This window comes from Lepus europaeus, chromosome 7 (genome assembly GCF_033115175.1).
Source record: "Lepus europaeus isolate LE1 chromosome 7, mLepTim1.pri, whole genome shotgun sequence".
Classification (NCBI taxonomy): domain Eukaryota; kingdom Metazoa; phylum Chordata; class Mammalia; order Lagomorpha; family Leporidae; genus Lepus; species Lepus europaeus.
Window position 1 is genome coordinate 56849137 of NC_084833.1, and position 286506 is coordinate 57135642.

The 286506-nt window shown below is 47.2% G+C and overlaps 5 protein-coding genes, 1 non-coding gene and 1 pseudogene across 14 annotated transcripts in view; 4 read left to right on the forward strand and 3 right to left on the reverse strand.

The window, feature by feature from the left end:
• LMO1 (LIM domain only 1) overlaps positions 1-1695 on the forward strand; it is a 39975-nt gene extending 38280 nt beyond the window's left edge. For all 3 annotated transcript variants that reach the window (XM_062198121.1, XM_062198120.1, XM_062198119.1), the window contains 2 exons: positions 1-11; positions 1366-1695. The exon at positions 1-11 is cut by the window's left edge and continues 115 nt beyond it. In XM_062198121.1, coding sequence (XP_062054105.1) covers positions 1-11; positions 1366-1471 — 117 coding nt within the window. In that variant the 3' untranslated portion in view covers positions 1472-1695. The remainder of the gene's footprint in view (positions 12-1365) is intronic.
• Positions 1696-31783: 30088 nt separating this feature from the next.
• LOC133764988 (small nucleolar RNA SNORA76) lies at positions 31784-31910 on the reverse strand. The gene has a single exon (XR_009866549.1). It is a non-coding gene; the product is annotated as a small nucleolar RNA SNORA76 (small nucleolar RNA).
• Positions 31911-56255: 24345 nt separating this feature from the next.
• RIC3 (RIC3 acetylcholine receptor chaperone) lies at positions 56256-140504 on the forward strand. Of its 3 annotated transcripts, none has more exons than XM_062196559.1 (6): positions 56256-56395; positions 112662-112888; positions 115199-115271; positions 118639-118732; positions 122622-122770; positions 139669-140504. In XM_062196559.1, exons 1-6 carry the CDS (start codon positions 56272-56274, stop codon positions 140103-140105), a joined length of 1104 nt encoding a protein of 367 aa, XP_062052543.1. In that variant the 5' UTR covers positions 56256-56271; the 3' UTR covers positions 140106-140504. The 3 variants fall into 3 exon arrangements, with proteins under 3 accessions (XP_062052543.1, XP_062052544.1, XP_062052545.1); XM_062196560.1 differs by having other exon boundaries at positions 122625-122770; XM_062196561.1 differs by lacking the exon at positions 56256-56395 and having other exon boundaries at positions 112815-112888; positions 115138-115271.
• Positions 140505-143162: 2658 nt separating this feature from the next.
• TUB (TUB bipartite transcription factor) lies at positions 143163-240779 on the reverse strand. 4 transcript variants are annotated; one of them, XM_062196555.1, is made up of 12 exons: positions 240695-240779; positions 156283-156334; positions 155672-155834; positions 152377-152520; positions 151276-151443; positions 150313-150443; positions 149772-149969; positions 149403-149515; positions 148583-148700; positions 147369-147467; positions 147008-147179; positions 143163-146605 (listed from the first exon to the last, which is right to left on the reverse strand). In XM_062196555.1, the coding sequence occupies exons 1-12, from the start codon at positions 240748-240750 to the stop codon at positions 146472-146474; spliced, it is 1548 nt and encodes a 515-aa protein (XP_062052539.1). In that variant the 5' UTR covers positions 240751-240779; the 3' UTR covers positions 143163-146471. The 4 variants fall into 4 exon arrangements, with proteins under 4 accessions (XP_062052539.1, XP_062052541.1, XP_062052540.1 ...); XM_062196557.1 differs by lacking the exon at positions 240695-240779 and adding an exon at positions 164653-164770; XM_062196556.1 differs by having other exon boundaries at positions 143165-146605; positions 150322-150443.
• LOC133764445 (large ribosomal subunit protein uL23-like) lies at positions 193247-193732 on the forward strand (annotated as a pseudogene).
• A 19062-nt stretch (positions 240780-259841) lies between the features above and the next one.
• EIF3F (eukaryotic translation initiation factor 3 subunit F) lies at positions 259842-269436 on the reverse strand. Its single transcript, XM_062196562.1, has 8 exons — positions 269040-269436; positions 264342-264412; positions 263994-264073; positions 263421-263558; positions 261388-261479; positions 260834-260970; positions 260600-260713; positions 259842-260068 (listed from the first exon to the last, which is right to left on the reverse strand). The coding sequence occupies exons 1-8, from the start codon at positions 269419-269421 to the stop codon at positions 259991-259993; spliced, it is 1092 nt and encodes a 363-aa protein (XP_062052546.1). The 5' UTR covers positions 269422-269436; the 3' UTR covers positions 259842-259990.
• Positions 269437-285370: 15934 nt separating this feature from the next.
• The window catches only part of NLRP10 (NLR family pyrin domain containing 10), an 8498-nt gene continuing 7362 nt past the window's right edge, over positions 285371-286506 (forward strand). Inside the window, exon 1 of one of the 2 annotated variants that reach the window (XM_062198123.1) lies at positions 285371-285398. The gene's annotated coding sequence lies outside the window, so the exon portion shown is untranslated. Of the gene's footprint in view, positions 285431-286506 lie in introns of both variants that reach the window. The other variant, XM_062198122.1, reaches the window with a different exon arrangement.

A 286506-nucleotide genomic window follows, 5' to 3' on the forward strand; every position in this document is an offset into this window, starting at 1 on the left:
TGCAACCAGAGGTGAGTGCCGGCCGGTGGCAGACCCGCACTCCGGACAGCAGCCTGAGGCATGCTGGGCCATGCCAGGAGCCCTGTGGAAGTGTGCTTGCATGGCTGGGTACATGCGTGTGCATGTGTGTTTTATCATGCCTGGTCCCTTGTGGCCAAGTGTGCAACAGATGTCTGTGGGAACGTAACAGCTGGGGGTATGCATGAGCTCACTGTGTGTGCACGGTGTGAGTGTGCGTGTTTGTGTGTTTTTAAATGTCCAGCTACAAGTGGGGACATGTGTGGGATGGAATTAATATGCATATGTGTGTATGTGTGCTTGTATTTCTGTGTCCATGAGAAGGCATTGTGTTTGTGCTGTGTGTGTGTGGTGAGGTAAGTACATGTGCACGTGTGCTTTAAGTGTGCACCTGTAAGGGGTAACATGTCCTGTGTCTCTGTGTCTTGGTGTGTACTGTGTACGTGAGCATCCATGTGCGTTCTAGTGAGAAGGGGTTTGCCGACTGGCAGGGGCAAGTCCCTTCAGGGAATGCCCACTCACTCCTGACCCCATTCCTGTGAGTTTGGTTCTAGCCCAGCCCCTTTAGTGGTCTCTTGGGCCCTATGCAGTGTCCCAGCCCTATAGTAGTCCTCAGGGAGCTAGCAAGCCGGGCTGGGGAAGGAAGGAAGATCCTTACTCAGGATTCCCCGGGTCAGGTAGGAACTCACACAAGAGTTCACAGATTGGTGAGGTCCCCAGGGACGTGCAGCAGCGCTGCTCTGGCTGGGGGCTCAGACCAGACCCACTGCTAGGAGGGCTTGGTGAAGTTACAGCACCACCTGGTGGTTGGACTGGGATCTGCTGAGAGTGGGCCGGTGACCCCGGTCTCTCACTAGAGGCCTCAGCCACGCTGGGGACATCCTCTGGAGGAAGGACTGGGAGGCCCAGGCTGGGTAGGAGAGGCGACAGTGGGATGTCAGAGGGAACTACGGATTCTGTTGAGAGGAAGAAGGCACGCTGGGGAGGCTTCAGTGGGAAGGAAAAGTCGACCACCCTATCCTGTCCCTCCCTCCGTCTCTCCTCTCTCCACCTCCATCCACTTCTTTGTTTTCTTCCACCCTTTCCAGGACTAGCGTGAGTTATCCTTGTGCCTCCCTGCCAGCCCTCCCCCCCCCCCCCCGACCCCGAGACTGACAGCAGGAGGCCTGTCTGTCTGTCTGTCCCACTACCCCTGGCAGCAGGCCCCGGCTGAGCAACTGAGTAGGCTTGCTCTGGGCCGTCCCCTCTGGGAAGGTCAGGCACCAGACGCCCCAGCACTACTGTCTGCACCTGTGCCTCCTCTGGGGCCACCTCCCATGGCCACTGTCTCTCGCTTGGATTTTGCAGATTTTGTGTGGGAGACAAATTCTTCCTGAAGAACAACATGATCTTGTGTCAGATGGACTATGAGGAGGGACAGCTCAACGGCTCCTTCGAAGCCCAGGTTCAGTAACGCCCGGCACCTGCCCGCCCACCCGCCTGGCCGGCCGGATTAGAACTCCTCCTGCCTCACCGGGAGCATGGCCCTTGCTCCCCTGCCGCCGCCGCCCGTGTGTGACCCCTCCTGGGGCCAGGCTGGGCCTGTACAGTCTGTCTTCTGTATATAAATGGGAACATTTATTTTATGAGAAATGTAATGCGATTTTATTACTGGCGTGGATTAAACTTATGAATGGTTCCGGGGAGGTTACTGTGCATTGTTCACATGACTGATACAGCCCTGGGGCCCCCTCGCTCTGCACCTCGGGGTAGGGCCTGGGGCCTGTGTGGAGCCGGGGGGGCTGGGAGGCTCTAGCACGTGCTCTTGTGTGCAGGCAAAGGCCCAGTGGATTTAGGGAAGATGCTGGAAGGAAAGGGACATCTCAGAGCCCCCAGCCCCAGAGGCGAGAACTGTGGTATCTGCCCCAACCCCTGGCAGAGCACAAAGCCTGGCCCTAAGCGGGTCCCCAAGAAGAGGGCCAAGATGAAGTCCTGTGTTCCATCCCCCACAGAGACCCCCATGTGACCTCTTCCATGGAAGGACCCGAAACTCCACGTCCTGAGCCCCCCGCCATGGGAGCAGTGTCCCGAAGCCCCTTTCCCTCTCAGCTGGCAGACCGCATCTGTCGCCTCTGCCCAGCGGCATGGGCCCACCCCGGGGCCCCGCTTTCTGCTTTTCTGAGTGGGTGACGATAACGCTGCTGCTCCTCGGCTCGGCCGTGCAGGCCGGAGACGCTCACTCCGGCTGTCCGCACCCCGCGTCTGCTCTGTGGCTCAGCCCTGTGCTCGAGGCAGAGGTGGCCCAGGGCAAATCCGGCACAGTCCCCACCCTTGAGGACTTCACCGTGGAGCTGGAAGGCAGCAGCAAGGAGGGAGAAAGCCAGGGAAGCACACAAGGCACGTGGCAGTGACCGCAGGGCGAGGTGGGGAGGCCTGGGCCAGGCCGGTTCCAGCCACTTGGGAGGGCTGCGGAGAGGCAGAGGCAGACACGGACGCGTGTGCTGGCAGGCGGGACAGGTGGACACACAAGCAGATAGACAGGACAGGTGGACACACAAGCAGATAGATGCCTAGGCAGAGGTGGGAGGCAGACAGATGAGCCGGGAGACAGCCAGGCGGAGGGCATTTCCCACCCACCTCGCTGAGCGAGGTTTCCCGAGGCAGCAGGGATGCAGCAAGAGCACCGAACCCCCTGGAGCTGAATGGGTGACATAACGAGGAAGGAGCTTCTCCTGGACCGTAGCAGAGCCCCAGCACCAGACCCTCCCTGGCCTTTAGGTCTAGGGTGCCCCACCCGCCCCAGGTCCCCGGCTCCTAACTTCAGAGTTTGCAGCAGACAAAGTTGTAACAAGTTAATTACATGGTTGTGGAGAGATAACCGAGCCACTCCAATGCGGTTTCTGGGCAATTAGAATTGTTTCCAACAGAGTTACCATATTGCAGCCATGAAATAACGTGTCATTTTGCAGTAATTATGTAATTAACTTGTCTCACCACTCTAGGTTGCACAACAATTAATTCACTCACAATGAGATAGACTCAGAATCAGGCAGACAGGGTTTGAAAGCCCCCAAGAGTAGGGCCTGGCCTTCTAGGATGACCCAACCCGAATCTGTCTACTTGAGACCTCATCCGGGGGCTTCCCCAGCTCAACACGCTGTGGAATGTACCGGGTGCAGCGTCAAGGACCCAGTCACTGCTGTCTGGCAATGCATCCAGGAAATGGGGAAGATCGGATTCCTGAGGCTGTTAGGAGACCCGGTCTACACTATGAAGTGCTGTGCCACTGTTCTGGACACCGTGCGGTCCAGGGTAGGGGGTCCCTCACCACAAAAGTCCTGTATCAGTCCACACAGAGCCTTGCCCATAGCAGGGCAGGGGGAAACAGAGAGGAGACCAATGTCTCATAGAAGGGCAACTCAGGCAAGGGGCCGGGATGGCTCGTGGGGCTGGCATTAGGCACCTGCTGAGGATTTTGCAACCCCTAGGTATGATGCAGACAACACCACTCTTCTCCCCAGCTGCTGTGTAGGACAAACTTCACTGAATTCAAGGCCTGAGTTGCCTTGGCCTGGTTCTTGGAGCTGCAACTTGTAGCCCGCAGATGACTGGGGGAGGGCAGGAGAGCTGAGCGTGAGCCCTTACAGGCTGTAGCCACTTAAGCCTCACCTGGGGTGTATGGGTGGGGACACTGTAGCTGTGCACGGGTCCCCTCGTCCCCAACCAGCCCACAGACCCCATCTGGCAGATCTCATCTCTATGTGGAGACAATCACCCTTTCAATGTTGTCAGAGGCCATCCATGGCCAGAACGACTGTATCTGGTACTGGGTGACCCCCAGCACTACCCATCTGAGGGCACCAAGAACCCCCGTGGTGAGAAAGCCAGTGAGGGAATGGTGTCAGGGTCTTGAGTCTGTATTTAGCTGTTTCCTGTAAAACTAGAACTACCTGAAAATGAATGAACAAGATGAGCTGATTTGAAGTTGGACTGGTCCAGAAAAATACTTGGCCAAGCCTGGTTAATCCTGAGAAAATAATCAGATCACACACACACACACACACACACACACGGCACTAAGAAGCCTCAGGAGCACACCTGACCTCTGTACCTGGCCCCTGGGGTAGACTTTCATGCTGCTTTATCCCAGCAGGGGTAGGCAGCTGCTTCCTGTCCCTGGGGCACAAGGTCAAGAGCTTTTCAGACTCGTGGTGCCATTTTCATCAGGGAGCAACAGCCCATCCTACCAGTGGGTCTGCCCCCCAGCTTAGCAACATCTCGGCTCTCAGAACAATGTTGCACATCGAACTCCTTCCACCTTGCCGCCTCTGTTTCACCACCTCTATCCCCTTGTGGAGTAAGAGACAGCCCTTGTTGAACTCCTTGTAGGCATGACCCTCTCTTGCCGGGTTCAGGGACAGACCCAGGAAGGAGGAAGGCAGCTGCTGCTCAGAGCAACCAGAAGACAAAGCTAGAGGGGCCTCAAGGGGCCAGGCCTGCAGGAGAGAACCCCACAGCTCAGGGTCACAGCAATTAGCTTTTAAAGTCTAGTTCCAATGTAGGGGGTGGGGAGGTGGGGCAGAGTGTGGATGAAGGCAAACTTGAATGCAAATACACTGGATTCTCCCAAATGATTTTATTCTGGGGTTGCTAGGGTCCCCCAAAGCACCAGGCTCTCCTTCCCCACAGACCACAGGCAGCAAACCATGCAAGGCTTCTGGTGGTGTTGCCTGGACCCAGATTCTCTGAGCACATGTCCTCTGGGCCCAGAACAAACAGCTGGATCGCTAGATGGTCCCATGGGGCTTTGCAGCACCTATGGCCTTTGCAGGGGGAAGTCTGGGCTCCTCAGAGCCCAAGGAGTCCTTTGGCTGCCTGCAGCACCCAGGTAGCGGTCTACACTCGCTGGATCCCCACAGCAAGGGGCTGGAAAGAGGAACAGAGGGTGAGAAGAGGGGGGACATGGTGGTGGTGGGAGATGGAGAAAGAGCGATTGGAAGAGTCGAGCGGTGGGTAGTGGGCAGCAGGCAGAGAGAGAGACAGGACTGGGAAGCGAGAGGTTAGGAAGACGTCTAGGAGCCGGAGTGGTGCTGGTGCTGGCGGCCACGGTGGAAGGGGCAGTGTGGCACAGTGGTGAGTGTGCAGGTACTGGCACCAGATGAGATGGCCTCCATGGCAGAGCCTGGGACAGGTCACTTTGTGCGCATCTACAGAAGGGCGATTTCCTCTCTTGAAAGGCAGAGGGTGGCAGTCCCTCCGCCTAAGCACTTGGAGTCACCGCGTGCACAGCGGCCGGTGCCTAACGCGCACCACACCTGCAGCTGCCTCACTTGGTGCAGCCAGCACGAGGCCCGGCTCACCGCAGCAGCGCCCGCCTCCCCAGCGCACGCAACTCCTGGGCGGGCGTGCTCCGGAAGAGGAGCTCAGCACCTTGGCCCCTCGGCACCCTGGCCCGTGGGGCACAGCCAGGGCCCATGCGAGCGCGCGCAGGGGGCTTTCTAAGAAGCCTCTCCCCACTCTGCAGATTGAACAGGTCCCTGCAGCGCCTACACTAACAGGGCCAAGCGCAGAGGCTGTGAGGGTGGAGCCTTGAACGTGTTACCGGGCCTGGAAGGCGTCCTGACGTCACGGGGCGTGCCCTCGGAGGGCGTTCTCGCGAGAGGGCGGGTTATAAAAGCCTGAGCAGAGCCAGCCTCTCTGCCTGCGGATTCGGCTTGTGGCCCTGCCCGTCTTCTGCATGCGCTGTTGTCACCAGGCTTCAGCCTCATCTACGTTCTGGACCGGTAAGGCCCGGCTGATCTTGGATGGAAACCCCCAAAACTGTGAACCAAAACGTCTCCTTGTTTCAGAAGTAGCTTCTCAGGTGTTTTGTGGTGGTGATGAAAAAGCCGAGTTAGATCCAGATACTCTGTGAGGGGAGGGGCTGGTATTCTCATCCTCCTTGCTGTGTGTGATCTTATCATCATCATACCCACTTTACAGATGAAGAAACTGAGGCTCAAGTCGCTGTTCTAGTAAGTTATAGGATCTGCATTTGAACCCAGGCCTGGTCTGGCTCTTTGCAGGTTTAAGTCCGAGGTGAAACTGCCACCTAGAGGCAGCCCCAAGCCGGGGAAGGACCTGGGAGTCCAGAAGTGTACTTGATCCCTCAGGCCCCAACCCCAGTCCTGTGTCTCTACAGCCCATCTTCCATCCAGGGCTTGGTCTTTGGATGGGGAGAGGCTGGGGGCATTTCTCTCCCACGTTGCACGTCCTCGCTGGTGGCACTGGGGCTTGCCTGTGCTGGATGGCAGGAGCAGTTCCAGAGGGTGTAGGAGAGGCCAGGCAGGCTGTTTGTCCAGTTCCTGGCTGGAGGTTTAGCAGTGAGACAGGCCCCAGTGCGGCATCATTCACTCAGGAAGCCTGTCCGTCAATCAGTCAAAACATGTGGATCAGGTGACTGCTCCGTGCCAGGCATGTGCTGGGGGTGGAGACCTGGAAACAGCAGCGAACGTGGCTCACAGCGTCCTTCCCCGTAGAGTTTACAGTCTAGGGTGGGAGACAGATGATAAACAAGTGAATAGATCAGTAACAAGCTGGAGATGGCTAAATAATAGAGAGGGGCTGGACGGAGCCTATTTAGAGAGGGCAGGGGCGACTTCTTCTTGGCTGCCCTTAGGAACCCTGGGGAAACTGAGGCCCGCGGAGGAAGTGATGGCCAAGAGTACGCACAGGACACAGCCTGGATCTGAACCTGGTCTTCTGGCCCACAGCCTGGCCCAGGGCTCTGCCCTCCACATCCTGTGACTTGCATCCCACTTAAGGAGCCTGCTTGGCCACGTAGTAGGTGGTGGAGAGGAAGCTCTGCTCAGCCCTGGCACCCGTTCAGTGCTTCTCCGCCTTTGTTTTCCAGGTTAATAAGAAATGTTCTCCTTTAAGATGCCACAAAATTGGGTTTGAGTTCTTGGCTGCTGTCACCAGCCTTCCTGTCCCATAACGTGACCAACTTGGGACGCATTGGTTGGATCTATGGCTTCTGGGGATTCTAGTGCGGTCATTCCAAATGCTTGGAATTACTTCTCTGTACAGAGATGCATTGAGAAGTAGGCTTCTTTGCAGACTCTGCATGACCAGTTTTCTAGGCAAAAAGACAATTTGCTGTAAAAGCAAGAATTTGCAATGCCCAGAGGGCTACAGGACACTGGGAGCTGGCAGAATCAGACCTCTTCCTTTTCTCCCAGCCCTCACTGTGCAGCCAACTGGCTGGTTCTGATGGGGGAGGAGCCATTCAGTGAGGCTCAGCCTCGGGGCTCCTAGTGGACCTTCCTGGACCCTGGGGTACAGGGTAGGCCAAGGCAGGTGCTGCACATCCCACGCCCAGAGGTGTGGGCTTCTGTTTGTTACCAACCACAGACCCCATAGGATGCCCCCTGGAGGACAGGTGCTCCTGCCTGGCTTCTGTGAATTCAGGGCTGTGGGTTTCCACAATCCAGTTAGGGCAGCAGCAGCACCCTTGCTCCCGGTCTGGAGGCACCAGGCCCCGATCCACTGCTAGCTGCTGTCTCACAGTGAGGGAGTAAAGTGACTTTGTACCATGTGGGCTTAGGGTATGCACCCATTCTTGAGACCTGGGAGAGCTTGGATGCCAGTCTCCAGGTTCCCGTGGGCTGGCTGCCCCTCAGCCTGGGCCTCAGCTAGTCTGAGTCTATCCTGCTCCCTCTTCCCTGCACCTGCTTCTTGTTTAGGACCTATTTGGAATCTAAGCCCTGTGTTCATCAAGTGACCCCCTCCTCTGCTCTTCTGCGTCTATTAAATACAAGAGAGCTAATTACCAGCCCCTCTGAGGGCCCAGTGCAGGCCATTTTAAAGCTGATACTCCTTGAAATGATTTAAAAATCCCATCACCCTGCAATGAAATGGGCTACCCTTCCCTCCTCATTACGACTAATTACTAAACACTTCAGGAAGCTGGAGCCTAGAGGAGACAGGGCAAGATGGGCTCAAGCTGGTGGGGTTGGACAAAGCGGTGTTGAGGAGGGAAAGGGAGATCAGATATGAATGGGCAGGCACCAGTCTCTCTTGGGCCTTCCTGCTGCAAAACTCCCATCCCAAGTCCAAGAGTTGGACAGGCTGTACCAGAGGGGGCCAGGTCAGGGCCGCCAGGACTCCCTGGAACTCTCCATGGTCCTGGAGACCTTTTGGCTCACAAATAGGGACAGAGCGGAAGAGGTGATGGAAAACCCCTCTGATGATGATGCTAGAATGGAAACAGGAGCTCACTCCCTCCAGGAGCAGCTTGGTCATACAAGGAGAGGCCTGTGCCCAGGCACCTCTGCCTTGATTCCATGATGCCAATGCTGCCCCTCTTTATGACACCTTCTTCCCCTCTGTTCCCAATCTGGGACCAGCACAGTGGAAACACAAAATTTAAAAATTAGACTATCTGTGGCCGGTGCTGTGGCATAGCAAGTAAAGCCTCCTCCTGCAGTGTCAGCATCCAAACAGGGCATATTAGCTCCCTGCTAATGTGCTTGGAAAAGCAGTGGAAGATGGTCCAAGTGCTTGGACCCCTGAAACCATGTGGGAGACCCGGAGGAAGCTCCTGGCTCTTGGCTTCAGAATGGCCCAGAACTGACCGTTGCAGCCATTTGGGGAGTGAACCAGTGGATGGAAGATATCTTTCTCTGTCTCTCCCTTTCTTTCTCTCTAACTCTACCTATCATAATAAAGAAATATTTTTTTTCTAAAAATTAAACTATATAAAAGGGACATTTTACATTTTGGCAGATGTGCTAGTTTGTGTCATTTCAAAATACAATTTTATTTTGCACTTTAGATGTTTTTATTTTAAGTCTCAGGATGCCCTACCATTTTTTTCTTTTTTATAACTTTTATTTAATAAATATAAATTTCCAAAGTACAACTTTTGGATTATAGCAGCTTTTCCCCCCATAACCACCTTCCCACCCACAACCATCCCATCTCCCACTCTCCCATCCCATTCTTCATCAAGCTTCATTTCCAATTATCTTTATACACAGAAGATCAATTTAGTATATACTAAGTAAAGATTTCAACAGTTTGCACCCACACAGAAACACAAAGTATAAACTACTGTTTGAGTACTAGTTATACCATTACTTCACATAGTGCAGCACATTAAGGACAGAGATCCTAAATGAAGAGTAAGTGCACAGTGACTCCTGTTGTTGATTTAACAATTGACACTCTTATTTATGACGTCAGTAATCACCCGAGGCTCTTGTCATGAGCTGCCAAGGCTATGGAAGCCTCTTGAGTTCGCCAACTCCAATCTTATTTAGACAAGGCCATAGTCAAAGTAGAAGTTCTCTCCTCCCTTCAGAGAAAGGTACCTCCTTCTTTGATGGCCCATTCTTTCTGCTGGGATCTCACAGAGATCTTTCATTTAGGTGTTTTTTTGTTTTGTTTTGTTTTTTTGCCAGAGTGACTTGGCTTTCCATGCCTGAAATACTCTCATGGGCTTTTTAGCCAGATCCAAATGCCTTAAGGGCTGATTCTAAGGCCAGAATGCTGTTATTACATCTGCCATTCTATGAGTTTGCTGTGTATCCCGCTTCCCTTTTTAATTTTATCAGTTAGTATTAGCAAACGCTAGTCTTGTTTACGTGATTCCTTTGACATTTAATCCTATCATTATGATCAATTATGAACTGAAACTGATGACTTTGACTAGTGAGATGGCATTGGTACATGCCACCTTGATGGGATTGAATTGGAATCCCCTGACACATTTCTAGCTCTACCATTGGAGGTAAGTCCGAGTGAGCATGTGCCAAACTGTACATCTCCTCTCTCTCTTATTCCCATTCTTATATTTAACAGAGATCATTTTTCAGTTAAATTTAAACACCTGAGAATAATTGTGTGTTAATTAAAGAGTTCAACCAATGGTATTAAGTAGAACAAAAAAATACTAAAAGGAATAAAGTAGTAAGTTGTTCCTCGTCAGTCAGGACAAGGGCTGATCAAGTCTTTGTTTCTCATAGTGTCCATTTCACTTCAACAGGTTTCCTTTTAGGTGCACAGTTAGTTGTCACAGATCAGGGAGAACATATATTTGTCCCTTTGGGACTGGCTTATTGCACTCAGCATGATGTTTTCCAGATTCCTCCCTTTTGTCTACCATTTTTTCTTTAACTTAATTCTCTAACTTAGGCTCTGGACTCTGTTTAACACTGCTTTCCCTGTGATATAATCCTTGAGGCCCCTTCTCCTCCCACATTCTGGGAACCTATGAGCCCCTCTCCAGGGGACATGTGGTATGGACTGACCCTGTGTACTTTTTTTTTTTTACAGATTTATTTTATTTATTTGAAAGACAGAGTTACAAAGAGAGGTAGAGACAGAGAGAGGGGTCTTCCATCTGCTGGTTTACTCTCTAGATGGCTGCAACAGCCAGAGCTGCGCCAATCCGAAGCCAGGAGCCAGAAGCTTCCTCCGGGTCTCCCATGTGGGTACAGGGACCCAAGGACTTGGGCCATCTTCTACTGCTTTCCTAGGTCATAGCAGAGAGCTGGATTGGGAGAGGAACAGCCGGGACTAGAACCAGCACCCATATGGGATGCTGGCGCTTCAAGCCAGGGCTTTAACCTGCTGCGCCACAGCGCCAGCCAACCCTGTGCACTCTATTGCCAGCTCCATCAGCAGCCGATGCACAACAGTGTTTTAGCTCATAATGAAGCTCTCTTGATGAGGGACTAAAAGGGGGAAAGGTAGCATGATTTGTTCTGTTGGAGACCTTAGGGCCTTTCCAGTGTTAGCCCAGGGCCAAGGAAGGGTCAGACTCTACCTCCAGCCCCTGCGTTGCATCTGATGACCCCTGGTACCAGTGGTGCTTTGAAGAGTGGGCATCACATTCCTCACCCCCTTCCCCTTCAGTTCTCTACTTCTGCTTCTGTTTCTGCCTTCTGATCTTTGTAGGGAAACAGGCGAGGATGAAAACCCCACACAGAGGAAGGGACACAGATTCCAGAATCCCAAAATAGATATAGGTTCTAGACTCCCAACCCCATCTGGGCAATGATCTGGCCCCAGTTATACTTCTGGTTATCTTTATTCCCTAGGGGAACACTCACATTTCTTCCTATTCCCCCTCATCATCAGTAGCCCTTTGTCCAGCAAAATAATGCCCTCAGGCCTAGAAAGACCATAGCGGGAGGATGCCAAGGGCCCTTGTTCCCAGTGAGCAGTCTACGTCCCTGGAGTCACATGTCTTACCATGGGTGAACTTACCCACCCATCAGGGCCACTAACGCTTCCCCATAACAGACATAATTCTGCTTTTGAAAGGCCTGTCACCTCCATTGCTCTTTTGTGTATCACAGCCTCCCTGAGAGTACACAGGTATCACACTTTATGGGTCAGGAAATAAAATACAGTGTAAGGTAGGTAGTTGCTAGAAGTCAACTGGTCTGTTTCTTTTGATGGGATCCATACTAGGTGGTACCCTGGGTATGAACCATTAATGTAAGCAGTCCATGGTGAGAGTGAATGGTTAGGTATTGTATGGCATGTGGTGAAAATTTTGAAGAGGGGTTAGCCCATGTGGCAGAAAATATTTGAGAATGGCAGGTACTAAGCTGCTTCTTGCATAAAGAATAGCTGGAGATATGCAGGGAGGCCTAACAGGTAACATGAAAAAGTCCATGATCTTGACTGGTTGAAACAGAAGAGGGGACATTGAGAAGTGGTAAGTGTAGATTTGAAGGAGAGACAGGAAATTAGAAGCAAAGTAGAAAAGTATAGCCTTTATGTCCTAGGCAATAGAGAGCTCTCTCATTTCTTGAGCAGGGCGTGACACATGAATTCTCTGCTCTGTTTTCTAAGTTGTGAATCTCATTGGCACTTTCTCATGTCCTTTCCTGCAGGCATCACAGATAACGTCATTGGGCATCACTTATCAAAGCCCTGCCTTAGGAGGGGCAGAGTGGCCCGCAGCGAAGCAGGAGTACAAAGGAAGCATACTTTAATGGGTTAGGTTGGGGTATATGGAGAAAAACTGGCTCATTTGAGCTGGGTTGAGGACTTTTCTGGGTGGGGATAATGAGAAAGGATACACTAGGCTGAGTCAAAGGCAAGTTCAAAGACCTGAAGGTAGGACAGTGCTTAGGCATCCCAAGAAGGAACACAGCCAGGTATACTGGGAGTGGAGGGGGCTTCCTTGATATAGCAAAAAGGGATGCAGAAAAAGCAGGTGCAGGTCATAGAGATATTAGCTGATCTCTGTCCTGAGACACAGGATACATGACTGGGGCTAGAAGGGAGGCGGGTCTGCCCTGGGGAGGACTCTGAGGCCTGGTAGAACAGAAGCGTTTAGCAGGTGGTAGAATACTGCACAGTGGAGTGACGTTTTTAAGTGCAACTTCATCAAGGGCTAAGAATGTTCATTCCAAGTAGAAGTGACCACTCTGTTGGCTAAAAATTGCCATGATGTGGCCTGGGGAAGATGTAGTGGGAATGTAGTGTAATTGATAGTTAACTCCTATCATGGTACCATTATTTAGTGCTTTTGGATATATGGTTCTTCAAACAGCTGTGTCGTACCATGTCAACTACAATTTTTCACATCACAGGCATGGGTGAGATTATAAAACAATTTGTCAAAAATCCAGACACTGGGGGCTGGTGCTGTGGCATAGTGAGTAAAACCAAAGCCTATGACACTGGCATCCCATATGGGCACCGGTTTGAGACCCAGCTGCTTCAGTTCCCATCCAGCTCCTTGCTAATGTGCCTGGGAAAGCAGCAGAGGATGGTCCAAGTGCTTGGGCCCCTGCACCCACCTGGGAGACCCATACGAAACTCTTGGCTTCGGATCCACCCAGCTCTGGCTGTTGCAACCATTTGGGGAATGAGCCAGTGGATGGAAGATCTGGCTCTCTGTTTCTGTCTCTGTCTCTGTCTTTCTCTCTAACTCTGCCTTTCAAATAAATAAATAAATCTTAAAAAAAAAGTCCAGACATTGGAAAGAATCCCCTAGAGCAGTCTGGTGACCTTGGCAGAATAAAGTGAGGTTGATTGAGTTCATGAACCCATCTGTTCATCTTTCCCTCCTTTCCTCCCTCCCTCCATCTTCCTACCCTTTCTTTGTATGTTGAGTGTCTAACATAGTGTAAGGCAAGAGATATGCAAAAAGACAAAAAAAAAAAAAAGCCCAATCCCTCAAGAAATCTCCTGGAGAAGATAGGGAGTCAGGAGCCAGGCTGCAAAGGGCCATGACTCGGCGTGGTCAGTCTCATGTCAGAGCTCTGCACAGGGGCTCTAGAAGGAAGGGGAGAAGGGAAAGCTACTGAGGGAAGGACACGTGCACCTCTGTAAATCTGAGGGTGCATATGCAGGCAGTGGGTAAGGGCTAAGGAATGGGAGAGAGTGGGCTTGGTTAGCGGTGGCTCAGCGCTCGCAGTGCCTGCAGCACAATGCAGAGGCCTTGGAGGAAAGCAGCAAGGCTGCTGGCAGGGCTCTCATGCCAGGCCAAGGGGGTGACCTGTGTCCTCGAGGCGACAGGGAAATGTCTGAACTTCATCAGTAGAACAAGGACATGAGCAGATCTGCACTTTTGGAGAGATCACTGTAGGGTGATATGAAGGCGAATCAGAGAGCAGACACCAGGGATGGGGACACCTGCAGCTTCTGTTTCCCAGGTGAGAAATGAATTTTGCATGACTTCCTATTCATGAGCCCTGCAGGACAATTTTAGAATTATTATTTAGTTGACTTGAAAGGCAGAGAGACAGGGCCAGTGCTGTGGTACAGCAGGTGAAGCTGCCGTCTGCAGTACTGGCATCCCATATGGGCACCAGTTTGAGACCCAGCTGCTCCACTTCCTATCCAGCTCTCTTCTGGCTCCAGCCTGACCCAGACCTAACCATTGTGGCCATTTGGGGAATGAACCAGTGGATGGAAGATCTCTCTCTCTCTCTCTCTCCCTCCCTCTTTCTCTCCCTCTCCCTCTTCCTGTCTCTCTGTAATTCTTTCAAATAAATCTTTTTTTTAAAAAAGGTAGAACAATAGAAGGAGAACAACAGAAACAGAGATCTCTCATTCATTACCTTAGTCCCCAAATGCCCATAAGAGCTGGGGCTGGGCCAGGCTGAAGCCAGGAGCTTGGAACTCAATCCTGGTCTCCCATATAGATATCAGGGACCCAAGTACTTCAACCATCACCTACTGTCCCCTAGGGTGCACATTAGCAATGAAGCTGCCATTGGGAGAGTTGGAACTTGAATTCAGGCATTTTTTTTGATAGGCAGAATTAGACAGTGAGAGAGAGAGAGACAGAGAGAAAGGTCTTCCTTTTCCGTTGGTTCATCCCCCAAATGGCTGCTACAGCTGGCGTGCTGTGCTGATCCAAAGCCAGGAGCCAGGTGCTTCTCCTGGTCTCCCATGCAGGTGCAGGGCCCAAGCACTTGGGTCATTCTCCACTGCCCTCCTGGGCCACAGCAGAGAGCTGGACTGGAAGAGGAGCAACCAGGACAGAACCAGCACCAACTGGGACTAGAACTCGGAGTGCAGGTGCCGCAGGTGGAGGATTAGCCTAGTGAGCCGTGGCACCGGCCTCTTTGTTTTGTTTTTTAAAGATTTATTTATTTGAAAGGCAGAGTTAGAGAGAGAGAGAGAAGGAGAGAGAGATTGATTGATTGATTGATTTTGCAGCCACTGGTTCACTCCCTAAATGGCCATAATGGCTGGAACTAGGCCAATCCAAAGCCAGGAGCTTCTTCCATGTCTCCCATGTGGGTGCAGGGGTCCCAGCACTGGGGCCGTCCTCTGCTCTTTCCCAGTCCATTAGCAGGAGGCCAAATTGGAAGTGGAGCAGCCGGGACTTGAACTGATGCCCATATGGGATACTGGCACTGTAGGCCGCAGCTTTACCTATTATGCCACAAACACCAGCCCTCCCAAGTTATTTCTTAAGAGTTATAGTGGGGGCCAGTGCTGTGGCATAGTAGATTAAGCCTCCTCCTATGATGGAAGACCTCTCTGTCTCTCCCTCTCTTTGTCTGTAACTCTGCCTCTCAAATAAATAGATGAATCTTTAAAATATATATATATAATGAACTTTGGGTCATCTCTTCAGCATTGGAACTCATTGAGAACAAATTGAGAATGATGTCAATATCCCAAATGGCTCAGGGGCATTTTCTGTGAATGAAGGGTCCATTTGCAAGAAAAACAGGCTCGGAACTGAAGGAAACACTTCCATAGCACCACAATTCTGAGTAATAATTACTGGAACAAAATAAAAACTCAGGTACCTGCTCTGATGAGAATCATCTTTGTGGCAGTGGTGAGTCTGTATCAGGTGAATTCTGGAGGTGTAGGTATCCTCTTGTGTGAGCCAGGAGCATCCCTGAGATACCTTCTGTGTGGCCACTGGATGACTCCCAGCCTCCCTCCCATAGATGAACTGTCTAAAATAAAAGGATATACCTGGGGCCTGTTTGTGGTCCAGGGTGAGTTGGTATTCAAATTGTCCTGATCAGACTACGGACTAGTGTGAGTATTCTGTGATTAGAGGAGAGATTATCTGTATTTTTTATTTTTATTTTTTTAAAGATTTATTTATTTATTTGAAAGTCAGAGTTGCACAGAGAGAGGAGAGGAAGAGAGAGAGAGACAGAGATAAAGAGAGAAAGAGAGAGAAAGAGGGAGGTCTTCCATCCACTGGTTCACTCCTCAATTGGCTGCAATGGCCAGAGCTGCACTGATCCGAAGCCAGGAGCCAGGAGCTTCCTCCAGGTCTCCCACATGGGTGTAGGGGCCCAAGTGCTTGGGCCATCCTCTGCTGCTTTCCCAGGCCATAGCATAAAGCTGAATTGGAAGTGGAGCAGCCGGGTCTCCAACCAGCGCCTAGATGGGATGCCAGTGCTTCAGGCCAGGGCATTAACCTTCTACACCACAGCGCTGGCCCCTTGTTTTTGTTTTTATTTATTTATTTGAAAGGCAGAGTTACAGAGTGGCAGAGAGAGAGACAGAGATTTCCAACTGCTGGTTCACTTCCCAAATGGCCGCAATGGCTGGAGCTGGGCTTTTCTGAAGCTAAGAGCCAGGAGCTTCTTACTGGTCTCCCACATGGGTGCAGGGGCCAAGCACTTAGGCCATCTTCTGCTGCTTTCCCAGGCCATAGCACAGAGCTGGATCAGAAGTGGAGCAGCTGGGACTTAAACTGGTGCCCATATGGGATCCTAGCACTACAGGCAGAGACTGTACTTGCTACACCACAGCACTGGTCCCTATCTGTCTTTCCTGCTGCCATTAAATAAGGAAACAGTTTGCTCTGTTTTCCATCCTACGACCTCAGGAAACTGGTCTTAGACTCAAGATGACACCAAGGAAAGCAGAAGCAAGGAATGGCAAAAGCTCTGTTCTTGGTGGCTTCATCAAGTTGCTCATCCCACATACTTAGAGCCCTCATTACCTTCAGATGCCTTTATTTTAGTTTCAGTCTCTTTGAATCGGGTGTTTCCATGACTTACAGCCCAAAGAATCTTTAATAATGCATCCTACATTGTATTCCCAAGGTGAAGTCTTATAACCTTTATAGTATATGGAAACATTCTGGCTGCATAAAATATCTGTATTTCCAAATTCCTATACGGATATGGGGTATTTAATTGAAGCCCTCAGTGAGCAGATATCAGACCTGGGGGAAATAGATATGGTGGCTGTCAGAGAAAGAGACAAGGCTGTCTTCTTCAGATGGAGTCCCTGCCCTGCTTTTGGATATTATGGCCTGCAAAGGATTTGAGACCATTGACAGCTCCCCCCAGGCCTGAGTGCCCAAGAACCCATTTTCCAATTTTCCTCTCAAAAAAGCAGTGTTAGGAGATCATTCACTTGTTTCATATGAGGACCAGAAAAGAGGACCTTGCACTCAGCGCAGGTAAGGAGTGAGTGTTCTTCTAGACAGCACTGTTTTTGTTTTGTTTTGGTTTGGTTTTTTGTTTTTGTTTTTGTTTTTGTTTTGTTTTGTTTTGTTTTTTTGACAGGCAGAGTGGACAGTGAGAGAGAGAGACAGAGAGAAAGGTCTTCCTTTTGCTGTTGGTTCACCCTCCAATGGCTGCCGCAGCCTGCGCGCTGCGGCCGGCGTATCACGCTGATCCGAAGGCAGGAGCTAGGTGCTTCTCCTGGTCTTCCATGGGGTGCAGGGCCCAAGCACTTGGGCCATCCTCCACTGCACTCCCGGGTCACAGCAGAGAGCTGGGCTGGAAGAGGGGCAACCGGGACAGAATCCGGCACCCCGACCAGAACTAGAACCCGGTGTGCAGGCACCGCTAGATGGAGGATTAGCCTGTTGAGCCACAGTGCCGGCTTACAGCACTGTTTTTACTTCCATGCACCCCTGCGTTCTTACTTCCTCCTAACCCTACCTATGGCTTGTGCGGAGAGAGCCATGCTCATACAGGTAGTAACTGGTACCAGAGCCCAGTGGATGCCCCAGCATGGCGCTCCAAGGAGTCACCAGGCAGAGAGCAAAAACTGGAAGCCACCTCTCACTAGGGATGAGGAATCAACCAGGAGGGGCTCTCAGAAGCGGGTCCTCAGACTCACAAGTGCAGTGCACCTGCCCTAGCTCTAAGGCTTAGCCTGGCTGTAAGTGCAGGAATCACAAAGCTCCCTTCCCTCTCTTTCTCTGCTTGGAGTTCCTTGAAAGGGATTCTGATACCCTATACTTGTGGCTTTGACCTCCAGCCTTGCCCAGATGAAAAGCCCTATCTCTGGCATGGTCTCTATCTCTCCCCTGAGACCCTTTGCCTGTTGCCTTTTGTGTCTCCCTCTGTCTCCTTTTAGTCTCTGTCTCCCTTTGATTCTCCTGCTCCCTCTTCCTATCCCTGTAGCTTCCTTCCTAAACTCTCTGTAGCTGAGATATTTTTCCCAAAGTTAAATTGGAATCATCTGTGTAAGATGGTTGGACTCAAAGGAGGGCCTTCTGCAGGGCTTTGCTGGTGCAAGCTTAAGGCACCTTGTCCTACACTCTCCTTTCTTAGGAAGGTCAAGAGTCTTACGATCCTTGATGCTTGCAGATGACCTTGCCTACAGAATAAATGGGAGCCTATGCTGTGACCTGGGCGGGGGGGGGGTACTCCCAGGGTCTCAGAATATCACAGCTCTTGTGCCTAGAGTCCCAAACCCCATCATAATTAGTTACATCATTGGGGACTTCCTTTCCCCATGCACCAACTACTGCATATGTGACTCTCACAATTTTCCTCTGAGGAGTTCCAGTTAACAGGTGTTAGGAAGTCTTGAAGAAGTGTTGCCTGCTATAAAAAGTTTCACATGCATCTTTGTGTGCCATTTTGTAATAAGTCCTTTGTAAAGTGTGCTTCTGATCAAAGTATAACATAAATAAGTACAGCTTTTTAAGATTTATTTGTTTATTTTTATTTTGTATTTATATGAGGTGAACAAATCTCAGGTATTTCATATATAAAGATTTAGGAGCATAGTCATACTTCTCATCCTACCCTCCCTTCCTCTCATGCTCCCACCTTGCCTCCTTCCTTTATTATTTTTTCTTTTAATTTTTACAATGACATACTTTGTTTATTTTATAATCATAAGTTTAACCCTCCACCAAGTAAAGAATTCAACAAGTAGTAAGAAGAAGAAAACGCTGTTCTTCAACATAGGTGACAAGGGCTGTAAACAATAAATATCAAAATGTCAATTTCATTCCTATACATTACATTTTTTTGTACTCTATTACTTAACATGATCAGAGAAAACATGATATTTATTTTTTGGATACTGGCTTATTTCACTAAGTGTAATGGTTTCCAGTTGTATACATTTTGTTGCAAAAGGCAGGATTTATGGCTGAGTAGTATTCCACAGTGTGTGTGTATATATATATATATTTTTTTCTTTATCCATTCATCGGCTGATGGACATCTGGCTTGAATCCATATCTTAGCTTCTGTGAATTGAACTTCAATAAACGTGGAGGTACAGATAACAATTTCATATGCTGATTTCATTTCGCTTGGGTAAATTCCCAGGAGTGGGATGGCTGGGTCATATGATAGATCTATTTTCAGATTTCTGAGGACTCTCCATACTGTCTTCTACAGTGGTTTACATTCCCACCAACAGTGGGTTATGGTACCTTTTGCCTCACATCCTTGCCAGCATTTATTGTTTGTTGATTTCTGTGCGAGTGCATCCTAACTGGGTTGAGATGAAACCTCATTGTGGTTTGATTGGCATTTCTCTAATGGCTAGTGATCCTGAGCATTTTTTCTTGTGTCTGTTGGCCTTTTGAATTTTCTCTGTTGAAAAATGCCTGTTCAAGTCTTTTGCCCATTTCTTAACTGGATTATTTGTTTTGTTGTTGTTGAGTTTCTTTAGATCTTTATAGACCCTGGATATTAATCCTTTATCAGTTGCATAGGTTGCAAACATTTTCTCCCATTCTATCAGTTGCTTCTTCACTTTGTTGAGCGTTTCCTTTACAGTGCAGTAGCTTCTTAGCTTGATATAATCCCACTTGTCAAATTTGGCTTTGATTATCTGTGCTTATGGGGTCTTTTTCAAGAAGTCTTTGCCTATGCCACTGTCTTGTGGAGTTTTCCCAATGTTCTCTTTCAGGGATTTGAAAGTATCAGCTCCTAGATTTAGATCCTTGATCCATTTCAAGTTGATTTGTGTATAAAGTGTAAGGATGGGGTCTTATTTCATACTTATGTATGCTGAGATCAAATTTTCCTAGCACCTTTTGTTGAAGAGACTGTTCTTTCTCCAGAGAATGATTTTAGCTCCTTTGTCAAAGATTAGTTGTTTGTAGATGCATGGACTGATTCCTGGGATTTCTATTCCATTCTATTGATCTATATGTCTATTTTTGTGTCAAACCAGGCTGTTTTGATTATAAATGCCCTGTAGTATGTCTTGAAATACGGTGTTTTGATGCTCCTGGCTTTGTTTTTGTTGTTTAAGATTGCTTTAGCTATTCACGGTCTCTTGTGTTTCCATATGAATTTCATTGTTTATTCTAGATCTGAGAAGAATGTCATTAGTATTTTGATTCAGATCACATTGAATCTGTAAATTGCTTTTGGTAGTATGGACATTTTGTGTGTTCTTATATTTCTTTCTTTAATATTTTATAATTTTTAAAGATTTTATTTATTTATTTGAGAGGTAGAGTTATAAAGAGAGCGAGAGAAAAAGAAAAAGGTATTCTATCTGCTGGTTCTTTCAAAGGCTGCAACAGCCACAGCTGAGCTGATCCAAAGCCAGGATCCGGGAGCTCCTTGCAGGTGCAGGGGTCATCTTCTGCTCTCCTAGACCATAGAAGAGAGCTGGAATGGAAGAGGGACAGCTGGGACCAGAACCAGTGCCCATATGGGATACCAGCACTGCAAGTGGAGACTTATCCCACCATACCACAGCACTGGCCCTTTATAATTTTCATTGTAGGTATCTTTCACCTCTTTGGTTAAATTTATTCTGTGATATTTAAATTATTTTATAGCTGTTGTGAATGAGACTAATCTTATAAGTTCTTTCTCAGCCAAGGTATTGTCTATATAAAAAGGCTATTGATTTTTTTGTGTTGATTTTATATCTGGAAATTTTACCAAACTCTTTTATGAGTTCCAATAGTCTCTTGATGAAGTCTTTTGGTTCCTATATATATATATATATATATATATATATATATATATATATATATATATATAAAATCTTGTCATCTGCAAACAAGGATAGTTTGACTTCCTCCTTTCCAATTTGTATCCCTTTGATTTCTTTTTCTTGCCTAAAAGCTCTGGCTAAAACTCCCAGGATAATATTGAATAGCAGTAGTGAATGTGGGCATCCTTGTCTTGTTCCACATCTTAGTGGAAATGCTTCAAACTTTCCCCATTCAATATGATGCTGGCTGTGGTTTTGTCATATATTGCCTTGATTGTGTTGTGGAATGTTCCTTCTATATTCAGTCTGCTTAAGTTTTTTTTGTGTATATCATGCAAGGATGTTGTATTTTATCAAATGGTTTCTCTGCCTCTATTGAGATAATCATATGATTTTTATTCTCCAATTTGTTAATGTGATCTATCATGTTTATTGATTTGCATGTGTTGAACCATCCCTGCTTACCAGGGATAAATCCCACTTAATCCTGGTGAATGATCTTTCTGATGTGTTGTAGGATTTGATTAGCTAGTATTTTGTTGAGGATTTTTCCATCCATGTTCATCAGGGATATTGGTGTATAGTTCTCTTTCTCTGTTGTATATTTTTCTGGTTTAAGAATTAAGGTGACAATGGCTTCAAAGAAAGTTAAGAAGATTCACTCCCTTTCAGTTGTTTTAAAAAGTATGAGAAAAATTGGAATAAGTGCTTCCTTAAACTTCTGGTAGAAATCAGCAGTGACACTAGGAACTTATTCCTCTGATCTAATTGTTCAGTTCAATGCGTTTTCACAATGATCATACATAGCTGTGTCACGAGCACACAGACAGAGAAAAGGAGTATTATCAGCCCCCAGAAGTCCACAGTGCCCCCTTCCATGTACTCCTCTCCTGCTGGCCCATTAAACATGCTTTTCAGAGTAGGTGTTTTAAATTCCTTTCTACTTAAACCATTACTTGAAGAAGCCCATGTCTGCCTTGTTGTATTGACAAACTTAGCCCTGGGTACCCAGTTGGGGAAGCACAGACCCTCTTCTTGCCTGGTCTTCCCGATCTTTATGGAGTGAGAATGCACATTATTATTTTTGCCACCTGACAGTAAGGAACTGAAGTTCACAGAGATGTGTCTTGCCACAGCTCCTGAGCCTGTGAGTGGTGAATCATGGCTTTAAAACTCCTTCCAGGATCCTTATAACCATGTCAGTGGTAACATTCCCCAGGGGGCAGAGACTTGCTCACTTGGGTTGTCCCACCTGATGAAAGGCTTCCTTTTGAGATCATCAGGAACATCAGACTAGAGAGGTACAAGGGGAGTATATTGGACTTCAGCAATACTGACTTATGGAACCTGACCATAGGAATGAGGCAGTACTCCGGGCAGCCTGCGCTATATATGACTGTTGGCTTCCTAGGTCCATGACCACACACTCGTCTGTCCTGTTCCTGAAGTCAGGGGGAACAGGGCCTGACCTGGCTCTCTTGGTATGACTGTGTAACTTTGGGCAGGTCTCTTCTCCTCTATAATCTTCTAATTTTTTGAAAAAAAAAATAATAAACTGGAACAGGAGTGGACATTTGGCCTAGTGGTTAAGATGCCACAAGTCCTACATTGGAGTACCTGGATGGATTTGGGTCCCAGCTCCACTCCTGATTCCAGCTTCCTGCTAATACACTCCCCTGGAGGCAGCAGGTGATGGCTCAAGTAGTTGAGTCCTTGCCACCCATATGATAGACCTGGGTTGAATTCCAGATTCCTGAATTCAGCCTGGTCCATCCTTGGATGCTGTGTGTATTCAGTGAATGAACCAGCAGGTGGGAGCTTTATGTGTGTGTGTGTGTATTTGTATGCATGTGTGTGACTTCTGCCTGCCTGTCTTCCTCCCTCCTTCATTCTCTCTCCCTCTCAAATAAATAAATAATAAATTTAAAAAATTTTAACAAGAAACTGGAAGAAATTTCTCCAAAAGACCCAAAATGTGGCTTGTAGCCACAATGGCAGTCAGCACGAGTGCTCTGCCAGCTCTGGACGGTCCTGATGGGGTCACGTCAGTCACAGGAGGGTATGTAGGGCCAGGTCTGTGCAGGCTTGCTAGCCTCTTGGCTTGAGGTGGCCGTCTTAGTAACTCCAAGGACGGCTCTGATTTGCCAGTTCACTGGGATCCAAGAAAGGGTCTCTGGGCAGATTCTAGGATGTAGGAAGATCTGTGGAGGATCAGGCCAATTCTTACAAAATTCAGAGTGCTGAAGAAAGTGATTGTTCTGTCTCCTTTTCAAAAACAAGTCTGGGGGCTGGCACTGTGGCACTGTGGGTTAAAGCCCTGACCTGAGGCGCTGGCGTCCCACATGGGGCCGGTTTGAGACCCAGCTGCTCCACTTCCGATCCAGCTCTCTGCTATGGCCTGGGAAAGCAATAAAATATGGCTAAAGTCCTTGGGCCCCTGAACCCATGTGGGAGACCCAGAAGAAGCTTCTGGCTCCTGGCTTCAGATCGGCACAGCTCCAGCCGTTGCAGTCAATTGGGGAGTGAACCAGCAGATGGAAGACCCCTCTCTGTCACTCTCCTCTCTCTGTATAACTCTGATTTTCAAATAAATAAATACATCTTTTTTTAAAAAAAGGTCTGAACCTTGGAGAATAGGAGGTGTTGTGTAGGAGGGCTTGTGGACCCCTTGCTAAGAACCTTAATGCCAACTAGGCTGCATTAACTGAGTGTAACATCAGTTGGGAATGTGGCTGGTGATGGCTCACTCCTCTCTCTCCTGGCCAAACCTCCTCTGGGCTTTGGACTCTAACAGGAAGGCCAGTTAAGCAAAGGGGAGGGATCTCTTGTTAGAATAGAAGCATCTGCAGGAACTGAGCTTCTTTTCCAGTCTGGGAGCAGAGTGGTTGAACCTGGGATCTCTGGTGTCTGGCAGAGTTGGGTTTGGTGTCTGGCGCTATGACATTAATCATTGACCTCGCACATGTCTGTTCCTCAGAATTCCTACCTCACAGGGAAGGAAGGAAGAGTAAATGAGGAGATTCGTGAAAGGTATCTAGCTCCATGCGTGGCACTCAGTATTTCCTTGATTTATATTAGATACTGTTGTGATTTTGCCAGTGTTAGCTGAGTGACTGTCAGGGAGTATATTAATCTGTTTTCTGTGGCTACTACAAAATACCGATGGCTGGGTGATGTATAGAGCAAAGGGGTTCATTTAGCTCACTGTTTTGGAGACTGAAAATCTGAGAGCCAGTGGCCCCATCTTTATCCTCTGGTGGATGATGTCACCATAATGGGAATGCACGTGAAGGAGATCACACAGTGAGACAGGAAGCCAGAGAGATTCTGTGGCCAGGCTTGCTCCTTTCATAGCAACCAACTCTTTCATCACAAACAACAGAGGTCCCATGAGAACTATACTAATTCCTCCTGAGGGTGGCACCCCAGTGACCTAAACTCCTGCCATCAGGCCCCACCCCTTGAAGGGTCCATCACCTCAACACTGCCATGCGGAGACTAAGCTTCCAGCGCACTTGGAGGTCACACTTAAACTATACCCAAACCATGGCTTAGGAAGAGGGAGACTGGGGTGGGGGAACAGAGGGAGGAGCCTGTGGATGTCGATAAGGATGACTCTGCTCAACATTAAAGCTGCCTTAGTGGCTGTGGCCTTCCCACCCCAAGAGGTGTTCAAGTAGATGCTGAATGATCCTGCTCCCAAACTCCACAGATCACCACCAGTTTGTAGCTAGACATTTAATTGAAATTGCTGAAGTTATATGTAGTTGCCATATGCAACATGATGTTTTGGAATCCACATACATTGTAGAACACCTGACCCTCACTGATTAGCATAGGCATTGCCTCACATGTGTCCTTCTGCAACTTGAGTACTGGAGAGAGTGCTCATGGAATCCGTGTATCTGCTGGACTTGATTCCAACCCAGAGGAAAGGAAACTCCTGGATAGCATGGTCCCAGCCAGCATCTGTAGAGGAGGGTTCAAGAGTTCCTCCCCAACTCATCTGCCTGCTCCAAAAAACCCTCAGAATTCTTTCTGAGCACAAACAGCCGGATAGGGACAGGGAGTGAGGCAGGAAGAGGTGGCTTAATAAAAAATCCCAATAAAGCTGTGCAGCCCCTAGTGGCTAGGGGCATGTCCTGGGCACAAGCCTGCCTCAGGCCCACCCGTAGGGGGGGCCCTGGCTAATATTCCTGGAGCCTCTGCCTGCCCCTGGCTTCATTAACAATGCTGGAGGAGCCAAGAGGTGCAATGGGGCTCCCAGTGCTGCCTGACGATATTACCAAGCCGCCCGCCCCAGCCCCACCCCAGTGCAGCACCCGCCCCCATTCCCCAGACCCTCTGCAGAGGAATGGGATTGATTCAATCAGCCATTTGCCTGTGGGACCAACAGGGTCAACTTATTATGGGCAGATGCCAGCTCCAGGGAATCAGGCAGCCCTGGCATGAAATTTGGAGCAAAGACTTATTAGAGAGAAGCAGAGAGGGGCTGGGATGAGGATTCTGTTCCCCCAGAGTCACCAGACCCAAAGATAGGTTCTAGCTAGGGAAGGGTGGGGTGGGTGGAGGCAGTCACCCGGATGGAGCCCACAGTGAGTGTGCCCACCCCAGCTGGCCAGAACTCCTCCCCTAGCAATTCAGATCTGGCCTCCCTCTTTTGGGAGCTCTGGGTGGGACAAGCCCAAGCCTTGTTCCCTCTTTCTCCCTCCCACTGTAAAGCACAATGTGTTAAGGAGTTTGGGCTGAGAACTGCTAAGTCTGGCCAGTTTGAAGGCAGCCAGACAAAGGACTGGTGCAGGACTGCCCGGAGTGCTTGGGCGTTCAGCCGTCTGCAAAAGACAGGAGAAAGGAGTTGCGGACGCTGCAGTTCAGCTTAAAAAACAAACCTGTGAAACAGAGCCAGCCCCCGCCGCTCCCCGCTCCTCGTCCTCCAGCATCAGCAGGAGGGGCTGGAAACATTTGTTCCGGGAGAGGGTGGGGGGAAAAAAACCCTAAGTGCTTCTGCTTCCTTTTTTTTGCCAAATCATGCAGAAGATGCTGGCAGCTGCAAAGATTCAATTATGCACAATGCGAAAAATCATTTACAAAAATAATGGCACTCGAAAAAAATGGCCTCTCCAGAAATGGCGTGGAACAATAAATCCGTTAATTAGCTAATTAATATTCAATTGGGGTCAGTGGGCTTAATAGAACCTTTCTTGGAGACCCAAGAAATTCTAAACTGCCGCGAGGCGCCTGCCCACCGCCATTATCTCAGGCAAGCAGGCTGTTATCGGGCTGCCAGCTGTCCCTGAACAATGCGGGGCCCTTATCAGCTGGGGCAGCAGCCCTGGCCGCACGCTCTGGCTGCCTCCACCCAGAGGAGCACACAGCCTCTTGGTAATTGATATATGGTGCAGCTTTGTCTGGGGCTGTTTGCTCTGCTGGTATTTAAGGCAGCGCGGGCCCCCTGATTGATTGCCATTGGCCAAATTTCTGCCGTCAGTGACAACCTGTCAGTGAGGGACCAGCCAATGGCAATGGCCAGCACTGGTGATGGCCCAGCCATCTGGGCCAGGCCAGAGGCCCAGCCTGCAGCCACATGGCCTGCTCGAGGTCAGCTTGGGCTTTGCTGCCTTCCTGTGGTGGGCACCCGAGCCTTCACAGACTTGGGCATTTGGGTGGGTAGCCAGCATTCCCTGCTCTGCCAGGCACTCGGTCCAGTCTTTCTCTGGGGAAAGTATGGTCTGTGGACTGGCAGCATCTGTCGCAAGGGAGCTTGTTAGAAGCAAATCCCCAGGCCTCTCTCAGGCCTTCTGAATCTGAATCTCTGGGGAGGGGACCCAGGAGTCTCTGTTTTATCAAACTTTCTGGAAAACTCTGATGCCTGCTGAAGTTTAAGAAGCAGTTGACACCATCAAGCTCCTTACCCTTGACTGTGCCTTAGAATTAGCTGGGTGGGGGAGAGTTAAATATGCAAATTCTGGGGACCTGTGGGAAAAGGTCACTTTCCCTCTGCCACTGAGTGTGTGCCCTCAATCTGGTGGGCACAAGGCACTCTGAGCACACTGGGATCTGCCAGCACAGAGCCAGGAAAGCAAGCTTCCATGGTCATACCTGTGGCAGTCCTGTCTAGGGTGAAACCAGGGTGCCCATGTCCAGCAATGTAGACAGGCTCTGACTGTGTGTGGCTACTTCAAAAATTGTATGGAAACATGGAATTAAAAATTTATTTTGGTGCAAAAAAATGTTGAAATCCATGCATGGTTTTTTCGTAGTAGACACTCTTGTGAACTTTTGAAATCAGAATGCTTCGTACAGTCCTCCGGACAATATTTTCAATAGAAATGTTGTTCCTCGTTGCAGGGTGGGGGATGGTCCCCAGGCTAGTCCCCAGATACTGTGAGACAAGTTGCAGAGCTGGGTGTTGGCACACCTGCTCTGCCAGAGGGCCAGTACAATGGGGAAGGGAGGAGGAGGAGGAAGAAGATAGAAGGATTTATTCCCTTAGGAGGGCTTAAGGCATAAAGTCAGGCTGCAGCTCCTTTTTGAGTGGTTAGCATTTCTCCCGTGCACTCTGTTCCCACCCTGCTGCGTTGTCTCCTTTCTCCCTGGTGCCCCACTCTCCATCATTGCACCCCTCCAGGTCAGCTCTCTCAGGTGGGACTCAATCTCACAGCTCTGCCTCCTCCTACCCAGGCCCACATGTTTGGAGCTGCAGGTGCTCAGGGAGTAGCTTGGTCTTGTCTCTGCATGAGGCTTCACTGAGGGAAGGCTGGAGTGAGATCTGAATGAGCCTGTTCATACCCCATCTCCTCTCAGGGACTGTATGGGAGCTAGTCACGCAACAGGAACAGTGAGATCATAGCGTAAGGGGCAAACCCAGCCTCACTCACTGATACACACAGTGCAGGAGGACTCTGTAGATGGTAGAGCTTGGTGAAGGGGAAATCGGGGCCATGCTGCTCCTAGAGCTAGGGCCATACAAGGTCTGGTCATCAGCTGGTGATAGGACTTCAGCTACAGGGACTGGGAGGATGAGGGAGCCTGCAGGTAGGACAAAGCTAGCTTGAGCAAAGGACAGCTCTAAGCTTAGGAAGATGATTATACATGACCTGGCAAGGCCTTGAAAGAAGTTAGGACAAATTTGTGAGTCCTGGAGTCCAAGGCAAGGACCAGAAGTGACACTGGGTGAGACTAAAGTGAGGGACTGGAGCTACTGAAGTTCTTCCTGTCCTGGGCCACCTCCCAAGGGCAGGTGATGGAGCTGGTGGGTTCCTTTGTCCCTCATGTGAATCAGCTGCAAAGGCTGGACTTACTGCTCTTTTTGGGCCTCTGACTCCTCTAGGAACAGGTGCCTTCAGGGCCTCAGTCCCAGCATGGGAGGACCAGGTCGAGGGGAGGCTCAATCACCTATTCAGACTGCCATGGGTGGTCTGAGTCACCAGCCATCAGCATGGGAAGGAGCATAGTTGATGCTTGGGGTCTCAGCCAAATGATCCTTTCATCTGGGGTATCACAAGGCATTTGAGAAATATAAAAGGCAAGTATCAAACATCCATCTCTCTGCTAGGTTAAACTCTAATGAGAAAAAATAACCTTCTGTTAAGTCAGAAAACCATTGACTTGAGAACCCATAGGGTTAGCTCAGGCCATAACCTACATGTGAGCAATTAACTTCTAAAGCTTTCCAGATACCACAGACATTCCTTTCTTTCTTCCACATATGCTCACACATTTGACTTGAACTTCATGGGGCTCCTTGATCCCTTGCTGAGAACTTGGGTTTGGCCCTTCTCATTGAATCTTGGAACTAGAGGCCAAAGCTCCTCTCATCTAGGCTAACCTCCTGCCCTTTGAGGAGTGAATGTGTGATCCTTAACTGTGGGTACTGCCCTATGCAAGCCCATACAAGAGTATGATAGCCCAGTCTTCCTTTCCCAGGTCAAATCTATTCTGGCTTCTGTTTGCTGGCCCCAGGAGAGTCTCCTAAAGACTGCTGTTTGTGAGCAAGAAGGAGAGGCAGCAATGGAACACAGTCAGTGTGCAAGGGAGACACCAGGGGACTTGGAGACAGGCTTAGGATAGAAGCAGAGAAAGACTTCAAGAGAACTGGTTGGCTTGTGTGAGAGTGAGAGATCCTGATCTGGGCCTCTCCTTTGGCTGTCACAGGGACTTCTTATGTCTACCATGACCATTTCCAGGATGTCAGTGGAGGCTGGCTGATACCCTGCTGATTTTTCAGACTGAATCTCACTTCTGTCTCTGGTACCCTGTGATTCCAAAGTGAGATCATCCTTGAGCAGGCTGAGTGCTAAGCTTGTGCTCAGTTCCCTTTGCTAGTTATCCTCCGAACCCTCAGGCCAGTGTCTGCCCCAGTCTTATAGATGGGGAGACTGAGGCTGGGGGTGCAATGACTGCCCAAGTCCACACTGTGCACCTTGAGTCAGGAGCTGTGCTCCTCTCTCTCTTCCTCATCGCGCTCTGCTGACTGCCCAGCCCCTTACTCCCCTCACTGAACTGTCTGCATCATGGGGCGTCAGCCCTACCACCAGGGGAGAGAAAGTTTCTGCTTACCTGAAAACAATCCATGGGAGCAGGCGGCCCGAGTGCGCCTGCGGAGTTTGGAGCTCCTTCAACTTCACGACTAATTGCAGAGAGGCAGTGGGCGGGCTCTTGGCAAGCGATTAGCTGTCCCACTGCATGAATAATTTGCATAGAAAATGCTTTATTTTGGCAATCTATTAAAGGGCCCACAGTGCTGTGGCTTATCTCGGTCTCACAGCAAGGAGAAGGCTTGGCTATCTCGTTAAGTTCTGTTGATGCATAACAATTTGAAATGGGCACAAGCTAGTATGACATTTAAAGATGCCTTCACTTAATTATATTACACAAACATGGGGTTGTTTATCCTTGGGAATAAAGTCTTTTTGAAGTCAAAGTTGGCATGTGCATAAAGGAGGGCATTTTAACTGATTTTTCAAGAGGGGGCTTGCTCACTTCACACTTGGGGGGCTGCACTCCCCCCGGGCCTAGTGACATAGAGGGTTCTACAGCTCAGACGCAGACGCTGAGATTGGGTCTTTAGTTCTTCTTCTTTGGGGGTGGCCTACAGTTTGGCACTTAATACAATATTGTGGAAAGCAAAGCTTATTAGAGCAAGGAAAAGAGACTTGCTGTGTGACCTTGGGTGATCCCCTCCCTTCCTCTGGACCTGCACTGCCTCCTGTGCAACACGTGGTGTGGGGCCATCCTGCTCTAAAGCAATGACTGGCAAACCACAGTGTGTTTTTGCTTTCTCTTTGCCGCGCCCTGCATCAACTCTATCATGAGAAAAACAGCTCCTTTGTTAAAAGGCAGAGAGGGACCCCATCATACTCTGAGGACTGGAAACCTGCTGGAGGGGAAAGGTGGGGAAAACTAGGTGGAGGCTGGCAGCTGCAGCAGGTGTTGGTGCATTTTTGTTCTGCCAAGTCAGAAGGCCCCTGGAGACGACAGAGCCAGCAGCCTTGCCTTCTTTCCTCAAAAACTAGGAGTTGAGTCCCGACTAGAGGAAATGCAAGGGGAGCCCCAGGCCCCCGAGAGGCTCCATGGAGCTCTGAGAAGGCCTTCCTTGCAGGTGCTTGTGGAAAGGTTGGCACCTAAGGGCGCTAGAGTAGAGACCAGTGCTGCCACGGAGGAGCTGCCATGGGAGGAGGGCATAGGCTCAGGTGGGCTGGTTTCTGGCAGGGCACAGCTATGCTCCCTCCTGTGAGGGCGCTGCCCAAGGAGACCCTGCAACAGAAGCTACAGTGTGCAGGAGGGCTTTGTCCAGCACTCTGCCTTCCAGTCTCTGTGCCTCTCCTGAGTTCAGGCTTTCTGGAAAACAGTTTCATCCCACTTCCCACTCCCTTCCTGTTCCTCCAGGACCGAGGACTGCACGCTCCTTTACTTGGAGACAACACACTCCGTGCCTGCCTCTTCCTGCCACCTAAAAAAGTGTCTATATATTGGGGATTAATGGACATAGTATCTCTTATTAAGAACAGACACAATTCCCGTCCCATTATGATTTCTTATAAATAAAACTCTCCATTAATATCATTGAAAGAATATGAATTAGCATTAATAGTTAACTTTATATTTAAATGATATGAATGAGACCTCTTTGATTAAGGCCTAAAATGATGTGAACTCCTAGACACAATTAAGTAGCTCTTTGGCTAGTCTTTACCTGGTGTCCATCACTGCCTACTGTAGCATGATTTTCCCTTGGTCTTGATAAAACTAATCCACTGAATATGTAAACTCTGAGAATGTCTTCCTGGTGGTGCTAGAAAGAGCCTCCTAACCTACCTTAGCTCTAGACAAGCAGTCAAGGGGAGAAACCATACTGTTACACTTGCATCATTTAATACTAAGAAGCAAAGGTGTTACTTATGGAGCAGTTAGTTCCTCACAGGCGCTGTGCTAAGTATTTGACATTGATGCCTTTGTGGCTCAAACATGGCAAAGTCCAAGTGGTGGCAATTTCCTATGGCTCAGCCCATACTTCATTTAATCCCTACCATACCCTTACCATTCTTATTACTGCTGTGTCCATGTTACAAACTATGGAGAAATAAAATAAATTCCCCAATTACAGAGCAAGTAAGTGGAGTCAGGGTGCCATCCTTTGTAGACCAAGCTCTCTGATTTAATAGGTACCCAGCCCTGACACTTTACCTTTTGCCAACATGCACCCTTAGGCACTTCACATGTTTTGTGTACATGGTTAAATTGAACCTGCTACATATTATGTGCTCAATTAATGTCTGGTAAATAAATGGATACAAGATTGACTTCGGGGTGCCTGAGGCTCTGACCGTTGTACAGAACAGGCTGACTGGATACTGCTGAGCCGGGGCCGAGGCTCCTCATATTCACTCCTCCAGCATGACCTCCTCACACTAGCTGCATTTCCAGAGACCAATATGGGGGGCCAGGAATGGCTGGAGGAGTGGAGGGAGGGAGCAAGATAGATCCAGGGGCTGCATGGCTGTCGAGGCAGAGCACTAGGAAGGATGGCCATTTGGAGGAGCAGAAGAAGGGAGAACAAGAAGAATTGTCCTGCCATGAGCCACTATGTCCCTCCCGCCCCCCAACCCCCTGGCCCCGCCTGGGGCCACAGTGTCACTCACAATTAAAAAGGCAGCCAGCCCGTGAGCTGCGGGTGGCCCAGCTATGTGCGAGCCCCTGCTGCAGCCTGACTCCTGGCGCCACGCGTAGGGGCAAAGGGGGCTCAAAGGCAGCACGTCTAGCTGCTGTTGACTGTTGTTAGGTTGGGAGAGGGAGCACCTTCCTGCAACTGGATTGCCCCACCTCCATGCATTCCAGCTGCAAGCAGGCTGGAAATGTCCACTAACATCAGAGAGTGCTTGTGACGCCTTCATCGCTTGATGAGCACTTGGAGTCTTCTGAGCCCCATGTCTGTTCTCTGTGCTCAGATCAAATTTGCCTTCTCATAGCCACCTAAGGCTACAGATTCTTCTCTTCCCCTCACAGTGCCTTGTGGTGGTACCTACGGAACTGAGATTGGGCACTCTCAAAAATATTTATTTATTTGAAGGGCCAAGTTATGGAGAGAGATGCAGGGAGACAGAAGGAAAGAGATCTACCATCTGCTTGTTCACGGCCCCAAATGACTGCAGTGGTTGGGGCTGGCCTGAAGCCAGGAGCTAAGAACTCCATCCAGATCTCTCACATTGGTGGTTGGGGTCCAAATACTTGGGCCATCATTTTCTGCTCTCCCAGACACATTAGCAGGGAGCTGGGTCAGAAGTAGAATAGCTGGGACTCTAACCAGTGCTGGGATATGGGATGCCAGTGCTGCAGGTAGTGGCTTGACCTACTGTAGCACAATGCCAGCCCTGGTTGGGCATTCTTAGTGTCTGGCCGTAGAAGGAAGGAAAGGCACATAGGCATTCGTGGCTGTTCCAGAGATGGGGAACCCTATGATCCCATTCATGATAGGAGTCAGTGGGTGGACTGTCATTGATATGTTTATTAATTTTTGACCAAACATATCTAAGAAATTGAAAACTATAACATGACACACAGGTGCACAATAATTGAATCATTTCTGATAACAGGAAAGATGTCAGTAGCATAATTGCTGCCTTCAGCCTTTCAGTCTTGAGTGGTATTTCCAAAAAGGAGTGGTTGATTAGCAGAGGTGGACCCCGAACCTCTGCCTCACTGTTCACAGCAGTGCTAACCGTCTGTGTTGAAGGGGGTCCTGGGGAGGCACTTGGTGAAACCGGAAACCTGGGATCCCAGAGGCTGAGCAGATGGGTACAGAACAAGGAACTGCTGGTCCCTGGAAAACAGCAGGTAAGGGAGAGCTGTGCTTTCCTTGGGCCTGAAACCTCAGATCTGGGTCACTTCTGAGGACCTTCTGGAGAAGGAAATTCAGTGCCAGTCAATGACTTACCCAGCATCCCTGTGATGCCTTGCTGGACCTGCTGAGAAGAACCTCCCACATGCTTGATCCTTGAAGTGCTTGGACATGTTCTTGGTTAAAATCTTTTTTAAAGATTTATTTATTTATTTGAAAGCCAGAGTTACAGAGAAGCAGAGCAAGTGAGTGAGCTAGAGAGAGAGAGAGAGAGAGAGAGGTCTTCCATCCTCTGGTTCACTCCTCAGATGGCTGTAATGACTGGAGCTAGGCCTATCTGAAGCCAGGAGCCATAGAGCCTCTTCTGGGTCTCCCATGCATCCCAGGCCATAGCAAATATCTGGATCAGAAGTGGAGTAACCAAGACTCAAACCCATGCCCATATGGGATGCCAGCACTGCAAGTGGAGGCTTTACCTGCTACGCCACAGTGCCAGCCCTGGTTAAAATCTTTTTTTAAAAATATTTTTTATTTGAAAGGCAGAGTTACACAGAGAGAGGAAAACAGAGGGAGACACACAAACACAGCACAACACACACACACACACACAGAATCTTCCATCTTCTGGTTCACTCTCCAAATGGCCACAACAACCAGGGTGGGTCAGACGGAAGCCAGGAGCCAGGAGCCTCTTCTGGTCTCACATGTGGGTGCAGGGGCCCAAGCACTTGAGCCATCTTCTGCTGCTTTCCCAGGTGCATTAGCAGGGAGCTGGATCTGAAGTGGAGCAGCCGGGACTCAAACTGGCACCTGTATGGAGTGCCAGCATAGCTGCGGTGCTTTTCCCATTGTGCCTCAGTGCCGGCCCCAGTTAAAATCTTATCTCTGATGCCACACTTGGTATCATCTCACAGTCCAACCCCCCATGCACCATGTTTGATGGTCTCTTTCAATTCATCAGCCCATTTGATCTTGCAGTAACTCACAAGGGCAGAGATAATTATCCCCAGAGGAAACTGAAGTTAGGTGACATTCTTAAGCTCACCCAACAAGTCAGTGATGATGAAGGAACCGGCATACCAATGTTTAATTTCTACCTCAGAATTCTTCCAATAAAAGCACACCCCTGCCAGGGACGGGGTAGGAGGAAAGGAGAGCTCTGGCTGTGCCATGATTGATCCAGTTTGATAGCAAGAGGTAAACTCATCTGACCTTTGGGACCTGCTCAGAGAGCATGATTTTCTTGAAGCCTAGGTGTGAAACAGACTGATCTGGATATAAGAAAGCAACAAAGGGGCAGTTCGTCTTCCAGACATGCCCAGAGTTATTTATCATTCATTCATTCAGTATTAACTGAGATCCTACTGTGCTGTCACAGTCCCCGCATTTGCTCTCTTCTTCCTCCCACCCTCAATATAGCCCCTGCAACCCAGAAAACAAAGGCAGGACTGGGGAACCATGCACGGCTCAGTGCAAGTGTCAAGGAGAGGGATGGGCCAAAGGAAAGGTGGAGCCCCATCTACTTCCTCCATTCCTGGGAACGTCCTCATTTCCGTTAGGAGAATGCAGGGGAGCCTGGTCTCAACTATCCATGCAGGGAGTTGGTGGCCCCCGTTAGACCCATATGGCACTCAAAGGCCTGGCGGGATCAGCTGGACATCCTAGCACTGCTTAAAGAAGTCTCCTAGATCTGCTCTTCCCTTTGCCTTCCTCATTCTTCCCTGCGAGCTCGTTTCCTATGATCAACTCTCGCTCCATGCCTCAAACTCTGATCGTGCCCTTACCTTTTGGATGTCAAATTCTGGGTGTTCCTAGTGCCTGAAAATTGACTTTTCCTCAAACGGGATCAAATTTGGCTTACCCCTGTTTTGCCTTAGATAGGCATGGCCCAGACCTTCATGTCAACCATGTGGCTGTGTCTCTGAAGGCCAGACCTAAGCAGACAGTGGGTGTGGGTGTAACTTCCAAGGGGCTCACCTGGGAGGGGAAGGGAAAGCTGCAGTTTGAGGACTATTCAGTCAGTCCAACAGTGCAGGAGAGGCTGCAGTTTGTTATTGATAGAGAAGAACATCAAAGGTGGTTCCATGTGAAGGTTTCTATTCCTTGGACTTTTTCTTTAATATTTTATTTATCTGTTTGAAAGGTAGAGTTATAGAAGAGAGGAGAGACAGAGAGGAAGGTCTTCCATCTGCTGATTCACTCCCCAAACGGCCACAACAGCTAGGGATAGGCTATGCTGAAACCAGGAGTCAGGAGCTTCATCAGGGCCTCCCACATGGGTGCAGGGGCCGAAGCACTTGGGCTGTCTTCCGTTGCTTTCCCAGGCCATTAGCAGAGAGCTAGGTTGGAGGAGGGGCTGCTGAGACATGAACCGGCACCCAAGTGAGATGCTAGTGCTGCAGGCGGAGGCTTTACCCACTATACCACAATGCCGGGCCCTGGATTGTTTCTTATGACTTTAATAATAATAATACTATTAATAATAATAATAATAATACAAAAGATACATTGTGCTAATTCTGATGCTGTGATGCTGGCCAAAATAGGTCTGTATGTTTCCCACATGCTTTTGTGGAGCCTTAAGCTAGCATGTGAACAGGTCCAGGCTAGCTTCCTGATGAGAGACAGGTACACTGTTGCCCCCCTGCTGTCAACTGATAACCAGCCAACTTCCCGAAGCAGAACTGTGAACTCTTGGATGACGCCGTCCTGGATCATCCTGCCCCCAGCTGAGCTTCCAGGTGAAGGCAGACACATGAAGAAGCTTAGCTTAAATCAACCAAACCAGACTCAAAATAACAGAACCACCCAGCCGGTCTGTGGACTCATAAATGTCATTTTAAGCTACTGATTTGGGGGAGGGTTTGCTTGGCAGCAAAATCTAGCAGATACAGGGTGAAATGAAGAGATGGGAGATGTGTTGTGTTAGGCAATGAGAGGATTGCATGCTAACTGTAGTGTCTGACATGTCGCAGAGCCCCTTCTGTCAAAGGCACCCCATTACCCCTCCCTCTAGGTTGATGCAGCCCCACACAGAGGTGCTTGACTTTTCAGGGAGCACGGATGAGACACAGTCCCTGCCTTCCGCCTCAGTGGAGCCCCCTCGTGCAGGCATAAATTGCTCAATTGCAAGCAGCTTGCTTGCACCAGGAAAGAGTCCTTTTAAGCCAGTAAGTGCTGTACTATGCTGCTTCCCACCACTGCTAATTGAACGAGAACTTGGTATCTGACCAGGAGAAGGCAAATCATACCCTTGTATTTGGTAATTGGGATTATAAAACATGGCGAGTAGCACTGAATCACAAAACAAGGTAAAAAAATAACCTAGAAAGGTCTTGCAGTAGAATATGGGGTCATGGATCTTGAGGGCCGTGGCGAGCTGGAGTTGAGAGAATGTGAGTAAAAGGGCCCTGGACACAGCACGTGGAGGGTTGAGGTAAGGCAGTGGAAGCTGGTGGGGAGGAGCTGATACAAGGGGCATGGCTGTTGTTTTAAGGACAGATAATTGCAGAAGGAGTGTGAGCACCTGCCCAGAGGCCTTCTGGCCATCAGGGGTCTGTTACCAGCTTCCTCCTTGGCTCTCAAAACCCCATGTGAATGCAGTGGAGGATGGCCCAAATTCTTGGGCCCTGCACCCATGTAGGAGACCCAAGAGAAGCTCCTGGCTCCTGGCTTCAGATAAGCCCAGCTCCAGTCACTGTGGCCATTTGGGGAATGAACCAGCAGATAGAAAACATCTGGCTCTATCTCTCACTCTGTCTGTAATTCTGCCTCTCAAATAAATAAATCAATCTAAAAAAAAAGACCCCATATAATTTGGATCTTGTCCTCGGGTTACTGAAAAACTGGGACTTCCTGCATCTCTGCCTCCCTTCCCTGGGTTGACCGCACACCAGAGACCCCTTGGTAAACCAGAAGCTTATTGCCAAGACCTGAGGCCTCGAATCTTATCTTCCACAGTCCCCACTCCCTATCCAGGTCTTGGTAGGACAGACCCAGGAGGAATGGTTACCAGGGTCATCATGTTGCAGGGCTAGAGGGCAAAGGGAAATGTGCCATCAGGAGGCAGCCGGAACACCAACTCCAAACTCCACTGTCCCTACTGTCCTGCTCACAGTGTCCCACATCCCAACCCTGGAACATACTCTTCCATCTCTCAGTGTAGACTCATCTTGGAAGCTGCTGTCAACTCCAAAGGCCTCTGTCTCATCTCAGGAAGGCGTCTCTATCTTACCAGGCCCCTGCTGACTTCACTTTGTAGGGCCCAGAGTCTCAGGGCTGGAGGACCCTTTAGAGGCCATGTTGTCCCACTTGTAAATGAGGAAAGAGGCTCAGAAAGCAAGGTGCCCGAGTCATAGAGGCTGACCCAAGAGGGAGACAGGAACAATGAGAATTGGAACCCTATCTCTTCTTCCTATTTGAAAAGGTCCCTAACCAGAGGAGAGGCTCCACTGGGAGCCTAGTCAGTGCAATATGGGCTGTATTTGTTAAATCATTCGTTCAACTTTTTTTTTTTTTATCACTCATTGTATGCCAAGCCCTGTACTTAACAGATCTTCACTGCGATCCACTCAAATAATATAATCTTCAACCTTCTCTCTGGATCAACACAGCCTAAGCCCAGGGCCTGGAGCCCAGAGACCAGCTCAGAGCCAAGCCAGATACCACAAGATGCCAGTGTCCCTAGATGATGACTTCTATAGAACGTTCTTCTTCCTGCCCTGGCTGTGCAGGTGGAAGGCTGTCCTTCGTGCTCAGCTGTTTGCTAAAGGCTTGCCCTCAGCAGGCGTCAGACCTGCGCTGGAATAAGGGATCTGAGCCCAGCCTCGCCTTGACCTCCATCCCCTAGTGTGCCACCTTTCCTGTCCCTTCCTCTGAGAAAATTTATCAGGCAACGTCCACCAAGAGTGGAGCAGCTTCCACCTGCTGGGGGCTCATTCCATGCTGCCACTGCTTTATGAGGCAGGTGCTACTAAAATCTCATTTTAGAGCAGAGAGAACTGGGCTCACAGAAGAAATCGTTTCGCTCCACTGCACACAGTCAGTCACTGGCAGGGTGGAGACTAGAAGCTGTGCCTGACTGCATGGCCCAGACTCTGCGCTGCTGCTAAAGGGGGAGGGGTGTATGTGTGTGGGGTAGGGCAGAGGAGCAGCGGCTGGGCACAGTGCTGAGGCAAGCAGATGTTCAGTTGTCTCTGCTTGGGCCAGGATGGGGTCCTGCCTGGGGCTTCTCCCTGTGTTAAGTAGTACCAGAGATTCCACCCAGCTTGGCTTCCTGAGCCCCAGAGCAGGAGGGGGCTGCTGTGTGTCAGTGAGAGCTCGCAGTTCAGGCCTTGGGGCAGTGAGTGGACAGCAAGCACTGGGCTGTCTGCTTTTTGGGCTCCGTTCTCCAGGGCACCGTGGTGGACACAGGGAGTTGTGCCTGGGGAAAGGGAACGAGTCCGTGAGGCTGAGCACTAGTGGCTCCAGCATGAGGCTCAGGGCTCACAGCACCTACCCTGGCTGCTGGCTCCAGGACATGGAAGGGATGTAAGAGAGCTACCTGGACACAGTTTGCCCTGAGATTTGGGGAAAACACTGTAGGCACAGAGCTGGCCATCATGCTGAGGGCTTCCCAGCATGTATGTTGAGGTTGGGGGAAGAAGTTTCTTTCATTCTCAACACACTTACCAAGCCCCACAGCCACGTGCTGGGTGGGCCAGGATGCAAGGGAGAGAGGACTTGCCACCCTCGGCCTCAGCACCCCTGGACAAGCTGATGCAGCGGCAGGTGATTTTTCAGCGGGGTATAGAGTGGTCCACCTCTTTGACAGGGCAGTAGTTCCCCTCCTGTTTAGCCTGGGAAATCCTCTGCTGGTCAACCTTGGTTCCCATACGCACACTGCCATCTGCTGGGAGGATGGAGGAGCCGGCCAGAGGCTGCCCTGAGTTAGGGCCAAAGGCAGAAGTCAGGCTCCTGGGAAAACCTCTCTCCTGCTAGTCCCAAACGGAAGAGGCCCCAGCTTCATTCCTTCCCTGCTTGCCTGCTTGCCCTCTCCTACTCCCATCTTAAGTGTTTGTTCACAGACGGCAGATTCGGTCCCCAAGAAGAGACACAGGCACACAGCAAGGCCTACCTCACAGTTGTTGAGGGCTGCAGCAGGCAGGCTTGGGGCATGTGGCCCTCGGAGCAGATGATGGTTGTGCTGTCTGTCATGCGTGGGCCAGGGGAGAGGGGATCACATGTCTGACCTGTTGGAGGCCTGGAGGGGAAGCCACATGACTGTGTTGCCCCCAGTCTGCCCAAGAGTTGCGCGTCTAGAAAACCAGGCCCCATGCAGAGCTTCACTGAAGCTAGTGGGGGTGGAAGGCGAAGGGGTTGCTCCTGCTAGCAAACTGGGAGTAACTCAGAGCAGAGCATCAGAAGGGGGAGAGTCCCCTGAGACCTCCCAGTAGCACTCCCACTTTATGGATGAGAAAACTGAGGCACAGAGCTGGGGTACATTACAGTGACTCTCCTGCTAAGAGGTACTGTGAAAGCACATTCCCAAGGACTAAGAGTCTAGCCCTTTCCTGTGTAGATGGAGTCTACAACCAAGGCCTGGAGGGTGATGAGAGGTGGGGGCGGGGTGGGGGGTGATGCTGGACTCCTTGGGGCTCCAATGCTAGGATCTGTCCTGTGCTTTTCCTGTGCCCCAGACTGCCCAGCATGAAGAGGCCGGCTCCTAATGTACAACGTGCTGAAGCCAGGGGCTGTGGGGATGGTGGGTGGGCAGGGAAGATACTCAGCCTCTTGTGAGGGGGAGCTGAGGCTGGCTTCCATGCCACTTCTCTTGCTGCGCAGAGCAGGGCCAAGGTAGGAGGCTTATGTATCCTGTGCTTTTATTTACTCATCTTTTATTCATTCACAGCCTGTCAGTGTATATTGTTTACATTATAAATCATATGTATTCCCACACTCCCTCTTAAGGAAAAGGCCCAAGAATACAGATTGTTCTGCAGCTGGGAAAACAATGGTGGCGGCAGCAGCGCTATGTCTCCATCCTCCCTTTGGCTCCCTGGTGGGCTGCAGGAGGGCTCTCACGGTGCCAAGTTGAGGGCTGAGACCACCTAGAACCGCCCCCACCCACCCACCATCCACTCAGAGCAGCATATGCAGCTGACCTGTGTGAGCAGGGAAACCTGAGGGTGGTGTGTTCCCTTCATTCCCTTCCTGAGCTGGCTGGGTAGGGCTGGATTGGGGCCCCAGGTGCCTGAAACCACCTGAATCCAAGCTGGCCTATAGCAAATCCTCCAGTCAGGAGCCAGGGAGATGGAATGCAAAGGCGACCACAGGAGAGGCAGATTTGTGAAGGAAATAGAGGTGGTTGGGACGTGGCATTTGAGCAGAACCAAGTCAGGAACAAATACAGCAGGCCTAAAAGGGCTCTCGCAGGCAGTCACGGTTTACAGCTGTAGATTGATTTCAGTGGGTGAAGTGGGAGGACCTGGGGTTCTGGCCAGTTTGGTATTTCAGGAGCTAGGCTGAGCAGATGTATCCTGCAGCTATGAGAATGAACAAAGGGGAGCTAGTATATGTACCTGCAAGGAGGGAAAGAAAGCCCAAAATACTATTTTAATTACATATCAACCTTGTCTAAAGCTATACTCCAAGGAAAAGTCATAGCCTTAAACATTGTTAGACAAGATAAGTAACTAATAGCTGGCCCCACAGGCAAACTCCAGAATCACAGCGGCTCAACACAATTAAGATTGTTTGTTGTTCATGTTTTATACCTATTTCAGTCACTAGGAAGGAAGGCTGGTGGAGAATCTTCTTCCTTGTATCCCGAAAGACTGTGGTTGAAGGGGAAGGAAGAGGAGGGTGAAAACTTACTGGTTCTTGGCTGGCTCAGACCACACAAAACATTCATCACTTTTGCTCATAGCACCCTGATGTGAACCCATCACGTGAATGAAGTCAAACCTCAAAGGATGCTGTGATGTTTTGGAGAACAGCATGTAGTGAGCCTTGTCTGAGATGCACATCAAATATTAGACAAGGAGCAATTAAAATAATTGACTTGCATATCCAACTAAGGAAGCTAGAAAAAATTACCATCACTCTAAAAAAAAAAAGCTGTAAGAATTAATAATAGAAATTAATTCATTGAGAATAATTTAATTGGGCTGGCTGTGGTACAATGAATTAAGCCATCCTCTGCAGTGCTGGTATTCCATTTGGGTGCTGGTTTGAGTCCTGGCTGCTCCACTTCTGATCCTGCTGATGCACCAGGGAAAGCAGTGAACGATGGCCCAAGTGCTTGGGCCCCTGCACCAATGCGGGAGACTCAGAAGAAACTCCTGGCCACAATACCCCAGGCGGTCTGGGCCAGACTGAAGCCAGGAGGTAGGAACTGCATCTTGGTTCACTTGGGTGACAGGGGCCCAAGTATTTGGGCCATCTTCTGCCGCCTTCCCAGGAACATGAGCAGGAAGCTGGATATGAAGTGGAGTAGCTGGGACTCCAGCCAGCTCTCTTAGATTGTATGCCAACATCACAAGCAGAAATTTAACCCACTGCACCACAAGGCCAGCCCATACACATAGTTTTACATGTAAAATTTTTCAGACTTCTGAGGAACAATTAATTCTGCAGTTGAACTATTCCAGCATGTAAAAAGGAACAGATTATCTCAAAAATATTTGTAATAAGCAAGTAAATCATTGGTAGCCAAACTTGACAAGGCATAAAAATTACCACAGATTAATCTCACTTTTGAAAGCAAAGTAAAAATTTTAAATAAAATATCAAATAGAAATTAGCAGCATTTTTTTTTAAGATTTATTTTGTTTATTTGAAAGACAGAGTTACATAGAAAGGTAGAGACAGAGAGAGAGGTCTTCCATCCGCTGGTTCACTCCCCAGATGGCCACAATGGCTGGAGCTGCACCCATCCGGAGCCAGGAGCCAGGAGCCAGGAGCTTCTTTTTTGGTCTCCCACGTGGGTGCAGGGGCCCAAGGACTTGGGCCATAGCAGAGAGCTGGATCAGAAGAGGAGCAGCCAGGACTAGAAACTGGCGCCCATATGGGATGCCGGCACTTCAGGCCAGGGCTTTAACCCGCTGTGCCACAGCACCGACCCCGCACATTTTTATATAGTATGTAATTACCGAGTGAAATTCATGCCAAAAATGCAAGTGTGATTTACCATATCAATACGATGAGACAGATGTTATCAGTCTAAAAGTTAGCATCATGCTTAATGTGGAAGCTTTGGAATCATTTTTACCAGTATCAGAAAAAAATTCAAGATACAATTTACTATTACTTAACATTGTTATATAGTTATTGACCATTATAAAGAACCAAGGGAAATAAATACAAGATATGAAATTGGAAATTATAATTATTTGTAAATAATATGAAGAAAACAATAAGTGGAAACAACAAATGATAAATGACAATTAGAAAACTTAGAAGTAAAATCATGTTTTTCTTGTAAGAAAAATGATAGGTTAAAAAAATATAGCAAAAATTTTCACTCTCACAGTAGCAACAACAAAAAAGAGATAGTGAGAAATAATTTAAGAAGGAATATTCGGAACCTATAAACATCCCCCCTGAGTAACCAAAAGAGTCGAATAATTGAAGATACAATTGCTGTTTGACTATAAGCAAAATAAACTCAATTTTATACAAATGGCAATTAACAGTAAATTGATGCATATATTACTCATGATACCAATCCTATTAATTCTACCAGTCAAGTTAGAAAGGGATTCTAAAGTTAATTTGGAAAATATATTAGTAAGAATAAGCAAGAACTCTCTGAATAAGATAAATGATAATAAATTAACTATGTAAGATAAAAATAATGCTATAGTAAATAAAATAGTTCACGACTGACACAGCAGATGTATCATTGGCACAGAATGGAAACTCTAGAGAGAAATTAAAATGTCCATGTGAATTTACTTTATGGGGAGCAGTTTAAATCAATAGCTAGAAGATTGGTTATTCCATAAGTGAAACCAACTCAGCAGCCAGTCTTTTTCTTTGGAGGAAATAGGAGGAAGAAGACACAACATTCCTCTTCACTCACTTAGCAAAATAAATTCTGGGTGTATCCAAAATGTTATAAATGTGGAGAACAAAATCACAAAAGTACAAAAAGAAGATACTGATGGATGCTTTTCAAAATCTTAGGGTAGAGAAAACCTTCCTAAGCATAAAACAAAATCCCAAATCCTTAAAGTGAAAACTAATAAATTAGGCTACAGACAAGAAAAAAAATCCTTTCTTGGGTAAAATCCATCATAATTGAAGGCAAAAGAGATAATCACAAAAAAATATTTGGCACATGTTTGACTGTCATGGAAGGTCCTACCCTCAGTTCGTGGAGGGAGGGTGAAATGGTTTCAATAGCATCTGACTCGCCCAACTCTTGCAGATGTTTAAACCCCAGAGTTTTGTGTTGACAGCTAACGGATCAAGGTTGATGGAGAAGGGTGGAGGCTGGGTCCAATTATGTGTCTGAAAGTGGGACCTGTGGGAAGTGCTCTTGGTGGAGCCTCACATTTGGGTGATGATGGCATTGTCAGGAGACAAGATAAAGGCTAGATGAAGAGTGTGCTTCGTGTGTCTCTCTGCTCCCTGGTACCCCACGCAATCATTCTTCCACCTTCCTCTCAGCTCACTACTTGGCTACCTGATCTTGGACAGTGAACCCCCAAATCGTGAGCCAAAATAGATCTTTTTCTCTCCTAAGTTGCTCCTCTCAGGTATTTTTGTTAAACTGATAAAAATCTGACTGAAACAGAGAGGAACAGGAAGAAGGATGCAAGAACAAAGAGCAACATGGAAGAGCAAAAGGAAGGGAAGAGGATGGGAATAATCTAGAAAGAGGAAGGGAAAACCAGAAGAAAAACCCATCTCCTCTGTTGGGCAGTTGCTCCCTTGCGGTGGAAACCCCTCTTCCCAGTCAACTCCTAGGAGCCGCTGTGGGTGACTCTTCCCTACATACTTTCTAAAACTTGGTGTTTCATCTTTTTATGGCAGCAACATAAAAACTGGTTGAACCACTCAAGAAAGGCTGCTGCCTAGAGAGGTGAGCTTACACAGATATCCCAGGGCCAGGAAGTACACAGACTTCAAATAGCAAATGTGAATGTCTTTCAGCAAACTAGTGTTACCTCACAGGTTCTGGATGACCCTATACTGTACCTTAGAGGTAACATAGCTAGTTTTTTTTTTTTTTTAAGTTTTTCATAGCAGAATCCTTTGGCTTTTCAAGTGAAATCTATGAAAAAGCCCAATATAGGGGCCGGCGTCGTGGCTCACTTGGTTAATCCTCTGCCTGCAGTGCCGGCACCCCATATGGGAGCCAGGTTCTAGTCTTGGTTGCTCCTCTTCCAGTCCAGCTCTCTGCTGTGGCCTGAGAGGGCAGTGGAGGATGGTCCAGGTGCTTGGGTTCCTGCACCCGTATGGGAGACCAAGAAGAAGTACCTGGCTCCTGGCTTCGGATCGGCGCAGTGCCGGCCGTGGTGGCCATTTGGGGGGTGAACCAACGGAAGGAAGACCTTTCTCTCTGTCTCTCTCTCTCACTAACTCTATCAAATAAAACAAATTAAAAAGAAAAAGAAAAAGCCCAAAATATAAGAAGATTGCAGTAATATAAGTGGTATACTAGTTTAAGTACATTTACCTTCAAGTTTAAAACATTAGCTTCTTTTAGGGCCTGCACAGTGGCATAGCGGGTTAAGCCACTGTCTGCAACACCAGCATCCCACATGGACGCTTGTTCAAGTCTCAGCTGCCCTACTACCAATCCAGATCCCTGCTAATGTGCTGAGAAAGCAGTAGAGAATGGCCCAAGCCCTTGGGCTCCTGCACCCATGTGGGAGACTCAGAAAAAGCTCCTGGATCCTGGCTTCAGCCTGGCCATTGCTGCCATTTGGGGGAGTGAACCAGTGGATGGAGGATACCTCTCTCTCTCTCTTTCTCCCTCTCTCTCTCTCTTTCTCCCTCTCTCTCTCTTTCTTTCTCTCTCTCTCTCTGTGTAAATCTGCCTTTTAAATAATAAAAATAAACCTTGTAAAAAGAATTTAGTTAAAGTTGGTAATATTAAGGCATTTTACTTCTCTTGTTCAAAGCACACCACAAGTAAGAAACAATGGGAAATACAGAGGAGAAACACTATCTCATTAAAACAAACAGCCACCATCCCAATCTATCAACTATGAAGCACGCCTGCCAAAGGCTATGAAAAATCTGGAACAAAAAGAGAGGACTCTGAAACATAACACACATCTAAACTTCCATGGTATCCACCATTTTCTGATATTGATATCTGTTATCAATCTCTTACATGTCCAGTCCAACACTCCTTTGATTGGCAATGGACTCAAACATGATCACATATTAGAATTCCTTAGGGGATATATTAATCCCAGTATTCAAGTCTCATTGTACCTAGTCAGTTGATCCAGAATTCCAGGAAAGTGGGGTACAAGTTGCAGCATTTTTTAAAGCTATCAGATGATTCGAGTGTTCAGCCAAGGTATGAGAGGAATCATATCTCAGGGCATAGTCAGGTTGGACATAGAAAAAGAGCAAGGTAGGTGAGTTTTCTGGAAGGACAAAGCCAACACATCATTATTACTGTCTATTTCCAAGGCCACTAGCCAGAGAAGTGGGGATGGAGGAGGAGCATCAATAGGGATCACGACTTCATAATATAGAGAATCTGTGATTTTAGGATTCTTGCTGTGAGCCTTATTGAGCTGTTGAAAGAAGAAAGATGTACATCTTGGGAAGATGAAATAGCAGACTTTTCTCTGTTTGCACTGGCTTGAATTGAAGCTGTGAACTATCTTGGCTTGCTCTTCTTTCTTTGCTCCCCACAGTGTTCAGCAAATGACCACTCCACTTAAAGATGAGCCTTAATCACCTGGAATTCACAGACCTTAGTAAAGGGGTGGGGTTGTAGGAAACATCAGAAAAGGAACATGAACAAAAGAGCAGATGAAGAACACATTTTGTTACTGAAAATCCAGTCTTTGCCAATGGTACTGAATCGGAAAAACAAGGACAAAGTTTGATGATAAAGAGAAAGTTTAATCTACTGGCAGTTGAGGGCAATAGCAGACTAGGGGTCTGAAGAGCTACCGTCCAGCTTAGTGAACACAGACTCAGGCTTTTGAATAGTACGAGAGGGGGGTTGGGCTGCTGAGGCCATGACTAATGGCCAGTTGGGAGTAGACAGTCAGGTGCCGAAGCTGGTTGCTTGTCTGATAACAGGGTATCTTAGACAGCAACATAGTTCCTTGAGAAACTTGCTTGATGTCTTGACTTAATCATGAGGAGGGAATTGCAGGACATCCTCTACAACTGAGTAGGTATAAAAGGTTATTTGAGATCTGTAAGAGGAAAAGTATTGTGTTAAGAGATTTCCAGCGTTTCATTAATCAGAATGAGGCCCCCTCAGCCTAGAGCCTGTGCTTGACATGCCCTTAGTTACTCAGACCCCTTCATATTCTGTTACAATAAATTTAAACTCCAGTCATGCTGACCAGGGAAGACCAGATTACTTTGCAAGTTTAGCTGGCTTTCTCAAGGCCAGTTTCTGGAATTCATGAGTATTATTTATCTGTTTGGACAGACAATTTAATTAAAAGCTCGGTAGTTGTTTTTTGTTCATCAGAACATGTAAAGGAAAAGAAAGATGTATTTGGTATGGTTATAAATTCAAAAAGGATTACCCAGGTAAATGAAGGAAGGATTCAAACAATTTTCCACAGCCTTTGTCATGTGATCTCTCTTTCTGAAGAAAAATGTAAAAATAGACACAAAAGTATAGAGAAGAGCTTATAACAAAATGAAATAAATAATCTGGCAAGAGTCAAGAGAATAGATGGAAGCAAAAAATGAATATAATAGAGATGACTTCATATTAGAAGCAGCAAATAGGAGAAAAATGAGTGAAAATACAGCCAGAATCCTCATGGTCAGAATGAAAGAAAACACATAAGATAAACTAGCTAACTATCGCTCTTCCCATGCTAACTTGTTTTTTTCTTAGCTCTGTCTACATATGTATACAGAGATTTTCTGAAATCATGTCCATTGAGAGTTAGAGATGGTTGTTGCTAGGTGGTAGAGTTTACAAGTGAGGATTAGCCTTCTCCTTTGTATTGTGTATTATTTTAAAAAATATTTTATTTATTTGAGAGGTAGAGTTACAGACAATGAGACGGAGAGACAGAGAGAAAGGTCTTCCATCTGCTGGTTCACTCCCCAAATTGCTGCAACGGGCCAATCCAAAGCCAGGAGCCAGGAGCCTCTTCCAGGTTTCCTACACGGGAACAGGGGCCCAAGTGCTTGGGCCATCTTCTGCTGTTTTCCTAGGCCTTAGCAGAGAGCTGGATTGGAAGAGGAGCAGCCAGGACTAGAACGGCGGCCATAGGGATGCTGGCACTGCAGGCGGTGGATTAACCAACTGCGCCACAGCACCAGCCTCCTAAAACAAATCATCTTAATAAAGATAAAGCAACTAATAGTTTGAAAAAGTTAAGAATTAAAATCAACTGTCAACAAAAACTAAGAATGGATAATGTATCTAAGTGTAAAATGTGAAAGTATAAAATTCAGAGGAGAAACTATAGGGGAAAAAAATCTTCTTAACTTTGGCTTAGGCAAAAAGTTCTAGATGTTACCTGAAGCACAATCCATAAAAGAGAATATTGATAAATTCGACCTCACAAAAATTATAAACTTCTATTCTATGAAGGATACTGTTAAGAGAATAAAAGATCAGCAAAAAATTGGGAGAATATATCAGCCAATCATATACCAAATGACTTGCATCTGGAACATAAAGAACTCTCAAAATTAAACAATAAGAAAATAACTCAATTTTTTAAATGGCAAAAAGTTTAAAGGTTTAAAGTACACAAAGGCAGAGTGTCCCTGGTAGTCTAGTGGCTAGGATAAAGTACACAAAGGTGTACTGGTAACAATGAACCATACAAAAAGATGTTCAATATCATTCATTAGTCATTAGATAAATTAAAGCCACAATGATATGCCAGTATACACACATTAGAATGACTAAAACTTACAAAATAAGACAAAAGAACAACAAAGAAAAAACCTGACCATGCCAAGTACTGATGTGCTTTTGGAATACCTGAAACTCATATATTCCTGATAGAAATAAAAAATTATACAAGTATTCTGAAAAAATTAGCATTTCCTTTAAAAGAGAAACATACACTTACCTATGTTCCAGCAATCTCACTTCTTTGCGTGATCCTAGAGACAAAAACTTACGTTCATACAAAAACCTGTACTCAAATGTTTATAGCAATATTATGATCGCCAAACCTGAAAACAACCCAAATGTCCTTCAAAAGGTGAATAAACTGTGTTATATCCTCACAATAAAATACTACTCAGAACTAAAAAGCAATGAACTATTGATACATGTATCTTGAATAAATCTCAAATGCATCATGCTAGGTCAAAGAACCCAATATCAAAAACTTGCATACCAGGTGATTACACTTATAAGACATTCTGAAAAAGGCAAAAATGAAAAGAAAACAGATCAGTGGTTGCCAGGGCAGGTATGAATACAAAGACCCAAAGGATTCTTTGGGCTGTTGGAATTGCTATGTATCTTGTGTGTGGCAGTGGCTGTAAAAATCTACATATGTGTAAAAACCCATGGGAAAAAAATGAATTAGCTTGTAAATTTAAAAATGTCAATCCTTTCCCCACCTCCTACCACAGTGTATGTTTAGCTTTCCAAATTCAAAACCTTCTTAGTGAAAATTTAAACCTATATTACTACCCAGAACATGGGGTAGGGGAAGGTTGTAGAACCATTCTTGGATCTGCAGGTTATCAAAACATTATAAAGACATTAGTTTGTACCCTTGTGGTGCCACTAATGCATTCGTTCCCATAGCTACCTTGGTTTCATAAGAAAAGGAAACAAAAATTAAGGCCACCCAAAGAATAACAAATCAAAATAATAATACTGAAAATAAAAATACTGAAAGCAAGGCTATTGAGGGGGAACTTCTGATGCTTATTAGTTTGATATCCAGTTTTTCTCTGCTCTTTGTTTTGGTGCCATAGTATTAAGAAAATCCTGATATATAGAGAAATATTGAAAATATTAAAATTTTGTGTTCATCTTGCAGCACCAAGATAATCTTCAATTAGCCTTAAATCTTGAAAGAGAATAATATAAACTGTTTTTCTTCCAATATAAATATCACCACAATTATCTAACTGCTTACATTTCTTATCACAAATAAAGGGTTACAAATGAAGGACTCCAAAGTTACCTTTTATGTCCGCATTTATAAGAAATCAAAATGGAAGAATAGTCTTTATGCCCACCCTCTATTTTTAAAAAGTGAGTTAACTCAATGTACTCATTAATACATCAGTAATTTCCAGTGTACTCAAATTTAATATATATGCATTGAAGCATGTGTTCTCAACATATCTAAAAACGTATTTGAAAATAAAGTTAAGAACAAACATTGAAGGAAGCCCTGTATTACCCTAGTTTCTTTTTTTTTAACTTTTATTTAATGAATATAAATTTCCAAAGTACAGCTTATGGGTTACAATGGCTTCCCCCCTCCCATAACTTCCCTCCCACCCGCAACCCTCCCCTTTCCCGCTCCCTTTCCCCTTCCATTCACATAAAGATTCATTTTCAATTCTCTTTATATACAGAAGATCAGTTTAGTACATATTAGGTAAAGATTTCAACAGTTTGCCCATATAGCAACACTATATGTATTACCCTAGTTTCTATAAAACACCATGTAAAAACACCAAGCTAACACTTAATGATCACCATGGAAACCAAACATGAGAGTGTGGATAGTTAGTTATTCAATGCCAACCTGTTCCCACTTCATTTATCCATTTATGCTTTTCAGTTGCTGTATCGTGTACATATGAACTTATTTCTAGTCAGTTTGGGAGCTTCTTCAAAGGATTTTGTCTGTAGAATACATGGTTCACATACTGGGAAGGATTTGGAGCAGCTCAGGGGATCAAGATAAGCAGGACAAGGAGAGTATTGGGGGTAGAGCTCCAACTCAGCACCCCTAATCTCAATCTACATCCCCCTCATTTCTGTTGTATACTGGTCCCAATCTACACAGGCTTACTCTGAATGATGGGGAGAAGTTGCCCAGAAACCCCAGTTTTGTATCTTAATTTGGGGTTACCCACTTCCCACGCAACAAAGCAGACTCCAATGCAAAAATCTGGGTGCCCTACCTTATTTGGAAGGTGATCCCCAAAAAAATGCATGATGAGGAAATGGGCAGGTGAGACAAAGGAGAGGAAGTTCTAGAGATTTATCAGTGAGTGGTTTACACTTGGAGCAACTAGAATGCAACCCTACTGGGGTGCCTTAGAAAGATTTGTGGGGCACCCCTCAGAATTGACCCTCTGAAGACCAAGGAAGCAGGGATATTTGTGTACCATCTCCTCTCAACTATTTGAGCATTGCCTTGGGCAGAGAGACACAGAATGTCCACTTGTGTACAGGAACTAGATGCAGGGGACCTGAAGGGTAAACCTACAGGATGTGGGTGGGGCACCTGTAACTCCTGGTAGAACTCCTTCCAGCACCAGGATCCACAAAGCAGCATGGAGTTGTTTGTCCTGTAGCTCCTGTTCCGAGCAAGCCCAGCCAGGGACCCTTCTCTAGCACACTCGAGTCAGATGCCCCGTGTGAACCAATCGCAGGTCCAGGGGAGCAGAGGGCTGCTGTCTAGAAGAGAGGCAGCTTCATCTGTTTGAATAGAAGAGATTCCCCTCATCCTTTCTTCCACCCTTCTCGGTAACTGAAACCCATATCCACCACTTAAAGGCTGAGTCATAAGAAGGAGAAAGGTTGGCCTTGCTCTGCCCAGCACCCAGAGAACTGGTAGACCCAACTTGCCTGGTTCTTCAGTTTTCACCAACTTGATCCCTTTGCAGAAAGAAAACAGTCATTATCAAAAAGCCAATTGTCATTCTTCCTCTTTAGAGAACTTTCCACCAAAGATAAAGCAAATTTTAATTAGATTAAGTATCCAATTACTGTAATTACATTTTTTAAAAATTCACATCATGAAGATGACCCTTTTTAAAAGGGTTACAGGAATAATTAGTGTATTCATATTAACCAAAATGTATTGGATAATATTTATACCCAGAAGACAAAGTACATTACACACATTTACCTTTGGGGAAAGCTTGCAAATGTTTTGGCAGTGGCATGAATATTTATAGGCAAAAATGTGCTTTAGCAAGATTATGTGAGGAAGCATTTAAATGCTTACCAATTTTTACCCAGGGGTAAAGTATACAGAAAATGTAGTGCAGAGATTATGGATATGCAAAATGTGACTTAAGCGGGGACTTTCTATCAGTTTGCTTAATTAATTGGCGCCAAAGACTATTTCTCCTTATTCGAAGCAAAAAGGCCCAAGGTATCCAACTGTGACTTCTCGCTACTCTGTCCTCCAGGGACAAGGGCCAGTGAGGAGGGTAGGTCGGAAAAGCAATAAGGACATTCTCACCTCGACCACGAGGAAGCCACTTCCTCACGCCCCTCACCTTTATCCACCGTGCCCCAGTGCACAGAGCTTGGGGATGAAGAATAAAGGTCTTCTAGAGGCTTCCTTCAAACCAAAGCTTTTCCTCCAAAACTGTCTTTCCTTTTCTGATTCCAATTTTCCTTCCTTGAAACTGCCTTTGAGCCACAGCCTCTACTGCTGTCTCTGCTGCACACACGATTGCCTTCCAGGCTCCGTCACATTTGCTAGCTCAGTGGGAAGGAGGCAGCACACTCCCTATTTCACAGATGAGAACGCTGGGGCTCCAGAGCTTGGAACAGATCCCAGGACCACACCACAGAACTGGCCCTGGAAGGCAGCTCCACTGCCACTGAACTCAGGCCTGTGTGACCTCTGCTCTGCTGTCAGGAAGCTACATGTGGTCACCAAATCCTGCAGAAACACCCCACCTCTGCTGCCACCTAGACCCATCTCAGACAGGCAGCCCTGGCCTGGCTATGTCCTCTCATGGATAACTCCCAAACCAGAGTCAACAGGGGTGTGTCTGCTTGGGGAAACATTTATTTATGTGCACACTAGTGGCAAGAGAGGCCAGGAAATAGTGCTCGTTGGCCTCTACATTGAGAATGTGAGATTCCCAAAGTAAATAACATGGAATGGAGAAGGGGTGCTCAAAGGACATCCACAGCTATCTGATGCTCATCACGCTCCCCTTATTCCTGATGGAAATGCTACCCCTCTTCTCTAGCCCGGGTCCATCTCCTGCTTTCCTTCTGTGTCTTCTTCATTTGGGGCTTTGGTGTTACAGGTATTGCTTCCATACAGTTGCCTTCAGGGAACTCGGGTCTCATTTCCCTGCTAACCACCCCAGTTTCCTGCTCACACTAAAGGCTATGACTCTCCACAATGCAGTTACTGTCCTTCCTATGGACACATTTGAAAGTTGTTTTCAGAGTGCAAGGTAAATCCTTGTAATCTTCTCTGAGATGGAAAAGCCTCAGGCATAAGAGAAATTAAATTTTTGGTTATAGGCAAGGTCACTGAATTAGTTGGGTCTCTCCAGAGGAACAGAACCGACAGGATGTGACAGACTGCTGCAGAATTCCCTCTTGCTCAAGGGAATGCCACTTTTTGTTATATTTAGGCCTTCAACTGGTTTGATGGGCCCACCCACATTATGGAGGGTAATCTGCTTTACTCAAATTCCACTGAGTCACATGTTATCTCACACAAAAACGTCTAGAATAACGTTTGACCACATATCTACGAAACACAGCCCAGCCAAGTCAATGCATACAGTAACCATCATAAATCACTTCCGGGGTGGATTCAGCAAATAGGATAGAGTTGCCTATGCTGGACAGAAGTGCTGTTTTGAAATGAGACTCTTGGGGGTGACTCTTTAGGGAAACTCTGAGTGTTGACATCCAGAGAGATGCTGGAGCAGTGGCAGAGTGTGTGTTTGTGAAACCAGCTGCCTCGTGCTTTAACAGACAGCCACTGTGAAGCAGATCTGAGCTCAGCTCAGCTAAGGGAGAAGACAGCTCTGTCTTCCCAGGGCGCCCACCCAGGTGAAAAGATCTGACAAAACCATGAGAAACAAGCATCCGGTGAGAAGACAGTCTCTGTGGGTTGCAGTCCAGGTGAGCTTCCTGTTCGTCTGATCCCTATATTTTAGAGAAGATCGTCTGTATAAGGGGATGAGGGAAGGAAATGGGTTAAAGAAATGATCCTCCTGAGGAGGAATCAAAGCTCATACTGGTCCAGAGAGGAGAGAATGACCTAGGGCAAGAGGGCGAGTTATCCAGGTCCTAAGAAGGCAGGCTGCTGAAGTGGGACTGAATATGGCAGCCAGAAGGCAGCGGTCAGGGTCCGGCTGCATAGGACCTGGGAGCCCCTGGGCAGGGAGGTTGTGAGCTGGCTACCGTCCCGTGTGCTTCCTTCCTCCTTGGCCTTCTGCCTTTCCTCTCTATTTTCTCCTCACCGCCTTCTCTTCTGTTTCATTTTTAATTTCTCATTTTGACTCAGTCTTCCAGAATGTGTCCCTTGGAGGCTTTCCAGTCCTAGGGGATGCTTTGGGAGATGTCCTGTCTGTCCCAGAATGTGCTGCTTGGACGATGCTGTTAGTCTGCAGGGAGAGAACAGGTTATCCCCAGCTGTTTTTAAGATCTAAAGAGAGCCCCTTTGCCAAGCTAGAGTAATTTCTCATGTCTCTTTTCACATTTCTTTTTTTTTAACTTTCATTTAATGAATATAAATTTCCAAAGTACAGCTTATGGATTACAATGGCTTCCCCCTCCCATAACTTCCCTCCCACTGCAACCCTCCCCTCTCCCGCTCCCTCTCCCCTTCCATTCACATCAAGATTCATTTTCAATTATCTTTATATACAGAAGATCAATTTAGTATATATTCAGTAAAGATTTCAACAGTTTGCACCCACATAGAAACACAAAGTGAAACATACTGTTTAAGTACTAGTTATAGCATTAAATCAAAATGTACAGCACATTAAGGACAGAGATCCCACATGAGAAGCAAGTGCACAGTGACTCCTGTTGTTGACCCAACAAATTGACACTCTAGTCTATGGCGCCAGTAACCACCCTAGGCTGTCGTCATGAGTTGCCAAGGCTATGGAAGCCTTCCAAGTTCGCTGACTCTGATCATATTTAGACAAGGTCATAAAAGACAGAGTGAGGATAGTAACCAATGATCCTAAGAGTGGCAGTAACCAGTTCTGGACAATTATACAGCATTAAGTGGGGAAGAGGACCATCAGTACACACAGGTTGGGAGTAGAGCCATTGGTGGTAGAGTAGAGGTTATGATTACAAAGGAATGAGGCCCAAGTGCGCTAGACAGGGTCTAGAACAGAGTCATTATTAGAGGAGCTAAGAAAGGTGCTGTCTAAGCTACAATTAAGTTTTCTGATTGAGAGGCAAATAGAACCTGATAGAAGGGGCTTGATAATAATCTGTTGGGCTTTAGGCCTTGTAAGTTAAGAGGCCCAGACCTATCTATCTCTTCACATGGGGTACATCCTTAGGGAGGTGTGAACCTCCTAGGGGAAGGCACTCTGTTGACTTTCATTACTTAGCTGGCCTGGGAGGAGAGCTGGCCAGGTAAAGGCAGGTGGCATCTCTAACAAGAAATTTACAGTTCTTCCTTCAATGTTGCTGACGCACAATAACATACCAGGCAGACAAGGAGGAAGGGTTAGAAGGGTATTCCAGAGAAGAACAGAAAGCTGGACGCTTCCTGGTGTGTTCAGAAAATTGTCAGTGATTCGTTTTGGCTGGGCTATAGTTGTTGACAGGATACAAATGAGTCGGACTACAAATACAAGCAGCAGCTACTTGCGAAAAGCTTTGATGGAACTTCCAGGTAAACATGGCAGTTGTAATTCATGCCTTTATCTTTGCTTTCCCCAGACGGCTCCCAAAACGGAAATGAAAAAAGAGGAAAGAGAATGGTAGAAAACTGAAAGCAGATGAGAAATGTCAAAATTCTGTAAGGTGCAGAGCAACACTATCTGATAGGAACATGCAGGCTACATGTGTAATTAAAATTTTTCCAGTAGCCACATTTTATTAAAAAGTACAGAGAAATGTGTAAAATTAATGTCGGCTGGTAAGTGAACCAAAACACCATGATTTCAAAATGTGTAGCACCGCCAGCCACATTTCAACAGCTTGTTAGCCCGGTGTGGCTAGTTGCCTCCTGTATGGGGGAGTGCAGGTGTAGAGCATAAAGAGTTGAACACCCTCAAAGGGAAAGCCCATAAGAAGCAAATAAAACCTATGAAATGTTGGGGCTCCGAGGAACTGGGGCAATACCTGACAGGAGCTACTTATGAAGGAAAGAGGTTTATTCTGGCTCATGTTGGGGGTTCAGGCAGACCCCACTGATTCAGCCAGAGGATGGCAATGTGCAGAGGAAGGATCAGACTAACTCCAACTTCGCCTTTTCTAAGGCGCTTTTCCCAATGCCTGTATTGCCTTGTTTAGATAGCTACTTGTTGCCCTACAGGGGAGCCCATCAGTTATCAGGAAGTTTTAAGAGGTGGCCGGGGCGTCAGCAATTTCCCAGGCAGTGGTAACAGGATGATCTCCTGAAGACAAGGCTTATGCTAGGGCAACAGCAAATCACCCAGTTTGGATGGAGTGCTGCAAAGACCAGAAGGCGCCGGGGCCGAAGTCACAGACTGGAGCTGATTGTTCCGAAGATAACAAAGTCACAGAATGGGAGTTAGGGAAAGGTCTTAAGTTGTGGAGAGAAAATTGGTCTCGTGATTTAGTACTATCACCTGTGGCTGCCGACAGAGACCAGATTCGAGGGGGCAGGAGCGGAAGCTGGAAGAAGGCGAGGTCCTTGCGATAAAGAAGGAAATGGGTGGGGTGCGTGGTGAGCAGAGGCGGTCGGTACGGGCGGAGAGAAGGGTGCAGCCGCCGGAGTGAGGGGGAGCGGGCGGCTGAGGGGAGCGAGAGGCAAGGCGGAGCTTCTAGATAGTGACAACGCGAGGCCGAGGGTTCCAGTTCCCCGCCGGAGGAGCGGGTCAGCTCGGTCCGCGGAGGCAGAGGCGCGGGCGCCTCGCGCACCTTGTCCCTCGCGCGACTCCGTCCGCGCAGCCCGGGGTTTGGTCGCGAGCGGCCGCCGCGCTAAGGTTCCGGTTCCGGCTCCGGCTGGGGTCTGCACCTTCGGCGACGGTGAGCGGCCATGGCGTACTCCACAGTGCAGAGAGTGGCCCTGGCCTCGGGTCTCGTCCTGGCTCTGTCGCTGTTGCTGCCCAAGGCGTTCCTGCCCCGTGGCAAGCGGCAGGAGCCGCCGCCGGCTCCCGAAGGTAAGAGCGGGCCTGAAGCTCTCGCTGTAGACGGATACCGAGGACGCTGGTTGAGGGAGGGCAGACTCTGGGCGTCCCTGGTCCCCACCAAGGTCCCCGGCACACCGGCCGAGGCGGCGGGTGGGAGGACCCGAGCCCCACGGTTCTCGTGGCGTCCGCGGGCAGCGGCCCAGCTCCTCCCGGGACGGGGTCGCTCTGGGGGTTCTGCCGCACACCTGCCTGGGCACCCTCTAGGTAGTGGCGCGCCCGCCCACCCTGTAGGCTGGCAGCCCCGTTCTTCCTCCCCTCACTCATCTTGTCAATCATCTGTTCACGTGCCTTGAGCCAGTAGACCTCCCAGTTGGCTTTCCGTCGTTAGGGTTTGCCAGTGGTTTCTGTTAATTTGGAGAAACGACGTCAGTTGGAAGTGATGGTGTTAACTCGTGTACTTTCAGCTGGGTATGGGGCGCTCAATGCTTTAGGCTCTTTTTCATGCCTTTAGAAACATAACCTGAAGACTTTAATAAGCCACGTTTCAGTGACTGAGCTGAGAACGAACAAATTACTGCGTACCTCTTAATTAAGCAATATTTGTCTTGGAGGTTGACCACCTGTCAATCCTTTGTTACTGGTGTGGTGCTGTTTAAAAGCCCATCCCCTGGACTGCATTCCTGGGCTTTTACAGAATGAATGTGAAGGTATGGGTGCTGAAGGCTGGGAGAAGGAGCAGAACTATTCTCTGTAGTCGGAAGTTTTACTGGTAACTTTCTCTTTTGAGTTGTTCCATTAACATCCTTGAGTCACGATTTTATGGGCTCTGAACGCTGCCACCGTTGCTGAACCTGTTGACTGCTGGACAGCTCCTTGTGGACTGTAATCCATTGCCTTCTGATCTGTGCTCTGTAGTTCCATCCTGAGCAGCACAGATTACATACGCTATAAACGTGGAGCACCAAGCTTTAGGAGTGGAGAGCAGACTGAACACACAATTCTCGTTACAGAATTTGCTTTGTAATCTTCATGCTTGTTAAGACTGTCCACCTGGAAGAGACTTTGAAAACATCTTTGCACATTTGTCATTTCTCTTCTGTCTTACTGAAAAAATCTAAAGGCTTTCCTCGTTTTGTCTAATAATGTTTGCCTTGGAAGGAATAAATTCATGATGCTCTTGTATAGTGAAGATTCTTCTAAAACAGTTTTTTTTTAATTATTGAGTTGAATTCCCATTATAGTGAATTATCTTAAACAAGTACTATTGAATGTGAGTGTGAGGTGCTCTTACCAGTGTTGAGGAGGGTATAGAGAGGAGAATAGATGTTGCTTCTCCCCTGAGAACTCAGATGCTGGTATTTAATGTTCTCAACTTTTAGGATCTTTGTCCTTTCTGATCTTTATTCCTGAAGTATTCTTACATTAGCTTCTTTCTTTCTATTCAAGTTTCAGCATAAGTGTAACCTATTCAGAGAGACTTTCCCTAATGACCCTAGCTAAAATAACTTTCCATTCTGTCACTCCCATTCCATCTTGTTTTCTTCACTGAATTCCTATATAGTACAAAAGATCTTCAAAATCTCCATGGAAATGTGTATTGTGAAACCATCTTGTTTTATTTTCTTCATTGAATCCCTGTGTAATACAAGATATCTTCAAAAATTTATGGAAAATGTGCATCATGCAAAAACTGTGCACGAATTGCAATTTTTTTTGCTTCAAAGTAAATTTATTTAATACCCCTTTCCATGATTTTTTGAGGTACTCTAGTGTGAAATCTTCTCACTTGCTTACTTTTTTTTTGGTCGTCTTCGTTAAGAATGCAAGCTGCATGAGGATAGGAACCTTTGTCTTTTTTTGTAACCAGTATTTTTTAGTGCCTGACATAATATATACTTTTACATGAATAATAAATACTTTTACATGAATAAATTTAACTTATGAAGCTACAGTATTGTGAATTCTCTTTCCACATTACAAATTACTGAAGTAGTATAATCTAGGCAAAACCTTTTTCTTTTTAATGTTGATTTGTTTTCATCTACTTGAAAGGCAAACTGACACACAAACACAGGACTTCCATCTGCTGGTTCACTCTCCCAAAAGCTCACAAGTAGGGCTGGACCAGGCAAAAGCCAAGAGCCTAGAAATCCATTTGGGTCTCCTGTGTGGGTGTCAGGAGCCTAAGTACTTGAGCCATCCTGTGCTGCATCTCAGAGTGTGCATTAACAGGAAGCTGGATCAGAGGCACAGTATCTGGGATTCAAACCAGCACTCCTGTATGGAATGTGGGCATCCCAGGTAGTGGCTTAAACCCCGCTGTGCTGCGATGCCTGTCCCCAAATCCCACCTGAATGATATATATGAGGAACCAAACTTTGTTAACATTTTAAAAGTAGTGAATTTTAATAATTTTTGGGTTATATGCCCCTTTCTGAATCCGATGAAAGCTGTATATTTTTCTCTGTAGAAAAATGTACATGCTCGGCCGGCGCCACGGCTCACTAGGCTAATCCTCCGCCTTGCGGCGCCGGCACACCGGGTTCTAGTCCCGGTTGGGGCACCGATCCTGTCCCGGTTGCCCCTCTTCCAGGCCAGCTCTCTGCTGTGGCCAGGGAGTGCAGTGGAGGATGGCCCAAGTGCTTGGGCCCTGTACCCCATGGGAGACCAGGATAAGCACCTGGCTCCTGCCATCGGATCAGCGCGGTGCGCCGGCCGCAGCGCGCTACCGCGGCGGCCATTGGAGGGTGAACCAACGGCAAAAGGAAGACCTTTCTCTCTGTCTCTCTCTCTCTGTCCACTCTGCCTGTCAAAAATAAAAAAAAAATAAAAATAAAAATAAAAAATAAAAATCCAAAAAAAAGAAAAGAAAAATGTACATGCTATTTGTACATACATCCAAAATTTGAGTTTCAATTTGGAGAATTCACAGAACCTAGAAATTCTGCTTTAAAAAAGGGACAGCCTGATTATTTGAAAAATTCTTAAAATTTAATCACTATAGCATCCAGTTTTACCTACTGAGGTATGTGAAGTGAGCACAGTCCCCTTTTCACATGATAGCATTTAAAAATGTTTTTCAATTGTACACGTTCATGAGATACAGCAAGATACTTCAGTAAACACATACGTTGTATACAGATCAAACCAGGTTAATTGACATTTCCTTCTTGTCACTTTGGAGCCTTCAAGTTCCTCTGTCCATAAAAATGATCATAGGTTATTTTATTTATTTTTGACAGAGTTAGAGAGACAGAGAGAAAGGTCTTCCTTCTGTTGGTTCACCCCTCAAATGGCCGCCATGGCCGGCGTGCTGCACTGATCCGAAGCCAGGAGCCAGGTGCTTTCCTGGTCTCCCATGTGGGTGCAGGGCCCAACCACTTGGGCCATCCTCCACTGCCCTCCTGGGCTGCAGCAGAGAGCTGGACTGGAAGAGGAGCAACTGGGACAGAATCTGGCGCCCCAACCAAGACTAGAACCCAGGGTGCCGGCGCCACAGGCGGAGGATTAGCCTAGTGAGCCATGGCGCCGGCCTCATAGGTTATTTTGAACCATAGTTACCCCACTGTGCTGTAGAACACTAGAAATTATTCCATCTTACTCTTTTAAGATTTATTTATTTATTTGAAAGAGATACAGAGATGCAGAGGGAGAGAGGGAGAGGGAGAGAGGGAGAGAGGGAGAGAGGGAGGGAGAGAGGGAGGGAGGGAGGGAGAGAGAGAGAGAGAGAGAGAGAGAGAGAAATATGTCAATCTTCCACCTGCTGGTTCATTCCCCAGATGGCTGCAATGGCTAGAGCTGAGCCAGTCGGAAAACAGGAGCCAGGAGCTTCTTCCAGGTGTCCCACGTCGGTGCAGGGGCCTAAGGACTGGGCCCATCTTCTGCTTTCCCAGGCCATAGCAGAGAGCTGTATTAAAAGCAGAGCAGCCGGGACTCAAACTGGCACCCATATGGGATGCCGGCACTGCAGGCGGAGGCTTTACCCGCTACACCACAGCACCAGCCCCTGTCTTACTTTTTTGGTACCTGTTACCCAATCTCCCTTTGCCTTTGTCCCTTCCCAAACTCTAGGAATCACTATTTTGTATCCAGATTGACTTTTTTTTTTTTAAAAAAAACTTTATACTTAATTTTTTAAAGATTGTATTTATTTTATTTGAGAGAGTTACAGACAGAGGGAGAGAAAGAGAGAAAGGTCTTTGTTCTGTTGGTTCACTCTCCAAATGGCCGGAGCTGCACCGATCTGAAAACTGGAGCCAGGTGCTTCTTCCAGGTCTCCCACGAGGGTGCAGGGGCCCAAGGACTTGGGCCATCTTCCACTGCTTTCCCAGGCCATAGCAGAGAGCTGGACTGGAAGTGGAGCAGCCGGGACTAGAACCCGCGCCCATATGGGATTCCAGCGCTGCAAGCGGAGGATTAACCTACTGCATCACAGTGCCAGCCCCCAGATTGACTTTGTTTTAACCTCTGTGTATGAGACAGAACATGTGATAACGGTTTGTTTTCTGAGTCTGACTTACTTCACTTAACATAATGTACTCTAGTTCCATCTATTTTGTTGTGGTACCTTTCTTTTTTATGGCTTAATGTTCTGTTATGCATATATATGCACCACATTTTCATTACCCAGTCATTCGTTGATGGGCATCTATATTGATTTCGTAGCTTATAGTGGATAGTGTATCAGTAAACATGGGAGTGCAGGTTCCTGTTTGATATGCTGATTTCATTTTCTTTTTCTTTTTTTTTTTTTAAACTTTTATTTAATGAATATAAATTTCCAGTGTACAGCTTATGGATTACAATGGCTTCCCCCTCCCATAACTTCCCTCCCACCCACAACCCTCCCCTCTCCCGCTCCCTCTCCCCTTCCATTCACATCAAGATTCATTTTCAATTCTCTTTATATACAGAAGATCAATTTAGTATAAAGATTTCAACAGTTTGCACCCACATAGAAACACAAAGTGAAACATACTGTTTGAGTACTAGTTATAGCATTAAATCACAATGTACAGCACATTAAGGACAGAGATCCCACATGAGGAGCAAGTGCACAGTGGCTCCTGTTGTTGACCCAACAAATTGACACTCTAGTTTATGGCGCCAGTAACCACCCTAGGCTGTCGTCATGAGTTGCCAAGGCTATGGAAGCCTTCCAAGTTTGCCGACTCTGATCATATTTAGACAAGGTCATAAAAGACAGAGTGAGGATAGTAACCAATGATCCTAAGAGTGGCATTTACCAGGTTTGAACAATTATACAGCATTAAGTGGGGAAGAGGACCATCAGTACACACAGGTTGGGAGTAGAGCCATAGGTGGTTGAGTAGAGGTTATGATTACAAAGGAATGAGGCTTAAGTGTGCTAGACAGGGTCTAGAACAAAGGACAGAGTCATTATTAGAGGAGCTAAGAAAGGTGCTGTCTAAGCTACAATTAAGTTTTCTGATTGAGAGGCAAATAGAACCTGATAGAAGGGGCTTGATAATAATCTGGTGGGCTTTAGGCCTTGTAAGTTAAGAGGCCCAGACCTATCTATCTCTTCACATGGGGTATATCCTAAGGGAGGTGTGAACCTCCTAGGGGAAGGCACTCTGTTGACTTTCATTACTTGGCTGGCCTGGGAGGAGAGCTGGCCAGGTAAAGGCAGGTGGCATCTCTAACAAGAAATTTACAGTTCTGCCTGCAATGTTGCTGACCCTACTTGACCATCCCCTCAGCTGCAGTGGTCACTTTGGAAGTTGGGCTGAGTGAAGGGCTTTTCAGCTTAGAGCCAATAAGATCTGTGGCTCTGACCTGGGCATCCTTCGACTCCAGGGCAGGTCCATTTCCAGTGATCCAACTCTTGGCAGAGCTGCCAGGGCTCTTCACAAGCTGACTTCTGCTGAAGCCCAGGCTTACCACATTGAAAGCCACTGCAGTAGACTGGCCTGTTGGGTCTCCTTGAGGGCAGATCACTGTACAGATCAGCCATTAATAGGCCTGCCACCCCTTGCCCTTGATGCCTAGCTTTCTTTTCCTCCTGGTTTGTGTTAAAGCAGACCAGAGGATGCAAGTCAAGGGAGTGCCCATGTCCCATCTCTAATCTTCGGTGGCCTGAACTACAAGTCTATAGTCACAGGCATGTTCTGTAGTAGTTTTTCTAAGGTAGACAATGCCCATGAGGAAAATTATATTCTCACTTTAAAACTTTCTTTCCCTTTGGTCTGAAAGGGAGGTTTTTTCTACTTACTGTATACTTTGCTGATGGCGAAGTGAATCTAGCTATGAGATTATTATTTAAGTTCTTATTTTGGCTATGCTATTACAGAAAAATGTTAGCCATCTCTTTTATAAGGTCTAAAGATTAAATTGTACGTCCTACAGATTCCTTCATAATAGAATTAGTTTCCTATCTTGAAGAGAATAGAGAAATGAAAGAACAAGTTGGGCTTAGAATAGAGAAATGAGGGAGCAAGTCCTAGATCGCTCGCTGACAATAGCAATATCACATGAATACTTAGCAAACCGTTTCAACCATTAGATAACAACTTAAGAAAACATTTACCAGAAGGTCCAATGCCTTCTATAAATTTTAAGAATCATGTATTTGAAAACACCTCTTAAATATCTAACATGGTGTAGTTTGTTTAACCAGTAAACTTAAGCACAACCATCTAAAATGTTTTTAGTTTCTTTTTACCAACAAGTTTAAAACATGATACACAGATTCAGGTCACACAAATTAAAATGTATCTTTGATTCATTTTAGCAGCTTAAATTTATGGACAATCTTATCTATAAGCCATTTAAAATAAAACTCTTAATAAAATTTCCCCATGTGGACATACAATATGTACACACATATAACATAGCATAATAGACCAATATAGCAATTTTAATAATAGCTTTTAAAATCTTTAACTCTTTTTGTAGATTGCCAATTGATTTGAATTGCTTTTTGTTTTTAGATTACTTTAACACATTGCTTTAACAGAGCATCAGAGTTTAATTCTATGTCAAAGAGAAATTCAGCTTCCTGTGATCTTTTGCTGTGAGGTTTCCTTCCTTTACCTTCTTTCATATTGGTGACCATGTTTCTGTGTTTCTGTGTGTAACACATCTTTAAGCATCTTTTGCAGGGCAAGATGAGTGGAAAAAAAAATTCTTTCAGTTTCAGTTTGCTATGAAAAGTCTTAATTTCACCTTCATTCACAAATGAGAGCTTTGCAGGATATAATATTCTGGGCTGGCAGTTATACCTGGGCTATATCTCGCCATTCCCTTCTAGCTTGTAGGGTTTCTGATGAGAAGTCTGCTGTGAGTCTAATTGGAGATCCTCTGAGAGTAATCTGACGTTTCTCTCTTGCACCTTTTAGAATCTTTTCTTTATGTTTCACTGTGGTGAGTTTGATTACAATGTGTCGTGGTGAGGATCTCTTTTGGTCATGTTTATTAGGGGTTCTATAAGGTTCCTGTACTAAGATGCCTCTGTCCTTCTCCAAACCTGGGAAATTTTCTGCTAGTATCTCACTGAAAATGCCTTCTAATCCTTTCTTCCTCTCCATGCCTTCAGGAACTCCTAGCACCCGAATATTAGGTTTTTTAATAGTATCCTGTAGATTCCCGACAATATTTTTTAGATTTCTAATTTCTTCTTCTTTTCTTTGGTTTGCCTGTTTCCTTTCCTGTTCTCTGTCTTCTAAGTCTGATATTCTCTCTTCTGCTTCGCCCATTCTGTTTTTAAGGCTCTCTAATGTGTTTGTCATTTGATCTATTGAGTTCTTCATTTCATTGTGGTTTTTTGTCACTATCAGAGTTTCTTGTTCCACTAGTTGTTTCATTTCATTTTGATTCCTCCTTAATATTTCCTTTTCACGAGAGAGATTTTCTATCTTGTCCATTAAGGATTTCTGTAGTTCAAGAATTTGTTTTTGAGAACTTCTTAATGTTCTTATCAATTTTTTGAGATCCGCTTCTTGCATTTCTTCTATCTCATCATCTTCATAATCTTGAATTGGGGTGTCTTTTTCATTTGGGGGCATCATAGTGTCTTCCTTGTTCTTGTTACCTCGGTTTTTGCGTTTGTTGTATGGCATGTTGGAGATATTTGGTTTCTTCACTGTGGTATTTTTTCTTGTTACACTATGGCTCTATATTAAGAGGACTGTCTGCTTTCGGTGGAGCCTTAGAGGCTTGAGATAAGTGTGGACTGAGAGCTGTGTTTGGTTCCTCAGGGTTGAGGGTGTGTCAAAGATGACACTCCCAGGTTAGGTGTGGTAAATCTCTCTCTTTTTTTTTTTTTTTTGATTCAAAAGGGAAGTAATTCCGCACAGCTGAACGTAATTGGAGGTAGGTAGCAGGCGAATGATATACCCACAGGAGCCAGAGATCGGAAGCTCTTTCCCAAGGACCACACAGGGAATCTCTGCTGCCCTCGGTGTGGGCTCCAATTCTCCTGCAGTCTCCCACTGGATTGCCAAATTAGATGCTAATCTCCTGTTATTTCACCCCTCCCCCCAGAGTCAGGTTTTTCTGCTAGGCTCAGGGCTGGTGCAGACCTGAGGTCGCCCTGCTTATGACGTATGTCCAAAATGGCGCCTGCTCTTTGTCTTGCTCGCCTTTGAGGGGTGAGCAGAGAGAGAGAAACTCGTGTCCCTATCGGTCACTTTTTTTTTTTTTTCCCTCTCTCTCTTCTAGTTAGCCTGGTGAACTTTTCCCCACGGAGTTTCAAGCCTCGTTCCCTCTAGTCTCCTCTTTCCGCTTGCCCGCTGGTGTCTCGGGCTATTGAGGTTTGGCTCACCTCGCGTTCCAGCGCTGGTGTGTTGAGTCTGCCGCTGGTGTCCCGAACTTGGGCTCCCACGCTCTCCACGCAGGTCCACTGTGAATCACTAGTTCCGGAAGAGTTTCCGCTGCTGTTTCTTCCCCTACTCTTCCTTGACCCTGCAGTATCTCCACTTTTATTAACCTGTGTGTCTTGCTGAACTATCAATGTGCTCCCTTCCTATTCCGCCATCTTGCCGCTCCCGGGAAATCCTGATTTCATTTTCTTTGAATATATACTCAGAAGGGGGATAGCTGGATCATGTGGTAGACCTATTTTTAGATTTTTTGAGAAAATGTCATACTGTTTTCCATACTGGCTGTTATTAATTTGCATTCTACTAACAGTATATAAGAGTTCTCTCCTCTCCACACTTCAATTTCTTTCTTCAATGCTTTATAATTTTCTTTGTAGAGCTCTTCTATATGCTTAGTTAAATTTATTCCTAGATATTTTATTACTCTTGGTAGCTGTGTGAATAGGGCAGATTTTGATGTTTTTTTAACTGAATTTGTTATTAATGTATACAAATGCTATGGAATTTTGTGTGTTGATTTTGTGTCCTACAACTTCACTGAACTTGTTGATCAGTTCTAGTAATCTTTTGGTGGAGACTTGAGATTTGTCTGCATATTGAATCTTCTACATTATGGGATAATTTGACTTCCTATTTTTTTAAAAAAATATATTTATTTGAAAGGCAGAGTTAGGGAGAGAGAGAGCAAGTGAGAGATCAATCCTTCATCTACTGGTTCATTCCACAAATGGCCTCAAAAGCCTGGGCTGGACCAGGCTGAAGCCAGGAGCCTGGAACTCCATCTGGGTTTCCCATGTGGATGGCAGGAGCGCAGATACTTGGGCCATCTCTGCTTCTTTTCCCAGACACATTAGAAGGAAGCTGCATTGGAAATGGAGCAGCCAGAACTTATACTGGGGTCTGTATGGGATGCCAGCATTGCAAATGGACGCTTAACCTGCTGTACCAAAATTTCAGCATTGATTTCCTCTTTTTTATTTTATTTTATTTTATTTTGGACAGGCAGAGTGGACAGTGAGAGAGACAGAAAGGTCTTCCTTTTCCGTTGGTTCACCTCCCGATGGCCGCTGGGGCTGGTGCGCTGCAGCCCGCACACCGTGCTGATCCGAAGCCAGGAACCAGGTGCTTCTCCTGGTCTCCCATGTGGGTGCAGGGCCCAAGCACTTGGGCCATCCTCCACTGCACTCCCAGGCCACAGCAGAGAGCTGGACTGGAAGAGGAGCAGCCGGGACAGAATCCAGCACCCCGACAGGGGCTAGAACCTGGGGTGCCAGCGCCACGGGCGGAGGATTAGCCTATTGAGCCGTGGCACCGGCCGATTTCCTCTTTTTTAAAAAAAAAAAAAATTATTCAAAAGGCAGAATGATAGGGAGTTGGGGAGAGAAAGATCTTCCATCTGCTTGTTCTTTCCCCAAGTGATCATTACAGCTAGGCTAGGCCAGGCTGAAGCCAAGAACTCCATCCATTCTCCCACATGAGTGGCATAGATCCAAGTACTTGGGCTGTCATCCTATTGCTTTTGGTATAGCTGGGCCTTGAACCAGTACTCTGGTATGGGATGCTGGATCACAAATGGCAGCTTAGTCCAATGTGCCACAATGCCAGCCCCTCCTCTTGCCTTTATCTGTGTTACTTTTATTTCTTTCTCCTGTCTAATTGCTGTAGCTAAGACTTGCAGTATAAGGTTGAGAGGGAAGAGTAAGCGTACTAGCTCCAGCTCCTAGAGGAAATGCTTTCTGAATTTCCCTATTCAGTGTGATGTTTGCTGCAGGTTTATCATATGGAGCCTTTATTGTGTTGAAGCATTATGTTTCTACACTTAGTTTGTTCAGAGTTTTAATCATGAGTAAATAGTGGATTTTATTGTGTGCTTTTTCTGAGTCTATTTAGATGATCATGTGATTTTTATCATTCATTTTGTTGACATGATATGTGTTTGTTTTGCATATGTTGAACCATCTCTGCATTGCTGGGATAAATCCTGTAAATCACAGTGAATTAATTTTTGATATAATGTTGGGATTTGATTTATTAGTATTTTGTTGAATTTTTCCAATTGTGTTCATTATGGAGATTAGTTTGTAGGTTTCTGATCTTTTTTGGCTTTATTATCAGAGTGATAGTGATCTTCTAGAATGAGTTTGGAAGGATTCCTTCCTTTTCATTATTTCAGAATAGTTTGAGAAGAATTGGTGTTAGTTCTTTGTTAAAAGTTTAGTAGAGCTCATTTGTGAAGTCATCGAGTCCTGGGGTTTTCTTTGTTGGGAAACTTTCTTACTTATTAAGTCTCTTTCATCATTATTGGTTTATTCAGGTTTTCTATGTCTTTATGGTTCAGCTTTGGTAGGTCATATGTACCCAGTTAATCTACATTTTCCAGTTTGTTGGCTTATAGTTCATATTAGTCCCAGGATCCTTTGTATTTTGTGCTATCAGTTGCAATATCTCCATTTTCATCTCTGATTTTATTTGAGTCTTTTTTTTTTTATTAGACTAGCTAAGTCTTTCAGGTTTGTTGTCCTTTCAAAAAATCAACTCATTTATTTCATTTTATTTATTTCTACTTTGATCTTTGTTATTTCTTTTCTTCTGCTAATTTGAGGTTTTGTTTGTTTTTTGCTTTTCTAATTCCTTGAGATGTATCAGGTCCTTTGCCTATTTCCTGACTAGGTTATTTTTTGGTTGTTGAGTTTCTTGAGTTCTTTATAGATCCTGAAAGTTAATCCCTTATCAGTTGCATAATTTGCAAATATTTTCTCCTATTCTTTCAGTTGTCTCTTCACTTTGCTGAGAGTGTTTCTTTTGCAGCATAGAAGTCTGTCAGTTTGATGTAATCCCACTTGTAAATTTTGGCTTTGATTATCTATACTTCTGGAGTCTTTTCCAAGAAGTCTTTCCCTTTGCTAATGTGTTGTAGTTTCCCCAATGTTCTCTAGTAATTTGATGGTATCATGTTACAGATTCAGGTCTCTGATCCATTTTGAGTGGATTTCTGTGTAAGGTGTATGGTAGAGGTCTTGTAAATTTAGGTCTCTGATCCATTTTGAGTGGATTTCTGTGTAAGGTGTATGGTAGAGGTCTTGTAAATTTAGGTCTCTGATCCATTTTGAGTGGATTTCTGTGTAAGGTGTATGGTAGAGGTCTTGTTTTATACTTCTGTATGTGGAGATCCAGTTTTCTCAGCACCATTTGTTGAAGGGACTGTCTTGGCTCCAGGGGTTGATTTTTCCTCCTTTGCCAAAGATAAATTGGTGGTAGATGCCTGGATTAATTTCTGGGGTTTCTGTTCTGCTCCATTGATTTATATGTCTGTTTTTATGCCATTACCAGGCTGTTTTGATTATAACTGCCCTGTAGTATATCTTGAAATCTGGTATTGTGATGCCTCCAGCTTTGTTTTTATTGTTTAAGATTGCTTTAGCTATTCAGGATCTCTTGTGTTTCCATATGAATTGTAGCATCATTTTTTCTAATCTGAGAGAATGTTGTTGCAGTTTTGTCATATAAATTGCTTTTGGAAGTATGGACATTTTGATGATGTTGATTCTTCCAATCCATGAACATGGAAGATTTTTCCACTTTTTTTTTTTTTTAATGTTTTGTAGTTCTCATTGTAGAGATCTTTGACATGCTTGGTTAAATTTATTCCAAGGTACTTGAAGTTTTTTGTAGCTATTGTGAATGGGATTGGTCTTAGAAGTTCTTTCTCAGCTATAGCATTGTCTGTGTATACAAAGGCTGTTGATTTTTGTATGTTGGTTTTATATCCTGCCACTTTACCAAATTTGTCTATGAGTTCCAATAGTCTTTTGGTGGAGTCTTTTGGATCCCCTATATATAGAATCATGTCATCTGCAAGTAGGGATAGTTGGACTTTTTCCTTCCCAATTTGTATCCCTTTGATTTCCTTTTTTTTTTTTTTTTTTTTTTTTACCTAATGGCTCTGGCCAAACCTTCCAGAACTATATTGAGTAGTAGTGTTAAGAGTGGGCACCCTTGTCTGGTTCTGGATCTTAGTGAGAATGCCTCCAATTTTTTCCCCAGTCAGTAGGATGCTGGCTGTGGGTTTGTCATAAATTGCTTTGATTATGTTGAGGAGAGTTCCTTCTATACCCAGTTTGCATAAGGTTTTCATCATAAAAGGGTATTGAATTTTGTCAAATGCTTTCTCTGCATTGATTGAAATAACCATATGGTTTTTGGTCTTCAGTTTGTTAATGTGGTGTATTACATCTATTGATTTTCAAATGTTGAGTGATCCTTGCATACCAGTGATAAATCCCACTTGGTCCAGGTAAATTATCTTTCTGATGTTTTGTTGGATTTGGTTGGCTAGTATTTTGAGGATTTTTGCATCTATGGTCTTCATGATATTGGCCTATAGTTCAGTTTTTCTGTTGTATGTTTTTCAGGTTTAGGAATTAAGGTGATGCAGGCTTCATAGAGGGAGTTTGAGAGGATTCCTCCCTTTCAGTTGTTTTGAATGGCTTGAGGAGAATTGGAATTAGTTCTTCTTTAAATGTCTGGTAGAATTCAGCAGTGAAGCCATCAGGCCCTGGGTTTTTCTTTGTTGGAAGAAGGGTCTTTGTTACTGATTCAATCTCTATCTTGGTTATTGGTCTGTTTAGGTGTTCTATGTCTTTGTGACTCATTTTAGGATTATTGTATGTGTCCAGGAATCTATCCATTTCTTCTAGGTTTGCCAATTTATTGGCTTTTTTTTTTTGGTTGTAATTCCTGATGATTCTTTTTATGTCTGTGGTGCCTCTTGTTACATTTCCTTTTTCATCTCTGATTTTATTGATTTAGGTCTTCTTCCTATTTTTCTTGGTTAGTTGGGCCAATGGTGTGTCAATTTGATTTATTTTTTTCAAAAAATCAGCTCTCATTTCATTGATTTTTTTTGTATATTTTTGACTTCAATTTTGGTTTCTTCCTTAATTTTAATTATTTATTTCCTCCTCCTAATTTGGGGTTTAGTTTGTTGTTGTTTTTTTTTTCTAGGTCCTTGAGATGCATTGATAGTTCATTTATTTGGCGACTTTCCAGTTTCTTGATGTAGGCACTAATTGCTATATAGTTCCCTCTTTTTTTTTTTTTAAAAGAAGACTTATTTATTTGTTTGAGAGGCAGAGTTATAGACAGAAAGAAAGAGACAGAGAGATCTTCCATCCACTGATTCACTCCCCAAATGGGCACAATGGCTGGAGCAGAGCTGATCTGAAGCCAGGAGCCAGGAGCTTCCTCTGGGTCTTCCACGTGGGTGCAGGGCCCCAAGCACTTGGGCCATCTTCCACTGCTTTCCCAGGCCATAGCAGAGAGCTGCATCAGAAGAGGAGCAGCTGAGACTCAAACTAGTGCCCAGAAGGCAGAGACCTAACCTACTACGCCACAGCACCCACCCCTAAACTTCCCTCTTTAACTTTGCTTTTACTGTATCCTATAAGTTTTTTTTAAAGGTTTATTTATTTATTTGAAAGAGTTACACAGAGAGGGGAGAGGGAAAAGGAGGGCAAAAGGTAGGGGGTTGGAGGCGGGGAGAGGGGAGAGGGAGGTCTTCATCTGCTGGTTCACTCCCCAATTGGCCACAGTGGCTGGAGCTGCACCAGTCCGAAGCCAGGATCTCCTATGCAGATGCAGGGGCCTAAGGACTTGGGCCATCTTCTACTGCTTTTCCAGGTCATAGCAGAGATGGATTGGAAGTGGAGCATCTGGGACTTGAACCGGTGCCCACATGGTATGCTGGCACTACAGGTGGCGGCTTTACCTTTTGTGCCACAGCGGCGGCCCCCATTCCATAAGTTTTGATGTGGTGGATTGTCAACTTCATTTGTTTCCAGAAAGTTTTTGTTTTCTCTTTTGATTTCTTCTATGATTCACTGTTCATTTAGGAGCATGTTGTTGAGTCTCCACGTGTTTGCGTATGTTCTTGAGATTCTTGAGTTGTTGGTTTCGAGCTTCATTCCATTGTGGTCAGAGAAGGTGCATGGTATGATTTTGATTTTTTTGAATTTGCTGAGACTTGCTTTATGGCCTAGCGTATAGTCTGTCCTAGAGAAGGTACTGTGCAATGCTTAGAAGAATGTGTATTCTGCAACTGTGGGGTGAAAAGTTCTGTAAGTATCAATCAGGTACATTTTGGACCATAATGTTGATTAGCTCTGTTGTTTCTTTGTTGATTTTCTGTCTGCTTGATCTATACGTTGATGAATGTGGGGTGGTGAAGTCCCCCCTTGCTCTTGAATTGAAGTCTATGTCTCCCTTTAGATCCTTTAACATTTTTTAATAGCCAGGTACCCTGTAATTTTATGCATATGCATTTATTTTAGTCGTGTCTTCCTGTTACGTTGATCCCTTAATCATTACATAGTGCCCTTCTTTGTCTCTTTTATCAATTTTTGTGTCAGTCTATTTTGTCTGATATTAGGATGGCTACCGTTTCCCTTTTTTATTTCCATTAGCATGAAATAACTTTTCACATCCTTTTACTTTCAGTCTGCATGTATCTTTGTTGGTGAAGTGTATTTCTTATAGGCAGCAAATACATGGGTCTTGTTTTTTTAATCCATTCTGCCAGTCTGTATCTTTTAACTGGAGAGTTTAAGCCATTTACATTTGAGGTAACTATTGGTAAATAACTACTTGGCCCTACCATTTTTCTATTAATATTCCTGTTGTTTGTTTTGGGTTTCTTTTGTACTTCTACTGGGGGATTTTCTGTCTTCACATTCTTTCATGATGATATCTGTCTTTTTGTGTTTCTGTGTGTATCACATCCTTCTGCATCTTTTGTAAGGCTGGATGAGTGGTGACAAAATATTTCAATTTTTGTTATGGAAGGTCTTTATTTCACCTTCATTCGTAAATGAGAGCTTTGCAGGGTACAGTATTCTGGGTTGACAGCTTTTTTCTCTTAAGATTTGTATTATATGGCCGGCGCCGTGGCTCACTAGGCTAATCCTCCGCCTGCGGCGCCGGCACACCGGGTTCTAGTCCCGGTCGAGGCACCAATCGTGTCCCGGTTGCCCCTCTTCCAGGCCAGCTCTCTGCTGTGGCCAGGGAGTGCAGTGGAGGATGGCCCAAGTTCTTGGGCTGTGCACCCCATGGGAGACCAGGAGAAGCACCTGGCTCCTGCTATCGGAACAGTGCGGTGCGCCGGCCGCAGCGCGCCTACCGCGGCAGCCATTGGAGGGTGAACCAACCGCAAAAAGGAAGACCTTTCTCTCTGTCTCCCTCTACTGTCCACTCTGCCTGTCAAAAATAAAAAAATTAAAAAAAAATTTGTATTATATCTTGCCATTGTCTTCTAGCCTGTAGGTTTCTTTTTTTTTTTTCATTTATTAAACTTTTATTTAATGAATATAAATTTCCAAAGTACAGCTTATGGGTTACAATGGCTTCCCCCCTCCCATAACTTCCCTCCCACCTGCAACCCTCCCCTTTCCCACTCCCTCTCCCCTTCCATTCACATCAAGATTCATTTTCAATTCTCTTTATATACAGAAGATCAGTTTAGTATATGTTAGGTAAAGATTTCAACAGTTTGCCCCCATATAGCAACACAAAGTGAAAAAAATACCATTGGAGTACTAGTTATAGAATTAAATAACAGTGTACAGCACATTAAAGACAGATATCCTACATAATATTTTTTTAAAAAAATTAATTAATTTTCTATGCCATTTCCAATTTAACACCAGGTTTTTTTTTTTTCATTTCCAATTATCTTTATATACAGAAGATCGTTTCAGTATATAATTAGTAAAGACCTCATCAGTTTGTACCCACACAGAAACACAAAGTGTAAAAATACTGTTTTAGTACTAGTTATAGCATCACTGCACATTAGACAACACATTAAGGACAGATCCCACATGGGTTGTAAGTACACAGTGACTCCTGCTGCTGACTTAACAATTTGACACTCCTGTTCATGGCGTCAGTAATCTCCCTAGGCTCTAGTCATGAGTTGCCAGGGCTATGGAAGCCTTTAGAGTTCGCTGACTTTGGTCTTATTCCGATAGGGTCATAGTCAAAGTGGAAGTTCTCTCCTCCCTTCAGAGAAAGGTACCTCCTTCTTTGATGGCCCTGTTCTTTCCACTGGGATCTCACTCACAGAGATCTTTCATTTAGGTTTTTTTTTTTTTTTTCCATGGTATCTTGGCTTTCCATGCCTACAATACTCTCATGGGTTCTTCAGCCAGATCCGAATGCCTTAAGGGCTGATTCTGAGGCCAGAGTGTTGTTTAGGACATCTGCCATTCTATGAGTCTGCTGTGTATCCTGCTTCCCATGTTGGATCCTTCCCTCCCTTTTTGATTCTATCAGTTAGTATTAGCAGACACTTGTCTTGTTTGTGTGATCCCTTTGACTCTTAGACCTATCAGAGCCATCAATTATGAACTGAAATTGATCACTTGGACTAGTGAGATGGCATTGGTACATGCCACCTTGATGGGATTGTGTTGGAATCCCCTGGCACATTTCTAACTCCACCATTTGGGGCAAGTCCGATTGAGCATGTCTCAAATTGTACATCTCCTTCCTCTCTTTTTCCACTCTTAAATTTAACAGGGATCACTTTTCAGTTAAAATTTAAACACCTAAGAATAATTGTGTGTTAATTACAGAGTTGAACCACTAGTATTAGAACAACAACAACAACAACAAATACTAAAAGGATAAAGTATTACATTGTACATCTAGAGTCAGGACAAGAGCTGATCAGGTCTTTGTTTCTTATAGTGTCCATTTCACTTCAACAGGTTTCCCCTTTGGTGCTCAGTTTTCACCGATCAGGGAAAACAAATGATATTTGTCTCTTTGGGACTGGCTTAATTCACTCAGCATGATGTTTTTCAGATTCCTCCATCTTGTTGCAAATGACCGGGTTTTGTTGTTTCTTACTGCTGTATAGTATTCTATGGAGTACATGTCCCATAATTTCTTTATCCAGTCTACTGTTGATGGGCATTCGGGTTGGTTCCAGGTCTTAGCTATTGTGAATTGAGCTGCAATAAATATTAATGTGCAGATTAGCCTGTAGGTTTCTGACGAGAAAGTCAGCTGTGAATCTAATTGGAGGTCCTCTGAAAGTAATCTGGTGTTTCTCTCATACACATTTTAGAATATTTTCTTTATGTTTTACTGTGTAGAGTTTGACTACAGTGTGTCATATGAAGATCTTTTCTGGTCGTGTCTATTGGGAGTTCTATGTACTTCCTATACTTGGATATTCCTTTCTTTCTCCGGTTTAGGGAAGTTTTCTGTAATTATTTCACTAAGTAGACCTTCTAGTCTCTTTTGTCTTGCCAAACGTTTTGACACTCCTAAGATCTGTATGTTGGGTCATTTGATATTATCCCATAGATCTCCAACACTATTTTTAAGGTTTCTAATTTTTTTTTTTTTGGTCTTACTGTAAAATTTCCAGAGATTTTTCTTTTAGCTTGGGTGTTATTTCTTCTACCTCACCAACTATGTCGTTAGGGCTTTCCACTACATTTTTTTATTTGATCTATTGAATTATTCATTTCTAATATTTTATTTTGATTTCTCTTTAAAAATCTCAATTTAATGGGGAAAATCGTCATTCATATCATATGGTTTTCTTTAATTCATGGATTTGCTTCTTATTACTTTTTAGTAATCTTGTAATTAATTTTTTAAAGAGATTTATTTTATTTATTTGAAAGAGAGAGGTAGAGACAGAGAGAGGTCTTCCATCTGCTGGTTCACTCCCCAGATGGCTGCAGTGGCCAGGGCTGCGCTGATCTGAAGCCAGGAGCCAGGAGCTTCTTCCGGGTCTCCCACGTGGGTGCAGGGGCCCAAGCATTTGGGCCATCTTCTGCTTTTCCAGGCCATAGCAGAGAGCTGGATCGGAAGAGGAGCAGCTGGGACTAGAACTGGTACCCACATGGGATGCTGGCACTTCAGGCCCGGGCTTTAACCCACTGTGCCACAGTGCCAGCCCCACGTTTAATTTTTTGAATTCCATTTCCAGCATTTCCTCAATCTCTTGCTCTTTACATTCTAATATTGAAATGTTGTGTTCCTTTGGTGGTGGGGGGGTGTCATAATGTCTTCCTTATTTTTGTTTCTCGAATTTCTGTATTTATTTTTAGGCATTTGTGAAATTTTTTTTTCCTCTGATGGTTTTTATCTGTGAGCTTTTCCTCTGTTGCTTAGTGGAATTCACCTTCAGTGAGTGACAAACGGTGTGCGTGGGGTGTGGCCAAGGAGCTCTGGCAGTGCTCCAGGAAGGAGCAAGTATCCAGGATAATACCCAAATTGGGCATGGTAGCTCTCCTCCAGTAACTGGATGGTGAGAAACGGTCATCTCTGTTGGTGTGCCACCTCTTCTCCTCCAACCTGAGGAATGCCCAGGTGTTAGTCCCCAGTATGTTCAACCCTCATCCTTACCACCGTATGAACCAGACATGATTTGTGCAGTCCTTCTTGTGAGCAAAGTTCCTTCTGCTCTAGGCAACCAAGGAGCTCTGAGAGTGTGCAGCAGCACTCAGTGGTTGCTCAGAACCCAGCCATACCCTGCATCCTCTAACGCAGTCACAGTGTTGTCTCATTCTCAACTCCCAGGGCTCTGCAGGTCAAGGAGTGCAAGTGGGGCCACTCTGCCTCGCTAGCCCATACTGTCCGAAGGGAGACTGAGGTGTGTGTTCCATCCTGCTGAATCGAGTCTGGTTCTCCCAAACAGATTCAAAGTCTGTGGGGGAACAAGGGTTTTTTCCCTCTGGTAAGATCTCTGGATCACAGGCATGTACAGTACCCACCAGCCGCAGCCCCGCTTGCTTCACAATTGTGTTGGGCTTGTAGGAGAGTCCCATGGGTGGCACTTCCCTTCTATAGGGATGGCTCCCCCTCCCCACCCATTGCCAGGTGGGTGCAGTTAGTGCAGTGGAGACTCTTGAACTGCTGTGGTTGCCCCTGCTGACTGGGTGGAGGGTGGCCCCAGTAGTTGCTGGGTGCGTGCACAAGAGCTAGAGCAGCTGCAACTGCTTCTGTCCAAAAATGGTGCCAGCCTTCCCGCCACTGGCTGCAGGTCGCTGTTGTAGGTGGAAGAAGGAGAGAGAGAGTGAGAGACACACTATTTTTTCCCCCACTCTGGGTGAGCAGTTGCGCAGCTGCCCTGAGAGATCTGGGCCGGACTCAGAAATGGTACAGTTCACTAAGCTCTCCCTCCAGCTGTATCAACAGCAGCATGGGCCCATGCAGTCCTAGCTCATCTGGTTTGCCACAGTGGGTGCTTTTTTCCCCTGGTTTCAAGCTGCTGGGTTCTTTGTTTTGTTGCTCCTTGTCTGTACCTTCCATGTGGATCCGGCTGTTTGTGCTGCTTTCGTGGGACCTCCCACTGCAGTTTCCCCTGCAGCTTTACCCTGAGAGTGCACTTTCTCCACTTTTTAAAAAAATTTTATTGTTAATGTAGCTTATTCTAAATCAGACCGCCCTGTCACTATTCTGTCATCTTGGAACCCCCGACTTGTATGTTTTTAAAATTTGTTGCAGCCTACTATGTGGTATATCCCCAAGGTTGTTCCACATGCTGATGAAAAAATATGTATTTTGTAGCTGTTGGATGAAATTCTCTGTAAATGTATGTTAAATCTAGTTTACATTATAGTTTAATTATGAGGGTTATTTTTTTAAAAAATATTTATTTATTTGAAATACAAAGTTGCAGAGAGAGAAGGACATACAAAGATAGATTTTCTATCTGTTGGTTCATTCCCTAAATGGCTGCATGATCAGGGCTGGGCTAGGCTGAAGCCAGGAGACTCCTTTGGGTCTCCCGTGTGGGTGCAGGGACCCAAGCACTCAGGCCATCCTCCACTGCTTTCCCAGGTACATAAGCAAGGAGCTAGATCAGAAGAGGAGCAACTGGGACACAAATAGGCACCCATATGGGTTGCTGGCATTGAGGGGATGGCTTCACCCTCTGCACCACAGTGCTGTCCCCCTGAGGTTTCTTTGTCAGTTTTTTTGTTTGTTTGTTTGTTTGGTTAGAGCATGTGTCTGCTGATGAAAATGAGGTGTTGAAGTATACCACTGTTATGGCATTGGAGTTTATTTCTCCCTTTGGGTATAATTATTTTTTTCCTACAAAGTTGAATGTGTTCCAGCATATTAAGTGCAGATACATTTAAAAAGCATTGTGTTGAATCAATCCCCTTGGTCGTTATATAGTTACTTTTTAAACAGGTTTTATCAGATTTTTTTTAAAGATTTTAGCTTTTAAGTTTTACGTATTTATTTGAGAGGTAGAGTTAAAGATAGAGAGAGGGAAAGACAGGGAGAGAGATCTTCCATTTGCTGATTGACTCACCAAATGACCAGAATGACCAGGGCTAGGCCAGGCTGAAGCCCTGATTCAGGAGCTTCTTCCAGGTCTCCCTTGTGGATGCAGAGGCTCAAGCACTTGGGCCATCTTCTACTGCTTTCTCAGGCCATAGCAGATAGTGGGACAAGAACCGTCACCCACAAGGTATGCTGGTACCCCAGGCAGAGGCTTAATCTACTATGCCACAGTGCCAGCCCCATAAAGTTTATTTTGTGTGATATAAATTTAGCTACTCTTGCTTGCTTGTGGTTTCCCGTTATCTAGAGTAACTTTTTCCATCCTTTCATTTTTAATTTGTGTGATTTTACTTGTAAAGTGAATTTCTTATAGGCAGCATTATGGTTGGATCTTGTTTATTTTGATCCATTCAGCTAGTTTGTAAGATTCATTTTTTTCCTCTGAAAAGCAGAGTTGCAGAGAGAGGTGGGAAGATAGAGAGGAGAGAGTCTTTGATCCACTGGTCCACTCCCTGAATGGCTGCAACAGCCAGGATTGGGCCAAGCTGAAGCCAGGAGTCAGGAGTTTCCTCCGAGTCTACCTTGGCTGCCATCTTCTGCCTTCCCAGGCACCCCAGCAGGGAGCCAGATCAGAAGTGGGGCATCTAGGACTTGACCTGGAGCCATAGGGGATGCCGGCATTTCAGGCAGTAGCTTAACCCATTATACCACAATGCCAGCTCCATGTTTATATCTTTTAATTGAGGAATCTAGTCTATTTATATTTAAGGTTATTATTGATAAGCAATGAATTAATCCTATCATTTAGATTATTTCTGTTTATTTTGAATATTCTCTGTTCATATGTTATTGTTCATTTTTGTGGTTTGGTAATTTATTTTAAAGGTTTATTTGTTTATTTGAAAGAGTTACAGAGAAAGAAGGAGCAACAGAGAGAGAGATCTTCCATGTGCTGGTTCACTCCCCGAATGCCCACAATGACTGGGGTTAGGCCAGGCTGAAGCCAGGAGCTTCTTCCAGATCTCCCACGTGGGTACAGGGCCTCAGGGACCTGGACCATCTTCCACTGCTTTCCCAGGTGTATTAGCAGGGAACTGGATCAGAAGTGGAGAAGCCTGGACTCAAACTGGTGCCCATATAGGATGCTGGTGCTGTAGGCCAAGGCTTAACCCACTGTGCCATAGCTCTGGCCCCTTGGTAATTGATTGATAAGAGTTGATTCTTTTTTGTTTGCCTTTTGTATATCTGCTGTTGTAGGGGGCTCTATACTTTCATATGTTTTCATGATGATAATTATTTTTCTTCCACTTTTGTATGTAGGAAACCCCTAAATATCTTTTGTAAGACTGGTCAAGTAATTTGCTTGTGTTGGAAGCTCTTTATTTCTCCCTCATTTATTAAGGCTGGCTTTGCTGGGAAGAGTATTTTTGGTTGATGTTTCTTTTTCTCTGAGAACTTGGAATATTTCATTCTGTTCCCTATTGGCCTGTAAAGTTTCTGTTGAAAAATCTCTGCTTGTCTATTGGGGTTTTTAATACATGTGAATTGGTGCTTTTCTCTTACAGATTTTGGAATTCTCTCTTTGGATTATACTTTCGAGAGTTTGTGTTACAGTAAAGCTCTTTTCTGGTCAAGTCTGTTTGGGCTCCTGTGGACTTTTTGTATTTGGATGTATCTGTCTTAAGATTGGGGAGTTTTCAGCTATTAATTTCAGTTACTAATTGATTAAGTTTTTTGTACTTCTCTTTTTAGGAATTAGCAGAATTCTGATATTTGTTCATTTAATAGTGTGTTACAGATCTTGGAAGCTGTCCTCTAATTTTTTATTTTCTTTCTTTGCCTTTTCTTGATGACTTGGATAGCTGATAAACTCTGTCTTCAAGTTCAGATGTTCTTTCTTCTTCATCCAGTCTGTTGGGGCTTTTTTGATTTATTGAGTTCTTAATTTCAAAAAATTATTTTTGTTTTTTTAACCTCTGCAGAATTTTTCATTCATTATGCATCGTTTTCCTGAATTCATTAAACTATTCTCTTGTATCTTGAATATCTTTATAATCATTCTTTTGGATTCTTTAATAGGCATTTCCTGAATCTTTTTTTAAAAAGATCTTTATGGCTGGCGCCGGGGCTTAACAGGCTAATCCTCCGCCTTGTGGCGCCGGCACACCGGGTTCTAGTCCCAGTTGGGGCACCGGATTCTATCCCGGTTGTCCCTCTTCCAGGCCAGCTCTCTGCTATGGCCCGGGAGTGCAGTGGAGGATGGCCCAAGTGCTTGGCCCTGCACCCGCATGGGAGATCAGGAGAAGCACCTGGCTCCTGGCTTTGGATCAGCGAGATGTGCCGGCTGCAGCAGCCATTGGAGGGTGAACCAACGGCAAAAAGGAAGACCTTTCTCTCTGTCTCTCTCTCTCTCACTATCCACTCTGTCAAAAAAAAAAAATCTTTATATTAATTGAAAGGCAGAGAGATATTGAAAAATCTTTATATTAATTGAAAGGCAGAGAGATATTGAAAGACCTTCCACCTGCTGGTTCACTCCCCAAGTGGCCACAACAGCCAGAGCTGGGTCAGGCCAAAGCCAGAAGCCAGGAGCTGTACCTGGGTCCCTCACATGGGTGCAGGAGCCCCAGCAGTTGGACTGCTGCTTTCCCAGGCACATTAGCAGGGACTGTACTAGAAGTGAAGTAACCAGGACTTGGACCAGTGCCATATGGCATGCTGGCACTGCAGGTAGCAGCTTACGTGCTGCACCATAGTGCCGGCCCCCCTCAATCTCTTTAATTAGTCTGTTACTAAAACATCATTGTGTTCATTTGGAGATGTCATATAACATTGCTTTTACATATTTATTGTGTCCCTGCATTGATATTGGTACATCTGGTGGATTAGTTGTATTATTTTTAAAGGGTGGCTTTCATGGTGAAGACTTTTTCCTAAAGATGTGTCTTTGGGTGTTAGCTTGGTATCCTATTTTGGCTTTAGTTCCAGATGGGTGCTGTAATTGATGGCAGTGATGATGGAGATCTGGGATGTTTTCAGTCTCAGAGGGGATATGTGGATCTGGCACTGGCTCCAAGGGCAGGGGTACAGGAGCACTGGTCTGTAGTACTGGTACAGTACTAGGTGCAAACAGTGACCTGAAGTAGCAAGGGCAGAGTTGTAGGAGGTCCAGCCCACGTACTGGCTGGCACTAGGTCCTGGAAGCAGCTTAAGGCTGCAGGGATGGATCTGTAACCCCTTCAGCAACCCAGTGACCTACCCTAGGGTCACAAGAGTGCTGCTGGCAGGTATTTTGTGTGAAGGTTCCACGGTCTCAGTGGTGGCCCATGGCCAGAATTGCATGAGCAGTGGCACATGGTCCCATTGGGGGTGATGTGGGTCATAGTAAAAGTCCACGGCAACAGGGGTTAGTGCTGGAGTTGTAGAAGCATGGTCAAGAGTCCTGGCAAGGTCCCACAGGGCCCACAGTGGTGGAGCCAGGGCCATAAGAACTTTTGCCAGATGGAAAGCCAAGACACTGTGGCAAAAAATATCCTACATGAAGGATCTTGGTGGGTGAGACCCCAGTGGAAAGAAGTGTTCATCAAAGAAGGAGGTATTTTTCTCTGAAGGGAGGAGAGAACTTCCACTTTGTCTATGACCTTTTCTAAATACTGGTGGAATTTGTGGCTTCAAAAGGTTTCCATAGCCTAGGCAGCTCATGTCAAGAGCTTCAGGTGGTCACTGACATCATACATAAGAGTGTTAATTATTAAATTAACAACAGGAGTCACTGTGCGCTAACTTCCCATGCAGGACCTCTGTCCTCAAAGAGTTGTATTATAATTATGTCTAAGTGCTCCCAAAAGATGTATCATTCTTGGGTGCTTCTTTAAAGGTAATTAAGCTTCTCAAAAAAAGTGAAATTAAATTCAAGATGCAATGACTTTCAACAGCCTTTGTATCTACTGTTGAGGAACAGTTTTGTTTTGTGCAAATTGTTGAACTCTTTAGTTAGTATAGAACTGGTCTTCTGTGTATAAAGTTAATTGAATATGGATCTTAGTGGAGAATGGCATTGGGAATGGGAAAGGGAGGAGGAGGAGAGGTGAGCACCAGTGGGTGGGAGGGCAGGTATGGTGGGAAGAATCACTATATTCCTAAAGAACCACTATATTCCTAAATTTGTACTTATGAAATGCGTGAAGTCTGTATTCCTTCAATAAAAGGTTTCTTTGGGGAGAAGAATTAAAAAGCTTTTGCCAGTGGATTTGTGTGGGTTTAGAAGTGGCAGACAGTGCCCCCAATGCTTTCAGCCTTAAGTCAGAAGGGGCAAACACCTCTGCTTCTAGGGCCAATGGGGCAGGATCCCTCTGTCCTTCTAAATGCCTGCCTTATGCCTTGTGAAGCAGAGTGCTGCATAATCTAGGGTGCTGAAGTTACAGTTGGTCTGCTGGGTCCAGTTGTGTTTGTGAGGCTGCAGTCTTTTTCTTGTGAGTGTAATGGAATGTTTGGTGATACGCAGACAGTTCTGTTCTTAGGGTAGTAAGGATTTTGACCATGACTCCTTTCTCATTATAGTGGTACATTGCTACAGCCTGTGCTCTGCGGATTATGGCAGGGGTCTGAGTGGAAGGGAGATCATGGGAGCTCCTTCCCTAGAGCAAAGCTACTATGGGCACTGCAGGTAACTCATCACAGGCATGTGATGACTGGATCCCCCCTGCGACTAGGATTGCCATTGTAAGGTGTCTGTGGTGATGGGCTCTGCTGAGGCTCTCCCACTGATCCTTCCCCCTGCAGTGAGGTGGGGATTGCAGTTGTTCCTGTCTGAATGCTGCCAGCCTAGCTGTCCATGTCCTACATGGTCCCCACGTCTCCCTTTCTGAGTTCAGTGTTCCCCCTTGGGAACTCATCTTGCAGTGCAGCTCTTTATTTGTGGTTTTGGTTATTTTATGTGTAAGAGTCAAACACTGGGCCCCTCTATATGACCATCTTGTGTGACAGCCTTGAGATAGCGTTTTTTTCCCCAGATGTTACTTATTTGAAAGGCAGAATTTTGTGTGTGAGTGAGTGAGTGAGAAAAAGCTTCAACCTGCTGTTTTATTCTCCAAATGGCTACAAAGTCCAGGGCTGGGCCTGGCATAAGTCAGGAGCCTGAAACTCCATCCGTGTCTTCCATGTGGGTGGCAGGGGTCTAAGCACTCGAAGTCTGCAGCCACTTTCTCAGGTGCATTAGCAGGGAGCTGGATCCAAAGCAGTGTATCTGGGACTTAAACTGACACTCATATGGAATGCTGGCATTATAGGTAGCAGCTTAACACACTGAGCCATAATGCAAGCCCAATGTCACAATTTTCTTGAAATCTAATTCACATCCCATAAAGTTTTCCCAATTATAGTGTATAATTCAGCAGTTTTTAATGTAGTTAGAGTTGTGCAACTGCCATCACAGTTTTAGTTATTTCATCACCCCTTAAAGAAATCCCTGTATCAATGCTGCCTAAATTGCCCCCTCTAGCCCTAGGCAACAATGTACTTTGTGTTTCTTTAGATTTGTCTGTTTTGGACATTTTATATAAATGGAGTCATACAGTATGTGGTATTTTGTGATCAACTTATTTCACTTACTATAATGTTGTCAAAGTTCATCTGAATTGTAATATGTATCAGTAGTTCATTCCTTTCTGTGGTTGAATAATATTCCATTGTGTAGATATATATGCATTTTATTTATCCATTCATCAGTTGATGGGCATTTGGATAGTTTTATCTGTTAGCTACTATGAGTAAGGATGCTATTAAATTTTGTATACAAATTATGTGTGAACTTACGTTTTCCTTTTTCTTGGGTGCATATACTTGGATAATGTGTATATTCCATTGGAACAAGGTTAGAATATCTGGATTGCGTGGTCACTCTGTGTTTAACCTTGTGTGGCACTGCCAGACTTTTTCAAAGCAGCTGTACCATTTTACATTCTCTTGGGCGATGTATGTAAACTGTAGTTTCTCCATGTCTATCCGACACTTGTTATCTGTCTTCTTTTTAAAATATTTACTTATCATAATAGCAGAGAGAGAAATAGAGAGAATGAGAATTAATATCTTCCATCTGCTGGTTCACTCTCCAGATGCCTGCAGCAGTCAGAGCTAAGCCAGGCCAAAGCTAGCATCCAGGAATTCCATGCGGGTCTCCCTCTTACATGACAGGAATCTAAGTACTTAGACCGTGATTCCATGCCTCCCAGGCACATTAGCAGAAAACTGGGCCTGAAGCATAAAGTAGCCAGAACTCAACCTGCACTGTGATGTGGGAAGAGAACAGCTTAACCTGCTGCTCCACAACACCCAAACCCTTCTGAGATTTTACTTGCATTTCCTTGATGGCTAATAACATTGAGCATCCTTTCATGTGTTTCTGTGTTATTTGTATGCTTCTTGGGAGAAATGTCTAATCAGGTCCTTTACCCAATTTTAATTTTTAGAAGTCCATTATCTGATTATGATATGCAAATACTTTCTTCTGTTCAGTGGGTTGTCATCATTTTCTTGATATCCTTTGAAAAAGGAAAGTTTTAAATTTTAATGAAGTTTAATTTTTCTTTTGTTTCTCCTTTTAATGTCATATCTTAGATAAACCATTGCCAAATCCAAGATCATGAAGCTATATGCCTGTATTTTCAAGTTTATAGTTTTTGTTTCTGAAATTCTTTTATCCTTTTGCATTAATTTTTGCATATAATGGGAGGTAGGAATTGGTTTCTTATGGATACACAGTTGCCTCAGCATCCTTTGTTGAAAAGACTATTTTCCTGTTGCGTTGTTTTGGTCCTCTTGTCTATAAATATAAGACTTTAATTCTGGGCTTTCATTTCTATTCTCTTGATTTACACACTTGTACTTATGCCAGAACCACACTGTCTTGATTACTGTAGCTTTGTAGTGAGCTTTGAAATCATCATGTATAAGTCTTCCCACTTTGTTCTTATTTTTTTCAAAATTGTTTTGGCTGTTCTGGGTGCTGTGATCCAGCATTTCAAAATGAGTTTTAGGATCATCTTGTGAGTTGCTGCAAAAACAATAACAAAACAGTCAACTGGGATTTTTGATAAGTTTTATGTTGAATCAGTCTGAGAAGTATTATCCTCTTATCAGTATTGCACCTTTTGAATCTATGAATCGAAGATTTCTTTTATGTCTTTACTTGCTTTTAAAGAAGTTTGTCATTTTTGGTATGCAAGTCTTACTTAGGGAATATATTTGACAAAGAATTATATTCTTTTGATACTGTTGTAAATTGAATTATTTTCATATTATTCCTTGCTAGTAAAAATACAATTGATTTTTGTATATTGATATTTTATCTTGCCACCTTTCTGAACTTGTTTATTCATTCTGACACATGATTGTGTTGCCTGCCAACAGAGATAGTCTCACTTCTCTTTCTCTCTCTCTCTTTGAATCCACATGCCTTTTATTTGTAACTGCTCTGCTGGACCCTCCTGTACAATGTTGACTAGAAGTGGTTGTTGAGGACCGGCGCCGTGGCTCACTTGGTTAATCCTCCGCCTATGGTGCCGGCATCCCATGTGGGCGCCGGGTTTGAGTCCCAGTTGCTCCTCTTCCAGTCCAGCTCTCTGCTGTGGCCCAGGAGGGCAGTGGAGGATGGCCCAAGTGCTTGGGCCCTGCACCCGCATGGGAGACCAGGAAGAAGCACCTGGCTCCTGGCTTCAAATTAGCGCAGCGCTGGCCGTAGCGGCCATTTGGGGAGTGAACCAATGGAAGGAAGACCTTTCTGTCTCTCTCTCTCTCTCACTGTCTATATCTCTTACCTGTCAAATAAAAAAAAATTCAGTTATAGAAGTGGTTCTTGATCTTAAAAGGAAAACTTTCTTAACTTTCTTTTTTTAAGGAAATACTTGAGATTTAAAGATTTATGTATTTATTTGAAAGGCAGAATTACAGGCAGAAAATGAAAGAGAGAGACAGACAGACACAGACAGACACACCCATTTTCTACCTGCTGGTTCACTCCCCAGATGATGGTAGTGGCAGGGTTGAGCCAGGCCAAAGCCAGAGGCTGGAACTCCATCTGGGTCTTTCACGTAGGAGGCAGCGGCCCAAGTACTTGGGCCATCTTCCACTTCCTTCCCAGGCACATTAGCAGGGAGCTGGCTCAGAAGTGGAGCAGCTGAGCCGGCGCCGCGGCTCACTAGGCTAATCCTCCACCTTGCGGCGCCGGCACACCGGGTTCTAGTCCCGGTCGGGGCACCGATCCTGTCCCGGTTGCCCCTCTTCCAGGCCAGCTCTCTGCTGTGGCCAGGGAGTGCAGTGGAGGATGGCTCAAGTGCTTGGGCCCTGCACTCCATGGGAGACCAGGAGAAGCACCTGGCTCCTGCCATCGGATCAGTGCGGTGCGCCGGCCGCAGCGCGCTACCGCGGCGGCCATTGGAGGGTGAACCAACGGCAAAAGGAAGACCTTTCTCTCTGTCTCTCTCTCTCTCACTGTCCACTCTGCCTGTCCAAAAAAAAAAAGAAGTGGAGCAGCTGAGATTTGCCTGGGCATTCATATGGGATGCTGGCATTGCAGACAGTGGGTTAACCTTTACCACAATGCTGGCCCTGGAGGAGGACTTTCATACCATTTTAAGTATAATGTTATGGGAGGGTGGGGGTTATATCATTTATCAGACTGAGGAAATTCCTTTCTTTTCACAGTTTGTTGAGTACTTGTTTTTTTTATCATTAGGGGGTTTTGAATTTTGTCAGAAAGCTTCTCTGCATCTGTTGAGAGGTCATTGTGGTTTTTATCTTTGATTCTATTGATATGTCATATTACATTAATTGATTTTTAGGTATTAAGCCAATTTTATATTCCTTGGCTAAATTGAAGAAGCATGCAACTCTTAAGTGTTTTCCCCCTGAATTATCCGTATAAAGAAGGGCTTTCTAGATATAGGAAACACTGAACAAACAATAACCAAAACAAACAAATAAATAAAAAAACAAAACTCCAGAGCCTTGAAATAGCCTTACAGTATTGAGAGATGGGACCAGATTGGTGGACAGTGGACAAATTATAAAGACTTTCTTGGGCATAGTTATGAGTTAGATTTTATTCTCAAGGCAGAGGAGGCCATCATACTTTGCAAGTAAAAAAATTCCAGTGCAAATTTTAGAAAGGAAACCCTGGTGGCAGTGTAGAAGGCTGCACTGTGTTTTATTTTTTATTTTCTTAAAAATTTTTTATTGAAGTAGAGTGAACATACTTCATATATTTTGTATATATTATTTAGGAACATAGTGATACTTTCCACCCACCCTTCCCTCCAGCCCATGCTCCCCCCTCACTCACTCCTTCCTTTCTTATTCTTTTTACAATGACATGCTTTCAGGTTATTTAACCTTCCACTAAGGAAAGAATTCATCAAATAGTAAGACAAAAATACTGTTCCTCAACAGTAGAGACAAGAGCCATGAATGATAATAAATTTTGAAAATGTCAATTTTGCTCATATACATGACATTTTTTGTACTCCATTAGTTACCACAGATCAGAGAAAACATATTTGTCTTTTGGGGACTGGCTTATTTCACTAAATATAATGGTTTCCAATTGCATCCTTTTTTTTTTTTTTTTGACATAAGACAGGGTTTCTTCTTTTTTATGGCTGAGTAGTATTCCATAGTGTTTATCTACCACTTTAGTCATCAGTTGATGGATATCTGAGTTGGTTGTATATCTTAGCTGTTGTTAATTGAGCTGCAATAAACATGGGTATACAGATATGGCTTTCATTTGCTGATTTCATTTCATTAGGATAAATTGCCAGGAGTGTGATAGCTGGGTCATACGCTAGATCTATTTCCAGACTTCTGAGGAATCTCCATACTGTCTTCCACAATGGCTGTATTAGTTTGTATTTCCACCAACAGTGGATTAGTGTACCTTTTCCCCACATCCTCACTGGCATTTGTTATTCTTTAATTTTTGTATGATAGTCATTCTGAGTGAGGTGACACATCATTATCATTTGTAGTTGCGTTTCCCTGATACCTAGTGATCCTGAACATTTCTTCATGTATCTGAGGGCATTTGGATTTCTTCTTTTGAAATGCCTGTTCAGTTCCTTTGTTATTTCTTAACTGGATTGTTTGTTTTTTTTTGTTGTTGAGTTTCTTTAGCTCATTATAGACCCAGGATATTAATCCTTTGTCAGTTGCATAGGCTGCAGGTATTTTCTCCAATTTTGTCAGTTGCCTCTTCACATTGTTGAAGAGGCATTTCAGTGCAGAAGCTTCTTAGATTGATGGAATCCCATTTGTCCATTATTGCTTTTGTTGCCTGTGTTTCTGGGGTCTTTTCCAAGAAGTCTTTGCCTATGCCACTGTCTTGCAGAGTTTCTCCAATGTTCTCCTGTAGTAATTTGATGGTATCAGGTCATAGATTTAGATCCTAGATCCATTTTGTGTTGATTTTTGTTTAAGGTATAAGGTAGGGGTCTTATTTCATACTTGTGCATGCAGAGATCTGGTTTTCCCAGCACCATTTGTTAAAGAACTGTTTTCTCTAGAGATTGATTTTTTTAGCTCCTTTGTCAATGATTAGTTGGTTGTAGATGCATGGAGTGATTTCTGGGGTTTCTGTTCTGCTCCGTTGGCCTACATACCTACTTTTGTGCCAGTATCAGGCAGTTTGGATTTTAACTTCCCTGTAGTATGTCTTGAAATCTGGTATTACTATGCCTCTGGCTTTGTTTTTGTTGTTTAAGATCATTTTAGCTATTTGAGGTCTCTTGTATTTCTGAAAGAATTTTAGCATTATTTCTTCTAGATCTCAGAAGAATGTCATTGGTATTTTGATTGGGATCACATTGAATCTATAAATTGTTTTCAGCAGTATGGATATTTTGATAATATTAATTCTTAGAATCCATGGACATGGAAGATTTTTCCATTTTTTTTGTCTTCTATATCTTTCTTTAATGTTTTGTTATTTTCATTGTAGAGATCCTTCACCTCCTTGGTTAAATTTATTCCAGGGTATTTAAGATTTTTGCAGCTATTGTGAATGGAATTGATCTTAAAAGTTCCTTCTCAGCCATGGCGTTGTTATGTATAAAAAGGCTACTGATTTTTGTTTCTTGGTTTTATATCTTATGACTTTACCAACCTCTTCTATGAGTTCCAGTAGTCTTTTAGTGGAGTCTTTTGGTTTCCCTATATATAGACTCATATCATCTACAAACAAGGATAATTTGACTTCCTCCTTGCCAATTTGTATTCCTTTGATTTCTTTTTCTTGCCTAATGGCTCTGGCTAAAACTTCCAGGACTGTATTGAATAGAAATGGTGAAAGTGGGCATCCTTGTCTGGTTCTGGATCTTAGTGGAAATGCTCCCAGCTTTTCCCCATTCAGTATGTTACTGGCTATGGGTTTGCCATATATTGGCTTGATTGTGTTGAGGAATGTTCCTTGTATACCCAATTTGCTTAAGGTTTTTATCGTGAAAGGATGTTTTAGTTTATCAGATGCTTTCTCTGCATCTATTGAGATAATCATATAGTTTTTATTCAGTTTGTTAATGTGATGTACCACATTTATTGATTTGCATATGTTGAACCGTCCCTGGCAAACCAGGGATAAATCTCATTTGGTCCTAGTGAATGATCTTTCTGATGTGTTGTTGGATTCAATTAGCTAGTATTTTGTTGAGGATTTTTGTGTCTGTGTTCATCAGGGATATTGGTCTATAGTTCTCTTTCTTTTATCTTTTTCTGGTTTTGGAGTTAAGGTGACACTGGCCTCATAGAGTGTGGGAGTATTCTCTCTCTCTTTCAGTTGTTTTGAATAGTTTGAGAATACCCACCTGCCTATTCTTTCATGTTGGTGTTTTCACTCAAGTAACATCTCCTGATACCTTCTCTGGTCACTCCACTAAAATCTTAACTCCTCCCTAATATACCCTATACTCTTTCCCTGCTTTATCCTTTCTCCTTAATATTTATCGCTATCTTGTTTATTTTTTCTTTTCCCTCTTAGAAATGAGGTCTTTTGAGGGCAGGAAATTGTTTGCTTTGTTCAGAGTTGTATGTCTAGTTTTAGACCAAGCATGTAAATAGTAGACAGTAACAGTTTATTGAGGGGCTGGCTGGCTTTATGACAGAGTGGGTAAAGCCACTGTGTGTGAGTTTCAGCTGCTCCAATTCCGATCTCCCTGCTAATGCAGTGAGTAAAGGAGCAGAAGATGGCCTAAGTGCTTGGGCCCCTGCTTGCACATGGGAGACATGGAAGAAGCTCCTGGCTTGGATCTGTCCTGTCCTGGCCATTGCAGCCATTTGAGGAGGGAACCAGTGGATGGAAGATTCTTCCTTTCTCTGTCTTTCCTTCTCACTATATAACTGTTCCTTTCAAATACATAAAATAAATCTTTTAGAAAAAGTTTTTTGAACAAATGAGTAAGTGAAATAATAAATACTGGATTACTGGATTCTAAGAATCATGGCTTTCTCTGTTGGCATATATATAGGCCACCACATCATCATCATCACATTCCTTGAGATTTTATAAATTAATACACATCCAAGTGGTAAACTATTTTGAGTTCAGTAAATTATCTTCATGAAAAGTTTTGTGACAAATAGTGTGTGACACAGTGAAATATAAAGATATATATTCACTAGAAAGAAATGAGTCAATATTATAACAGTGATTATTTCTGGATCATGGTGATTATTTAAATTTTTCTGTCCTTTCTCAGCTTTCCATGGGTATACTTTTTTTACAATAAGAAAAAAAAATTCTTTTTTCTCTCCTACATTCACTCTAAAAAAAAGAAAATTTTTAGGATCTACCCCGAGAGCTTCAACATATTTTGTAGTATGTAGAGTCTACCATCCACTGTGTACTTGCTGCAAACTGGAACAGCAATTATATCTACAATATTTCACAACTTTTCTTTTTACTAATATAACTAGAAAAGTTCTTCTTTATTACTTTACTTGAACGTTTTCCCAATCCTCTTGGTAGAAATTATTTAGTGAACAGACTTGCTCTCCTTGGGAACTTTTTTTTTTTTCTTCTTAAAATTGTGAATTCTTCATCCAACCCCAAATTCATCCCCCTTTGATGTACAGTATAGAAACAAAGTAAAGGCTGAAAAGTTCTGTTTTCTCAGAATTGTGTTTTATCATCAGGCAAATTGCCTTTTTGCTGCAAACATCTTTTTGCTAGTCTTTTTGCAAATCTTAATTTATCTTTGACCTTGACCTCAGGTAGCTCTTTCATGTCTTGCCACTATTTTTTTACTGACTGTATTTTTTCATCATCATTTCTGTCCTTTTAGTTTTCCTACCTGCTGCAGTATTTTTCAAATGCCCAAGAAGAAATACATTTTCAGAGCTTTAGGGATGGATTTTGACACTGCAATTCCAGTTGCGTTTTGGGACACTCACATCACACTTCAGAGTGCCTTGGTGTCAGTACCCTTTCCTCTGTTTCCCCTCTAGCTTCCTGCTAATGTACAGACAATGACTGAAGTACTTGGATCCTTGCATACCAAGTCAGAGACCTGGATTGAGTTATGGACTCATGGCTTCAACCTGGCCCAATCCTGGCTGCTGCAGGCCATGAAATTGAGTGTCTTGGTTTTTGAAACTTTACCTTCCTGGGCCCTATGCCGCGCAACTCCTACTTTGTTGCCGCAAACACTAAGATGGCATGGTATCCTTCTAAAGTTTCCCTTTTATTTCACCAATTAGTTCTTTTGTTCATGTTTGGTACCTGTGGAACATAAAAATGTCAATACCTTAGGGGCCAGCACTGTGGCGTAGTAGGACCATATGAGCACCAGTTCGTGTCCTGGCTGCTCCTATTCCAATCTGGTTCTCTGCTATGGCCTGGGAAAGCAACACAAGATGGCCCAAGTGCTGGACCCCTGCGCTGCACGAGAGACATGGAAAAAGCTCCTGGTTCCTGGCTCTGGCTTTGAGTCAGCCCAACTCTGGCTGTTGCAGACATTTGGGAAGTGAACCAGTGGATGGAAGACTTCTCTCTCTGTCTCTCCCTCTCTCTGTCTGTAACTCTGCCTCTCAAATAAATAAGTAAAATCTTAAAAGTCAGCACTTTAGATAAAAAAAAACTTATGATCTGTTCCAGCATTAGTTTAATAACTTAAAAAAAAATTGGAGGGTCAGAATTGTGGCATAGCAGGTTAAACCACTGCCTGTAACACTGGCATCCCATCTGAGCATCTGTTCAAGACCCAGCTGCTCCACTTCCAATCTAGCTTCCTGCTAATGTGCCTGGGAAAGCAGTGGAAGATGGTTCAAGTTGTTGGGCCCCTACGTTCACATGGGAGATCGGGAGGAAGCTCCTGAAACTTGGCTTTTGTCTGGCCTAGCCCTGGCCATTGCAGCCATTTGGGGAGTGAACCAGTGGGTAGAAGATCTCTCTCTGTCTCTTCCTCTCTCTGTGTAACTCTGACTTTCAAGTAAATATTTTTAAAAACTGGTAGAGATCTTTTTCAAAAAAATAATTTTCATGTTATTTGAAAAAGAGGAGAAAGAATGAGACCCTTCCATCTATTGGTTTACTCCCCAAATGCCCACAACAAGAAACCAGGAGCTAGAGACTAAATTTGGGTCTCCCACAAAGCTGGCAGGGACCCAAATAAGCTATAATCTGCTACCTCTCAGGGTGCACATTAGCAGGAAGCCAGAATTGGAAGTGGAGCTGGGACTGGAACCTAAGCACTCAGATTTAGGATGTGTGTCCCACATGGTGTCTCAGCTGCTGTACCAAATGCTTGGCCCTGAATGTGACTCTCAATAGGTTCTGGGGTCGTCGAGGTCCTCCAAGACAATAGTGTGCTGCTCTGTGCAGGAATTGGCATCAGGAGAGTCCTGTGAACCACCTCTACTTGGCTGGGAACCCTTGATGCTCCCATAGTAATAATATATTCAGACATCTCTCCTACTGACCCTACCTACCCATGTTTTTCAGTGAACATCTCACTGTTTGTTTGTTTTTTTTTTTAAGTATGTCACTTTTGAATACTTATAAATAGGATTCCTTGCTAGCCTCTTCCTGATGGCCTTATGCCTCTGGAGTAGCTCAGACTGTTGTCACCATGGGCTCTCCAAAGGAGTCTTGTCCCAGTGCAGCTCAGTTTGTCTGAGGAATGAAGATACATGTACATCGACATAAGACACATACATATATAATTATCCTTTGTTATCTTAAATTAACTTCTTATATATGTTTGTATTAAGTACTCGAGTACAGTTGCATTGTTTTAGTTTCTTACCATCTCTTGTAAAAAATCAGATATTTATTCTGAAGGTTTGTTCAAATGAGAGGGAGATTAGCAGATTATTTTGATTTTAAAGATTCATTTTCCTGTTCAGATATTATGGAAATGAGCAGAAAATAATAGGAATTGACAATTTAAGAGCCTATAAATTAGGTAGTTTTTCTTTAAACATTTTTTTTTGACAGGCAGAGTGGACAGTAGAGGGAGACAGAGAGAAAGGTCTTCCTTTTTGCGGTTGGTTCACCCTCCAATGGCCGCCGTGGTAAGCACGCTTCGGCTGGCGCACCAAAGCTGTTCCGATGGCAGGAGCCAGGCGCTTATCCTGGTCTCCCATGGGGTGCAGGGCCCAAGAACTTGGGCCATCCTCCACTGTACTCCCTGGCCACAGCAGAGAGCTGGCCTGGAAGACGGGCAACCGGGACAGGATTGGTGCCCCGACCGGGACTAGAACCTGGTGTGCCGGCGCTGCAAGGCAGAGGGTTAGCCTATTGAGCCGTGGCACTGGCCTAAAATTAGGTAGTTTTTCAAGTTCAGGAACTTGTTGGTGTGTGGCTCAGTCTTCCTGATTGCCATTTCCCATTTTTCCCATTTTAACCTTGCTGGTCTTCAGATTCCAACGAAGGCTAACAGAGTGTAATCCATCCAGACTGGATGATCAAAGAGAACAGCATGCAAGACCAGAACATGCCCTGTAGGGGATTCAAACAAACAAAACACCAGGCCTTTATTCAAGAAGTTCTTAGTTTGTCATCCAGCCCAAGACTACCAGACACAGCATACATAGTTGAACAAGTTGGGTTTATTATTTATTGCAGCAAAAGAGCGTATAATGGGGAACCTTGGGGCATTTTAGTAAGTCGGTGGTTTTAAAAAAAAATACCTTAAAGGATTTGGGTTATTTGTTGATTTTGAGGGCATTTTTAGGTTGTACAGCTTTGCTCTAGATTGGATGCCGTCAAGAAGTAGAGCAAATTCTGACTGTGTCTCTCAATAGAGTTTACGTAAAGTGAGGGCAGACTAGAGAAAGGCTCAGGCTGTAGTTGATGAGAAAACAGCAGTTACTTACGTTAATCCAGCACTGGGGGATATCTGGTGTTTTGTGGCTTGGACAGTGTTCATGTTTATCTGTGTTTGGACAGATTATAAAGTGGTCTTGTTTTTGTCTTCATCCATAATGTTCATGGAATGGCCTTAACCGGTGTTGGTGTTCTGGTGTTGCTTATGCTTCTGCAGGAGAACATCCAGATTGGACTGTCAGTGCCAAGTCACTTCATAGCAGTATCAGTGCCTAGCTGATGGTGGTTTTCCTTGTTCTTAGATATAATTTATAAGTTTTAGCACCAAATAAAATTGAGCAGTGGAAGATGTTACCTGTTTTGTTTTCCTGTCAGTTCAAGTAGAGGCTGTAAGATATATAAATACCACTCTTAAGGCCATGTATGGTCAGTGTACCTAAAGAGAATCAAGCAGTATGTTTTAAGGGCTTGGAGGTGGTATGAGAAAATACTGAGAGAGGTCAGGGCACTGTTGGGCCTGGGCTTTGAAAAGGATGGGCTAGATTAGATATGTGGAGCTGGAAAGAAAAGCAAAACCACTGGGATATAAGCACCAGGATATAGGCCTAGAGGCAAGAAGGCAGAAGGCAGGTTCAGAACATGGAGAGAAGCCTACTTTGGCTGTCAGTGGCATATGGTGGAAATGTAGTGAGAAGAGATACTTTCAGTTTAGATTATGGCATTTACTTGTTTAGGGATTCAGTTTGAATAGAGGGAATATCAGGATTTGTTAAACATCTGCTTTATGTGCTGGGTTCTGTGTATATTTAATCTTATTTAATAGGTAATTCTTGTTACAACTCTAAAAAGTAGATATCATTATACCTATTTTACAGATGATAAAAATGCGTGCTAGAAGTGTTAATTTAATAGTTGGAGGCACAGCAAGAATCTTAATTACAAATGGACTGAAAACATGATTCTCTGGGGCCGATGCTGTGCTGTAACTGGTTAAGCTGCAGCCTGCAGTGCCAGCATCCCATATGAGTGCCAGTTTGAGTCCTGGCTGCTCTGCTTCTGATCCAGCTCCCTGCTAATATGCCTGGGAAATCAGCAGAGGATGGCCCAAGTGCTTGGGCCCCTGCACCCGTGTGGGAGATGGGATGAAGCTCCTGGTTTTGGCCTGGCCCAGCCCTGGCTATTGGGGCCATTTGGGGAATAAACCAACAGATGGAAGACTCATTCTTTCTCTAGCTTGCTCGCTCGCTCGCGCTCTCTCTCTCTCCTGCCTTTCAATTAAATAAAAAATAAATCTTAAAAAAACAATGATTTGCATTCTGTTTCACTCTGCTGCCTCCATTCTGTTATAACATAGCCTCCTGTCATCAGTGAGAAGTTTTTGACCAGAAAAATAACAACACCAGCTAGAACTGTTCTTTAGGAAGATTACTCTGATAACAGCAGGCCACAAAGTGGATTTGGGAAGATGGGGCTCTTGGAGAAGGTTGGTACAGGAAAGGCAGAGCTGTTATGTGGGCTTCCACCTTCAGTAATGCTGAAGTAAATATGATCTCTTCAGAGTGCTCAGTGCATAGGGAGAAGCTTACATACTCAAATCTCAAGGAACTGGCCCTTTAAGGCCTTTCCTGAACTGCAGTAATCAGAAATACAAACACATCCAGTTCTTTATTGATTTACTTGCCCCATTAAGACCTTTCTTGAACTGAAGTAGTAAGAAATAAACACATGCAGTTCTTTGCTGATTTATATGCCTGAAGAATGAAATGCTGGGGATAGTTTAATGTTGCTTTCAGAAAGCTCTTTTGGGGGTTGGCACTGTGCTTTATTGGATAAAGCCACTGCCTGCAGCTCCAGCATCCCATATGGGCATTGGTTCAAATTCTGGCTGCTGCACTTCTAATCCAGCTCCCTGCTGTGCCTGGGAAAGCAGCGGAGAATGGCTGCACCCACGTGGGAGACCAGATGAAGCTCCTGGGTCTGGCCTGGCTCAGCCCTGGCCCGTTGTGGCCATTTGGGGAGTGACCCAACATATGGAAGATTAGCCTTTCTCTCTCTCTGCCTTTTAAAAACACAAAAATTTAAAAAAGAAAGCTCTTGTTAACAGTGCTAGAGTTTTTGTTTTAGCAGTAAGGATGATTAACAAGGGAAAGTAGCGCAATGGTAGAATTCCTTCCATTTTTAGTCAGGCTCAAACAGTATGCTAAGTGGAATTTTAATAATTAACTAAACATAAATATGGTGAAAGCTTTCATCAAACAATTAGGATTAGTCAAGTTCCATTTTACAGCATGCTTAAGTTCCTAGAGAGAGTCACACAGTTTTCTACATTGGAAAACCTACTGTGTTAATATTCTGATATCTTGATTCTGACCTTTATAGGTCCTGTTTGTAATGCTGCTCTCAGGAAAAAACTTTGTGATAATGAAAAACTAACTGTAATCTAAATGTTAATCATTTGAAGAATGTGTGAGGAAATTTGATATGTCATGCAGCCAGATGTGATCTAAATGTTTGAGTAAACTAGAGCTGCACATAATAATGTGGATACATTTCTGGGCCAAAGTACTGATCCTTACCCCAAGACACGGCAAAAAAGCGACATTGAAGAAGCATGAATACTGTATGCTACCATAATACACAGGTTCTTTTTTTAAATTGTGGTAACATAACAAAATTTACTTCTTAAGCCATTTTTAGGTATGCAATTCAGTGGCATTAAGTACATTTACATGGTTATACACTTATCACCACCATTCATTCATAATAAAAAGTTTTAAAACATTCAAGATCCCTGTATGTGCCAGCACCGCAGCTCAATAGGCTAATCCTCCACCTGCGGCGCCGGCACCCTGGGTTCTAGTCCCTGTTGGGGCGCCAGATTCTGTCCCGGTCGCTCCTCTTCCTGTCCAGCTCTCTGCTGTGGCCCAGGAAGGCAGTGGAGGATGGCCCAAGTGCTTGGGCCCTGCACCCCATGGGAGACCAGGAGAAGCACCTGGCTCCTGGCTTCGGATCAGCGCGGTGTGCGGGCTGCAGCGCCCCAGCCTCAGTGGCCATTGGGGGTGAACCAATGGAAAAGGAAGACCTTTCTCTCTCTCTCTCTCACTGTCCACTCTGCCTGTCAAAAAAAAAAAAATCCCCGTATGTTGTTTATTTATGCATACTTATACAGTAAAGTCTAAATGCATATATTCTAATAACAAATTGAGTTGTATCTATCTCAGGGTAGGAAGAGGGAAGAGTACAGAAAGAGCTTTGGTTATATCTGGGTGGTAGGTATACAAATTTTCATGTATTATCTGTATTTTTGTGTACATGGCATACTTCATAACTTAAAAATTTTCTGTTAAAAATCATTTTAACTAGAATTTTCCAAACACCTTATAGTCATTGACTTTTAAATTTAACTTTTAATTTATTTTCATTTTCTTTGAAAGATAGACACACACAGAGATCTTCCATATGTTTGTTTACTTCCCAAATGACTGCAATGGCAAGGGCTGGGCCAAGCTGAATCCAGGAGCCTGGTCCTCCATTCATTTCTTCTACATGGGAGGAAAGCACCCAAGCACTTGAGCCATCACCTGCTGCCTCCCAGCATGTGCACATTAGCAGGAAGCTGGATCTGAAGCAGAGTAGACAGAACTCAAGCCAGACATTCTGGTATGGGATGTGGGCCAGCAGAGACCCAACCAGTGTGCCAGACGCACACTCTAATCATTGACTATTTAAGCATTCTGGGCTATTCAGTTATGAGAAGTATAGTAGTATCAAAACCTAAGAGATGAGGTTGCTCCCTGTTGAAGCCAGTTAATGTTATTAAGAAAAAAAATCCCTTCTGAATTCAGCATTTTGACCCCAGCCTATCATCTGAACTGTGTACTTGGTCACAGATGGCAGAAGTTGTAGATCTGAAGCATAAAGTTGTAAGAGAATGAATGTACAAGGAAAAGAAATATAGAAGAAGATCAGCTTTTCAAATGTGAAAATTTCGTTTTAGGTTTGAAGTAATAAATATATAAAAAGACATATATATATATATACAAATTGGATTTGGATATAAGAGACAAAATCTCGGGTGAAAAGTCAAAGTTGGAGCTATACACTTTGAAAATGGTAATAAATTCTTTGAGAATGAATGAGTATATCAAAAGAAAAAGGATAAAGAACAAGGGGTTGAGATAAAATCTTGGGGAAAGGAATTAAAGAAGAACCAAGGAAGAGACTGTTGAATGCGAGTCAGTGGGAAAAAAAGAGCTCGGGAGAATGATGTGGCAGAGAGACCAGGGCTGGCAAGTCTGACAAGGATTTATTCAGATTAATCCAGTATTTATTGAAGGACCAGTATGTGTTAATCACTTTCTTGTGTTGCAAAGAAGAGTGAAGAGTGATAAGAGAAAGGTTTTGATGGTCAAAGTGGAGTTACCATGTTGTTGTATCAGCACTCTTGTCTGTTACTCTTTAAAGAGGATTTTGTTTTATTTTTTATTATAATCTCAATGTCTTACATAGTACCTGACATGTTTTTCATTAAGTGTTCATTAGTAATTAGGTGAAATATAATACTATATATAAAATGCTAAGACTCATCCTAGGATATAAAACTTTTTTACCATCTATCCTATATATTCCATTGTTTTTTTACAAATCCCGCCTATCTTTGAAAATGGTATTTCCTGCCTTGTTAATACCTCTTTGATTTTATCAGAGCCTCTTCTTAATTCTAATACAGGTCTCTCTACAAGTAACCTCTTAATAATTAATTCTACTATAGGCTTCTTTTTTCCTAAGCAAATTGCTTTAAAAAAAAAAAAAAAGATTTATTGGGGCCAGCATTGTGGTGTAGCAGGTAAAACCTTCGCCTGTGATGCCAGCATCCCATGTGGGTTCTGGTTTGTGTCCTGGCTGCCCCACTTCTGACCCAGCTCCCTGCCAGTGGCTAAGAAAAGCAGTGGAGGGGGCCGGCGCCGCGGCTCAATAGGGTAATCCTCCGCCTTGCGGCGCCGGCACACCAGGTTCTAGTCCCGGTCGGGGAGCCGGATTCTGTCCCGGTTGCCCCTCTTCCAGGCCAGCTCTCTGCTGTGGCCAGGGAGTGCAGTGGAGGATGGCCCAAGTGCTTGGGCCCTGCACCCCATGGGAGACCAGGAGAAGCACCTGGCTCCTGCCATCGGATCAGCGCGGTGCGCTGGCCGCAGCGCACCAGCCGCGGCGGCCATTGGAGGGTGAACCAACGGCAAAAAGAAAACCTTTCTCTCTGTCTCTCTCTCACTGTCCACTCTGCCTGTCAAAAAAAAAAATAAAAAGAAAAATAAAAAAAAAAGAAAAGCAGTGGAGGATAGCCCAAGTGTTTTGGCCCCTGCGCTGACTTGGGAAACCTGGATGAAGCTCCTGGCTTTGACGTGACCCAGTCCTGGCCATTGAAGCCATCTGGGAGGTGAACTAACAGAAGATCTCTGTCCATCTTTCTCTGTAACTATGACTTTAAAATAAATAAATCTTTTTTTAAAAAAGAAAAAAGATTTATTTATTTGTTTATTAGAAAGGCAGCTGAGACTGGTGCTGTGGTGCAGTGGATTAAGCCGCTGTCTGCAGTGCCGGCATCTCATATGGGCACCAGTTCAAGTCTTGGCTGCTCCACTTCTGATCCAGCTCCCTGCTAATATGCCTGGGAAAGCAGCAAAGGATGGCCCAAGTCCTTAGGTCCCTGCACTCACATGGGAGAGGCTCCTGGCTTCGGCCTGGCCCAGCCCCCGCTGTTGCAGCCATTTGGGGAGTGAACCAGTAACTCTTTCAAATAAATAAATCTTAAAAAAAGCAGCATAATTTAGGGGAAGACTATGGGGTATGGGAATCTTCCAACCCCTGGGTCACTCCCTAAATGGCTGCAACAGTCAGATCAGATCCTGGCAAAAGCCATGAGCCAGGAACTCCATCCACATCTCCCACACATCTGGCAGGTCCCCAAATACTTGGGCCATCATCTACTGCCTTTCTAGGTGCATTAGCAGGGAACTGGATTAGAAGTGGAGCAGCTGGGATTTGAATGAGCACTCTCTTATAGGATGCTAGCATTCCAAGTGACAGCATAATTCACCATGCCACAAGCAAGCCTCTTAACTTTGCTTTTGGAACTCCATTTTCCTATTTACTTTATTACACTCATGACTCACTTATCAAGTCAATATAAACAAGATAGTTCTAGGGGCTCGCATTTGGGTATAGTACTATTGCTTGTGAAGCTGGCATCCCATATCAGAGTGATGGTGCATGTCCTGGATACTCCACTTTCTATCCAGCTTCCTGCTAATGCATCTGAAAAGGCAATGGAGGATGGCCCAGGTACTCGTGCTCCTGCCACCCACATGGGAGACCCAGATGGAGTTCTTGGCTCCTGGCTTCAGCCTGGCTTAGACCTGGCTGTTGTAGCCATTTGGAGAGTGAACCAGTAGATGAAGATCGATCTCTTTCTGTCTCCTCCATCTTCCTCTTGCTCTGCTTTTCAAATAAATAAATCTTAAACAAAAAACAAACAAAAAAACCCCAAAAAACTAAAAAACAGACAGTTTTGCCAGTCAAAATTGTGTCAGGGAAGCATTCCTGACTGATGGCATTCAACAGAACTGGCATTGCAGTTTGAGAGGAAAAAAGGATATTAAGCACAGGTGTTTAAATTAGATTACCTTGGGGGGGCTGGTGCCGTGGCTCACTTGGTTAATCCTCCACCTGTGGCGCCGGTATCCCATATGGGTGCCGAGTTCTAGTCCCGGTTACTCCTCTTCTAGTCCAGCTCTCTGCTGTGGCCCAGGAAGGCAGTAGAGTAGAGAATGGTGCAAATGCTTGGGTGCCTGCACACGCATGGGAGACCAGGAAGAAGCACCTAGCTCCTGGCTTTGGATCGGCATAGCTCCGGCTGTGGTGGCCATTTGTGGGGTGAACCAACGGAAAGAAGACCTTTCTCTCTCTCTCTCACTGTCTAACTCGAGCTGTCAAATAAAAAAAATTAAAAAAAAATTAGATAACTTTAATGACATCTTTATTGAGATACAATTCATGGGGTTAGCAGTGTAGCAAAGCAGGTTAACCACCACCTGCAGCAGAGGTACTGGTTCAAGTCCTGGCAGCTCCACTTCTGATCCAGCTCCCTGCTAATGTGCATGGGAAAGCAGTGGAAGGCCTAGGTGCTTTGGGCCACTGCCACCTGTGTGGGAGACCAGGAAAAAGCTCCTGGCTCCTGGCTTCTGATTGGCCCAGTTCTGGCCATTATAGCCAATAGAGGAGTGAACCAGCAGATGGAAGATCTCTCCCTCTCCCTCTCCCCCCTCCCCTCCCCCACTTCCCCTCTCCCCTCCCCCATTTTCCCTCTCTGCCACCATTTTCCCATAACATTTTGGTGCTGTGACTCGGATAGCAACTCCAACATGACACACATCCCAATCGAGTTTGACTCCAGCCAGCATCGGATCATCCTGCCTGACTGGTGAGCTTGCAGGTGGCTCTTGATTTTTTTTTTTCCAGCTTCCTTTCTTAGGGATTAATTTGTCATCAGACTGGGCACAGTTTGTAGCAAGGCCATGGGCTCTGGACTCCATGCCTCAATGAATTTTTCCTTTACCCCAGATTCTGACAAAATCTCCATCTCTCTGCTCCTCTAAATGCTTTCTGTACCTCTCCAGGTCTCCTTGATTCCTACAGATTTGATTTCCTGGTTCCATTAGCAGTTACTTCCTAGATGATTTTTATTATTTCCTAGATTATTTCATCTGTTCTGTTAAAATTTAATTCTCTTGTTTTCAGCCAGGTAGCTTTTCAATCTAGACTCCCATTATGTCTCCACGTGGCCTGCATTTGTATACACAAGTCTCAGCATGTCTCTGGTATTTCTCATCTTCCTTCTTAAGTTCCCTCTTTTGGGCCACTTTTGTCTAGTATGTACCTCAGAGGAGGTTTACTGGGGAGAATTTTACTCCTCCACTCTGCTTCTTTGTGACTTCACCTGCCTGGTCAGTAGCCTAGGTAGAAACCAGGACTGGCACTCTTTCATCAAACTCTAGCTTAAAAACACCTCTGGGGGCCAGCGCTGTGGCATAGCGGGTAAAGCCTCTGCCTGCAGTGCCGGCATCCCACATGGGCGCTGGTTCATATCCCAGCTGCTCCACTTCAATCCAGCTCTCTGCTGTGGCCTGGGAAGGCAGTAGAAGATGGCTGAAGTCCTTGGGCTCCCGCACCCACATGGGAGACCCAGAAGAAGATCCTGGCTGCTGGCTTTTGATCAAAGCAGCTCTGGCCCTTGCGGCCAATTGGAGAGTGAACCAGTGGATGGAAGACCTCTCTTTGTCTCTCTCGCTCGCTCTTTGTCTCTCCCTCTTTCTCTCTCTGCCTCTCCTTCTCTCTCTGCAACTCTGAATTTCAAATAAATAAATAAATGTTGAAAAAAACACCTTTGCTAAGGTTCTCACCATGAAGGCTCGTTGTCAAAATGAGGCCTATTAGACAAGACTCAAGGTGAAGAGGCATAGAACAACTATTTTTCCTTATGTTTAAGAAAAAAGCGACAGTGCATATTTGACCAGGTAGAGGCCAAGTCTAGCACACCATCAGTAAGGGAACTGATCACTCCCTGTGTGTGCTATTCTGACAAATATATACCCTAGGCTACAGGCATGGAAGGCTGAGTGAAAGTGGGTAACACATGCTAATCCCACCCTCGTCTTCCTCCCTTCCCTGTGGGCTTCAGTGCATGTCTGGACACCACAGGCAGCGAGAGGGTTTTGAGACATGTCTCAAACTCAGGAGACGTAAGACCTGAAGTACGCTTCCGTTTTTATGCTCTCATTTCAGCCAGGAGGCAAACCATCTACTTTGAGATCTCTTTTGACCTCCCTGAGCTTACAGGGAAATGCCTCATCCTTTCTGCACCACCATCTGTCCTGCTTACAAGCTAGAGGATGCAGAAGTTAGCCTGAGTGAGTTGTGAAAAGTGCCAGCCCCTCTAATATGACTCCCTGTCTCAGGACCTTGTCTCCTAACTGGCCTCTTGCCTCTGTTACCTGCGTGTGCTCCAATATGCATTAAATTCTTTTCCAGCATGTCACAGTGTCCTTGGGTCTATTCAGTGAGCCACCAGGGTTCTTCTGTTATGGTTTGTGACTGTTGTTGAGATGTTAATCCCAGTGGAGGAGAGTTTTTAATCAGATGATAAAATACCCCCATTGTTTTAATTTTGCCTGGAGATTTCTAGGCAAGAATCTAGGCCTAGTAACTACAGATGCTATTGAATACTTATGGATTATCCACATGATAACTTTTTTGTTTAAGATTCGTTTCTTTTACTTGAGAGTCAGAGTTATAGAGAGGCAGTGGCAGAGGCAGAGAGGAGTATCTTCCATCTGCTGGTTCACTTCCCAAATAGCAGCAACTGGAGCTGGGCTGATCTGAAGCCAAGAGCCAGGAGCTTCTTCCGGATCTCCTACACAGGTGCAGTGGCCCAAGGGCTTGGGTCATCTTCTGCTTTCCCAGGCTATAACAGAGAGCTGGATTAGAAGTGGAGCAGCTGGGATTTGAACTGGTGCCCATATGGGATGCAGGTGGCGGCTTTACCCACTGAGCCACAGTGATGGCCCCCACATGATGACTTCTTGAAACACCTCCCAACCTGACTCCTCATCCCTGGTTTGACTGACAGCTTCACAATTATATACTTCTAGTATTGGCTTTTGGTTTTGGAGTATAAGGTCTCTTTGCAGGGCTTCCAGTTTTGGTGTTTTGTTGTTGTTGTTTTTTTTTTTTTTTAACCTCCAGCCTGCCCCTGAGGGGGCAGGAGCCTCCTTGTAGTAACTGCACTCTATTCTATCACCTGTCAGATTATCCTTAGGAGTCCCTGGAGGGGTGCCCACCTGCTCTGGTGGAGGCCTTTTCCATTAAACATAATGGTGGACAATCTCCAGTGGACTTGTCCCTGGCACATCAGTCCCTAGCCAGCAGTAACCCTTGAGACCCATCTTGCAGCTGCTAAACCTTTTGTTTCAGAGGCAGTCCCATGTAGCTGACTGCTGACTAGGCATCAATGGCCTAAAGTGGTTTTTTTGGGGGGGGTAAAAGGCAAACTGGACTCAAATTCAATTAGAATCTAAAATGATGTCTTTGGCAACTATCAGTCTTATGTATGAGAATTTGGTTCAACTGTAACTGGACATTGGGTTTAAAGAAATTTATCTTTTGAATCTAGGAAGATCAATGCCTTTCAAAACATTGCTTTGTAACTTGCCAAACTTATTTTACAACTTGGTTTAGTAGGTTTCTGATAGCAATGGGTAATCAGTGCTTGCTATGTTCCCCCCAAGGTGGATTTTAGAATCTCTGGTTTAGTGTCACTGGTTTATAGCTAGAGTTTTATAAAAATGAATATAATTTGATATAAATATAACTTTTAATGTAGATAGAGGTATGGTATAATATCCACATCTTAAACCATTTAGGTATACTTGCTAAATGTAAATTGGGTACAGGAAATGAGATAAATGTGTCTAAGTGTAAACTTTGATACTCTTAGCACCTTATATTCTATGGAAAAGCTATTTGGGTTTGCTAATATGTTTTCATAAATTGTCTATATGAAAATAGTTCAACACCACTTGAAAGTAACTAAGATTGAAATTCGGTATGTTATCTTATTTAGAAAATATTGTCTTAATTTGGAGATTTCTAAAGGGTGATTTCAAAATGTAAATCAAGGAAATTAGCAGATGGAAAGCAAAAGCTATTAGTCTATTTGACATAGAACTAAAATCTGATCACCTGTTAAGGTAACGAGATTTTTGCAATGCATATATGTTAGTAAATATTTTTAGTCTTAAAAATCTGTTCAATACCTACAGCATCTCCTTTTCATAGTTTTGTTTAGTTGGTGACTCTGTCAGTTTTCTAGCCAGCTCCAGTAAGCTATTTTCTCTTCCCTAGTTCTGACTCTGTTAAAATTGTTCCAAGTTATGAGATAATTCCATGTACTAATTTAAGTTTTTATTTGTGATTCTTGGGATAACCAAAGAGAGAGATTTTGTGTTCTGTTGAAGTAATCTATTGTGTTCTCTTAATGTCGGTGTTAAGATCTAATTGTTTAAAAAGGCTGATTTTTTTATTAAGAGCAATGGGTTGTTTTTAACTATGTGCTTAGTTTAAAGCATTTGAGTAATCACTTTGTTTCAATGATCAAATCTGGTCTATATTATGTCATGATTTTAAGGGATCCTACTTCAAGCAGATATTTTAAGCTTTCTTGGCATCACTGACAGGCATTCAAAAAAAAAAAAGAGTTGCAAATTCTTGGACTTTGATAGTTCCAATTGGTTCCCTGAAAATATCAAAGGATATATATCTCTCATCTTGTAGAGATACCAACTAATAAAGCTATTTGGATTATACTGTCAAGATGTAAAGCAGTGCTAAATTTTGTTATGATAATGTAAAATGCGACTGATACAAATGTCCAAAAGTTAAAAAGTCTAATGATCTTTTGTTACCAGACATGATTATTATCCTAATGAAGAAGGCCCAGAAGCCTAAAAGGGTTAAATGTTTTATAAGATCCTACAGGTGCTTTCAAAATACTGTGTGGAATAAGCCAGTGCCTCTTCTTGTTGGTTAATGAGTTAATAATTTTAAACATGGCTATTTAAAGCCTTTGTCATCCAAAGTTTTATGTTCTCTGAACCCTAAAAATCATATTTACTGCTCATGAAGTTAAAACTTTGTTTGTTCTGTGTTTAAATGTGTCCTCTTAGGTTCCGAAGGACATTTTCCCCTGACCTCTATTGTGTTCAATACTTTAGGACAGGTCTGTGAGCAGATAGAGCCGATAATGTATTACAGGTTCCAACTTAGAAGAAGTATGGTTAACTCAGATTACTAAGAGCAGAAAGTAATTCTACTTGGTTGATGGTAATTTAAGAAAAAAACAGCTCAGGGCCGGCACTGTGGCGCAGCAGGTTAACATCCTGGCCTGAAGTGCCAGCATCCCATATGGGCGCCGGTTCGAGACCTGGCTGCTCCAGTTCTGATCCAGCTCTCTGCTATGGCCTGGGAAAGCAGTAGAAGATGGCCCAAGTCCTTAGGCTCTTGCCCCACGAGGGAGACATGGAAGAAGCTGCTGGCTCCTGGCTTCGGATCAGCGTAGTTCTGGCCATTGCGGCCATCTAGGGAGTGAACCATCGGATGGAAGATCTCTCTCTCTCTCTCTGCCTCTCCTTTCTCTGTGTAACTCTGACTTTCAAATAAATAATCTTAAGAAAAAAACAGCTAAAGATTTTAGGAAACTATTACTGAAGTTGATTTATTGTTCTGTCTTGTGTTATGTTACATATGTGCACGTATTGTATGTCTGTGTTAGGAAAATTTATTAAGAGTTCTTTAATTGGGCCGGCGCCATGGCTCAACAGGCTAATCCTCCGCCTAGCGGCACTGGCACACCAGGTTCTAGTCCCGGTCTGGGCGCCAGATTCTGTCCCTGTTGCCCCTCTTGCTGTGGCAAGTTTACTTTCTTGGTGGTATCTTTTGCAGCAAGAACAATTGTTGAATTTTGATAATATCAAATTTACCTACTTTTTGCTAGTGTTTTTGGTGTTGTATCTAAGAAATTACCCAATACAAGGTTATAAAGATTTATGTCTATTTCTCATAAGATTTTTTTTTTTTTTGACAGGCAGAGTGAACAGTGAGAGAGAGAGACAAAGACAAAGGTCTTCCTTTTGCCATTGGCTCACCCTCCAATGGCCGCCATGGCTGGCGCGCTGCGGCTGGCGCATCATGCTGATCCGAAGCCAGGAGACAGGTGCTTATCCTGGTCTCCCATGTGGTTGCAGGGCCCAAGGACCTGGGCCATCCTCCACTGCACTCCTGGGCCACAGCAGAGAGCTGGCCTGGAAGAGGGGCAACAGAGACAGAATCCGGCGCCCTGACCAGGACTAGAACCTGGTGTGCTGGTGCCGCAGGTGGAAGATTAGCCTATTGAGCCGCAGTGCTGGCTCTCATAAGATTTTAAAGTTTAGCCCTTTACATTTAGGCCTTTACCCATTTTGAGTTGATTTTTGTATACGGTGTGAGATAGAAGTCCAGTTTCATTTTTCTTCATGTGAATATCTAGTTGTCCCCACACCATTTGTTGAAAGATGATGACTTTTAAAGCTTCTTTTAACTCTGAAGTTACTACTTTGTAGAAAAGTGCCCCCTTATCCATAGGGGACACATTTCAAGACCCCAGTGAATATCTGAAATTGTGGATAGTACTGACCTATAATCTATTAACTTTTCCTATACATACATAGCTAGGATAACATTTATTTTTTAAAGTACCACAGCAAAAATTAACTACTATAACTGATAACAACACAGAACAATTTTAACAGCATACTGTTATAAAATTGCCAGCATCACTATTCTTGTGTTTTAGGGCCATTGCTAAGGAAATGATGCTTATTTGGATCAAGTGTTGTGATTTTGCCAGAATTAATCAGTTAACTGAGAAGCTTAAGTGACTAATGGACTGGTAGTTTTTGTCGTGTGGATACTTTGGGCCACAGTGGGGGTAGGTGAATGGGAGATCTCATCATGATGCTTAGAATTATGTGTAATTCTAAGCCGGCATCCCGGGTTCTAGTCCCAGTCGGGACGCTGGATTCTGTGCCAGTTGCTCCTCTTCCAGTCCAGCTCTTTGCTGTGGCCTGGGAAGGCAGTGGAGGATGGCCCAAGTGCTTGGGCCCTGCACTCACATGGAAGACCAGGAGGGAGCACCTGGCTGCTGGCTTCGGATCAGCGCAGTGCGCCAGCCATAGCAGCCGTTTGGGGGTGAACGAATGGCAAAGGAAGACCTTTCTCTCTGTCTCTCTCTTTCTCACTGTCTAACTCTGCCTGTCAAAACAAACAAACAAACAAAACTTCTGTACTATTTCTGGAATTTTCTGCAGTCCAAATATAGGTAATGGAAATCACAGAAAGAAAACTATAGATAAGGAAGGGCTACAGTATGTTGGTTTTTGTTGTTGTCTAAACAAGTAGACATTCAGAATTTCTCATGACAGCCCTCTATTGAAAGTATCTGTGTCTAAACAGGGAATGCCATCGCCCAGTTGCTTCAAATTCTTCTTCCTCTGACTTTTATGATACTGGCTTACTTCTGGTTGACTTTAGCCAACTCGTTTTTCTTTTCTTCCTCTTTTTGCACTGAAGTACATTTATTCATCCAGCTTTTTTGGTATTGGAAATAATTCAATCAACTTTATTTTGTCTCTTAGGTAGCTTAGAGTTTCTTCTCAACCCTAACTGCAGCATGATGAAAGTTTTCTCTGTCTTCTACCCATAGAGTATTAAGAGAAATAGAATATAGTGTGCGGATACTGTGACCTCTGTCTTCTCTTACTTTAAGCTCTTCCAGTTCATCCATCATATCCCTTAACACTTCTAATGCTTCGTCTTAGAATTTCCTGTCTGCTCCCCTACCAGCTCTATATTCTGTCAGCTATTGAATGCTGCTGCCAATTACATGGTAACAACCCTTGGACTTACCCTTTCTTTTTTATAGCTATAGCTACCACCCCTTGCATTTCAGAGCTCAATTACTGTTTAGTCTTTTGGCTGGTCCTCCAGGCCCAGTCTCTCTCTCTACTAGGTACTATGCTCAAATGCTAGATTAATCCCCCTCAAGCATTCTTCTCTTAAAATATCCCTCTGATCCAAGCTTTACAATATCAAGTATGTATACCACACAAGTGAACATTAAACTCCTCCCCATTTCTACTTCCCCCTCCTATGTCTTGTTACTTCCCTAAATGGAGCCAAACTAATTTTGTAGTCACCCTGTTTGATGGTTTTTTGTTCTCCATCTGTTAAGTGCATGTGTTCATCTTTTCTTCTGGTACCACTTTGCCTCTCTGCTCTTCTGAGTCTCTTATTCCCCTCAATGATTGACCCTATTTGACTCCTGTCTTGTCCTTTTTTTTTTTTTTTTTTTGCACCCTTCAGTATGTAAACATTTAGTTTGTCAAGTAATCAGATCCCTGATATCCTGCTGTTATTTGTCTTTGTTTTGATATATTTCTTTTTAAAAGCATTGTGCCATGTGGGAACTACTGTGTCTGCTTCATTTATGGTTCCTTTCTTACCTATGGCACAGACTTGAACGTAATAGGTATCCAGTAAGTCTTCCAGGCTTATATGCATATAAAAGTATGGAGAGAGATGTACAATGTTTAACTTCATCATCATTTTTCAGTTTTAGAAATGAAAAATGAAGCATTTTATGTCATTATCTGGTTTTCTCTTTCCGTTTTGTTTAATGCCAGGTTTTGAAGATAGTATTCTCAGCTCAGTATGTAATTCAGCTTATTACTCCAAATATTAAATCTTATTACTCCAAAATTGAATTAGTTTACTGAATGAACACTAGCCACTGAATATATCAGATCTCTCAGGAGAAAGGTTAGCTTCATAGAAGCTGACTATGCACCTGTTTTTGAAGGTGCATAATAGCCTTAAGGCCACACTTACCATTTGGTATGCTAAGATCCTTGTTGATTTAAAAAAGACACCCAGAAAAAGTATGTGACTTACTCTTCCCTGTCTGACTTTCCAAAGTCTGTTTCTATTGCTGACCCACTCTTTGTTCACTTAATTTCCATGTCATCTGAAGTCAGTATTGGGAAGGAAATGAGGATTGTTGGAGTGGAGCTTGGCTGAGAAAGGATACAAGGTAGAAGACAGCTTCCCAGCCCAGCAGCTCGCTGTTTGCCTGCCTGTCCTGTCTGCCCACCCTTCCGCCTGCCTTTTTACCCCCAGAGCAGAGGTGACGGAAAGACAGTCCTTAATTCATAACACCATTAACTTTGTCAGTGAAAGCTTTCTTTGTTTTGTTGTTTCTTTTATGTTTAGTATTTTCCCCTCAATCCACCTGCTTACTCTCTTCCCTGCTCATAGGTACCCATTCCTTTTTTTTTTTTAATGTCTATATACCTACATATTTGCTTGAAAGGTATGTAATGTAGTTATGTGTACGTCTTCAACTTACATAATGGTATCTGTTTATGATTTACTCAATGCTGTGTTTTTAAATGTGTATGCATGTTGCTCTAGGGACATATAAAGTGTGGGTTAATGCTATGTAAAATTCCATGTTTATATCCCAACATTTTGATTCACCATTCTTTCATTATAGAAATCAAAGTTACAGCAAGGTGTCAGCTACAACATGATTACAGTGAACATTCTTATTAGTGAATACCCCAAAAATGGTTGCAGGAGTTGCTGTAGAACCCCCAGGCTAGGCCTGCTCACCCACACAGCAAGACAATCACTGACACTGAGGTGGTAGAAAAAGTAAGTATTCATTGCAAAGCAAAGAGTAAGGAGTCAGGTAGCTAATGTTCAGTTCCCAGACTCCCTGAGGGATTAAAGGTAGTGAGTTCAAGTTGGGGATGAGCAGTATGTGAGCCTGTGGTTGGTTTGCAGTAAATGTGGCCTGCCTTTGGTCAGTGGTGGGGCCATCATGTTTCATTTGGAATGGCAAATATGAGCTCCAGTCTGTATAGGTCTAATGGTAGCTAGGGTATTACTTTGATTAGGGCTCATGATTTCTTGCAAAGCTTTCACAGTAGAGGCCGGAATTGAAATGTTAACTATAGGGCCAATGCGAGTCTTCATAATTCAGGCTTTAGGTTTTGGCTTTAATTCTTGCAGAGGAACTGCAAGTTAAGGAACAAAATAAAGGTATTAGGGATGAAGGCTTGGTTTCATTACCACACAAGACTGTAAAGTGCGTGTGTGGGGGAGGGGGATCATCAGCTCACAGGGCCTGTTCATAACATAATGTCACTAGGTACAGGCAGATCACTTAGCAGAATGGCTGTATCATTTTACATGCTTACCTCTGGTGCATGAAAAGTCTATCTCCTCCGTATTATTGCCAGCCCATACCATTATTTTTGCCTTTCTGATGGGAATAATGTGCTGGCTTGTGATTTTTATTTGTATTTTTCTCATTGGTTTTACTTGAATTTTAATCATCTCTTTATATAGTTTGCTGTTTAGATTTCTCTTTCTCCAAGTTCCCTACTCATTCACCCATTTTCTGATGGATTTTCTAGGATGCTTATACTGAATTATAGACTCTCCTTCTACATTACAGATACTTAATCCCTTGTCACTTTCAGATATTACAAATATTTCCCTTACCTGTCATCTCTCTTAATTCTCTTCTTGGTATTTATTGAACATAAATCCCTGATTTTGCTAAAGTCTAGCAATGATGCACTTTATAGTTTACCCTTTTAGTGTCTTTCTTCAAAGACTTATTCATTTATTTATTTGAAAGAAGGAGTTAGAGAAGGAGAGGCAGAAAGAGATCTTCCATCTGCTGGTTCATCCCCCAGATCAGCTGGAGCAGGGCCGATCCAAAGCCAGGAGCTAGGAGCCTTTTCTGGGTCTCCCACATGGGTGCATGGGCCCAAACACTTGGTCCATCTTCCGCTGCTCTCCCAGGCACACTAACAGGAAACTGGATCGGACGTGGAGCAGCTTGGACTAGACCTGGTGCCCACATGAAATGCTAGTGACTGTGGTGGCAGCTTTACCCACTACACCACAGCACCACAGTGATGGTCTACCTTTTAGTGTCTTATGACGTCTTTCTGTTCTCTATACTGTTATCTCTGAGAGAGTTTTCCCCACAAGCCTATTGACATGACCTTTGAAAGAGATATTTTTCCTTTCTGTCTCACTTTGGCCCTCAGGAGGCTTGAGGTGTTAATTTTCAGCTCCTCTTAATGGAGGGAAAAAAAAATCCAAGAAAATGAATTTTTCTCTAAGCCCTGCCCTTTTGCTTAAAAGCTTGGGTCCCTTTGATCCTGTTCTCTATATAGCCACTCTGCTCAGCTGTAGCTGATTGGAAAGCAATGAATACTTACCAACACTAAATACTCAGTCTTCCTCTAAGGAATTTGGAATAAAGACCTGTCTCAGTTAGCTTACAAATTAGGAGCTTTGGGAGTGACCATCTTCTGTGTGCACAAAGAAGCTAGAAAAACCATCCACAGAGAAGGAGAATGAAGAAGACGTGCACAGAGGAACAAAGGAAAAAGTCTTATAGCCCCATAGAGAAAGATTGAGCTACGATGTGAAACTTGCTGTCCTGGGTCTTCATGGCTTTCCAGTTTCTGGTTCTATTCTCTCCTGAGATCACATTGCATTTCCTTATCTGTATTAGTTAGGGGTGGCTAACTGCTTTAGCAGATAGACTGTGCTGTGTATAATGGCCCTACCACAACGGAAGTTTATTTCTCATTCATAGAAACAAGTCCAGATGGCTCTGAGTCAGTGGGTGGCAGCAGTGGAGGGCTCTGTGCCGCATGGTTTTCCAGGAACTCAGGTTCACAGAGGCTCTGCCATTTTCCACACGTTGCTTCCAAGGTCTCCCTGGATATCAACATTCGTCCTGCAGAAAGGTAGTAACCATGGACTGAATACATGGGAGATTTTATAGGCCAGACCTGAACTAGCACAGTCATTCACATGGCTTTGGCTGGAATTCAGTCATATGACCAGTTTAACTCTGTGAGGGACTGAAAAATGTGATTTAGCTGTGGACCCAGAAGGAAGAGGAAATGGGTTTGGTGAGTAGCTAGTTACCACATTATATTTAGTAAATGTGTGATACTTCTATACCTTTTTAATAAAATTCCCATTTTTTCTTAAACCTGTTTGAGTTGGCTTCTGTTGTTTGTACTCCAAAGCATGAGCTGTTTTCATGATAACATAATGGAAGAGATAAAGACAGAATCATTTATTTTCTCAGGAAAGTTGGGCCGATTTCCTCCTATGATGCATCATCACCAGGCATCTTCAGATGGCCAAACCCCTGGGGCTCGTTTCCAGAGGTCTCACCTCGCGGAGGCATTTGCAAAGGCCAAAGGATCCGGTGGAGGCACTGGAGGAGGAGGTAGTGGAAGAGGCCTCATGGGGCAGATTATTCCAATCTATGGTTTTGGGATTTTTTTATATATACTGTACATTCTATTTAAGGTAAGTGGAATCATTTTAATCATATCAGTGGAAATCTAAAATGATCACAATAAAAATCATTGTCTACATTAAAACCCTTTGCAGTTCATAAAGCACTTTCAAATCTGTCACCTCTTTAAAGCTTGGCTCCTCTTTGTGAGGCATTTAGGATAGCCATTATTTTCAGTTTTACAAATGAGAAGTCTGGGCTCAGAATTTAAGTGATTTGTTCCAGAATTCACAACTGAAAAGGCAGAACCTGGACTTGAACCTGGATTTTCAAGTTCCTATAAGAAATGTAATTCAGAGTAAAAAAAAAAAAAAATTTTAAGAGTATCCTTGAAAGCTGAAAAGTATAAAGATGTCCTAAGAAGAAGTTTATTATTAGGATAAGGAAGGAAACCTCACAGCAAAAGATCACAGGAAGCTCAATTTCTCTTTGACATAGAATTAAACTGTGATGCTCTGTTAAAGCAATGTGTTAAAGTAATCTATTATGTTCTCTTGATGTCTGTTAAATTCTAATTGTTCAAAAACAGCTGAATTTTTATTAAGAGCTATGGGTTATTTAAATATGTGCTTATTTTCAAAGATTTGAATAATCACCTTGTAACAATGATCAAATTTGGTCTATGTTATGTCATGATTTTAAGGAATCTTATTTCAACCAGATATTTTGGATTTTGAGCCTTCTTGGCATTCTTGACAGGCATTCAAAAAATCAAAGTTTCAAACAATCTGGTCTCTAAAATTTCCAGTAAATCTTGGACTTTGGTTTTTCCAGTTTGGGCCTAACTGAAAAAATCGAAGGACCTATGTCTCTCATCTTATAGAGACACCAACTAATCAGGCTATTTGGATTATATTAGAAGTACTGTCAAGATGTGATGTGGTACCAAACTTTAAGTTTCTATAATGGAAAATGCTATTAATACAAATGTTTGAGAATTAAAAAGTCTAATGATCTTGTTACTAGACATGATAGTTATCTTAATGAGAAAGCCCCAGAGGCCTAAAGGGTTAAATACTTGTAAAATCCTACAGGTGCTTTCAAAAATACTGTGAAGTAAACAAAGGCCTCTTGTCGGTTGATGAGTTTATAATTTTAAACATGGCAACTTAAAGTCTTTTGTCATCCACAGTTATATATGATTTGCTGCTCATAAAACTAAAGCATTGTTGGTTCTGTGTTTAGCTATCCTCCTATAGGTTCCTATGGACTTTTTCCAGTCACTTCTATTGTATTCAGTACTTTGGGATGGCTCTGTAAACAGATGAAGCCAATAATGTATTAACAGTACCAACTGAGAGAAAGTATGGTTAACCGAGGTTACTAAAAACAAAAAGCAATTCAAATCAATTGGCAATCTACAAAAAGAGTTAAAGATTTTAAAAGCTATTATTAAAATTGCTATATTGGTCTATTATGCTATGTTATATGTGTGTACATATTGTATGTCCACATGGGGAAATTTTATTAAGAGTTTTATTTTAAATGGCTTATAGATAAGATTGTCCATAAATTTAAGCTGCTAAAATCAATCAAAGATACATTTTAATTTGTGTGACCTGAATCTGTGTATCATATGTTTTAAACTTGTTGGTAGAAAGAAACTAAAAACATTTTATATGGTTGTGCTTAAGTTTACTGGTTAAACAAACTGCACAGTGACTTCTAAGTAGCCACTCTGAGTCCATATGCTCTTAGCAACACTGCTTCATCCTTTATTCCCTGTAGGAATATGAGATGCTGTCTTTAATATCTCCATTAATTCTCCTGAGACAGAACTGTCTGAAACTAAACCTGTTGTTTCCTAGCTCTAGGGAGATGTGTTGGGGTCCTTTCAAAGCAGACTCCCAGTTAAGTTCCATCACCATGAGATCAGTTGTAGGCTGTGGGCCTATGCACAGTAGAGGCAGAAACGTCACTTTACTCCTGACTTGTGTAAGGTTAGGTAAGATGTTCCTTCTTGCCTGGGAATTCTGCAGCCTACAAAAATACTATACATCCCTTTTGGATGAGCATGGACAAGGCAGATGATCCAAGGGAGATATTTTATTCCTTGTACCTTGAGATATATATATATATATATATATATATACACACACATATATATATGTATATGTGTATATATATATACTTTTTAACTTGGAAGCCTTCTCATCTTTCAGTGGCTTTGTTTATTTTTTGAGACATTTCTCTGATGTTGCTATTTGATTTGGTTTCTGACTTAATTGTCTCCCAACTTTTTCCCCCCATTTAATATGAGGGTTCCATGACTTTGAGGTTCTGAGCTGCTGTTGATGTGCTGTACCTCCTTCAATTCTCAGCTCTCAAAGGGAAAAACTACTGCAGAGGATCGCAAATGTTCTGCCTCAGTTGGAAACAGCCACAGGAAAATTAGTAAGTGTCCCTTCTCACTACATTCACAAGTGTTACTGAGTCAGATAGTTGTAATACAGCCAGAGGTTCCATCTCTTGGTATGTCCTAAAAGTTGCTACAGACTAATCTCATGGCATTATTAACCTTAGCTCTGGGATTCTCAGAAGTTCCCAGATTATCTTGAACTTTTAAGGGAACAATAGCTACACAAAGGGTAAAATAGCTACAAAAAGTAGTTCGCTTTTGGAATGAGCCCCCATTTCTAGACTCTAAAATGTAGCAAGTATCTTTGTTTGACAGAGAGGAAAACCGAGGGAGAGGTATCTGTCTATTGCCAAGTCAGTTATTAGATCTAGTACAAAAGTTTAATACTTTGGGCTCTTCTTTTTCTTAAGATTTTTTTTATGTTTATTTGAGAGGTAGAGTTACAGAGAGAGGCAGAGGCAGAGTCTTCCATCCACTGGTTCACTCCCCAGAGGGCCTCAACGGCCACAGCTGAGCTGATCCAAAGCCAGGAGCCAGGTGCTTCTTCCTGGTCTCCCATGTGGGTGCAGGGGTCCAAGGACTTAGGCCATCTTCCACTGCTTTTGCAGGCCACAGCAGAGAGCTGGATCAGAAGTGGAGCAGCCAGGACATGAACTGGTGCCACCATATGGGATTCTAGCACCGCAGGTGGAGGCTTAACCCACTACACCACAGAGCTGGCCCATCTTTTTTTTTTTTTTTTTTAAGATTTATTTATTTTTATTTGAAAGAGTCATAGAGAGAGGGAGAGACTAAGAGAAGGATCTTCCATTCACTGGTTCACTCCCTAGATGGCTGCAACAGCCAGGGCTGGGCCAAACCGAAGCCAGGAGCCAAGAATCTCCTCTGGGTTTCCCATGTGAGTGGCAGGGACCCAAGCACCTGGGACATCCTCTGCCACTTTACCCACTTTTCTTTAAACATGATCATCAAATATTTATTGCCAAACTAGAATGTTCCATGCTCTCTGGGGAAATGAAATACAGTATGACTTTTTTTTTTCCCCTCTAAGAATATGTAGACTAGAATGGATGTCAGGAAAAAGAGCTGAAAAGTCGATTGCCTAGAAAGAAGGACTATGCAAAAGAGTTATGGGAAATCACATCTGTCTGGGTGGCCATGGAGGAAGGCCTAGAAGATAGGACAACTGTGGAAAGTGGAATTCACAAATAAGTTCATTTTGGTTCAAAATTTTTTGAAAGATATACCTACAAGGAGTCTTCAAAAAGTTCATTGAAATGCACATCATGAAAAAACTAGGTATGAATTTCAAAGGTTTATATCAAAATAAACTCATATTTTAATTCCATTATCCATGAGGTAGCTTGAATAAGACACGGACAAGCAAGAGGTCTTGAGCTTGGGAGGTCTTAGGGTGTTCATGTAGAGCAGCTGTGGGAAAGAAGGGACGAAAGGCTAAGGCCAGATTGCTGCTTTGTGTTGCGGATAATGAAGCCTAACCAGAGGATGTTAAAGGGAAGTGAGGCCGAGCTACCAAAGTGTCTGCCCCAGGCCATAGCTGCTTTTTTGGATTTACTCCTGGATTCTCTATGGAAATAAATATCCTGGTCATGTTCTGCGTCCTTTCTGGAAATCTTAATATTCAAGAAATCTTTTAAGAAAGTGATGGTAAATATATCAGTAAAATAATTTTTAAAAATTTTATCGACTCTTTAAAGAACAGCAAATTCTCTTATGTAATGTGTTTGAAACAGAAGAACTAAATAAAATTTTGAGAGCAGCTGTTTCATAGTAATGGTAAGAACAATTTTATCAGCCTCTTCAGTCTTAACGCGTATGGAAGATAAAAATAACCTAACACTTATGTAGCACAATCCCCCAGACACTTTACAGATGTCAACTGCATGTGTGAGAGATTGTCCTAGAAGTACTGAAAGGCATTTGAAATATTACATTTTATGGTGACCCTCTAGCTATATCATCTGAGTGGTAGAGTACTTGGGTACAAAATAGAAAAACTTCATTGTCTACATAATGGACAGCAGTTTATTTCCTACTATCCTAAAACTCATGTCATTTATTGATTTTTTTTCTGTTCTACTTTTAGAGTTTTAGTATCACTTTAATAGATCTGTGTCATCTCTAGTGACCCCAGTTGAGGAACCCTCTGGGAGACAGATTCTGACATAGCCTTCTCTTTAAACTCAGTCAAGGTAGAAAACTTTTGGCAGGGAGCTCCCAGTCCCAGTTCAAGACTTCCTCTATTGAAGAAGTTTTTTAAAAAGATTTTTATTTATTTATTTGAGAGGTAGAGTTACCGAGAGGGAGAGACAGAGAGAAAGGTCTTCAATTGCTGGTTCACTCTCCAAGTGGCCACAATGGCCAGAGCTGAGCCAATCTGAATCCAGGGACAAGGGAGCTTCTTCTGAGTCTCTTATGTGGGTACAGGGGCCCAAGAATTTGGGCAACCTTCCACTGCTTTCCCAGGCCATAAACAGAAAGCTAGATTGGAAGAGGAGCAGCCGGGACATGAACTGGAGCCCATTTGGGATGCTGGCATCACTGGTGAAGGCTTAGCCATTATGCCACAGTGCCAGCCTCACAGTATAACTTTTTTTTTTAAAGATTTATATTTATTTGAAAGGCAGATTAATACAGAGAGAGGAGAGGCAGAGAGAGAGAGAGGTCTTCCATCCACTGGTTCACTCCCCAATTGACCACAATGGCTAGAGCTGCGCCGATCTGAAGCCAGGGGCCAGAAGCTTCTTCCGGGTCTCCCATGCAGGTGTAGGGGCCCAAGGACTTGGGCCATCTTCTACTGCTTTCCCAGGCCATAACAGAGAGCTGGATCGGAAGTGGAGCAGTCGGGACTTGAACCAGCACCCATATGGGATGCCAGCACTGCAGGTAGCGGCTTTACCCGCTACGCCACAGCACCGGCCACAGTATAACTTTTAAGCTTTTAACTTGCAGATGCGTTTGCAAACCTTAGGTGCAGATAAAATATTGCTCATTTCAGGGTCTTAACTTCTGTTATAAACAGTACCTTATAGATTGGATGTTTTACTCTGAAGTGTAATTTTGGTTTACCCTCTGCATTTCTTCTTGGGTGGCGTGCAGGGGTATGTTTTCACTCCTGTTTTCTTTAGTTTGTCCTGCTGTATTTCTGTGTGTAAAAGGGGCTGATTTATGCTTCATTCATTATCCTGTAGATACTGGTGCCCAGATTCTGTACTCTTTTTGTCCCAACTGGGTAAACCGGAGAGACTCAGTCTTTTTCCTTGAGTCTCAGGCCCAGTCTGGATTATCTTAGAGTCACAGCCAGATCTGTTTCATTAAAGGGATTAGGAGTTATGTATAATGGTTTCTTACAGTGATGCTTTGTATTTTTTTTTTTTTTAGCCAATTTTGAGCTTGCTCAACTGCAAGAAAAACTGAAGGAGACAGAGGAAGCCATGGAAAAATTAATCAACAGGGTGGGACCTAATGGTGAGAGGTAGGTTTCTTCTAACCAAAATCAAGACTGTTTCTCATTTAGAGAATTAATTTGAAAAGTTATTTTTCTTTGATGCATACACTACTTATTTTAATCTTATGTAATCGTCTACTTGTCATTTACGTGGTTTTTTTCTCATTTAACATTTTTTTAAAAAGATTTATTTCTTTGAAAGACAGAGTTAGAGAGGGAGAGACATAGAAATCTTCCATCTGCTGGTTCATTCCCCAAATGGCTGCAACGGCCAGAGCTGGGCTGTTCTGAAGCCAGGACCAGGAGCTTCATCTAGGTCTCTCACATGTGTGCAGGGATCCATCTTCTGCTGCTTTCCCAGGCTCAGCAGGAGTTAGCTGGATCGAAAGTGGAGCAGGTGGGACTCCAAAGAGTGCCCAGATGGAATGAGGCACTGCAGGTAATGGCTTTACCCACTATGCCACAGTGCTGGCCCCTCACATATTTTCAATCTATCAAACAACCTGAATATTCAAGAGTTTAGTGTGGTACAAATTATTGTGAGGGAGTAACTCGATGAGTAAACCATCAGAGTGAAGTAAGTGATGGTTTTAAACCATCAGAGTTAAGTAATTGGATTTTAAGGAAGATAATTTCCTAGCTATCTAAAAGGCCTGTTTTAAATTGTTTTGGCTTTTGACACATATTAATTGTATATACTTAGGGGATATAATATGGTATTCAATACATGTATACAACATGTAATAATCAGGTCAGGAAAATTGTCATGTCTAGCACCTCAAATATTTATTATTTCTTTGTGTTGGGAGTATCCAAAATTTTTCTCTGCCAGCTGTTTTGAACTAATCAATTAATTGTTATCAACCATAGTTACCCTACTGTGCTACATGAGTCATGAGCGGTTATGCCTCCTGTCCAGCTGTGCCCTTGTACCTGTTTATTCTCTCTCCCTCCTCCCTTCATTTCTTCCCAGCCTCTGGTAACCACTATTCTCCCTACTTTTGTGAGAGAAGCTTTTTTAGCTTCTACATTATAAGTGAGAACATGCAATCTTTGTCTTTCTGTGCCTGCCTTCACTTATCCTCCAGGTTTATCCATGTTGCTACAAATGACAAGATTCTCTTCTTGGTTTTTGGGGTGTGTGTGTGTGTGTGTATCACATTTCTCTTTATCCATTCATGTTTGAATGAACATTTAGGTTAATTTCATGTCTTGGTTATTCTGAATAGTGCTGAGTAAAACATGGGAATACAAAATATCTTTGTCATCCTGATTTGCTTTGGATATATACCCAGTAATGTGGTTGCCGGATCATATGGCTACTCTTTTTAAAGATTTACTTTATTTATTTGAAAGTCTGAGTGACACAGACAGGGACAGAGACAGACACATTGAGATCTTCCTACCCACTAGTTCACTCTCCAAATAGCCGTGATGACCAGAGCTGGTCCAGGCTGAAGTCAGGAGCCAGGAACTCCATCCAGATCTCATCCATGTGGGTGGCAGGGCTCCAAGTACTTGGTCCATCGTCTCTCCCAGGCATATTAGCAGGAAGCTGAATTGGAATTGGGCAGCCAGGAGTCAAATTGGCACTCTAATATTACAGGCATTAACCTACTGTGCCACAATGCCGGAAACCTTCATACTGTTTTTCATAATAGCTGTGCTAATTTGTATTCCTAGCAATGGCGTAAAATATGTGGAATTTTTCCTGGGTTCTCTGTTATGTCTTATTGGTCTGTGTATCAGTTCTTTTGCTGGTACCATGCTGTTTTGATTACTTTAACTTTGTAGTATGTTTTGAAGTCAGTTATTGTAAGTTCCAGCTTTTTTCTTTTTGCTCAGGATAACTTTGGCTATCCTAGTTTTTTCGTGGTTCTGTATGAACTTTAGGAGTAGTTTTATATTTCTGTGATGAATGTCACTGTTTTTTGGATAGGAGTTATTTTGAATCTGTGGATCACTTTGGATAGTAGGAGTATTTAAATAGTATTAATTCTTCTAATCTGTGAACACAGAATTTCTTTGCATTTTTCTGTGTGTGTTCCCTTCATTTCTTTCATCAGTATTTTATAATATTCATTATAGGCTTCTCTTACCTCGTTGGTTAAATTTACTCCTTGATTTTTTTTTTTTGTAGCTGTTATAAACAGGATGGCTTTCTTGATTTCTTTTTCAGTTTGTTGCTATTGCAGAGAAATGCTACTGCTTTTTCTATGTTGATCTGTGTCCTGTAATTTTATTGTAGCTGTTGATCAGTTTAACAGTTTTCTTTGTGGAGTCTTCAGATTTTTCTATATATTAGACCATGTCATGTGCAGACATGAATGGTTTGGCTTCCATTTGCTTGCTCTTTATTTCCTTCTCTTGTCTGATTCTCTGGCTAGGACTTCCACAACTTTTTGAATAAGAGTGGTAAAAGTAGGCACCTTCATTTTGTTCCAGATCTTAAAGGAAATGCTTTCAGCTTTTCTCCATTCAGTATATTAACCATGGATTTATCATTTATGGCTTTCATTTCTCTGCTTAATATATATATATATATATATATTTTTTTTTTTGAAAAGAGACAGATATCAGTTGATCTTTCATCTGCTGGTTCACTCCCCAAATGGCCACAACAGCTAGGGCTGGACCATGCTGAAGTCAGAAGCCAGAAACTCCATTCTGATCTCCCACATGGGTGGCACAGGCTCAAGTAGTTGAGCTGCCTGTGTCTTCCCACGTACATTAGCAGAAAGCTTTAATCCGCTGCGCCACAATACCGGCCTCTCAAGATGCCATCTTAAGGTTGGGAAGGGAAATACTTTTTTTCTTTCTCCCTGTTAATGATTAAAGCTAACATTTGTTATGCTTAGTACAAAAAGAAATGCAGGTGCAGAACTGACCAGTTACAAAAACTGAAGGTGCTTCCATGAGGTGGTACAGAAAGCATCAGTCTTCCTTCAGGAATGTTAAGCTTATATCAACCAGAACGCTCTGGGTATTGTGAAGAAACTAAGTAGCTCCTAGATAAAAACTTGTTTGAAAGCAGATAGTTCAGTCTTCTAAGTACGGTCTTGTCTGTTTATCATGTGGTGCATTGCTTCCCTCTCATGGAAACTTTACATACTGCATGAGCCTCATGTTGTTGTTGTTATTATTATTATTATTATTATTTTTGCAGACATTTGCCCAGAGCAACATAGTTAAGTTGGGACTCATACCAGGTTTTGTAAACTGTGAAACTTGAGCTCTGTGCTTCAAGAGTAGCACAGAATGCTATCAGAAGCCAGGAGACCTTAGCTTTGGTAATAGTGCTGCCAGTAATGATAATATGAATGCATTTGTAATTTCTCTTCTGTGAACTTCATTTTTCCCAATTTTCCTGGTATAGGTGATAGAACTTGAATAATTATCTAGCCCTGAAATTTTAGAACATATCCTCATTCCTGAGTGGTAGATTCACCAAGGTGATTCTAGTAACTTATCTTTCAGTGGTTGAGGATAATGGCCCAGAACATTTTCCTTTGAGGATCTGGTTTCAGAGAAAAGTGGTTTGTAGTAAAATGGAATGACGAGAGTAATGAGAGTGAAATTGCTCGGAGATAAGAGAATCATGGCAGCGAAGGATACTAAAAGACACTGAACTGAAAGCTGAGAAATGTAGGATCTGATCCCAGTATTGATAGGAAGTCATTGTGGGACATTGGGCAATCACTTGATCTATTCCGGGCCTTAGTTTTCTCATTTGTAAAATCAAAACATCAAACTAGCATGTCTAGTTCCAAGTGTGTAGAGCCAGGATTGATTTCTAGAATTAGTATCTGCTGGTATTGGACTGCTATTCTAGGATCCGGACAGATCATAGGGATATTTCTGCCTATAGCCTAGGAGTAGTTACTGCTAAATAGCTGGACTGTCTGATATTTCTAAGCAGAGCACAGACTGTGACTTCTGACCAAGAGAAACGATTGCTACATCAGCTCCGAGAAATCACCAGGGTCATGAAAGAAGGCAAATTCATTGACAGACCCACTCCAGAAAAAGAAGCAGAGGAGGCCCCATACATGGAGGACTGGGAAGGTAAAGAATGTCTTCTCATTTCTTTAGTAGCTGTAGTTCCAGAAAAGAAAAGTCAGCTTTATTACTGAGGCAAAATGTGTAATATTCACCAATTTTAAAGATATAGTTGGATGACTGTTGACAAATCTATGTGGTTGTGTAATCACACTACCATCTTGATAAAGAATATTTCTACTGCTCCAGAAGGTTTTTCTTCTCTGTAGTTAATCGTACCTCCCACCCCAGACAGCAGCTAAATTGCTGTATTGTTCCTGTGGTATTTCTGTGTACTGTATATGCTCTGTAGTTTCTGGCTTCTTTTATTTGGTATATTGTGTGTGTTATTGAGTGTATCACTATTCTTTTTTTATTATTATTATTGATGAATAAGTACTATATGGACATACCATGATTTGTTTATTCATTCACCAGTTGAGGAATACTTGGATTATTTCTAGCTTTGAGCCATTATGAGTCAAGCTGCTATGAACTTTGGCATACAGGTCTTTGTTTGGATAATGTTTCTTTTAGGGATATACCCATAAGAGAGATTTCTGGGTTTTATAGTAAGTGTATATTAACCTTTATTAGAAAATGATGTATATGTCTACACTTACACCAGTACTACATAGTCTTTATTACTGTGTCTTTCTAATATATCTAGAAGTCAGGTAGTGCAAATTCTTTTAAAATTTTTTTTAATTTGTAGACACTTGGGGAATGAATGAGCAATAGCCATGCTGGGGCTGGCCAAAGCCAGGAGCCCAGAACTCAATCTGGGTTTCTCACTTGGGTGGCAGGGACCTAAATCCTTGAACCATTGCCTCCTGCCTCTCAGGGTGTGCATTAGCATGAAGCTGAAATGGAGTGCAGAGCTAGGACTTGAACTTAGGCACTCTGATATGGGATGTGACCATCCTAAGGGACAGCTTAACCACTGTGCCAAATGCCTACCCCTCATGTGTGGGGTTTTTTTTTTTTAAGATTTTATTTATTTATTTGACAGAGTTACAGACTGAGAGAGAGAGAGAGAGACAGAGAGAAAGGTCTTCCTCCCGTTGGTTCACTCCCCAAATGGCCACAATGGCTGTAGCTATGCTGATCCAAAGCCAGGAGCCAGGTGCTTCTTCCTGGTCTCCCATACAGGTGCAGGGGCCCAAGCACTTGGGCCATCCTTCACTGCCTTCCCAGGCCACAGCAGAGAGCTGGACTGGAAGAGGAGCAACCGGGACTAGAACCAGGCACCCATATGGGATGCTGGCACTGCAGGCGGAGGATTAACCTAGTGCGCCATGGCGCCAGCCCCTCATATGTGTTTCTAATGAATGTGTCAGTTTTTATACTGTAAACCTTTATGGAAGTTTGATTGCTATTTATTACATTGACTCTTTAGATCAATACAGAAGAACTATATTGTAACAGTATTGGAACTTCTAATCCATGAACATGTTAACTCTATTTAGATCTGTTAAAATTTCTCAGCGGTGTTTTGTAGTTTTTGGTTTGTGGGTCTTGCTCATGTTTTCTAAATTTATTTGAGTTCATATTTTTATGACATCAAGAGTTATTTAAAAGTTTTTAATTGTTGCTACTATGTAGAAATATTTATTTTTTGTACTGTGACCTTGTATCCCAAGATGTGAAAAACACTTAGTTCTAGGCATTTTTTCAAGATTTATTTATTTATTTGAAAGGCATAGTTAGAGAGCTAGACAGAAAGAGATCTTCCATCCACTGGTTCACTCCCCAGTGGCAGCAACTACTAGAGATGGGCTGATTCGAAGCCAGGAACTTCTTCCAGGTTTCCCATGCAGGTGCAGGGGCCCAAGAACTTGGGCCATCTTCTGTTTTCCCAGGCTATAGCAAAGAGCTAGATCGGAAGTGGAGCAGGTAGAACTTGAACTAGTGCCCATATGTAATGCTGGCACTGCAGGCAGTGGCTTTACCCGCTATGCCACAGTTGCTTCCTCTGTATCCTATTTTTCTATGTACCTTTAGGTTTTGTTGAAATTGTATGCAGTTTTAACTATAGGTGATACTATTTCAATATACTAACCTTTTCTGTTTTAAGTATCATTTAACAATGGCATTAAGTTTCTAGTCACATTATCAACAACATTGATCAGTCTTATGGATTTAATTGTTCACCAGTTTCTTGTGTACACCTTCATCTTTCTTGAATTAAATTTTTAAAAAAATTTATTTGACAGGTAGAGTTATAGACAGTGAAAGAGACAGAGAGAAAGGTCTTCCTTCCGTTGGTTCACTCCCCAGATGGCTATTAGGGCCGGCACTGCACTGATCTGAAGCCAGGAGCCAGGTGCTTCTTCCTGGTCTCCCATACAGGTGCAGGGGCCCAAGTACTTGGGCCATCCTCCACTGCCCTCCTGGGCCACAGCAAACAGCTGGACTGGAAGAGGAGCAGCTGGGACTAGAACCCAGTGCCCATATGGGATGCCAGTACTGCAGGTGGAGGATTAACCAAGTGAGCCATGGCGCTGGACCTGAATTTAAATTTTTAAAAATTTTAGTATTTGTTGAGATTATTTTCTTAATTACATTTCCCACCTTTATACAGTGGTATACATATATATCTACACATTTTTCACCTTTAATACAAGTAATTGCCTGGATATAAAATTAGTCATGCCATTTTCTCTGTAGGAGTCTGAAAATGCTTCTTTTCTGTTTCATTTACTGTTGAAAACAAGAAATCTTACTTCTCTGATACCAGTTTTTAATTAGTTAACTCTGTATTGTATATGGAGTTGTTTTTTACCTAAAAATCTGAATTAAGATCATCAGCATAATGTATCTGAGTGAATATCATTGTGTGCATTTTTTTGTGTTTTTGCTTAGAGATTAGGGAGGCCTTTCCATCTCAGTACTCAAGGCTTTCTTCAGCTACAGGATCCCTATCATTTCCTTGCTTGTTGCTTGATTTACCATATGTTGTTCTCTCATCCAAAAATTCAGTAATTCTGAGTTTGTGTATCCTAGATAAGTCATCCATGCAGCTCATCTTTTTTTTTTTTTTCTTATAGTTTCTTCTGTCCAAGCTCTTTGAATAATGCCATGGTGAATATGGAAGTGCAGACACATCTTTGACATACTAACCTCGTATCCTCTGGATACATACTTAGTAGTAGGAATACTGGATTGTTCTATTTTTGATCTGTTGAGGAGCCTCTATACTCTTTTCAGTAATGGCTGTATTAATTTACATTCTCACCAACAATGCATAAGGGTTCCCTTTCTTTCCATGTCTTTGCCAGCACTCATTAACCATTCATCTTTTTTACTTAAAAAAATTTTTTTTGAAATTTTCTTTATGGCTCAAGTACTTTTTTTTTCATCCAGAAAAATCTTATTTAAGGAGTATAAACTTTATAAATTTCATAATTACAACTCTAGGAACATGGTGATTCTTCCCACTGTACCTGCCCTCCCACCCACTCTTCCATCACTCTTCCTCTTCCCTCTCCTATTCCCATTCTTATTTTTTTTTACTAAAATCTATTTTCAATTAACTTGGTTCACACAGGATTTACTGTGAAGTAAAGTGTCCAACAAATAGTATGAAAAAAAACTGTTCCTCAACAGTTGAGACAAGGGTTGTTCAAAGTCATTGCTTCTCAAAGTATCAATTACACTTCTATAGATTGCCTTTTTTTAATATAGTTTTAAAGAATGCTTTTATTTAATAAATATAAATGTCATAGGTACATCTTTTGGAATATAGTGGTTCTTCCCCCTATACCGGCCCTCCCATGCCCACTCCCATCCCACCTCCTACTCCCTTTCCCATCCCATTCTTCATTAAGATTCATTTTAAATATCTTTATATATAGAAGATCAACTCTATACTAAGTAAAGATTTCAACAGTTTGCACCCACACAGACACACAAAGTATAAAGTACTGTTTGAAGACAAGTTTTACTGTTAATTCTAATAGTACAACTCATTGAGGACAGAGGTTCTACATGGGGAGCAAGTGCACAGTAACTCCTGTTGTTGATTTAATAATTGATACTCTTATTCATGATGTCAGCAATCACCCGAGGCTCTTGTCATGAGCTGTCATGGCTATGGAAGCCTTTTGAATCCACAAACTCCAACAGTATTTAGACAGGGCCACAATCAAAGTGGAAGTTCTCTCCTCCCTTCAGAGAAAGGTACCTCCTTCTTTGATGGCCCCGTTCTTTCCACTGGGATCTCACTCGCAGAGATCTTTCATTTAGGTCTTCTTTTTTTTTCTTTTCCATGGTGTCTTGGCTTTCCATGCCTAAAATACTCTCATGGGCTCTTCATTTTCCCCATTCTTTAGGATGCTGGCTGTGGGTTTGTCATAAATTGTCTTGATTGTGTTGATGGATTTTCCTTCTATACCCAATCTGCTTAGAGTTTTGAACATGAAAGGGTGTTGTATTTTATCACATGCCTTCTCTACATCTATTTAGATAATCATATGGTTTTTGTTCTTCAATTTGTTAATGTGATGTATCACACTGATTGATTTGCGAATGTTGAACCATCACTGCATACCAGGAATAAATCCCACTTGGTCCAGGCAAATGATCTTTTTTTTTTAAAAAAAAAAAAAGAATTATTTTATTTATTTGAAAGAGTTACAGAAAGAGGTAGAGCCAGAGAAAGGTCTTCCATTCCGCTGGTTCACCCCCCAAATGACCGCAATGACCAGAGCTGAGCTGATCTGAAGCCAGGAGCCAGGAGCTTCTTCCAGGTCTCCCACATGGGTTCAGAGGTCCAAGGACTTGGGCCATCGTCTGCTGCTTTCTCAGGCCATAGCAGAGAGCTAGATCAGAAGTGGAGCAGCCAGGACACGAACCAGCACCCATATGGGATGCCAGCATACAGGCTGGGGCTTTAACCCACTGTGCCACAGCCGCCCCCTCTCCCCCAAGCAAATGATCATTCTGATGTGTTGTTAGAGTCAATTATCTAGTATTTTGTTAAGGATTTTTGCATCTGTGTTTATTAGGGAAATTTTTCTGTGGTTCTCAGGTGCATCTTTTCCAGGTTTAGGAATTAAAGTGATGCTGGCTTCATAGAAAGCATTTTGGAGGATTCCCTCGCTTTCAGTTGTTTTGAATAGCTTGAGAAGAATTGGAGTAGTTCTTCTTTAAATGTCTGGTAGAATTCAGCAGTAAAGCCATCAGGTCTTGGGCTTTTCTTTGTTGGGAGAGTCTTTATTACTGTCTTGGTTATTAGTCTTGGTTTAGGTTTTCTGTGTCTTCATGGCTCAATTTATGTGTGTTGTATGTGTCCAGGAATCCATCCATTTATTTTATGTTTTCTAGTTTCTTGGCATACAGCTCATTGTAGTAATTTCTGATGATTATTTTTATTTCTGTGGTTTTTATTGTTAAATTTTCTCTTTCATCTCTAATTTTATTGATATACGTCTTCTCCCTCCTTTTTTTGGTTAGTTGGGCCAATGGTGTGTCAGTTTTGTTTTTTCAAAAAACCAGCTCTTCATTTTGTTGATCTTTTGTATTTTTTTATTCAATTTTGTTTATTCTCTAATTTTAATTATTTCTTTACTTTTGGATTTGGTTTGCTGTTTTTCTAGGTCCTCAAGATGCATTGATAGCTCTTTCATTTGGTGGTTTTCCAATTTCTTGGTGTAGGCACCAATTGCTATGAACTTTCCTCTTAACACTGCTTTTGTTGTGTCCCATAAGTTTTGATATGTTGTATTGTCATGTTCATTTATTTCCAGTAATCTTTTTATTTCTTCACTGACCCACTGATCATTCAGGAGCATGTTGTTCAGTCTCAAAGTGTTTGCATATGTTTCAGAGATTCCTGAGTTGTTGATTTCCAGCTTCATTCCATTGTGGTCAGAGAAGATGCATAGTATGATTTCAGTTTGTTTTTTTTTTTAATTTGCTGAGACTTGCTTTATGACTTAGCATGTGGTCAATCCTAGTGAAAGTTCCATGTACTGGTGAGAATAATGTGTATTCTGTGACTGTAGGATAGAAAGTTCTGTAGATATGTTAGGTCCATTTGGTCTATAGTATCAATTAACTCTGCTGATTCCTTGCTTATTTTCTGTGTGGTTTATCTGTCCATTGTTGAAAGTGGGCTATTGAAGTCCCCTGTTACTATTGTATTGGTGTCTTTGGTCTTTGTCTCCCTTTAGATACTTTAACATTTCTTTTAAATAGCCAGGTGCCCTGTAATTAGGTGCATATACATTTATAATAGTCATATCTTCCTGTTTATTTGATCCCTTAATCATTACATAGTGCCCTTCTTTGTTTCTTTTAACAGTTTCTGTGTTAAAGTCTATTTTGTCTGATATTAAGATGGCTACTCCAGCTGTTTTTTAGTTTCTGTTAACATGGAATATCTTTTTCCATAATTTCACTTTCAGTCTGCATGTATCTTTGTTGGTGAGATGTGTTTCTTGTAGGCAGCAAGTAGATAGGTTTTGTTTTTTAATCCACTTTGCCAGTCTGTATCTTTAAACTGAAGAGTTGAGGCCATTTACATTCAAGGTGACTATTGATACATTATGACTTGGTCTTGCCGTTTTTCCATAAATATTCCTATTGTATACTTTGGATTTCCTTTGTAGTATTACTGGGAGATTGTCTGCCTTCATCTTTTGTAGTGATGACCATGTTTCTGTGTGTAGGACATCCTTAAGCATCTTTTGTAAGGCTGGATAGGTGGTGATAAATTAAGTTTCTGTTTGTTGTTCTTTATATTTCCCCTTTATTCATAAATGTGAGCTTTGCAGGGTACAGTATTCTGGATTGACAGGTTTTTTTTTCTCTTAAATCTTAGACTATGTCTCACCATTCTCTCCTAGCCTGTAGGGTTTCTGATGAGAAATCAGCTGTGAGTCTAATCAGAAATTTTCTGAAAGTAATCTGGTGATTCTGTTGTGCTCGTTTTGGAATCTTTTCTTTATGTTTTTTTTTTTTTTAAGGATCTACCATTTTTATTTATTTATTTTTTTTAACTTTTATTTAATAAATATAAATTTCCAGTGTACAGCTTATGGATGTTTTACTGTGAGTTTGACTACAATGTGTCGTGGTGAAGATCTTTTCTGGTCATGTTTTCTAGGATTTCTTTGTGCTTCCTGTACTTGGACATCCCTTTCTTTCTCCAAATTAGGGAGGTTTTCTGTAATTACATCATTAAAAAGGACTTCTAATAATCCATCCTCTCCTTTCATGCCTTCAGGAACTCCTAGGACCTGTATGTTGGGTCATTTGATAGTATCCCATATATTTCCGTCACTCTTTTTGTTTTTTAGCTTTCTAATTTCTTCTTCCTCTTTTTTTGTTTTTTGGTCTGACTAAAGTTTCTAGCTATTTGTCTTTTTTTCTTAAAGGTTAATTTATTCACTTGAAAGTCAGGGTTACACAAGAGAGGAGAGGCAGAGAGAGAGAGAGAGTCTTCCATCCACCGGTTCACTCCCCAATTGGCAGCAATGGCCGGAGCTGCACCAGTCCAAAGCCAGGAGCTTCTTCTGGGTCTCCCACGTGGGTGGAGGGGCCCAAGGACTTGTCCATCTTCTGTTTTCCTAGACCACAGCAGAGAGCTGGATTGGAAGTGGAGCAGCTGGGTCTCAAACCAGTGCCCATATGGGATGCTGGCACTTCAGGCCAGGGCATTAACCTGCTGCGCCACAGTGCCAGCCCCACTATTTGTCTTTTAAGTCAGATATTCTTTCTTCTGCTTCCCTGAGTATGTTGTTAAGGCTTTCCACTGCATTTTTTATTTGTTCTATTGAATTCTTCATTTCCAGAATTTCATCTTGATTTCTATGATCTCAATTTCATGGAAGAAATTTTCTTTCATGTCATGTACAGATTTCATTAGTTTGTGGATTTGCTTCTCATTACTTCTAAGTAATCCTACATTCAATTTTGAATCCATTTCTGGCATTTCTTCAGTCTCTTAATCTTCACATTCTAGTATTGAAGTGTTGTGTTCTTTTGGAGGCATCATGTTGTCTTCCTTATTCTTGTTTCTTGAATTGCTGCCTTTATTATTTGGCATTTGGGGAGATACTTGTTGGTTTCTTTTTTGTTTTGTTTTGTTTTGCCATCCCCCAACCCCATGATGGTTTTTATCTTTGAACTGTTCCTCTGTGGCTTAGTAGAGTATCTGCTTTTCCAGTTTACACACGATAGTGTGCAGTAGGTGTGGCCAGGGAGCTCTGTTCAGTGCTCCAGGTTGAAGGGAATGTCCAAGGTGACACCCTGGTTGGGCACCAACCTGGTGGTAAATTTTTTTTTTTTAATTCAGAGGGGTGGTTTTTTCTATTGGTGTAGTCTCATACTCACCTCCTCTCATCAAAGGAGACAAGTGCCTGGGCACTAGCCCCAGTGAGTACAACATTTGTCTGTGCTGCCACAGGAACCATACAAAGGATCTGTGCAGTCCTTGGTGTAAGCATGGATCCCACAGCACTGACCCTCACCAGGGAATCAGGGAGCTGCAAGCCCACAGAGACTGCCCAAAGTCCCAGCCACACCCTGCACCCTCCTGTGCAGCCACAGTGTTTTCACAGTCCCAGTACACAAGCCTGCCACAGTCATGAGTTCCCAACTCTGTCAATTCTTCCAGCCAGACTCGGGCGTCTCCGCTTGGCTGATTGCTGGGCACGTGGATGTGAGCTGGCATTTGTATTCAAAATGGCACCTGCTCTCTCTTGGCTAGTTATAGGATGCTGGTGCATGGTGGTTGGGAAGAGAAATGTGCTCTTTTTCTCTCCTCTAGTTTGGCAGATACACTGTCCCCCATAGGGCTTCAAGCCAAACTTGCACCAGGCTCTTCCTGCTACTTTATCTCCACTGGTTTGGGCTGCTGCAGCCTGGTTTGACCTCATTCTCCAGAGCTGGTGCTGAGGCTCTCAGCTGCTGGGGCCCTCAGCTGTGTGTGTCCACACCCTCTCGACTTTTTTTAAACTATCTTCCCCTAGACTAGAGTAGTAAGCTCTCTCCTTATTCTGCCATCTTAGGTGCTGGGACTTCATCTTTTTAAAAGAAGAGCATTCTGGGGCTAGCACTGTGGTGCAGCGGGTTAATGCCCTGGCCTGAAGCGCCGGCATCCCATATGGGTGCCAGTTCAAGACCTGGCTGCTCCACTTCCAATATTAGCTCTCTGCTATGGACTGGGAAAGCAGTGTAATATGGCCCAAGTTCTTGAGCCCCTGCACCTGCGTGGGAGACCTGGAAGAAGCTCCTGGCTCCTGATCAGCGCAGCTCCGGCCGTTGCGGCCTTCTGGGGAGTGGACCAGTGGATGGAAAACATCCTCTCCTTCTCTCTCTGTGTAACTCTGACTTTAAAATAAAGAAATAAATCTTTTAAAAAAATAAAAGATAGACATTGTAACAGGTATGAAGTAATAGCTCATTGTGGTTCTAATTGCAGTTCTGTTGAAAAATATCTATTTAGATCACTTGCCTATTTTTAATTTCTTTTTTAAGATTTATTTTACTTATTTGAAAGGCAGAGTTATAGAGAGAGAGAGAGAGAGAGAGAATTTCTGTCTGCTGGTTTACTTTCCAAGTGTCCATAAAGGCCTGGAGCCAGACCAGGCCAAAGTCAGGAGCCAGGAACTCCATCCAGGTTTCCCAAGTGAGTGCAGAGGCCCAAGTACATGGGCCTTCCTTTGCTGTTTTCCCAGGTGTGTTAGCAGACAGCTGGATCAGAAGTGGAGCAGCTGGGACTTGAACTAGGGCCCATATGGATGCTAGCACTGCAGGTGGTAGCTTAACCTGCTATGCCACAGCTCTGGCCCCTAATTTTTTATTTATTTTTTTCATTTATTCAACTTTTATTTAATGAATATAAATTTCCAAAGTACAGCTTATGGGTTACAATGGCTTCCCCCCCTCCCATAACTTCCCTCCCACCTGCAACCCTCCCCTTTCCCACTCCCTCTCCCCTTCCATTCACATCAAGATTCATTTTCAATTCTCTTTATATACAGAAGATCAGTTTAGTATATATTAGGTAAAGATTTCAACAGTTTGCCCCCATATAGCAACACAAAGTGAAAAAAATACCGTTGGAGTACTAGTTATAGCATTAAATAAGAGTGTACAGCACATTAAAGACAGAGATCCTACATAATATTTTTTTAAAAAATTAATTAATTTTCTATGCCATTTCCAATTTAACACCAGGGTTTTTTTTCATTTCCAATTATCTTTATATACAGAAGATTGATTCAGTATATAATTAGTAAAGATCTCATCAGTTTGTACCCACACAGAAACACAAAATGTAAAAATACTGTTTCAGTACTAGTTATAGCATCACTGCACATTAGACAACACATTAAGGACAGATCCCACATGGGATGTAAGTACACAGTGACTCCTGCTGCTGACTTAACAATTTGACACTCCTGTTCATGGCATCAGTAATCTCCCTAGGCTCTAGTCATGAGTTGCCAGGGCTATGGAAGCCTTCAGAGTTCGCTGACTTTGATCTTATTCCGATAGGGTCATAGTCAAAGTGGAAGTTCTCTCCTCCCTTCAGAGAAAGGTACCTCCTTCTTTGATGGCCCTGTTCTTTCCACTGGGATCTCACTCACAGAGATCTTTCATTTAGGTCTTCTTTTTTTTTTTCTTTTCCATGGTATCTTGGCTTTCCATGCCTACAATACTCTCATGGGCTCTTCAGCCAGATCCGAATGCCTTAAGGGCTGATTCTGAGGCCAGAGTGTTGTTTAGGACATCTGCCATTCTATGAGTCTGCTGTGTATCCTGCTTCCCATGTTGGATCCTTCTCTCCCTTTTTGATTCTATCAGTTAGTATTAGGAGACACTTGTCTTGTTTGTGTGATCCCTTTGACTCTTAGACCTATCAGAGCCATCAATTGTGAACTGAAATTGATCACTTGGACTGGTGAGATGGCATTGGTACATGCCACCTTGATGGGATTGTATTGGAATCCCCTGGCACATTTCTAACTCCACCATTTGGGGCAAGTCCGATTGAGCATGTCTCAAATTGTACATCTCCTCCCTCTCTTTTTCCACTCTTAAATTTAACAGGGCCCCTAATTTTTTAAAAGTTTTTTATTTATTATTTATTTGTTTATTATTTACTTATTTAAAAGTCAGGTGGCCAGCTACATAACAGTGCCAGTCACTTTAATTTTTAAAAAAGCAATTTATGTATTTGAAAGATAGAGTTAGAGAGGAGATAACAGAGAGAGACCTTCTGTCCTCTGATTCACTTCCCAAATGGTCATAATTGGCAATGGGCCCATAATGGGCAAGGCCAAAGCCAGGAGCCTGGAATCCCATCCATCTGGGTCTCTCACATGGGTAGCAGTGGTTCAGGTACTTGGACCACCTTCTGGTGCTTTCCCCAGGCACATTAACAGGGAGCTGAATCAGAAGCAGAGCAGCCAGGACAGGAATCCTGGGATTGAGTATGGGATACTGGTGTCACAGGTGCCTTAAGCCCCATTACTGCCTCCCAGGGTACACTTTAGCAGGAATCTGTATTCAGGAACCAGAGTCAGGAATCAAACCCAGGTATTCCAATAAGGCATGCTGGCATCCTAATTGGCATCTTAACCATTAGGTGAAACACCCATCCATGCCCATGCCAATGCCCATTTTATAATTGGATTGTTTGTTTTCTTGCTATTGAGTTTTCTGATATATTTTGGATATTAATCCTTTATCAGGTGTATGGTTTGCACATTTTTTTATCTTGTATGTTGTCTCTTTACCCCCTTGGTTGTTTCCTTTGCTCTGCAGAAGTTTTTCAGTAAGAGGTAATCACATTTGTCTGTTTTTTGTTTCCTGGGCTTTTGTGGTCATATCCAAAACATCATTGCCTTGACCAGTGTCATGGAGCTGGTTCCCTGTCTTTTCAAGTCGTTCTATAGTTTCAGGCCTTATATTTAAGTCTTTGATTCTTTTTTGAGGTTTTTTTGTTTGTTTGTTTGTTTGTTTTTGTTTTTTTGACAGGCAGAGTGGATAGTGAGAGAGACAGAGAGGAAGGTCTTCCTTTGCCATTGGTTCACCCTCCAATGGCCACTGCGGCCAGCGCACTGCGCTGATCCGAAGGCAGGAGCCAGGTGCTTCTCCTGGTCTCCCATGGGGTGCAGGGTCCAAGCACTTGGGCCATCCTCCACTGCACTCCCGGGCCATAGCAGAGAGCTGGCCTGGAAGAGGGGCAACCAGGACAGAATCCAGCGCCTCCACCGGGACTAGAACCTGTGTGCCGGCGCCACTAGGCGGAGGATTAGCTTGTTGAGCCACGGCACCGGCTGAGGTTTTTTTTTTTTTTTTTTTTTTTTTTTTTTTTAAAGATTTATTTATTTGAAAGGCAGAGTGAATGAGAGAGGAGGGATCTTCCATCTGCTGGTTTACTCCCCAAATGCCTGCAACTGGGACTAGGCCAAAGCGAGGAGCCAGAAACTCCCATCTAGGTGTCCCACATGGGTGGCAGGGACCAAGCACTTAAGCCATCCTTTGCTGTCTTTCCGGGCACATTAGCAGGGAACTAAGTCAGAAGCAGAGTAACCAGGACTTGAACTAGAACTCCAGTATGGGATGCCAGCACCAAAATTGGTGGCTTAATCCACTGTGCCAAATGCTGGCCCAAGCTGATTTTTGTATATGGTATGAGGTGAGGGCCTAATTTCATTCTTTTGCATGTAGATATCCACTTTCCCCTGCATCATTTTTTTTTTTTTTTTAGAGGAAAGGTTTATTGTCAGGTGAGGGAAGCCTGACAGGAGGGGGTTGTGGGGGTAGGTAGAGGGCGAGAGAGTAAGAGAGAGAGCACATGTTCAGCAACAGGTCCTGTTAAACTTTTCCTGAGAGGTGGGCAGGGAAGTAGGAGCAGTGAATCCCATTAGGGTGGAGGTGGAGCTGACCAGTGATTGGGCCATGGGGCTTAAAACTGAAGCCTACTCTGCAGGGTGGCACAGGGGCCAGGGCCAAAGATGGTGTCTGGGGCATAGGTGGCGCCACAGATTAGACTGTGCCGTTTTACTAACATTCCCCACTTTTGTTTCTTATAAAGCAAGGGTTGTATGGAATTACATCAACCCCAAAGTCTGGGAGGGGTGGAGGGACAATGATCTGTCTTTAGAGGTACTTCCTGCTTCCCTCACATCATTAATTAGAGACTGTCCTGTCCCCACTGTGTTCTTGGCATGTTTCTTGAAAATCAATTGACCATACACGTATACAGGCTTTATTTCTGGACTTTGTATTCAGTTCATTGGTGTATGTATCTGTTTTTATGCCAGTACCTTTCTATTTTGCTTGCTATAGCTTTGTAGATTTTGAAATGAAGTACACTATGAACTTTATGTCTGACGTTGGTGTCAGGTCTGGCCTTATAAATGAATTTGAAATGAAAGTTTTCCCTCCACTTGAGTTTTCTAGAAGAGTTTGAAAATGATCCATATTAATTCTTCTTTAAATGTATGGTAGAATTTAACCATTAATCCATAATGTTGTGGGCTCTTCTTTGTTGGGAGACTTTATTACTGGTTCAATTTCCATATTCATTGATGATGTATTTGGATTCTCTCTCTCTTCATGGCTCAGTCTTCATTTTTGTTTGTTTCTGGGAATTTCTCTGTTAATAACTACTGTCTTCTTCATGAACTGATCTCTTTACCATAATATGATTATCTTCTTTGTCTAGTTTTTTATTTAACATCTATTTTATTTAAATACAGCTGCCTTGATCTCTTGTTCCATTTGCATGGATTATCTTTTTCTATCCTTTCATTTCAGTCCCTTTGTGTTCTTAATGTGATGTGAATGTCTTACAGGTAGCATATAGTCTTGTTTTTAAAGAAACTCTTCTGCTGCTCTGTCTTCCAAATGGGGAATTTAATGTATTTACATTTCAGTGTAAGTGTTGAAGGTAAAGACTGCTGCCATTTTGTTATTTGGTAGATCTTCTGTTCTTTTCTCTTCCTGCCTTCCTTTGTGACTAGATGATTTTCTCTAATGTTCTGCCTTGATGCCTCACTTTTTTACTATTTGTGTACGTGCATGTGTATACATACTGTGGGACTTACATAGTTAGAACAGGATGTTTTATAAGCTGATAACAACTTAATCTGGATTGCAGAAGATAACACTTTTATTCCATCTCTTCCCAACATTTTGTGTTTTTGATGTTGTGATTTACATCTTCTCTTGTATATCCTTTAAGAAATTATTACAGTTGTTAACTGTTTTTAATAATTCTTTTAACCTTCACACTAAAGATAGAAATGATTTACTGAAATATTCTGATTTGATTATGTATAGACTTTAATTCATCGTACACTTCTGCGCTTTTTTTTTTTTTTTTTTAAGATTTATTTATGTATTTGAAAGGCAGAGCTAGAGAAGGAGAGACAGCAACAATGCTGTGCTGGGCCAGGCCAAAGATGGATGGATCTCTCCTTTTCTCTAACTATGCCTTTCAAAGAAATCTTAAAATAAATATTTGTATCTTTTCCCATCTCTGGGTTTTCTGTTATTTCTTTAAGCTTTCTACTCCTTTATTGCTCTTCTTACTTGAAATTCTATAATTCAAATATGTGCTCTTTTGATGTCCTATAAATTCTGTAAGAATTTCTTTATTCCTTTTCATTCATCTGACTGTATATATGTGATATATTACATATATTATATATATATATAAATTTATTTAGAAGACAGTGTTACAGAGAGAGAGGAGAGAGAGAGAGAGCTTCCATCTGGTGGTTCTCTCTCTAAATGGCATCAACAGTGGAGGCTAAGCCAGGCCAAAACCAGGAGCCAGGAGCTTCATCCAGGTCTCCCATGTGGGTGCAGGGAGCTGGATTGGAAGCAGAGCACTCAGAGGTGCTCCAACATAGGATGCCAGCATTGCAGGCAGTTGCTTAACCTGCAGCATCACAACACTGACCCCACCATCCAGGTTTTTATAAGTATGATGTTTGCACAGCAGAATTGCCAAATGAAACATTTCAGACCATGCATCCATTTTTAAGCAATGAATTACTTTATTTTGCATTCTTTTCCAGGCACCTTTTGTGTCTCCCTTTCTTTAGGGTCTGTTCCTGGTGCTTTACTTTGTTCTTTGTAATCCGTGTTCTCCGGATTATTCTTGATCCTCATGGCTGTGCAATGGTATCTGCACATTTGAAGAAGCCGGGACTTCATCTAGTGTTTGTAGACTGGCTTTGTCTCAGCTATTCACCAGTAAATCCATCCGTACATTCTAAGCAGGTCATTTGGCATGGCCCCCAAGTGCACTTGCTGCTGTAACCCTCAGGCAGATTGTCCTGAGGCCATGTATCTGTTGGGGCTGAATCCACAGGGGCTGTTTTGGCACTGGGGCAGGCCCGGAGTACGATTCTGCAGAGATGGACCTGGGGACTGGATTCTGGCAGTAGTGTGTTCAGTGCTGGGGAAGGTGTGATAATGTGGACAGTTCTAGCAGCACTGGTAAGGCTGACATTTGGTACTCTTTTCAAAGGTCAGCTGGCACAATATAAAAAGGGCTTTTAAAATGTCCATTCCCCTTGGTCTAGTTTTTATAGTTATAGAAATCTCTTCTATTCAGCTATATTAACTGCCATATTACTTATGAATGAGCCTGTCTTCACAGAAGAGGAAGGCAAAGCAGGTCCATTAAGTAGCTGTATGCTGGGATATTTTGTAGCCTATTTTCAAATGCCTAATGACATGGAAAAATGTTCATGATATAATGGTGAATGATACAAGCCATGATATAACATTTTATATACAACAGGAATTCTTTAGAAAGAGGGAAAAAGAAAGTGTGGTGAAAAAAGCCAGAAGTAAATACAATGAATTATCATCAGTGTTAGCATTCTGAGTAATGTGTTTTCTGCTTTAAACCTGTCTGTTTGACTTTATACTTCAAAAGAAACAGTAAATATAAAAATCTCTACACCCTACACTGCACCAGAAACGACTGCTATTTTTCATAATTTGTAGGCAAAAAGTGGCTTATGGCAGGATTCAACTGGCCAATTACCATCATGTATGAATGGATTTGAATTCTGCAGCTTTCACACTGTTCCGTGCATGGCTGCCGCAGCCAGCACTGGCATATGAGCTCCAGCTCAGCCCATCTGTTGCTCAGGCCTGCTGGGCTGACACAGATTCATTTCATTCCATTCCTTAATTTGGCAACATTTTCCCTTTTCTCATTATCATTGCTGGAATTCAGTGCCAGCGTTACTCATTTTGTTTACCAGTTTGTTATTTTCTTTTGTTCCATTTTGTGAAGACCAAGAAGCCGACAATGGGAATTGTGTCTTCTGAAGATGGAGTGCTTGTCCTTTGGGACCGTGGGCACCTCTTGCTGCAGTGCCGTCTGTCTCTGATGCTTAGAAACGATTGCAGTTGTTTTGATAAGTAGAAGGCTTCTTGGTATCATCTGGTGTGATTTTTGTAAAAGAGCTTTGTTGGTTTCCTGCCTCCCCCCACCACTGGCAGCCCCTCCTCCTCCCATGAAGACCTGGAAAGGGTTTCAAATAGAAATTACAAACATTAACCTTGAGCTGAGCGTGCTCCAGCTGGTATTTGGATTTTTTTTTTTTTTGGGGTAAACTGAGGGCTCCTGTTTGTTTAATCTTCATCAGTATTGCAGAAGCATGTGGTGTGAGACTTAACTCTGCTCCAAGTACCCTATACTTAAGGAGGGATTTTCATCTGAATTGGTTTGTATTTCACAGAGCACTGGGATAGTCAGCCAGATTACTAAGAATCTGCTCAAGTGAAACTTTACAACTATTAGAATCATCAGCGAGGTTTCTGGAATGGATTTGTTAGCAGAGGATGACTGCTGCCTGAGAATCTTTTTGAGCCAATACTTTATTTTTTGAAGACATTTTCTGTGTAAGACTCTGTGCTGCTTTCCTCTCTAGGTTACCCTGAAGAGACCTACCCGGTTTATGACCTCTCACATTCTATCAAGCGTAGGCAAGAAACTATCCTGGTGGATTACCCTGACCCACAAGAGCCCTCTGCTGAAGAAATAGCTGAAGGAATGGGAGGGATAGAAGAGGGAGGAGCAGAGCACTCGGGCTGGGAAAGCCTGCCTGCCGACCCCAGAGCCCAGGAAGGTAATTCTGCTGCCTCGTGTGACCCACAGCCAGAAACTTGCTCCTGCCATTTTCATGAAGAAGATCCTGCTGTCTTGGCAGAGAATGCTGGATTCAACACAGATGGCTACAGTGAGCAGGAGGAAGCCCCCAAGGAAGAGTGGCCCCCGAACTTCAGAGCCGAGTGGTTGGCTGTCAGTGCTGACAGAGCGTGTGCAGGTGGCATGTTGAGGAAGCGTAGCCCCCAGGGTTTTGAGTGACACTTGTCTGTGAGGTAGCCATTCCCCTAGTCCCACAGTGACCTTTCTCTCTTCTCTGGTTGCATCCTTGGCCCCGTCCCCTTCTTTCTGTGCACTCAACTGTCATAGCTGTCAGATCTTCCATGGATATCATGTGTCCTTCCTGGTGCTCACACGTGTCGCCTTGTATAGACATTAGTGTGGACACAGGGACAGCTTTTTCACTCCTCTTCCTGCCTTTCCCAGTCAGAGAAGTTGTACCAGTGAGTGACTCTCTTTGGTCTGTCGTAATTACAGATGGGACCTGTTAGGGCAAAGGCCTGACCCATGAACAAACATCAGCTTAGATGATGGTGACTTAAGGCTGCAAGAGTGAAGAGGTCAGACTCCAAGCTGCCTTATTCTTTGGGCCTTGAGCAGGTTAGTGGTCCCCTGGGGAGGTGGGAATGCTTACCCAGAGCAGGGTAAGCCCCTGCTGTCTGAGCTGAAGTCCCTCCCACCCTAGTGCCTCATCTGAGCCCCCACTTGGTTCCAGAGTGGCAGGAGCTGCCCACTGACTTGGCCAACAGTGAGCCTGAAGCCTGTTTGGCTAGGCTATTGCCTGGATCTCTAGCTCCCTGCACCCTTGGTCTGCTTAACAGAACTGCTAACCCCAAAAGCACCTTTACACCAAGGGAAGCTTTAGATTTAGTCCCTGCCCTACGGAGCTGAGATTTGAGGCTGCACGGAGGAGCCAGCCATAGAGGTGAGAACTCGAGTACCTGTGCACAGTCCTTGCCTAGAAACTGTTTCTGGATATTGTGTTCTTTGGGAGATTGAATTTAAAGAGAAGTGAGGCCTCAGCTCGTCCTCAAGCGCCAGCCTGCCGGGAAAGCTGTGCCGTGTGCTGCAGAGCGCCTGTGCGATTGTGAAGCTGGGCAGAGCAGGAAGTAGCTTGAGAGCTGAGCTGATCCTGGCCAAGCCACCGCTGTCACCCATGAATCCTAACAGGAAGGGTGAGTCAATTCAGCTTATATGTAAGACAGAGTTTGATGTAGGCATGTTTCCAAGGACGTCTCAGTTGGGGGATGTGCAGGACTCGAATAGTAGCAAATTTTGCAAAGGTAGCTAAGCTTTTAGAGCTCCACTGTGCCTGGCAGAAGATGCCAGGAAAATAGTTCTGATCACACATACAAGCACACAGAGTGCTGTCCGAGGTAATCTGTCTGCTCTCGCTCGGCATTCCTGACCTACAGAGAAAAAGCACTGAAGACTGGGTCGGAAGCCTACTGCACCGCGTTCCTGTGCAGAACGCTGGACTCGTGTTGAAGAGTACTGTTTAACACGCACCGAGGATGAGTCTGAGGTCACACTCAAGGTAAAAAATCATCTAGGTGCTCTTCACTGTCTTGAGAAGTTGTTCCTGTTACTTCCCTCCATTCACCAGGAGGGGTTGGTTTATGAGGAGAGTCCCTGGGTCAAATCTCTTTGCTTTAGGATATGAGTCCTCTGTAGAAGTGTGTGTCCTTACCTCTGCGTACATTCCAGAGACAACAGCTCAGTGATCGCGACTGCAAACGCTGACACGGAAGCCTGCCACAGAAAATGAACTAGGAACTGCAACAGGGCTCGAGACCGAGTTACGCAGGCAGACAAAATGGCTCATGATCTATTTGCCCTTCTACTTACAGAATCTTGGGCTTCCTCAGCTGTCAAGTAAGGAGAGTAAATGAAGTCATCAGTAGACATAAACCAGCACCGGTTCCACCTGCAGCTCCTACATGAGAACCACTCACTATGTGCTAGCAATGTAGCTGTCCCTGCGATACAGACCCAAAGCCAAGAAATAATTTTTGCCAAGGTATTTCCAAGACACCTGACAGAGGTGGTGGGCGAGGAAGAGAAAGGGCATTTTGGGTAGAAATGGTGTTGGAGGAAGTCGTGAATTGTGATGGGAAGTGAAATGCTGCATAACCAGCTTATGGAAATGGTTTGTGCTGAAGTACTGCGCCCTGCATGGGAGCACTCTTTCCGGCCAGTTATTTTGATTTACCCTTCAGAAAGTCTAGGGACGACAGTGACATGGATGTTAATTCTACACTGAGCAAAACCACGTGATGGGTTTCTGTTGCAGGGAGTGTGAGCATGCTAGGTTCCTGGTCACAGCAGGAACACAAGGACAGCCTTGTGAGTGCCTGCAGCTGAGGTGTGTTTGGCATCTGTGCGCCTGCTGTGGCTTCAATGACCAAATAACTTACAGTGCAAAATGCATAAAAGAATACTTATGCCAAGATAATAGGGGTAAACCAGGACTACCCTGGATGTGAGGTCACTCTATCTATGACTGTTTTTCTTCAACCTGATTCCTAAATAAACAAAAAACTTCCTTATTTCTCTGCAGAGGCCACAGGAGGTAGGCCCTGGTTCAGATAGGAAATGTTCTTGGTCACATCAAAGCTACTTATTCACCATCCTCTTGAATTCCTGTATACCAGAGCAAAATGTGGCCCTACCACTGAAGAGGAGTAAGAAATACTATGAATGGCATGACCTTGCCTTGACCATTAACCTTTCTAAAGTATCACTGGCTTTCAGGTCTACCTGCAGCCTCCCCTTCCTGCCCCAGGCATGCCCAAGTCCTGCTGAAATGGGTTGGGCCCTGTATACAGGCACTGCACAAAGTTCACCAAACAATGCAATTAAAGGTAAATTTTAGAGCCTAAAGTTTTATTCCATGAGTAGTTTTTCCATAAAAAGTGCATGTAAAATGTATATCCTGAAAAAAGCTGATTTCAAATTTTCTTTGGTACCAAAACAAACTTACCATTTATCTTGTCTCTTCAGGCCCCTTCTAGCTCTATGGGCGCCCAGGGGAGATGGAGGAAGCACCAGCCTAGCCTGGGTGTGGTCTGGTGATCCTTAACCTTGAAAGGCACAGCCAGAGTGGGGACAGGGTTTACTCACATGCCACTGGTTCTAAATGGGCTCTTAGTAAACAGTTTTTTTCTCCTTTTATGAGAAGAGAAACCAGCAGAGTTGAAACAATTCAAGTTTAATTTGTTGATATGTCTGTACTTAGACAAACACTAACTTCGACAACATACATAATGTCAATGTGGGAAAATACCAAGTTTGTCATTGCACATACCAATAAGTACATTTGTTCCAGATTACCAAAGAGTTTATTCAAAAAGTCACTTAATAAAAGCACAGTTTTGCAAGTTTGTCTAAAACTCCAGATAATTTTGAACAAAATAAGTGTCTGACCACTCCAAAATAGGAAAAGACGATCTTGTGCAAAGAGACATACACTTTCTAGGCATGATGAAAACTGGCTAAATGTGTTCCCAGCAAGAGCTCTGTCACCTCTCCTGACCAGGTCCCCTCTGTCACCAAATGCAGGACTAAAAGAGACCAGAGTGGGCTTTCTAGGTCCTCTGACACGGCCCTCCAGGAAGCTGGGTCTCAGCCTCATCTCCAGCTCCACCTGGACCTTGACTGGGGGGAGAAGGAAGGAAGGGTAGTGGAACAGAGGAAGGAAGTGGAGTGTGATGTCCATTCTTAGGAAAGAAAAAGGCACAGTGATGAGCTAGAAAAGGTAGCAACAAAAGCGAGAATTAACTTTGATTCAGCCTGAATCCCCAGTCCAGCAGCTTCCATTATGTAGTTAAAGAAGACCTAGAGTGAGATAACTCTGTAGTGGTGCCTCCCTCTCCCCTTGGAGATTTTAAAAACCTGCATACTGGATGTCCCTAAGGAACTCCATCAGGGTGCGACCCCAGCCATAGAAGCACACCTGCCACGCACAGGAGCTAGAGGGAAGGCCAGTGTTAGTGCCCTCAGAGAAAACCAGGACATCCCTCAAGGGGCTGGTTTGTGCTTACCTAACAGCGCCCAGAGGAGGAGGGACCTTTTCCTGTGAAAAGCATCCCTGCTGCCGGTTAGAACTACCAAAGTTTAGTTTGTTGCCCTACTTGTCAGGGAAGGGAACAGGCTCCAAGGTTCTCTTCCAGTCTCTGACTCCCAACACCTGTCCTTACCTGTTTCCGCTGAACTAGTGTTGTGATTTTTAAGGCACATTCACTAGCGTTCTGTTTAAATTCATCCAAGAGCTTGCATGCGACACTCAGACTGAAAAGCTAACCACTCATCAGAGGAAGAGCTGGTTATTTCCACGGTATACTCGCTGCTCAAGCATGAAATGAATGGGGAAAAACCCACAGGTGACCATAACTACCTCCTTCCTGTCCTACTCGTCCTTAGGAATATGCTCCTAGTAAGAACTTCAGTTGATGGTCACAGATTGCCCTTTTTCCTAGACGGACACACACATGGACACAGAGCACCTTGGAGCCAAAAGGAAAGAAACGTTAGACTTAGGAAGTGAACTTCACCGCTCTGCAGGGGAACTTTTTGGGGCAGAGGGTGTAAAGTTTTGGGGTGTGGTCCTAGGGACTCCAATCCCTTCCTCAACTCCAGGACTCTGTGAAGGGGAAGGAACTCTCACCACGGCCTGAGAGGCTGAAGCCAGGTGGGCTCTAGGGGCCCTGGCCCTTAAGCCCTTGGCTGTAGGGCCAGTGATCAAGGAAAGGCAGCATCACCAGGGCTGGGGCTCAACTGCACTTGCTTGGCCCTCAGCGCCCAAGGCTCTTCTACTCTTCATGTGCTAAAGGAGAAAAGAAAGGCCAAGAATTTTCCATTGTGCTTCTGATTTTTCTATCTGCTGTCAGGACCCTCCTCTCACTACAATCAGCCTGTTCTACCTTACAACTGTAGCTGCAGACCACAGTGGGAGAAGACATTGTGATCATCTGGTCGCCATCAGCTCAAATGTAGGCAAGTCCCTGGTACCACAGTACTGCATCAGAAAATGACCAGCCCCAGCCCAGAAAAGCGTTAGTTCCAACAGAGGCTAGCTCCTGCGAGGGACCTATCAGAGAAACACATGGCTGAGGTGTAAACAGGCATGCCTTGCTTGAAGCCTTCAACATAGGAAAATCTAGATTACAAAGACTAATCACCTGTAGAGCCTGAAATTTTTCAAGTGTCACCAAAAAAAAAAAAAAAAAAAAGAATTTCTCCTTATCCTCTGCACACATATCTACTCCAAAGCAAGGTATAACCCTGCTTGCTTCCCATCTCTGCCAGGGAAGATGTCAGGTGAGCAGCATTTGGAGTGGGTGGTGCCATCCAGGGAGAAGGGAGCAGCCCAGGATGCTCATGTATCTGTCACACTCGGGGCCATCAGACTGACAGGGCAACTTCCACCAGGGCCCTGCCTCACTCCTACCGCGCGGCGTTCCTCTACTCAACTCTGACATTGCTAAGACGCTGGAATCCAGGGCTAAGGGCATGCAGAAAGGACCCCAGGAGGCCAGAGAACTGGAGATCAGCAGTTCCTTAGGGCATGGTGGGAACACAGAGGGGAACTCTACCCTCGGTGACCCAGGGCCCGGCCCATGTTCTCAGTGATTCGGCTAGAAGCACTGTGATTGTACCAGTTGATCCCCGCGGGCCTGCCACTTCTGATCTCTTGTAGTTCCACATCATTCCCTACTCCCCCACCTCCCAAGAGGAACCACACCCTGAAGCCCTCTCCTAGCATGACTTAGCTGGGTGTCTGAAGACAGAGATTCTGCCTGGAGCACACAGGGCTTGGCAGCGGTGCTCTGCCCCCAGCCAGGCCCACAGTGGGACTGGGGATTGGGCCTCCAGGGCTGTACTGCAGAGCCTGTTCACGCACCTCCTGCATTCTGGGCCTTGAGAGCCGACTTCTCACTGCCTCTGAGCACAGAACCAACCTGGAGAAATCACAACAGCTCGAACCGCAGCCTACCAACTGCAGGTAGCCAGGGCCCTGTAATCCTGGCAAGAGACTGCCGACTCCCTATCCCCACTACCCCTCACAGGCCTGCCTGGGGCCTTATGAGGTGGGAGGGCTTTCTGCAGGTGTAAGGGCCAGGCCTGGGTATTGAACCCCTTGCCAGTAAGGCTGCTATGCCCTCCATCTACACGTATGCATTCGGGTGTGCCCTACCTTACTGTAGGCTGGCTCCAGGCTGAGCAGATGGCTGGGCCACAGCGGCCCTGTATTGTGCTTCCTCTCCCTCCACACCTCCTCGGGCCTTCCCAGATGAAGAGGTTGCCCAGCTTGGCAAACGTGACGGCAGCAGGATACTAACCCGAGGATAAGGGCGTGTGTTGATCCTGGGGCACAGAATTACCCTCGTCCCAACACTCCCTACTGCTCCACTGCCTCAGTCACAGAGGCAGAGGGGCCGGGTCAGGAAGCCCCTGTGGGCCACAGCTTCATCTGGCAGAAGGCCTATGTACAGAAGGTAGGCAGGGCTGTCTCCGCAGGCAGGCGGCACTCCAGGCTTGGCAACCCCAAGGGGCTTGAGGCAGCCTCTATTCGCAGGCCAGCTTGCTGTCAAAGCTGGACAGGGCAATGGCAAAGGCCTGCAGTGCACACAGCGGGTAGTTGTAATCCATGGTGAACACATCCTCTGCTACCCGGCCAAACTGCATCACGATGTAGTCCGCTGAGGCCAGGCAAAGCATGGGCAGAGAGAGACAAAGGAGAGATGGGTGTGACGGAGGGACAGGGAAGGCCAGACACCCAACCCCAAGCAGGAAGGAAAAGGTAGGAGCCAGAATGCCCAGAGGCAGATGCAAAGGAGAAGGAGGCACACGAACACCAGGACACAGGAGAGGAGAAATAGCCCATTTAAAGAGTGTTCCCCGTCCCCGCCCCGAGAGTGCGGATTACACAGAACCTAGGACCAGGGCTCCACAGGTTCTCCCAGGACCTCCCAGTTCTTATAGTTACAAAGTTCTTTACATCTCCTCTCAGCCATGTAGCCCACACCCTTATGCTGTGGGCTGTATGACCAGGTCCGAGTGAGCCGAGATCTGGATATCCTAGCGCCAGCAGGAGTACTCACGGTCATTGCCATGGATGATCTGGAAGTTCTTCACGGAGGCCTGGGTGACTCGCCCGTGGAAGTTGAGTACATAGGACTGGGTGTCGTCGTTCCAGACAGGGGTCTTGTTTTGCAGCTCGATGATACTCTCCGTGTTCTTATTCTGCCAGCGTGCTAGCAAGGTCTCGTGCTCCTAGGACAGTAGCCACACCTGAGCCAGTCCAGGCCTTGAGACCGTGACCACCCCCAAGTGGGACCCATCCCAGGAACGGGGGCTCTTAGATTTTCCTGCTCCTCCCCCCCCCCATGCACACACACCAGCTGCAGTCCTGCCTTGTCGGCCAGGAGGCTGGGGAAGAGGGAGGGTGGCACAGAAACTCACATTCCGGGGGCGAATAGAGACTCGTTCGTGAACCATATTCATGCCAGGGACGATCACGCTCATCTTCCGAGGCCCCTTAAAGCCTAAGACGTTTGTCTCCTGGGAGACAGGGAGCGAGAACTCAGCAGCGGCCACCTGACTAGGGACTTACCTGCCGGAGTGCAGGGTGGGAAGACGGGAGCAGCTGTTTCAACGCCTGCACACGACAGTCTCAGACCAGTCTGCCAGAACAAGCTCCTCGAAAGCTCCTCTGCTTCTCGGCATCGACACCCCACTTCTCACCCAATAGCAAGTTCTTCCAGTAATACCTGAACTCCCCTGCTTTTCACACCATCATCTCACCCCAGCTGTTAACTGGACTCTTTGGTTCTGCCCCTCCTCCTCCATTCTCAGCAGCAACGAAGACACCCCGCATTCCCGAGCTTGCTCCAGGCAGAGGCTGGCTTCACTGGCAAGGCCCTACAGCCCAGCATTCAGGACTGTGCCATCACTGTCCCCCAGACACACACATGGCTGCCTCCCACCTCCTTGTGAGCCCTCAGTGAGGCCCTGCAGCCACCCCTGACACCTCATACCCTGTTTTTCCTTCTTAAGCAGGGGTCAGGAACTTATTCCACTTGCACTCTTGTTTTACACCTTGCTTCCCCACCACTTGGGTTTTCAGTTCGGTAAGATATAAATTTATCTACCTTCTCCATTGCATTCACAGTGCCTCAAATAATAGGAACATAGTTGGGGGCTCAGTACTTCTTGAAGATTCAGACTGCCTTCCCACAAGTGACCAGCAGGTGGCACTATGGCACCATACAAGAATTGTATCCTACTACCTGTGCTCCAGGAATGGGTGTCCCTTCAGCCTTCTAAAACTGAAGCAAAGGGGGTTCAGAGAAGTAGAAATCCCTGGTATTTATATCCCAGTTTGTTCATTTATGAGCTTGGTGACATCAACAAATAACCTCTAAGCTTCAGTTTCCTCATTTAAAAAGACAAAACAAAACAAACTACCCCTCATGGCAAGCATGCAGGGCACAGACAAGCACCCAGGCCTCCTGCTGCTGCTTGGCCATACAAACCCCAGGCAGTCAACTATGATGTGAGCCCTGAGCATTGCAGGACAAGGACAGAGGCCCCGCCCCAGGCAAGAATTGGCCCCTGGACCAGGTAACAAGTGCTGGACTTCATGGCTAACGTGCAGACCAGGAGCCAGGACTCACGTAGCACACAGCTGCCAGCTCCTGCCGCAAGGCTCCGCTTTCCAAAGTAGAGGACGCTGCCTTCTGAGGGTTGACCCCATTGTCATAAACGGTGAACTTGGTGCCCATCAGGTTGGACCTGAAGGAAAGGAACAGTCAGTGAAGGGGCATGTGCCTCTGCCCAAGACAGGAACAGCTCATTCAGTGTCCTAAGAGAAGCCTGCAAAGCATTTTGGGCTGGGCCAGGGCCGACCCAGGAGCCCCAGTACTCACTGAACCCACATCACTGAAGGCACTGGAGCACAGAAGGCCCCAAAGTGCTCTGAATGGACCCAGAGGGCACTCAGCAAGGAGGTACATCGTGCAGTTTCCTTGGGGGAACGGGTGTTGCCCTCAGGGGAGAGGCAGCCCAGATGGCCTCTGGTGAGACTGCAGAGGGGACTTGGCACCCTGTGGACTGAACAACAGGCCTGCACAGGTCCTGGTCCAGCTGCAGCCACTTACCTCCCATCTCTACATTGCCCAAATCTGGTACTCTGTGCCCAGTAAACCCTGTCCCCCATGAGAACCAGTTCAGAGCCTTCCTGCCTCTTCCCAAGGGTTCACACTTCGTCCTGGGCCTTGGCATGGCCCATGAGGGCCTGTGTCAGTGACACCCTGGGTTCGAGCCCTCTCTCGGGCTTGCACCCACCTGCCTGGAAACAGCTTAGTGCAAATCCGGCTCCAGGCTGTGCAGGGAGCTGGGCTTGGAGTGAACCCAACCCTGGGGGAGACAGGAGGGCTGGTGGATGCCCCGCCCCACCCTCCCTCCCTGGCCTGCTTTCTGGGGGAGCACTGGTACCGCAGTTTCCCGATGTAGCTGTCCCCTCCTCGAGACAAGTCTGTTGGGTCCACAGAGATGAGGTAATTGGAAGTTTTACTCTTCTTCCTCTTCCTTCCCGCCAGGAGGAACACCTTGGGGAGGAGCAGTGCCATGTTCCAGACCCAGCCTGTGGTCTGTACACAGTCACAGGCACCGGACACATACACGCATGCAAGGGACTCCCGTGCTACAGCACTGGCACTCAGAGAGCTCTGCACTGGCCAGGCATGGAGGCTTTTGTTTCTCTGGGGAACTGGGAGTCAGTGTTGGATTTGAAGCTTTCCATCACACTGCAGTCCCGAGGCCCGTGGTCCCTCCTGTTGACCATGCCGGCCCGAGCAGCCTCACCTTCTTCCCATCCTCGCGGTCCAGGTGCAGGAAGTAGGTGGGGTACATGCCCCGATCCATGCCCTTCTTGTCCCGTGTGATGCGGCATTTGATGGTGATGCCCTGCGGGGCTGGTCTCAGAGCAAACTCCTCTAGATCCTGGACCTCAACGTCCACAGGGGGTTCTGGAGCTGTTGGGCTGGGGGCCGAGGCTGCCTCCTAGGGAGACAGGGAGTAGGAGCCTGGGCCCCAGGGACCCTAAGGAACCACAACTGATGGTCTTGGACCCAAGCCTGCCTCTTGATGCGGTAGTAGTGGGAGATGGGACAGGATTCCTGAGGTCACGAGCTAGTTTCTCAGGCCTACCCTCCTCCAGCCCCTGTCAGTGGAGAAGTCGGGGGCAGGTGCTCAGAGGCCATCCTGTCCCGCTCACTGCACCCCGCAGCCCAGGCCTCGCTGAAGACATTAGGAGGCGAGGTGGGAGGACACAAGAGCCCCGCCGGCTTCCACCCAGACAAGCTGTCCTCAGAGCTGCCACCCGACCTCTGTGTGGCCAGCACACCTCACTCACCCTGACAGACTTCCTGCTCGTCGCAGAGCTGGGGCGGGTGTTGCTGTTGAGCTGGGAGGAACTGGAGCTGTTCTCATCCTCATCTTCCTCTTCCTCATCAAAGCTCATGCTGCTGGAGATGCCTGGCCCAGCAGAGGGACCGAAAGGGATGAGTGAGGAGTTGTGCACCCCTGGCACGTCTGTGGTCACATGGACTCGGGACACACATGTGCCCACAGACTCAGGGACACTCATTCTGGCGCGCACATGAGCTGGGCTGGTCTCGATTCTCAGGACACGCCCTGGCCACCAGCGCAGTCCATGCATCGGGCATGCTCTCTCAACAGTCACAACGCCCTGTGTCTCAGGTTTCAAGGCCTGCACTGAGCTGACCCTGCACCAGGCACTTTTATTGCTGACCTCGGACCTACTAGAGGCCTTGGGCAGAGAAGAGGCCGCCAGGGCCTGCTGACTCCCCCTCCCCTCAGGGCCGGGAGCACCAGCCCCACACTCAGCAGTCTCGGTGGCCCTTTCTGCAGGAGGCCGCCCTTCATCGTCGTCCTCCACACATCCTCCTGCGGGCAACACTGCCAGGCCGCACTCCTGTGTACTGACTCCAAGGACTCCCTAGGGCAGGGCTACATTAGGGCAACAGGTTTGCAGGGAAACTCAGCCCTGCTCCCCTCCCCCCGCTCAGCAGACAGAGGGGTCACCTACACAGAAGTAGCTTTCTCTAAGGAACACAAGAAAAGAAACCGACCCCCAACCTGGGCCTCCCCTGGGGCAGGTGTTGGGAACGGGAGAGACGGGCATGGGATGGGGCCGCTTAGCCTGGGCCAGGGTGCTTTCTCTTAACCTGGCCTGTCTTCGGGAGCTCCTGCTCTTGTTCGTCTCCAAGGATGTCCAGGGAGGGGCTCCCGGACAAGGGGCATCTGAGAACCCCAGGGCTGAGCTTTGGGCCCCCAGTGGGCTCACCCTTCCTCTGCATCGTGGCGCGGAGGTCCTGCCCGCTGGGCCGAGTGCCCCCGCCAGCTGCCGTCTCCCCTGTGTCCTGGGCGTGGTCTGACTGGCCCACAGTCAGGATCTGCACAGGGCCTTGGGCCTCAGACTTGTCTTCTGCCAGTGCTGCTGGCCCGCTGGTGCCTGCAGGCCACGGACACTCCTAAGTCACATCTGAGAGGGAGAGGGGCTCCTGGACTCTCCAACGTCAGTGAAGGGGGTGAGGGATGAGTGAGGACACTCTTTGCAAAACTGACTCGTAAAAAACTAGCAACTGGCAAGCAAGCTGGAAGGGATGTGGACTTCGTTTCTTCCAACTCCTCCCCACCCCCATTACTTGCTGAGGGCTGGTTTAAACTCCCCACGTCCTTAAGGCGGACAGCAGCCACCTACAGCACCAACCGCACGGTGGGAGACGAGATGGGGAACAAGGATCGATGTGGACCACTCCCGGGCACGGCCAGCTCTAGGCTGTCAGTGCTGGTATTCTCTCTCTCACCCACACAGAGGAATTCACGCATCATTACAAGCACCCCTTGAGAGAGACGGTGCCTGGCATTCTCTGGCCGTCCCAAGGGGGGCCTCTGGTCCCACCCATGCCCTTCTGGCTGAGCTGCCACAGCTTCAGGAGGGGGCGCGTGGCCCAGCCGGCCCAGGTGGCAGGCGCTGCATGGCCGAGTTATGCCCGGAGGACTGCAGCTGGCTCCTGAAGCCCACCGGCCTGGACACTCCACCGCCGGACTGCCACGTGGCAGCCTGCTAGGCACGGCCCACGAATCATGGTTGAGGACATGCTCACGGCATCAGCATGTCCAGGCCTAGGCTGGGTGAGATGCTTGAGGGACAGGGCTGGAGGGAGCTCAGGCTGAGATGGCGGCAGTGGTCCTGGGCCACTGCTCTACAGACTCCACTTCCTGGCTGCGGGGAGCACCTGCCCCCACCCACAGGCCGCTCGGGCACCTCCTGAGGTACACGAGGCCTGGGAGCCAGCCGAGGGCCAGTGTGCGCTCGCTTCCTCCCCCCGCCCCGTGGCGTGGCGGCTAGACCAAGCAGCCGGCTGGGGTTGGGCGAGCTAACCTTTGTGCTTTCCCTTCTTCTCCTTCTTGGTGGCCCCGCCCTGCGTCCCGGCCACGGTGGCTGCCTTGGTTCTCTTGGCTGAGGCTGGTGCTGGTGGGCGGGCGGCTCCCAGCTGCACACTGGCAAGTGAGTCGGCCTCCTGCACTGCTCAGGAGAGAACCCGGGAGACAGAAAGGGGTGCTGAGAGCAGGGCTCCCACTCAGACACTCCCCAGTCTCCCACCAGGCCCCAGGCAGGCCCTGCAGGACGGAAGCAGCACCAAGCCCAGTGTGGTCAAGAACGGCAGGGCCAGAAGCCCTGTGAGCCACGAAGCAGAGGCTGGGCAGGCAGTGCCTGTGAGAGCGTAGGTCAGGAAGATGGTGGCAGGAGACAGCAAAGGCTCCATCATCAGGGAGACAACCAGGGCCAGCACCCCAGGGGGCTCTCACAGGGAGAACCATTCAGGAGGGGGGAGCCCCACCAGCAGCGAGTGCTCAGGGTTCCCCCACAGCACACAGCCTGGACCCGCTCACCACCCTCAGAGAGTTTGATTGCTCAGGAGACAGAGGCCAACGTCCTGCACATCGGGCTCCTCTGCCCTCCTTCCCCTGTCCCCACGGGAGCACCTGCAGTTCCAGCCACACTAGGCTCTCCAGAGCCTGGCACCTACTCCTGCAGCCCCTCTTGCCACAGGGCCCTTGCTCTGCTGTTTCCATGGCCTGCACCACCCACTCTGGGCTGAGTAATGCTCATTTCCTCAGGGACGCCTCCCATCCTGGTCAGGGCAGGTGCCGTCTCCCACTCCTGGAACATGCTCATTTCCTCAGGGACGCCTCCCATCCTGGTCAGGGCAGGTGCCGTCTCCCACTCCTGGAACACTGCGGGGACCACCTGTCTCCTCCTCCCCATCTTGACCGTGAGGTCCATAAAGGCAGAGGCAGAGCCTGACACACAGCAGGCCCTGATCAACACTCGGGGGCGGAACCAACACGCACACGCACAGCCCACAGGTCCAAAGCCTCAGCCAGGCAGGACCGACCATCAGTTCTGCATGTCTTGCCTTTGCATAGTTGTGGACTGTGCCCCCTGTACCTAACACCAAGAGCCACCAGAGGGCAGAGCAGGAGACAGCGAACGCTGATGAGGAAGCCATCTTGGAAACCCCAGTCCCCAGGCTGCCAACCAGGTGTGCAGCAGCCTCCTCTGGGGCTGGACAAAGTGTGGCCCCAGGCAGCAGGACTCTCAGACCCCAAATGTCGCCTGTAGGGGCCTGGTCTGGAATGTCAGCAGGGAACAGCCATCAATCGGCTGATTGCAGACGCTGGCATATACCCAGACTGAGGCTCCTTCCACTTGCAGAGCTGTAGACAGAAGTTTGCTCCATTCATAGTGGCAGGTATTTGCCAGAGAGGGTGACCGAGTTGCCTACAGTCCCAGGTGAGCAGGAACCTGGACGGGCGGGACCAGGAACGCTGTCCTTGGCCTCCAGTTGTGCACTCCGCCCAGAAGTCCTGCCACTCTCACTGCGCATGCTCCGCAGGCCTGGTCCCTCCAAGCACTCAGCTGGTGCTCATGAAACACCTGCCCAAACGGCTGCCCGCCAGTGATTTCTCGAGATGTTGGCCTCCGGTGCAAGGCGGCAGAGCCCCGAGTCCTGGGGGCACAGACTTACTGCACAGACAGCCTTGACTGCTCAGGTCCCAGAGCTGGCACGGCTGGGGCTCAACACCCACATGGCAGCAGAATGGTGGCTGCCTTCCTTGCAGGGCACTGCTGTTACCCCAGGAACTGGGTGAATGAGGCAGCCGCCAGGAAAGGGCGGGACTAGTACGAACTCTGAGAGGCCCAGCTGGGGCTGCTGCTCCAAGGCGGTGGGGCAGAGGCCTCTGGCCGGGCTCCTGCAGGCCTCTCATGGGACTTTCTAGTACCCCAAGGGAGCTTCTCAGCAGGGACGCAGCCTAATTTGGTAGGGGAAGGAGGGCGTTCCGAGTGTGACAGGTCTGGGTTTGAAGCCCAGCCCCATGCCCACCAATAGCATGACCGCGGGCAAGTGGTCCAACTCCTCCGAGGCCAGGTCCTCCCCAGCCGTGTGGGGGTAATGAATTCCATGAGGATCAGTGAGATGACGCGGGCGAAGCCCCTCAGCAGTGTGCCTGCCCCGGCACCGCCCACAGGCAGACGTGAGTGCTGCAGAGGGAGCGGGCTTCCTCGGAGGTTCTCAGTGCACACTGGCACCAGGCAGGTAAGACAGCTGCTGCCCTCTGAGGCACGGGCGAGGGGGTCCCACGAGCTGAAGGCTGGGCCAGCAGAACACAGAGAAAACCTGGCACCCTCCGGGCACAGGGTGGGGCCAGTGGTCAGCTGCAAAAGGTTGGCCCTGGGGTGAGGCGACAACCAGCCATGATGTAGTCAAGGCTCCAGGTGGTCATGAAGCCACAGAAGGAGGGGAACAGGCCGATGCCTGGGGGTCTTCCTAACTGCCTAGATCACTGCCTCCAGCAAGGGGCAGTGGTGCCAGAGGCCAAGTCTCTGACGCTCCAAGACTAACCCTGGGTCTAGGTGACCTGGGTTCCTCAGAGCAGGAGGGAAGACACTCAGCTCAGGGATGCGACAAAGCTATGGATGAGCTGAGACAAATCGTCCTCACCCCCCTCCCTGAGTAGGGCTGTGCTGAGATCTGGCTGAACAAGGACGGCAGCTGCCCATCCCCATAGCTCAGAGAGGGTTAAGCCTTCACCTGCAATGCTAGCATCCCTTAAGGACGCTGGTTCAAGTCCTAGCTGCTCCACTTATAATCCAACTCCCTGCTAATGGCCTGGGAAAGTGGCAGAAGATGTCCTAAGTGCTTGGGCCCTTGCACCCACGGGGGAGACCCAGAAGAAGCTCCTGGCTCCTGGCTTTGGTCTGCCCCAAGTCCAGCCATTTGGGGAGAGAACCAGTGGATGGTTGATCTCACTCTAACTCTTTCAAATAACCAAATAAATCTTTAAAAAAAAAAAAAAAGGCAACGGAAGGGGCCCTCATGGCAGAAGCTGGGCAGACCACGGGCAGAAGGGAAAGTCTGTCCCAAGCAACACTACTGGTGTGGGGCAGGGTGCTGAGAGGCAGCTTCCCCTCCTGCACTCAGGGAAGTGCTCCCGAGGAGAAAGCAGCACCTCTCAACCCCTGCACCCAGGGGTTTGGCTTCTTGGACCCCGGACCTGACCCAGGAGGCGACAGCCAGAGCACACAGTCCTGCTGACCCTGGACGCCCCTGGCAGGATGAGCCCCTCCCGACCTGGGTCAGCAGCAAGTCCCTGGGGGGCTCCAGGAGTACCTTGGTAGCTGGTGCTGCCGCTGCTGCTGAGGTAGGACTCCACCAGGGGGGCTTGCTCCTCTGACTGCCGGGCCCGCCGGCTCCGGGGCCTCCCATCCGCGTTGGCCTGCACCATCAGGGGCTCCTGGCGCTTCTTCTTCTGTTTCTGCTCCAGCAGGGCCCGCTACAGAGGCAGGGTCAAGCACAGGGTGGGCTTGCCCACCACCCCTGCCAGGAGGGATGGGTGCCCAGAGCAGGGCCTGGGAGCCTTGCAGGCTGGGCGCTTGAGGCCATGCCAGAACCCACAGCCCACCCTAAGCCAAAGCCCCACTATCCTGGGTGCTCTGAGACTAAGGGTCCAAGAAGGGCAACCAAAACACAGCCCAGGCAGCTGCCTTGGTGGGCTCCCAGCACAGATGTCCAGCCTCCCAGCAGCAGCCACCCCGGGCACCTGCCCGGCAGAAGCTCCTGTACTAGGGCAGGGTAATGCCGAGCAAAGGAGATGGTGCCCCCTCTTCTTCCAGGTGTGACCCCATTCCCGTCAGGCAGGACTATCAGGGGACAGGGACGGCCCCCCGTCCTTTGATGCCCAGCACAGACCCCGTGCTGCACCCGGCCGCAGCCTCACTCACCTGCCGCTCGAGCTTCTGCTGCCGCAGGTTGCTGCCCTCATCATCTAAGACACTGTGGAGGGAGAGCGGGGCGCTCAGGGCCAGCCTGAGTGGTGCCAGGATGGGGCCCAGGGCCCGCCCCCAGCACTTGGGGGTCCTGTAAACCCCGCCCCCGCATGGCTCCTGGGACTCTGTGGGCCCACAAGGTAGAGAGAGGAAGGGTGGAGGCTGCCAGCTGGGACCCAGCTTCAGACAGAAGGATTTGATCCCCATTTCCACCACCTGGGGATCCCGTTAGGATCCCTGGAGTCCAGTAGCCTCCCAGCCGGCCTGGCCCCAGTAAGAACAAAACGAGACCCTCCCTCAGGTACCTGAGCAGGTCCAGGCTTGACAGAGATCCAGGAGAAACCATCCAGCCACACCAGCCAGCAGCCAGGCCAAGGATGGCTTCCTCCAGCTCCCACAGGGACGGCACCAGCTGTGCCCGCCTTCCCACTAGAGACAGGCAGACCGTCTCCTGTCCCTTCAGAGCAAACTCGCGGCGCTGCAAGTGGGCAGCACGTGTAAGTTCTACCAGGTGCTCACCCTTACACTGGGTAGGGGTCCTCCTCATGAGGGAGACTGAGGCGAAGAAAGCAACCAATCCCCTGGGGCAGGGCCAAGGCAGAGTGGATAACACACTGATGCACAGCTCAGCGACAGCCACTAGGCTCTTCCCTGTCCGCAGACATGGCACAGGCAGCAGTGGGAACATCAAACCCTTGAGCCCAGCAAGTCTCAGGACAGGTGGCCTCATCTCACCCAGACCAGCCCCACCTCCCAGGAAGGCAGAGCACGAGTAGGGAGCTGGCAATTCAAACCACTCAGCTTTCCTGCTAAAGACATATGCACAGGGGCCAGCGCTGTGGCATAGCTGGTAACGCAGCTGTCTGCAATGCCTGCATATCATAAGGCTGCCAGTTCGAGACCCAGCTGCTCCAATCCAGCTCCCCACTAATATGCCTGGGAAAGCAGCAGAGAATGGCCCAAGTTCTTGGACCCCTGTACCCATCTTCAAGACCCAGAAGAAGCTCCTGGCTTTGCTTTGGCCCAGCTCAGGCCATTGTGGCCATTTGGGAAGTGAACCAGTGGATGAATATCTCTCTACCTCTGCCTTTCAAATAAAATAAAATCTGGGGGAAAAAAAAAAAAAAGCAACAACAACCAGAAAGCTATGTTCATGAGACTTGCCCCAAGTTCTAGAAAAGCCAAGGTCAGGACAGCTGTGTGGGGTGGAGAAAGAGCTGAGCATCTAAGCATGGACAGCCCCAGTAGCCCAGCACCATTTCACTGAGCCTGCCACGGACCAGACTTGTGTGGGCACCCACAGGCTTGCCCAAGTGCAGGAGGGCAGGGAGGGGCTGTGAGGAAGTGAGTGTGACTGAGCATGGGTGCAAATGTGGGGACATCTGTGAAAGGTGGCTGTGCCTTGGGAAGGTGAGAACGCCCAATGTGAAGGTGGGAAAGATGAAAGCCTTCCAGGGACAGGGGTGGGTCGGGTCGGCAGCTCCCAGCTGGAAGGATCACTGACTCATGTGTCCCGTCAACCATGTGCACGTCCGAGGGAGCCGGCCGAGGCGTGGGAGGAAGTCCACGTGCTGCGGACTGCCCACCCCCTGCTTGGCGTCACCTGCCCCCCTCCCTGGCCACACCTATTTTTAGCTGACAGCTGTCTAACCTACTTGACCTCTTGGGGCGGCTGTGTGCAGGACAGTGGTGCTTACCAAACCTCAGCTGCCAGGAAACGGGAAAACACTGCTCAATAGATGGCGTGCCCCGGCCGTTTTGTCACAGCCGCCCACCACCCGGGAGAGCATCCTAAGAGCACTGCCAGGCCCAGTTCTCTGAAAATTCGAGCTGGCCGAGATGGAAGCAGGCAGCTCATCCTCACAGGGGCACGCTGGGGTGGGACTTCTGGGAAGACTGTGCCAGTATCCAGGTCAGCAAGATGCCAGGAGCCTGGCGGGATCCGCGAGACTGGTGTGCAGCGTCTCTACGGCCTCCAGGGACCAGGCAGACACTGCATGCAGACAGCTGTGTGAGCAGGGCATGCTCCTTCGCCAAACCCAGTCTGAGCTCTACAACGGCTCAGAAACCCCCAGTTGGGTGCTAGTGGCCTGGCCCCAGGATTCCCAGTGTGATCACGACATAGTGCTGGCTTCCCCTGCGCCAGTGGGAAAGGCCGTTGCACAGCCTCCCAGGATGTCACAAGCCACTTACACTTTCAAGACGGCAGTGCCAGGAGCCAGGGTAGGCCTCCATTGTCCCTGGCAATGGGCTTTGGCTGAGCAGAACGATGCTGGCTATGGGGCTGATGCTAACACCTAGAGGCATCTGGCTGGAAAGGGGGACCCGTGGCTGAGAGGTGAGGCTTTCTTCAGAAAAGCACCTCCCTGAGCGCTAGGTTACAGGGCCTCACCACCCAGTGCCCCGGGGTCTATGCTGGCGGGAGGGACGGGGGTCAGCTTTCTATGAAAACACGACTTCCTCTCTCTGGGCTCTGCCTGTATCCCTTGGTGTGAGGGAGAAGGAGCAGCACTGACAACCAGATGAGACTACAGGCGACAAGGACTTAACCACCAGTCTCCAGGGCAAGACGATGACAGCAAGGACTTTCGCAAAGTAATTCCAGAGACCTCTCATGCCGGACAGGCCTAGAGAGCTGCCCACGCCTCATTCACCAGCACGTCTGAGAGCCCCAAAGAGGCGTGCGAGGGAGGGGCGGCAGCAGGGCAGGAGCCACGTGTGCCCGTTGATTAACAGCGTGCCTGGCCCGGTTAGGCCCACCGAGCGGGCCTCCAGTCCACTCCCTGGGACGAGGAGGCTCCACGCTCGCTCTGGCAGCACACATACTGAAATAAGGAGGCTCCGAGGAGGGGCACGCCTGCGGGGTGAGCCACAGTCCTGGGAAAGTGTGGTCTTCCCGGGAAGAGAGCAGAGCACAGCCCCAGCAGTGCCCAGGCTGTACGGGCACGGTGCACCCAAGCACAGTCCCTGGCGAGTACCATAGAAGCCCAGCAGACGGCAGCTCACATGGAGAACGACGACAGCAACGACGGCATCTCCAGGGAGAGCAGAACCCAAGCTCCTCTCACTCCCTGGGCAGCCACTGCCTCTCCACCCCTCCCAGACGGCCCCGCCTCCTGACCTGCAGGCGGCCCCTCCTCTCTCACCAACACTTGCCCAGCCTGCCTCTTTCTGATGGGCACTGGTCTAGGATGCACTAAACGACAACCATGCAAGGAGACAGTAATGGCTTTTTAATGACTTCGGCTCCAATTATGGAATCACTGCCAAGTCTGGTCTGCCAGCTGCAGCCCCGCCAGGAGACACGGATGGGAGACAGGTCACTGATGGATGGGTCTCCCAGCTGACCCTGGTGGCTCCTCATTACAGTCGCCTTCTGCTGGGGACCGGACCAGGAAGGCCCAGGATGCTACGAGCCACTGGCTCCTAAGGATCAGTTACCCATCCACCCACTCTACCCAGGGCCACCAACATGGCAGCACCACCCCTCAGGAAGCCAGTCTAAGCATCCACTTGCTTTCTCCAAGGCACCGGACAGGTACCTGAGGGAGTGAATCATGGTGGTCAAATGATGCTTCTCTCGGGGCTGGAAAGGCCAGGCATAGCTAGCATATCCAGGGAGGCCGTTCCCTCCCTCTCTCCTTTCACTGCACCTTAGCTCCGACTAATCCACCACAGCCACCCTGAGGCCCGGGGACTAGGAGGGGCAGACCCAGTCACTGGCTGTTCTTCCTGCCCTGTTCTTTCTCCTCAGTCACACAGGAGGCTTCCCCTGTGCAACCCAGGGAATCAGAGGAGGGTGCTCTCGGGAGAGGCAAGGCCACCCATGCTGTCTGACTGCAGCCCTGTGCCCAATGCCAGGCCCACAGCGAGTCCAGAGCCATGGCTTCCCTTACAACACAGGGTTGGGGTGGGGGAGGCAAGAGCATGCTGCCCACAGGGGTTCCAGCCTCCCAGGATGGGCCATCCCTGATCCAGTCAGTGGTCCCCCTAACCTAGCAGCTGTGTTAAAGCTGCCAGGGGCAGCAAGCCCTGACGTGGCTGATTCAGAACTGCTGGAAGCCTGGACCAGAATCACACTGCCTCTTTTTTCATCTAGGTTTCCATGGTGCAGGGGCCCAAGAACTCGGGCTACCCTCTGCTGCTTTCCCAGGTGCATTAGCAGGGAGCTGGATCAGAAGTGAAGTAGTTGGGACTTGAACCAGCACCCACCTGGGATGCTGGTGCTGCAGCCAGTGGCTTTACCCACCAAAGAGCCAGCCCCCAGCTCTTTCTTTTTTAAATCAAGTGCCATCAGGGTTCTAATGCTCAGTCACAGAGACTAGACCACAGGCCACAAAGAATAAGGAAGCTGGGGCACTGCTAGAGGTGCAGGGGGGACCTAAGCACCCAGGTACCTCTCCGGCTAGACCCAGCAGCAGACTTGAACGGGAAGGGAGCCTTGTTCCACTGGTGGTCAATGCTACCCAAAACATCAAGTGCAGAAGTGGTGGGAGGAGCCACACAAGGGCCAAGAGGAGGGGAAACCCAGAGACGCGCTTAGACTCAACCCACGGAAGAACTGATAATCAAAGCCATCTGACAGAAGGTGCTGGCCAGGGCTGCTACCAGCAGTACTCACACAGGGAACTGGATGGCCTGTGAGGGTGTGGTCAGCCTGAAATCCTCTCTGTTCTCGATTGAGCCATGCCTCACTGTGGGGGAGGCCCCCACAGTGGATTGGGAACACCCAGATGAGGCCAGGAAAGCTGAGGAAGCCCTAAAGGCTACTGAGGGATACCACTCCGACTCAAACAAGTGGACGTCTGCCCGTGCCAGGTCATGATGAGAACACAGCCTGTAGTCAGAACAGGACCCTGTTCAAGGAGTGACCGGTCAAGGGCATGCAGATGAGGGGACTGAGGAAGCCAGTGCCACAGTGTGGCGGGCTAAGCAGGCATCCCACACAGGAGCGCCCATTCGAGTCCTGGCTACTCTCCTTCTGATCCGGCTGCTTGCTGATGTTCCCGGGAGGCAGCTGATCATGGCCCAAAACTTGGGCCACTGGCTCCTGGCTTCAGCCTAGTCCCACCCAGGGCTGCTACAGGAATTTGAGTAGTGAACCAGCAGAGGGGAAACCTCTCTCTCTCTGTCTCTGTTACTCTGCCTTTCAAGTATGTAAACATTAAAACAGAAAAGACCACCGAAGACAGGGCTGGCCAGCACGGTCCTCCCACCCTGCTTGTGACTCTCCCTGGTCCACATATACCTCCAACTACAGCTATAAGGTTGTAAAACCATGCAGTAAGAGCACATGAGGCTCTTCAAGAATCCAGGTAAAGAAGAACTAGTGGAAATGGAAATTAATAGTAGTAATAGGAAAAAAATAGCAAAAAAGACTTGAATTGTTAAGCTCTATAAACTAAATGGTTCATTTTCAAGTCAGAATGTGATGTTAATCCCTAATTATTATAAATGGAACCAAAATTACCCATAAAAAGATTATCACCAACTATCACTTCTTTCAAGAAAATTATCCCAGGGGCCGGTGCTATGGCATAGTGGGTTAAGCCACCACCTGCAGTGCTGGCATCCCATATGGGCGCCGGTTTAAGTCCCAACTGCTCCTCTTCTCACCCAGCTCTCTGCTATAGCCTGGGAAAGCAGTAGAAAATGGCAACAGTCCTTGGGCCCCTGCACCTGCGTGGGAGATCCGGAAGAAGCTCCTGCCTCCTGGCTTTGGATCGGCACAGCTCCGGCCATTGTAGTCAACTGATGAGTGAACCATCGGATGGAAGACCTCTCTCTCTCTCTCTCTCTGCTTCTGCCTCTCAAATAAACCTTTAAAAAAAAATTATCCAGGCCCAGGGAATGCAAGCTGCAACCATCACATACAGAGTGAAATTCCACCGGCACGGCTCCCAGTAAGTCAGCTGAGCACTTAGCCCCCAAACCAAACACCATCCTCTCTGGTTCCAACATACTGCGACATCAGGGAAGCCTCATCCCAGTCAAAGCACGTGCACACGTGCTGCCACTGCCCCCCCAACAACACCTGCTAGTAAAATGCATCTTCTGTCTTCTGCCCCAGTTTTCTCTGTGATCAGACAGGAACGTGGCTTTGCCTGCAATCAGCAGCCCAATTAACACAAGACGCAGTTTGACTCTCCTTGTCTAGGTCCATGCTCCTTATTTTAGAAGCCTACACCCCAAGTCCAGAGTCCAAGATCAGTGTGTGCCCAGAAAGGCACCAGTGTCAGGGCAGGGGGGATCATGGCCACTGCTCTCTACAGCCCGCCCTCCGCCAGACACCTACCCTCCCAACCACAGCGAGGAAGACAGGGTGGCCGAAGGAATGAGGGGAACAGGCAGGGCCAGTCCACAGGGGCCACACTGTTCCTCAGGGCTACACTTCAAGGTAGCTGGATTCTGTGCTCCAGACTGTGTGTGGGCAGGGTGAGTAGCTGGGCCAAATAATTCTCTGCCGGATCTGAGTGCCCCGAGCGCTTGAACGACAGAGTCATCACCCAGAAACAAACCCACCTTCCTGAAGCAAGAGGCTTATCCTCCCCAGTCTGGGGCCTGTTTTCTCTCAAGACCAATACACTCACTCCTCAAGGTGCCTTGGTCCTTGGTTCCCTGGGAGAGGCTTTCCTGAACCATAAGCTGGCCTGGCCAAGCCTCCAGTTTGCCATCATTTCCACGGCCATTAGTGCTGCCCATTCCACAGTCTGAGCTACCACCTTGACACTGGGACCCTACACAGGCGCTTCCACGGCACCAGAGTCTATCAGTCCATGGGCACGGTCAAGTAACTGCTGGGCCACTAGGCAAGGCTGAGGATCCTGCAGTCCTCTGGAAGACCCTCAGCCCACAGAGGCCAGGATGTTCCAGATACTACCTGTGCCCCCACCCTGGGTGTCTGTCTTCTGAGTCGGCACAGCCCTGTTCCCTGTTGGGGATGAAGTTCTGATCCATGTGACTGCACTGGCCTACAGGAGGACCTATGGAGACCTGTGTGGGCACATGTGGGCACTGAGGGCAAGGAACACAAAACAACCTGGAAGACCGGAAGCCTCATTAGGAGCCACAATGAGAGGGAACAACAACGCTCAAGAGAAATCCTGAATTCTCGGGTCAGGGACAGGTGCCTGTTCGCAGAAGGATCTGTCTTTAACAAGCCTCGGGTGGTTTCAGCTGGCTTCTATTTGGGATGCTGTTTGGACACTCCTGGAAAAGCTCTGTCAGTGACTGGGATCAGACAGCTCCCTAAGAGAGGGCTGCATTATAAGGTGGTCCCAAGGGCCTGGCCCTGCCACCCACGGGCATATAACTTGGTGGGCCTTAGTAGTCCAGCACCCTTCTCAGTCTCTCAGAGAGGTCTAAAGGCAGCCCTGTAGCCCATGGCAACCAAGGAGCCAATGAATGGCCCAGAATCTGGTGCTGCCATGGCAATGAGCTCCTTCCCCTGGTAATAGAATGGAGTAGAGGGGATGGGAACAGGCCTGCACTTGCGTGAGCACCCCCTCCAAGGGCATGAGGGACTCCAGCCACACTTGGGACGGATCACAGCATCTGAGAACAGAGCTGGTGGGCCTCCCTGAGTGTGCCAGGGTTCTTTGGGGCTTTGTGAGGGCAGCATAATGTACTGTGAGCTGGTGTGTATTCACTACTACTCTAACAAGTAGATCAGCAAGTCCCTTACACTAGAGAGCATCTGTGAGTGGGCAGATGTCAGGTGTCCTCCAGGAATAGGATTCTGTGTGCACACACAGGCAGTATGCCTACAGGAAACCAAGAATTCCTGTGTGGCAAAGGCCGGGCGGCCACCTGTGTCTCTGAACAGCTTTGGGCTCTTGGTTCAGACTTACTGTTTCCAAGGATCCAAGCTTCGAGGACATGAACTGACCAGCAAGGGCCGGCCTGATGCGCAGACGCCTGTGGGTGCATGCGTGCGAGAGTACAGGTTTGGGTGTGTGCGGCATGCCAGGCCTAGGAGGGGGCTCGAGGCATGGCGTGCTCCCTCCCCAGGCAGCCCCGAGCTGCTTCCACACCCAACAAGGCCCACGTAGGCCCCTCTAGCAACCCTAGCAAAGCAGGTAGGGCATGTGGAGCAGGGCAAGTGGGTTTGGGAGCCCTGGAAGTTGGGGTAAGAAGACCAGTGCTTCCAACCTGCGTCCCTAACATTAAGACAGATGCGGAGGGCACAGGCGGCCCTGGCTGGCCCTATGTCCGGAGTCCGGCGCCCTGGACTCTGCCTCACGCCCGAAGTAACAGAAGGTGGCAGGCTGGACGCATGCCCACCCCCCATGAGGTAGGGGAAAGGTGGGGCCCACGCCCGCGTACCTGTAGGGAATCCAGTCGGAATGCGGCTTGGAAGTCATGTCTCCCGGGGGCGGGGCGACAGCAGCGGCGGCTCTGGAGGCCCGAGCCCCTGGGGGCCGGCGCGGGGGCCCTGCTCAGCTCCTGGGCCACCCCGGGCCGCATCCTCCTGGGCTGGGGCGTTGGGCCCCGCTGAGGCCCGTGCTGCACGCCAGGGCCCCGGCCGCGGGCTCGGCGAACGGCTGCTTGCGCGGCTCGGCACGATGGACGTAGCGGCGGGAATGCGCGGGGCCGCCGCCGGCGGGCGAGCAGACGGGCGCGCGCGTGGGGGCGGGAGAAGCCTGCCCGCACTGCCTGGCGTCCCCTTCTGCGCCGGGAGCCAGAGCTCGGAGCTGCCCTGCCCGCGCTCCTCCCTCGCCCCGCCCCGGCCGGCCGAGACCCCGCCCCCAAGCTCTCCAGAGCCGCCTCCGCACCCGCGCCCCTTCCCCAAAATCACCGGAGCTACACGCAGCACTTGCGAGGGAGCCGGCGCCCACCTTCGCCTAACTGCGGCGTGGCAGCAGCTGATGGTGGCTTGCCAGGCCTCCACACCTCAGTTTCTTTTTCTGCGATGCGGGGACAGTTCTAACACCTGCCGACCTACCTGGCTGCCCTCGCTCCGCTGAAGGCTGGGAGCCGCTGCGCAGCCGGGCGGTGGCAGGGAGCCTAAGTCCACCCCCGAGTGTCTGTGGTTTCAGTAAAGGAGGCCTTGTGGCTGGGTCCTGCCTGCGCAGATAGCAGTCCAGGGGCACCTCTGCTGCCTATGGCACACCCAGACTTTAAAGAAATTATGATGTTGGGACCAGCGCTGTGGCACAGTAGGTTAATCCTCCGCCTGTGGCTCCCGCATCCCAAATAGGCCCCAATTCTAGTCCCAGCTTCTCCTCTTCCGATCCAGAAGAGAGATCGGCCTGAGCGAGCAATGGAAGATGGCCCAAGCGTTTGGGCCCCTGCACCTGCGTGGGAGGAGGAGGAGCTCAAGGCTCCTGGCTTCGGATCAGCTCAGCTCTGGCCATTGCGGCCATTTGGGGGAGTGAACCAGTGGATGGAAGACCTTTCTCTCCTTCTCACTGTCTGTAATTCTACCTCTTACATAAAATCTTTATAAAAAGAAAAAAGTTATGTATTTAGGCCCCAGAATAGTCCTGAGAGGTCAATATTCCTATTTCCCAGAGAATAAAGTCTCTGAACGCTCAGATGGCTACAGCCTTAAAGCTAGGAAGCAATGCAGCCGAAACTGGGCCAGTGCCTCTTTGTCCTCCAAGTCTCTTTGTAGAAGCTGCAGTTAATGGGAGGCAAAACCCTCTGCATGCCCAGCCGGTGGGCTGTGGGGAGGCCCACCTACAGCAGGTTGAGGGGAGGGTGGAGGGTGGAGGCAGGGAGGGGAGACCAGGCTGCCAGCTGTGCAGCAGGCAGAGGGGTCAGCCAGCGACCGATGAGGATGGAGCAGGGTGTCAGGGCGGGCCCTGCTCATCTGCTCCCTGGATTCAGCAGCACAGACCAGGCCGCAAGTGGGGATCCTCTGGTGCTAAACAGGCTGTTTAGATGGGGAGTCTGGGCAGAGTGTGTGTGTGGGAACAGCCAGATGGGCTGAGAGGGCTGCAACCTGCTGCCCTGGGGGTCAGCCAGGAGCCCATCCCAGAATCTCAGCTTTTCGGCCTCTTCTTTCCCCTCCACTATGAAGCACTCACTGAGGGCCAGGAGCTGCGTCAGGAGCTACCTGGACGTCATCACACCTTTAACCCATGTAACCACCCTAGGAGGTAGGTGCTCTTACCACGCTTGTTTTATAGCAGAGGAAACGGCAGCACGGAGAGGGCAAGGATCTTGCCCAGTCGCACAGTGGGTCAGCAGGAAAGCTGCCATTCCCACGCAAGCAGCTGGGTCTGCAACACTCAGGCTCAGCCTGCTTCCTGCCAACTACAGGCATGGGCCCGTGTATGTGTCCACACACACACACACACACACATCCAGCCTCACTTTCTGGACTTGTGGAGCGCAGGACCGGTCACAACCATCTCTATCTGTGATCTCTGATTATTTATCAGCCTCCAAGACTATCACTGCCCCTGGGGTCAGAAACAGACAAAACCAATCCCCTGCAGGTAGTGGGCAGGGTATAGGCGGCAGATGCAGGGCTGTCTCCTGCCTGCTGGGATGCTCAGCCTGGGCCTGTTTCTCCCATCAGCCTCCCAGGAAGGACAACAGAAAAGGGGCTGCCCCTGCCTTGGAGGCCATGACAGTGCATCAGATCACCTCCCCAGAGGCCCCGGCCCTGCAGGGCAGATTCCCTCCTGGAAGTCAAAGACCAGACATTCTGGCCTGGGAAGCCTGCCTTCCAGACCACCCCTCTCTATATTGCAATTAGCAGCTGCTGCTTCAGAGACAACCACAGCCTGGAAGACTTCCCCTTCAAGAATTTGAGGCTGTTTTCCTCCTTTATTCCCAAATTATCTGACACCTTATAGCAATCAGAATTAAGCTGGAAGGTCTCGGGAGCCTGCAGTAATTGAATCTATTAAACAGACACTTTAGACTCTGTCCTTAGGGAACAAAATCTGAAGGTACAGTGAGGTGCAGAAACAAAGAAGCTCTGCTCGTCTCTTCCTGCAGAGGCTGTGTATGCGCACATGGGCTGTGGGAAGCCAGGCGAGCTGTATGCCAGTGTACACGAGTGTGTGTGTGTGTGTGCGTGTGAATATGTTGGGGAGCCAGGCAGGCTGTGCGCCTCTGTATACATGAGGGCGTGGGTGGGCATGGACAAGTACATGAGTTCATGCACAGACAGGATGTTAGGGACCCAGTGGGGTTGTGTGTTATCTGTGTTTACGCATGTGTGCAATGGGATGGGAGGGAGCTGGTGGGACTGTATTATGCATGAATGTATGAGTGTGTGCACATGGGACACAGGACTGTGTGTACCTGTGGGAGGTGGCCTTGAGGTCTGAACAGGTCTGCCTAAGAACTGTGTTGATGTGGCTGCAAGGGGAGGAAGCGTGTACTTTGGAGGGGTGCATGAGTGTTCACATCCAACTAAAAAACTTGCGATAGGTTTTCCCACTTGAGTGCCATCTTTGATATTTTAAATTTATGCCCTAGGCTCCCATCACAAAGGCACTCTTGAACGTCCTATGAAGAGTATCATAGTAGGCCACGGTTAAAAGTTGCACGTTCACAACTGTGCTACATAGTGACCCTTAAGGAAGGGCCCAAGCCTTCCCAAGTTAGCCCCGAGAGCAAGGCTCTCTCCAGCAAAGCACTGACAACATGGCAGTCCCAACGCACTTTCCTCACCACCTGCCCAAATCCTGCAAGGCTAAGATACCAGCTGTGAATTTAAATTCTCCTCAGTGTTTCAGGCATTTTTCAACAAGGTGATGATTTGTGAGGGGCAGTAAAGGAATGCATGTGGATGGGAACATATCCCCCCAGACCCTCATATCTGTCACCAGAATGGGAGGACCCCAGTACCAGCCCCCTTAGCAAGCGCAATTTAGCAGGGAAAGGGGTTTGCATTTTAGCACCTTGCCATTTCCATGCACAATCTCATGTTTTCTATACTTCATGTAGTAATTCTACTAAGTGTGGGCTACCTCTAGCCAGTTTTGGCAGCAAAGGGACACGAGTGATAAACGATTGTCTTTTCAGATTGGACCCAGCCTAGCGGCTTGGCATTGTGACCCTGTAGTCTGAGGAAGGTAATTCAAAACTAACAGTGACCTGACCCTACTGGGCCCAAAGGCAGGACCGCAGTGACTCCAGCAGGTGTCAGATCCAGGGCTGCTCTCAGGAGCATTCAGTATTACAGTAATGACTGTACCTGGCACTGAGGTGCGGGTGTTATGATACAGGTGCAAAAATGCTAGGGTCAGGGAATCACAGGAGGGACAGTCAGTGGTAACGGAATGAAGGAGGTCAGACTGGGGCAAGCCCTTCCCGACCATTAGAAAAGGAGGACAGTGGGGCTGGGCCTTGAAGAATAAGCAGGATCTTGGTAGACTGATAGCAAAGGAAGGGAGAACCTTAGTAGTTACTGACACACTGTGATTCACCAGCCACTGAGCTCACTGCAGAGAGGATGATAGAAGCAAAGTCATGGAGACATGACAGCATGCGGCCATTGCATTTGAAAACCAAGGCAAACCAGCATGGTGGTAAGCACTGAGCAGTTCAGTGTGCCAGGAAATGAGCCCAGAAAGTTTAAGTATGGACATAACAAGGGCATTTTGCAAAACAGAAATGCATGTTATGAAAAAAAATGCAGATATTGAAAAATTTTGTACCAAAAGTAAACTGTCATCCTGAATACCAGTAATACAGCAAATGGGAAATAACCAAAGGTGCTCAGAGCCAAGAATAACCTGCCCAAATGTAACCATTAGAAAGATATAATTGGGAGCAAAATGCAGACTAGAGAGAGACAAGGCCATCAGTAGTCAGAGCTGCTAGGTCACTAAGGAAGTCCAGGACAGAGGAGCAGGTCATGCCCTGCCAAAGCTGTCAGACAAACACCACAGCAAGATGGTAACCAAAGCGTGAGGTGCTGAATGGCACCTTCTGTAGCTCCCTTTCAAACAGCTGCAGAATACACAGACCACTGTGCCATCATCCACAATTAAAGTGGGATGAATATGTTTATACACATCTTAGAAGAAATACTTGGTAACCACTAGCAGAATTACAAATAATATGTCCATTTTTTAAATCACTGCTAAATAGCAAATAATCTACACACACACACACACACACACAAAGCATGGTCCACAGGAAACACAAACCTCCTAAGACATAAAACAAAGTCACAAAAATAAATCCGGCTATAATGACCACAAAGTGAATGCACATATCATCTGTGGGGGGCATACTCAGACCTGAGCAAGCCGGTGATGGGATGGAAATCATCCTGTCTAGGTTCCCAGCTGAGGCTCCCAATGAGGAGACTTCACATAGGGGACACTCAAAGTGCAGTGGGAGCCACTTCTTGGCAAAGCTCGGTGAGGCCCAGGCCGTGCCCAGAGCCAGCACGCAGTTGGAGTGCACAGGAATCATGAGAGGCTGAGGAGGGTTACTGGAAGTTTTAGAGAAGGCTCTCAGAGTCCACTTGGCTCAACTAAGTGGGCAGGGGGGCAAGGGTGCTACTGCCCACACCTCCAGTCTTTAGAGTGGAACCTACAGAGGCCTCCTGGAGAACTTAATACAGGGCCCAAATGGCCAGTGGATGGGTGGGGTGGCAGATGGCATCCCAACGGCAGGGAGAGTGCCAAGGATGCACCTGCACTTCCCGTGGACTCCAGTGGGTCTGCGCATGAGCCAGATGTGACCACTGAGAGAGGGCAACAGAGAAGGTCAGGGTCCCTGGGGCCTGAGAACGGAACCACAGGATGAGCTTCAGGGAGAGAGCAAGCTCCCACATCAAGGGGCCCCAGCAATGGGGTGGTGGCCCCAAACCCACAAAAGCATTCCCCCTGGGAGAAGGGGCCAGCAGAATGCATGGCAGATCACTGGAGTCTGTCACTGAAGAGCTTGGCCCAGCCCGCCACACCAGGACTCTGGCATGTGCAAGCTGGGCCTTCTCCCACAGGTGCTGGCCTGCAGTACACAGGACATACTAACTGCTGCCAGAACCACCTCTGGTTCCTTGAAAATGGCCAGAGAGGTCACGGGACTTACTCTGAGCTTCATCTCATCGTCAGAGGGAAATCTGGCCCCTCAGAAGAAATTTAAAAAGATCACGGAAGACGGAAATAACATCTGCTTCCTGATTACACCCCTGGTGCTGCACATGTTCAACCACATGACACGTGCGTTCCCTCCCTTCGTCCTCACCACTACACGGTGAGGTATGCATTATCATCACCCCATTTTACAGAGGGAGAAACAAAGGCTCTAAGTCACATGGACAATAAGCAAGAGAGTTCATCTTCAAACTTGGGTAGCCAGGAGCTCGAGTCCACAGGCTTAACCACCATCCAGACAATAACAGCCTTAGCACTACAACTTAACTCCTGTTTCAAAAACCCAAATGTGCAATGACATTGGACATCTGTGCCCAAAGATATTCACTGAAGTTTCAAAGCTTTATTTGAGAGAAAGAGTCAGAGCAAGCTCCCATTCACTGGTTCACTCCCCAAGTGCTTGCAATGCCTGAAAAAGGTAAAGCCGGGAGCCAGGAATGCAGTCCAGCCTGGGTCTCCCACATAGGCAGCAGGGACCCAAGTACCTGAGGCACCACCTGCCTCCAAGCATCTGCGTTAGCAGGAAGCCGAAATCAGAGCAGGAGCTAAGGAACGAAGCCCAGATACTCCCCTGCAGAACACAGGCATCCCAACGGGTGACTTAATCGCTAGGCCAAATACCCATCCCCAAGTTTTATTTCTAACAGGAAACTGGCTGAGGTGGGGACAAAATGTCTATCATTTGGGACTTGGTGAAGTAAATAATTTATGGTCAAAGGACGGATCCCTCTGGGGAAATTTTAATGAGCAACAGACAGGTTTTTGAGATGGGACAGGATATTCTAAGGGAGCCTCGTGTCCTATGACAAAGCCCCAGTAGCCAGCGCCTATAAACGTTCTCCTGAGTTTCTCAGGGTTGAGGCTGGCCTAGCATCTTCAGCTATGCTAGGGTCAAGGACACATCCTCCATTCCAGGTAGTTCTTCCTCCCAGGTGCTCCAGTCTCCTCTCAACTCCAGCTTTTGACACCTAAGACCTCCTAGGTGACCCCTGAACACTACAGATGAACCTGCCCCCCACCCTATGGTTAGACGGACCATAAACACAGTTGGTACAGTGAATGTGGTAAATCAATCAGACTGAAAGTCACATAGATGGAAATATCCTTAGTCAGCTGGTACACAGGACTTGTTGCTTCATGACACCCAGGCGGCCTTGTTCTCACGCAACAGGCACAAGGAACGTTTACAAGTCTTAGGCTAATGGTTCTGTATCTTGGAGAGGAGCCGGGTGGGGGTGGGGGGTCAGAATGCTAATCCCTGCTCTTCGCCCAGTTTACCCTGCTCTATTTTGAGATACTTCCTGGGAGTCTCCTGGAGATGGAGATGCTGGGACCCTGACCTGGGGAGGCTTCTGTTCCTCTCTCGGTTTCTGCCTGCACCCTCCCTCCCCTAAATGGTATGGAGGCCCAGCTCGCCCAGGAACAGAAGCCCAGGGTATAAATAGAAGAGGACTCTGGAGCTCGGCTTCCAGGAGGGGGTTGTTATGCGGGCGTTATTGGATTTGCAGATAAGCAACAAGAAGTTCAGCCGATGGGGAAGACAGGGAGAGCTCTCATTTGCTGCTAATGCAAGATTTATCTAGCAGAGCCCTCACTGTTGTCAAACAGACGGCCATTTCCTGTATATCCTCCAGCAAAGGACATTTCATTTTGTGACCTTTCAGAAAAGCCTGGGAGTTTGCTTTTGACCCATTTTACCCTCTCGCTAAGAAAACCACTGTTATTTCAAACGTGAAATGCATTAGAGGAATCAGTCCCTGGATGCGATTTAAACTATCTGCAAAGTTTATCACCGCAGCAGGCCGTCTCTGTGCTCCACGGCCCCTTCCTATGCTGTTGCTGATCCATAAACACCAGGCTGAAAGCCCCCAGGGAGCCCCCAGGGCACTCACTGAAGATGCAGGGTCCCTAAAGAAGTCCGAGGGGACTCCGATCAAGCCGAGTCACTTCTCTGAAGGGGGGATGAAAGTTCTAAGACCAACAGAGGCTGTGCCTAGGGAAGAAAGACCACCGCCACATTCTAGTTCTGTCTCTGCCCCTAATGTGCCATGTGACTTTGAGCGTGGTGCCCCCTCTATGCCTCATGAAAACCAGTGAGTGGGCCATTTCGAAGGCTCCTTCCTTTCCACACTTTCTCTGGTAATTTTGTTCATTACAGCAGGGCTCAGCTCTGAAAGAAAGGCAAAATTATCATTTAGTGCAGAAGCAGCACACAGTGATGCAGACAGGCAGGCCTCCGCCAGCAGGGCCACGGCCACGTCCTCTCTGTGCTGCTGACCTACGGGGTGACCAGGGACCCCTCGGGGCTTGCCTCAGCTTCCCGATCTGTTACGTGGAGACAATATGTGCGGGCTGAGGAGGAGACACGGGTTGACCTCCCGAGAGCCAGGCAGAGGTGATGGCACTCGATCCGCTCGGCGGCCCTCACGCTGGACCCACATGGTGCCAAGTGCTCACTTGCATTATCTCACTGATTGTTCCCAGCAGCCCTGAGGGGCTGTTACACACAAGGAAGCATGAGCCACGGTGGTCACAGCACAAGGATTCATTCAGCCTCCGCTCATCATAGATGTACAGGAAAGCAGGTGCCTCTAGCAGAGCAAGGGAGGGGGCTGCTTCTCCCACAGCATCGCCAAGCTGGGGTACCAGGAGGCAGTGATGTGTACCCACCTCTGGACCACCTCAGGTGAGATTACTCCCTGGGCCGAGAGAGCACAGCCCACCTCTGCCCTGCCCATCTCCATGCTACCTCCAGGTCTGCCTCCCTCTCTCCCGGTCCTCACCTTGCCCAGCTGCCCTGTGTCTACTCTGCGCTGCTGCAGACCTTGCCACCCTGAAGGGACAGGATTCAGCTCAGCGGACTGAGGCTCTGGAGTCTCATCCGACCGCCTGACCTGATCACGTGCCGGGCCCTTTCTCAGCCCTCACACTCGTGACTTCCGGGGCCTGCCCTCAGAACGCATGTTAGAGCTTCCTGTCCCCCAGCAGGAGCTAGGCACCCCAGCATTGCCCTGTGTTCCTCTGAACTGGGCCACCCCCATTCCACCCCAGTCACTTCCCACGTGTTGAGCTGTGCCCCAGCTCCCCATAGTTGCATCTCAGCCTGAGCTCTGTAAGCTACCACAACCCACGCTCCTGGCTCTGACGGACTAAACTCCAAGTCTTTCTTTGGCAAGTGACCATACATTCACTGATGTCCTTGGCCAACATCTTTACATGATCTACATATGCTGATAGGGTCATGGACACTGGGAAGCCCAACTTCTAGATTTAAGCCCTTGGCCTACTACAGGACCACAGACAAGTCCATTCTCTGTTTGCCTGGCTTCAGCATGTCAATCTATATGATGAGTGCACTGGCTCAGACCACGTCTCACTGGTAGTCTATTATCAAGGGCCCTATCTGATAAGTTACATCAAAAGGACATGCATTTCTCACCTCCCACTCTAACTGCCTTGGCAGAGTGAGCAGAGACTAGATTCTCAGACAAGGCTCAGAGCCCTAAAAGAAAAAAGCAGGATGGGCCGGCACCGCGGCTCACTAGGCTAATCCTCCGCCTGTGGCTCCGGCACCCCGGGTTCAAGTCCTGGTTGGGGTGTCAGAGATTCTGTCCTGGTTGCTCCTCTTCCAGTCCAGCTCTCTGCTGTGGCCTGGGAAGGCAGTGGAGGATGGCCTAAGTGCTTGGGCCCTGCACCCGCATGGGAGACCAGGAGGAAGCACCTGGCTCCTGGCTTTGGATCGGATTGGCGCGGTGCGCTGGCCGTAGCGGCCATTTGGGGGGTGAACCAATGGAAGGAAGACCTTTCTGTCTCTAACTCTGCCTGTCAAAAAAAAAAAGAAAAAGAAAAAGCAGGATGAGCAGAGACCCATCCCTCACTCAAAAGACAAGCAGGAGGTACAGGATGCACCCAGCAACTATGTTTCCCGTCCTTATTCATGAAAAAGAGTAGAGGTGCTAAGTGCTGAAGTATGCAGGGTCCGGGGCTGTGGCGTAGCGGGTAAAGCCGCCACCTGTAGTACCGGCATCTCATGTGGGTGCTGGTTCTAGTCCTGGCTGCTCCACTTCCAATCCAGCTATCTGCAATGGCCTGGGGAAACAGCAGAGGATAGCCTAGTCCTTGGGCCCCTACACCCACATGGGAGACCCGGAGGAAGCTCTGGGCTCCTGGCTTTGAATCAGCACAGCTCTGCTCATTGTGGCCAACTGGGAAGTGAACCAGTGGGTAGATGACCTCTCTCTCTGCCTCTCCTCTGTGTAACTGTGACTTTCAAGTAAAATAAGTAAATCTTAAAAAAAAAAAAAAAGAAGAAGAAGAAGAAGTATGTAATGGAAAACTGAAGAGAAGTACTAGAAGAACTCCAAATGGCCAAGAGATATGTGGAAAATTACTCTATCTCCTTCCCTAGCAGTCAATCCATCATGGGGACCTGTTCATGTTAAATTTTCCTCCGTTGGTCCTCACCAATGCCAGCATCTTTGCCATACTCCCTTCATCCATGATAGCCTGTGCTGCTTCAGGGTGGGCTCTGAAACCACATCTGCCTGGTGCTCCCTGTGTGCCTGGATGTGTCCTGGGGACTCCATGGTTAATCTATGTAAACCACTTGGAACAGGCTGTATGAGCTGGCTGTTGTTACATAATGATCTGCACCCTTTCACTTGGCCCCCTGCAGTCTCACGTGGCGGTGAGAATGATCTTTCCAGAATGCAAATCTACCCTGGCTCCTGCTGCTTAAAATCCTTCACCAACTTCCCTTGCTCACAGGCCAAAATTTTAAAAAGTGCCTACAAAGGCTATCAGGTCTGTTCTCCAGAAACAGCGGTCTCCTCTCAGAGAAGCCAAACGCCAGCTCTCTCCGCCCTTGCCAATACCCCCTCCTGAGTCTGGAGTCCAACTCCCATCTCTACCCAAGGCCCAGGTTCTAAAGCTGAACCTGAAGTTAAGCTCAGCATGGGTGGAAGAGACCCAACTACTTGTTTTTCTTTAACATTCCCAAAGAGGGCACTGATGAACAGCCACTGGTCTGCTGTATCAGGAAGTGGACCCAAGGCTTGTACTACTGTAGGTGATATATAGATTTGACTCCATTCGTGACAGGTTACACCTCAACAAACCCTCGTAAGTTGAAGGCATAAACAACTGGAAAGTGTATTTAACCCGCCCACCTAGCCAAGCAGCCTGGCTGAGCAACACAGCACACTGCAGTGTATGTGTTGTTGACCCTTTGGAAGAGGGGCTGCTTGGGGGCCGCTGATGTCCAGCCCTGCGAGAGGTCATACCACTCATCACTCACCTGGACAAAGACCTCAACTCAAATTTCAAAGTCTGGTTCCTACTGAGTGTGTATTGCTTTCACATCGACATCCGTACTGCACTGGGACCCAAGAAAACCCAAGGGCATCAACAAGAAAACCATGAGAACCAGAAAGTTCGGTAAAGTCACCAGATGGAAGCTAAAAGAGAAAAATCGGCAATGATATTTCTCTGCAAAATAACCACCCACACGATGAAAAGGTGCCTCGTGTGTAAGATCACATGTGATCTTACTCAAGCGAATACAAATAAGACTCATTTGTGGTCCATGTGAAGAAAATTCTAAAATATAACAGATTTATAGCAAGAACTCAAACCGATTCCTAACAAGTTCCTTCACAAGATGAATTTAAAGATAGCGATTCCTTCTCAGTAAGACTTTTTTTTTTTTTTTTTTTTTTTGACAGGCAGAGTGGACAGTGAGAGAGAGACAGAGAGGAAGGTCTTCCTTTTGCCGTTGGTTCACCCTCCAATGGCCGCCGCGGTAGCGCGCTGCGGCCGGCGCACCACGCTGATCCGATGGCAGGAGCCAGGTGTTTATCCTGGTCTCCCATGGGGTCAGGGCCCAAGGGCTTGGGCCATCCTCCACTGCACTTCCTGGCCACAGCAGAGAGCTGGCCTGGAAGAGGGGCAACCGGGACAGGATCGGTGCCCCGACCGGGACTAGAACCCGGTGTGCCGGCGCCGCAAGGCGGAGGATTAGCCTGTTGAGCCATGGCGCCGGCCAAGACTTTTTTTTTTTTTAAGTATTTATTTACTTATTTGAAAGCGAGAGTTACAGAGAAAGATATTGAGATCTTCCATCCTTGGTTCACTCCCCCAGATCGCCACAATAGCTGGGGCTGGGCCAGGCCAAAGCCAGGAGCCTGGAACTCCAGCAGGATGTCTCAGGAGACAGAGGATCTGGGTCATCTCCCACTGCTTTCCCAGGCACATTAGCAGGGAGCTGGATCAGAAGTGAAACAGTCGGGACTCCAACCAGTGCTCAAACATGGGCAGTCGCTTAACTCACTGCACCACAACAATGGCCCAAATAAGACTGAATGTTTCATTAACTTGACATAGAAAAATTTCTTTTTAATTTTTAAAGATTTTTATTTATTTATTTGACAGGTAGAGTTACAGACAGTGAGAGAGACAGAGAGAAAAGTCTTCCATTGGTACTCCCCAAATGGCCGCCACAGCCGGCGCTGCGCCGATCCGAAGCCAGGAGCCAGGTGCTTCTCCCTGGTCTCCCATGTGGGTGCAGGGGCCCAAGCACTTGGGCCATCCTCCACTGCCCTCCCAGGCCACAGCAGAGAGCTGGACTGGAAGAGGAGCAACCAGGACTAGAACCCGGCACCCATATGGGATGCCTGCGCCGCAGGTGGAGAATTAACCAAGTGAGCCACGGCGCCGGCCCCAGAAAAATTTCTTAAACTCCCTTTGGTGATGATGGAACGGAAAGAAGAGAGGCACCAAGATGGTTTGTGAACATGAGCACCAAAATAAAAAGCTGGGGCTGGCACTGTGGCATAGTAGGTTAAGCTGCCCCCTGTGATGCCAGCTTTCCATATGGGTGCCAGTTCGAGTCCCAGCTCCACTTCCAATCCAGCTCCCTGTTAATATGCCTGTGAAAGCAACAGAGGACAGCCTGAGTCCTTGGGCCCCTGCACCCATGTGGAAAACCTTGAAGAAGTTCATGGCTCCTGGCCTTGGATCAGCTCAGCTCAGGCCATTGAGGCCATTTGGGGAGTGAACCAGTGATGGAAGGCCTCTCTCTCTCTCCTTCCCTCTCTCTCTCCCACCCCCCCGTGTGTGTGTATCTCTGTAACTCTTTCAAATAAATAAATAAATCTTTCAAAAAAAGAAAAGATAAAAGCCACAGCAGCCATGTCGACCTACTGGCTAATGTCGGTCACTACCAGCAGCTGTGTCCATTTTGTTGGAGCATGCCGATGCTGTTTGGTGCCTAAATTTTGTCTCACAAAGCAGCTGGGTCAGTGCTACAATTAGGTGTCCACTCTGCATCTTAAGTGAGTGCTTTTAGAGTAAATAAGGTACTAAGAGGTAAGGTGTTGCTTTCGGAGAGTGGCAGACCCCTGCAGCAAAGCAGAAGAGCCAGGGGCAGAAACAGACTCTACAGCAAACCTGGCCCCTTACCCAGGAGATGGTCATGCCACAGGGAAGGCAGCGTTTGCTTGAAATACATATGTGCCCAGACTTGCTTCCCTGATTTCCCTTCCTAAAGGGGAACCTGAGGAGTGCTCCAGTCTTGGGCAAAGTCACAGTCTCCAAGTGATTGCCATCATGGGATCTATATACTGCAGGACCATGCCTGCATGGTCTAAGCATCCCAGGAAGGCAGCTAGGCAGGCAGCAGCCAGGGAGGGGCAGCCAGGCAGCTGGTGACACTACTTCCTTTTTGGCCCATTTCATTCAGACCCAATTGGTGGGCCTCTTTTCCAAATTCTGAACCACAAGAGTACCAAAACCAGAGTATATATTGTGGTGCAGTGAGTTAAGCCACTGCTTGGGACAGCCACATCCCATACTGGAGTGTGGGTTCAAGTCCTGGCTGTTTGGCTTCCAATCCAGCCCCCTGCCAACATGCCTGGGAAGCAGCAGAGGATGGCTCAAGTACTTGAGTCCCTGGCACCTATGTGGGAGACCCAGATGGAGTTCCTGGCTCCTTGCTAAAGCCTGTCGCAGCCCCAGCTGTTGCCAACATATGGAGAAAAAAACCAGTGAATGGAAGCTATCTCTCTGTATCACTCTGCCTTTCAAATAATAAATGTAAAAAAAAAAAACAAGTACCAAAATTAGCTGACACGTGTGGATGCCCAGGATTCAAAACTTCACTGGAAGAAAATCAGCACCCTGGCAACACTCTCCTCCTCTGCACTTTCTCTATAATTTAAGTGTAATTTACCTTCCTCTCCCCTCCAGAGAACACGCAGTAAGAAAACGAGAGTGAAAAATTATGACAAAGGTAGAAGACAAGGTGTCACGTGGTTATCTGAAAGGAGACCAGAAAAGGTTCCGGAGCTCGGAGGCTGCAGGCCGACTTCCGAGGTAAGCAACTGCTATTATTGTAGTCGGCTGTTTATGCAGAGGAAGAACAAGGAAAAGACAGACTAGCTCAGCAAAGCAGAAAACACCCCAGGCTCGAAGCCAGGGATCCGAGTTCTAGCTCTAGTACTTTTCTCCTGCTGAGGGATCTAAGGCCTTCCCCCTTTCTGGGCCTTAGTCCAACTCGTCAAAGATAAAAGATCGACATGGATGACCTCTGGGGCTCTTTAGCTCTGTCCTGTGAGACCTGGCTACTCAGGAATCCTTCTCAGTTCTAGCTGGGAGCACAGAAAGATGCTCTGACTCTTCCTGCCCATATTGCGACGTCGTAGACCACCTGTCACTTCAGTATGGAGGCTTGCACTGCAACCAGCCCTGTTATCGCCAGAACCCGGAGATGAGTGAGACATGGTGCAGGCCTGGGAGCATCACAGGTTAGCAGAGGACACGGATGGACGCAGACACAACAAACAATAACCCCAGGCGGCATGAGGTCAGCCCAGCCAGAGGTAAATGGGCAGAATCGTGGTAGTGCAAGGGAAGAACAAAGAAGTCTGTCTGCCCAAGGGGACCAGGGCTTTGCAGCAGAGGTGGCATTCGAAGCTGGGGACCCAAGGACACAGCATTCAGTAAAGGTAGGTAGGCAAGGGAGCCACAGGAGGCTGGAAGCTACTGAGTAGGGGGAAGAAGAGTCCGGCAAAGCTGGTTTGGGGCCAGGCTGAGTAGTTGAGTCTTGGAATACTAAACAATGGGAAAATGCAGGGGCTTGATGACACTGGAAAGAGCATGGTCCTACCTCAGGAGGGAAAGGTCATGATGAAGGAAGTGGGTTCTTCCAGCCCAGGACAGAGGGGCCTGGAAGTGACAGAGAAGGGCCTGGGCTGAAGGGAACGGCTGAGGGAGCCCACAGGAGCTGAGGCTGGAGAGCGGCTTCTGAGGCCAGGGGCCTCCACTCCGATCCTGCCACTGACCAGCCGTGGGACCTCAGCCATTCCCACCTCAGCTTTCTCACCTGCGAAGAACTGAACTGCTCTTGAGGGGCATCACCGTGGTGCAAGCTTCAATGGAACGGAACGGAAGCACTGTAATGAGGGGCTGACAGTGCTGCTGGCAGAGGAGCTGCGAGTCTGACTTGTGGAGGAGTGGGCTGCACGTTGTGAGTTCCAGCTGGGATATACCAGGTGCTGTGGACTAAACGTTCACATACCCCCAAAATTTGTGGGCTGAAATGCTAATTCCTACGGTGATGGGAAGGGAAATGGGGCCGCAGGAGGTGATCAGATCATGATAATGGAGCCCTCTCAAGACCCCAGAGAGTTCTCCTGCCCTCCTTCCACCATGTGAAGGCTCAGTGAGAAGCAGGCCCTCACCAGAACCCTTCAGTGCCGGTGCACTGAGCTCAGACCTGCTGCCTCCGGAAGTAGACGTGAGTGTATGGGGTTTCTTAATGACCCAGCCATTGGTACTTTGACATAGCAGCCTCAGTGGGCCCAGATATGGGACACCACATGCCAGCTGAGTGGCAAAGCACATATGAAGCCCAATGCAAGGAGACAGGAAGTCAGGGCTCACGCAGCTGGAAGGAGTAGGGTAGATGGCAGCTGGTGGGAGGTGAGGGCTGGTGGCTGTGCAGCCTGGGAGCCTAACTTCCCTGAGGTCAGAGGGAATCACTGTTTTGCTCCCTGTTTTATCCCCAGTGTCTAGCACAGTGCCTGGGACAAAGTAGAAGCTCAGTGCTGGGTAAATACCTAAGGATTATTCTTCCTATTGTTTACTCCAAATATTTTCTTAGACACAAAATAATAGCAGCAGCTAACATCTATTCAGTGTTCCCTAGGAGCCAGCACGATGCAAACAGCTATACACACATGGCCTCATTTCACCTTCACAGCAGCCCTGCAGAGAAGGTACCACTATCATTCCCATTTTACAGAGCAGGAAACAGGTACAACAACTTGCCAAGTTCATACGGCTAGTAAGAGGCGGGGCCAGGGTCCAAACACAGGGCTATGGGCCTCCCTGCAGGTGCACTCTTTGACACTGGCTGCACAGAAACACACCCTGGGTAACAGCTTGGCCACCATTCTCAACTTAACAAGGAGTGACTGTGGTTACCAGAAGTGTGAGCTGCAGATGCTGGACCTAGTTGGTGTCAAGACTTGTGAGGCAAGGCCAGGTGCTGGAAGAAGTAGGGAGTGGAGCCCGCTGCAGAGAGTGCGAGAGGATGGAGACTCATTTGCACATGCTGAGGGCTATACAAGAGCACACATATGTAGGGGTAGGTAGGGGGCTGCGCAGGTTGTAAGATCCAGGCAGGTTCAGACAGATCCAAGGGTCACTCCAAGGGGATATGAACTAGAAGCCATTTCCAAAATCTACGAGTCACACAGCTAGCAGGGGCTGAGCATGTGCCAGGGGCTTCACATCCTTCACAGTGCATTTACAGCCCCCATATGAATACTAGCAACTACTAACGCCTCTCCCAATACTGCCCTCTGCATGCTGCATCCCCAGCACCAGCACAGTGCCCAGCACAAGAGAGCATTTTGCAGGAAAGGCACAAAAAGTCAGATAGGCTGGGCTCACTCCAGGTCTCCAGCTTGCAGGGCAAACTGGGATTCAGAGCCCTGGACTCCTCTGGCTCCAGAGCAGTGGCACACCAAGCAGGGTGGCACCAGGGGAGGCCTGAAGCAGCTTCAGCTTTTGTCTCCCCAGGCTGGCTGGAGCCACTGCAGGGCCCTCTTGCCCCCAGAGAAAAACAAGGTCCAACATCTGGTCCCTGCACAGAAACTTACCTGGGATCAGGGCCAAGGCACAGGCAGCTGACCTGTCCAGGGACTGAACTCAAGGCCAGCTCCCTCTGGACCGCATGGAGCTGTTCAAACCTCCTTCCCCAGTCCTGACTCATCCAGACTCCCTTCATCTCTGTAGGGCCTGCCTCTGGTCACGCTGCAGCAGAAGGGCTGTCCTGCCGCGCGCCCAGTGCCTGAGCAGATTCTCTCAGAGCACTCTATGCTCAAAAAGAGAACTACTGAGTGCCCACACTATCCTGGGTAGGACCCCTGGAGGTCCCACAGTCCCAGCGTCCCTCAGGGCAGCATCCCCCCGGGCTCCTTTCTCCCAAGCCAACCGTAGGATGGTGTGATTAGCCACACTGTAACCAGCTTGAGCACTGACCACCATGCACATACCCTGTAGCCTTGTCTGTCAAACCCCAGGCTGCACCCTGGGGTCCCAGAGAGAAGCCCTTTATGGTGATGGGATTCTAGGGCAACCACAGAAACTGCCCTGTCACAAATGGCTGGACCTCCTACTATGTACATGAGCAGTGCTGGGGCTTTCCCTGCATCACTAGTCCACACACAACTTTACAAGAGAGGTGTTAATATACCCATTTTTCAGAGAAGGAACTCGATGCTTAGGATCTTTCCAGGCTTTAACCCATCCACTTGCTGCTTCCCAAGCTATACATCCACATGGCTACATCCACCACCATCCCCAAGGTCAGATTTCTCATAAGCCAAGGTTCTACTGCAGCTCTGCTCCAGGCTTACCAGAGAGCAGGTTGCCCTCGACCACATGCTTCCCCATGCCCTGGTTCAAGGCCATTTTGGGCTCCTGTAATGTAGAGGAGGTACACTCAACCCTGCTCTAGGCACAAGCAGCAGCAAAAGCAAGGATGCACATCTGCTGAGCAATGACTACCTGTGCTGGGCACCTTTATGAATTATTCCCCAAGTCCCCAAGCTCAGACCTCAACAAACACAGCTGGCCCCTCTGGCCACTCCCAGAACCCTGGTTTGACAGGCACTAACCCAACTCGGTGCCATTCCCTGGTAGTTCTGAGGATCAACAGACAAGTATGATATGAGCCCCAAGCTGGTTTATCCCCACTACCACAGCCACAAGCCACAGCACAGAAAGCTATGCGCCCAGAAAGCCATGGCTAGGGCAGGGGGCTGTGCAGTCTGCCAGTGAAGCCCCAGCCTAGTCCATCAAGCCGGGGACAAGACGGACCATGGGATTTCCCTTGCCCCTTCATCTTGGTCCTCTACCAGGGACAAGTGAGGCCGTTTTAAAACCAACCTCGTGACTCAGCCCCCAAGGGTTTGCAACTAGGGCATACGGATGCCTGTCTGTCTGTCTGTCTGTGGGCTTGGAGCCTGAGGACTGAGCCAGTCTGGAATCACAGAGCTGTTGCTTTCCCAGCCCTGCTCAGCAACTTGATTCGGGACCAATCCCACCATCATTTCTGCGGCACAAATGATGGCCACCAGCTTCTCCAGATCCTTCAGGAAGTGTCCAACTTCACCCATTATTACAGCAACAACACTGCAGACAACCAGACAGCAGTGCTGCTGACCAGCGCAACACAATGGGGAAACAGCAGCTACCAACTAATAAAAACCATGAACCTTAATATTGGAGGGCTGTGGGGACAGCCACACGTAATTGGTGTCACAGTAAGTGGGTTCAGTATTTCCAGAGAACTATCCAGTAATATGTGAGAAGAGCTATAAAATTGTCCATGCCCTTTAACCTGGTAATCCCACTTGGGGAAGGCTTCCCAGTAACATACTAGGAAAGCAATTTGTACAGATATTCATAGCCACGATATTTATAATAGCAAGAAATTGGAAAGCATCCAAAAGTTTGGCACGTGGGGACTGACTGAGCAAAGTGGGTCGAGTGAGTACCTCGGGTGCTCTCAGGCAGGAGGGTAGAAATGTGCACACTGAGGTGAAATGAGGGTGCATGCCAAGAGTGCGCATGCCCAGGACTCCGAGACAGCCATAAACCCACTCTTGCGACAGCCCCAAGGGTATGCAGCCAGGGGCTCCATGCTGCTTCCACCTAACTCAGGTAACCTCAGTAACCTTCGTGTCAGTTAGGAGCATGCTAAAGATCACCCATCTCATTTATCTTTTTCTAAAGGTTATTTTGAATTAGCTGAATTCTTTTTTTGAGAGACATTTGAAAAACCAAGAAGAGCAACTCTCTCCAGAAGATGTCATCTCATCTTGGAAAGGCTTTAGTTCTAGTATCTGATTTTGTGACTGTGAGAACAGCGCAGCTCACCCACATGGCCAGGCAGTGGCAGAGCGGGGCTGGTGTGGACTGGGGCCCCCAGCCTCGTGTCACAGCAATCCCTCGCACACAGTGCTGTCTTGCCTCTCTGTCTTCCTCCCTCAGCGTCCCACCCCATGTACCATTCTTTCTTCCCTGAGCCTCAGGAAGAAGTTCCCCAATAGGTGGTTGGGTCTCCTCCACCAGAATACTTTCCAGGACCACAGTACAGCAGGCAGAGTCTGGGCTTGCACAGGCCCACAGCAAGACCGGCCTGGGGCCTGTAGCCCACTAGTCACCTGGGGAGCCCCACCTTGCTCTCTGAGGGTAGGGTCGGAGAATCTGTGGTGTTGAAAGTAGTTCTCAGGATGCAAACTCTTGTCGCAGAGCCCTGATGCTTAACAGAGCCTACCCTTCTGACTCGAGTCCAGTGGGGCTTACTTTGGGCCCAAAGCTAGCTTGCAGCCAACAGCACACACCCCACACCCTTCCACTGAGACAGGGCCCCGGCCTCTGGCCAGAAACACAGTGGAGCACGGGAGCCTGCCTGTGCCTCAGCCTGGCTCTCTGGGATGCCCCCCTGCCCACCATAGGGTCTCCTGCTGCAGGTACTTCATGGTCCACTACAGGGTCTCCTGCTGAAGGTGCTTCATGGTCCACACCCACCATCCCACGTGGGGCAGTGGGGGCCTGTGGCCCCACTCACCCAGGCCATACTTACGGAGTCATCTTATAAAGCTGCGTCCTCCGCTCAAACAGCGACCCTCCCCAGGCCCAGGGCCACACCCCAGCCAGGGGCATGGCCTGGACAGACTCCGTCTCACTGCCCCCTGTCTCCAGGACTCTTGTCAGCTTCACATTGGCGCTTGAGTCCCCCGGCCTGTTGTCAGGAAACACCGACAGTCGTCACCTGGCACCCATCCAACCACCCCGCCAAGGAAGAACTGGTGGAAGCCTCTGGCCCTGGGGAGTGGAGAGGGCAGAGGGAGGAGGAACAGGGAGGAACCCTGGGAATGGGATCTCTTCCCAGGGCCACTGAAGCTCCCTCCTGAGCCTCATCTGGGATGGTGAGGAGACAAGAGCAAGGAGGCCACTTCCACTAAGATCTCCTTCCAACTTCCTCAGACGGCAGGAGAACTAGGGGACGCTGGGACTTCCCGAAACACTCTTCAAGCTTGGGATCCTGGGCCTGGTGTGGCCTGATTTGTGGGAGCTGGACCCCTTAGGGGGTAGGTGCCGGGGCAGGACAACCTTCCTGGTGACAGGAGTGTCCACTCCATGCCAGGGCACAGGGTAAACCAGCCAGACTTCCGCCTTGAGCCAGCTGCCTTCATCCTTTATTCCTCCACCATGGATCCCAGAGCAAGGGGTGTGGCCAGCTGCCCAGCCCAAGGTAGGGGAGCCAGGCAGGAGCAGGCTGCTCCCACCCTGGGACTTCCTCTCATCCTCCCTCCGTATACTGACAGCACCTAGCTGCTGGGAGGGGGGTGTTTAGGGAAGCTCTGAGATACAGCTGGGTGTCGCTGGGGCTCCACATGTCATCCAAAAGTCACTAGTGTGGTCCAACCTTGTTTTTAGATGAATCTGAGGCTCAGGGGTAGTGGGCAGTCATTTGCCCAAGGTCACACAGCAAGTTGAAAGCAGAGCCGGACTGGAGCTAGAACTGAGGCCCATGACTCCCAACCACCATAGCCTGTAGCTTCCAGCCCATGGCAGCGTGCAACCCCTGCCCATGGTGCTGAGCATGTCCCACCTTCTCCCACCCTCTCCCTGGCTCTCCTGTGTGGAAGGACCTGATGTCAGGGCTGCCCCCTGCACAACGGAGGCCAAGACAGGCACCCAAGTTGGATGCTCATTCTGTTCCTTCTGGGGTGACCTCCTTCCTGTGGCTCTCCCACCTGCCCATGGGGGCTCCCAGATCTACTTCCAAGGCTCCCCTGTGCTCCACAGGTCTATAAGGCCCTCCTGGGGCATCCCTAGCTCTCCAGGTCCATAACTAGACTTCCCTCACTCCATACTTGCTCTTCCTGTTTTCAGGCACCCCCTACAGCTGCACCCCCTACTCCACCATCACCCCATAAACCTAGCCCCCTTCTTACTGCACCTCTGTGTTTCAACCCGTGAAGTCCTTATCAATCCCCTCCCCTCCAGCCCCAGTGCTACTCCCTGGGTTAAGGCCTCACCTGTCTCCAGCCTCCTTCTAGTCTGTACCCTACCTGCAGTTCTGCCTGCTCCAGGAAATTCTCTGACCTTGACCATTCAACCTGAACATGTCACTTATCTGCTTTTACTATAGACTTCTTCCACAGGATGTCCTTTACATCCCTCTACCAAGACGGCAGGGTTGCAGGATCTGCCCCATCTCCTGCCTCCCACCTTCCTCTCCCTACACAAGAGACTAGCCTGCCTTAGCTGTGCTGCAGCTGCCCCTCAACTCCCCTTGGAGATCTTCACACATAACCTGATCTTTGTCACATCCCCAGATCCGTGATTCCCCAAGGGCACCCTGATTGCCCTGCTTCACCTCCAGAGAGCACATCAGACTCCTAGACACTGCCTACCCGGAAGCTTGGAAGGAGACTGACAGCCTTTCCAACGCATCACAGCACTGCTCCATCAGGCCAGCATCTCTCATCCCTGTCTGCCTACTGCCTCCACGGCACCAGTGCCTCCTTCTGCCCCCACACTCCCCAGGGCATAACATCACTGCTGTCTCCTCTGCTAGACTGTGCACTCCACACACGGCATGTCTATGCCTTCCCCTACCTGTAAACCCCGGGTGCCTGGCACAGAGAAGGAGGTGAATGAATGGGACACCCAGGTGAGTCCCAGTGCTCACACCAGGAGGTGGTCACAGCTGACGCAACCCAGTACGGAGCCACAGCTTGTTTGGAAACGAAAGAAGCTGCCCCTAGTGCTCCTGTGGAAGCAGCAGGGGTCCCCTTCAATTCACCCTGTACAATAAGCAGACTCAACATGGCTGTGGGCAACGCAGGCTTATGGTAACGTGTCACAACCAGCTCTCCAAAAACGTACATAAGTTTATTATAAATTTTATCAACACAAAGGAAATAAAGCAATCTGATAAAAGATTCCACAGTCTTCACCACAAACTCCATATAGCCAAATGACTCAGAAATCATTGTGGTCATCAATTTCTGCCTAATTATTTATCTGTAGCCAACTTATTGTTGCAATGACAAACGTAGTTCCAACTCAAACGTTGAACTGCTAACAAGCAACATGAAAGTGAAAAGGAGCACAGGTGGGGACTTCTGAATGGGTTCAGGGTTTTTGAATATGGGAAGGAAATTTCTTCTGTGTTTAGCACTAGTCACGGTGTAGCAATAAATTGTTAACTTTAATCTGTGTTAGTAACAAGGTTTTCCATCACTCTTTGAAGTCGAGACAATCAACCAAACCATAAAAGCAGCCTTACTTTGTAGCACTTGCTGACTTTGTAGCACTTGCTGACTTTAAGCCATAAACATTCTTTCCATGGTCAATTCTGGGACAGCCTGAGCACAAAGCTGGCAAGGGAGGCTTAGCAAAGCATCACAATGCAGATACAACAGACATAATCTCAGGAACACAGATGCTGCAAAATGGAATGGAATCATTAGGAAATGCAGAGTTTTCAGTATTTATTACCTTTGCTTTAAACATAATTTACTGTTTATGCAGTTTAATTCTAGTATTGACTATGCTTAACTGCCTTATAGCAGTCGTCCTGTACCATGCAATGGATGCCTCCAACCCCAGGCACACCAGCTCTGGCAGACACCGGAACTGAGCACGGCCCGCCATGACCCATCTAGTCCGAGTCTAGAGAAGGCTGTGAGCTGCCAGAGATGGATCCTGGGAGTCAAACAGACCCTTCTGATGATCCAGGTAACTTGTTTCACTCAAGGGAGCTCTGAGATCCTCAACTTTGAGAGGAAAATACTGCCACCAACTCGTGAGGTGTTGAAAGAATGACGCCTACATATCCCTTCTGCTCATACACCCTGCCATGTTCATGCTCCAGTCACTGTTGTCACTGCCTCACCACCCAACACGCACGTGTGCATGCGCGCGCACACACACCCCATGAATATATTTTTGGCACAGGCACACTCCTCACCCTCTCAAGCCACAGCACACACAGTAATGTGTCACCCTCATATACCACATGCAGACAAGCTGACCTAGACAGCTGCCTCCCACTGTCACTGCCGACCTCCAGCTCTACCTCACACATGTGTACCTGAAGCCCCTTCCCGTATTTCATACTTTGTACCCCCCAACAATCTAGACACACCAAACACACCCCCTCCCCCAAGCACAAACACCCCTCACACACACGTGTAGACTTCAAAAACTCATGGAAAATTGAATTCAAATATTAGCTTATTGTCATAAAACATTTTAAAATCCATGTGTAATTTTTCATAATATACATTTTCCATGATATTTTGAGAACCTCTCCTCATGTGCCATCATCTTCCAACATTTCTGTCCACATTCACCACATCATGGGCACTCTCTATGCCACCCATATCCAGAGCTTACATACTCGAAGCATCTCCCCCTTCCAAGACAGAGTCCCCAGCCTGGATCAAGGGGCAGCGAGGGGGATTCTGGAGTACCCCCTGGGGTGACAGCTTGTTTCCTGCAGGGAGGTGTGTAGAGGGCCAGGAAGGGACGCTTCAGACTTGTTCCAACAGCCCCCTCCATCCTGTTCTCCCTAGCACCCCTCCCACCAAACCAGCATGGCCCCCTTTCTGGAAGTTCCTCCCAAGCCTGATAGAGCAGGGGTAGCCTCTGTTGGGGTACAGGGGCTTTCCTCAAGCTGCAGTGAGTGCAGGGCTCAGCTCCCTGAGGCTCAAAGGACCAGTGCTCAGAGGGCAAGAGGCAAAGAACCCTGCAGGAAGGTGGGAAGGAGGTCAGGGCCCCTGTTACTAACTCCACAGATATACTCAGGACTCCAGGGCAGAGTCCCTTCCTATGTCTTGCCAGGCTGAGGCCCACCCTGTGCTTGACTGTCCCAACCCTCAGTTCTGGCCCTGTTGCTCACCATGACCATCATCCTGTGCTCTTACTCTGTCCTCATCCCCTCTCCATCCCTGCCGCCCCCTGGTGCATCAACAGCAGAGATGAGTCCAGGGTCAGTGTTCTGCCCCTCTCCCATCACCCCAGTCACTGTAAGACATCATGAGGTTTCCCTCCTGGGCCACCTCATCAATGGGGCAAGGGAGAGCCTTGTGCAGCAGATGTGAGCTAGGCTCTGGAGCCCATGATGGCAAACACAGCATGCCTGCCTAGCTGTTCCCAGCCCACTCTAAGAACAGCCTCAGGCTGGGTCCTCAAGGACACAGGGAAACCATCTTAACAGCACATCTACCCCTCCTAAGTCCCACCAGCAATAATTCAAGGCCTTAGAGTAGGGGTGGGGAAACTCTCCTGCTAAGGGCCATCTGGATATTTAGAATATCATTCACAGGCCACACAAAATTACCAACTGGAAAATTAGGCTGCTATAGATTTAATTTTTTTTTTTTTTTGACAGGCAGAGTTAGAGAGAGAGACAGAAAAATCTTCCTTCCATTGGTTCACCCTCCAAATGGCTGCTACGGCCAGCGCTGCGCCGATCCAAAGCCAGGAGCCAGGTGCTTCCTCCTGGTTTCCCATGCGGGTGCAGGGCCCAAGCACTTGGGCCATCCTCCACTGCCTTCCTGGGCCACAGCAGAGAGCTGGACTGGAAGAGGAGCAACCGGGACAGAAGCCAGCGCCCCAACCGGGACTAGAACCTGGGGTGCCGACACCACAGGTGGAGGATTAGCCTAGTGAGCCGCAGAGCCAGACAATTTATTAAATTTCAAGTCCTATTTGCAGTTGCCTCGGCAGTACCAGAACAAATGATTCCACAGGTTATATGGCTCATAGGCCAGACGTTCCCCACCCTGCTAAAGTGTGCATCTCCCTCTTCAGAAAAATCAATGTGTGTGTATGTGTGTGTGTGAGTGTGTACGCATGCTCGCATTCTCCCTCTCTTTCACACACACGGCAAAAGACAGGCCACTCCAGACTGCCCCACCCAGTGCAGCCTGCTCTCTCAGGGACTCCCCATTCTGTTCCTCCCAAAAGATGCTGCCTTCTGGTTTCCATGGCAACAGTGGCCTGCTTCCCTGAATGATGAGTTACCAGGAGCCCTGCTCCTCTCAAGCTAGCATGGGGCTTTCCAGTGAATTCAGGCTGGGTGTCTAAGGTCTGAGGTCCAGACTTGGGCTGGTCATGATTCATTCTTTAGCTCAGAGCAAGTCTCATGCCTCTGGCCTCAGTTTCCCTGTGAGCCATGCAAGAATGAGCCGACACCCGTACCCTGCAGTTCTGACACACTGACTCTAGGCCAGGCCAGCCTCTCCCCAGAGGATTCCCAAAACAGAACAAGGATCAGCAGGAGAATTGGCCCCCTATGCTCCACCTGCCTCCTCTTCACCAGGCCCTTTGACAGCTTGTTTAAAATGACAGAATAAACCATGTAAGTACTAAGGCTATACTGAATAACTCAGTACCCCCTTAGCTAGATGTGCGCACGGCATGTTTCCCAGTGGCATTTACAAAGGCACATGAGCATGGGTACACACAGAATGGGACCATGCACAGAACACACACACATGCCATGACACATATACACAAGTATATGCACAAGCACACAGGCTGGTACACACGCACATGGCATGCAGGTGAGGATGTATCTACAGGTTCACACACATGCATCACAATTTGTGGGGCTGGATGTGGAGACTACTCCCTATCCACCCCATACACTCAGTCCTACACACACACACACACACACACACACATGAGCCCTTGCCTCCACTCAGGCCCAAGAATGGCAAGTGGAAAGGCAGATAGTGATGATTTCATAAGGAAAGAGCTGAAACCAGACATAGGAGAAACCATGCATCTGATTACTGTTTTTTTTTTTTTTTTTTTTTTTTTTTTATGACAGGCAGAGTGGATAGTGAGAGAGAGAGAGAGACAGAGAGAAAGGTCTTCCCTTTTGCTGTTGGTTCACCCTCCAATGGCTGCTGTGGCCAGTGCATCGTGCTGATCCGAAGCCAGGAGCCAGGTGCTTCTCCTGGTCTCCCATGCAGGTGCAGGGCCCAAGCACTTGGGCCATCCTCCACTGCCTTCCCAGGCCATAGCAGAGAGCTGGCCTGGAAGAGGAGCAACTGGGATAGAATCCAGCGCCCCAACCGGGACTAGAACCCGGTGTGCAGGCGCCGCAAGGCAGAGGATTAGCCTGTTAAGCCACGGCGCCAGCTGATTACTGTATTTGTAGACTAATAAAAAAAAAAATCAACAAAATCGACTTTATGAAAATATGAATCTTTCAAAAATTTTCAAAAGTAGAAAAGTTGATTAGATAATAACCATAGGATAAACTGACAATGTTGTTAAACAGCTCTAGACAGGAAAAATGCCAGACAGAGATAAATTTTGGGGTTAGTTCTAACTTTCAAAAAGCCAATTACTGAGTTAGAGGAGCCACTAACTAACACACAGAGAAGACAGGATGCAGCCAACAGATTCTACAAGGGTTAACAAAACCCTGATACAAAAAGCTGACTCCCTCAAAGCCCAGCACTCCACAGCAGCCTCACTTATTAAAAATATATTTAGGGGCCGGCGCTGTGGTGCAGCGGGTTAACGCCCTGGCCTGAAGCACCGGCATCCCATATGGGTGCTGGTTCTAGTCCCGGCTGTTCCTCTTCCCATCCAGCTCTCAGCTGTGGCCTGGGAAGGCAGCGGAAGATGGTCAAAGTCCTTGGGCCCCTGCACCCACGTGCGAGACCTGGAAGAAGCTCCAGGCTCCTGGCTTCGGATCGGCACAGCTCCAGCCATTGCGGCCACCTGGGGAGTGAACCATCGGATGGAAGACCTCCCTCTCTCTGCCTCTCTTCTTTCTGTGTAACTCTAACTTTCAAATAAATAAATAAATCTTTAAAAATATATATATATTTAAAATCTTCAGTAAAATATTAACAAATCTGGAATTGAAGAAAAATGACATGAACCATACAGGGCTTATTACAAAAATGGAACAATGGTTTGATATCAGTAACTGTATATAATACACTGATGTGTTTAATAACTGCCATATGTTTAACAAACGTCAAAAGTTAGTACCCATCTGATTTTTAAAATTTCTTAGTAAACTAGGAACAAAAATGTATTGACTTGATAAAGAACAGCTCATATATAAACAAGTCTTTGTAAGCCCTAGCCAATGTTATAATTCACTTTCATCTAATTAGAAAGGAGAAGAGAAACTGGCCATTATTTGCATGTCATGACTTTCCACCTGGGAAACTTAATTTTCTTAAAGTGAAAAACTACTAGAACTAATAAAAAGGCCAATGTTGATAAGCTGGTGTGGCAGCTTAACTTAGTTGATAAGTACAGAATAACCATAAATAAGTGATTTACCTATATATCAGAAACACTGAGTTAAAATCTGACTCATAAAACCAACAGGCAAAATACTGTATGTAGGAAAACTTCCCAATGTCCTGAAATTATGAAAATGAATGAAAATTCTAATAAACTACATAAACATCCTTGGTAAGACACTGTGGCAAAAAAATGACCTACATGAAAGATCTCTGCGAGTGAGATCCCAGTAGAAAGAAGGGGCCATCAAAGAAGGAGGTACCTTTCTGAAGGGAGGACAGAACTTCCACTTTGATTATGGCCTTGTCTAAATAAGGTAGGAGTTTGTGGACTAAAGAGGCTTCCATAGCCTTGGTAGCTCATGACAAGAGCCTTGGGTGATCACTGACATGAATAAGAGTGTCAACTGTTAAATCAACAACAGGAGTCACTGTTCACTTGCTTCCCATGTAGGACCTCTGTCCTCAATGAGTTGTACTGCGAGAATTAACAGTAAAACTAGTCTTCAAACAGTACTTTATACTTTGTGTGTCTGTGTGGGTGCAATCTGTTGAAATCTTTACTTAGTGTAGAGTTGATCTTCTGTATATAAAGATAATTAAAAATGAATCTTAATGAAGAATGGGATGAGAGAGGGAGTAGGAAGTGGGACTGGAGTGGGGTTGGGAGATCAGGTATGGGAGGAAGAATTGCTATATTCCAAAAGCTGTACCTATTAAAATTTATTAAATAAAAGCTTTCTTAAAAAATCCTCTATTTCTGTATGGTACTGTAATTCTGTCAAATAAATTTATAGATTTTGTGTTATTCTAATCATAAGTGCAGGTATTTTTTTCAACTAAACAAATTTATTCCAAAATTCATCTGGAAAAAAAGTCAATTTCCTAAGACAGCCAAGAAAATCTTTAAAAAAAAAAAAATGGTATCTGCCACACCAGCTTTTAAACTGTACTATGGCCTTTTTCACCAAAATGGCGCCAAAGGCGAAGAAGGAAGCTCCTGCCCCTCCTAAAGTCGAAGCCAAAGCAAAGGCCTGAAAGGCCAAGAAGGCAGTGCTGAAAGGCGTCCACAGCCACAAGAAGAAGATCCACACATCCCCCACCTTCTGGCGGCCCAAGACACTGCGCATCCGATGGCAGCCCAAATACCCTCGGAAGAGCGCCCCCAGGAGAAACAAGCTTGACCACTATGCCATCATCAAGTTCCCCCTGACCACGGAGTCTGCCATGAAGAAGATAGAAGACAACAACACCCTGGTGTTCATTGTGGATGTCAAGGCCAACAAGCACCAGATCAAACAAGCTGTGAAGAAACTCTATGACATTGATGTGGCCAAAGTCAACACCCTGATCAGACCTGACGGAGAGAAGAAGGCCTATGTGCGGCTGGCTCCTGACTATGATGCTCTGGACGTTGCCAACAAAATTGGGATCATCTGAACTGAGTCCAGCTGGCTAATTCTATGTTTTTCCACCATACAAAAAAATTAAAATAAAAATAAATAAATAAACTGTACTATGGACCCACAGTCATCTTCAATGTATACCAAGAGTCTTATAAAAAACAGTGGATCGACATGAGAATGACCAAAGGGGCTGATGCAACACAGCAACAGAACCCCCCATATTCAAAGCAAATTAGTTTATGATAAGGAGAAAGTTACACCCCTATTTTGTATCATATGCAAAAACCAGTAACAGATGGTTACAGATTTATTGTCAAAAACAAGAAAATTACTCTTCTAACCATGTGCAGGGACAGGGGAGCTCTCCTAAGCACGTTCCTAAATCTAGAAGCCATGAAGATTCCATAGTCCTCTACATGGCAAAATGAATTGTAATTAGAGGGATAGCAAAGCTGGCAACTACACAGGGAAGGAGGCTTATCACATTCAAGGCTACTTCAAAAAGTTTATGGAAAGTCAATTAAATGGGTTTTCTTTTATTAAAAAAATTCAAATCCATAATAGTTGTTTCTCATAAAATGCACATTCCAAGAACTTTCAAAAGACCTCTTGTATGTACAGATTAAGATTTCTTCACCAAAATAAACTTAGCTTTTATTTCCATTTTCTGAGGAGAAAGTCAACTGGTAATCTTTCAAGAAGGAAATGTGACAATACAAACATATCAAAGAACTGTAAACATATTCATTTTCTGAGCCATTAATTTTACTTCTCTGAAGCTTTTCTAAGAACATAATCATAAGAGCATAAAGACTTATGTGCAATGATGTTCCTCACTGAGAATTTAGAAATCATGAACAAAATAAGCAGTTGCATAAATTTCAATAAATCCATAGATATCTATTATAGAGTCATTAAAGGCAATATTTGTCCCAAGTATTTAATATGGGAAAATATGTCACATGAAAAATTAAAAGACCAAACAACTTACACAACTTAAGATATATCCACAAACATGCAATAATGACCACTTGTAAACAACTCATACTGCATATTTTTTCAGATAACAGCCAAGTAGATTTTTAATAATAATACCTACGGAGAATTTAAACCCATATTTTTTTCCCAATGAACTACTTTCTACAGTAACAAAGACCACCACAAAACAAACAAAAAACAACCCTTATTTTTGAAATCCACTTTCCAATGCTCTCCCACTGGGCTCTCCGGCAGCCCTCCCAACAGCTCCCAGGGGAGCCACACAGCTGGTCCTGGGCATTAGCTCCCCAAGGCTTCCTTCCACACCTTGAGTTTGAGCTTTGCCTTTGTCACATAGCCTTTCTTTGGAGAATATCTGTGCATTGTGTCATAAAATTGCATCCCCAGAAAGATACAGATGCTGTTGGTGAACAAGTCAGAACTAAGTGGCTGGGGAAAGCACAGGAAGGAAGCACTGAGAGAACAAGCTTTCTTCAAGGTCCCCCAGCTGGACGCTCTTATTTTCAAAACAGACTTCACCGGGAGAAATCACGTAGTAGTTTAATCAGGATGTTTTGCTTTATGGTAAAAGCTTTCTGGCCCTTTTTCCCTCCAATGAACTAAGGTTTACCCAGAGTGGGCATAAAAGGAAAAGATTTAGAGAAAATGAATGGGGATGGGCATTTGGTGCAGCAGTTAAGACATGTGCATCTCAAATTGGAATGCCCGATTCAAGTCCTGGCTCCTCCACAGCTGACCCGGCTTCCTGATAATGCTCACCCTGGAAGGCAGCAGGTGATGACTCATGTACTCGAATCTCTGCCACCCATACAGCAAACCGGGATTGAGTTCCAGGCTTCAGCCTGAACCAGTCCCAAGCCACTATAGGTCTTTAGGGAGTTAACCAGTGGATGGGAGATCTCTGTCTCTCTGCCATTCAAATAAAAAGAAAAAAAATTTAAGAAGAAATACATAGGCTGGCGCTGCAGCTCAATAGGCTAATCCTCTGCCTGTGGTACCAGCACCCCAGGTTCTAGTCCCGGTCGGGGCACCGGATTCTGTCCCGGTTACTCCTCTTCCAGTCCAGCCCTCTGCTGTGGCCCGGGGGTGCAGTGGAGGATGGCCCAAGTGCTTGGGCCCTGCACCCGCATGGGAGACCAGGAGAAACACCTGGCTCCTGGCTTTGGATCAGTGCGGTGCGCCGGCCACAGCGTGCTGGCCGCAGCGGCCATTGGGGGGTGAACCAACGGAAAAAGGAAGACCTTTCTCTCTGTCTGTCTCTCTCTGTCCACTCTGCCTGTCCAAAAAAAAAAAAAAGCAGAAATGAAAAGATACTTAATTATTTGTCAGGGAAATGCAAAATAAAACCACAATACCACACATCACAGACCACCAGAATGGATAAGATGAAAAGACAAGACCAAGTTTTGATGGGGATGTGGAGCAACCAGGATCCATGCACTGCTGGCAAACCTGTGAAGCCATTCTGGAAAGCTGTCTGGCAGTATGCACTAGAGATGAGCCTAAGACTCAGCAACTACATGTCAAGGTACCCCCGCCTGAACTGCACACATACATGCACCAGAAGACACATTATACAATGTTCACAGCAGCACTGTTCACAATTGCTAAAGATTTTAAACTTTCCAAATGCCCACTAACAGGAGATTGGAGACAGAAATTATGCAAGTCACATAGCTGAATACTACACAGTAACAATAAATGAACTACTATATCATCACATGCCTAGGATAACTCTCACCAATACCAAATGAAACAAGTCAGATCCGAAGAGCAATGAATTATTCTGCTTATATAAATATCAAATACGGGCAGATTAACCTTTGGTTAGGAGTCAGAATTACTGCTTTGGGAGTGCATAATTATCAGAAAGGGGCTTCTGGGGGCTAGGCTATGTCCTGTTTCCTGGTTTCAGTGGTGTTAACATGACCACTCAGCTGCGAAGTTCATTATAAGTTGTGCAATTATAATTTGTACATTTTTATGTATATTATATTTTGGTAGGAAGTTAAAGATGGAAATTCATCAAACTATAAACAGGAATTATCTCTGGGTGTTGGATTATAATAGGTACTCTTATTTTTCTTGTTTATATTGTTTTATTTATTCCAAAAATTACAACAAACATACTTTTAAGAAATTTTAGTATTATAACACACACACACACACACACACAACCACCACAGTTCTAAGGTGCTGAGAGCTTGGCCTGGGCCAGTGGCAAATTTTTCTGGACATCAGAATCAACTGGGGAGCTATTTAGAAATGCAGAGTCTACCAGTATTAGACCTGGAAATGACCCACGGTTACACGTGATAAGAGTTTAGCACTGCATGTGACTGAGGACATCTATCTGGGCAGGCTTCCAAAGTCTAAGGGATGACCAGCAGTTCACCTGGTGAACACAGAAGTACTCTCCATGGCAGCAGCCATGGGTGAAGCCCAGAACTGGAATTTGGGGGTATGGTGCAGGCAGTAGTAGAAAAAGGAAAGAGAAGGAATACAAAACACAGGAGCAAGGAAGTGAAGAGCCTCGCGTCTCCACTAGGAATGTTGGGGTCCATGCTAAGGCTTGAGAGCAGCTACAGATGAATATTAAGGAACTAGGGGGCCAGCGCTGTGGAATAGCTGGTAAAGCCACTGCCTACAGTGTCAGCATCCCATAAGGGCACTGGTTCGAGTCCCAGCTGCTCCACTTCGAATCCAGCTCTGTGCTATGGCCCAGGAAAGCAGAAGATGGCCCAAGTCCTTGGGCCCCCGCAACCGCATTGGAGACCAGGAAGAAGCTCCTGGCTTCAGATTGGTGTAGCTCTGGCCGTTGTGGCCATCTGGGGAGTGAACCAGTGGATGGAAGGCCTCTCTCTGCCTCCTCTGTATAACTCTTTCAAATAAATAAATAAATCTTAAAAAAAAAAATTAAAGAAGTAACTATTACAGTTCCATCTGTGCTTTGGAAAAATGGTTTCAGCATGGCTAACAGATTGGAATAAGACAAGGATGGAGGCAAAGAGGCAGCCTAAATGACTTTGGAAAATGGTGAGGGCCTAAATCGATTTGATGTCCAAAGAGATATAAAGAGATGCACAGAAGAAAGGAAGGGAGGGAGGGAGGGAGAAAGGAAGGAAAGGGGGAGGGTGTGCAGATTTGAGAATAACCGAGAAAATTAAACTGAATGGATTTAAGGGACAGGCAGAGAAGAGGTGAGAGTGGCCTCAGTGTGACCCTAGGAAATAGGAAATCTAAGAGGAGGCTGGGTTGGCAAGTGGAGATGATGCTGGTTTGCACTTGCAGTGTTTCAGCTCCTGTGTGGCATGCAACTGGGGATGCAAGGTAGGCAGTTAAATTCGTGAGCCTAGCATGAAACAGACTTCTGCTTGCAGCTACAGTGGAGTCACTGTAAGACCACACTTCCTTTCCTGCATTAAAATTTAAATACCAGGAGAAACAAAGTAAACGACAGTTTTCAGACACTGGACAAGAGGCAGCGCACAACAATGATCCACAAGGGAAGGGAGCAAATAAGGTGAGCCGCATGACTCCATTACTGCCTGCAGAGTTTCCAGGTCACAGCCCACAGAGCCAGAGAACAAACGGAGCCTGGCAGTCTCACTAAGTTGAAGAAGTAGAGTTTAGAGTTCAAGGAGACCAAACTGCTAGACTCTGATGGTGGAAATACTGGGGGGAAGGAGGCTAGCTGCACAGTGAGAACAAGAGCACACAAGTGGGCTGTTGAGACTCATGGATGGCTCCCCGGTCTTTGGCTGGGTATTGATATGCACATGTGTGACAAAATCACCTAGAGAAGAGTAGGCACACTAATCTGGAAACTCACAGAAGATTAGTACCACTGCAGGTCGGAGTGGAAGCCCTCCTACCACACAGGACATCAGGGAGAGGCATTGGAAGGGCACTGCTTCAACAGTGAGGCCAAGTCAGCCCTGGGCTAATGGCAGCTCCGGTCTTGCCCTAATAAATCTTAAAACAAAACCTCAGGGGCCGGCGCTGTGGTGCACTAAGTTAATCCTTCACCTGTGGCACCAGCATCCCATGTGGGCACCGGTTCTAGTCCTGGTTGTTCCTCTTCCAGTCCTTCTCTCTGCTGTGGCCTGGGTTAGCAGTAGAAGATGGCCCAAGTGCTTGGGCCCCTGCACCTGCATTGGAGACCAGGAAGAAGCACCTGGCACCTGGCTCCTGGTTTCGGATTGGTGCAGCTCTGGTCGTCGTGGCCATCTGGGGAGTATACCAACGGAAGGAAGACCTTTCTCTGTCTCTCCCTCTCACTATCTGTAACTGTCAAATAAATAAATACAAATCTTACAAAAACAAACAAACAAAAAAAAACCTCAGAAGGATCCAAGTAATTCCAAGCAACTGAATTATATCAGAATAAAGCCCATCACTAAAGGAAGAAAACTAAGTGTGAAGTCCAGCACTGAAACATTCACACTATCATCTAGCTGAAAATGGTCGAGCGGTTAGAAGTTCCACGGTGCAGCAGGGCAAACAGAGTTAACAGCAGTACACTGTGTAAAACAGTCGGAAGGGAGGATTTTGACTATGATCACCATAAAAAAAAAAAAGATAAAAGTTTAAGGTAGCATTATGCTGACTTGATTGTTACATAATGTGCACACGAATTGAAACATGTTACACCTCCTAATAGTACAAATGTGTAAACCAAAAAAATAACTTAAAACTTACCCAGCATTCAAACAAGGAGAGTAGGACCTACAACCAGAAGAAAAACCAATCACCTGTGTGACAAATAGTAGTATGTGTTTGTTTTCACCCAGGTTCCTGACACAAAGCTCCTGAAACCTTTGGAATTTCCTGAGTGACAGGAACATCACCAGCCACTTTCAACCATGGCCAGATTGGTGCTAGACAAGTGACTCTGGGTGGGCCCCTAGACAGCTCAGGATGGGGGCTGGTTACCCGAGGAACCAATATGTGATTAGAAACGCCTAACTTTCAGCCTCACCTTAGACCACAACACAGAGGACAGGGGCTGAAGACTGAGTTTGATCACAAATGGCCATGATCCCACCCACCACGCCTATGTAACAGGGCCTCCATAAAACCCCACCGGACAGGGTTTGGAGAGCTTCCAGGCTGGTGAACATGGAGGCAGTAGGAGGGCGACACAGCTCGAGGAGGCATGTACCTGGCTCCACACATCTCTTTAGCAAGTAAACCTCTTCCTTGAGTTCTAAGAGCCTTTCTAGCAATTTTCTACACCTGAGGAAGGCATTGAAGTCAATGTCCACTTTCTAGCTGGTCAGTTAAAAGTGCAGGAGGCAACCTGGGCCATGCAACTGGTGTTTGCAACAAGGACACTGTGGAGTCTGCCCTAACTCCAGGTAGTTAGTGTCAGAAATGAACTGAACGTAGGCCAATAAACTGGCTTCCAGAGAATTCCTGAATCGGGTGTTCATGTTGGAAAAAAAATTTAGCATTTGAAATACTGTGAATAAAAACAGTTTTAGTAGGAACATATCTAAAAAGGATCCAAATAATAGGATTAGCAAAGGATGTTAAATGAGCTGTTATAAAAGTATTCCAGGTAAAGAAGGTAGAGGGGAATGTAACCATGATCAAGATAGAAATGGAGGATATAATTCAGGCCCAAATCAAATTTTTAGAGTTGAAAAACACAACACTTAACACACAAAAAAAATATACTCCAAGGAATTAGGCACCACAATGAAAAAAAAAATCAGTGAACTCAAAGAGACAGAAATTTTCCAAATAAAACATGCACGGGAAAACATACCAGGAAAGTACAACCTGAAACATCAGTGAGCCATGTAACAAAAACAGGCCATCCACACATACAGAGCTCCAGAAAGAACATCTAAATAATGTCCAAGATTTTCAAATGTGATGAAAACTATAAACTCACAGACCCAAGAATCTCAAAAGACCCAAGCGAAGAAAATTGTACCATGATATGCTATAGCCAAATTGCTGAAAACCAGTAATGAACAGAAAATCTTGAAGGGAGTCAAAAAGGGGTTGGCGGAGGCATGACAGACATGGCAAAGAGGAGCACTTCTGACCAGAAACAGGACCAACCACATCTAAGCACAACCCATAAAAATGTACAGTTATTAATTAAAAATTTAAAAAAGCAAACCACAAGACAGGAGAAATATCTTTAACACAGTGAAACAAACAAGAATCATGTCAGTTTAAATTGTTTCTGGCAAGTGCATCTTTCAAAAGTGAAGGTAAAATAAAAGCCACTTCATACAAACAAAACCTAGAAGACTTAATTGTCAGTAGGTCAGAACTATAAAAGGTGCTTCCTCTTCTGTTGGCAGCTTTGGTGTGGGAAAATGGTTCACTATTCACTTGACCCAGAAAACCCACACCCTCATGCAAATCAAAAAAGTTCAAATCTTCGTGCTCATTTCAAGACACCTTAGAAACTGCTCAGGCCATGAAGGTTAAGCAAATTGGAAAAGTCACCAAGTAACTGAAAAATGTCACTTTCTAAAAGCAATGTGTACCACTCTGTCATCTGAGAGTGGCGCCACGGAGTAGCAGGTAAAGCAGCCAGCTGCAGTGCTGGCAACCCCTATGGGCATGAGTTCATGCTCCAGATGTTCCACTTCTGATCCAGCTCCCTGCTAATAGCCTGGGAGAAGCAGCACAAGATAACCTAAGCATTTGGGCCCATGCTACCCATATACAAGACCCAGATGAAGTTCTTGACTCCTGGCTTTGGCCTGGCCCAGCACTGCCATTGCAGACATCTGGTGAGTGAATCAGCAGATGGAAGAGCTCTCTTTCTAAATCTTTCAAAATAAACAAATAAATCTTTTTTAAAAAGAAAAAAAAAAAAAAAAGAGGTGTGCCCAGGCCAGTATGTGGTCCAAAAACAGTGCTGAATTTGTGTTACACCAACTTAGCAACACAGAGAGTGATGCTGAATGGAAGGGTTTGAGTGTAGTCTCTGGTCACTGAATACATACAGGTGAACAGAGCACCCAAGATGTGCCTGCAGTACCTACAGAGCTCATGGTCAGATTAACCAATTAGGAGTTCTCTGTGCCATTTCGAGGTGATTCTCTCTGAAAAGGAACAAATTGTTCCTAAACCAGAGGAGCAGGTGGCACAGAAGGAAAAGAATCTAGAAGTTGTTGAAGAAACAAAAACTTATGATGTGGGAGTGAATTCAGATAAAATAAATGCAAATAAAAGTTTAAAAACAAAAAAAAAAGGAAAACAAGAACCTTTCTCTCTAACTCTGAGAGAAGAAGGAGGAGGGAGGAGGAGGGGGGAGGAGGGGGGGAGGGGGGAGGAGGAGAAATGGTAAATATGTAAGTGCACACTAATTTTTCTTCATAAAAAAAAAAAACCACAAAACTAAGGGGGCCAGCACTATGGCATAGTAGGCTAAGCTTCTGCATCCCATATACATGCTGGTTCGAGTCCCAGCAGATCCTTTTTCAGTCCAGCTTTCTGCTATTGCCTGGGAAAGCAGTAGAAGATGACCTAAATGCTCAGGCTCCTGCACCTGTGTGGGAGACCTGGAAGAAGCTTCTGATCTCGGATCAGCCCAGCTCCGGTCATCGTGGCCGTTTGGGGAGTGAACCAGCAGATGGAAGACCTCTCTCTCTCTCTCTCCAACTCTACCTCTCAAATAAATAAATAAAATATTAAACAGAAACAAAACCTAAGGGCTGGTGTTTTAGCAGAGCAGGTTAAGCCACCTCTTGAGATGCTGGCATCCTCTATCTGTGTAGGTTCAAGTTCCAGCTGCTTTACTTTTGATCCAGCTCCCTGTTAATGGCCTGGGAAAGGAGTGGAGGTGGCCCAAGTATTTGGGCACCTGCACCCACGTGGGAGACCCAGATGAGGCTCCTGGCTGCTGCCTATCCCAGCCCTGGCTGTTGTGGCCATTTGGGGAGTGAACCAGTAGACAGAAGATCTGTCTCTAATTCTTTCAAATAAATAAATCAATCCTTTAAAAAAATCTAGTAGATTGAACCCAGCAATATTAAGATTATATACCTTGTCCAAGTGAGACTTACACCAGGAATATAGAGATAGCTTATCATCCAAAACTCAATTAACATAATATATAATATGAATAGAATAAAGCACAAAAACCACATAATCATCTCAATAAACGTAGAAAAAGAATTTAACAAAATTCAACACCTTTTCACTGTAAGAACACTCAATGAAGTAGGAATAAAAGCATTTCCTCAAACTGATATGGAGAATCTATGAAAAAAAAATCGTAATGAAAAGTGAAAGACAATGTATTTCCACCTCAGATCAAGACAAATCTATTCAACACTATACTGGAGGCTCCAGCCAAGAAAATTAAGCAAGAAAATGAAATAAAAGGTACACAGATTGGAAAGAAAAAAAGATTATCTCTATTCATTGATGAAAATCAATGAATAAAAAATTGGGGAAGTCTAAGGAATCCATGCACACACACAAAAAACTATTAGAACTGAAATGAGCTTGGCAAGTTTGTAGGATTCAAAATCACTATACAAAATCAATTATGTTTCTAGACACTGGCAATGAACAAGCTAATAACGAAGTTAAGTGAACAATTCAGTTTATTACAAAAGCATCAAAAGAAGAATAAAATTCTGGGGCAGGGCTGGCGCCGTGGCTTAACAGGCTAATCCTCCGCCTTGCGGCGCCAGCACACCGGGTTCTAGTCCCAGTTCGGGCACCGGATTCTATCCCGGTTGCCCCTCTTCCAGGCCAGCTCTCTGCTATGGCCCGGGAGTGCAGTGGAGGATGGCCCAAGTGCTTGGACCCTGCACCTGCATGGGAGACCAGGGGAAGCATCTGGCTCCTGGCTTCGGATCAGCATGATGCACCGGCCGCAGCGGCCATTGGAGGGTGAACCAACGGCAAAAAGGAAGACCTTTCTCTCTCTCTCTCTCTCTCTCTCTCTCTCTCTCTCTCTCTCACTATCCACTCTGCCTGTAAAAATTAAAAAAAAAAAAAAAATTCTGGGGCCAACCCTGTAGAGCATTGTCAACCTGCTACTTGTAAGGCTGGCATCCCATACTGCAGTTTGAGTTTGAATCCTGGCTACTCCACTTCCGATCCAGCTTCCTGCTAATGTGCCTGGAAAGGCAGTGGGAGATGACTCAAGTACTTGAGCCCTTGCCACCCATGTGGGAGACCAGCTGGAATTCCTTCCTCCTGATGTTGGCCTGGCCCAGATATGACTGTTGTGGCCATTTGGAGGAATGAACCAGCAGATGGAAGATCTCTGTCCCCTGTTCTGTCCCTCTGTTCAGTCTTTCAAATAAATAAATCTTTAACAAAAGAATAAAATTGTAAAAAAAAAATAAATTTATAAAGGGAGTACCAGACTATACTGATAAATATACACTTCTTTAAAAGAAATCAAAGTCTTAAAGACATCCTGAATACAGATGACTAAATTGTTAAAATGGCAATACTCCCCAAATTGATCTGCAGATCCGAGACAACCTCTATTAGAATACCAGATGACTTCTTTGCAGAAATTGACAAGCTGATCCTAAAATTTATAAAGAAAAATCAAGAGACACAGAAAGGCCATAACAATCTTTACAAATAATGAAGTTGGAGAACTCACACTTCTTGATTTTAAAACTTACAAAAATTAAAAAGCTACAGTGATTAAGACAATGTGGTGTTGTTATAGAAAGTGCAGAAGAATGAGTCCAGAAATACACACCCTTATAGTCAACTAATTTTCAACAAGGTGCCCCATTATTTAATGGGGAAAAGAACAGTCTTTTCAGCAAATGGTGCTGGGACAATGGGATATCCTTTATACATACATACATACACACACACACACACCACACACACAACCAATACAATTAACTCAAAATTATTCAAAGACTTAAACAGTTAAAACTATAAAACTCTTAGAAGAAAAGCAAAAATGATTTCCTTCCTATGATGCTAAAAGGTATAAGCAACAAAAGAAGAAAAAACTAGCTTACAAAGTTCATAAAAAGTTAAAACTTTTGTGTTGCAAAGGACTCAGAGGGAGTCCCCAAGAAGGCTGAACAGCACTGGCCTCCTCCAGAGAGGAAGGAAAATAGCAAATGACAGCTGCATTCTGAGGTGAGGGGCTGAGGTTGGACACTGGAAGGCCACAGGGCGCCGCAGGCATCCCACCAGAGGTTTGGATGGCAGCAGAATACAGGCACAAGCATGTGCTGGCAACTGTGACCTCAGCCCCACGGCAGGGGAGAATCCCCACCGAAGGGAAAAGGGTCAACAGGAAATCCCCAGCCTGCAGGGATGCAGGACCTCAGCATCTCAGCTACAGGAGGGATCTACAGCATCACATACCGGGAGCCCAGCAAGGGGAGCTGTCTAGAACATACAAGGTGGCTTTGCTTCCGAGAAGGAACTCACACTGCCCCTGGGACCCCCAGAGCACGGGCTGTAGCACTATAATACCGTCTTAGGAAAAGACTCACCGTGCGTATCTCCACCCCTACAGCCCCACCCCCACAGATATCCCCACCACTCTAGCAAAGAGGACTGCATCTGCACAAACCCAACCCAGGCCCAGCAGCAACAGCGACCCCAGCACCTTAGCACAAGCAGTGTCCTGTACTACAAGGGACCAGTGTTTCAACACAGTCAGGCAGGTTTCAGCTCCCTTGGAAGCAGGCTACTTGTCTCTACAGACTTGTGATCTATCTCCCACATTCCCTCTCTCCCTTCTGTGCAGCCCTGCCCCATCCCATGCAGCCCGTTTTGATTGATGTGGGCAGAATGCACACACCTGGGAGTCCATCCCAAAGAGGCTCCATTGCCACCCCCACCATCATTGTGGTGGGCAAGGAAAGACACACATGCTCACCTGACCTGACCGCAAACTGCCAGGTGGCTGGAGCCCAACCACCATCACCAAGGCTCACAAAACCTTGCTGGGACCACAAGGAGCCCCTATTACCTGTGTCCCATTGCTGCTGACTCAAGTGGGAAGCGATAAAGCAAGACTATAATTCAGTGTCCAAGTGGACCTAAAGTCAAAATAGTCGACCAATATCTGAAGACACAGCTTCAAGAAAAAGCCTTTAACTAAAGAAGAGCACCCTTTAAAAGCAATACAGGGTCTGGTGCTGTGGCACAGCAGGTTAATGCCCTCGCCTAATGCACCAGCATCCCATATGGGCGCTGGTTAGAGACCTGGCTGCTCCACTTTCGATCTAGCTCTCTGCTGTGGCCTGGGAAAGCAGTAGAAGATGGTCCAAGTCTTTGGGCCCCTGCACCCATGTGGGAGACCGGAAGAAGCTCCTGGCTCCTGGCTTTGGAGCAGTACAGCTCTGGCCGTTGCAGCCAATTGGGGAGTGAACCATCAGATGGAAGACCTCCCCCGCCCCCGCCTCTTTCTCTCCCTGTGCAACTCTTTCAAATAAATAAATATCTTTAAAAAAAAAAAGCAATACAAACAACTGGTCCACCAGATGCACAAATCTCAATATAGACACACAAGAAGTATGAAAAATTAAGGCGGGGCCAGTACTGTGGGGTACTAGGTTCAACCTTCGCCTATGGTGCCTGCATCCTTTGTGAGAGGCTACGTCCCAGCTGTTCCTCTTCTGATCTAGCTCTCTGCTTATGGCCTGGGAGAGCAGTGGAAGAAAGCCCAAGTACTTGGGCCCCTGAACCCATGTGGGAGACCAGGAAGAAGCTCCTGGTTTCAGATCAGCCCTGGGCTTTGCAGGCATTTGGGGAGTGAACCATCAGTGAAAGAGCTCTCTGTCAAATGAGGAAGGGAGAGAGGAAGGTAAGGAGGGAGGGAGGGAGGAAGGAAAGGAAGAGAGGGGAGGAGGGGAGGGGAGGTAGCAGAAGATGACTCAAGTACTCAGATCTTTGCCACCCTTGTAGGACACTAGGATAAATTTTTGGTTCCTGGCTTCAGCCTGGACCAGACTCAGCCATTGCAGCTATTTGGGGAGTGAACCTGTGGATGGTAGATCTTTCTGTTCCTCTGCCTTTCAAATAAATCATTAGGGGGCCAGCATCATGGCATAGCAAGTTAAGCCTCTGCCTGTGGCAACAGGATCCCATATGGGCACCTGTTTGTGTCCCAGCTGCTCCATGTCTGATCCAGCTCTCTGCTTATGGCCTGGGAAAGCAGTGGAGGATGGCCCAAGAGCTTGGGCCCCTGCACTCACATGGGAGACCAGGAAGAAGCTCCTGGTTTCGGTTGTTGAAGCCATTTGAGGAGTGAACCAGCAGATGGAAAACCTCTCTCTCTCTCGCTTCTGTAACTCTGCCTCGCAAATAAATGTTTTAATGATTTACTTTTTAAAACTAAACAAAAGTTCAACAACTGATGAATGGATAAACAAAATGCAGTATATTCATATTATTGGGGAATATTCAGAAACAGACAAACACTGAAAACTTTTTAAAAAGATTTGTTCACTTGAAAGGCAGAGTGATGGGAGGGGGGAGAGAAAGAGAGAAAGAGAAAAAGAGAGAGAGATCTTCCAATTGCTGATTCATTTCCCCAAATGCCTAAAACAGCCAGGGTTGGGTCAGGATAAACCCAGGAGCCAGGAACTCCATCCTGTTCTCCTACATAGGTCACAGGAGCCCAGGTCCATGGGCCATCTTCTGCTGCTTTCCTAGGTGCACTGGCAGGAAGCTGGATTGGAAGTGGAACAGCTGGGACTCAACCAGCACTCTGATGCGGGATGCTGGCATGGCAGGCAGAGGTTTAATCCACTACTCCACAAGGCTGCCTTAGAACCTTCAAGACAAGGAAACCAGTCACCAAAGACCACATGATGTGATTCTGTTTATATGAAACATCCAGAATAGGCTAAAGTATAATTAGTGGCTCTCTAGAGTTCAGGGTTGGGTTGGGGGAGACTATCAATGGGCATAGGTTTTGGGCGAGGGCAGAAGGTAATGAAAATGTTTGAAAATGACTGGAGTTCATAGAACTTAAAACTATTATACATGCTAAAGATTTATTTACTTATTTGGAAGGCAGAGTTACAGAGAGGCAGCAGCAGAAGGAGAAGTTTTCCAACTGCTGGTTCACTCCCCAGATGGCAGCAATGGTCGGAGCTGCGCTGATCTGAAGCCAGGAGCCAGGAGCGTCCTCCAGGTCTCCCATGCAGATGCAGGGGCCCAAAAATTTGGTCCATCCTCTACTGCTTTCCCAGGTGATAGTGGAGAACTAGATGGGAAGTGGAGCAGCCAGTTCTCAAACTGGCGCCCATATGGGATGCTGGCACTGCAGGTGGTGGCTTTGCCCATTACACCTCAGTGCCAACCCACTATTATAAACTTTTTAAAAAATTTTTTTGACAGGCAGAGTGGACAGTGAGAGAGAGAGAGAGAGAGAGACAGAGAGAAAGGTCTTCCTTTTGCCATTGGTTCACCCCCCAAGGCTGGCGCACTGCGGCCAGCGCACCGCGCTGATCCAAAGGCAGGAGCCAGGTGTTTCTCCTGGTCTCCCATGTGGGTGCAGGGCCCAAGCACTTGGGCCATCCTCCACTGCACTCCCTGGCCACAGCAGAGAGCTGGCCTGGAAGAGGGGCAACCGGGACAGAATCTGGCGCCCCGACCGGGACTAGAACCTGGTGTACCGGTGCCGCAGGTGGAGGATTAGCCTAGTGAGTCATGGCACCGGCCTATTATACACTTTAAATAAGTAACTTCTATGGTACATGAATTACATATCCCAACAAAACTGTTATTTCTTTTAAGCGGTATAACCATGGGGCTGGCACTATGGCGCAGCAGGTTAAGCAGCCTGCAGCACCAGCATCCTATATGGATGTCAGACTCAGTTCCCACTGCTTCACTTCTGCTTCAGCTCCTTGCTAATGGCCTAGGAAAGCAGCAGAGGATGACTCAAGGCCTTGGGTCCCTGAACCCATGTAGGAGACCAAGAAGCCACTGGCTTTGGCCTGGCCCAGCCTTGGTCATTGCGGCCATTTGGGGAGTGAACCAGCAAATGAATGATCTCTCTCTCTCTCCCCTCCCCTTCTCACTCTGTAACTCTTATAAATGCCTTTCAAATGAATAAAATAAAAATCTTTAAGAAAAAAGAAGCATAACTGTTTAATAGAAAAACAGCAATGTATTGTAGAATTTATACTATAAATAAAAGTAAAATTCATAGAGAATAGAACTACACTGTTGTGAGATTCTTATGGTAAGTATCTGAAGGAAGATGGTGGGAAGTTGATGATATATGCTGTGAATAGTAAAAGAACCACTAAAAACAAACCGAAACCTAAACATTTCAGATAACCAGAAAAAAACAAAATACAATCATTACAAAATATCTAGTCCCAAAGAAATCAAGAGGGGAAAAGGATTGACAAACAGATGTAGCAAATAAAATGCTAACAGCTTGGGGCCGGCGCCATGGTTCACTTGGTTAATCCTCCGCCTGCAGCACCGGCATCCCATATGGGTGCCGGGTTCTAGTCCCAGTTGCTCCCCTTCCAGTCCAGCTCTCTGCTGTGGCCCGGGAAGGCAGTGGAGGATGGCCCAAGTGCTTGGGCCCTGCACTCGCATGGGATACCAGGAAGAAACATCTGGCTCCTGGCTTCAGATTGGCATAGCTCCGGCTGTGGCAGCCATTTGGGGGGTGAACCAACAGAAGGAAGACCTTTCTCTCTGTCTTTCTCACTAACTCTGTCAAATAAAAAATAAATAAATAAATGATAACAGCAATTACACAGATTTAAACCCAACCGTACAGATAACAGCATCAACTCTAAGGGGTCTTAGTCTGGGGCCAGCATTGTGGTGTAGCGAGTTAAGTTGCAGCTTGTGACACTGGAATTCCACACAGGAGTGACAGTTCCAGTTCTGGCTGCTCTACTTCTGATCCAGCTCCCTGCTAATGTGCCCAAGAAAGCAGAAAATGGCCTACGAACTTGGGCCTCTGCCATATTGTTGAAGACCAAGATCAATTTCCAGGCTCCTGCCCTGCCCCTGGCCACTGCAGCCATCTGGGGAGTGAACTTATGGATATAGGACCTCTGTCTCTCTGCTTTTCAAACAAACAAATATTTTAAAATGATAATTGTTTAAGCAAAAATAATAAAGGTGAGTGTATGTTAAAAGCAGCTAAGTGGCCGGTGCCACGGCTCACTAGGCTAATCCTCCGCCTATGGCGCCAGCACACTGGGTTCTAGTCCCGGTCAGGGTGCCAGATTCTGTCCCGGTCACTCCTCTTCCACTCCAGCTCTCTACTGTGGCCCAGGAGTGCAGTGGAGGATGGCCCAAGTGCTTGGGCCCTGCACCCACATGGGAGACCAGGAGAAGCTCCTGGCTCCTGGCTTTGGATCAGCGCGGTGTGGCGGCCATTGGGGGGTGAACCAATAGAAAAGGAAGACCTTTCTCTCTGTCTCTCTCACTGTCCACTCTGCCTGTCTAAAAAAAGCAGCTAAGTTTGTCAGCTAGGATAAAGATGACACAATTAAATGTTGCCTAAAAGAAAACCACCTCATGCACCAGCAGATGGGAGATCTTTCATATATATATATATATATATATATATATGTTTATTTTAAAAAAAAAACTTCATACTGGTGTGGTGGCATAGTGGGTTAAGCCACACCACCTGTGGTGCCAGTTTCCCATATGGGTGCCAGTTTGGGTCCTGGCTGCCCTACTTTTAATCCAGCTCCCTGCTAATGTGCCTTGGACAGCAGCAAAAGATGGCCCAAATCCTTGGGCCCCTGTACCCACTGGGAGCCCCAGATGAAGCTCCTGGCTCCTGGTTTCGGGTGCCCCAGCTCCGGCCATTGCGGCCATTTGGGTAGCCTTGCACTCTTACTCTTTGTAACTCTGCCTTTCAAATAAATAAATAAATAAATAAATAAATAAATCTTTTTTTTTTTTTTTAAAGAAAACTACTTCAATGGGTTTAAGATTGAGGTTAAAAGTGTAAGAATGGAAAAAGACACACCATGTCAACACTAATCAACAGAAAGCTAGAGAGACCATAGTGATATCAGCCAAACTCCAAACCAAGAAAGTGAGCAAGGGCTGAAGAACATTTCCTACTGCAGGAGTCAACTCCTTGAGGGGACACAACAATCCCGAATATGCATGCCTCTCAGAACAAGACAGCATACAAACAAAGCAAGGGTTGACAGAACTGAAAAAAATAAACAAACTAAGGAGACAGGTACAGGGAGAGCCCCAGTCCACATCGTCATTGGAACTGGAAGCCATGGTAACCCAAGATACCAGAAAAGGAAGGAAGAGAGAAAAGAGGACAGAAGAAATCCTCACAAAGATGACGCAGAAGCAATCATCAGAGAGAAGGAAGGCAAACAAGGAGGGTGTGGGTCCATGGGATGTGAGGCCAAAGTGTTCCAACAGGCAGAGCGTACTCAGATCAAGTTGAACACTGGAGAGGGAGAATGGGAACCAAGAGATTTCAGCTGGATCTACAGTAAGAACAAATGACACGAGAAGGCGGGTGGTGAAGTGGGGGCAGAAGCCAGGTTAAGGTGGATTGATGACTTAACAGGAGATGATACACAGCAACTCTGACTCCAATAGGCTGGAGAGGGGGAGAGCAGAGACGGGGGCTGTCAAGTCTAGGCATCTCCTTTGGGTAGCTAGGTTACAGTGGAAGAAGCCAGGAGAGCTGGAGCATGAAGATACAAAGGACAGAGGGGATAAGCACCAGAGTGAGGTACCTGGAAGGTAAGGGAGAAGAGAAGGGTTCCATCAGATCTGATGTAAAGGTGAACTGCATTGATCTCAACACAATGGGGGTCAGAGGCACAGATGGGTAAGCACGTGGGAAGCCTATGGCAGAGGTGAAAGAAGTTTCCTCCTGAGCAGCTTTCACTTCTCTTGGCGAAGACAGAGTATAGGGCAACTGCTGGGAATAACTGGGGAGCTATGATGTAGCAAAGTAGAGGGTTATGCAAGAGCTTTGAAATAGCTGTAGGGCAATAGGAGTAGGCCTAGGCAGCAGGACTGCTGGGCACTATAGGGTGCAGTTGAGGCTGTGGAACATGAAATTGGACTAGTGTCAATGCATGAAAGGATTCCCAACCACCCCCTACCCCACTTCCCTTTAAGCTGGGACTACAGAAGGCCGGCAGATTCCATGTTTTTTGGTGCAGGTGAGAACCTAAAGGGCAGGTTGGGGCCAGCGCCATGGCTCACTTGGTTAATCTTCCACCTGTGGTGCCAGCATCCCATATGGGCCCCGGGTTCTACTCCCGGTTGCTCCTCTTCCAGGCCAGCTCTCTGCTGTGGCCCGGGAGTGCAGTAGAGGTGGCCCAAGTGGTTGGGCCCTGTACCCCCTGGGAGACCAGGAGAAGCACCTGGCTCCTGGCTTCGGATTGGTGTAGCTCCAGCCATAGCGGCCATTTGGGGAGGTGAACCAACAGAAGGAAGACCTTTCTGTCTCTCTCTCTAACTCTATCTGTAAAATTAAAAAAAAAAAAAAGAAAAGAAAAGAAAGAAACATTTTAAAGGGCCAGGTTGTGAATGCTGAGTAACAAACTAAAGGACAGGATGAGAAATGATTCAGTGAAGAGAAAAACCAGGAGTCAGGAGCCTGCAGGTCGCTGCGAGCAGACATAGTGGTGGTGAGGGAGACAGATGCATAGGAGACACAAAGAGATGAGTATTTCAGAGCTGGGGGGCCAGTGCTGCAGCATAGCAGGTGAAGCTGCTGCCTTCAGTGCCGGCATCCCATGTGGGCACCAGTTCAAGCTCTGGCTGCTCGACTTCCAATCCAGTTCTCTGCTACGGCCTGGGAAAGCAGAAGATAGCCCAGGTGCTTGGGCCCCTGCACCCATGTAGGAGACCTGGAAGAAGCTCCTGGCTCTGGATCTGCCCAGCTTTAATTGTTGCAGTCACTTCAGGAGTGAACCAGTGGATGGAAGACCTCTCCCTCCCTCTCTCTCTCTGCCTCTCTGTAACTCTGATTTCAAATAAATCAATCAATCTTTGGGGAAAAAAAGATTTCAGAGCTAGAATAGATGCTAGTAATGGCTGGATGAAACAGAGGTGACATTCAACAAACTGAAGATAAGAAACAACTCAAAGATTAGAGTACAAAGGCACTACCCTCAAGGGCACAGAAGCTCCCAGGACGTTGGTAAAACCTAAGAGGAAAACTCTGAGCAGGACAAGTGCCAAGATTCTCTTGCGGCCGGCACCGTGGCTCAATAGGCTAATCCTCCACCTGTGGCGCCGGCACACAGGGTTCTAGTCCCGGTCAGGGTGCCGGATTCTGTCCCGGTTGCCCCTCTTCCAGGCCAGCTCTCTGCTGTGGCCCGGGAGTGCAGTGGAGGATGGCCCAAGTGCTTGGGCCCTGCACCCACATGGGAGACCAGGAGAAGCACCTGGCTCCTGCCTTCGGATCAGCGCAGCGGCCACAGTGGCCATTGGAGGGTGAACCAACGGAAAAGGAAGACCTTTCTCTCTGTCTCTAGCTCTCTCACTGTCCACTCTGCCTGTCAAAAAAAAAAAAAAAAAAAAAAGATTCTCTTGCCTTCCTGTATCCCTAAGTGGCAGGATCATCTAACTCTGCCACTAACATGACTACTTCCAACCTGCCAAGTTGTGTCCCTCCAACTCAGCCCTGGACTCTCAGGCTGCCTGGTTCATCACCTCCCCTTGTCCATCTGTTCTCAGCCTTGTGTGCCTATACAGGACTGGTCACCATGGCTGAAATGTCATACTTGCTGGTAGCATCCTGAATTGTGTGCAGTTTTGCTGACATGATGGGAAGCTGGCAGAGCCTTTCAACAAGGAAGAGCCAGAGTTGTGTTGGGAGCCTTAAATGAGATACAAATCCCCAAAATGAGCCAGTGCAGAAACCCAGGGTAGTCAGGAGTCCCTGCCAGCCAGCCATCAGCTGTACACACATGGTGCACACTCTGCTCAGGGCGTCCATTCAGATAAGGTGAAGTCATAGCCGAAGGACCACTGACTCTCAGTAAGCCCCTTGACTTCTACACACAAAGGCTGCACCCCCTTCCTATAGGGCAGAGAGCCCTGAGCAGGGGGCCTGCGTTTTAGTGCCGACTCTACTATGAACTTGCGGTGTGACCTTACCCTGAGGCCTCGGCTTTTCCTGTTAAACAAGGGGTTGGATGTGAGAACTCAAAGACTCCTGAGGCTTTGACAGTCCATGGACAGTGGGTGCAGGAAGGAGACTCAACAGCTCATATCACTCAAATGCACCGGCTGCAGGAGACAAATGAGCTGAAGTCTTCAAGTCTCATCACAGGCACCCCAGCAGAGAGGCTCCCCCCCTCCAAAAGAGCCTCTCAAGTAGGTTTGGATAACACACCCCACTCTGTCTGTCATCCCCTTCAGGAGATTTTCTTTTGGATAAAAAGTCAACCTGGTTTGAGGCTGAGTAGAAAAAGGAGAGGCACAGGAGGCCCATGGACCTCCACACAGGTTTCCTCTCAGGGAGCCATTGCCACAGACTCAGTCACCAACATCCACGATGGGGCAACCAGAGCACCTGGTACCTTATTCTGCTGGCCTGGTCCCACTGAGGAGCAGGTGGACTTCCCAGTGCTTGGGGTCCTCTGCAGCTGGGAGGGGATGCCACCACCTTGCCTCATCTACACGCAGGGCCAAGCCCCCTCCTTTACAAGAGCTATTTCTGACAATTTCTTTGGGCCAAGAAATGCATCCTAGGGACCCCAACATCTACAAACTATAAATGAGGTCCTGATCAAGAGACTCAGGCAAGACCCAGCTCCTGCATGCAGACAACAGGTCTGGGGATGCCAGCCTGGGGCCAGCAGTATCCAGAGCTGGGTTATTTAGACAGGAGTTAGGCAGAAGGGCTCAAGGCTCTAACACGGTGATTCCCTCAGTGGCCCTGGGCCCTGACATGACCACCTGTAGAGGGAGGCCTCCTCTCTCGGAAGGCCTGGCTGTGAGTCAGGGCAAACAGATGATAGGAGAATCCAAGAGGAGTGACCCAAGGCCATAAGAGCTGCAGAAAGTGCAGGCTTTGTCTAATGGCCATATCCTCCCCAGAACACCATCTCACACACACAACCCCTACAGCTTAGGAAATTCATGGCCAATGAGCCACCCATGATGCGCCCCCACCTCCCTGCACAGTCTCCTGTGCGTGGCCCTTTCCCAGTTTCAACACTCCCTCCTCCCCTACCAGCTCACCGAGCGATCTCCCTTCCTTCCTTCCAGTACTTCCTCCTGGTTGTTCTCCTGAGGAGGAAAAAAGTGGTGACTCTCCATACCCTTTCTGCCTCACCTCATCCTCCCTGCCCATGTCTGGCCAAACCGTGGTCACTGGAGGTCTCTTTCAGTGCCCCAGTAGGTAAGTTAAATGCCAGCAGGAGGCAGTCCCTAGTGAGGGCGTAATGATCTGAGCCATGGGAATGAACCTGGGATGGGTGGGCTAGGGTGGACAGAAGCTGGAAGGAGGAGCCCTCCCTCAAGATGAAGTGTAGGGCAGGGGTGCAGAGCACCCAGAGAACTGGGGAGAAGCCTCATGCCTAGTTCCCTCAGAGGTCCCAGATAGATCTGGGGGTAAGGAGGCTTCCCTGCACACGTCTGGAGCCCAACAGGTTGTGGGGATAGGCCTGGAATCCATGTTGAGGAGACTGAAGCAGCACCTGGGGAAGGCTGAGGCCTTGCAACTACAAAGGGGTAAGGCCAACGGAGATGGGTGGAGATGCAGGGGCAGGGCCCATGGGCTAAAGAAGCAGGTGTTGGGTGCTTACCGATTTCTTCGGGAGCCCCATTTCAGGACCCCAGGTTTCCTGTGTTGCTTTGAATGCTGAGATCCCATGGGCCAGGGGTTGCCTCCTGGGAACAAAATCCCTGTCTTGGCAAAAGGGTACAAATCCAGGAAGGCGGCAAGGGTATTCCTGCCCCATGGCAGCCAGAGGATGGAGTGAGTTGGAAGATGGTTCTGCTGCATGCTGCATGTAAGACCTGAAGCCTATTGAATTTCCTGTATCCAGCTCAGGACTGAACCCAGCACAAGCCCACTGTGTGATTGTGTGTGTGTGTGTGTAGGGGGGTGGCTCCCTTCATCACCAGGCAACAGACTAACCACCACCATCACTAATTAGGATATGGAAACCGTTATGCTGGCCACAGTCTCCCTCCTAACTCCTTTGGGACCAGATGGAATCCTCAAGGTCTCATTAACCATGTCACTCAGGGACATCCAATTGTTGGTTTTCACGGCAACATAGAGACCATGTATCCTTGCATCTGCAGGGTTACTATAGCAACCTGGCAGAGCCAAGCACACTGAGGACAAAGGCCCTTTCTGGAGGAGCCTCAGCCACAGGATACATTCGCAGCTGCCCTCTCTGTGGCCAGCCCTGTGCTAGGGCCAAGCTCTTGCTGGGAAGTACACATGTTGTGTACTGTAGGTGCCAACTGAAGACTGAGAATTTGCTGGCCTCTCTCCCTTGGCTCTACTTCAAGTGCACCTGGGTGATCTCGCCCCTCACCTGCAACATCCAAGCCTGCATCGTGGGCCCAACTCTCTTCCAAATTCTGCACCTTCTAACTTCCTGCTCTCTGGACACAGTCAGTAATGCCCTCATGTCCATGGCACCTCACACAGAGGTATGCTGTTTGGACTTTCTGAGTCTGACCATTCATTCTACACTCAGCACCAGGCACCACTGTGGCATCCTGCTTTGGCCTGTCCTCCTCCCTCAGCCAAGTCAGACCATCACCACGCACTTCTGATGCCATCCGCCAGGCATCTTCCACCTCCACCACCTCCTTCCCTAGATCCACTCCGAGTTAGGGCCTCCCTGTCTGCCAGGATGTTGAAATCAGGATGGTGTCTCCTCCAACTGGCACCAGCGTGAACTTTCTAAATGCAAATCTGATCACGCCCCACCTGGCAGAAACCTTCCGAAGCCCTAGGACACACTGAGCTGTTCTAGTCTCCTTGAGGTTCCCGCCAAACTCTTCAGCCCCATCTACTGCTGCACCCTCAATCTAATTCCCCTGCTGTCACTTCCTGTCTCTCCCTCCCCTACTTCCTACTTCCCCTTTCTTGTTCACACTCAGCCATGCTCTTGTGGAAACTACACCCAGTCAGTCAGTGAGTTTGGAGCAGTAGTTAGGATCTTCAGGATCCAATTTTGAATTTCTGTGGGAAAAATGCTACCCACATACAAAGCTGGACATTTCTCAGCCCTCCCTGATGGGACTCTGGAGATCCAGGCCCTTGGTCTGCTAAGCAGACACTAAGTCTGTGGAAAGTTGTTTAAGTGGCCAGGGGACGAGGGCACAGAAGTGAGCCCTTGCCATCAACTCTCATGGCCTCCAGAGCACAGAATCACAGACCATCTGCTCAGAAGAGAATCTTATCTCCTCCTTCCTTAATATTACAGACAAGAGATCCTGGCTCAAAGGGAGCAAGAGTCCAAGAAGACCCCATCCCTCTGTCTCTCATCAACTCTTTTTGGAAGTCTGTGTTCTGCTGCAAGCAGCATGGAGCCTTCCAGTCAGAGGCAATGGGTTCCTTCGGGCCGATGCTCAGTCTGGCACTTTTCTAATCACTATCTTCTCATTGGCCCCTCTCGCCCAAGTGCTCAGGTTTATACACTCATCTCCAGGGTTAAACTCGGACAAGGTGGGGCTGGCTGACACTGTGATGTAGCAGGTAACGCTGCTGCCTGCAATGCCAGCCATCCCATATGGGTAGTGGTTCATGGCCTAGAAATTGCATTTCCCATCCAGTTTCCTGCTAATGCACCTGGGAAAGCAATGGAAGGTGACCCAAGTGTTTGGGCCCCTGCCACCCATGTGGGAGACCCAGACTGAATTCTAGGCTCCTGACATTGGCCTGGCCCAGTCCCAGCCATTTTGGCCATTTAGGGAATGAACCAACAGTTGGAAGATCTGCCTGTCCTTCTATAACTCTTTCAAATAGTTGATTCTTTTTTTAAAAAAATAAAATAAAATAGGGCAAGAGGACCATGTAAACCAGTGAATTTATCAACCATAGGTGAAGCTACTTTCTTCCTCCAAGGAGCCCGTGATGTCCTGAGAGAGGACAGGGTGGGGAGGGGGGACACAGGGAGGGAGGGAGAAGACAAGCCAAAAGAACAGTAAGCTGCATCCCTCCAGGGTCACACTCCCTGGGGCGGGCAGCCCTTCTGAAGCTAAGCTGATTGACAGGTAAGCATGAAACCTCTTCCAGCATCAGTGCGCTCCTCTTCCCAGAGTGGTCTCTCCAGCTCTGCAGTTGGTAATTTCTTCTTCGCTTCAAGCCCAAACCTTTCGTTCTAGTTCTTTCCTCCAGGGCCCTATAGAACACGACTCTTCAGACTATTACAGCATTTTTCACAGGCTTCTTTAATGGGGGAACAGGGGCGTAACCCTCTAAGGAAAGCGCTACCACTGATGTTTCACGAAGAGGAAACAGCTCGGAGAGGGGATGTCACCTGCCCAGCAAGCGGCAAGGTGGGCAGGAGGAATAGGCAATGAGCTGGTCCTGTCTATGGGGAATAAGATGACCTACCCACACCTGGCGGGATGCCTGGGGGCCCCGTGGAGCAAGTCACCTGACATCCTCGGGTCCCCCTCTGTGACAGGCACCTGGTCACTGATGGCCCAGTGACCTAGGATGGACTGTCACATGACATTGCCTCAAGTACTGCATAGAATTTGGCATGGCAGGTGTACCTTCCACAATCTTTCTGGAATGTGTAAGCCCCACACGAGCTGAGGGAGGGGGCATTCCCTGGCGACAGGTGTGACCCACTGGCTGCCCTGCTCAGCACCACAGAAGCCCTTCGGTGAGGGAGACCTACCCTCTGCCGGAGGCGGGTCAGCAAGGATCCATGTCTGCTGCAACGTGTCACCTCCCTGTCACACGCGCGTCACCACGGGTTTCCTTCAGCCATGCTGTCTGCACCCTGGGAGGAATTCAGGGAATGTCATTTGCCTCACCTCCACACACACCCAGGACCGCTACGCTTCCTTTAGCGTGTTAGTGATGCTGAAGGCACAAGCTCCGAGTCAGCCCTGGCTGGATGTGGTTACAGGAGTGGAGCGAGGCCGCACGTGTTCTGTCCTTTCAGCACCACAGCATTTACCATGGCAACTGCAGGCCCCCTTTGAGGTGTCTGAAGGCTGAGCTAGGGTCCAGAGGGACAGAATGCACGATGGGCATGGAGGGGACTCCTGGGTCCCCACACGGAGAGATGCTGAGCCTCAGGCAGCAGACAGGGTGAGCTGCAGGGGGCAGAGGACTGGGGCCCCGCAGCAGAGCGAGCGCAGCAGGGCCAGGACTGGGGTGAGCAGAAGGAAGCACACACCTGGATGCAGATTTTGAGGATATGCCAAAAAATGTCAGTGGGCAAGAGATAAAATGAATGCCCAGACATCCATGATAAACAGTCTCAAAGTTTTAAAGAGCCAGGGCTGGGATTAGGGTGAGGCCAAGTGTTGCATGCCCATGTTGCTCCAGTCCTTATTAAAACCGTGCTTCTATCCCTTAGGGATGTTTTTGCATTCATTTTGTTTTGTTTTGTTTTTTGCATTCATTTTGAATTGCAGAAATCCCTGAATCAAAACCCAGCTCCCTTCTAATGTACCTGGGAAAGCAGTGGAAGATAGTTCAAGTGTTTGGGCCCCTGCCACCTACATAGGTGACCTTGATGAAGCTCCTGGCTTTAGCCTGGCCCAGCACTGACCGTTATAGCCATCTGGGGAGTGAAACAGTGGACAGAAGTGCTCTGTGTCTCCTCCTCTGACTTTCAAATATTTTTTAAAAAGCATATTATTGGGCCAGCACTGTGGCATAGGTTAAGCCTCCGCCTGCAGTGCTGGCATCCCATATGGGCGCCGATTCGAGTCCTGGCTGCTCCACTTCCAATCCAGCTCCCTGCTAATGTGCCTAGGAAAGCAGTGGAGGATGGCCTAAGTGTTTGGGCCCCTGCACCCATGTAGGAAACTCAGAAGAAGCTCCTGACTCTTGGCTTTGGATCGGCCAAGCTACAGTCAGTACAGACATCTGGGGAGTGAACCAGCAGATAGAGGATATCTCTCTCTCTCTGCCCTCAAATAAATAAATAAATCTTTACCCCAAAAAGCACATTATTTACCTTCACTGCTGAACTTTTTAGAGGTGTCTTAAATTTTGCACTTGAGGTAAATGCCTCTCGTCTCACCCTAGTCTCAGCCCTGGAGGCAAGGGACAGGCTGATTTAGGGCAGGGACGCTGCTGCAGGGGAACAAACATGTGACAGGAAGCCAGCAGAAGTGGATTCATGTCTGGTACCGGAGCTATGGCATAGTGGGTATAGCTGCCGCCTGCAGTGCCAGCATTCCATATGAATGCTGGTTTGAGTCCCGGCTGCTCCACTTCCGATCCAGCTCTCTGCTATGGCCTGGGAAAGCAGTAGAAGACGGCCCAAGTCCTTGGGTCCCTGCACCCATATGGGAGATGAGAGGAAGCTCCTGGCTTCAGAGCAGTGCAGCTCTGACCGCCGTGGCCAACTGGGGAGTGAACCAGTGGATCAAAGACCTCTCTCTCTTTCTCTGCCTCTCCTCCCTCTGTAACTCTGACTTTCAAATAAATAAATAAATCTTAAAAAATAAAAAAAAAGAAGTGCGTTCATGTCTGCTGACTGTTGGGACTGCTCTCAGTTCTCACAATCAGACTGCACAGGACTCTGCAACATGGGGATTGCTGTTGGGAACACAGGTGCCTACTGTGCATGGCAGCCCTGCACATCCCAGGGCGACCACGATTCAGAAGGTGGCTCCTGTCTCTGCCCTATCTCAGGCTGGCTGCAGAGGGGAGAAGGAGGAGAGAGGGGCATGGTGGAGGCGGCCAGGGAAGAGGCTGGCAGTTTTGCACGACTAGGAGCAGGAATGGCAGATTAGCTGTAATTGCCTGAGCTGAGAGAGGCTGTTGATAAATGTTACTAATAATCAACCCTCAGATCTGACACCCCGCTCAGCCTGGGATTACTGTTTTGAATGGAAATCGAACCCAAACCAGTAATTACCCCGGTGAGCAATGCCAGTCTTCCTCAGGAGCCTGCTCTAGGCAGGGGAATGGCACCTGCATGTCAGTACCCATCCCTCGGGGAGGATTCTGCAGAGGACGCCTTCTTGAGGTCATGAACTGGCCTGACCTTTGCCAATGCAACAAGATACAGTAGATAGGAATAGCTACACTTTTTCATAGAAGCTGCTGTGGAAAAGGAAACCCCACCCAGGTCAGCACTGTGGCACAGCAGATTAAGCAGTTGCCTGTGCTGCTAAATCCACTATCAGGGTGTTGGTTCAAGTCCTGCTGCTCTGCTCCCCATCCAGCTCCTTGCTAGTGCTCCTGGGAGGTCAGTGGAAAATGGCCCAAGTGCATGGGAGACCCTGATGGAGATCCTGGCTCCTGGCTTTGACCAGGTCCAGCCCCAACCATCATGGCTATCTAGGCAGTGCCCTAGTGAGTGTAGGATCTAATTCTGCTTTTCAAGTAAGTTTAAAAATTGTATTTAAAAAAAAAAAAAAAAAAGGAACTCCCACTCAACCTTAGCAGTCTCCAAGCAGAGTCCAGGCCCCAGACTTCACTGTCTTCCCTGCCTCATGGGCTGGGTGGGGGTGACATAATTGACATAATCCCTAGCTCTCAGAAGCAGCTGCTTTGGCAGACGGATTGCAGTCCCTCCCCCACCAACACAGGCAGAGCTTTCTGAGCCTAAACGTGGGGTTCCTGAATAGCCCCAAGGTTCCATTAGCCTGGAGCCTCCAGGAGCCTGCTGGGGCCAGGAAAGACGGACAAGGTCACAGCAGGCCCTACAGCCTGTCCCAGCTCATCTCTGGTTCCTGCTTGTTCTGGTGCCAGACAAGGGCCAAGTGGTCCTGAAAACTCTAGCTGGAAACAAGGGCATTCTTCAGCCCTCTGTCTCCTTGGTGCCTCCCATCCTATCTGGAGGACCCCTAGGACCAGGCCAGAGGAGGCAAGGCTGCTCCTTACTCTGAACCAACCCCTTCCCAGGGTACACTCATGCTGGGGTCCTTCTGCCTTGCTTCCTGCCAAGGTAGCTGGACACTGAAAACACATTCACTGGACAAAGGACAGGGCAGTGGTAAGAACAGTGAGGACCACAGTCTCTCCTGTTTACACATCCACCACTACCAAACATTTTGCCCTGAATGTGATGCTAGACCCTGTGCTGGGCAAGCAGCCCAGGGCACACAGCTCTTGCCCTCAGGAGCACCTGCAGGGAAGAAGTGGAAGCAGGCTGGTAATTACCAGCGCAGGAGTCCCTTCTGGTCCCTTCCAATTGGATTACAATGTGCTCAACCACAGTCCTGAGGTGTCCAGGAGTTGCCTTGGGGGCACACAGACCTGGTCAGGCTTAGTGGGGAACACTAGGAAACCACAGCTTTCCAGGCTTCAATCAGACCTGTGAAAAGTGTCAGCAACACCAGCATGGACACCTCAAGACTGCCACCTAGTGACAGCACAGGAGGAATGCAGCTCTGTTTTCAGGCCCAGGAGTTGCTTTATGCTCTGAATGGATGCCTGCACTCAGGAAATGCAAAGGGGAACCAAGGAAAGGAGATTGTTTACAAATGCTTGGCGCTCAGAGGAAAGGGGGGCGCAGTGGCCACAGGGTCTGGAAGCTGCTGGGCAGCGGGCAGCGGAGGGGCCATACCTCTGCAGCTCAGACTGCAGACTGGGCACACTGGGGCCTCCAATCACTCCCTCACCCTGCAGAGTCTCCTCTGAGACTTGGGCCATGTCACTAGCCCCCGGCCCAGCCCATTGGGGCCATGACAGGAAGCCCATCCCATAACCAGCCTGCTTATCCTTTCTACTGTCAAGATAGTCTTGGGGGTCCCAGGAAAACTGTGTTCCCCATCAGCAAACTCATTTTGCTCTTGTGGCCTAGGAAGACGCCGCCTTCACAACTCACGGGCAGGCAGGAGTTCTCCCTCAGCCCTCTTACTGGACTCTGGAAGTCTTGTTGCCCTAATCATTTTTCCTCTTGCCAGAGAGTTCTCACCAGGTGGGAGGTGAGCAGCCCCTAATGTAACATTCCTCGAGCTGCAGGGAGCACTCAGCCTGGGGTGAGCCCGACACAGAGGATGCACAGGGAGGAGGAGGAGCAGGTGTGCGGGAGAAGTAGAGAATGAAGTTGTGCAGGGCAAAGGGGAGCACACACTGTGGAGTATCTTAGAGGAGGCCAACTGTTTCTTAAAGAGCTGGAGAGGCTAGTGAGCCACACTTGATGCTCAGTGTACTAGGCCTTCCTAGGCAGCCACTGACAATGCTTAACAGGGGTGCCTATGGCTTACAAGCTACTGAAAAAAAAAAAAACCAAAAAAAAAAAAACAAAAAAAAAAACCCCAGGTACCACCCCCTGGCACTAGCTCACCCAGCTGATCCAAATGCACTGCCCAGCAGACCAGCAGGGCTCTCCACCGCCCACCACTGCCCAGGAATGACCTCATCAGCAAGACCAGGTGCTCAGACTACCAGCCCCCTACACTGCTGCTTCTTTTGGTGTTACCAGGAACGGGGGTCGGGAGCAGGGGTAAGAAGGACAGAGTGGCCAGAAGTGTGGGCAGTCTGGACCCCTGGCCTCAGCCCTGCACTGTCACCTTCCTCTGCAAGCACTCAGGTCACAGCACACTCACCTGCAGCGGGAGGCTCCGTGAAGTCACTGCTGTCCCCCTTCCTTCCCCAGGGGGTCACCGCTGGTCCAGCTGCTGCCCCTCCAGCCCCTTCCAGAGCAGGAACCCCCCAGAGTTGGGTAGAGGGATGGGGCTGAACTACCCCCAAGGTTGAGCCACCAGACAGATGACACCCAGGGAATGTGAAGTGGCCAAAGGGGGAGGAGGTGTAACCTGGCACCTGGAACCCAGGGCCTGAGGAGAAACCAGACCAAAACCAACCCCTGCTTCATGCGAGGCTGGCCTAGCTGGCCCCTGCCTGTCTCGGGACACACTAGGGCCTGCACAGCCTCTCCTGTCCCCCTGTGGGTGGCCCTGCTGCGAGATCCTGAGTGGCCGGCTCGGCCGGTGCCTGGGCTCTCTGGTTACACTAAAAGTGAGACGGAAGGAGATTGTATCGAGGTTGCATGGGACAGCACAGGCTCATCCAACATTGATGCGGCCTGGGCTGCCCCGGAGCCCCTCACAGCAGACAAGGGGTCTCTGCTCTCGGATGCCCTGGGACGGTCCCCGCAACCTATGGAGACCATGCAGCCCAACCACCTACGCAGATCCCTCTGGCACTGGGACCCTGCTTAGTGCCACGGAGAAACTACCAGGCAAAGGCAGCTGTCCAAGCAGGCCGAGGGTCCTCATCACTCCTGGTCTGGGGACCCGTCCTCCCACTTCAGTCCTACTCCCCCTCACCACCAAATGCAGGACTAAACATGGGCAGCAGGCCAGTTCTGTTGCTCTCTCAGTTCTCCCTTGCATGTACCTCCCCAGAGTAACTGCACACCTTACTCCTCCCGAGGTGCACAAATCCATCCATACACAGTGCACACACACCCCAATACGCTCTTACTGATGAAAACATTCACAAAAGCCCTCTCCTGCAAAAGCCCTCTCTCCAGCATCTGGTGTTAGAGAGGAAGGGATGCTACAGACAATGACCACCTGTGGAGGGAGGCGCTGGGCCAGGGGGCAGTTACTTCCTGGTTCATGTGCCAGTCCTAGTGTGTGCTCAGTTGGCCTGCAGGGGCAGAGGGGGCATGGAGGCAGAGCCAGCTTGGGAGTCTCTGCCGAAGAACAGGATCTTGTAAACAGACAGTCCTGGGTGATCATTACCCTTGTGTTGGGCCCCCCTGATTCCATGGGCTCCCCAGATACGGGGATTTGGCCCTCTGGGGCTGAACCCTGTGTCTGTCATTCTGATATGAGGTTCCTGGCTGCTGACACAGTTCTCTAGCATTGTAGAAACCTGCCTCCGTGGTACAAGTGCGGGCTCTCATCCAAAGCCTGCTGCCTTCTGCACAAAGCTCAACTCTCTCTCACACACACACACCACCCACCCTAGGGTTTTCTCTGTTCATCCTTAGATCAGAAGACCAGAACACCTGCAGAAGGAGGGAGGCTGAATGGGAGCACACACCTGAGCCCAGAGATCTGACCACTGCTCCTATAGGCCAGCCACGCGGCTCAGGATGAAGAGACGTGTGCTCTCTCCCAAGCACATGCTGGGCCGAATCCCTCAGCTGAGACCCAGAATCGGTTGGTGTTCAGCTGCCACAAGAGCCTAGGGTCTTCCAGAGTGAAGATATCAGCTATCAGTGCTGCTATGAGCCCCCACTTGGCAACTGTCCTCAGACTGTAGGCAGACCTGGCCCTTCTGTCCAGCTCTGGTCACAGGTGTGTGTCATGCCTCAGCATCTTTGTGCTTTTGCTTCAATGTGCCCAGCAACTTCACCGAGAAACCACAATGCCTGCCGACTTCAAACCCTGGTGTGGGCAAGTCCCAAAGGATCCGAGAAATCCCTGCCTCACCTCCATAACTGACTCCTCTCCCCACCCCAGTCACCCTGAACCCAATCACACCAGCCACCTGGGAGCCAGACCACCCTAGACTCACAGATGTAGAGCCACTCCTCACTGATTTCCACACCTGCACTCCAGTCACCAGCCAGTTGGGCCTGTTCTGCTAAAAAAAAAAAAAAAAAAAAAAAAAAATCCCTCAAAAAAGGGAGCTGACCTCTAAAAGCCCTGCGGCAAAGCAGGGCCTCCACCCACCTGCCCCTGGTGGCCACCTGTCTCCCTGCCCAGCTGGTGCCATCCTGGCCAGGACATGCAATCCCAATCTGCCCTGTTCTCATCCTCCTACCCCAAACCTGGCCTTCCTGATCTCAGAACACACGCGAACGCCCGTGCTCATACAACCCCAGAACTAGAATCTCAGTCAACCAGTCCAGCGCCTTCAACTTCAGGGGAGATAGGCCCAGTCAACTACTTGCCCAGAGCCAAGATCAAACCTGGACTCCCGACTCTTCCCAGTGCTCTTTCCAAGACACATCCTGCTTCTGAAGTGCACGGACAGCAACAGTGGGTTCTTTATCTCAGGAAAAGCTGCCTGTGTGCCTAAGTGCCACCAGCATCCAGCCTGGCTGCCCCAGGCCCTTCCAGCTGCCCAGTGATCTGGACCCACCGGCAGCGAGTCTGGAATAAGCCGGGCTTATTTGTAAGGGTCCCTCTGTGGTGGTCTCTCAACAGCTACGGCACAGGTCCGAGTCCTAAGGATGGGGTCGTGTCAGGGTCCTGACGTACTGGTAAATCCTCCAAGTCCCTCAGGAGGGAGCTGGACCTTGTCACCCATGCCTGGCCTGGAACTGTGCCCTGCTCAGCCAAATGGTCCCAAGTGGTGCCCACTGGGCCTCCATCAGCCACACATCTTGAAGCCCCAGAGTGCCCAGATGTGGCCCTGATGCCCTGGCTTCCTCCTCTTCCTGCTCACTGGCCTCACACAGCTCCCGAGCACCTCGGGGCAGGGCCCGCCTGGCTCACCACACTCACCCTCATATATAGGAGCAACTGCACTTTCAGACTCAATTGCAGAAGTCCTGCTCAGGGACTCACTTTGCTATGGGCCATGTAACGACAACACTTACTGTACGGCGCTGCCCCAGGCACGATTCAGGTAAGCCCGACACACCCTGTGTCACCCAATCCTCCCGACAACCCTGGGAGACGGGTCCTCGTATTCCCATTTTTTTTTTTTTTAAGATTTTTATAAAGGCAGAGTTCCAGAGAAAGGGGGCGGGGGGGCAGAGAGATCGTCCATCCGCTGGTTCACTCCCCAAATGGCTGCAACGGTCACGGCAGGACCAGGCCAAAGCCAGGAGCTTCCTCCGGTCACCCATGTGGGTGCAGGGGCCCAGGGATTTTTGGCTATCTTCCACTGCTTTCCTAGGAGCTGGATCATAAATACAGCAGCCAGGACTTGAACCAGCACCCACATGAGATGCACTGCAGGCAGCGGCTTAAACTGCAATGCCACGATGCCAGCCTCCAAGAAGGCTACTTTACGGAAAGAATTTGGCTACTTCCTCAATTTGAAAGAAACCCGTGTATGCTGGGAGCACCTCCTGCACCTGCTTGCCCTGTTTGGGAACCAGGGAGCCAGGAGAAAGCCACAACAAGATATGCTGCAGGGAGGCTAGTGTGGCTGCCCTGTTGGCAATGAGCTCCAGGCCATGTCAATCACAAACATCACCTAATCCCACTGGATGAATCAGTGGTAGGACCTGCTCTCTGTATCCAAATTCACAGATTACCTGAAAAATTACCCACAGTTTCTCCATGGCCCTTCACTATAAGTAGAATCTTCATCTCCATTTTATAGATAATCGTCTTCAGTCTCAGTTTCTGTGTGTGCTTGACACATTGGTTTTTTAAGATTTACTTCTGGCCAGTGCCGCGGCTCAATAGGCTAATCCTCCGCCTTGTGGCACCGGCACACCGGGTTCTAGTCCCGGTTGGGGCACCGGATTCTGTTCCGGTTGCCCCTCTTCCAGTCCAGCTCTCTGCTGTGGCCCGGGAGTGCAGTGGAGGATGGCCCAAGTGTTTGGGCCCTGCACCCACATGGGAGACCAGGAGAAGCACCTGGCTCCTGCCTTCGGATCAGCACAGCGTGCCGGCCACAGTGGCCATTGGAGGGTGAACCAACGGCAAAGGAAGACCTTTCTCTCTGTCTCTAGCTCTCTCACTGTCCACTCTGCCTGTCAAAAAAAAAAAAAAAAAAAAAAAAAAAAAAAAAAGATTTGCTTCTTAGCCACAATGGCTGGGCTGGGCTAGCCTGAGTCCAGGAGTCTGAACTCCATCCAGGTCTCCCACGTGGATGCAGGGGCCCAAGCACTTGGGCCATCTTCCACTGCCTTCCCAGGCATAATAGCAAGGAGCTGGATCAAAAGCATAGTAGCTGTCATTCTGATACAGGATGTCACCATTGCAAGCAGCTTGATCTGCTGTCACAATGCTGTCCCCTATTTGATATATTTCTGAACTGTTTGATCTTTTTCTTTGTATGAGTGGAAAATGATTAATTTCTTTTCAAAAATTTATTCAAGAGACACAGAGCTCCCATAAACTGGCTCATTCCCCAGATATCCACAATGGCCAATGGCCAGAGACAAGAGGGGGACTCAGCCACCTGAGCTGCCTCCCAGCGTCTGCACTGGCAGGAAGCTGGAATCAAGATACAGAGCTGGGAATCAAACCCAGGCACTTTGATATGGGATGCAGATATCTTGACCTGCATCTTAATCACTAAGCCAAATATGATTTTTACAATAAAGCAGTAAGACTTTCCTCTTACTGTGTCCTTTCACCAAGTTAGTAAGAGGCAGAGCCGAGATCTGAATCCAGATCTGTCTTGAGTAGCAAGCTTTGTGACTTGCTCTCTTGGGAGTTCCAGCCTTCCCTAGACATGTGCTTAGTCCAAGCAATATCATGCTCCCTTGCTCTTCTTATTCAAAACTTACTACACAGCCACAGCCATTAAAACAGTGACGCATCAGCATAAGGACAGACACACAGACCAATGTAACAGAATTCAAAATCCAAAAATAAACTCATCTACTCACAGACAACTGATTTCTGATAGGATCCCATGTACATTAAGTGTGAGAAGGAACAGTCTCTAACAAACGGTGCTGTGATTTTCACATGCAAAAGAATGAAGCTAGACCCCTACCTCATACTATATACAAAAGTTAATTCAAAATGCATCAGTGACCTACATATAAGCTCTAAAACCCAAAAATGCCTAGAAGAAGAAAACAAGTAAACCTTCATGACCTTGGATTTAGCAGTGGATTCTTAGATATGATACCCATAAGCATTAGCAACAACAAAAAATAAATTGGATTTTGTCTCAAAAACTATTGTATTTCAAAAAAATCTTATCAAGAAAGCAAGAAGATAACCTATAGAAACAGAAAACAATATCTGCAAATCATACATATGATAAGAGTTTAACATTTAGGCTATATAAAGTATTCCTACAGCATAATAACAAAAAGACAACTTGATTTATAAACAAGCAAAGGACTTGGGTAGATACTTCTTCAAGACATACAAATGACCAATAATATATGAAGAGATACTCAACATCATTTGTCAATAGGGATATGTAAATCAAAACCACATCATGGGGCCAACACTGTGGCATAGTGGGTAAAGATTCCACCTGTGATACTGACATCTCATACAGGTGCCAGTTTGCGTCCCAGCTGCTGCACTTTCAATCCAGCTCCCTAATGTGACTGGGAAAGCAGAGGAAAATGGCTCAAGTACTTGGCCCCCTGCCACCCATGTGGGAGAGACGAAGCTCCTAGGTTTTGTTTTGTTTTGTTTTGTTTTTTGTTGTTTTTGACAGGCAGAGTGGACAGTGAGAGAGAGAGACAGGGAGAAAGGTCTTCCTTTTCCATTGGTTCACTCCCCAATGGCCACTGCAGCCGGCGCACCACACTGATCTGAAGCCAGGAGCCAGGTGCTTCTCCTGGTCTCCCATGGGGTGCAGGGCCCAAGCACTTGGATCATCCTCCACTGCATTCCTGGGCCACAGCAGAGAGCTGGCCTGGAAGAGGGGCAACCGGGACAGAATCCAGCGCCCCGACCAGGACTAGAACCTGGTGTGCCGGCGCCGCAGGCAGAGGATTAGCCTATTGAGCCACGGCGCCGGCCCTGGCTCCTGGTTTTGGCCAGGCTCAGCCCTAGTCATGGTCACTTAGGGAGTGAACCATCAGATAGATCTGTCTCCTCCTCTCTTTTTCAAATAAATAAATAAATTTAAAAAGATGCCACATCACACATATTAGGATGACAATAAAAAAAATTAAACCCTGGAAATTAGTACTGGTGAACATGTAGAGAAATGGGAACTCTTGTACACTGCTGATAGCATACAAAATGGTGGCAGCTGGTGCAGGAAAGTTCTATGGTTTATTACCAAACCAAATCTAGCATCATGTGACACAGCAATTCCACTTCTAGGAATATACCCAGAACAACTGAGGACAAGAACCCCAACAGGGATTTGCAAACCAGTTTTCACTACAGCATTCTCAGCAGCTTAAACAACTCACATGTCCACCACCCAGTGAATGGAGAAGCACAACGTGGTCTATGCACACAAGGGAATGGTATTCAGTGAAAAAAGAATGAAGTTCTCATATATACATCATGGATGAACCTTGAAAATATTATGCTAAGTGAAATAAACCAGACACAGAAGAAAAATATTGTATGATTCCACTTATGTGAGATATGTAGAACAGGTAAATTCACACAGAAAGTAGACTAGAATTTACTAGGACACAGAAAGACAAGTGAAATCAGTATTAAAAGGTACAGTGTTTCTTTTTTTTTTTTTTATTTTTGACAGGCAGAGTGGACAGTGAGAGACAGAGAGAAAGGTCTTCCTTTTGCCGTTGGTTCACCCTCCAATGGCCGCCGCGGTAGCGCGCTGCGGCCGGCGCACCGCGCTGTTCCGATAGCAGGAGCCAGGTGCTTCTCCTGGTCTCCCATGGGGTGCAGGGCCCAAGCACTTGGGCCATCCTCCACTGCACTCCCTGGCCACAGCAGAGAGCTGGCCTGGAAGAGGGGCAACCGGGACAGGATCGGTGCCCCGACCAGGACTAGAACCCGGTGTGCCGGCGCCGCAAGGCGGAGGATTAGCCTGTTGAGCCACGGCGCCGGCCAGGTACAGTGTTTCTATGCATAGTGACAAAAAGGTTTTGGAAACAGGAATGGCTGCATAACACAGAATGTAACTAATGCTACTGAATTCTAAGTAGAAATCATTGAAACGGCCGATTTCATGTTATATCCATTTTCTCACATTAAACTCAGCTGTATATATTACTATATGCTAGTAATGAACATCAAAATAAGTTGGGTTTTTTTTTTTTTACATAATACAAGGGAATTTTAAAAAGTTCATGGAGAGGCCAGCGCTGTGGCACAGCAGGTTAACGCCCTGGCCTGAAGCACCAGCATCCCATATGGACTCCGGTTCGAGACCCGGCTGCTCCACTTCAGATCCAGCTCTCTGCTATGGCCTGGAAAAGCAGAAGATGGCCCAAGTCCTTGGGCCCCTGCATCCACATGGGAGATTCTGGCTTCGGATTGACACATTTCCGGCCGTTGCGGCCAAATGGGGAGTGAACCATTGGATGGAAGACCTCCTTCTCTCTCTCTCTGCCTCTCCTTTCTCTGTGGAACTCTTTCAAATAAATAAATCTTTTAAAAAAAGAAGTTCATGAAAATATGTATTATGATAAAACCACATGGATTTCAATTTTTTTGGACCAAGATAAACTTACTATTTTTTTTTGCACCAAAATAAGCACATCCTCTTATTCTTTTTTTTTCCCCACAAAAATGTTTTAATTGCCTTCATGCCATTTACAATATTATCGAAAAGTATAAATACTTAGGGGAACACATGCAATACTTCTACCTCTTACAAAAGAGGGAAAGGACCTGTATACTGAACACTATAAAATCCAAGAGAAATAAAGATGATTGCTGTGGACTGAGTGTGGTCTGTCCCTCAAAGGTTCACACGTGGGGAGCATGTGATGGTCCTGGTGTGGTGGCACCTTTAAGAGGTGGGAGGCCTAGGGTCTGGCGCCGTGGCTCACTTGGTTAATCCTCTGCCTGCAGCACTGGCATCCCATATGGGCACTGGGTTCTAGTCCCGGTTGCTCCTCTTCTAGTCCAGCTCTCTGCTGTGGCCCAGGAGGGCAGTGGAGGATGGCCCAAGTGCTTGGGCCCCTGCACCCACATGGGAGACCAGGAAGAAGCGCCTGGCTCCTGGCTCCTGACTCCGGATTGGTGTAGCGCTGGCCATGGCGACCATTTGGGGAGTGAACTATCAGAAGGAAGACCTTTCTAACTCTACTTGTTAAAAAAAAAAAAAAAAAAAAAAAAAAAAAAAAAAAAAAAGAAGAGGTGGGGCCTAGTGCAAGATAGTTAGGTCAGGGGCTCCCTTTGGAAGGGATTAACACTGGTCTTTCAGTGAGCTGGCTGTCCAGACAGAGCTGTTAGAAAGCCATCCCATGCACTTGGCCACTTCATGTGGCTGGTTTCCTTTCCACTTCTCCCCATGCTGTAATGCAGTGAGGAGCCCTTGTTGGGATGCAGTGCCATCCAGCCACCAGGCTGACTAGCCAAACAAACCTTTTTATTTTAAAAAGTATCAGCCTCAGGTATTTTGTTACAGCAACAGAAAACCAACTAATACAATAATCTAAACAGAGATACACCATGTTCATGGGGTAGAAGGTGCATTATTTTTTTTTTCATACTATTTGTTGAACTTTAAAAAAAATTTTTTTTTTGATAGGCAGAGTGGACAGTGAGAGAGAAAGAAACAGAGAGAAAGGTCTTCTTTTTACCACTGGTTCACCCTCCAATGGCACGCTGCGGCCGGCGCACTGCACTGATCTGAAACCAGGAGCCAGGTGCTTCTCCTGGTCTCCCATGCGGGTGCAGGGCCCAAGGACTTGGGCCACCCTCCACTGCACTCCCAGTCATAGCAGAGAGCTAGACTGGAAGAGGAGCAACCAGGACAGAATCCGGCACCCCGACCGGGACTAGAACCCAGTGTGCCAGCGCCGCAGGTGGAGGATTAGCCTACTGAGCCGCGGCGCCGGACGGAAGGTACAGTATTATTAAGATGTTAACTCACCCCAAATCAATATATAGATTCATATAATCTCAATCAAAACCCAAGCAGGTTTTTTTTTTTTTAATCTATTGGTAGAACTTGAAAAACTCATTAATTTAATGTGAAACTGAACAGGACCTAGAATAGTCAAAACAACTTACAGAGAAGAACAAAGTTGATTCTAAATTACCCAATTTCACAACATATTATATAGCTACGGTAATTCAGACAGTGTGCTACTAGTATCAAGAAAGACTGGGGCCGGTGCTGTGGCATGGCTGGTAAAGCCACCACCTGCAGTGCCAGCATCCTATATGGGCACCAATTCGAGTTCCAGATGCTCCACTTCCAATCCAGCTCTCTGCTATGGTCTGGGAAAGCAGTGGAAGATGGCCCAAGTCCTTGGGCTCCTGCACCCACATAGGAGATTCTGGCTTCAGATTAGCACAGCTCCAGTTGTTGTAGCCAACTGGGGAGTGAACCAGTGGATGGAAGACTTTTTTTTTTTTTTTTAATTTATCTGACAGTAGAGTTATAGACAGAGAGAGACAGAGAGAAAGATCTTCCTTCCATTGGTTCACTCCCCAAATGGCCGCTAAGGCCACCACTGCACCAATCCAAAGCCAGGAGCCAGGTGCTTCTTCCTGGTCTCCCCATGGAAGAGGAGCAACTGGGATTAGAACCGGTGCCCATATGGGATACTGGCACAACAGGCGGAGGATTAACCAAGTGAGCCACAGCGCCGGCCTTCTCTGCCTCTTATTCTGTGTAACTAACTTTCGAGTAAATAAGTCTTAAAAAAAAAAAAAAAAAAGATAAACAGACTAATGGAACAGAATAGAGACTAGAGACAACTTACAGAAAGCATACTTTTTTTATGAACATGCAAAAGCAATTCATTGGGAAAAGGAATGTTTTCAATGAATGCTTCTAGAACAATTGGAGGTCCATTTTAAAAAATAAACTTACTAAATATAAGAAGTTAATTCAAATGTAGCACAGACCTAAATTTAAAATGTAAAATTAGAAAACTCTTCAGGAGAAACCCTTTATCACCTTGAGTTAGGCGATGATTCCTTAGATATAACACCAATTTGTAAGAGAATAAATTGATAAATTGGATTTCATCAAAAGTAAAACTCCCTGAAAATACCTCCTTGGGGGGAAACAAGGTAACAGGAAAAAATACTTCAGGTTATATACCTGATAAAGGACATGTATCCAGATTACATATATACAAAAAACTCTCAAAACCTCAGTAATAAGGAAACAACCCAATTTAAAAAATGAGATATTTTAACAGATACTTCCCCAAAGATATATGAGTGGTAAATAAACATAAAAAGATGTTCAATATCACTAGTCACTAGGGAAATGAAAAATCCACAATGATGTGCTATTACATACCTATTAGAATAACTAACGTTGAAAAGATTGTACCAATTTGTCACAGAACGTGAAGGAACTGTCCCAATGCTCAAAGTATCATAAAATAGTTAACTACTTTAGAAAACCTAGGCAGTTTCTCAAAGTTAAATAGACACCTAACATATCCAGCCACCGCACTAAGTAATTGCCCAACAGAAAGAAAACCACATGTCCACATAATGACATGTATATGAATATTTCTGACACGCCAAACCTGAAAACAGCCCAAACTTCTAGCAATAGGCGAACGAATCAGTAAATTATGGTCCATTCATATAAAGGAACAAAACTCAGCAATCAAAACATACGATCTACTGATTCACGTGACAACATGGAAGATTATCAACATAATGATGTCATGTGGATAAAGCCAGGCCAAAAGACAGGTGCGTACTCAAGTACTGCATTTATATAAAGTTCTAGAAAACACACAAGTCAGATCAGGGGTGATCTGAGGCTGAGTGTAGAGATTAGGGGAACAGCAGGATGGAAGTATTACAAAGATATCTAAGGACACTGGCCTCCTCACTGTTCTCCAACACACAAGACACACTCCCACCTCGGGACTTTTGCACTCACTGCTTCCCTCCCATGGAACATTTTTCCCTACGAGCCACAATTTCTTCGTCTCTCCCCACTGTCATGACTCTTCTGAAATTTCACCTATCAGAGTTTCCCAGACCACACTACATGACCCAGAAATTCATACTCCTACTACCCCCATGCAGTCAGACTATCCTCTTAAGTCTTTCTTTTTTGTATTTATCATTTAAGTCACTTAGCATTGACATTATACATATACACATACACATACACATACACATAATGTATACGCACACAGCTGTACCTGTGTCTATCTCCCTCCATTGGACAGTAAGAACTATGCAACCAAGAACTGTTTTATTCACTGCTCTGTCCCCAGCACCCAAAATATGCCCGATATTTAGGAAGCGCTAAAAAAACTACATAACTGTTAAGAGGCAGGTACCACTGTTATCTTTTTGTGATGGGGGCTAAGCCCCTTGTCTGAAATCCCATAACCAATAACTTAAAGAGCTAGGCTTCAAAGCCAATGACTTATCCCAAGTGCTGAGCAGTTACACCACATTGTCTCAGTCTGAGAATCTGAACTTGCAACAATTATCAAACAATGTAATTCTAGCCTCTGTTTAGGGAAACAGAAATCAATTCACTTCTCTCCATGACAACCTGACAATAGCCAAAAACTGAACTAACAACCTTATTCAGGAGTTTGTTGTAATCACACATTAAGAAAAATGTTACATACCCAAGGATGTTAACCACAGAATTTCTTCTAAGAGCAAAGAGCTGGAAAACTACAAGAAAGTGCCTGGGAGGGAGTGACTAAAGCACATTGGAAGTGATGTGGATCAGGAAGAGACAGAAGACCTAATCCCACCTGGTCTGTTTTTCTCAGAGGGGTGGGAGGCGAGGTCGTTTATTAAGAGTGTGGAGCGTGGACAAGGGTCAAGGAGAGTGAGGGAGATATGGGGTGGGGGCGGGGGCGGAGGTTTCAGGGAATGGGAGTGAAGCCAACCGAGACTGACCGCGTAGGTGGTCCAGATGAAGACGAAGATTGTGGAAGTACCAACACTCTGGATGCTGTGTCAATTGTGTATGTGTTCTGGTGACATAAGGGGATGGAGATTCTGACACCACTCCATGCAGGGATGGAGTTGGGCTGAGCACATGTGAGGGCACAGAAAATGCTGGAGTGGAGGCTGGCGCTGTGGCCATCCCAAGGGCATCAGTTCCAGTCCTGAGTCCTTGCTGCTCCACTTCTGATCCAGCTCCCTGCTCATGTGCATGGGAAAGCAGCGTAAGTATTTGGGTCCCTGCACCCACACAGGAGACCAGGATGAAGATCCTGGCTTCTGCCTGGCCCAGCCCTGGCTGTTGCAGGCATTTGGGGAGTGAACCAATATATAGAATATATAGATCTCTCTCTCTCCAACTCTGCTTTCAAACAAATTAAAATTAAAAAGAAGTGCTGGAGTGAAATCATCTAGCGTGCGCTCAGGCTGGAAAGGGAAAGGAAGGAGCAAGCCCAGGAAAAGGCTGGCAGAAAGGTGCAGAGGTGAAGGCCAGCTGCATGGTGTGGCGGGAGCGGTGCCTAAGGAAAACAGCGTGTATAAAATCAAACGTGAAGCAACTCCAAGTGTCAACGCCTAGGAATTTATCCTGTGAATAACTGAAGGGAAGTCTCTAGAATGAGGAGGGCTACACACGATGAGTGCAGAGTGTTAAGGTGGTCATTGACACAGTGCACCGAAGTCTTTCAGGAATGTGCCTGGAGACCGTGCTGTTGAAAACCCTCAGACTGGATGATACCTATTTGGTGCCTGTCATTTTACATACATCACCTCATTTTACTGCTGCAACGATTGGTAGTGCAGATAACAACAGGCAGACAAAATGACTAGACATGTAAAGTTCAAGCTCAATGTTGGGGCCAGCACTGTGGTAGTGGCTTAAGCTGCCATCTGCAATGCAGGCATCTCATTTGGGTGCTGAATCGTGTCCTGGCGGCTCCACTTCCAATCCAGCTCCCTGCTACTGTGCTTGGGAAAGCAGTGGAGGAAGGCCTAAGTATTTGGGTCTGCACTCGTGGGAGATCCAGATGAAGCTCCTGGCTCCTGGCCCAGCCCTGGCTGTTGCGACCATTTGGGGAGTGAAGCAGTGGGTGGAAGACTTCTCTGCCTCTTCCTATCCCTCTGTAACTCCATCTTTCAAATCAATAAATAAATCTTAAAAGAAAATCTATGTCAATATTCTGAGGTTTCACTTGAGTGGAAGGGTAAATAGCCAAAATCAAATCACCAGAGAAAGGTCTGATTTTTTCTTCTTTTAAAAGATTTGAGAAGCTGCGTCACAGATGGGGGGAGGGGGGGCCTTCATCTGCTGGCTCACTTTCCAGATGGCCTCAACGGCTGGAGCTGGGCATATACGAAGCCAGGACCTTCCTCCCAGGCTCCCATGTGGGTGCAGGGGCCCAAGCACCTGGACCAATCACCGCTGCTTTCCCAGGCCATCAGCAGGGAGTTGGATCAGAAGTGGAGCAGCCGGGACTCAAACCGGCGCCCATGTGAGATGCTGACACTGCAGGCAGAAGCTTAACCTGCTATGCCACAGCACCTGCCCCAGAGGTCCGATTTTGAACAGTCAGTTAGGAGTGTTGGTGATTATATCCGCAAGGGGCTAAGGCTCGGCACAAAGGCCTGGGTTACAGACTCGGATTTCGGTATTATAAGCACTGAGTGGATAACCGAGTGACAGCATAGCCTGAGAACAGAATGGAGTGGCAGAGAGCAGGGCTTGGGCATGCTGCTCACATCTGGACAGTGGGCACCACAAAGCACAGGACTCCCACAACATGAAGGCCGTGTGTGGTGGCAGACTCAGAAGAGGCCACACACTCTGCAGCTGAAGTAAGGCTCATTTCCTCACCTCTTGAATGCAGGCTGGCGTTCCGACTGCCTCTGGGCAATAAACTTGGCCAAACTGAGTTCCAAACCAAGGCCTCCAGAGGCTTCTCAGCCTGTGATCTCTCACCAGAAAGCTTCCCACCACATGAACAAAACCAGGTGATGCTGCTACAGATGACAGCAGGCAGAGAGAGGCCTGGGCGGAGGCACTATGGAGAACAGACCACACCCACAGCCCCAGAAGCAAAGAAGGACACAGCTGCAATGAATATACCGCAGACAGGTCAACTTGGGGACTCGGAAAGGTGTCTCCCCAGTTCAGGGATGTGGAGGGCGGAAGCCAAACAGGGTTGGAAAGTGAAGGTTAACTGCACAGTGGTTATTGGGTGAGGAAGACGGATGGGAGCACAAAAATAAATAAGTCACATTTTATCACCTGTGTACCCTACACATGTGCTGCTTGTGTCATATTTTAAACAGCTTTATTGGCTGGCGCCATGGCTTAACAGGCTAATCCTCCACCTTGCGGCACCGGCACACTGGGTTCTAGTCCCAGTCCGGCCGCCGGATTCTATCCCGGTTGCCCCTCTTCCAGGCCAGCTCTCTGCTGTGGCCCGGGAAGGCAGTGGAGGATGGCCCAAGTGCTTGGGAGACCAGGAGAAGCACCTGGCTCCTGGCTTCGGATCAGCACGATGCGCCAGCCACAGCGGCCATTGGAGGGTGAACCAACAGCAAAAAGGAAGACCTTTGTCTCTGTCTCTCTCTCACTATCCACTCTGCCTCTATTTAAAAAAAAAAAAAAAAAGCTTTATTGAGGACTGGGTACTGTTCAAACAGCATTTATATTTTAAAACACAAATACAGATTGGAAAATGGAGGTGGGTGGTGTGCACCACTGAGTGGTCCCAGGGACAGCCAAACCAGCTGTACTACAACCACTTGGGAAGTCACACACAACCACTAAGTGCAGAGTTCTGCTCCTGATACTTTTATTACATTATCTGGAGCAAGGCGTGTTCTTCCCTAGGTGTTGAGCATGTCAGGGCGAGAAGAGTTCTGAAGACAGAACTCCAGGAAATGCTTTTTTTTTTTTTTTAAAGAAAAAAATTATTTATTTGAAAGGTGAAGTTACACAGGCAGAGGCAGAGAAAGAGAGAGGTCTTCCATCCACTAGTTCACTCCCCAGTTGGCCACAACAGCCAGAGCTGGGCTGATCCGAAGCCAGGAGCCAGGAGTTTCTTCTGGGTCTCCCACACAGGTGCAGGGGCCCAAGGACTTGGGCCATCTTCCACTGCTTTCCCAGGCCATAGCAGGGAACTGGATCGGAAGTGGAGTATCCAGGACTCAAACTGGTGCCCAGGGCCAGCGCTGTGGCGCAGCGGGTTAAAGCCTTGGCCTAAAGTGCCGGCATCCTATGGGATGCCAGTTCTAGTCCTGGCTGCTCCTCTTCCCATCCAGCTCTCTGCTATGGCCTGGAATAGCAGTGAAAGATGGCCCAAGCCCTTGGGCCCCTGCACTCATGTGGGAGACCCGGAAGATGCTCCTGGCTTCGGAATGGCGTAGCTCCGGCTGTTGCAGCCATTTAGGGAGTGAACCAGTGCATGGAAAACCTCTCTGTCTCTACCTCTCTTTGTAACTGTCTTTCAAATAAATAAAATAAATCTTAAAAAAAAAAAAATTGGTGCCCATATGGGATGCTGGCTCTACAGGCAGCAGCTTCACCTGCTACACCACAGCACCAGGCCCAAGAAAGTCTTTCATTTGGTGATCTAAACAGGAGAACAATTTTTCAAGTCAAGCTTTTGTAGAAAACTAGAAACGTTTATGACATTTACATTTATAAAATTAACCCAATAGAGATAGGTACGACTTCCGACTATGTCCCAGGCTGTACACTAAGCCTTTATTAACTTCATTTGACATTCATATCAGTTCCTTAAGTTAGAGATGAAGAAACTGAGACCTAGAGAGGGGAATTTGTCCTGTTAGCTAGGTGGAGTCAAGCTCTTAGTCCAGGTTGTCTAACTCCAGAGTCTCCCACACACTTTTGATCCTCCCACACACACAAAAAATTTAGTATGTAGAATTAGCTCCATGTTCAGTTTGTCTCCCATATATGTCCTAAACCTTTTACACAGGTCATGCTTATTTCTTCTAGAATCTAGGCTGTGAGCTCATCAGGGGGAAGGGATTATGCCTTATCTTCTTATCTCCACGGCCCAACACAGTTTGCACTCAATACACATTTATTGAATAGGTATATGGATGCATGATTTGTGACCTGGACACACACAACCTTATACCTTTTGTCATATTAATATTTCGGTAATTTTAGAGTTCTCCTGCACAGACAGCACTTTGCTTTTTAAAAGGGCACGTCCACTGGAACTGGGAGGCAAACAGCAGGTTGCCGGGGCTGCTGAGGACAGAGGATGCACCAATTCATACCGGATTGGTATTTTTCCCCCCACAAAGGCAATGGAAGCAAACAGGTGGGCCAGCTGCACCTATCTTGAGAAGACAGGCCGAACTTGTGATAGGTTTACAGGCTGAGCTAAGCAGTAGTAGGGAAGGGAAGAGGAGCATGGAGGCGACAGGTGGGATCGATGAGGGCGAGGTCCCAGGGGAACTAGGCTCTGGCAAGAGGCACACCTGTTCCTCTGAATCTAGAAAAAAAAAAACCACGGGCGCCTAAACGCCGCGTGAAGAGGAGAGCAGCAAGACTTGGCGCAGGTGAAGGCGGCCCAGCGCACCAAGTTTTTCTGTCAGCCCTCACCAGTTAGAGACGAATCAGAAAAATTAACTCCAGGATTCTGGAGATTGATACAGGGTTGCGAACTTTAAGAACAATTACTCTCCACTAGCCATCATGGTTTCATCGGGAACAAGAGTGGCGCCTAACACACCCAGAAAGGCAGAGCGAACATAATCTCAGGACAAATCCACGCGGCTTTACGGCCACCTCCCTCCGCTGTCCGTGCGCTCCCATGTCGCCCGTAGGGTGATGCCCTCCTCCTCCTCCTCCTCCTCCTCCAGTCCAAGAAGCGCCGAGAGCGCGGCTCCCAACCGCCCACGCCGCGGCCGCTCCTCGTCTTCGCCCGGCTCCTCGCCCCGACGCCGGCCGCGGCCCTCCAGCCGGGCGAGGCCTGGAGCCGAGGGGCGCCCCCCGCACCCCAGCCCTCCACGCCCTTCGCGCCACTCCAGGGAGGACCGACCCTAGCCCGGGCTGGGGGCGGGGTGGCAGCTCGCGGGTCGCCAGGTCGCAGTGGCCGCGTGCCCTCCGCCGGAGGTGCGAGGATGCTCTGGCTCGGGCTCCGCCGAGGCTCTGGGACCCATTCCCGAATGCCCGCGTCCACCGCAGGGGTCTGGGCGCTTGCACTCGCCCTCACCCCGAGGCCCGCTCCTCCGGCGGAGTGCGGGCGCCCGCGCAGGCCCCCTGGAGGGGCCACCAAGCCCCCTGGCCGGGCGCGCGCCCTACCTGTCGTAGCTCCAGCGGCTGTAGGACAGGCTCCGGTGGCTGCTGACACCCTCCATCGCCGCCTCGGGCTCGGCTCCGGGCTCGGCGGGCGGCGGCGGCGGCGGCGGCTGCGCGGGGCTCGGCGCGCGCTCGCGGGCTTCGAGCCGAGCGGGGCGCGGGCGGAGGACTGTACCATTCGCCCCCGCGGGGGGGTGACCCCCGGCTCCGCCAGGACGCGCGGGCTGCAGGGACCCGGACCCGCGGGACTGCCTCCCCGGCGCGGGCGTCCCGCGGGGGCGCGGCTGCTGCAGCCCTGGCGGCTTATTTATTTATTTCCGTAGTGCGCGGCGCGTCGCCATGGCAACCGCTTCGTCTCCTCCAGCGTCACCTGGGCCCGGCTGCTTTCAAACCTTCCCGGGACAGGGAGCGCGAAGAGGCTGCAGCCGGTGTTGGCGTGGGCGTCCCGGACACGCTCCCACGCTTCAGAAGCTTCTGGTAGAACGGCGCGCGTGGGAGCCCACATCCCTTCGCCCCCTTCCCGGGAATGGGAATGTCCACGCCCACGCCCCCCATTTCCTGGATTCGCGCGTCTTCCCGCCCCTTTCCCCCAGCGCGGAAGTCCCTCTTCAGCCTCTTCCCCTCCTCTCTTCAAATTGCCTCCCCCTACCCTGGAGGCAACTCCAATCCTCCTTCAGACCCCCCCACCTCCCCGGTTCTCTGGGCTCCTCGGTCTAGCATGGCCCTTTAAACACGCATTTCTAGGCCATCTCGTTCTGTCTGGGTCCCTTTGTGCTTTCTCTTCATTACTACGAAAAACCCACTGGAAAAAATCCAGCAGTCTTGGCCCAGCAGGGGCAGAATGTCTTTTTCTGTACCTGGCTGACCCCAAGGGAAGGCTACGGAGAGAGGGGACAACTTGGAGCCTTTCCATCCCCGGGCCGCTTTCCCTTCCCTTCCCCCAGTCTGTCCCTGGGGGATTTAGGGCTCTAATCCTCCTGCAGAGGTCACAGGAGCCTAAGAAGGGCCTTTCCCTGCAGCTGCTGAGGGGAGGCTGCGCTAATTTCCCGCTCAGGTCAGGTCTAGGTCGGGTGGCAGAGCCAAGTTCCTTGGAGGCAGAGTGCAGGGAAGCAGGTTGGAGCTGCACGAATCCCCGGATCCCGCTGACTCCCGAGAAAGTGGAGTTAGCCCTCTGGATTACAGAGGTTGCAACTGACAGAGCACCTGTTGCAGCCAGCCGGCCAGTGGGTTGTTTGGCCTGCACAGGGCTTTTTCATTGAGTAAATTGAACACTGAACAAGGGAAGATTTACCACATCTAGCTCTCTATCTGGAAAACTAAGCACATCAGACATGTAAGGTACTTCCAGAAGTTTGTAGGAAATGCGTATTATGAAAAAAAAAACGGGCCCAGGCTGTGTTGTCAAGATTAAGTAGCAACCTGCAGCGCTGGCATCCCTATGGGCTCATGATCTGGCTGCTCCACTTCTGATCCAGCTCCCTGCTAATGGCCTGGGACAAGCAGCAGGTGATGGCCCAGGTGCTTGGGCCCATGCACTCATGTGGAAGACCTGGATAAAGCTCTGGGCTTCAGGCTGGGCCAGCTCTAGCCATTGCAGCCATCTGGGGAGTGAACCAGTGAATGGAAGCACTCTCTTGCTCTCTCTCTTTCTCTTGGCCTCTCTCTGTAGCTCTTTCAAATAAGTAACTAAATCTTTAAAAACAACAATAGGGCGGGCATTGTTGTGTAGCAGGTAAAGCTGCTGCCTGCTGTGCCAGCATCCCATATGTGAACCAGTTCGAGTCCTGGCAGCTCCACTTCTGATACAGCTCCCTGCTAATGTACCTGGGAAAGCAGTAGCGGATGACCCAAGTGCTTAGGCCTGAGCACCCATGTGGGAGACCCAGAAGAAGCTCTTGGTTCTTGGCTTTGGCCTGGCCCAGCCCTGGCCATTGCAGCCATTTGGGAAGTGAAACAGCTGATGGAAGACCTCTCTCTCTGTCTGTCTCTGTCTCTCTCTAACTCTGCCTTTCAACTAAAAAAACAAATAAACAAAAAAACAAAAAAATAACAAACTAGATTCTATCTCCTCAGGAAGACAACTCTTGCAGACAAGAGTTATGCAGCTGTCATACCCCTGCCTCCAAAACCTGATTCCCCCCCCTCCCCCCGCTGAGAAGTGCAAACAAGAAGCCCAAGGCCAGGTGTCCTGAACCAGGGCTGAACGCTGTAGGGGAGCTCTACTCTAGCCATTGCTAGAGCAAATCTAGGCTAGGCAGATGAAAGAGCCTAACAAAACCTCAGAAAGGGGACTCTCGAACCAAAGCTAGGAGCTGTGTGTCTGCATTTTGTGCAAGGGCTGATGTGTGGAAGTTCTAAAGCATGGTTGCAAAATTTTGGACATTCCTCGAGACGTATGTTTCTGGGAGAGCCAACATGCAATGGGGAAAACCCAACATCAAGTCCTGGGACCAAGGGTTCATCATGGAAATGAGGGACAAGGATCTGGGGGTCTACGTCCAGAGAACAAAACCCGGAAAGGGGAAAAAACCATTTTGGTGCAGCAGAGGTGAAGAGCTATAAACCACTCCCTGTGCTAAAACAAGGTCCATATTCTCCAGAGGAAAACTATGGGAAAAAAGCACCATTGCCTAGAACCAACTGCAGTGTGCACGTGCCCCCATGGTCCACATCCTCCCTTTAGTTTCTGTTCCCACTGCCACCCTGTTTTAACTCTACAGGAGGCAACATTCCCCCCTTTAACACTCTAGTCCTGGTAGACACAATCCCATGTTCCCCCAGTACAACTAGGCTGTTATTGGAGGGCTGGATCTTAAACACTTCATTCATGTTAAAGGAAAGACAATACAAAATAGGAAACAGGAAAATAAACAGAGCCATCACATACAAAGCACAACCCTGCACCTTCCCTCTGGCCACCTGCAGATGGCTGTACTGATTCTTTTTTTTTTTTTTTTTTTTTTGACAGGCAGAGTGGACAGTGAGAGAGAGACAGAGAGAAAGGTCTTCCTTTTTGCCGTTGGTTCACCCTCCAATGGCCGCTGTGGCCAGCGCACTGCGCTGATCCGAAGCCGGGAGCCAGGTGCTGGTCTCCCATGGGGTGCAGGGCCCAAGCACTTGGGCCATTCTCCTCTGCACTCCTGGGCCACAGCAGAGAGCTGGCCTGGAAGAGGGGCAACCAGGACAGAATCTGGTGCCCGGACCGGGACTAGAACCCAGTGTGCCGTCGCCACTAGGCGGAGGATTAGCCTATTGAGCCGCGGTGCTGGCCTATATACTGTACTGATTCTAAAATATGGAGTCTCCTACAGGATTTCCTCCCTAGAAATCCTGACTCCAGCACACCCAAAGTCAAGAGGTGAAGATGGGCATTTCTGTTCTGAGACGGGATCCATGTCCAGATGACTGGCACTTTGACCTTTCCAGTTGGTGAGCCGATCCTATGCCCAGCCGCCAGGGTGGCTTCGCTGGTAGAGGCCCAGTTGAGTGTCTGCCTTGAGGTGTCATCCATGAAATCTTGCTGTGGACTGAATGTGTCTCCCCAAATTTCCTATGTTGAAACCCAGTTCCCAAGGTGATGGTATTGGGGAGCTATTGGGTCATGAATGGGATCAGTGCCCTTATAAAAGAGGCCTGAGAAAGTTTCCTAGCCCTTCCTCCATGTAAGGGAGAGGACAGACTTCTGTTAACTAGGAAGCATGTCCTGGCCAACCAAGTCTGCTGGTGCCCTGACCCTGACCTTGGCCACCCCATCCTCCAGACTATAGGTAGTGCACTGCTGTTGTTTACTAACCACCCAGCTTCTGGTATTTTTGTTAAAGCAGACCAAACAGACCAAGCCCACCTTCACTGCATTCACTCTTGCCCTACTATGTGTCTCTCCCCACAGAGCACCCTCTCAGTCCTCCCCGGAGTCCTCAGGTCTTCCTGCAAGTGAAAGAGGAGACAGGGACTTGACCTGTCCACAGAAATGGACAGGTCACTTTTCTTAGCATCCCTAACTCTGCTGCTGAGGTGGGAGTGAGCGTTCCATCTCCCCCAGGTAAACAGTGCATACTCGACAGCTCTCGCTCTCAGTGCCTGCTGTGGGCTGTTTGGAAGCCCAAGTAAGGGGCCAGGCAGAGTTGGCAGCTGAATGGGCAAAGATAGGAGTCAAACTCAAAGCTCAACCATCAGTCCCCAGGGTGTGTGTGTTGGGGGAAGAGGGAGAGGAAAAACTCTTAAAACTCACAGTAGAGATAGCAAATTTGAAAGCCATGGATTTTAAGAGCCATTGCAAGAGCAGGGGCTGTGTGTGTAGTGAAAAGTTTACTGAGTATTGGGAACTAAAGTTTGGGCATTGAAAAAAACAAAAGATTTGGGGAAAATGTTTGCCTGTATGCTTTTTCTGATGTTAGTATTATATTTTCGTGGCTGGCACTGTGGCACAATGGGTAAAGCCATCACCTGCAGTGCCAGCATTCCATATATTGCATTTTCTTTCACTAAGAGAGCAGAGACGGATACTATTTACAAACCATAGTTTGGCTTCGGCTTTGTTGGAAGTCCTGGTCACTAAATGCCATTTCTGGTATGCCTGAACTTGTGAATGGCCAATGATCATGTGGCCATAGCCATAGCCATCATCTCTAACCTGCAGGTAATAACCAAAGCATGAATAAGGCATGCTGTTTGGATTTAGTAATATCTGATTTTTCACCTTCAAATACAGGCATGCACCTAGGTAGAACTTGGAGGGAAAAATCACCTCGTGCTTTCTAGGTTGCAATTCCACCACATGTTTTTATAACTGCAGAGTTATATGTTGCAATATGTACAATGATGGTGAGAGCTCTTAATTTGATGTACCAAAAAATAAGAATTTTTAAGAAGTTCAATCTAAAAAGAGATGGGCAGTTAATTCAAGTATTTAAACAGAGGGCTACCTAGAGAACTTTAGAAAGACTATTATGTTCATTCTGAGCCACAAATATGGCTAATGATGTAAATAACAAAACATAGAGTTAACAGGAAGAGCTGAGACAGAAGAAACCCCAAGGAAGCCAGCATGGTGTAGGAGGTAGAAGTAACAAAAGCTAACAGTCCTGAAGGCAGGATACTCACAGAGTTTCATGTCCTTAGATGGGTGTTGGAAAATGCCGTGGAAAGTTCTGCGCTCCTCACAAGGGAGATGAAAGGGCTCAGAAGACTGGTAGATCCAGGTGGGCTCCAGTGTTCGGTGAGGAGGGTGCAAAGGACGTGGGCCAGGTGAGCAGAGGTCAGGATGGGAGGGCAACAGGGCAGAGGTGAGAGAGCATGAGGACAAGGACCAGTTGAGGTAGGTCAGTTCTCACGGAGTGGCATCATGGCTCAGATGTGTCCCCTTTCCCTTGGTGACAGGAAGACATGGAAATCCAAGCCCAGACAGGCATGGGGAGTGTCAGGGGCCCCCAGGCCACCCCTGCAGGGTAGGATGACTCAGAGAGCTCAGCATTTGATTTATTACAGGGAAAGGGTTCTGTGTCGGTGTCTCCAAGACCAACTTCAAGCTCCATGATTCACTAGGACTTGTAGGACTGAGAAAACACCGTTTTACTCACAGTTATGGCTTGTAACAGTGAAAAAACACAAATAACAGTTTGCAAAGGCAAAGGCTGTAGAGTGAAGCTAGCAAAAACCCCATGGAGCTCCCAGGGGGCCCCTCCCAGGGGTGTTGCATGAGGACTCAATTCTCCCAGCAACAACGTGTGACAAACACACGGGCAGTGTTGCCATCAGGGATGCTCCCTCAAGCTGTGGTGTCCTGTTCTTATTTATTTTTAAACTCTACTTATTTTGTTACTTGAAATGCAGGGAGACAGAGACAGACATAGAGAGAAGCTAGACATACAGAGAGTCCTCCACTGGTTCACTCCCCAAATGCCCATAACAGCCAGGGTTGGGCCAGGCTAAACTCAATCCAGGTTTCCTTCCTAGGTGGCAGGGACCCAAGTACTTGAGCCATCATCTGCTGCCTCCCAGAGTACGCAGTAGCACGAAGCTGGAACGGACAGCAGAGCTGGGACTTGACCCAGGCCACCCAATATGGGAGAGGGTCATCTCAAGTGGCAGCTGAACTGCTGCACACAATGCCCATCCTGGTGTCCAGTTTCCAGGGAGGGTCAGTCTTGTGGACATGCAGTTCCTCTAGGACTGACCTCAGCTTTCTATCTCCCCACTGTGACCCAGAGCAAAAACAAGAGTTTGGGGTAAGTCATTTTGCTAGGATAAGCTTATCTAGTCAAACTGGTAAAGCAAACACACAACAACTAGCACTTGTACCTCTTCTCCAAAAGACTGGCTGCTGGAGCCACTTTGCTCACCTACACAAAGAGCCACGGGTACCCAGGAAATTACTTTCACCCTGGGATGGCCCTTGCCTAACCCTGGACAGGTGTGGGAGCAATACAGTGTGGCATCTTTATTCTCTGTGTGGACACAGAGATCTAGCTTGCACTCTAGAAGTTTCCAGCAGGATCATGACGACTCTAACCTCTGTGGGACTTCTGCCTCTTTCTGCTCTCTCCAGCCACATTTCAGCAGTATGCTGGAGCTGGCCAGTAGCAGGGGCCTATTGTAGCAACTCTTCCCAATTCCATGTCCAGAGATGCCACGCTGATAGCTTTAAACTGGTCATGGTGGGAGTATTCACTATGGAATGTTCATAGAAACTGGCAATTGCTATAATTCCAGGCTTATTTATTTTCATCTCAGAAAGTCTGGTGTTAATCATTTCCATCACACACTGGGGCATTTCTTAATAAATCACTTGTGTCTGAGCATTTATTTCAGAGTCTGCTTCCACAGTACTCAACCTAAGATGGGAACCAGCCTGGTCAGGAGGCTCAGGAGCCTCAGGGAGGTAGGTAGGCTGGAACACATTTCTCATATGAGATCAGAGAACACACTCCCTAATTTGTAAATGTGAACCGAAGCATTAAAGGCACTGTCAGCAGGCTCAAGCTGAGCACCAGCTGTCCAACCCGTGGGCTCTATGACCCGGCAGTCCAAAAGCACCAGAGGTCTCTGCAGTAGTAAGAACACTGTGTGGTCTCTAGAAGGCCGTGTGGAGCTGTCATCTCTGGAGTTTGGCCCTGCTTTCTACACCCGAGAAGTACTCATAATTGGAAAAGGGGTTCATGGTGTGCTCCTGGGGCCCAACAGAGCTTGAAGACCTGACAATGGGACATCATACTCTATACTAGAGCTGCCCTCTGTGGTCTGGGACAGCAGCTGACCTAGCAGTGCACTGTATGGTAACAGGGACACACCTAGGATTGGATCTCAGGTGGGGGGCACAAGGAAACTACAGGAAGAGGCGATTCAGACTCCCTGCCATGAGGCCCTGCGGCACCTGCTGCTCCCTCTGCTCACAGGTTCATGGATATGAGGGTATTTCTCACTATCAGTGCTATAGAAGGGAAGAGATCGGAGTCTGTAGGCTGGCTACAGTGGCAAGAATGGAAAATGAAAGGCTGCTGTACTCGAGAGGTCGAGCGAGTGGGAAAGGCCTTGGGCAGGACACTTGGCCAGCAACTTTGCATGCAGGGACATCATGCACGAGCTATAGATGCTCACAGGCTGTGGGGTGGTGGAGAGGAAGGTGACTGGTTGGTTAGAGGCCTGGGAGAAACAGAACTGGAACACGGGAGAAGGAAGTGTGGAGAAAAGGCCTAGTGGGGTGGAGCCATATTGTGTAGCTGTGTGTGTCTCAGGTCAGTGCCCTGCAGGAAGCATCTGTGTGGACCAGGTATACAGAGTGACCTGCCTGTGGGCCATCTGTTTCTTTTATTTTTTTCTTTTTTTAAAAAAATTTTATTTATTTATTTGAGAGATTACAAAGAGAGGGAGAGAGAGGTCTTCTATCCACGGGTTCACTCCCCAAATAGCCGCAATGGCCAGAGCTGCGCTGATCTGGAGCCAGGAGCTTCTTCAGGTCTCCTATGCAGGTGCAGGGGCCCAAGCACTTGGGCCATCTTCTACTGCTTTCCCAGGCCACAGCAGAGAGCTGGATTGGAAGAGGAGCAGCTGGGACTAGAACTGGCGCCCATATGGGATGCTGGTGCTTCAGGCCAGAGCTTTAAGCCTCTTCACCACAACGCTGGCCCCCGGGCCATCTGTTTTATCCTTGACTAAGCACTGGGACTCTTGGGTGGGGTGGGAATGTGGCAGAGACGAAGGCACTGCACAGGCCCAGCAACACAGACACCCTCTAGCTGAGGCTGACTTAGCCACTGCTGCTACTGAACACTCAACCTGCACTGGCGCAGATTGGCTCCTCACCAAGTGTCGCCCCCTGGAGGCGACAGGGCCAGCCCTTGGTCACATCGGGCTCCTTCCACCCCGAAGAGGGCAGCGGTTTGTCCTTTGTGGCATAAGCACTTTTTCTGAATATGGGCTACCTCTCATGCCGCCATGCTTTGTGTGGCATAGAGAGTGTCTAACGCAGCAACCTGGGATCCTGCTTGGTGAGGCCTCAGCTCAAGGGTCCATGTTATGGGAAAGGATATGACAAGTCTTCTAGCCCAAGGGGTCTTCCCATCTGCAGCAAACCTGGAAGCAGAGGGTAGGAAGTGGAAACGGCCTGAGGAGCCAGCTTTGGGATGACACTGTGTGGACATGGCCACTGTCCCCCAGCCTGTAGCATGTGATTAAGCTATTAGATGATACATGGATGGGGTGCTTTAAAAGGTGTGGAAAAATAGAAGTAAAAAGATAAATTGACTTTGGTGTAAAACATTTTGAAATCCATGCAGCTTTTCAGAACAGGCATTTCCCATGAACTTTTGGAAGACCTTCATATATACTGTGTCCCTAGTAGTAAGAATACTCAGGGCTGGGGCTGGTACCGTGGCATAGGTTAAGCTTCCACCTGCCATGCTGGTATCCCATGTGGGCACTGGTTTGATTCTGGCTGCTCTGCTTCTGGTCCAGCTCCCTGCTAAAGGTCTGGGCAAGCAGTGGAGGATGGGTCATGTGCTTGGGCCCCTGCACTCACATGGGAGACCCAGAAGCTCCTGGCTCCTGGCTTTGGGTCAGCCCAGCTCCAGCCGTTGTGGCCATTTGGGGAGTGAACCAGTGGATGGAAGACCTCTCTCTGTCTCTTCCTTTCTCTGTAACTCTGCACTCTTCCTCTGTCTGTAGCTCTTCTTAAATAAATGAAATAAATCTTTAAAAAAAAGTAACCAAGGGGTGGAAAGTAGGATCGGTCCTTCACTCACCAGCTGGCTCTGTGCAAACTGTGCTCCCATTACTGCAACTGGCTCTGTTGGATCCAATGTCCTAAGACTCAGGGGGAGTCTTCCACTGGTTCACATGGGAAACTTGCTGCTAAATCTCCTGCTGAGGCCCTGTGGGCTCCTCCTGTCTGTGGACCATCAGGCAAAGAGAAGTCAGCATAGTGGAGTGGGCAATAAACCCCTGTTGTCCGTAGTAGCTCCGGTCACTGAAGCGGAATGTGGTCAGGCAGGATTCATCTGGAACTTGGGTGTGGGAATGTCTCTTGGTGCTTTTAGGCTTGGTGATAACAGCGAGCAGGCAATCACAGCCAACAAAGCACGAGGATGGTGAACTATCCAGGGCTCAGACCTGCAGGATGAGCAACCCTGTGGCAGCGACAATGTTGACCAGGGGTGAGACACATCTACAGTGGGTGGTGAGGGAGGGAGGGAGATGAAGAATACAGTATTAACTGCAGCTGCTGCAGGGGACTTCATTCATCCTGCGAACCCCTCTGTGAAAGCCCTTGCAGCTGACTGTCTCCTTAAAGAGTCAGAGTCAGGGCGGACTCCCTGGGGGGGGGCACGAGCAGATCCGAGCAGTCCGAGGTGTGCACCTCTACAGACACTTGCCACCGCGCCCGGCCTGACTTCAGCCCAGCAGTGGCAACGGTTTCTATGCCCGCTGCATGCATCCCCCCTTCATGCCCTCCTAGTCAGCTAAGGGCCCAGTCCACCTGCCCATGCAGGCGCTAAGTGTGAGGAAGTTAACCCCCTGAGGGTTCTTCAGCCACTGGGGAAATCGGCTAGGTGCCTGGCCCTCCAGTGTCTCAGTGAGAGACTCACAGTTCCTTGGAGGGAGGCTCCTCGGTGGGACTGAGTCCCCACTGTCACAGACACAACCAGTGTAATACTTCAGGTTGTATTAGGTTCGCTCTGCCCTTGTCCCCACTGACTTTTGTCTTTGGCGCATGTTGTGGGCTGGTTGTGCTCCCCCGAAGGACATGTGGAAGTCCTAGGCCTTGAAGGTGACCTTATTTGAAAATTCAGGTCTTTGCACATGTGATCAAATTAACATGGGCTCATTAGAGTGGGCCCTAACCCAGTGTGACTGGTGACCCTCTAAGAAGAAGGAAGTCTGCACTCAGACACACGAGAACGCTATGTGACAACGGAGTTGGGAACTGAAGTGCTGTCACCTGCAAGCCAAGGGATGTCTGGGGCTACTGCAAGCTAGAAGGGCAGAGGAGGATCCTCTCCTCCAGGCTCTGGTGGGAGTAGGGCTCCACAAATACTGATTTTGTTCTGGTAGCTTCCAGAACTGTGTGAACTTTTGTTTTAAGTCACCAAGGTTGTGGTATTGAAGACCATCCTAGGACTCTAAAACAGACCATCTTGCACATAAACCACAACCCCCCAGTGCTGGTGACTCTTGCAGGGGAACTAAACCAAATATGTTCTCTCTGCAGCTGATGTTTCAGATATAGATCTGAGGCTTCTATTCTCAGCTAACGGTTACTTCAATCTATTCTTCCAGTCCCGGTCAGCTAGGCAACTTTACTTGGACTGCTGGATGTTATCCTACCTCGAACCTCTCACTTCTCCAATCTCCAGAATTTGGCAAGAGCACCCACTTAGCTGCTAGCACCTGTAGTACTAATGAAAAGGCCAGGTTGCCTTATAAGGGTACTTCAAAAAGGTTAAGTTCAATTCATGCATAGGTTTTTCACAACATGCATGTCCATGAACTTTCTGAAACCATTGTATAAGGGTCCCAGGGCCTTCCCTTGGATTTAGAGCTCCAGAAACCTCATTTTGGTGGTCAAAGCCTGAGCCAGGGTTCTTGGGCAGCAGAATTTTTGTACAGAGGGACTTGTAGATTACAATCTGACTGGAAGGAGAGTGGGCCCAGGAGGTGTACTTGAAACTCTGTTTCCAAATGGAAACATCAAATGGATGATGTGTTTATTTGGAGGGATTTTGTGGTGGAGACAGAGAAAGATGCTTTGGTGTCATCACTCTGTAGCTCCAAAGATGGCCAAGACAAGCATCTCCAGAAGCTGTGGTCCCCTGTTTTGCCTGGCCCTGGCCATTCCAAAGCTTAAGCAGCTTTCTGTGGTCAGGCTCAGTCAACAGCTCCAGACTATGGGCAACCAGTGGTCTTTAAGTGGTGCAAAGGTGCCCTCTAGTGGGTACAACTCAGAAAGCTCAGGCATAGAACTGCTTTAATGACTGAAGATGGCTATGAACAGGACTGACTGACACTGTGGGACAAGGGACCACCATAAAATTGACAACATGGGACAGAAGCATAAGCACAGGGTTAGAAGTCCCCAGTCAGACAAAGTATCATCACCAGACTGACTAATCAAGGTGGACAATCCAACATGGGACCAACAGGATCTGATTCACAGCCTAGATTATCACCACAGGGAAAAGGGATTGGCTGGGTATGTTAACACTGATGATCTTCGAGGGGCAAATCAGAATTGTTTTCTAATCCTTGAAAATATGCAAATCACTCTTACAACTAAAAATGTCACTGTCCATGAAAGGAGACCCAGATTTTCAGATGGTTTGCTCTTTCTCCAGCTGTTAGGGCTAACACTGGAGAGGGCTAACAGCTGGAGAAAGTCGCTGTAAGGTCACAAGGTCACAAAGGTAGCAAGAGTATCAGCCTCTCCAGTTCCCTAAAAGATCCCCAATGAAGCCCTCCTCATGCAGTGGCACAACTGTGCACTCCCCCCAGCAGGCAGGGGAGCCTCCTGCCCTACTTTCCGTGGAGAGCAAAGGTAACAGTCCCACTGCGTGTACATCAGCTGACCCAGACAGATGCAGACCCCAGGACCTTCCTGAGCTGCTGAGAGCAAAGGAGCCTTGACCCCCCACCTGCTAACCATAGACACCCTCCACAACTGCCTGGGGTATCCCCTTTTCTCTACCTTCCAGTTGTCAGAGTGCATACTCCACCCAGTGCTAGCACAGTATTTAGCAAATAGCAGCTCATAGAATGCTAAGTGAACAAACAAATGATGTTCATATACATGGGGTCACCATTCATGGTGTCAAGCTGTCAATGTGATGCTTTTAGGGACTCTGCTATTTGAGATCAGTTTGCTCACTGGGTCTGCTAGGCCAGAGCCAGCGTTCTTGCAGCGTTAGTATTGATGGAGGTGATAAGTTCCCTCTGTCAGTGCAATTAAGATGCTCATGAGTGTGGCTTCCATGGGACCAGTGTGTCCATGCATCTCGTGTAGAGTCCATCAGATGAGAACTCCCCTAAGGTGAAAGTGCTCCTGACCTCAGTGTAACCAGGACCCCACCGGGGAAGGTGCAGGAACATACCACTTAGGCCTATGAAACTAACGTTCTTCATCAAAGCAACCATCAGAATGAAGTTCATGGACACTGGGAGACTGCTGCCGAACAGATTCTGCGGGTGAGAGAGAGTAGGAGAGAAATCAAGGGCTGTTGGCCCGCGGCCTGGTCGGGCTGGGTGGCTGGCATGGCTGTGGGACTGGGGACAAGGACCACTTAGTTTAGGTGGCTTGGATCAGTACAATGATGGGATATCATTTTGGAATAAAGTGGATTAGTAATTTGAGGGTTTTAGTCTGAGAAATGATTGGCAGGGGAGTTCTTTGGTAAGCTGTTTCAAGGGCTGGTTAGGGAGTTAAGAGTGGCCAATACAGAAATTATTGTGATAGGGTGGACACGGCGGGGGGGTGGGTAGAGAGCAATACCTTGGTTACAGGTGTTGTAATCTTATTTCTCAGCCTGGAAATCCCACTGCAGCTGTAACCTGCTGGTCAGAGGCCACTTCCCACTCAGCGTGGCAGGAGAGCCAGTCTCGGGCTTGCTGGGCCATTGTTTGTTTCTGCCTTACCAACTGTTGACTGCTCATCCACTCTTCAGGTGACCAACGGTGTGATCATTCTGAAAGGCACCCTGTCCCTCTCCGGAAGTGTTCTGAGGTCTCCTTAGCTACTGTGGTGTTGGCATGCCTCATAAATGGTTCTCTCACACACCCTACCACCAGCATCTTGACTATGCCCTGGCCATAGCCTGCCTCTGCCTCGTCTCACTTCCAGGCAGACCTCCCGGCCGTCGTTCAAGTTCTACACCAGGGGGGTCTACTTTCGCTTCCTCAGAGGGCATCTTCCCCAGTGGATCCTGTAGCGTTTTACAGTCTCAAGTCCAGAGAAGTGGTCCTGCTTCAGCTGCTCTTGGCTTGAACCAGTGAGGCTTCCTCTGCCCTACACTTTGCAGAAGTGGGTCCCAGCCTTCCAGGCTGAGTGGCCTCTAGGCAGAGGGAGTTGGACTTTGTCCTCTAGAAGAGAAGAGGCTGGATAGAGACGTGGAGTGGCCGGGGCAAGGCCCAGGTGAGCCCCAAGAGGGAGCATGGAGCACTTTGGAAACAGATGAGGTGGGTGATGCTTAGTTCATTTCCAAGCCACTTCATGTACAAATAGAAACCATGTTTCTAATTTTCTGGGCACGTGATAAACCAGTACCTAGATCTAAGATGGTCAACCCTCTTTTTTAAAGAAATAATATATGCTTACAGAAAATTATGGAAAATAACCAAGTACCTAGATTCCCAGTACTTGGCTTTGTAGACTCAACACTGTGTCAGCCATATCTCCTATCTTCTCAGCTGAAATCATTCTTCCATCCTTTGCCAACACCACCCCCCCATCCTCCTTCTCTCCCTGAATTTGTACCATTCTTTTGCCATTTCTTATTTTTCATTGTAGACATAAACAATGTAAGGTATTGTTTCGTCACATTTTATTTTTTTGAAAACATAAGATCCTAAAGTTAGAATTCACAGCGAAAGGTCAACCCTGCCTTCATTGTGGTTCACGCGGCACCTTCCTCCACGATGAGCACCGACAGCAGCTACCTGCATGCAGTCACATTTACTCCACTCCATTGTGTGGCTGTCTGCCACACAATGACAGTACACTTAAGACATCATATTCTACTGCCTTCTGCTTGGGGACCACATTAACATGTAGAGGACGAGTTCATCCTTCTTAATAGTATTCGGTTCTAGGGACACATCCTTTGTTGAGATCTGTCTTCCGATAATTTGTGTTGATTCAAATACTTATGTGATTATCTCTGAAAATGGCAGCAACTATCTAGGAATCCCATTATGTAATCAAGCCAGTTATCTGCAGAGTGTCTAAGGAGTAGAATTTCTATGTGTAGCAAATGTACATTTTAATTTTGATAAATCCGAATCAGAGACTATAAACTTAATAGCAATGTACGTCTGTCATGTTTCCCATGGCTTGTAGTGCTATCAATATGTTCAATTTGTTAATATGATAAATAGCAATGGCACTGTATTGCAGTTTTAATTTATATTTGTATCAGTGAGATGAAGCATCTTTTCGTAAGTGTGTCTGTGTATGTAGACTATCTGTTCATATCATCACCATACACATCCTTTTAAAAACCAGGAATTCTCTGATAGAGTATTAGCCATTTGTTTGGTATGAACTACAAATATTTTCCCAGCTTTGTATTTGCACTATTGTGTTTTTATCTTACTATTCATATTTTTAAAAAAAATGTAGCTGGGGCAGGCATTTGGTACAATGGTTAAGATGCCAGCTGAGGTACCCACATTCCCTATCAGAGTGCCGGATTCAAGTCCCTGCTCTGCCCCCAATTCCAGCTTCTGAATGATGTGCATTCCAGGAGGCAGCAGATGATAGCTTAAGTAGTTGATCCCTGCCACTCAGGGAGACCTGAATTGAGCTTGATTCCCAGCTTTGGTTCGGTCCAGAATTAGCGGCTGAAGGCACTTGTCGGAGTGAACCAATGAATGGGAGCTTTCTTCGCCTTTAAAATGAATAAATCAACAGATATTCATCGATAGCTTCTTTAGATTAAAAAAAAATTTGAACTCCTGGATTCTAGTTCTTAGAAAGCTATTGTAAATAATGTTGCAATGAACATGGGAGGGCAGATATCTCTTCAACACACTGATTTCATTCCTTTGGCTCTGCAACCAGTGGTGGAATTGCTGGATAACATGGTGATCCTATTTGCAATTTTTGAGGAACCTCTCTCTTTTCCATAATGACTATACTAACTTGTATTCTCAGCAACAGTATTCAGGCATTCCATTTTCTCTATATTTTCCCCAACACATGTTATTTATATGCATTTTGAATCTACCAGAGTAGATTCAGTTTTTTTTTTTTTTTTTTTTTTGACAGGCAGAGATAGAGAGAGAGAGAGAGAGAGAGAGAGAAAGGTCTTCCTTCCATTGGTTCACCCCACAAATGGCTGCTATGGCTGGTGCGCTGCGCCGATCCAAAGCCAGGAGCCAGGTGCTTCCTCTTGGTCTCCCACGAGGGTGTAGGGCCCAAGGACTTGGGCCATCCTCCACTGCCTTCCTGGGCTACAGCAGAGAGCTGGACTGGAAGAGGGGACAGAACCGGCGCCCAAACCGGGACTAGAACCCGGGGTGCTGGCATGCAGGCAGAGGATTAGCCTAGTGAGCTGCGGTGCCAGCCACTATTCAGTTTTACTAGCTTTTTATAAATCAATACCATATTGCTTTAACTAGGATCAGTTTCTTTCTCTTCTTTGTATGTATGTTTTGGAGATATTGTCTCATTAGAATTTTAAAGTCTCTGGATAACATCAATAAAAGATACTATCTTCCTATTTCATTTTTACCATCTCTATTTTTGCCATTTACATACAATGGCTTCTAAGTCTAGAACAAAACTAAGTAAATGGTAAATAACGCCACAGGTCACCTTCCGTTCATGTGTGGCTCTTTATTTATAACATCATTATACATGAACCCACTAGCGTACCTAAACTAGATCATTGCCAGTAACTTAAACCCACTTATTTTAAGTCACCTGCCTTCTCCCACCTCCAAGGTAAACACTACTATGAATTTAAAGTCTGCTGTTCTTTTCTCATTATTCACAAATTCCACATTTGTGAATTCACCTCTTGCCAAAATTGATTTCTAACTCCAGCATCAACACACGCTGTGCTTCTTTTGCAGCTGTTTGTAGATATGCACACAACGGTAAACAGTTTCAAACCCCTGCCACGCATGATCCTGAGAGAAGTGGAACAAGGCCTTCTTGTTTTCAGCTCTAGTTTCCTGTGCACAGTGTTTTTAGCACCTGAGTGTTACTGCCGAAATGGCCTGCAAGCATGGTGCTGAAGTAGTGACTGGCATTCCTGAGTCCAAGGCTGTGATGGACCTCAGGGAGAAGGCACGTGTGTGAGACGTGCCCGCATTAGAGCACAGTTGGCAGTCAGTTCATGTTAACGAAACAACTAGGTGCACAAGGTGCCTTTAAAGAGAAACGCATGAAAAAAGGACACGGACTCACTGCTGTCACGAGCCCCAGCCAACAAGTGCAACCCAACCCTTACTTCCCCCTAGGAATGAAGGTTCAGTACACACTAAGTCAGTGGCGGTGGTGACTGTGCCACATACTGCAGAAGACGAGAATTATCGTGCGATTTTACACACATACAAGTCTATCTGTCAAAACCACAGTCCTGTTTCACTTGTTCTTGAGTTTACGAGTATCATCAGCGGTTCTGTCTTCGAAGGCCAGCTTTGTTCACTCAGTATCCTTAGCAAGACCACTCGCACTGCTACAGCTGCACGACCTTCTGCACTGTTTTAGATGTGTCACCTGCAAGCCGCACATGCGGCCGGCGCATCATGCTGATCTGAAGCCAGGAGCCAGGTGCTTCTCCTGGTCTCCCATGTGGGTGCAGGGCCCAAGGACCTGGGCCATCCTCCACTGCCTTCCCGGGCCACAGCAGAGAGCTGGCCTGGAAGAGGGGCAACCGGGATAGAATCCGGCGCCCCAACCGGGACTAGAACCCGGTGTGCCAGCGCCGCAAGGCGGAGGATTAGCCTGTTAAGCCACGGCGCCGGCCTTCATTCTGCTTTAATATCACACGTTTTCCCTTCTCTGAGGAAAGGTCAGTGAAACCCTTTACAGTTTTTACATTTATTGTGATTTCTGGATGTATTTGAACTCATTTTTGGCACTTTGTTTTATCAACCCTATGCTCATTTCCCAAATTTGAAAATACTTGTTTTAAGATTTATTTCTTTGAAAGGCAGAGCTAGAGAGAGAATCTACTGATTGATCTTCCATTCACTGGTTCTTCCCCAAATGGCCAAAAAGGCCCCGGGGGGCTAGGCCAAAGCAGGAAGCCAGGAACCCCATCCAGGTCTCCCATGTGGGTGGCAGGGGTCCTGGCATTTGGGTCATCTTGCACTGCTTTCCCAGGTGTGTCAACAGGGAGCTGGATGGGAGGTGAGCAGCTGGGACTTGAACAGTGCCCGTATGAGATGCCAACATTGCAGAAGCTACCTTAACCCGCTACACAACAATGGTGGCCTCCTCTTAGTTTTCTCTTATTCCAATATCTTTCATCACTATTTATTTAGAGACTATTTATCCAGTAGTTAACCTTGGAGTTATCTTTAGTCTTTTTAAGACTAAAGCTGACATTAACTCCCATCCTAAAAAATATAACACTGAAACCTCTGAGCTGGCTGATCAATCCTCCTTCCACTGAGCATTCTATTTCTAACCTCACAATTGGGCATAATCAGTATCATTCTGTAGTAGCATGCGTTCATTTTCCTATAAAAGAAGTATCTCCCCCCCCCCCCCCCCCAGCAAGGGCCCTTCCTAAGATTACATATCTCAGAACCAGATCTGAGATCCACGCTGGTGCTCACCGTATTGGTTATAAGATCTCCTGCTATTTATGCTATGGGTCAGGCAGGATTCTCTGCCAAGTTGGCCTGGCATTTATAATTCACTGTATCTGTACAACACCCCTCATGGGCTATGCATTATTACGATCCACATCATAACACTGCTAGAATTTGTCCTTCCTGGGTTACACATCTCAAGACCAGGATTAGGAACAGGCCTCTTTGATTCCATCGGCTTCATTAACCTTTTCATTCCAGTATGTAGCAAACCCTCGAGTCCCTGAATCACTGTTTCCTTCTCAATCCAAGCTATCTCACAGTGCCCAGGCACAACTCCAGGATAGCAGAGGAGGGATGTCTGAGCTGACCTAGGCAAACACTTCATCTCTGAGAAATGGCACCCAGTGGCTTCGATTCAGCCATTGGCAGTGCAAGAAAATCCAAGGTGGCTCTCAAGCTACAGACAACTCCTGAGAATTTTCTGTAGTTTTTGGGAAATCTTTTAAAACTTAAACCTACGAATCCTCATTCTGCTTCCCTGAACCACGGTGGCACAGGTCCATCCTATCCTAAGGCAATGACCACTCTACTTTTAGCCCAGAGCAGGCACTCAATTCTCTCAACTATTTCTTCTCCATGGATTCTCATTTTTCATTTCCCATGGAAATCACCCAACTCACCAAGAACAACTCAGGGTATTGTCAGCGGACACCTTTTAAGACTGAAAACCGAAAGAACAATTTGGTAAAGCAGTTAATCCTCACCACGGAGAGGGCGTCTTTCTACCAGCATGGCCCAGCCCGAGATCTGTGTCCATCCTCTCTTCCTCTCCTCCCACTCTCTGGCACACCTGCAGGTACTTCCAGCACTGGCAGAAGGCAACCCTTTGTGCCGCCATCCATGCAAGATGCTACGGAGGAGCAGAAGTGACAAAAGTCAACTTTCTCAGAGGCTCTGATCATAGGCAAGAGAGGGACAAAGTACCCTTGGAAAACAGCGTGAAGGCGGCCATCTGGTGGGCTTAGAAGCAGCTAACGTGGCTGGGGCTATGGGTGCCAACTACCGCCGATGAGTCACACTGAACACTGTCACCACGCTCTGCTTCCTGGTACCTGTGTGAGCTCTACAACAGTTTTCTTCCTTGCAGCAGGCAATAAACTCACAGAAGATGGACTTCATTTACAAAAGGTAGGCTATGTTTATTTAGTCACCAGCAGTGGACTGACTCAGGTGACTCAATACCACAAGACACCGCTTCTCCTCCACTTCATTCTGAGTCCCAGGGCTGACACCAGACTGGCAGGAGTGCTGCTTGAGGCCTGTTCACAGGTTTACAAGTTTCTCATTGAGGGCGATCTGTGACTGTGTGAGATTGGCCAGGTAGGTCACCATCAGCAAGTCCTGGAAGGAAAGAATACACAATGACAGTGGGTTGGTTGAGTGGAAAGGGATCAGAAAGGACGTTCGTGGCCTGTCCCATGGTGGACATCAGTGTGAGGGAAGTCCTGGGTAAATGACAACAGGGATTCAGCCAGAGTTGAAGGTAGAAGACAGGGAGGAAACGCTGGAGAAGTTTCTTCTCTGTTAGACTTACATGTGAGACCCATGTTAGCGGAGGTCCACAGGAGGACTACGGGGGGGGGGGTGTGTAAACACAGGTGGAGCAAATAAGAAATTACACTCTCGTTAACCTGTGGATTCTAGTTTCTTATGGATTCAGGAAACAAGAGGCAATGGAATGAAGGGAAGACAAGGAAGGGGCTCTCCAGTCACGTGAGCCACTGCCTCCTTCTTTCCTCTCTGGTCTGCAAGGGGCCAGGGGTGAAGCCCCTTCCAGGCAACCCACCCAGCTCCCTCCACATCTGTGTGCACAGGCTGGGGGTGGGGACCAGAACCAGGTGCCCAGAGTGCTGGGCTGGGCATGGCACTCACATTGATGTTGCTGTTGAGCATGGTCTCAAAGTCGTCGGGAACTATTTTGGGCACTTGGTTAACCAGGCTCATCAAGAAGCGGCCCACAGTGTTGTCAGCTGACACCTTTCCAGACTGCACACCAAAACAAAGAGTCAACGAGGCATAGTTAGTTCTCACCACCGGGCACTGCCCATAACCAGCAGACCCCTCCGTGATGCGCAGTGGATCGCTTTCCCCCCTTCCCCGTCTCACCAGCACATCCTCTGCGTACTGCAACACCGTGCTCAGGGCATCTTGGATGCGGGCGGAGGCCCCTCCTACTTGCTGCAAGTCACTCGAGAGTCCAATCACCCGGTTGGGGCTAAAACAGGTCTTCATGATCAGGTCAACTGTGGGAGTGGGTGGCAGAGGGGTGGTGGCAATGGTGACGTGTGTTAGACATGGAGAATTCAGTCATGCCACCTGGAAAGAGGTGGTCCCTAACCTCCCTGCTCACTCTGCCTTCACCCTCCTCTGGCCTCGGTCGGCTTCCCCAGACTCCCTGCTCTGCCCTATGAACTTTCCCTCCTGCTGACAGAGGGCACTCCTTCACCCAGCACACTAATGGCTGCTTTGGTCTCATGAGGCTATAACTTCCCACCTCCAACAATCTCACATAACTCCTGAATGCTGTTAACACAGGAGGATGACTGTGACTTAGGTCAGTGGTTTCTCTTTAAACCACCTGAGGCCTTCATCCTGTTAAGAGCAGTAATCCCTCCCTTAAAATGCCCCAGATCTCTAGCAGCATATGGGAAACCACTCACCTCCAATGCGTTCAGTGTCATAATAGGCATATTTCACTGTCAGAGGTGTGAACATCACTCCCATGGTCCTCCCTGGGACACCCATTGAAGTGCTGGGGAAGAGACGTGAAAGTAAACAGATGGCCTGCGAGAGGGTTTCCAAGTCTCAGCAGGAGTGCAGCTCCAAAGGCTCTAAGACCACATGAACCCCAGAGGTCTCACGTGAGCAAAAGTCACTCTACCCTTAGCTCATTCCACACACCAATCCCATGGTGTCCGAGAGGGAACTCAAGACTGTGGAAGGGGCCTGGTCCCTTTAAGGATCACTCCACACACTGCATGTCAGTGCTGAGGACAGGATGTGGGACTTCCCGAAAAGCTGGCTACCCAGGCACCCATGCACTCAAAGAAGAGACAGACGGAGATGGAACTTTCCTGGGACTGAGCTCTTCACCAACACTGAAAAAATAAACCGACTCCTGCCCACCAAGACTAGACTGGGTGCTGTACGTACTCTCCAAAGGGGTTGCCTTTACCATGTGAACTCCACGCTTTCCACTGGACCTTGAGGAGACTGGAATATCTGGAAGGCCAAACAGGCAATGGCTAGAGCCGAATTGAATGCCTACTTAGCTCAGCTGTCTGTCAATTGGCACGTAAGGATTTGGCAACCACCATCTTTGCCCTACTGCATAATGGTAAACTGGCTGTACCAGTGTGAGACACAGAAACAGCAAAAAGTTAAACAGTGGAGAGGCTGGCACTGTGGTGCAGTAGGTTAATCCTCCGCCTGCAGCACCGGCATCTCATATGGGCACTGGTTCTAGTCCCAGCTGCTCCTCTTCCAATACAGCTCCCTGTTTATGGCCTGGGAAAGCAGCAGAAGATACCCCAAGCACCTGGGTCCCTGCACTCGAGAGGGAGACTCGGAAGAAGCTCCTGGCTCCTGGCTTTGGATCAGCCTACTTCGGGCTATTGTGGCCGTTTGGGGAGTGAATCAGTGGATGGAAGACCTTTCTCTATCTCTCCATCTGTCTGTAAATCTACCTCTCAAATAAACAAATAAAATTTAAAAAAAAAAAAAAAAAGTTAAACAGTGTAAGAGACGCCTTTTCTCTAACGAGGGGACCTAATTCTTCCCCTCCCGCATCAGCTTCTTCAGCACGGCCCTAGGGCCTTTCAATAGCTGGCATTTTAAGTGCCTGTGAGCCCAACGTGCTAATACTGTATTATTACTGTCACCAAAATTGCATTCAATCCTGAGTTCACTGGTATGTTAAAAATAAAGATAGCCATCTTTACTCTGTGCTACCTTGAATGCTGTGCTGAGTTCTAGGGATAAAGAAGAACTAAAAAGCATCTCAGAAGAGTAGTGGACGTGGGGAAGGATCATGAGAAGGAAACCACGTGAGGCCATGGGAAGTGTGGACAGTGCAGCTCTGGAGATGACAGGAAACAGGGCCGGCGCCGTGGCTTAACAGGCTAATCCTCTGCCTTGCGGCGCTGGCACACCGGGTTCTAGTCCCGGTTGGGACACCGGATTCTATCCCGGTTGCCCCTCTTCCAGGCCAGCTCTCTGCTATGGCCCGGGAAGGCAGTGGAGGATGGCCCAAGTGCTTGGGCCCCGCACCTGCATGGGAGACCAGGAGAAGCACCTGGCTCCTGGCTTCGGATCAGCACGATGTGCCGGCCGCAGCAGCCATTGGAGGGTGAACCAACGGCAAAAAGGAAGACCTTTATCTCTCTCTCTCACTATCCACTCTGCCTGTCATAAAAAAAAAAAAAAAAAAAAAGAAAGAGATGACAGGAAACAGGACAGCTTGCTCAAATACTGAACCGCTTCCATCTGAAACCGGCCAAGAGCAAACCTGGAGTAGGCAGGGTCAGTGAGTGGAGGTTATGGTGGCAGATCTAGTTTCAGAGTAAAACCTTTCCAAGGCTAAGTGCTGAGAGCGCAATAAGCCATACACTGAAGGAATGAAACCTGCTTGGTGCTGGCGGTGGTGGGGCAGTCACCTAGGCACAGCAGGGAGCAGACAGCAATTTACGCTCACCTGACGTAGGCCTTGATGCTCATGCGGCCATTCTGAAGACTCGTATCCACAGTGAGGTGAATGGGGTTGGGGGCCTCCCGGCTGTAGTACTCGTGGATCAGCACGGAGTGCTCCGTGATGTCATGGCCTGTAGCGTACCTGCAGAAAGGAACAGACGTACGGACTCATCTCTGCACGTGACACCAATACCAAATCTAAGGGTGGCATGGGTGTCTCTAAGGAGACACCCCCATCACAGTGACACTGAGTAATACCAAATGCCAAAGACAAAATATACACAACTGTCAAATCAAACCCAAGGCTGACTTAGTGCTTGTGAAAAACTGCAAGTTACCTGCAAGGCAAAACAACAACAGCAAAATAAAACTTGCACAGCAAAAGCTACGATCCAAGATAAATATTCTTGGCCTCACAAGATCAGAACTGCCAGCAAAACAAACTTAATTCATAGCTCCTTGAAAAAACACACTTTCAATACTCTGACTCCAAAAAGGGAGGGCAGGATCTAGTCTGGTGGTAAAAGACTGTGGCAATCACTGAGAGATTCCCCACCCACCCCCATCTCCAACTTACCAGCCCAGGATGAGTTCATTTGGAGAAACTTTTTTGTGCAATTCATACATGTTCTTAGCAAATTCCATGTCAACAGCCACCTAAGAGAGAAGGCAGAAAAGCAAGCTAAGAAGCCAGAACTAAAAAACAAAACAAAACAAAACAAAACAAAACAAAACAAAAACAACTTGGGTAAAAGTACAGAGGCCACCCCAGCACAAGAGACCCTAGGAATACATGTGAATGGCATGAGACTCCTTGGCTGTAGGAGCTCTAGTTATGAGCACAACAGGCTGTACGGGAGGGGCCTCGAGGGAGGCCTCGCCAATGAACAGCCATGCACTGCAGGACAGCTCAAACCCCACTCACTTCATCTTCTGACTCGTTGTGCGGCACTGAGAAACAATTGGTGACCTCCACCGAGTGCTTGTCAACAGTTCCTGTGAGAGACAGAACGAGCCAAGGGTTATAATCCCGGACTCCCAACAGCCTCCGCCTCCTCTTCAGATGCTTTTGGAAGTATCCTCTAAGTCACTGAACACCAAACTGAACTCAGCAGCTCCAAGTTCAGCATCAGGGGGCCCAGGATTCTCCAGAGAACTGAAATTCTGCAATGACCTCCGATTCTTCACGCTGACCATCACCAAATAAGGCTCATCCTTCCTTCACAAGGTTTCCTCTTGCCTCTTACTTTCCGCTACCAGCCCTATGCAGACCTCTATTCACTCTAGACCATCTCCCTGAAATGGAATCTGCAGAGGTACCGACAAGGTCTTTAAAGCCTGTATGGATTTACTTTCATTCCATTTCAAAGCTAGGAGCCTGGAACTCTATCTGGGTTTTTCACATAGGTGACAGGGACCCAAGTACTTGAGCCATTATCTGCTGCCTCCTGGGGTGTGCATTAGCAGGCCGCTGGATTGAGGCACAGGAACGGGGACTAGAACCAGGCACTCTGATAACAGGATGTACATCTTAATCACTACAACAAATACCTACTCCCAGGAAAACTTTAGTCAGTGCAGTCTACTGAGACAGTGCCTAGTCTGAGCAGTTTTAGGGAGCTTGATTTGTACATTCCTTTTTTTTTTTTTAAGACCTTATTTATTTGAGAGGTAGAGTTACAGACAGTGAGAGGGAGAGAGAGAGAGAGAGAAAGGTATTCTATCTGCCAGTTCACTCCCCAAATGGCTGCAACGGCCAGAGCTAAGCCAATCTGAAGCCAGGAACCAGGAGCTTCCTCCAGGTCTCCCACGTGGGTGCAGGGGCCCAAGGATTTGGACCATCTTCCACTGCTTTCCCAGACCATCGCAGAGAGCTGTTTTGGAAGAGGAGGAGCCAGGACTTGAACCGGCGCCCATATAGGATACCAGCACTGCAGGTGGAAGATTAACCTACTACACTACACTGATTTCTACATTCTTTTAGCCATGTGGTCCACAGTCATAGCCTCAAGCCTACCATCTCCAGAAATTCTCTACTTGTCAGTCTCACCACAAACTTCTGTTCTTTTAATTCTGAAGTTCTGACACTTTTACTCTCATTATATCCCTTCCTCCCTCTCTCCCTTCTTTCTTTTTAAAGATTTATTTATTTGAGAGACCCTTGCTTCTCAAATGGCCTGAACTGCCAGGGCTGGGCCAGGCCACAGCCAGCAGCCAGGAACTCCATCCTGCTCTTGCACATAGGTGGCAAGGACCTAGTACTTGGCTCATGTTTAGCTGTCTCCCCAGGTGAATTGGCTGGGAGCTGGTCTGGAAGCAGAGTAGCAGGGACTTGAACCAGCACTCCAATATGGGATGCTGGTGTCACAGCTTAACCTGCTGCACAATGCTGGCCCTGCCATCTCCTAATCTACCAGCACCACCCAGCCCTGGCTTCAAGTGCTTTTGGCTCCACCACGGATCACAATGTTGCCTATATCCACTAGAGTCTGTCCAATTCCAATTATTCAGTTTCTTTTCCCTTAGCTTAAACTTTGTCCCTAAACTCACTGGATTTAAATCTTTTATCTATTTGACTTCTCATCAGCATTCAAAAGACTTGACTACTTCTATTTTAAAACTTTCTTTTCTATGGGTTTCCACATCACCAGTCTTCTCTGACCTAGATATGTTTTTATGAATAAAAGATTATGTGCGTGGGGCTGGTGCTATGGTGTAGTGGGTAAAGCTGCTGCCTGCAGTGTCAGCATCCCACATGGGAACCAGGTTCAAGTCCGGCTCTCCACTTCCAATCCAGCTCCCTGCTATGGCCTGGGAAAGCAGTGGAAGATGGCCCAACGTGGGAGACCAGGAAGAAGTTCCTGGTTTTGGATTGGCACACCTCCAGCCATTGTGGCCATTTGGGGAATGAACCAGTGGATGGAAGACCTTTCTCTCTCTCTGCCTCTGTCTCTCTGTAACTCTGCCTTTCAAATAAAATAAACAAATCTTTACAAAAAAAAATTCACAAGTGTGGTCACTTAGGTATCATGCACAACTGTTTTCTTGCTGTAAAGGCAAAGTTGAGTAGCTGTGACAACTGCACACAAAGCCAAAAATATTTACTGGCTGGCCCATTACACAGTCTGCCAGTTCCTGCTTTAGCTGATCTCACTGGTTTTCACGGTGTCCGTGACAACTCTCTAACCCAATGACATTAATTCCTTAGCTGACATCCTGTCCACACATCCTGCACTCCAGACCATAATACTAAAATTACCTACCTGACACTCCACTGCAGTGCTCAAGGGGTATCCCAAAAGAAATACTTCCCAAACTGAAAGCAATCTCTGCGTTGTTTCTTCTTCCACATCTAATCAAAGATCGAGGAGTCACCTTTGAGGCTTCCTCTAATTCTTCACTTCTGGTTGCACCAAGTCCTATTTCCTGTCTCTCAGCTACCCCACACCTCTCTGCCTGCTCTAACCATGTTTCCCTAATACCAGCACAACCTCTATCACCTGGTGTCCATGCACAGCAAAGCCTGTCTGTTATGCACGCTCTACCAAGCAGCCAGAATAATCTTTAATTCTCAGTCTTACCTGAAATGCCTAGTGCTCAAGACATTCCCCCAAGAAGCCCCCACCTTCTCACAGCTCCCTGCGACCCTTCACAGCAGTTAGACCCCTGCAGTTATTTAATACCTCTGATGTGCTTGTTTCATTTCTTGTCACATACCCTCTCTCTCCTTCACTTTCCTCATACTGAATCCTTCAGACAGGGGTCTTACCAGGCTCTCACTCATCACAGATGCTTTAATGCCCAGCTCAAGTGTCCTATTTTCTATGACAGTTTTCCCAACTTTCTGAAACACTTATGTCTTCAGCATTTCCATACTACAACAAGTTTCTATTAGGGCACTTACACACTGTATTCATGTGTTTCTATCTTCAGCTTAAGGTTACAGTAGATTACATTTCATGTTCCAACGTCTGAGAAAACTGTTAAGTTCCCAAGGAAAAAAATCTATGCTTCATGACAGGCAGAGTTAGACAGTGAGAGAGACAGAGAGAGAGGTCTTCCTTCCGTTGGTTCACCCCCCAAATGGCTGCGATGGTCGGCGTGCTGCGCCGATCCAGAGCCAGGAGCCAGGTGCTTCCTCCTGGTCTCCCATGTGGGTGCAGGGCCCAAGCACTTGGGCCATCCTCCACTGCACTCCCGGGCCACAGCAGAGAGCTGGACTGGAAGAGGAGCAACCAGGACAGAATCCTGAGCGCCAGCGGGGACTAGAACCCGGGGTGCCAGCGTGGCGGGCGGAGGATTAGCCCGTGAGCCATGATGCCAACTGCTTCATTCTTCTAAGCTCTGCCTCTATCCCATGGGGAGCCCTGGACCCTGAGCCCAGTCTGCTGAGGATCTGAGGATCGAGATTACAGCCAGTCTGACCGTGGTTACTCTAACATGTGGGCCATTAAGCATAAGCCTTGGGTAGAGAATCGTTTCCTTTAATAGCTTAAGAAATGGCCATGTTTAGAAGATGATGAATGAATCAATTTAGGTTTCTGTAAAACGCTACACCATCAAAGATACATTCAGAGTGTGTTTTAGGGGTGGTGTGGAACCAACATAGTGGATGCAAACGGCTATGGGTAATGGGTGCCAGCAAAGTTAGATAATTTAGAATAATTTGGTTCTTCAAAAAGGAATTAAATTAGGTAATTTTCTCCAAGGCACACGGCTAATATTTGGTAGTTTGCCTAAAAATCTTATCCTCTTTGTAATACATCAACTGTATTGTACAGTGTGAGGAGGATTACATGGTGAAGAGTAAGAATAAGAAAGGATGCACATAGAGTAAATTCACAGCGCTGTAGCAAAACTGTTACAGAGTGGAAATGAACTGGATGGGACCAGTGGCCGCTGGGGAAAGAAATTTATTATCAACAAACCCTTGTTAAGGCCTTTCCGTCTTACAAACTCACTTTAACAAAAAATACCTACTCCTCCAATGGGGAATACAGGCAGGAAATGATTACTTAAATGCAAAATTAGAGACAGCACTGAGGAATAAGACTTCTCAAACCAGGACCTAGTCTTCCGGGAGACTGAGGGCCAGAGGATCAGGCTCAGAAAAGCAAAATCTTATTCCTAAGTGGGCTCCAGCAAAAGTAGTTTACTTGCTGGAAGAGAGATATTTTCACAGAACTCCTATTCCTTTGACAAACGGTTAGAAAACTCTTTGTAAACACCTGAAAACCAAAGACATCTGGCCCGTGGACAGGAGACAAATACGGGGGTCACCCGGTTAGGGAGTCAAGGGTTCTCGATCTCATACCCGGCACCGAGCTCATTTTTAGGCGAAGTGGGGAGAATGACACCTGATGCGTTAAGGCTAAAAATAATGTCTATGCAGTACACGGCAACTACTGTTTTTCACATGTCGCTCCAAGTGGGTACCACCGGCAAGAGGGGGAGGAGGCGGTCAAGACCCCGGGGGACGGCAGCAGGAAGACGGGGCGGAGCAGTGAGGGGGCGACGGTGACGGCAGCAGAGGGAGGAGGGACGCCAGACTGAAGGGAGGCAATCCGGGAGCGACAGACACGAGAGGTGACGGGGACAGGAACGATTTCCTCTGAGCACTCACCCAGCAGGGTCCCGATCACTCGGGCGGCGCCTTCGTTGCGTCTCTCGTAACTGTCTACGATGGAGGCCAAAATGACGGGGTGCAGCCTGACCACGCGGCCGCCGGGGAAGGGCCCCGGCAGCGCGGGACCAGGCAGCGAGGGCGCCGAGGTCTGCGCGGGGGCTTGTGCGGAGGCCGGGGTCTGGCCCGCACCCGTGGCCGCTGCCGCCGCAGGGTCTGCGGCTGGGGCCGGAGCCGCTCCCGCGGCAGGAGCTGCAGCCGGCGCTGGAGCCGGCGTTGGCGCTGGCGCCGCGGCCGGGGCGGAGGCTGGAGCGGCAGCTGCAGCCGGGGTTGCGGCCGGGGTGGCAGGAGGCGCACTCGCGGAGACCGCCGGGGTGGCCATCTTGTCGAGAAAGAAGGAGCAAGAGCGCTAGGGAAAGAGTTGTTGAGTACCAGCCGTTCCATAGGCTGCATCTACATCACGTGAACTACTCCTTTGTGCCTATTGGTTATTGATGACACTTTTCGGGACACTCATAGGTGCCGGTGCTTGTAATTCCTTCCGGAGTTTGTGCTCTTTGCTTCCGGTTCGGCGCGCACTGAGACCCGGGGTAAATAGTTCCGAATCATTCTGAGTCGGCGTTCGGAGAGAAATTAAATGCAACCTTCGGCGTTGCCGCTAGGTGGAGCTAGTGAGCAGCGCAAAGGCCGCAATTCGTGTTTAGACTTACACGGGTTGGTGGTTGCCCAAAGTACATTTTAACGGGTTTTTGGAGCAGGCGTTTGGTCGGAAAGACAAGACGTCGCTTCTCATTGCTTACAGCCCACAGCCCACATAGGAGAACGGGTCCGAGTCTCGCTCCCTTCTTGCTTCCTCTGGAGGCGGCAGATGTAGTTCTGGGTCCTTGCTACCCACGTGGGAGATCAGGAAGAAGTTTTGCGCTCCTGGCTGAGCCCTGACTGTTGTGAGAATTTTGGAGTGAACCAGAGGGTGGAAGTTCTGTCTTCGTATGCCTTGCAAATAAAATAAAAATACATGAAAAATTTAAAAGGACTTTGGTTTTGACAGTGTCTTAAAGTGCCAGTAAGTCAATTAATTCAATCAGCCGATTGCCTGATTGCAGTACATTGAGCTCCACAGAGAACGGCACGATGGCAAGTGAGAGTAGGACTGGCACTGGGGGACTCTGTGACTTGCTGAGGAAAAATAAATGAATAGGGGCAGAGGAGATGCTAAGAAGCCTCGAGGTAAAATGTCATCACATGTTATTTGTGCAAATTTGGTGGGAGGTAGAAACACCTAGATGCTTTCTTGAACCTCTCAGAATTTTTTTTTTTTCTTTTTTTTTTTTTTTTCGGTCAATATGGCTTTATTTTCTCGGCGGGCGGGCAGCGGTGCCCCACACGGCCAGCGCTCCACCTGCGGTCAGGCCCGCGGAGGGCCGGGGGGAGGGGGAGGAGGCGGGGCCTGGGGAGGGGCCCTGGGGGGGGGCCTGGGGCTCAGCCTGGCCGCCCCGCCCCTCCCCCCTCACGGGCTCTATTGCTATGGAATCCACACGTGGGGTCTCCCTGAGGTCTGCGCCCCGCCCCCGCCCCCACAGGGGCCTGGGGTGCCGGGTTGAGGTCGGGGCTCCCCAGGGCCCAGACCTCCTCCTCCTCTCCATCAGCCCCCCCCATGCACCCCCTTCCCAGCGGCTCCGGGCCTCTCAGAATTTTCTAAAAAGTGCTCAGGGAAATGGAAGACCATATTTGCTTAAGAGAAGGGAAACTAAAAAAAAAAGGGGGGGGGGGCATCGCTGTGGCACAGTGGAATAATGCCCTGCCTGAAGCACCAGCATCCCATATATGGGAGCCGGTTTGGGACCCGGCTGCTCCACTTCCAAACCAGCTCTCTGCTGTGGCCTGGGAAAGCAGTGGGGGATGGTCCAAGTCCTTGGGCCCCTGCACCCACGTGGGAGACCTGGAGGAAGCTCCTGGTTCCTGGCTTCGGATGGGTGCAGCTCTGGCCGTTGTGGCCAACTAGGGAGTGTGCCGTCGGATGGAAAACCTCTCTCTCTCTCTCTGCCTCTGCTCTCTCTGTGTAACTCTGACTTTCAAATAAATAAATAAATCTTAAAAAAAAGAGAGAGAGAAGGGAAACTGTGAAGACATGGCAAAGGTGGACAAGGCTTGGGGCCTGTGCTGCGGCAGGTGCCTGAGGTGCCAACATCCCATATGGCTACCCCCTCCAGTCCTGGCTGCTCCACTTTGGATCCAGCTCTCTGCTAACGAGCTTGGGAAAGCGGCAGAGGATGGCCCAAGCCGTTGGGCCCCTGCACCCATGAAGGAAACCCAGAAGAAGCTCCTGTCCTGGCTTTGGACTGGCCCAGCTCCAGCAGTTGCAGCTGTGAGGAGTCAGATGGGCCAATAGGCAGTCAATGGAAATTGGGGTGCAGAGTGCTAGCTTTCCCCTAAGGGTTGTCTTTTTGTAAGGTCAAAAGTGCCTGCCTGCCCACTCCTTGGGAGCTTTCAGTCTTCTGAGAATAGCAAGGGGGTGGTGTCTGAGTTCCCAGTTTATTGTAAAACAGATGAGGTATCCCACCCTTGTGATGACTCTTTTGTTTTACCATGAGTAAGACAGACTAGGTAAAAATATTGCAAATCAGTTCTTTTGATGAGTTTTGTCCCTGCCTTGTAACTGAATGTCAAACTGATTGTCTAGTTTTGTTTTTTTTTTTCCTCCAAAGTTGTGCTTAAAAACCCCACTACCACCAGCCCCTTTGGGACTTTTCCTCTGTTGGAAGTCTCCCTACATGTCACTCTGGCTGGAGGTCTCCGACTCTAATAAAGCTTGCTTTTAAATCTGCTTGTCCACTTGCAAATTCCTCTTCCATGTGAGACAAAGAACTGAGGTAATAATATTTTTGCTGCTGTTTCACCCATAATACAAGCCATTTGGAGAGTGAACCAGTGGGTAGAAGATCTTTCTCTCCCTCTTTCTCTCTAATTCTGCCTTTCAAATAAATAAATCTTAAAAAATAGAGTGGACAAAACTTGTTATGATAAGAGAAATGAAAATTGAATCCCTTTTAAGGGGAAATAAAGTAGTTCAGGATCCCCATGACTTAGTAAAATGGCGTGGTCTTATCTGTGGCAACATTTTAAGCCCCAAGAATAGCTGAAGCTCTGTCCCCTGAAGCTATCCTGCATAGTAAGTGTTGGTTGTTCTAAGTCCAGACTGACTTACTAGATGTCAGGTGACAAAATGGCCCAAGCACAAGTGTCAGCTCCACCCCACCCTAATGGGATTCGCTGCTCCCTCTTCCCTACCCCCTGCAAGAGTATAACAGGACCTGCCTCCTGCACAGTGCGCTCTCTTACTCTCTTGCTCTCTCTCTCTCAACTCCTTTTTCCTTCTCACCCTCTCTTGCCCTCTCCCTCCTGCCTGTCAGGTTTCTCCCACTTGACAATAAACATTTCCTTTAACTCTGGTGCTTGGTGTGTTTTGTGGTGGCCTTATACCATGCACCCAAGAGGCCTCCTTTGACCTTTTTCTTGTTCTGTTCTGAGTATCATCCAAAAATCAAAGGAGAACCTCCTGCCCTATCCATTGGCGACATTGCAAAGAAACTGGGAGAGATGTGGAATAAAACTGCTGCCTATGAGCAGCCTGGTGAAAGGAATGCTGCGAAGCTGAAGGAAAATATGAAAAGGACACCTCTGAATACTGAGCTAAGGGAAAACCTGATGCAGCAAAAAAGGGAGTTGTCAAGGCCGAGAAGAGCAAGAAAAAATGAAGAAGAGGAAGATGAAGAGGAGGAAGAAGATGAAGAAGATAAACATGCCTAAGTTGATTCTAGTGCAGTTTATTTTTATTTATTTATTTAAAAGGTTTATTTATTTAAGGGGCCGGCACCGTGTCTCACTTGGTTAATCCTCTGCCTGCAGTGCCGACATCCCATATGGGCACCGGGTTCTAGTCCTGGTTGCTCCTCTTCCAGTCCAGCTCTCTGCTGTGGCCCGGGAAGGCAGTGGAGGATGACCCGAGTGCTTGGGTCCTGCCACCCGCATGGGAGACCAGGTGGAGGCACCTGGCTCCTGGCTTCGGATCGGCGTAGCGCCAGCCGTAGTGGCCAGTTGAGGGGTGAACCAAAGGGAGGAAGACCTTTCTCTCTGTCTCTCTCTGTCTCTCTCTCTCTCACTATCTAACTCTACCGGTCAAATTAAAAAAAAGATTTATTTATTTGAGAAGCTGAGTTACAAACACATACACACACAGAGAAAGAGAGAGAGAGAGAGAGAGAGAGAGAGCGCTTCATCTCCAGGTTCACTCCCCAAATGGCTGCAATGGCTGGAGCTTTCCCCAGGTCTCCCGTGCAGGTGCAGGGGCCCAAGAATTTGGGTCATCTTCCATTGCTTTCCCAGGCCATTAGCAGAGAGCTGGATCAGAAGTGGACAGCTGGAACTTAAACCGGTGCCCAAATGGGATGCCAGTGCTGCAGGTGGATGCTTAACCTACTATGCCACAGTGTCAGCCCCATGAATATAAATTTTTAAATGAAAAAACAACAACAATCTCTTTGCCTAATTTGTGCCTGAACCTCTGTTAGGTGCTTGAGATATATACATGAATAAGATGGACAAAAGTCCTTTTCCTTAAAAAGTTTACATCCCAGCTAAGAGAGAAAAAATACATAAGTTATATAATACCAGAAGATGCTTTGATATACAGTGGTTTATTATTGGGTTGTGCTACAAAAAGGGAAAATTTGGCCGGCGCCGTGGCTTAACAGGCTAATCCTCCGCCTTGCGGCGCTGGCACACCGGGTTCTAGTTCTGGTCGGGGCACCGATCCTGTCCCGGTTGCCCCTCTTCCAGGCCAGCTCTCTGCTGTGGCCAGGGAGTGCAGTGGAGGATGGCCTAAGTGCTTGGGCCCTGCACCCCATGGGAGACCAGGAGAAGCACCTGGCTCCTGCCATCGGATCAGTGGGGTGCGCCGGCCGCAGCGTGCCAGCCGCGGCAGCCATTGGAGGGTGAACCAACGGCAAAAGGAAGACCTTTCTCTCTGTCTCTCTCTCTCACTGTCCACTCTGCCTGTCAAAAAAAATTAAAACAAAACAAAACAAAACAAAAAAAAAGGGAAAATTTAGTGGCGGCTAAGGGAGAATCAGGAGTTGTGAAGGGTCAAAGTAGGTAGCAGTGAGAATGTGAAGTCTGAACAAAGACTTGATGGGGTAAGAGAGGTAGCCATTGTTTGGCAATTTGGAGGGTGGAGGGATGAACTTTCAGGCAGTGGGAACAGCTAGGGTAAAGGCCTTAGAGCAGAAGCACAGCTGGTGTGCTGAGGGGGCCATCTGGAGGCTGGGAGAGAGTGGCAGGAGATGGCCCCAACCAGGGATTGGGAAGCAGATCGAGTACCTCCTGGTCACGGTGAGGACTCTGGCTGTAGGGAGATGGGGGGCCACAGTAGGGTTCTGAGTAAGGGCAGGTCATGAGCTGTCTCAGTTTTAAAAGGATCACTTTGGTTTTGTTGAGAACAACAGACTGGGAGTTGGGTTTGGTGGGGAGAGGGAGGTAAGAGAGGAAGGGCAGGGAGGCTCCCAAGTAATCCAGGTGACAGCTGATGGTGGCCAAGACTAGGCTGGAAGCAGAAGTGGGAGATGCCGGCTGAATTTTGAGTGCAGAGACAGTAGTAGTTACTGAGAAACTCTACGTGAGGCATGAGATGGGTCCAGGATGACTCCAAAGCTGTGCTGAGTGACTAGCAGGAAGGAGGCAACATCCACTGAGATAGTGAAAGGCAGAGGTGAAGCAGGCTTTTGGGAAAAGATCTTGATTTTATTTCTTGCTGTGTTACCTTTGAGATGCCCACTAGACAGCAAGTGAATTGCAGTCAGTCATATGTACCATCTGTACTTTGGGAGAGCATTAAATGAGGCAATGCTTTGTCAAGCTCTTAGCACATGCCCGATACACACTAGTTAGTAGCAGGTATTATGGAAAAAGCTCCGATTCTGACTCAGTGTGTTCCTTGGGAGCAATAAATGATTTTTTTCTAACTCTTAATTTCTTTTTTGGTAAAATGGGGAAAACACAGTGCTTACACAGTGCTTCTGATTCTCCTAATTAGGTTATATCCCAGCATCCAGCTTGCAAGGTGGGTGTGGCTGAAGCTGAATTTAACCTTGACTCTTTTTTTTTAAGATTTATTTTATTTATTTGAAAAGCAGAGTTACAGAGAGAGAGCGAGGGAGAGATAGAGAGCGTGAGGTCTTCTATCCGCTGATTCACTCCCCAGGTGGCTGCAACAACCTGGGCTGGGCCAGGCCAAAGCCAGGAGCCAGGAGCTTCTTCCAGGCCTCCCATGTGAGTGCAGGGGCCCAGGGACTTGGGCTATCTTCTACTGCTTTCCCAGATGCATTAGCAGAGAGCTAGGTCAGAAGTGGAGCAGCCAGGACTTGAACTGGTGTCTATATGGGATGCTGGCGCTGCAGGCAGCAGCTTAACCTGCTGTGCCATAATGCTGGACCCATTAACCCTGACTCTTATGGCCAAAAATTAATTTATTCATATAGCTACCTTCCAATATTCTCAATGTCTTGCTCCTGATGAGTGCTCTGGTTAGACACACATTCTTTCTTTTAATTCTCCCAAACAGGTGAATAACCCTTCAGAGGAGGATGGAAAGGGACTTTTGGATTGGATGTCCCAGAGCCTTTAGCAAACATAGGTGAGCAGTGTCAGTGGAATTTAGGGCGGGGTAGGCATGGAAACTAGAATTTGTGAGAAAATGGTCAGTTTGAGCTGAAGGCAGTGAATGCTGGCTTCTCTCTTGTGGAGTTGGGAAGGAAGGGAGACATTTAAGGCGGTAGCCCGGACAGCAGCAGAATTGAGAGGCAGACAATTTAGGATGGAAGAGTTTCAAGTATATTTTAAACTGAGGACAAGGATATAGAGGAGAAAGAAAGACTGAATGGAGTGTGCAAGTGATACTATGAGGAAATACCTAATGAAACAGGGAAGGGAGGAGGATGTGTACTGAGAAGCCTGGGTGAAGCCACGGCCTTGCACAGGATGAGGGAGGTGGCATCCTTTACAGGTGCTTAGTGGGGGTATTCCTGAGGCAGAGCCAGTCCCCTGAGATCATCCTGTGGGAAGAAGGCCAGAAAAGAGAACCCAGATGAAGAGGTGCTGCTGCCCAAAGTGACCATGTGTTGACCTGAGTGAGTGTGGAGACTTCACTTTCAAGAACTTTGCCTTTATGTCGGTGCTAAAGACCTTTCTCTCTGGGCAGAAAGGAGAAGGGGATGGATGAAGACTCAGAGACATTTTTACTGGGGAGAGAAGGAAAGCTGTAGGTTCTCCTATCAAATGCTTTCCCATATAAATTTGAGGTGAAGCGATCTGAGAATGGCAATACCAGGGTTGAGTCCAGCCTTGGAGGAGTGGACAGTGTTTGGAAAAGTGGGTGAGAGTGAGCCTCAAAGGTATTGATCAATTAAGAGGGGGCTCTAATGGGCCTGGGAGCTCAAGGACCTGGCCAGCTTTGTTTTCTTTCTCTAGTCACATAGCCCAGGGGCAAGAGGAAAGAGGTCATTGGCATGGTCGGAGGATGAAGTATGTGGATACCCAGGATTCTGAATTTATATTATATATAATTATAAATATATTCTATATTATAAATGAGTATACCTTATATATTATAAATAAATAAATATGTAAGTAAATAAATAAATCCTGATTTATTCATTTATTTGAAAGAGTTAGAGAGAGACATCATTCATCTTCTGGTTCACTCCTCAAATGGTTCCAACAGCTAGCGCTGGTCCAGGCCCAAGTCAGGAGCTAGCAGCTTCATCTGGTCTCCTACCTGGGTTGTGGGGCACAAACACTTGGGCCATCTTCTACTATTTTTCCCAAGCCAATAGTAGGAAGTTGGACCGGAAGTAGAGCAGCTGGGACATGAACTGGCACCCATATGGGATGCAAGTGTTCCAGGTTGTGGCTTTACCCACTATCCCACAATGCCAGTCCCAGGATCCTGAATTTTTAGTAGCTGTCTGAGGGGTCTCTGGGGACCCAGAATCATCAAGGAAAAAGTAGAAGGTATGGGGAAGAGAGAAAATAGGTTCCCTTGGTATGTGGGAATGTACTGTGCACAAGGTGTGTTAGTCAGGATTCCCCACAGAAACAGAACAGGATATATATGTATGTATATGTATGCATATTAATATTGTAAAGAATTAGCTTTTGTGATTATAGAGTCTGAAAAGTCTCTAGACCTGCAAGTGACAAGCTGGAGATCCAGGAGAGCTGATGATTTCAATTCCACTCTGAAAAATCAGTAGTCCTCAGACCCAAGAAGAGGCATTATTTCAGCTTGATACCAAAAGCCAGAGGACACGGGCTGAAGGAGGGCCCTCTCCTTTGCAGGAGACTCAGCCCTTCTGTTTGATTCAGGGCTTAAATTGACTGGGTTAGGGTTACCCACTTTAGGGCAAGGCAACCTGCTTTATTCAGTTTACGGATTCAAATGTCAGTCTCATCCCAAACACCCTCACAGTCACTCTTAGAATAATGTTTGATCAAATGTCTGGACACAGTGTGGACTAGTCAAGTGGACACACAAAATTAACCATCTCCCATGGGTTTTCTGGTTGTCCAAAGGAACACACTGGAGAAGTTCTGCTTTTAAAACCAGGGTCACACCTGCCAGGGTCAAATTAAATGTCAGCTATGTAGGCTGCTGAGTCCATTTGACCTCCTCAGTAACTGGCTGAAGTGGCAGCCCCACCTGCAGACCACACTATGGGAGGTCCACAAGAGGAAGCCCAGACTATCTCAACTCTTCAGCGAGCGGAGCCTGGCTTCCTGGCCAACCCCCTTAATGTCCTTCATTGGGCAGAGCTGAGCATGAACTACACCTTAGTGGTCAACCACCCCATCCATTTACTGAGCCGATTTGCCTTGGCCACTGCCAGCAGTTCCCAGGAAACTGGGCACCTGCACTGATCCCTCCAGTCCCGCTCGTCTCCTACACTGAAATTCAGCACAATTAAGGTCCTTCTACCTGGAGGCGCTTTAAGACCAGGGAGGTGACAAGCGACTGCCACACAGCTTAAAAACAACAGCATCAGGCCGGCGCCGTGGCTCAACAGGCTAATCCTCCGCCTTGCGGCGCCGGCACACCGGGTTCTGGTCCCGGTCGGGGCACCGATCCTGTCCCGGTTGCCCCTCTTCCAGGTCAGCTCTCTGCTGTGGCCAGGGAGTGCAGTGGAGGATGGCCCAAGTGTTTGGGCTCTGCACCCCATGGGAGATCAGGATAAGCACCTGGCTCCTGCCATCGGAACAGCGCGGTGCGCCGGCTGCAGCGCACCAGCCGCGGCGGCCATTGGAGGGTGAACCAACGGCAAAAGGAAGACCTTTCTTCTGTCTCTCTCTCACTGTCCACTCTGCCTGTCAAAAATAAAAATAAAAAATAAAAAAGAATGAATTAGTGCGAAGAGTAAGGATTTAAAAAAATAAAATAAAATAAAAAACAACAGCATCAGAGCTGGCGTTGTGGAGGAATGGGTCAAGCCACCACCTGGCTGCTCCACTTCTGATCTAATTCCATGCTAATGTGCCTGGGAAAGCAACAGAAGATGGCCCAAATGCTTGGGCCCCTGCATCCATATGGGAGACTGGGAGGAAGCTCCTGGCTTGTGGCTTTGGCCCAGCCCAGCCCCAGCTATTGTGGTCATCTCTCTCTTAAATAAAAAATAAATAAAAAAAGAAACATTAAACCAATTAAGAAAATAGCATCACAGAGCTCTAGCCTCAGGTCTGCTTTCTGCAAGGGGAATGTTTTAAAGAGAACCTCGCCCTGCCAACCAGTAACCATCCTCCCAAAGCCCCTTCTGAAGGAGCCAGCCTGCCCAGGAGGCCTGTCACATGTCACATGTCTCTTTCTCCAGGGCTCTCCAAGACCTCTTTGGCCTGGGACTCCCTTTTTTCGGTTCTCTGGTTTTCTGATCTCCACATCTCAGTTGTACCCCTGCCCCAGGCCTTCCCTTGCTCCCCCTTGTTTGGGGGTCTTGCTAACTTTAGTCCGTGCCTAACTAAAGCCTCTTCAAGTTCCTTAGATTCTAGCAGCAGGACCACAAATAAATGAGGAGACAGGTGTGTTTTCTGTGATCGGACATTATCACATCGTCCCCTGGTACCCAATAAATATGTACAATGTTAAAGAAAAAGATTCTAGCAGCAGGATGCCTGGCCAACCCCCTCAAATTCAGGTTGTGATGGGGCACAAAACAACACAGAGTTGCATCTGCTGCCCCTCTCACCGAGTTATCTTTAGGGCTGGATCCAGCATGGCCCAAGAACAACGACCACATGGTTGGTGCTCATAGCAGCAGGAAAAGGGACTTCTAGGGTGGCCCCAGGTCTTTCTGTGAAAGTTACAGGAACCATGGTGTCCACTTTACCTGGGCCTACAGCCTGACCCTTGAGACGTTTTCTCAGTGAGGGGATCCAGAAGAATCACTGTTGAGGGGTTGGGTGAACCCATCCTCTCATTCCTGGAACTGGTGTGTCACTCTCAGAGAGTGGGATGGTGCTGAAGCTCTTAGTCTGGACAGTAGATTGTCTTCTGCACCAACACTGTGCCATGTTTATTGCCATACCCCTAGTTTTAGGATAAGTCTTGAAGTCTGGTATAGCAGATACAGTATTACATTGTCTTACTACCTTAGAAAATATCTCAGAGGCTAGGAGGGCAAGTTCTCCTCCTGTCTGTCATCCTTTGCTTTGAATGCCTTGACTCTTCTTGGTCCTTTGCTCATTTTAGAAGTGTATAAAATCTGATAGATTTCACAGACTCTAAAGATCTATTTGGGTAAACTGACAACTCTGATATGTGCTTTTGCTATTTGCAGATGGGATACAATACATTTTTTCCTAATATTTTCATTTTTAACATTTATTTATCTGAGAGGCAGAGAAACAGACATAGGGAAGGATGGAGAGAGAGTTCACTTCCCCTGGTTCACCCCCAATGCCTGCCACAACCCTGGGCCAGGCTAGGGCTGGGAGCTGGGAGTTCAGGGCTTCCACATGGGTGGCAGGAGCCCAGCTACTTGCGCCGTCATCTGTTGCTTCCCAGAGTGTACATTAGCGGGCAGCTGAAATTGGGAGTGGAGCTCGGAGCACTCCAGTATGGGATGCAGGCATTTAAACCACTAGATCAAATGCCTGTCCCTTGATCTTCTTGTTAATAACTCCCAATTTAATTTTTATTTTTTGTTAGGGAATATGTCTATATAATATCTATTCTTTGAAATGTATCAAATCTTATTTTTATAGTCATTTATTATAGAATTTATAAATGTTCTAGGTATGCTTTAGCAGAACATTTATCATTCAAATGTGAGATACAGAAGTCAATATATGTTCATAATATAAAGCTTTATAATTCTGCTTTTTAAATCTATACAAAAATGATTTTCATTTGTGTGACTTCACAATAATTGAGAGAAGAAAGTTAATGTCTTCCCAGTGCTATGATGTCAGCTTCTCTTTGTAGCTCTGTCAATTTTTAAAAATAGATGTATGTAGATATTTGAAAGGCAAAGTGACACAGACACACACAGAGGGGGGAAAATGGGAAGGGGAGTGAAGGGGGAGAGAGGGAGGGAGGGAGGGAGAGAGAGAGATCTTTCATCCACTGTCTCATTCCCCACATGGCCACAATGGCCAGGGTTGGACCAGGCTGAAGCCAGAACCCAGAACTCCAGTTGTGTTTTCCAGGCGGGTGGCAGGGTCCCAAGACTTGGGCCATCTTCTGCCGCATTCCCAGGAACATTGGCAGGGAGCTGGAATGGAAGCAGAGCAGCCAGGCCTTGATTGGGCACTCCATCATGGGATGCTGATGTCGCCAGCAGCCGCTTAAAGTGCCGCTCTGCAACGCTGGCCCCTCTAATTTTTACTCCATATACTGTGGATTTGTTTAATCAGATATTCATGTGCTTAGAATTGTTAAAATTTTCTGGTGAATCGGACCTTTACTACCACGTGTTGCCCATCTCTAACAATACTTTTTCTTTCAAGTCTATTTTGTTGACATTAATGTGGCTACATCACATTTCTGTTGATAAGCGTTTTCTCACTTATCATTCCTCCATTCTTTGGATTTAACCATACTACATATTCTTCTTCTTCTTCATCATCATCTTTTTTTTTTTTTTTTTAAGATTTTATTTAGAGTTACAGACAGTGAGAGGGAAAGACAGAGAGAGGGGCTAGCGCTGTGGCGTAGTGGGTAAAGCTGCTCCCTGCAGTGCCGGCATCCCATATGAGTGCCGGTTGGAGTCTCAGCTGCTCCACTTCCAATCCAGCTGTTTGCTCTGGCCTGGTAAAGTAGCAGCAGATGTCCCAAGTGCTTGGGCCCCTGCACCCGCGTGGGAGCTCTTTGCTCCTGGCTTTGGATCGGTGCAACTCTGGCCATTGTGGCCATCTGGGGAATGAACCAGCAGATGAAGACTTCTTTCTCTCTCTCTGCCTCTGCTTCTCTGTAACTGCCTTTCAAATAAACAAGTCTTTAAAATTGCTTTAGCTTTGGTATCTCCCATTCTTTCTTATGCATTATTGTTCATTATTCCCTGATGGAGAAAAGACTCCCATGATTTAAACATTATTATTAAAAATAAATATAACATATGGTTTGGTTTGCTTGCCATTTTCTCTGTATGATATTTCTTCTTGTCTCTAAGACTTTCTTCTGAAATCTTTTCCCTTCTTTGAAGCATACATCTCTTAATATTCCCTTAGTAGTTTACATCTTCAATTAAAAACAAAAAACTATAACCAAACTATAGTTATAGTTTTGCTTTCATTCTTGAAAGACAGTTTTCCTGGATAGACAATTCTAACTTGTAAGCCAGGAGCCAGGAACTTCTTCCATATCTCATGCAGGTGCAGGGGCCTAAGCGCTTTGGCTATCTTTTACTGCTTTCCCAGTCCATAGCAGAAAGCTGAATCAGAAGAGGAATTGGAAGAGGAGCAGCTGGGACAGAAACCAGCACCCATAAAGGATGCCAGCACTGCAGGTTGAGGCTTAACCTACCAAGTCACAGTGCTGGCCCCTGATGGCTTTTTTTTGACAGGCAGAGAGGACAGTGAGAGAGAGAGAGAGAGAGAGACAGAAAGGTCTTCCTTCCTTTGGTTCACCCCCCAAATGGCTGCTATGGCCAGCGCACCATGCTGATCCGAAGCCAGGAGCCAGGTGCTTCTCCTGGTCTCCCATGTAGGTGCAGGGCCCAAACACTTGGGCCATCCTCCACTGCACTCCCGGGCCATAGCAGAGAGCTGGAATGGAAGAGGAGCAACTGGGACAGAATCCGGCGCCCTGACCGGGACTAGAACCCGGGGTGCCGGCGCCGCAAGGCGGAGGATTAGCCTACTGAGCCGTGGGCCGGCCACTGATGGCTTCTTATAAATACTATGTCCTAACCATTCCATTACTAGGTATCTGTCCAAGAAAAATGAAATGTGTCTACACAGAGATATGCATGAATGTTCATAGAAGCTTTATTCATAGTTGCCAAAAAGTGTTAATCAATCAAGATTCCATCAACAGATGAATGGATAAACAAATAATGACACATCCGTACAATGTAATATTACTCAGTAATAAAAAAGAATGAGAGGGGCCAGTGCCGTGGCATAAAGGTTAAGCATTTGTCTGCAGCCCCGGCATCCAGTATGGGCACTGATTGGAGTCCCAGCTGCTCCACTTCTGATCCAGCTCCCTGCTGATGGCCTGGGAAATCAGTAAAAGATGGCCCAAGTGTTTTTTTTGGCTCCTGCACCTTTGTGGGAGACTTAGAAGCTCCTCGCTCCTGGCTTTGGATCAGCGCAGCTCCAGCTGTTGTGGCTATCTGGGGAGTGAACCAGCAGATGTCTCTCTCTCTCTGTAATTCGACCTCTCAAAAGAACAAACAAAATATTTTTTTTTTTAAAAAAGGTTATTTATTTATTTGATAGAAAGAGATAAGAGAGCAAGAAGGGGAGGGGAGGGGGAGGGAGGGAGGAGAGGGAGAGGGAGAGGGAGAGGGAGAGGGAGAGGGAGAGAGGGAGAGAGGGAGAGACGGAGAGAGGGAGAGAGGGAGAGAGGGAGAGAGGGAGAGAGAGAGAGAGAGAGAGAGAGAGACCAATCTTCCATTTGCTAGTTCCCCAAATGGCCACAACAGCCAGAAATGAGCCAGATTGAAGCCAGGAGCCAGAAGCTTCTTTTGGGTCTCCCATGTGGTGCAGGGGCCCAAGTACTTGTGCTATCTTTTGCTGCTTTGCCAGGCACAATAGCAGGGAGCTGGATGGGAAGTGAAGCAGCCAGGACTCGAACCGATGCCCACATGGGATATGGGCCCTCCAGGCTGAGGCTTAACCTTCTATGCCACAGTGCTGGCCCCCCGTTAATCTCTTTGACTCTCTATGAAGGTTTCACACTCTTCCTACTGGTGATTCTGTATTGGCTTCCTTGAGTAACTCCTCCCAGGTTTTCTCTAGTTGGGCACCAAAAAATATGTTGTGCCCAGATTGTTAGATCCCTGCAGAGACCCCCAGAGAGTTGATCACACCGAACTGCAAAAGCAAGGTTTATTCGGGAGTACAAGCCGTGACAGGGACCCCATCCAACCAACCGGCAAAGCGGAGGAAGGAGTGAGGCCCTGGTCTTTGTTTGGGAGAGTTTTTAAAGGAAAAAAGGGCTATATCAGCAGGAAAAAAGAGTTACATACAGCATGGAAGCTTTGGGCACAGGGAGTTACTTTGTTCAGCAATATCTACTGTGCCGTCCTTGGTCTACCGAGCTAGCTGTCCCTGGTAAGCTTGGATACCTCCGGAATGCCTGAATGCCTGCTTTTACAAGGACTCGGGTCTGCTATGGGAAAGGGAGGCTTTTTTTTTTTTTTTTATTGTTTTAAAATGGAGTCACTTTGGTTCTTCAATCTCTCCACAGATCTTTTGCCTCAGTGCAGGTTGCACTGTCAAGTTGACCTCAGTCTTGTGAGCAAACTCCAGAAAAGCAGCCCTGAGAGGGCCACAGCGCCACCCGCTGCCAGAACAGAGATGTATTTGAGGGATCAGATTTATTCTTCACACAGGACCCAGCAACATGCTGTAGATGGATGACCGCTGCTATCTTATCACGGGAAGCTTCTGTTCTGATGATCATCTTGATATAGGCAGGCAGACAGGATTAAATCGATTAGATTTGTGAGCTGGAAGACCACATCTTCACCCCGCCCCTTTCACGATCTCATGCCCCTACCTGACCTCACCTGTACACCCACCTGCCAATCAGACTGTGTAACCACTCCCTTTTGGGAGTGAATAAAAGGCTTGGAGCCTACATTAGAGCTGACCAAGGAATAAAGAATATGGTGACCATATTTGGGGCTTAGGGAAACCATTCCAAATGGCCTGTTGCATAGGAGGGGATGGACTGGGGTTGGGGACCCTGCCTGTGTTAGGCAGAAGGAGTCCTGGAAACATGAGTGTAAAGATGTATACTCTCTTGGGGCTGGCGCCATGGTGCACTAGGTTAATCCTCTGCCTGTGGCGCTGGCATCCCATATGGGCGCTGGTTCTAGTCCCGGCTGCTCCTCTTCCAATCCAGCTCTCTGCTGTGGCCTGGGACAGCAGAAGATGGCCCAAATTTTTGGGCCCCTGCACCTGCATGGGAGACCATGAAGAAGCACCTGGCCCCTGGCTCCTGGCTTTGGATCAGCACAGTTCCAGCCATTGCGGTCATTTGGGGAGTGAACCAACGGAAGGAAGACCTTTCTCTCTGCCTCTCCCTCTCACTGTCTATAACTCTATCTCTGAAATAAATAAAATCTTAGAAAAAAAGATGTATACTCTCTGCATGGGTAGGAACAGATTATAATAAAGGCAGGGAACTCCAGCAGTTTGGCTTAGAAACTCCAGTTCATTCACATATACTCTGGTGTTCACTGGTTTTTGAGTTAGATATCAAGAAATACCCTGTATAGTGTGTGTGTGTGAGAGAGAGCGAGAGAGCGAGAGAGCGAGCGAGCCATAGCTACCAGCTAGCATCATCTCTGTTTTATCTGCTCATTTCTCTCTTTTATGTCTCTGTATCTGTTCTGTGGCTTTTGGAAAATCTCCGTTTTTGGCCTTGGTCCTTATTTGTCTCTATTCTCTCTCTTTATGGGAAGTTGTTCCTGTTGTCAGCTCTGCCTCCAACCAGGCCCTCCCCCAAGAAGGGAGGCCTCATCTCATCTTTCGCTTCCACCCTCCAATTACAATTGGTTCCTTTGCATGTAATTTCTACTTCTTCCTTAGGTGTGACTCAGCAGCTTCACTGCCCCAGTGATCTCCAGGCTGGGAACCTTCACAGTAAGTGGCTTCTGTGTTGTTAGCCCATTTATGTGAGTATATCTCACTATTTTTTCCCATTTTGGTCTCTTGGGCTCGCTTCTTGGCTGTCTTGTTTTTGTCTCTAGCTTCAGCTTGGTTAAGGTTCTGGAAGAGAGCAGTTTCTATTCCTACCTGTTCCCCTGAGCTCTGGAGTAGCTGCCAAGAAATGGGCACCAGGCCTTGGAGGAGGAAAGAAGGCACACAGGAGGGAAGGCTCTCAGCCGCCACCCCTCACTCTGCCCGTCACTCTCAGGGGATGCTGTTATTCATCTTAATAGAGAATATAGGGCACAGCAGACATGCACACGCTCATATTCTGACCACAGAACCCACATACCTGCCTTTCTCTGCCAAACAGCCACTTCACTTTTCTTAGGGAAGGCAGGGAGATATTGCCTTCATCCTCCTGCCAAAGGCCAATCTTTTGCCTTTGCTTTGGAACATATCCCAACCTCCACTCTCAATTACTTCCTCTGGTACTCCTTCACTTCCAATTTTAACCTACTGCCTCTACTGGATACTTTACATTGGCATTCAAATAGATTCCACCTTCTCCCATGGGGAAAAAAAAAAAACACCCAAAACCTTGATGCCATATTTTCCACATTTCCCCAGGATCTTTTAAATTTATTTTGTTGCTAAGCTTGTTTGAAATGTCTGCATAGGTGAACTCTGCGTCTTTACTTCCTATGCTTTCTTTTCTAAATTAGTTCTTATTTTATCAAAGTAGTATTTTCCCATGATTTAAAAAGCCAATTGGGCTGAAAAAGCATGTGCCTCAAAACAGTCGTTCATTCCTCCCATTACCCCCAATTCTTCCCCAAGGCAGCAACTTTCACCTGTTTCTTTTTTCCTTACATCGCGGCACTCCTAAATAGTTTGTGTAAAGAATTACCTTCTGATTGCTCAATTTTAGGTATTATCTACTGGCTTCTGTTCAAGTACATTCCATCACCATTCTTTCAATATGGTTACATTATAAATTTCAGTCAGATCGATATTCAGTAGTTACATTATTATCTCTGGGCAAACATTATTCATCCCTGACTATATGTAGTTTAATATGGGGCTTCCTGTCTTCTGTTTT

What these genes read in the sequence shown, in the direction of transcription:
- RIC3 (XM_062196559.1), top strand. Translation starts at nt 56,272, where the DNA reads ATGGCGTACTCCACAGTGCAGAGAGTGGCCCTGGCCTCGGGTCTCGTC. An exon ending in GCCGCCGCCGGCTCCCGAAG is followed by an intron (nt 56,396 to 112,661) that starts GTAAGAGCGGGC and finishes TTATTTTCTCAG; the next exon opens with GAAAGTTGGGCCGATTTCCT. An exon ending in ATACATGGAGGACTGGGAAG is followed by an intron (nt 122,771 to 139,668) that starts GTAAAGAATGTC and finishes TTTCCTCTCTAG; the next exon opens with GTTACCCTGAAGAGACCTAC.
- TUB (XM_062196555.1), bottom strand. Translation starts at nt 240,750, where the DNA reads ATGGAGGGTGTCAGCAGCCACCGGAGCCTGTCCTACAGCCGCTGGAGC. An exon ending in AGCCGCTGGAGCTACGACAG is followed by an intron (nt 156,335 to 240,694) that starts GTAGGGCGCGCG and finishes CTCCCTCCACAG; the next exon opens with TGTCTTAGATGATGAGGGCA. An exon ending in ACCGCGAGGATGGGAAGAAG is followed by an intron (nt 149,516 to 149,771) that starts GTGAGGCTGCTC and finishes CTCCTCCCCAAG; the next exon opens with GTGTTCCTCCTGGCGGGAAG.
- EIF3F (XM_062196562.1), bottom strand. Translation starts at nt 269,421, where the DNA reads ATGGCCACCCCGGCGGTCTCCGCGAGTGCGCCTCCTGCCACCCCGGCC. An exon ending in AGTGATCGGGACCCTGCTGG is followed by an intron (nt 264,413 to 269,039) that starts GTGAGTGCTCAG and finishes TGTCTCTCACAG; the next exon opens with GAACTGTTGACAAGCACTCG. An exon ending in TGCTCAACAGCAACATCAAT is followed by an intron (nt 260,069 to 260,599) that starts GTGAGTGCCATG and finishes CTTTCCTTCCAG; the next exon opens with GACTTGCTGATGGTGACCTA.